Genomic DNA, 269919 nt, shown 5'->3' with positions numbered 1-269919 from the left:
TGGTATCTCGTTGAAGTATTACTAATTTACTGTTGCCTTTTAAGTACCAAGGCGGAGACTGACTGAATCAGAAGGCTAGACGCGAGAGCAATGAGGCCGAGAAGGGACGACGGTGACCACTCTCACTCTCCCAAGACACAAAAAGCATGGCTCTCTGTCACCCTCACTTGCCAAAAACGCCTCCTTTTCCTCCTCCTCGGCGTCGCTCTCGCCACCTTCTTCTTCACCCTCTCGCCCTCCTCCTCCACTTTTCAATATCAACCACTTGCCATCTCTTCTTCTCGTCATGAATCCCATCACTGGCTCCAAAACCCCGTCATCGATCCCTCGCTTGCCTACGGCGCCCCCGTTCATTGCGGCGGGAAAATTCCGCTGGGTATTAAGAGGAAGGGGCTTCGGAGCGTGGTGACGGGTGGGGCGGGCTTCGTCGGGTCACACCTCGTGGATCGCCTCATTGCCCGAGGCGATAGCGTCATCGTGGTGGATAATTTCTTTACTGGGAGGAAAGAGAACGTGATGCACCACTTTGGGAACCCCAGATTCGAGCTCATCCGCCACGACGTTGTCGAGCCTCTCTTGCTGGAGGTGGATCAGATCTATCATCTGGCTTGCCCCGCATCCCCTGTCCATTACAAGTTCAACCCTGTCAAGACAATTATATCCTTTTGGAATTCTCCCTCTCGTCTTCCCGCACTTTCTTCTTTTGTTTCTGCAATTTCAATGCTTTGGATTGTCCCCCCCCCCCCGGGGGGTTTTTGGGTTGTCCTTGATGGTTGTGTTCACAAGACCAATGTGGTGGGAACGTTGAACATGCTGGGACTGGCCAAAAGAGTAGGCGCAAGGTTTTTGCTAACCAGTACGAGTGAGGTTTACGGTGATCCTCTGCAACACCCTCAGAAGGAGACCTACTGGGGCAACGTCAATCCCATTGGTGGGTACCATTTCTTTCTCTGTTTCTCCCGCTACTTTCATCACAGTATTTGTCGGTGGCCGGACTAGGACGTATCTCGTTTATTTGTTTAGAACTTTAGATCAATAGGGTGTTACTGGTTATGAGATTAATACTCTTCATCTTTGCCGGTAATTTTGAAATTGTGACGATGGGCGTCGAGATTTTGGTAGCTGCATAAAAGTAGTAGAGAACACTTTTTTCCATCGGCTAGATTCATGGGATATGGCAAGCGGACGTAGATTATATGGGAAGGGAAACGAGGAACCCGTGATTTAGTAGACTACAAAACGATGGAGCGACGCATAGTAAATTCAAATTGAAATGGGGAATGATAATGAATGAAGGGCACGTATGGTGATGATGGTTTAGGAGGGGGCATTTTGGTCCTTGGTCACCTGACAAAGCGGATTCTGCTTGTCTGTTTGTAATAGGTGTCCGAAGCTGCTACGACGAGGGAAAGCGTACGGCCGAGACTTTGACCATGGATTACCACCGAGGAGCCGGCGTTGAGGTCATCTTCATGGACCCTTTTTCTTTTTTTTTTGGGCCTCAAAAGAGCAAAATCTTACTTACCTGTTGCTATACTGACAATATTCAGTCTGAGATAGGCAATTCCATTTCTTGTTTATGCAGGTAAGAATTGCCAGAATCTTTAACACCTATGGTCCCCGAATGTGCTTAGATGATGGTCGCGTTGTCAGTAACTTCGTTGCTCAGGTCGGTTCCTAATCTTCCCCGTCCCGGCCACCACAACTACCCAAAATATATATAAGATAATAAATAAATACTTCTCCGGCTCTAAATATAGGACTCATTTTATAGTATAAGACTTATTTATGTTACAAAATAAATCTTATATTTAGAACGGAATGAATAGATTACATACCATGGAGTGGAATGGAGAAGTGAGTTGTGGTGTGGGCTTCATTTGTGAATTGATGGCGTTGATGCAAGCACTAAGAAAGGAGCCTTTGACTGTATACGGGGACGGGAAGCAGACAAGGAGTTTCCAATATGTTTCTGATTTGGTGAGCCCACACACCTTTTCCTTGTCTTTTGTGTAAACTTAAAACCCTTGATTTGTATCTTTTTCCCCCCATGCGCGCGTCTTCTGCTTACGTAACAGAGATTTCATGACCCGTCTCTTTTGTATTTGCCAAGGTTTCTTCTTAAATGCCGTCCGTTCAATGGCTCCAGGACCATGCTTCATGACGCCTAGATTGATGAAGTGGAGGATGAACACTTGTAGTCGCGCATATAGAGTGAAAAATCATGAAAAATCAAATGTTATGGTAATTCTTATGTCATTGCGCCGGTATGAGTGTAATTGGCGACGGTACCATAGGGAGGCTTCTGAATTGATGATTAAAAAATATGATGGGTGCGTGGGTGCAGGTGGAAGGTCTGATACGCCTCATGGAAGGAGAACACGTGGACCTTTCAATCTTGGAAATCCCGGTGAATTCACCATGCTTGAGCTTGCCAAGGTAAAACTGTTTTTTTTTTTTTCCTTTTTGGGTAAAAAGGCTCGGAGCAGGGGCATTGACGATAGGGAACGAGGAAGCATTGAAGTGTGTGGGCGATACTTGTGTAGGTAGTCCAGGAAACAATCGACCGGGATGCTAAAATAGAGTACAGGCCCAACACGGAGGACGACCCCCACAAGAGGAAGCCTGATATCAGCAGGGCCAAGGAGCTGTTAGGTGGGAACCCAAGGTGACCTACGCACCGGCCTCCCTCTTATGGTTGCTGACTTCCGCCAGCGGATTTTTGGTGACCACAAGGACGCTTCAACAACCACCCCCGCTTAATTTCATTATTAATTCATCGCGCACCTTTTCACTTTGATCCTTTTTTTCCCATCTTGCCAAACACTTATGTTAGTTACTGCCTCAGCATCATTTGGGCTCTAATGCTTTCTTAGTCGTCTGTTCGTTATTCATTCTCAATTTTTTTTAATTATTATTATTATGTTATTACCCTCCCCGTAAATAAAGATTAGTTGCCTCTGAGCCTCGGGTATCCATTTATCTTATTTTCCTTTTTTTTTTTTAGTTTTTTAATGAGATTATTGCCCTCTTCCGTTATCGTTATTATCATTTATCTACCCGAGTCCCATAGCTCATTGGAAGGTTCGGGGGCAACTCTTGCTCCAGAAGGCGCGTATATATAATTAAAATCAGTGGCGTCCAACTCCAAAAGTTTGAAAGCAAATAAAATTACAGGGTCGATACAATAATTCTACATTGCGGAGTGATGTTGCAAACGCCGTCCTTTCAACCCACAAAAATAGCTAGGACACGCTCGTGTTTTCCGTAAACGCTGCTGCGTTTCATTGCCTGGCAATTGCGAAGCAGCTGTCGTGACTTTCTCGACCCCATAGTCAATGGTCTGGCTGTGTTCAATTGGAGGAAGAGTAGTGCGATTTTGAACGGCATCACCGGCTCGCTTGTCGAGCCAATCTATGATGTCGGAGAACACGGTGTGGATGTTTTCGTCGGGCTCGCCAGATGTCAAGCCATGCCACATCTCTGGGTACAGTTTGATGGTCTTGTCTTCACTGCTGGCTCGCTCGTACAATGCCCTGCTCACTTCCGGATCCGTCACCGTGTCCGCCTCTCCATGCAACACAAAGAATGGCAGAGTCACCTCGTGCAGGCTCTCTTCCAGATTCATGCTGGTTCGTAGCATTTCTAGTGCTGTTTTCAGCCTTGGCTTGTCCTGATATATCAACTTGTTTCTCCTTATCTACAGGCGCAATACACTCGCTCGACTCATCAATCATTGCTCAAATGTTGGGATTTTTGAAACGAATATTTCGTTCCTTGCTATTAAAAGGAAACAGAGGGAGAGGTTAATGCTCACCGTTTCTCGTTTGGCAGGGTCTTTAAAGGCTGAATTAATGACATCTTTGGTGGGCACAATCTTCCATGCCGGTATGACATCTTCCACTGTCGTCAAAATGCTTATAACCACGGGGTGTGGCTTCACCTTCTCTGATATCTGCGAAGCAGCGGGATCATTCCATTGCGATCTACCGCATTCGAATGAATGTCTGCAAGAGACGAATATGAATACGTACGTACCTTGCACATGGGGGCGACGAGAACGGCGCCGTCCCAGAAGTGGGGGTCCTTTTTATGCAGGAGCAAGGCCACGGCCCCTCCCATGGACTCTCCATACAAGAACCTGCCCTTTGCTTCATAATCTTTGAGCTCTGAAATGCCAAACTGAATTGATATGAGGCAGGGGACCAAGTGCTGATGAGCATGGGAAAGGAATGGATATGGAATGCGTACCGGTAAGAGACTTGAAAAAGTCATAGCAATCGTTAACAAGGTTGTCAAACCTTCTGATGTAACAGCGGGAACCTTCAGAACGTCCATGTCCTTCGTAATCCATTCCAAACACGCCATACCCAGCGCTCGCTAGCCTCACTCCACATTCTACATGTGCACCCAATCATCAGTCATGGCAGAGCATTTATGTTTACAGTCCACAAATATAGACACATAAACTGGGTCAATTCATTTCTACTGTGCACTGCACACATTTTTTCAGAGATAAGTTGATCTCATGCCGTGTTGCTTGCCACCAAAAAATTGACAGAAGATAGGTATTGTGCAGGGCACCATGGGTGCCTTGAGGGTTGAGAATCGCAGAGAAGCCAATCGTTATCCTTACAAGAATGATGAAAGCGAACGCCAAAATAATCGCCATCTCATGTTTCGTGATCGATCACGATAAATTACATTAGTTTTTTTTTCCCCTACGTTTTTAATTATATGATATTTAGAGTGCTCTTCTTATTTCACAATGTTCCAAACTGGCAATTTTCTGTATGCAAAGAGATAAAATAAAATCCGAAGTGGGAAAGGAAAATAATTGAGAGGCGCTGTCATGGAAAAGATATGATGGAATGACGTGGAAGAAGGGGAGAAGGGCCCGTACCCACTCTGATAATTGGGAAGGGTGTGGGTTGGGTTGAGGTGACGTCGGTGGAAGACTCGGATGCTGCCAAATCTTTACCTTCTCCCCCACGCATCAATATCAGGCCATTTGAACCTATGCAGAGCGGCACGCTTTCTTTCTCCCCCTTGCATGTTTTCTTCTTGTTCTTTTTATTTCCGCTAATATTTGATTTGAGGAATTCCCTCCACACACATAACTATTCATCTAGGAAACCCAGATTCCAAAATATCAGGACCTAACATCGCCTTCTTATCCTTCTCCAGCTATGCAGGCGTACCAAATATGGCCTCATATCATCACTTCGAACCTCCAACTTTTAAAATGAATTGAACCAACATTTCAACTGTAGTATTTAAACGTCTTTATTTCTATTGATTTGTTGCTGTATCTTATCCTTAATATAAGAGTTAAAAGTTAGTTTGATATTTAATTTGATCATAAATTCACTGCCTTTTATCTGTGTCTTTATAATAATTGCACACATTAAATGTTTCATTAAATATAATTTTAATTAATACATATGATTAATAAGTGTGTTTTAAGAAAAATAACATTCATTTTATATTTAACTAATTTTTTCATCTGTTTAAATGAATAAAGACGTGACGTAGGATATCATTATTTTATTGTGGTACAGGGCCCCGAGTACCTTAAAACAATAAATGTTGGATTGGTGGATAGGTACTAAAAGCAGGGCCTGTTACGCGCCATCAATATCAAACCTGGTATCCTTTTGCTGCTGGAAAAGAGGTGGTATGCTTGTATATATGTGTGCGTGTGGATCATACAAGCGTGAGTTGTCAACGCCTTTTATAGACGGGATTCGATCTAACCAAACTTTGGGAAATCTGAGAGTTAATTCGGAGAAAAGCAAGCGAGAGATACACTAAAAAGAGCAGCAAGAACCGGTCAACAGATTTAGCAAGGGGATGGGTCCACGTAGATATAGGTGAACTAACATCTGTATGTGGAAATCTAATCAATTTCAAGCCTAGAAGGGGTAGGTGCAGCCTTGTAATTTTCCATTCTACGCTCTTTATCTTCCCTTCCAATTTTCTTTCTGTAGGAATGACTTGCTCCCGTATCCTATTTCACCACTATCTTCCAGAGTTCTACTCATATCCTATCCTCTTGGTCGTTGAATAATTCAGGGATTGCATAATCCTCAATAAAAAAACTGATACTCGGTTTTTTTTCCCCATGAGCGCATTATTATTATTTTTTTTTTTAGTGTTTAGTGGACACGGCAAGTAAGAAAGTCGTTAAAATTTTGCAGTGAAGGAGACGCGTCCCCCATTCAAACGGTTGGAAGTGGGTGTGGGAGGATCCATGGGGTGATCATTGCTGTTCAAGAATTAAGAGTATGAAAAAGAGGAAGGAAGGAAATTTATTACCTCGCATGGAGCGACTGCATTCCATACCATACCCTGCGATCATTAAGTAATGTAAATTAAGTTAAATATATATACAGTGGCACCCACTTGAGGCTTTAAGAGAGAAGGAGGGGGGAGGGTACCGTGGCAGAGGAAAACAAGAGCCTTGGGAGACGAAAGCGGCAACCAAGCGCAGGTGAAGAGCCGCACTCCCCTGGAGTTCCTTCTGTATCCCTAACGTATAACTCATATGTTAATCATTCTGGATGAACACACACAAGACGAAGAAGAAGAAGAAGAAGAAGATTATGAGGGAGAGATTTACTTCTTGATATTCATACTCTAAATCCATGACGGAATGGGATGAGGGCGAGGAGAAGAAGCAAAATATAAACGACAACTTTGAGTCGCAAATTAAAGTTGGGCCGTGGTTATAGGAAGGAGGAAGAGAAGAGAGAGAGAGAGAGAGAGAGAGAGAGAGAGGTATATGGCAAAGAGATGGCTAGAAACGTGAGGGTCAATGAAACCGTAAGATATTTATAGTGGGATTATGAATGAATAGTATGCCGCAACGGCAGTTGCAAGAAAAACAGAGAAAGGGAAAAAGGCAACCAATTGATAAATAAGTAAACAAAGCGGTGGGTGTGAACAGAACCGCCCATTCCGCGTATCCTCACGCAAGTGGGGACTTTATTTTTCTTGAAAAATATTTTTTTTGATACTGAGGATCAGATAATATTAATAAAAGGAAAAAGGTAATGTCAATTTAGTACATTTCAATTCAAAATGTTATTTAATGATAAATTAATAATTGAATGGATAAAAATGGAATCATAAACATAGCCGGAGACGTGTGCAATTAACAGTTTTAAGAGAGAATTGCATTTATGGTTTCAGGTTTCAACATCTAAAAGGAGAACGGAAGTTTGTACAGTTAATGTGAAAAAATTAGGAAGATTAGGATATTTTATTCTTTTCAAATACATTAGAAAAGTGAAAGGATAAAAATATCCCTGACGATTAAAAAAAAAAGAAAAGCTATTCCGTAGAAAGAAAAATTCTTTCCTCCCTCATCGTCTCTTCCAGCATCAAGAGAAGATGATATGGAACGGTTCAGTGGCAGCCTTGTCTCCTCCGTGACCGTCGCCGTTTCGCCTCCTCTCCTCCTTCAAGCTTCTCTGCAGCACGCAATCCCTCTGGATCCGAGCCTCATCTCCTCCGTGACTGTCGTCAATTGAGCTTCTTGAAAAGTAGAATGGCGTAACCATTCTTTAGATTTGGAATGTACGTTTTTGGTGTGTGATTTTGAGGTTCTGACTTATAGTTGTGGTTCAAGTGGGGTTAGGATCTTGCTTCAGTTGAGATTTTGCGGTGGGCCATTTTAGGATGCTAACGGTATATGATCGAAACCCAAGGGGAAGTCGGGTTAGGATGTGATAGAAGAGGGTTTAATTTAGGAAGAAAGGACGAGGAAGTGAGGAGGATGTTCGCGGTAGTAGTGGTGAAGAGGCGTCGCCGTCGCCGGCAGTGAGATAGCGGGTCTGGGGCACGAGTATTTTTTGCAATAAATGGGTAATAATGGGTGGCAATCCTGTGTTGATCCAACAGATCCTTACTCTGGTTTTTTTTTGGTGGGCTTGGGTCATCAACTATAGGAGTTTGAGTGGCCTTGGTTTATACGTACCTTGTGGTTGGGCCAGCAAAGGTTTCTCAATTATTTTGGGAGACTAACTGGGACGCCTCATAACAGTTATTTTAGCCCAGAACAATGGGTACTGTATAATCTTAAACGAGGAAAGCCCATCGGATCGGTCTAGGGCCTCTGTATCTAAACATTTGGAGGTGGTGGTATGTGTTGGGTTTCTGAAAAAAGAGTAAAGGCGGACTTTTTTTAACCCAATCTATACTTCACAAGCCAGTTTTTTTTTGGGTAAATTTTAATTTTAATAAAAAGAAGTTATTACTTTGTAATTAATTTAAGTGAACCTTATTTTATGTCAAAAACTTAACTTCGGATTTAATAATTTGAAATATTAGTTGGCAAAATTTTTTTTTTAAAATATTAGAAAAGGAACTGGCAAGCTCGTTTTCCTCATTTTTGAGGGTGTGTTTGGTTGGAGGGGAAGGGGAGGAAGGGAAAATGAGTCCCTTCTCTCATTTGGTTAAAAATTTTGGAGGGGAGAGAAGCCAAAATGTTTCCCTCCCTCCTCTCATTTTAGCTCCCTTCCAAATTTTAGGAGTTTTTGGAGATGAGTAAATTTTTGGACCATTATACTCTTATGATTTTTTTGACATTCCACAATCACTCATAAAATATGCTATTATAATATTTATTTAAAATAAAAAATATATTATCCTAAGTAAAAATAAAAAATATAAATTATTATAATTAAAATATATTATTAAAAATAAAAAATTATAATAATATAAAATTAATTATTTTTTATAAATATATTATTTATTAAATATATCTTAAAACTGACAAAAGGCATAGCCTAAAGAGAATAAAATTTCAATTTTTTAGTGCACATAAAATTTGTTAATTTGATTATTTCAAATATATTATTATATTAATTAGAATTAAAAAATACTATACCAATTTTTTAATGCATATATTAATATGATAAGACTGAATTTTTATTAAATTACATGATTTAAATTAATATGTAAATTAATTTATATAATATATTAATAAAAAATATAAACTAATATGTAAAGGTAAAATGATAAATTGTTTATAACTATCCCTCTTCTCCCCTTCTTGAACCAAACAAGGGATCATTAAATATTTCTCCCTCTCCTCTTTTTTGATCAAACCAAATAAGGAGAAGATGAAACCTCCCCTCTCTTTCCCTACCCTACCCCACCCCACCCTCCCCTCCCCTCCCCTCCCCTCCCCTCCCTCAAACCAAACAGGCTCTTACGGTTCCCCTTCCCTGCTAAAAAACGGCAACGATTGATGTCGTTTAGAAGACCGAAACCCTAGATAAGACCCGAGCGGAACCCTATTGATAAAGGAGTAATTAGAAGCCTGTACTGGAAACAAGGCCTTTGCCAGTGAGTGACTCCGCCGAGACGCCAAAATGAGCCGCGGGGCAGCAACTGGAGCCAAGGGCAAGAGGAAGGGAATCAGCTTCGTAATCGATTGTTCGAAGCCGGTCGAAGATAAGATCATGGACGTCGCCTCGCTTGAGAAGTTCCTTCAGGAGAGGATTAAAGTCGGTGGCAAGGCCGGTGCCCTCGGTGATTCCGTCACCGTCACTCGTGACAAGAGCAAAATCACCGTTACTTCCGACAGCAATTTCTCTAAACGGTACCCTGATTTTGTTTCTTTTCGTTTCTCCTGCTGCTTTTGGGTTGCGGGTATAGCTAATGATGATTTTTCCATTCGTTATGGATTTTTACTGCCCTTAATTATTACTTATTCATTTAATTTATTCACACTTCGTCTCATCGCTGTCTTAGCTGCGGTGCGTGCATCTTTCTGGTGAAATGTTTGAGCCTTTAGTTGACAACTTGACGGGATTCAAATCTAATTTTGGTTTTGCGGAAACTATCTGAATGTATCAATACATTTTTTTGGGTCGAAGATTTTAGGAGGATCAAGAGTAAATGAAGCAATGAAAAAGGAACAATTTTAATCTAATTACATTGCCTTTTCTTAATTATTGAGAATTGACACTGTGGTGTCTTGTTCTTAATATTTTCAGATTGTTGACTATGTTTTAAGCTTGAAATTAATGAAGTATAGCTGTTTGCTGGTTTGTTGTGTCCTCGAACGTGAGGACTAGCTTTTGCTTGTATGGGTTTCCTTTGTGGTGCTCTAAAAATTTGGTTTGAAGTTTATGCCCCTCTAAACCTGAATAAGAAGTCAGAACAAGCTAGAAAGAGCTTGTCTTTTGTATAAATACAAGGTCAACATTGCAACTTCTTTTATGCCTGTGTCTTATGGTATATATGTACGATTTGTCTCTTGAACGTTTGTGATAGTGACTTTGTTAGTGTAGACACAGAACATGATTTATGGGGTATATTTTGAGTCACGATGTTGCAATTTTCTACATTACAAGTTATGTGAATCTGCAGCAGTACAGTACCAGAATCGGGCCTTCTGCTTATGCCGGCAGAATTTTATTGTGATTCTTTTCGAGCCTGCTTGTCATGTTTTTTAAGGGAAAAAAACCCATGCTTTGCCCAAGCGATAGATTCGTTCCTTCATTGTGTTAATGCGTATAACGAGAAATATGCTGCCTTACGCTTCTTCTTTTTTTTTTCACCTTCATTTGCTGCCTTTCTCTGCCATTTAGATTTCCTTAATTGATTATGCTTAATTTTTATGTATCAGGTATTTGAAATATTTGACAAAGAAGTACCTGAAGAAGCATAATGTGAGGGATTGGCTACGCGTGATCGCATCCAACAAGGACCGCAATGTCTATGAGTTGAGATACTTCAACATCGCCGAGAACGAGGGAGAGGAGGAGGACTAGAAATCTGAGTCTGTCGCGGGGCATTAAGACGCTATCTATTAGTCTGTGTCGTTGTGGAGTTTCCTTGGTTTGTTTATCATATTAACTTTTAGTGGTTAATTAATATTCTTGTGTTTCTTTTTGGTTGACCAATTTTGTACGCGTTTAAGTTTTATACTTTAGTGATCATTGATCGCGGAGGTAATTATTAAAACTGGTTTTGAATAAGCATATATGTTTACAAGCGGTTCCCAAGAATTTCGGAGCTTGAGTTACAATGCGGTGTTTTATCGTCAAGGCATGTCGTTATTTTTTATCGGCCTTAATGATGCAGCATTTGGGGTTTTCCAATTGTTGTGAGCGTAATAAAGTGGGTGATGAGATTTTGACCAAGTTTAGTTCTTATTTAGGAGTTTGATGACCAACAAGAAGTCTTATCATCATTGATGGAACCGTTTGTTATAATTAATTGATACCCGTCAATACGCAAATGGACGTGTAGTTTTTGCTATAATCGATTTGTCATTATTAGGCTGTGCTTGTTACTTCGTATCATTTTTATTATTAATGCGTATCATAAGCGTCCTATATATAATGAGAATTGCAAAGATGGCATGAAAAAACACAGAAAGAAGGGTAAAATGTATGGGCTCAAGGCCACGGCTGATGAAGAATCCTGAGAATGGGTCAAATACGGCTTGATGTCGGGGAAGGATAATGATTTTAGCAGTGCCACTGAAGTTGGTTTAGGAAGTTGAGGGTGTTATTTGAATACTGAACGGGCTGGAGTAGTCGCTGGGTTGGTCTATGTTCTGAACAGGCTATTCAAGGGCTGCCTAGAAGTCACTCGAAAAAAGGGTTGCCAAGAAGGGGGAAAATGTGTGCCGTTAGCTTCAACGGAGGGGATTTGATGGCCCCTATCGGATTTGATTGTATTCAAATATGATATGACAACAGTGAATGTGTGATTTACATTTAAGAAAAAAGGCGCTGCCATGAAAATTTGGCCCGAGAAAGCGTATGATAATAGAGTCCAGCGTAGCTTGATCTTCTGCGTGTCATTGAGAGCTGACTAACTAATTCGCAGGGGTTTTGGCTTTTGGGTCTCCTTACTATCTGTAATTCTTTTTCTGGCAAACGTGTCCTGAGAATTCATCTTCAATCTGCGCGTGGTGTGTACTATTTAAGGATCAGCTCCTCTTCGCATGACATGGCAGAAAATTCTATGAATTTCAAGAACAGAAGTACAGGGCACTCAATAATTTCTCAAAAAGCATAATCATTTGGACATCTAATATTTGAGGCAAGAGAAATGAAATTTGGACTCAAATTTGCTTCGCAGGCATCCCACCGAGTAATATGATTAGGTCTCACATTTAGCACCATTGACATAATACAAAGCCCCCACATTCCGAGGATTTATTAGCAGGAACAGAGGTTGTATCGACGCTCTTTCTTACGTACCTCCCCTCCAACACCCAGCTCCCATATCGCCACAAGGAATCAATTCGCATCTCCATATAAAAATTGCTTGCACTTGCAAATAGTAGCCTAGGCAAGCGCTGGTACAGCTTCGAGCTGTTTCTTTGCAGAACTGCACTTCTTGGTTACAAACCTGGAGTCATAATTGGGGGGTAAAAAAATACAAATCGTCATTGTTATTTCATTTCAATCAAACTGAAATTGAAACCGAAAAACAAAAAGACAGAGATGAACCACTATGATGCAATCCCGAACAATGATTGTAATCTGCAAATTGTTATTGGAACTTTCTTTATAACAATTTTACATTATACACGATTTAGGGTTTATGAGAGACTATTTTGCTCCTACATTAATATAAGGGGATCAGAAATGATATCTTTATTCCAATCGTTACCCTGTTAAAAGAGAAATGATATACAATATTATCCAACAATAGGTCTTCTTGGAAAGAAAACTGTGGCAATGAACATCCAAGGGTTAAAAAAGAAAAACCTGTAAGAAAATGAGGTTACCTAAAGAAATCCCTCCACAAAAACTCATGCATCAACCAATTTGAATTTGAGCCGCTGCCACCATCATTTTCGTTCAACGAAACAGAAATAGCCCTATCATTGGCACAATTCATTAGCAATTGCATAAGCTATTTGTGACTAAAATTATGGTACCAAAGAAAGAAAGATAAATCACTGAAGGGCGCACCTGCTGGCAGTTTTCTTTAGTTCATCAAATATCGTGCGAGGGGAGACGCATCCTGTCAACAACCATGGAGAAATTTTGCAGGAAAAGTTGGCACCGTATATACTATCTTGAGTGCCATTATTAAACCCCTTGTGCGGTTGAGCTTTGCACTCAGCTGCAAATCTTTTGAGCCTCTGTAGTGCTTCAGTCTCCCCTCCTACCATAGAATTGCTGGCAGCTTGCTTGCCATTCTACAAGATGACAATGGCATTACAGTCAATTAGTAGTTAAATGCAGAGTCCAAATTTTTCAATTACTAAATTGAATTTTCATGAACAATTTATTCTCCTTCCCCAGAGGACGCAAAAATGATGAGCAAAAATATATAGAAACTAGAAGTCAACTAGTCATGACCGCATTTATGGGAATTAAATATTTTGTTCCCGTACAGCTTAAGAGATTTTAGTCGTGAAGCAGGAGCAAGCAAAATGTGATGTTGGCAGTCATGTACTAGTCATTACCCTGTGCTCTACTAACAGATTCATTTTAATATGCTCACAACTCAACGTCAAGAATTACCCCACAATCGGTTTGATAGCCAGCTTAGCCGTCATTTTGATAGCAACACACATTGTAGAATCTCAATTCTAAGTCTTTTCAGAGAAAACTTGATTGATACCCCAATCTCCACCCTAAGCCAAAGAACTAGCTCTCATTGTCATTAATACAAAGGCGCTACTAACTCAGGCTTACTCAGAACTACCCCATTCTTCCATGAAAAATGATCTCACATGACATTCTTTTGACAGACTTATGTAATCTCTTTTAACCGGCATTATTGGACCAAATTTGCTACCAATTGTCTAAAAATTATCCCGAATTTTTTGTGTTGCATGTAACCAAGAGATAAAAGAATAAACTTATGGAGGCACACGATCGTCGTTATCACAGCAGATTATTAACAGTAATCATAGCATTTTGCATAACTGAACAAATCCGAGAAACAGACCTGTGTTATTGTCGCAGATGGCTTAAGCCCAAGGTCCGACAAAGAGGGAATTTGCCCCGGTTCCACGTCTCCTCGAGACGGCAGTCCTTTTAACTGATCGAATGCATCGATTGTCTTCCTTATCTCCAACTTTTGAGCTTTCTCCTTAAATCCTCCATAGTTGGAAGGCATGTCCTCCAACTTGAAAGGTAAGTCATCAACATGGTACAAAGTACTACCCCAGAAGTACTTCAGCTCTATGTTCTCTTCCCTCATTGCCGCTTCAACTCTCTCCTCGACCTTCACCTCATCGCGGGAAGCCTCTCTGTGGACGTACAAAGCATCAGCCCCAACTGCCTTCGCCAACTCAGTCAATATAGTCTCAGGCTTCCCAATTCTGACCACAAGATCAGATCCTCTTGACTGAAGGTTCTTTCTGAGATCCGAGACCGCTTCGATCAAAAATGTGGCATGGTAAGAGCCGCTCTTATCGAACCCAGACGAAGATTTCCCATGATCTCTAGGATCGAAACAGTAAACTGGCAAGACCGACATGGATTCGTTGTTGGCGGAATTGAGACATTCATTGTCGCGAACCCGTAAGTCATTGCGGAACCAAACGATGGAAGCTCGACGAATTGCAGCCCCATGAGATGGATCTAAGGGGCGATGAGGACCCAGAGTGAGAGGATTTTGGAGAGGAATGGCTGAAATAGTGGACTTGAAGGAGATTTTCGAAGGGGAAGGAGAAGAGGTGGAAATAGAAAGGTGAGTGAGAGAGGAAGCCTGGGTAGGGACTCTGACCTTGTTAGGTTGCGGCGAGAATAAAGCAGAGCTCTTGGGTTGCACAAAGAAGTGAGAGGGGAGAATCGTGGAGAGAGAAGGAGAGATGGAAGCAGTGGCAAATGGGGGTAAGGTGGTCTCTTTGGAGGGCACAATGGCGAGTGGATTTTGCGTTTCGGCGGATATGAGGTCTTCGTTATCCCGTATCTGGCGATTGCAATCCATTTGGCCGGAGCTTGAGACAGATGGGGTTGGAGAAAGGAATGGTCGTGTGGAGCTCCATCTCCAATTCCGAGTGCTTTGTAATTTAAGCTTCCGATGTTCTCACCAGTCGCCCCTCACCAGCTCCACCTAACCTCTTCTAGCCCCACGTCAACTCGCATATACCTTGCGCTGCCATCGGTCCAAAACACATATGGGTGTTTTTGTCCAAACAAAAAAAATGGTTACCCTTCTGTCATTGTTGGGGCATTAATCCCAGGCATGATCAGGAAGATTCTGTTCGAAGGTAATCTTGTCCTTTGATCCTACTCTCTATTTTCAGAAAGAAATTTATTTTTTCCCTAAATTTATAGTTTACTTTTTCAAATTATTTTTATTAATTGTGAGTTTGTATTAAAAAAATTTCAACACAGATAACTTAAAAAAACTAACACAACTTTTTGTGAATAATTAACTTAATTTTTTAATTTATTATGGTCAAAATACTCATAACCCTATTTACATATAACTACCGTTTCTTTAAAAGTTTAAAAAGCAAACCCTTAATTTTTATATTTTGATATTTACTATTTTACTGTTAAAATCACCATTAAATCTAATAGACTATATACCACATCATGTTACTGAAAATTTGGTGGCAGCAGACATATGTTTTTATTATTTTATTTATTTATTTTTTTTTTTTGGGTTTAAAAAACTCATCATTAGACCAAAGGGCATTCTTCAACCCATAATAATCGCCGCACCCAGTCGTCTTCCTCTCTCAATTTCCTGCAATTCTCTCTCTCATTCTCCCGCAGCTCGCAAACCCTTCCTTTATAACATTTGGTTCATCTCCCAGTCATAAATTCATTCCAAAAAATCATCTTCACAGCATTCTTTCTTTCTATATTGAACTTTTTTTGGTGATTTTTTCATGATCGTGTTATCGTCTCTTTCCGTATCCATGTCTCGCGAGCCCGCCCTGTTTTCTCCTGCTTCAGCTTCTTAGTCTCCTGCAACTCCCAAATATACTCGTTTGTCTACTTTATGAGTGTGTCGTCTTCCTCATAAACCCCTTTGATCTCTCTAAAGTGGAGTGTTAGGCGCTGAAGGCCTTTCTTGATTGAGAAACTAGTGCTGATGGCGAAACCGAGACAATGTTGTGGACTGGAGCATAATATATCCTCATGTAAAATTTGGGCCAAACTTGTTCCAGCGCCAGACTCAAGCTTCCACAGTGACTATACGTTGTTTTATTTTCTATAATTTGAAACTACCAGTTACTTGGTGCTTATAGTTCTCATATTATGCAAAAGCCATTCCTTATTGGCAGTTTTGCTAACATATATATGGGAAGTGGTTGCTATTTGTTAATGGTTCTGCCTTTTGAATTTGGGAACGTCTTGTTTGCATATGGCAGTTGGCGACTTGGCATCATCCATAAGAATCAACAGCATGATTAGGCGGAGAGAAATCCGAGAGAGAGAGAGAGAGAGAGAGAGACAGTTGCGGGAGGTGAAAGAAAGCTGCAAAGATGATTTTTGGAATGAATATATGATTATGACTTAGGAGATAAATCAAATACTACCTCCGGTACTAATTATAACAGTCAGTTAATTAATTTAAAAAGATTAAAAAAATTAATTAAGTTAGTTATTTGTCTTAAATAGGTGTTATCTTTTTTAAAATATCTTTACTAATCAAGTGTATTGACTAGAATTATCATTGTTAGAAGTGCTACTTTGAAAAAAAATATAAATATAAAAAACAAAGTGAATTAGAATCTTATATTTAAAATTAAAATAAAAATCAAACAGAGTCTTATATTTTAAAAACCGGAGGTTGTGTTATAAAGGAAGGGTTTGCGAGCTGCCGGAGAATCAGAGAGAGAATGGCAGGAAACTGAGGGAGCAGAGCAAGACGATGTGCTCGGGTCCCCGCGATTATTATGGGTTGAATCTCTAAAATGCCGCCAGCTCATGAGTTTTTTCTTTTAACTAGAATGATAAATAAAATAATATCATATGACGTATATTCCGCTAAATTTAACGGTGAGGATTTGCTTTTAAAACTTTTAAAGGTCAAGAGAGCTTCTAAAGGTGAATAGAGTTATATGTAACAGGATTAAGTTAAGGAAAGTTATAAGTATTTTGATCATTTAGTATTTAATCCTTATACTTGGTATTGGACGAATATAACAATTCGGCAGATTGGGTATCTAAATGATTATTCAAATAAAGAATTGGCGAATCACAAGACATCGAAATTGACAAATTGTCCTTGCTGCCCGACTTAAAAGGTGTTTGGATATAACCAAACTATAGTTTGGAAAATAGATTTTGGGAAGAATAGATTTTTTAAAGAATAGATTTTATGAAAAAGTGATTCTGAGAAGTGAGAATGTTTGGATAGTTGTTATCAGAAGCACTTTTTACATGTACAAATTACTAAAAAAGACATAAGTTAATATGATAATTACAGAAAAAATATATTTTATGATATATTTTAATTTGAAGGAATAAAATTGTTAATAATATATTTTTTATTAACATAATTAATAATACATAAGATAATATAATTAATAAATAATTAATATGTATATATATTTATAAGATATAAGATTAAATATATTTATAAAAAAATATGTTTATAAAAAAACAACAAGATACATATCCTATAGGCTCTCACACTCTCCTTTTTTTTATAAAAACAAAAAAATTTTACTTTTCTCAAAACCATGGTTTTAGTTTTTTTAAAGGTATTTGGGTGATTTTTTTCCAAACTATAGTTTGGGTTATCACCCAAACACCTCCTTAAGTCCTGTTTGGTTCACCGAAAATGAGATCATAAAAAGGAAATGAAAATATCAAAATAGATGCACAATTTCCTGTACATTTTTCCAGTGCCCCCCGGAAGTCCATTTCCTTACCTGTCTCAGACGGGAAACGTAGATATTCGTGAGTGCTACCTTTTATGACCAAAACACCCTTGCTCATTTTTTAAATTTGCACCTATATCTCCTTCGTTCTTCTTCTTCTACGGTAACTCACCGTGATCCAAATCTAACTTAAAAGGATATTTGAATGAAATAAAATTATAATTTTAAAAATAATTTTACAGTATACAAAATAAAGATATAAAAAATTATTTTAATTTATAAAAAAATATTTTTAAAAAACACGTTATTTTTCTTATTCTTTCTTCTTCCAAGTTCTTCATTTCTGCTGCTGTACTCTCCATCAGAGAACCCATGTCATGTGAAATTAAGGCTGACAGATACCTGTAGGGGGTGATAAAATCACACAGTGCGCATCCTATGATAGGCAATGTCCTTGATGAGGAATAGATGTACATGTGACATAGTTGCAGGTAAAATGAATAATAATATATCACCGCAGATAACAAATACCCAGAGCTTAGGCCCAATAACAGGAAAGCGAACTGTAAAAACATATATATTTTTATTCTAAATATAAAAATCTAATTTACTTTGTTCTTCGTATTTATCTATTTTTTAAAATAGTTTTTATAATAATAATAGTTCTAACCAACACACACTTGATTAGTAAGAATATTTTAAAAATAATACTTATTTATTATAAATAATTAATTTAATCAATTTTTTTAATCTATTCAAATTAGTCAATTATCTTTTATAAGAAGTACTAAGTAATTATAGCATGTAACATCTGAACGAGGACACCTCGCCCTAGCATCATCTAATCCTCAGATCTTATAACTTGAAACGTGTGATCTAGGACCAAACTAAATCAAGATTTCAATTTACAGCAGCAAACGATTGTCAGACACAACTTATTTAGACAAGTTTTTTCCTCGACAAGCCAAAAAAAAAACAAAGAGTGAAGATACTATAAAAGCATTTAAAAAAAAAAAAACTTCTTGCAAAATACAACAAAAACCCTGCAGTGGCTAGTCAATAAAAGAGACATGAGGGGCGACCTTGAAGGTGCATTAATCAGAAATGGGAGTGTCAGCGCAGATCTGATCCCTTGTGAGCGGCAATTATTATTAAATCGCCGGTGTAACCCCAACGCAGTAGATCAAGGAGAAGCTCATGCAGTACGTTGTTATTTGTCAATGAATTCTGATATAAAAAAAACAGTACTTAAAACCCACCCCAATCATATGATCAGGACGAACTAATTTATTATAAAACATCGCAATCATAACGGTTATAACGACTATTCATTAGTGTATATTATACAATTCCAACTTGAAATATTTAGTACGAGAGCAGAGTCCATATAAAACTTGGAAGTGAAGTTGTCCCAACAAAATCACAAGAAGCCCATCACTACTTCTGGATTTCATGCAGCCCATGCATTGGATAATTATCTTCTGACAAATTAGGTCATCCCATAAATAAACAACATTCTCAGCTATGAACAGGTCTTGCCTCTGGTGCTGCTTGCATTAACTATCATAATTATACTTTGTTGTTACTGAAACATAGAACGTCTGTGTTGGGACTTGCGGTAATGCGCGTGTTTTTCTCCCAGCAACGTCCTCGAATGCGTACAGGTGCAAGGAAGCTTACGATTTTCTTGCCTTAAGCACTACACTTTACTTACTCCATTGTACAAGACTTGAAGGGGGGAAATGAATTAAAAACGAAGCATGGACGACCGAGACAAAGATTTGATTCAAGGTTTGTGGATTATGGAACACTGCACTGTACTCCAGCGGCTACAACGTCTGGCTTCGTGTCTGTCGTTTTCTTCCGAAAAAGAAAAAGACTGACAGAAGGAAATCTTCTAATTCCATGGGGAACCGTGCTCACGGAACCTCCTGACAATCCCAACAAGTGAAGTGCTACGCTGGTTTTCTAATGCTTCCAATTTGGTAATATCACACACTCACTCCAACTATTGCTTAGCTCATTGGGATTTTCTTGTGTTACACTCCAGCGGACCTCCTCCTCTGCGCTTCTGCTCTCTGTCTGGTGCCGTGGTTACATTATCCCATTTCACTTGCAGTTCAAATTTCAAGAACTAAGACGACTTCAAAGTCCAGAAGCTGCGCTCACACAGATTACGAAGTAGCCTTCTCTCCGCTTCTAACTACAAAAAATATTATGGTCCACACACACACACACGCCTCCCAAAGCACGCAGTAAAAATTCAGGCATGTTACTGGGGCATTCGACGATGTAATTTCCCCTGTTTGGAAACTAATATGTTTGCCCGTGCTTGTGGAACAAATTGCATGTTGAAAAGATGACACAACGTAGAATAGAGAAACAAAGGGAAAAAGGAAGCATTACCGGACAAGTGAGGGAGTCACGCATGGAGAAGATAGGCAAGGGGAGGAGCCCGTGTTGGAGAAGGAGAACACGTGCAAAGGGGCATTCATAGGGCTGACAGATTTGCACGTGCCCTGCTTCTCCAACAAGGAGTTGCTCACCCTGTAGTGGCGCCTGAAACTACGAGAGCTGTGGACCAAGTTCAAGTGAAGGAGGAAGCAAGCCAGTATTTATAAGTGCGACTTTGAAGGCAGGGTTGAGAGAGAGAGAGAGAGAGAGAGAGAGTGGGAGAGGGAGAGATCTGTAAGGAAGCTGACAGGAGCAATGAGTGAAAAGAGGACGATTGAGTGGAGAAAAAAACCCTGCCAAGCCAACCCAAGCCATGCCATGCCATCATCTCAGTGCAGGCACAAATTCAAACTAGGGATATCCAAGGAAGCCCAAAACAGAGTCATCTCTGCCCTAATTTCACAAAAAAAGCCACGCACAGCCTCTAGGCTCCTCTGAAAGGTTCACTGCAGCTGACACACGAAGCACAAGCCCCTCCTTCCTCTGCCTCAGTACAAATGGCAGGCTCCTGGGGCCCACGAGCAATTTGGGGCCCCTCTGCCCCCTCTAAGCTGGGTTGCCTTTTTCGCTTGCGAAGAATTGGATGGCGCAAGCAGCGGAAGAAGAATAATGTATGAGTGCACGTAGGCTTTGCGTGTTGGGCGCAAGTTTTTGAGTATGGCTTCTGCTTGTGTGCCTCCCTCAGTTTTTGAGAAAGTTGGCAAGCTCCATAGCCTCCATAGATATCATTCCCTATATGCACTAGCCCCATGCCCCTTTCCCCGCTCAAGTGTTTTTTTTTTTTGCGGGGAGTTAATTTTAAGAATTGCAGACGAGCATTTAACTTCCCAGCACCACAGAAATAACACTAGCCACACTCCATACTTAGACACGCACATTTATCTATTTTTGTTTACTCTTTATGCTGTCACCTAGCGTTCAGATCAGATTTGGGCTTGTTTGTCGGTGTTCTTCGATACAACAAATTGAAACTTCCCTTGTCGGACCGAGGATCCAGAAGAAGTATTTAAACTAAGGAACAGGGTTCCCTTTATGTGCCCTGTTTCAGAGGCTTTCATCTTCTGGGGGAAAAGGGTGGGGGTAATCGAACACAGGAAAGTCTAGTGCATAGCATGCGAGAATCCGTGGCGTGCGACGATGGCTCAAATCTTAATTACGAGCCTCTACACATGTCACACTTGCCCAACCCATCATCAACATATGGCTATCATCCTGGGCTGCCACCTAGGTTGAAATGGGGCAAAGGTTAAAAGGGCAAAAAATGGAAACAGTCACAATGGGCACCTAATTCACGAGAACGGCTAGCGTGGCATGCATTAAAAGGGCCATTTAATATAGGTAGGAACTGTTACCACTCTAAGATGGGCATGCTCTATCTTGTGGGAGAAGAACATAGATTCTGGATGATGTCATTGTCAAATCTAAGGACTTTAATATTGGCGTGTGCATCCTGCACTTGATACATAGTAGCAAATGCTTTATTTGGGCACACACCCCTGTTTTTCAAAGGCTTTTCAACCTCAATCATGGCCCAAGCACGTTAATTTCTAGTTTCTGCAGCACTCGATGCATCAGTTTGACAAAGCCTCGGAAAAGAGAACAGTAACACAACGTAAACACACTTCCTTGTGCGTTCCATTTGGGAACTTCCAAAACAAAAAGAAATCCCCATTCCTTTGTTTCAGTGCCCCTGGCAGCATGATGAAGTCAAATGTCATTCAGTGGCCATCAATTGCAAGCATGGGACTAAGGTCGCCTTTTCTATTTTTGCTTATTTACCGCTTTTAAGCCTGCACTCCAGCTCAGTCTTTCGGTTTAAAAATGGAATAGGCCAATGCTAAACTTCCTTAAAATTGCTCCTAAGTGAATTTTCAATGCCCAAAAATTGTACGAATTAGCCAATTTTAAAAAAAAATGTTGAATTTGGATCAGAAGATATTCCAATATTGTCGCATAGGTCGGTCGGTGAACATTAGGCTATACTCCGCAACGACAAAACGCACGTCTACAGATTTTTCTTCATACACGTTGATCATCCGTTGTCACGAGAGCAGGATCCTTATTTCGAAGATATCATATTTTAATACGTGAAATCAAGGTAAAAAAATATTTATACAAAGCATAGCTAAGCCTATATTTAACCAGAATATTCATGCCGCCCAATCCCAACTGCGGTCAATATCACCATCTCGTATGTCTACATCACCAACTTGACATTATTTTCACAGCGAACAGGAAGGCATAAATTATCACCAGACAAAAATTATGGGAGAGAAAAAATTGGGAGATGCTGAAGACGCAGAGTAATAGTTTCTCAGCTTGAAGACGCATGAACTTGCAACACCCCGTCCCCCTTTTTCCCTTTCCTTGTGCATATATACACACTCATAACACAGGAAGAGGCTGCTAAAACCTTTTAACTAGAATTCTCTGAACTACAAGAAAGCCAACAGTTATAGACCGTTGTGACTAGAGAATGATAAGAATACATTATCGATTACATCTAGCTACTAAGTTCTTTGATTAAAATCGAAATTTACATGAATGACATAGCGCATCCTAATCTGATCCACATTATAGACGATGTACTCATTGTGCAATAAATCAACCTGCAAAACAAAGTGATGGCACCCCGAGTAAAGTCAAGTATTCATAACATGACGAACATACTTCCAAGCTGATGAAAGTCATACTTCTTGTGCATACCTTCATGCCCGCACGCTTTTTGGGCTTTCCAAGGGGAACAATGAGTCCGTCCTCAAGTGTCTGAGCCTCTGACATATCTGGTGCAATTTCTCCTACTCCTTTTGTGCTGCAGTATAGAGCACACCTTAGCACAAAAAAGAATGGGAAAATCATAAAAAAAGACTTTAAAAATTGAAAAATTGCATACAGGAACCCGTTCATAAAACTGCTGTCATTTGCTCATCAGTTGTTGTCAAAACCCATACTAATATTATAATGGATCCTTATTTGGAATTTTTTCATGTCCAAGATCTTTTCTTACGATTTTCGCTATTAGATAAGCATAAAAAATTTTTGAGGAAGAGTAACCAAGGCACGCTCACACAGCTTAACAAATATTAGTCAATGCATTGCGTAAATACAAGCAAGACAACAACAAATTACATTGAACAAAACAATCAAACCTCAGCTTTCCTTCAGGCAGGTCATCAGCATCATCCTTCCCACTTAGAAGCTCAACCATCTCACCCAATGCAACCTATATAAAACTTAATATGAATCATGTACTTCCCGAAGATGAGGATCAATTGCAAACGCAAAGCAAGCCATTCTTCTAAGTGGATCCTTTGGAAAGGAGATATTGATAAAATATCTAAAGACTTGGTAAAATAATGCGATGCTGGATGCAAAATAACTGCCAACTTGTGCGATTTTGGTTATCAAATTCTGATTGCGAGCAATGCCCAGGGGTGAAATTAATGATTAAGCTTTTGTATTACAATACCGTCCACCATGAAACCAAAAAACAACCTCACATAAAAGAAGCACTCCATCCTTAGCTGTGCGAGAAGCATAGCAATAATTTGCACTTTTAGAGAACATGTCAGCAAAGTATACTCCTTTGCCAAACGTGTAGCCAGTTACCGGTGCCTCAGGAGGAGCTATGCGCAGACCTGATGATGCAGTTATGTCGGTTACTATTGCATTAGCCAAGATAAATCTAAGCATTATACACACAAAGAAGCAGCTTCACAAATGAGAGAAAGAATGACCTTGAGATAAAATTCCAGTCCAGTTTGTGAGCCTTGAACCGTGCCATAAAAGCATCCTATTTTTCGTGCCAGAGAACTGTTTCTTGAAGTGCAAAGCACTTGAGTGAGTATTTACAGATAAAGACATTTCATAACAAAAGTCAAATCTTGGGGTTACAAAACAGACTTTCGGCACAGGATAAATTTACAGACCAAGATTCCTTGAATTCTACTGCACGACTCACCTTTCTAAAGCGTTCAGCCTCGTCTTCTCTTGATACCCTGAATATTTGAACTATGTCCACTGTATAGTTTGAATGCGTTTCAGCATGAGTGTTCCGCATATACTTTGCAATCTAGTGACATCAACAAGTGATGACAGAAAAGGACTCAGAATCAGAATTAAAGCTCTAGTAGCGGGTCCTAATGCTCAAACAAAATGATCTTCCAAATCAAACGACAAGACGCATGAGCACCAATTCTATTTCTCTATTCTATATTTAATTTCAAGATGCATAACCAAACTTGAGAGATGCCATGATCAACACAATTTCATACCATGGAGAACTCCTCAGAATCCACTTCGACAGGCATCAGTTCACAATGAAGGCGTTGGTAATAAGCATACAGGGGGTCACCCTACAGGGATTCCAAAATGATAAATTGAACAGAAGCCTAACCAGAAGTAGAAGTAACATATTTTAGAACAATATGGTGACAAAAATTATTATATAAAAAAAAGTGTCCTATTGATGCATCTCATTTAACGTCCTAGAAAACAAATTATTTAAATGTTAGTCCGGAAACCAAGCGGAAGCACATAAACGAAACAAACAACAACGAAATACACCTTCATTGACAGGAAAAAATCCACACCAAAACAGCACAACCTGTACTGTGCACCGAATTAAGTATAAAGTATAACACTGCACCCTTACAATGCTTTCACTAAAAGGAACAAATAATTTCTTTACAAGGAAAAAAAAAAAACCAAATTGGAATGTCTAACATACGACCTAACTTTTACCTGGTCCATTCATGTCAAAAAGAATAACAATAACGATGATGAATCAACAACAAAGCTTACGCATTCAAAAAGAGGGATTCCAGGGATGAATCAAAAAATCCCTAGGTAACCTTAGGTTGTGTTTAATGTTAACTAATTAGAATTTACATCATTAACCTTAGGCACCCATGAGAGTATCATGGCGATACTTATAATTGTAAACAACATGACATCATGAAGTTGTCCAGATACTATCCATCATCTATGACAAAGGAAAACAAAAAGAGTACCTGCATTCCAGCGTCAATGTTCAATGGTTTTGTTGCAACCTCGATTTGACCAAGAGCTTCAACCTTTATTTAATTTTTTAGAAGAATCAAATAATGTCACCGATAAATAATATCAGATAAACATATTTTTGTTTGTCGGAAAAAAAATCCAGAAGTGGAAGAAGTTGAGCCATGGAGAATAAGAGCGTGCATTTCAATTCATCAAGATGAAGCTGCTGAAACAGAAAAAAGGCGGGGGGGAAAGATGTGCCCATAGAAAGGTATCCACCACCCAAAAGAAAAGAAAAGGAAACTGTGAAGTGAAGAGAAACTAGAATCACCAGATGTATAACTGGGAAATAGGAGTACCATTTCCAACTTGCGTTTTAACTTCTGGGGTGTGTCAATAACAAACTCACCTGCAATTATTTATAGTTCCATATTAATCCGCTAGCATCCCATGGCTATAATGCACTCGAGCAATATCATGAAAATTTCATGCTCTGGAAGTTTAGAAATGAGAACAAGAGAACGTACGCATTTTTTTAAATCCAACGTCATGAGGAATAACAGTGTAGAATTCCCTGCAATCAGTTGTTAGAAGCACATAGATAATGTACTTCAACATATCTTAGCCCCATAATCTTTTTACTTTTATTTTTTTAAAAAAAGAAGCAATATCTTACCCACTTAGCTGCTCCAGAGTTTTCCGATCAGAACTATTAATCACATCAGCAATTCTTTTGAGAACATCATACCCCTATATATGTTTGGAAAATAGAAATATAATTAGTCAATTCTTCCATGAGTTTAGAGAGGATATGCATAGCAAGCAATTCGTAACTTAAAACTGTTGGGCCCAGCAAGACAAAAACAGGACATGTGATTGCGCCGAAGGATCTATCTGGGCACCATCATCAGGATGTAATGACCTCAAATATCTTTATAAGAAGAATGAAGCAAATAAAAAAAGCGTTAGAATCGTGATATATCAAAGAAGTGTTTTTTTTTTTTTAATTTTGGTAGACAAATTACATACAAGGATGCGTTCTTGAATCAGCCCCAGCCCAACTGTAACATGTTAATTTTTTTTATTTCAAATATTTAAACATCTGAAAATAAAAAAAAAGGGTTTCAAACTGTTATTTTCTCTGCTTTAACTAGGCTCTTTAGCTTCGGTCTACCTCAAATGTTTTCTTTTTAGCACTGCCCACTAGTCCTTTTCTTTTCCTCTATCTCCCCGTTGCAGCAACACTCTCTCTCCCCTTCTTTCTTCATCATTACAAAATCATTTTAATAAGCAAAATTATTTTTAATTACTCCTTCAAGAAAATTGTTAGACTCAATTAGATCTATCTAATGATAGTAATTTTGTGTTGTTTAAAGAAAATTTTTAGTATAGAGTTTAAAACTAGTGTTTAGTTTTGATGAGTGTTAACTATAGTATTGTAAATCTATTATGATAGATTATTTATATCAGTTTAGATTTGTCTATTTGTTGATTTTAGTATTTAAAAAATTAATTCTTAGTTTAAAAAATTTATTATTTATGAGATATATCATATTTATACAGATTAAAATTAAGGTAAATAATTTATTTGGGTTGTTTAACATATGATTGAAATATTAATCGATTTAGTTTTGTTTATTGGGTGACGAGAGGTTTTAAAATAATTATTTTAGCTAAAAAATCCATTATTTGTGGGGGGGGAAATCTGAATTATACCATTAAAATTTTGATTATATTAGTTATTTATAAATATTTGAGGTACTATTGAATTTTTAATGGTCTGGTTTTGATGTGTAAACTTCAAATGAGATTTTTAGAATTTAAAATATAATAATTTTATATTGAGAAATTTTGAAAAATTCTTTTTATTAAAGTAAATAATTTGGAGGATGTAAATAAATAATTTGACTTGTTAAAAAATTATAAGTTAGTTATAAATACTTAATTTTGGATTATACGAGTTGCGAGAATTTAGAATGAAAATTAAATTAAATTAAATTAGAAATTAGAAATTTAACTAATATATAGAAGCTTAATTGTGGTTATATTAATCATGTAGATTAATTATTGAATTATTGGTTGAAGCACGGGGTTGACTTTGTGATAATCTTTTTTATAGTTTTGGTAAAAAGTAACCACTTTTCAGTTGTTATATGTGTTAATATGTTGTTTGTGAGTATTTTACTATTTTAGAATAACGATGTGCTATTTGGAACTCAAGTAGATATGTTATACTTTTTGAGTTATGAAAATTGTTTTGTGGGATTATTGAAATTATGATAGAGAAGTTTGGAAAAGAGAATGTATGATATACGATCTATATCTTATAAATTATATTAAGAAAAGATTAACATATTTTCAGATATATCATGATTGATTTGATATTGTTTGGCTTTGGGTTGCATGCTAGTAGAAAGCCAGAGATTTGCTTATGTTTGTGAGTTGTGAATCCATAATGACTTTTAAAAATAGTTGTTTACTATTGATTTGAAAAAAATTTATTTAGAAGATATCATGTTATGGGTTTAGAGTTAAATGTAATGTTTTGAACTTCATAAAACCCAATACCCAATTATTACAAAATATTATTAATTATGATTTTCATACAATTTGTTTTATAAAACTCTTATAATCATGATAGACATTTTGAATGATTAGTTCAAGTTTTTTCTATCATGATTAATATTTCTGACGAATTAAATTTCTTTTTTATAATCATAATAATCTTTTCAAAGATTATACTAAGATTTTTTTTAATCATAGTTAGTACTACCTCCGGTCCTTAATATAAGACCCCGTTTGACTTTTTGTTTGGTCCTAATTATAAGATCCCAATCCATTTTGTCTCTCATATTTATACATTTTTTTCCAAGATAGTCCTTCTAATAATGATAGTTCTAGCCAATACACTTAATTAGCAAGGATATTTTAAGAATGACAACACTTATTTATTACAAATAACTAACTTAACTTACTTCCTTAATCTCCTCAAATAAATCAATTGGATCTTATAATTAGGATCGGAGGTAGTATTATTAAATTTTGAGTTTAAAAGGATTAACATGTTGAAGAGAACCGTACCGTTATTACACCAACCTCGGGGAAAGAAGTAACATGAGACTGATTGACAAGTGAAATGCCACGATACTGTAGATTCTTGATATTACATCAATAGCATGATAAGGTACAGGAGGGAGTCTAATACTATAAGCAATTTAAAGAAAAATCATACCAAACACGCACAAAGGAGAAAATATGGCATGCATGAGAAAGACTAACCTTCAAAATTGTTGATTTGCTCAGTTTTCCAAGAGGTAACTGATCGGCATTGTATCCTAACAGAAGCATTCCGAGGTTACAATGCAGCGGATGTTAATCGAAGCTACTCCTCCGGTCCTTATTATAGGACCCCATTTGACTTTTTATTTGGTCCTAATTATAAGACCCCAATCCATTTTGTCTCTTATATTTATACATTTTTTTCCAAGATAATCCTTCTAATAATGATAGTTTTAGCCAATATACTTAATTAGCAAGGATATTTTAGGAATGACAACACTTATTTATTATAAATAACCAACTTAACTTACTTCCTTAATCTCCTCAAATAAGTCAATTGGGTCTTATAATTAGGACCGGAGGAGTACATCATAAGAGTTTTAACGCGCGTCAAAAGGTATGATTATGATTTTTTTATCTGTGTTATGATCACCCAAAGTGAATTCAATTAAATATTTGGCATGTTTTATGATCATATGAATTGGATCACTGCTTACAGGGAAATTTGGAAAGGAAAAACTAACCTATTTCTATCATTTGCTGATTCATCATGCTCACATTACAAATGAGAGATATAAATTTTGCAACACGTGACTCAAGTTTTGATTCCTGAGGTTTCATTTCAAAGGCACAAGCATGTTTCTCTGTGGCCTGAAAGCAATAGCACGTCGTTCAGAATGAAAAAGAAGGGAAAAAAAAAAAAAGGGTTTCTTCTTGACAGTCAACTATTTGATCCTTGAGAGAGCAAGGGCCAAAAATAACAAATAGGCCCGTAGGATTCTTTAGTACCGATCAAGTCATATGAAGAAAAGAATAGCAGCAATAACTCACAGTAGATTCTTTATCATTTCCACCGTAGTCCATTTCCAACCAAACGTAACTCTTTGGGTGGCAAACAAAACTCTTCCTGCCAGACCAATGGTTTTTGGTCTTGGCAAAAAACTTGCTTTCAAACTCCTGGATGGCACTTTCACGAGAAGCGTAAGGGCCTTGTATCTTGTCTCGGCCCTTTACTCCTACCCTCCCCCCTCTGTTGTAAACAAGGAATTTTCCACCATCATCCGATTCTGGGACAAAAAAGGAAAAAAAGGTGGGGGGGAGAGACCGTGAGCGAAGACAGCAGAAAAGAAAAATTTTTATTGATAAAACCAGACCTTGTTTTTGATAAAGAAACAACAAACGATTTTCTTTGCATCTCGGAGCTTGTATTTGACAATAATAAAAAACAGCAGAGGCCTAATCTTGTGAAAAATTATGGCTATCACGAAAATGCTCCCACGACTAATTAATCTCATAAATTGATATTATAGTATCATCAACTCATAGCTGGGATTGAGAGTCAACCAAGAACTTGAATCACATAGAATTTGTTATTGTTGTCTCCAACATTTGTCTGATTCAACGTGGCATCGTAGATTTCACCAGCCTACATTATATATTCACGTCAGTCTAAAAACAAACCGAACAAAAACTTTTAGCCTCAAAATAGCATCTCATTGAAAAAATATGCAATTACTTGGCAAAATATAATTATTACTATTACACTTGCCATTTGCAGAACATGGTACTGAGCCTTCACGTAATCTGGAAGCCATTGATCCAGAACAGCCGCACCTTTTTTGGTTGCTGTAACCATCTTTTCCTTCTCTACACAATTTGCAGCTCCATCTGCAACCGCAGTAGCCACATTATATGTGAGAACAAAGTTCTCTATGTATATGCCCCGGTTCTACTAGGAAACTTTAGAGAATAATTATGTGCATCCGTAATAGTCTCAAGAGCTTCCTTCAGTTCGGGGTCACGAAAGGCAAGAGAGAAGAAGCACATACCTTCATTAGCATTGTCCAAGCCCTTACTTAATTCTTGACAGAGTCTGTCCAGAAGTTGCTTCTTCGACCCAGCCGAGGGAATTCCACGCCGGGAAGCTTCTTCGCGCAGTTGCTGAACGCCCATTCCACGGAACTTCTCGATTGCCGTAAGTTTATCAGAGTTGTCCAAAACCTCATTTTCTGGTTCACGGTCTCTCTTTTGACGAGATGAAGTGCGATCATTGTCCGCTGACTGTCCACTTTCTTTCCGAAGAGCAGCTTCAAGCCTACGGACCTGTAGGAAGTAACCCACAAACAAGAGGTGATAAAGAACTATCCAATCAAAACAGACAGAGCAGAAAAGAAAAAACAATTATTTAATACCAGAGTAGGCTTGATTCCGGCGGTGCTGAGCCCACGTTGAGCGAGCTCGGTCCGCAACTCTTCGATCTTCATTTTAGTGGCCATCGCGTGCTGAGTGCGCTTCAGAAACTCTGAGAGTCCTTGGAGGAGGGAACGAGATTTATGAAGCAGGTGGGCTCCTTATAAGCGACGTCGTTGCCAACACAAAGCTTTGGACGATTCCGCGGGCTTTTCCGGGAAATAACGTTTAACAAGATAACTTATTAAGCAAGTTAAGAAAATTCTGGATCTTTCCACATTCTCATAGAAAACTATCCTCTAGGCTCTAGACTAGGATTTCCCCTGGCCAAGAGAAGGGGCTTCTTTGCTCTCGTGTGTATATCAAAAGCATGGTGTGGCTTCCCTCCGTTTCTTTAATGGTACCTTGCCATCCGCTGCTTGAAGCGTACCGTTTTTGTGAAGGCAATGGGGATTCAATGACAAATGTTGTGTAACCAATAAATATTAGTCTAAGTGAAGGAGATTTAGACACTTTAAACATCATGTCTTGGGTTCAAACCTTAGAAATAGTGTGTATGGAGGAAAAACAATTTTAGAAGAGATTCTCACTACGGTACCTGACAGAGTATCCCGAGAGATTAGTCTCTTATTATTCGGATGAGAAGATATTCTAGGAAAAAAAAATATGAATGTTGTGTAGAAAGGTCCAACATGAAAGAGAGTCCCAGCCGCACGTTACAAAAGGAGAACTAATAAATATATATATTGGGGTTACAAAAATTGGGACTCAAACATTTTATATATATTTTATCTCTAAATATAACATTTCTATCAAAATTAAGACCCTGCTGTTATCAATAATTTGTAGCACTTTATTAAAACAATAAATGTGTGTATTTACTTTTTCACTTTAGGTTTGAACTTTATTTTTTGACGAGTCCATGAGAAGGGTAAAAACATTAGAACAGCGTTATTAAGTTTTGAAAACGGAAGGTATATATTTGATATTAATTTTCAGAATATGCTGAAGATAGTGTTAAGCTTCAAAATTTTATCTAATCACCGTTTTATATGATGGACTTGGACTCTTTCTACTACCCTTCTCATCATCTTCCCCTTCACTACCTTCTTTTTCCCTTCATAATCATCGGATCAAAATTCCAATGATCCAGATTTAATATTTTATAATATTTTATAAAAATATATAAATAAATTTAAATTGTTAAAATCTGACTTAAAGAGTTCATAGCTACATACTACTATTAGAGAGTAAATTTTTTTTATTTTTTTTTATTACAGTTGTGAATTATTTAGATTAGATTTTAACAGTTTAAATTTATTTATTTTAATAATATTGTTTTTATAAGATATTAAATGTGAACTATTATAATTTTGATTCAATGAATGTGAAAAGAAAATGAAGATAATGAAAAGAAAGAGGATGGAAAAGAGAGTGGAAACAGCCCAAATCGGTGTTTGACTTGGTAGACATGAATTTCGGGGAAAGTTGTTTGAGTGGGCAAGCCCCAAGAAGGAAAATGAGACTCGGAGTAAACCGCGTAGTCAATGACAGGGGATTGAGGCGGGAAACGGATGTTTGGGAACGTGCCGAGTTTGGAACCTTGAAATGGAATGATAACGTAAGCGTGAGATATTATTGTTAACTTAATTTAATATTATCTCTGGTCCTAATCATAAATTAATTTGAGAAGATTAAAGAAAAAAATTAAGTCAGTTATTTGTAATAAACATGTGTTGTCTCTTCTAAAATATCATTACTAATTAAATGTGTTAGCTATAACTACTATTGTTAAGATGACTATCTTGAAAAAAAATGTATAAATATAAGAGACAAAATGAATGAGGATCTTATATGTATAACCAAAATAAAAATAACTAGAATCTTATATTAAAGACCGGAAATAATAAAACGCGTATATATTTATGCCAAGCGGACAACACATCACCAATTAAGCTAATCGCGGTCTCATGCAATTCACATCAAGACGCGTCGTCTCTTGATGCCGAAAGCTCAGCCTCTGAGTGCTCCTTCTATGTTATTTCAGTGTTTGGGCCACACACCACAGTTATTGATTGCTAGACAATTATTGATGTGATTAGGAACAGCATCATCTTCTCGCAACATCGCTCCATGTGAGCCCCCTCTCAATAACATTCTTCCGCATTAGATAACTAATGTTCAGGTCAAAGTTACACGCATATCAAAACGTTTATCAATTAGTTCAAGACTCTTAAGTCGTAGTATAACTTGGTGACATTCGATCAAAATATTCTCATTTACTTAGTTTAAATTTTTCAAACCCGCGATTGCTCCGCCTGTCGTCATTTTTTTCCCCCGATAAAGAGCAAAAATAGTGCGTAAATTTTCAATATTATATTCAAAATTTCACAAGAAAACAAATATTTTAAAGTTAAAGATGTTTTAAAACAAATGGAATAAATAATATGTACATTAAAAGAAAGAAAGACAGCACGCAACACATGCACACGATATGCGGTGAAAAGAATGCGGTATAAATATGATTAAACAGAGAAGAGGCGGGTGAAAAATGAATGATTAAATAGAGAAGGTGGGCATTGAAGGCGGGAAGAGACTAAGTCTTTGAATCACTGGCCATGGCAGCACAGGACGACGAACATTGGTTCCTGAGCTACTAGTACTGAATGGGAAGACCAGGAATTTGATCAGTCCTGAATTACCAAGGCAGAGTCCAATTGCATAATGCCAACCAGAAATACCATCAAAACACTCGGAGCAGCTGAGGAAGACGATCATATGACGGGGACCAAAGGCCTTTGACGTATTTCAATGCAGTGTCAGAACTCAGAACTTCAAGCCATGCATACTTCTCTTGGGAAAAAAAAAAAAGGAGACTTAATTAAACGTGTGACTACTTTTAAACATTTGTTAGGAAAAATGGAACTTTGTTCCTTGTGGAGGAAGCTAGTTAGGGCAGCTGGGATTGGAAGCTCGATGATGCATGTGATTCGTTGCCAGTTCACAAATCGTTAAAACCCTCAAATAAAAAGTTACCCCTAAAAGTCATTTGGAGTTAATAGATCCATCTTCAATATACTTTTCTGGTTTTTAATATAAAACCTAATTGTTAAGTTAATTTTTGTCCTAAATATAATACTTATTTTTCATATTTATCAATTTTTCTTAAATTATCCTTATAGATACTCTCTCAACCATAATCAAGTAAGTAAAGAAGGAAAAATATTAAAAAAGATGATTATGACATTTTGAAAAAAAACATGTTATATTTTTTATAATTAACTAGCTTATATAACTTTTTTTAAAACCGGAAGAGTATATTATTATGCCTCGAAACGAGCACGGCAGGAATGCGAGTTCTTCTGCTATCTGTGGCCACAGCGGAGGCTGAGGTTCCTACACCATATTCATGTGCTCTACGTTCTACATTTTGTTCCGTCCCTCTCTCTAGCACCACCAGAAGATTGCACGAAGTTACCTGTTGTATAAGGGGAAAAGGAAACTAATTTCTTTACGCTCTGTTTGCCAATAAAAATGACGTCGTATGAAGATTATACATAGAACCACACAAGAAATGAGTACACGGTCAATCCGTAACAAGTATAAGAGGGTGTTTGGCAAAATAGAAAAGTGATTTTCAGAAGTTTTTTTGTAAAACGAGACACACTCCTCCACATATTTACTTCGTATACCGTAAAAACATTTTTAAAACTATAGTTTGACTTCTATCCAAACACCCTTTTAAATATAATCACTAAACATAATAAAACAAAAGGAGGAGGATGTATTTGAAACCTAATCCTCAGGTTCTGTTTGGTATAAAGGAAATAGAGGAGAGGAGAGAGGAAAAAAAAATTTAAGAGCTCTATTTACAAAAATTTGAGAGCTCTATTTACAAAAATTTGAGAAATAAGGTTTTGAAATTTTAATAAAGAGAAGAAGTAATATGAAAGAATAATAAAAATTAATTAAAAGCTTTAACTCCACTTTTTTAATTTTTTAAATCAAATTTATTAAAAATTTTCTTCTTCTCTCCTCCTCTTATTTTTCCTCGTATCAAACGAACCCTAGGGCTCATCACCCATCCTCACGATTGCACAACAGCAGCGATACTTTCTTAAAGCATAAATTTGATTTTTGTACGGACGAGAATCCATAAATTGGGCCGTCATTTGCACATACTAGACAGTGATGAGGTGTTGAATAATGATTGCCAGTCATTGAAAAGGCCCCCACGGCCCACTTCCTCAATGTCCGCGCGTCTCCTTCGATGCCATGTATCGTGGGCCTCCTCCGTCTTGATTTTCTAAAAAGAAATGACAATGGGCTTTCACACAAGCAAGCCCCTAGTTCAATTTATCCGAGCAAAACGGCTGCCTCCCAAGGTTGGCCGGAATCTGAAGTCAAAACTCGAAAGCCTTCGTCGTTGCCTTTGGGACCCATGGAAATATTCTACAGAGAGAGGGGTAAGGGAGAGGAAAAGCTTTTTCATTATGTTTGCTAGATAGCAATGCAACTTAATTTTTTTCAAAATATATGGTGTCCAGGAGAGGGTTTTTCTGTTCTTCATTTCATACCAATCAGATCATAAACCAGCTCTAAAGGCAAGTGAAATGGCGGCCTTTGCTAAATCTGCCCAGACTTTCTTCGCTAATAACCTGGTAGCGGCAAGGTGGTGTATATTTCACATAATTATATGCTCAAAGGCTTGCTATGATATTATTTGGATTAAGTTAGTCGCTAATTAAAGTATTCTTAGAGGTGAAGCAGAGGTAACACAGCATAAATACAATGAAAATTATTTCGAGGGAAGACAAGTCCATGCGTTGTAAATTGCGATGGAATAATAATTGGAGGGTCCAAATTCATCTTTATTTCTTTCTTGAATTATAAAAGGAAAATAGTATCTGATGAGTTCTTTTTTTTTTTTGCCTCTTAAATGTTTAAAGGCTTAGGTAAATAACATCCAAGGTTGAGTTTGGAAACTATGGCAGCGAGGTGTTCTGCAGTGAAGGGATTTTCTTCTGGCTGGGTTCGAGAAGATCTCGTCTCAAGCATGGCTCTGATGCCAAAATGATAAGTACTCTCACTGAAAACTGATTAAGATAGAAACGAAAGGACGAGAGGAATGGAGACACTCTAATCTCTCACTCACACAAGTATCTTGCCACAAACAGTCTTTTCAACGCCCAAAAATTGTACGCAAAATTAGCCAATTTTAAAAACAAAATGTTGACTTTGGATCAGAAGATGTTCCAATATTGTCGCATAGGTCAGTCGGTGAACATAAGGCTAAACTCCGCAACGACATAACGCACGCCTACAAATTTTTCTTCATACACATTGATCATCCGTTGTCACAAGAACAAGATACTGCCTTATTTCGAAGATATCATATTTTAATACGTGAAATCAAGGTAAACAAATACTTATGCAGAGGACAGCTAAGCCTATATTTAACCAGAATAATCATGCCGCCCAATCCTAACTGCGGTCAATATCACCACCTCGTATGTCTACATAACCAACTTGACATTATTTCCCCAGCGAACAGGAAGGCGTAAATTATCACCGAACAAAAATTCTGGGAGCGAAAAAATTGGGAGATGCTGAAGACGCAGAGTAATAGTTTCTCAGTTTGTAGACTTAACATCCTCTAAAAACCGACAAAAGACGAAAATCCACTTCTAAAGATTATCACAAAACGCATGAGCTTGCAAACCCCCGTCCCCCCTTTCCCCTTTCCTTGTGCATACACACACACTCATAACACAGGAAAAGGCTGCTGAAACCTTTTAACTAGAATTTTCTGAACTACAAGAAAGCCAACGGTTATAATCCGTTGTGACTAGAGAATGACTAGAATACATTATCGATTACATCTAGCTACTAAGTTCTTCGATTAAAATTGAAATTTACATGAATGACATAGCGCATCCTAATCTGCTCCACATTATAGACAATGTATTCATTGTACAATAAATCACCCTGCAAAACAAAGTGATGGCACCCCGAGTAAAGTCAAGTATTCATAACATGACGAACATACTTCCAAGCTGATGAAAGTCATACTTCTTGTGCATACCTTCATGCCCGCACGCTTTTTGGGCTTCCCAAGGGGAACAATGAGTCCGTCCTCAAGTGCCTGAGCCTCTGACATATCTGGTGCAGTTTCTCCTACTCCTTTTGTGCTGCAGTATAGAACACACCTTAGCAGGAAAAAGAATGGGAAAATCACAAAAAAAAAGACATTGAAAATTAAAAAATTGCATATAGGGACCCGTTCATAAAAATTGTTGTCAAAACCCATACTAATATTGCAATAGGTCCCTATTTGCAATTTTTCTATTTCCAAGGTCTTTTTTTGTGATTTTTCCTATTGAATATATATAAAAAACTTTTTGAGGAAGAGTAACCAAGGCACGCTCACACAGCTTAACAAATATTAGTCAATGCATTGCGTAAATACAAGCAAGACAACAACAAATTACATTGGACAAAACAATCAAACCTCAGCTTTCCTTCAGGCAGGTCATCAGCATCATACTTCGCAGTTAGAAGCTCAACCATCTCACCCAATGCAACCTATATATAACTTAATATGAATCATGTATTTCCCGAAAATGAGGATCAATGACAAATGCAAAGCAATCCATTCTTCTAAATGGATCCTTTGGAAAGGAGATATTGATAAAATATCTTCAGACTTGGTAAAATAATGCGATGCTGGATGCAAAATAACTGCCAACTTGTGCGATTTTGGTTATCAAATTCTGATTGACGAGCAATGCCCAGGGGTGAAATTAATGATTAAGCTTTTGTATTACAATACCGTCCACCATGAAACCAAAAAACAACCTCACATAAAAGAAGCACTCCATCCTTAGCTGTGCGAGAAGCATAGCAATAATTTGCACTTTTGGAGAACATGTCAGCAAAGTATACTCCTTTGCCAAACATGTAGCCAGTTACCGGTGCCTCAGGAGGAGCTATGCGCAGACCTGATGATGCAGTTATCTCGGTTACTATTGCATCAGCCAAGATAAATCTAAGCATTATACACACAAAGAAGCAGCTCAACAAATGAGAGAAAGAATGACCTTGAGATAAAATTCCAGTCCAGTTTGTGAGCCTTGAACCGTGCCATAAAAGCACCCTATTTTTCATGCAAGAGAACTGTTTCTTGAAGTGCAAAGCAATGGAGTAAGTATTTACAGATAAAGACATTCCATAACAAAACTCAGATAAATTTACAGACCAAGAAACTTGAATTCTAATGCACGACTCACCTTTCTAAAGCGTTCAGCCTCCTCTTCTCTTGATACCCTGAATATTTGAACTATGTCCACAGTATAGTTTGAATGCGTTTCAGCATGAGTGTTCCGCATATACTTTGCAATCTCGTGACATCAACAAGTGATGACAGAAAAGGACTCAGAATCAGAATTAAAGCTCTAGTAGCGGGTCCTAATGCTCCAATTCTATTTCTCTATTCTATATTTAATTTCAAGATGCATAATCAGACCTGAGAGATGCCATAATCAACACAATTTCATACCATGGAGAACTCCTCAGAATCCACTTCGACAGGCAGCAGTTCACAATGAAGGCGTTCGTAATGAGCATACAGGGGGTCACCCTACAGGGATTCCAAAATGATAAATTGAACATAAGCCTGACCAGAAGTAGAAGTAACATATTTTAGAACAATATGGTAACAAAAATTATTATATAAAAAAAAAAAAGTGTCCCATTGATGCGTCTCATTTAACATCCTAGAAAACAAATTATTTAAATTAAATGTTAGTCTGGAAACCAAGCGGAAGCCATAAACAAAACAAACAACAATGAAATGCACCTTCATTGACAGGAAAAAATCTACACCAAAACAACACAACTTGTGTACAGAATTAAGTATAAAATATAACACTGCACCCTTACAATGCTTACACTAAAAGGAACAAATAATTTCTTTACAAGGAGAAAAAAAAAAAAAAACCAAATTGGAATGTCTAACATACGACCTAACTTTTACCTGGTCCATTCATGTCAAAAAGAATAACAATAATGATGATGAATCAAAAACAAAGCTTACGCATTCAAAAAGAGGGATTCCAGGGATGAATCAACAAATCCCTAAGTAACCTGAGGTTGTGTTTGATGTTAACTAATTAGAATTTACATCATTAACCTTAGGCAACCATGAGAGTACCATGGCGATACTTTTAATTGTAAACAAGATGACATAAAGAAGTTGTCCACATATATTATCCATCACCTATGACAAAGGAAAACAAAAAGAGTACCTGCATTCCAGCGTCAATGTTCAATAGTTTTGTTGCAACCTCGATTTGACCAAGAGCTTCAACCTTCATTTAATTTTTTGAAAGAATCAAATAATGTCACCATTAAATAACATCAGGTAAACATATTTTTCTTTTTCGAAAAAAAATTGCAGAAGTGGAGGAAGTTGAGTCATGGAGAATAAGAGCGTGCATTGCAATTCATCAAGATGAAGCTGCTGGAACAGAAAAAAGACGGGGGGAAAAAGATGTGCCCATAGAAAGGTATCCACCACCCAAAAGAAAAGAAAAGGAAAATATGAAGTGAAGAGCAACTAGAATAACCAGATGTATAACTGGGAAATAGAAGTACCATTTCCAACTTGCGTTTTAACTTCTGGGGTGTGTCAATCACAAACTCACCTGCAATTATTTATAGTTCCATATTAATCCGCTAGCATCCCATGGCTATAATGCACTCAAGCAATATCATGAAAATTTCATGGTTTGGAAGTTTAAAAATGAGAACAAGAGAACGTACGCATTTTTTTAAATCCAAAGTCATGAGGAATAACAGTGTAGAATTCCCTGCAATCAGTTATAAGAAGTAAATAGATAATGTACTTCAAAATTATAAATTTTCGCCCCATAATCTTTTTACCTTAAAAGCAATATCTTACCCACTTAGCTGCTCCAGAGTTTTCCGATCAGAAATATTAATCACATCAGCAATTCTTTTGAGAACATCATACCCCTATATATGTTTGGAAAATAGAAATATAATTAGTCAATTCTTCCATGAGTTTAGAGAGGATATGCATAGCAAGCAAGTCGTAACTTAAAACTGTTGGGCCCAGCAAGACAAAAACAGGACATGTGATTACACCAGAGAATCTATCTGGGCACCATCATCAGGATGTAATGACCTCAAACATCTTCGTAAGAAGAATGAAGCAAATAAAAAAAGTGTTAGAATCATGATATATCAAAGAGGTTTTATTTTTCTTATTTTGGCAGACAAACTACATACAAGGATGCGTTCTTGAATCAGCCCCACCCCAACCCCGGGGGAAGAAGTAACATGAGACTGATTGATAAGTGAAATGCCACGATACTGTAGATTCTTGATATTACATCAATAGCATGATAAGTTACAGGAGGGAGTCTAATGCTATAAGCAATTTAAAGAAAAATCATACCAAACATGCACAAAGGAGAAAATATGACATGCATGAGAAAGACTAACCTTCAAAATTGTTGATTTGCTCAGTTTTCCAAGAGGCAACTTATTAGCATTGTATCCTAAAAGAAGCATTCCAAGGTTACAATGTAGCGGATGTTAAAGGTACATCATAAAGAGTTTTAATGCACGTCCAAAAGTATTGATTATGATTTTGCTATCAGTGTTATGATCACCCAAAGTGAATTCAATTAAATATTTGGCATGTTTTTATGATCATATGAATCGGGTCATTGCTTACAGGGAAATTTGGGAAGGAAAAACTAACCTATTTCCATCATTTGCTGATTCATCATGCTCACATTACAAATGAGAGATATAAATTTTGCAACACGTGACTCAAGTTTTGATTCCTGAGGTTTCATTTCTAACGCATAAGCATGTTTTTCTGTGGCCTGAAAGCAATAGCACGTCGCTCAGAATGAAAAAGAAAAAAAAAAAAAGGTTTCTTCTTGACAGTCAACTATTTGATCCTTGAGGGAGCAAGGGTAAAAAATAACAAATAGGCACGGAGGATTCTTTAGTACCCATCAAGTCATGTGAAGAAAAGAATAGCGGCAATAACTCACAGTAGATTCTTTATCATTTCCACCGTAGTCCATTTCCAACCAAGCATAACTCTTTGGGTAGCAAACAAAACTCTTCCTGTCAGACCAATGGTTTTTGGTCTTGGCAAAAAACTTGCTTTCAAACTCCTGGATGGCACTTTCACGAGAAGCGTAAGGGCCGTGTATCTTGTCTTGGCCCTTTACACCTACCCTTCCCCATCTGTTGTAAACAAGGAATTTTCCACCATCATCCGATTCTGCCCAAAAAAAAAAAACAGAGAGGGGGGGGGGGACCGTGAGCCAATACAGCAGAAAAGAAAAATTTTTATTGATAAAACCAGAACTTGTTTTTGATAAAGAAAAAACAAACGATCTTCTTTGCATCTCGGAGCTTGCATTTGACAACAATAAAAAATAGCAGAGGCCTAATCTTGTGAAAAATTATGGCTATCACGAAAATGTTCCCACGACTAATTAATCTCATAAATTGATATTATAGTATTATCAACTTGTAGCTGGGATTGAGAGTCAACCAAGAACTTGAATCACATAGAATTTGTTATTGTTGTCTCCAACATTTGTCTGATTCAACGTGGCATCGTAGATTTCACCAGCCTACATTATATATTCACGTCAGTCTAAAAACAAACCGAACAAAAGCTTTTAGCCTCAAAATAGCATCTCATTGAAAACACATGCAATTACTTGGCAAAATAATTATTCTATTACACTTGCCATTTGCAGAACATGGTACTGAGCCTTCACGTAATCTGGAAGCCATTGATCCAGAACAGCCGCACCTTTTTTGGTTGCTGTAACCATCTTTTCCTTCTCTACACAATTTGCAGCTCCATCTGGAACCGCAGTAGCCACATTATATGTGAGAATTTGTTCTCTATGTATATGCCCTGGTTCTACTAGGAAACTTTAGAGAATAATTATGTGCATCCGTAATAGTCTCAAGAGCTTCCTTCAGTTCGGGGTCACGAAAGGCAAGAGAGAAGAAGCACATACCTTCATTAGCATTGTCCAAGCCCTTACTTAATTCTTGACAGAGTCTATCCAGAAGCTGCTTCTTCGACCCAACCAAGAGAATTCCACGCCGGGAAGCTTCTTCGCGCAGTTGCTGAACGCCCATTGCACGGAACTTCTCGATTGCCGCAAGTTTATCAGAGTTGTCCAAAACCTCATTTTCTGGTTCACGGTCTCTCTTCTGACGAGATGAAGTGCGACCATCGTCCGCTGACTGTCCACTTTCTTCCCGAAGAGCAGCTTCAAGCCTACGGACCTGTAGGAAGTAACCCACAAACAAGAGGTGATAAAGGACTACCCAATCAAAACAGACAGAGCAGAAAAGAGAAAACAATTATTTAATACCAGAGTAGGCTTGATTCCGGCGGTGCTGAGCCCACGTTGAGCGAGCTCGGTCCGCAACTCTTCGATCTTCATTTTAGTGGCCATCGCGTGCTGAGCACACTTCAGAAACCCGAGAGTCCTTGGAGGAGGGAACGAGATTTATGAAGCTGGGAGCCTCCTTGTAAACGACGTCGTTGCCAGCACAAAGCTTTGCACGATTCCGCGGGCTTCTCCGGGAAGTAACATTTAACAAGATATAAAAAATTCTATTTTTCCTGAGAGTCAGAGCGAACTGTTCTTTGCTCTGAGACCGGGAAAAAAAAAAAACTATTCTTTGCCTTAAATATAAACTCTAATTTCAAAATTAAAATTATAAACCGATAATTAAGATATGCAATATACTAAATTATATTTTAAAATATGAACATGATTTTTATATGATTACTTAATTTTGATTCCCATTTTTTTAAAAATATTATGTTTGTGCCCGCTAGTAAAATTCTTGAAGATGAGTTCTGAAGAGGGCATGTCTGCACGAAAAGAGCTTTCATCATCATTTGTATGGAACTCGTTTCTAATTCTAATCCCGCCCATATGTTAGACACACGTTTTCCTCTCTCACACACAAAACTCGTTGCATGCATAGTGTTGCTTCTCATTATGCATCTCCGCCTCTTCTCTACTCACGAGTTGCCACTGTCAATGACTCGGTCTCTATCAAGCTCAGCCTCCCTTCCATTCTCGTTCTTCTCTTTGTTCTCAACTCTCACCCAACGCCTTCTTCACCATGGTCGCTCGTCTCTCACTAGAAGCCCTAGCATGGAATCCATCGCCGCCTCTCCTCTCCTTGTTGGTCAATAGCCACCAGGTACTGTTGACTTTTTTCTCCTCAACCTCCTTCAATTTCTTGTTCGACTGGTTGCTCTATCACATTCTTTGCTATGTTCATTTTCTTTTGGTATTTTAGTTTTCAAATTTCTAGCAATGAAAAATTTAATGGGAGTAAAGTTAATCAATGTTCTGCCATACTTTGACCTAGCAATGGGAAATTATTTGTTGTTTCCTGATTTATCGTTGAAATATTGTTAGGAGGTGTTTTAAAGATTGAAAAATTGTTAATTTTTGCCACACAAAAAAATTCTCTCCTTGTACAAAAATTTTGCTTGTGATTTGTGTTCAGACCCAATGATTGTCATCAAGGTATGGTTATTCAACCCCTTCCAATGGGTATTTTTTCACCGTCTCCTATCTTCTTGACTCTCGTGGTTTATCACCCAAACAAGCTACTTCAACTCCTAATATTAAGCTATTGCAAGAAGTAGGAGTTCTTACATAGAGTGTCATCAAATCGTTGCAATTGTATTCCAGGACATCAACTACAAGTCCTTGATTACTTGGACTAGTTCAGATAGTCGATTAGATTAAGTCTATTCCAACCTGACTTCAGGTTAGTATTAGACCAGACCAGACCACATGCTGTCATTTACAGTAAGGTTGGACTGTTTTTTACAACCTGACATCGTCATTGAACTAGACCTTGAGTTGATACCAAACCTGATATAGTTTGGTCCATACACACCCTTAATTAAAAGTGTAATGTTTCAGTTTAACAATAAATACCCATTGACAGTATTTCAAATAAGATTGTCTCTAATAAAGAGATACTCATATGTGACAAAAAAATATTAAAGATAAATAATTTGAATTGGACGGCTCAAAAAATGAACGAACAAAATTCATGACACACTGGCGCTAAAAAATTTTCATGCTATCTCTTATTTCATAGTGTCTTGAGCTAAGTCACATTTTTCATTAGTGATAAAGAATTTGACATTTTGTAAATTCTGAAAGCCCGGCAATGTTCTGTTGGAAATCAAACATCTGGATTTTGAAGGTTAAGCGTACCGTACATGCATTAAAACTCACAAGGAGAATGAATATGAAAACAAAAACGCAGTAGAATTAAAAGATGAACCATTTCCCACCGTAACATTTGATTATTAAGACTTGCGTCGTTCACCTTATTGATCTTCCTCAAAATATTAACTTCCCATACAACAAGTCACTCTTTCCGTATGAAAAAATTGTAAAGCTTAATTTTTAAAAAGGTCAAGATTTTTAATAAACCAAATAACACCAACTCTGTTATTCTGTAAAAAGTATAATTGTTCTTCTGACTAAGTCCTTTAGAGTGATTCATTATATTTAATAAGTGACTAAATATCAAGAGACAATTAGTCTACTACTCACTTTCTTTCCCTATGAACCTCAAGATGTAGTCCTTATTTGCAATGATGGTAGATTTCTTCAAAAATAAGTGATTTATAAAATATTATGTCAATAAATGAAATGAGCTTTTGTTTCAAATTACGTGATAAGTGCTTTCCAAACAAACAAGTAAACGTTTTAAAAGTTAAATCCATGATTACCCGCCGTTAATAACAAACATCATAATAAGATCTAAGTCCAATTACGAAATTAACGTGCACAACAAATTTAATCACACAGCTAATAAGCAGCGAGACAATATGTGGGTGAAGGCTTGAAGCAAAAGATACCCTAAAGTTAGAAAAGGATACATGAGTTTTAGGGTTGAGAACCAAAGTATGTACCCCATAAGACTCCCTGTGTCCCGTCATTCACTGCAAGTTCTTCCCAGCTTATATTAAAAAGGGAAAAGAGACAGCACAAGAAAGGCAGATCACAATCTAACCCCTTCACAACTAGCAGATAGACCCAAACTTTCGCGGTATATAGTTTCCGCATTTTAGCAATTCGTGGCAATATAATCACACACAAGGACATAAAGACAATTTAAAGAAATGGACATGCGCTGAAAATCCCTCCTTTAAAGTCTCTGCTTCAGAGGAGCGTGCAGGGGCATCATGATTGAGAATGGGTGCAGCATTGAGGTAAAGAGTAAAATCTTTCTAGAAAGCAACCGCCATTCAATAGCTTTCCTGGGATATTCTAGCAGCATGTGGAACCATTTGTACCAAATGGTAGGGAAATAAGAAAACGAGAGCATCGGAGGATAATGAACAAATAAAGGTCGGTGCCATCGCTTTCCCTCCAGAGAGGAAGGGGGGGGGGGGCGACATCTGTTTAGCGTTGTTCATCCGATTTTGCCGTTTTCCAACAATCACAGGATATTTCCCAACCATAAAACCAAATACAGAACATTTGTTAACTTGCCAGTCCTACTCCTACGTCTCATAGTGTGATGAATATTCAATCGGAACTAATAAAAGCACGCATACCAAACGCAAACACACATGGATAAAAAATTTAGCGTTGTTCTAGCAAGCCCAGGCAATATTCCCCTCAGACGGAAGCAGAAATATGATCAGTGATCAGAATCACCACAAACACTAGTAAAGGGTAGTGACTAGGCATTTTAGTAATTGAGATAGATAAATGCATCGAACCTCGTATTCGTATAAGTGAGAGACGCCATTAATTAAATACAGCGATCAGAGGGGAGGGGCCGGGGGCGGGGTAATATGAAAAAGGGAGCCGCAACTATATTGAAATCAGACTACATGGAGGAAACAGAAAAAAGGGGTTTTAATTTGAGTTTCCTTACTGGGGATAACGAGTCATCACAGTCCACTCCACAACCACACCTAGGGCAAACGAAAAAGTTCTCTGAAGGGAAAGAAGCGGAAGCGATTCCCACCGAGAATTCGATATCATCACCATAGCGAACCACCTCCACGATATTGAACCAGAACAGCAGCACCTTCACCTTCACACCCTCGAGGCTGGCAAGCCTGCCCCTGGATATGTAACCACTGATGGTGGATTCATAATTTAGCTGATACGAACCCTCTAGAGAGAAACTGCAGGAACCGTTGAGATAGGCATGAAATTTCCCAGTCGAATGATCTAAGTTGTAGCCAATAACTCCTTCGGGGAGAAGACCCTTGGGAAAGTGATAGCGTCCGAGCATATCGTAGGCCGTCACAGCCTCATCGCCGGTCGCAGCCGAGGATGCCAGCGGAGGCGGTATGAGGAAGAGAAAGGTGGACGCGATGAGAAAGGCGGCGAGCGACATCGGAAAGGACACCTTGACTTTCCGCTTCAGGCGCAAGGGAAAATGGGAGGGAGGGTATGCAAATAGTCTAGGTCTCAGAGGGCATTGGCCAGCTAGCTGAAATAAAACGATGCCCTTTCCGTATGATGGATCGGAGCGGGCTGGTTCCTTTTTTTTTTTTTTTTGCCTCTCCTTGTCCATGATGAGCCAGTAATAGTTAGTTGGTCCACATGCCCCTACGTTATTGTTTCCAGGGTGAACACGTGATTAACTAATTATCAAATGTTCACCAACCAGCCATGGAAGAAACACGCGCAGCGGGCGGCCCTCATCCATCCCCCTGTTTAGTGCTTTTTTTGGCCTTTTTCTTGCCAACGTTGCGCATCGACTTAGCTTATAAAATTTATTTTTATTAATTAAGTGTCTCAAAAAATACTGTATTATCATAACTTTTTGTGAGTTTCGGTAGTTGAAAATGCGACGCACGTCTCAACAGATGTCGAAGACAAGACGTTGAGAATAGTTGGGGAAAAAAGGGGGAAATGAAGGGAGTGAATAGTATCTTTATTTCCCTACTAGAAGAGTTGATATTAGCTACTACTTTCAACATTGAGGGTTTAGATATTAAGTATGCTTGGATTGATAGCTGCAAAACTAATTTTTATTCCAGCTAATTTTTACCATTTAAGTAAGATAAAAATTAATTAGTATAATATAATTTATGTCTATATTAATATTTATAAAAAGTTTTAGTTAAAAAAATTAAAACTCATTTAAATGATTAATCTAAAAATGAGTTTAAATAAAATAAAATGACCAAAAATGATATGATTTTTATTAAATAATACATATTTACACTATACGCATATAATGTGATAATTATTAGACAACTATTAAAACCAAAATTATAAAAATAAAAATAGCTATTACCAATTTACCACGAAATTTTGAAAATACATTTCATCATGTTAAATATATTTAATGGATAAACACAAATATTAAAAACATTTTCGTTAATTAAATATATTTAAGACGAAAAATCAATAACATCCAAATATCCGTAAAAATATAGGAAGGCAAGACAACAGAGCTCGTCGACAGGGTAGCGAGGGGGGATTTTGTCGCCACAGCTGGACAGGAATTTGATGGTGGATCTAAGAGAGCTTGCTGCGACTGCTACCATGGGCAATCTGGGTTGAGATAAGAGAGAGACGGGTTCAGGTTTCATTCTGAGAGGTAATGAGAAAAAAGATTTTTGAGATGGCTTGCTCTGCTAGGGAAAAGAGGCGATGCGAATGGGTAGAGAAAACACAGGAAGATGATGGAGCCAAAGGTGAGAGAGGAGAGGTAGATGAGGGTTGGTGAGAATTTCAAAAGAGCACTAACAGTAGAATGACCCACCGCTGGATTTTTTAGCTTTGGTGGTACCGTGCTTTTCCCCACAAGTCAGATAGATAAAAAGCTGATCCAAAAAAAGTATTTATCTTCAAACCATCAACCCACGTTTGGCCCACGCATTGTCTTGTGCAAGACGTGGATGGCAATTATTTTCCACCCGCACATTTTTTCGTTGGTCTGCGAACATTTCAACGCAGAAAGAGCCGAACGACTCTCCCTGCAGAGACGTCACCCAGAAAAATCGCATGGCAGCATCACGCGTGCAACAATTCACAATTAACTAAATACGGTAAGTATTAAACTAATTATTACTGTTATTAAACATCAGAGTAAGTAGATCTAAGAACTGTAGAGTCCATCAATCTTATTCCTCAGCCTAACCGCCTAAAGACGAGTTGATTCCGGTTGTCCCTATTCTAAACCAGAAATACCCACTTCCACGCACTGTCCTCGCACATATCACAAGTTCAAACTATTGGATCTTATTTTAGCAAACACCACATTTCTGAAATAAGAGGACGCAGTGGATTAAGAAGAAAACCTAAAAGCTTTGATGAGAATGAGTCTGATTGGAAGCCATAGACAGACAATCGAAGCCGCAGCCGCAAGATGGACTCTCATAGAAGTTATTGACGGCGAAATCCGCAGAAGCTATGCCGACGGAGAATTCGAGCTCGTCGTCGGTGCGAGTGACGGAGACAATGTTAACCCACAGAATAAGGATCTTCACCTTAACACCTTGCAGGTTGGAGAGCCTGCCTTGGGAGATGGTGCCGGTGATGGTGGCCGAGTACTTCAGGTCGTAAGATTCGATCTTGAAACCGCAAGAACCGTTTAAGAAGGCCTTGAATCTGCCGGTGGAGCGGTCTAGTTCGTAGCCTAAAACACCTTTGGGAAGAAGGCCAACGGGGAAGTTGTATTGTTGAAGAACTTGGTAAGCACTCAGGGAGTCGCCGCCGGAGGTAGATGCAGCGGAGGAGGAGATGAACAAGTGGAGTAAGAAGAGAATTGGGAGGAGGGAGAGAGTGAGTTTTGATGGAATCACACAGAGGAGAGCCATGGTGTGGTTAGGTTAGACAATTAGGGGTTTAAGAGAGTGAGGTTCTCTTGAAGAGTTCAGGCTTCACTTCAGAGTTCAGAACCAAGACTCTCCTGAGGGCAGCGATTAGCGAAGGCCGGCCTTTTATGGTCAGACGCGTGGGAAGGGGGAACGCAAAAGTCCTGATACAGATAAACACAACACCATTTTTCACAGTTTCAATAATAATCAAGAGATGATTTTTATTATAAATTCTGTACATATTAATATAGTTTTTTCAAAAAAATATTAATGAAAAAAAATAAATTTGAATGGTTCGGATTTCAAACTCAGACCAAATCCCTGTTAATACTAGGACCACTGCTTAGATCGTGACTAGCATTTGGAAAAGACTAGGGGGAAAAAAAGAGTATTTTCATAATAATAATATTAGTATCAGCTTTAGAAGATATTTTTGTACTTTTATTAACTTCTTTAATTAATATATAAATCGAATGTGTATTTTCCAATGGAAGCATGAAAAGTAATGCCGTTAAATTGTGAAATCAGAAAGGGTAAAGTTTATTAAAAAATTATATGTTTGGCATCTTTTAATTTGGAACGTTGATCAGTAGAAAGGGCGTATGAACTTGATCATCATAATTGACAATCGATGGCTCGTGTTTTATGGGAATAAAACTGTCGGATTGTTCTTCTATTGCAGTAATAAAGTAACAATGGTGCAAGGAACTACCGCACCACGTGGCGATTGTCAGAGTTTTGAAGGGTGGACTGGACACTTTGATGCAGGAAACTTGCTCGTGACAAGTTCAGGCCAATGTTTTAGAAGCCCGAAGTTAACCTGGAAAACGCAACCGAGCTACAGTTTTATAATTTAACGGCTGTTTAAAATAGTTTATAAGTAGTTTTTTAATAGTAATTTATAGAATACAAGATAAGTATGTGAAAAGAGTTTTATCTTAGCTTACATAAAATGTACATATAGGGGATTTCTTAACCAGTTAGATTGAGAGTGGAACAGATGATATATGATTGTATGTGTAAAAATCCTCAATCTAATCCAGGCGTTAATAAAATCTCACAACAGTATACCAAAAAAAAAAATCTCACAGCATAACCGCAAATTAACAATATCGTAAATTATAATTTCATAACTTATTAAACATAGACCAAGTTTGGTTAAAAGTTTATGTATTGCTTTAGGTGTTAACATCTTTTTTGCCAACAAATCCCGAATCAAACCACGTTACATAATGCATATGATGAAGGGTCTTAAAATGAAGTGGGCTTTCTAAAGGATTCAATATTTCATTTTTTGTGGTATAGTTTTTTTCAAGACTTTTTTTTTCCCTTCCTTTTATTAGGTTCAAACCCACTTGATTTTTTAAAACTCATTTTTAAGTTTTAAATTTTGACTTCATTATAACCCAAATTTAACAGCCGCTGACAAATCCAAACAGCAGATTAATCAACTGGATCATGCAGTTTCTATCAGTTTTCAAACTTAGTTCACATGATAGTACAGGTCAAAAAAACCTTCACAGCACAGGTTTGATCCTGTAACCTCCCTCGCAAAGAGGAGGGTTGGTGCCACTAAACCCAAGAGTCTTTGGCAAGTTCTCTGCTGTTTGGGAAGGGGGGAAAAAAAGAATAAAAAAAGAAGAGAAGTTTTCTATGCAAAATTCGAATTTTCCCAGTTATTAAAATGATTATATTAATAATTTTATATTAAAAAATATAATTTTAATCTCTCACGCACGTTCTCATGCTTGCATTCTCCCTGTGCGGGAAAACTACTAATTTAGCCAGTGTTAGACCATGGTTTCACTGGAGGAAGTTAAGCCAATTTAACCACAAGTCTTGCGTTTGAGTTTTGAAAACGTACAACTTACGCTAAATGTTCGGTTTAAGAGCTTTGTTGGTTTTTCTAGCCCTATCTGGCAGGGGAGTTTGTAAGTTGAGACCAATTTTTTTCACGCATTTATCTCGTAAAATCATTTTAAAAAAAACTAATCCCCACATCCCATCCGCTGAAATTGATCGGGCTTCTATTAAATTCTCTGGCTAAAACGAGGCAGCCCTTAATATTAGGTGCTCCATTAAAAGAATTAATTTGAAAATTTTTATGACTTTATTTAATTTTTAAATTATGTATTGGTATTTTTTTTTATCATACGTAGACTATTTATTAAAGACTTCCAAATTTCAATTTTCAAGGGAAGAGAGAGATTTTACTAAAACTCCGGCGCGCAGGCAGGTTGCCCGGACATTTGTCAACAATCTGAAAGGCCACCTCTTCCACGGTGGAATTTGGAAGAAGGGGAGGATGGGAAAAGGCGGGGCGACGAGGTGGAAAGGAGTGGGGCGTGAAGGGCGAGAGAGAGAGAGAGTGATCGCAACATGGTGTCAGCAGATGGCGACGCGCCCTCACACGCCAACGCGCCCCACCCATTTCTCCAATCTACAACCACAACCACTCCCACCACCGCCTTTCCTTTGACTTAACTCCACGCACCTCCTCATTCCCATCCCATGCACCTTCCAAATACATCCAATCAAACCATCCTACCTCGGGCCCCTAGGTATTGATCCATATGATTATTTTTGAGCCCCTTCTTCATTCCCTCCACCATAGCGTATGGCCTTCTATCTGGCTCATATACGCTGTAGTCTCTGTTTGTTGCCAAGTTTAGGCTTGTCTTTCAATTCTAAAAAACACACACATATCACATCTATATTTATATTCCATCCTATTTCATCATAATTTATACCAAACGGGACCTATCCACACATGATGCTAAATCTATACCTTCCTAGCAGAGGAATCCTACTCTACCATCGATTTCAAAAATTCAAAGCTGCAGTTAAAAAACATACTTATGATTATACATAAATCGAATATGTAATTTTCAATTAAAACATGAAAAGTGATGTCCAAATCACTCGACAAGCATTGACAGATGAGATGAGCTCCACAGCCATATATGCAATGAGTCCAAGCTGACAAGCATATAACGCATAAACCCAAAAAACTAAAAAGGTACTTAGAAAGCAACACAACATTACGACTCCTTCTGGTCCATGTGACATGCATGTAACTATTAGCAACAGCATGTCTGCACGCGTGTTGATCTATAAACCTGACTAGCATGCTCAACACAAGCAAGGCCTTTGCATGAATTATGGATTGGGGGTTTGAGAAAAGCCTATTTGAATTTCACTAGCCTAGGGAAATCAAAACGGTTACCAGAGAGCTCGAAGTGCGCTGCCTTTAATTTATACAACATATCTCTCGACTCTTGATCCTCATTAATAATCAATGTAAAAGCACAAGTCAGAACACGGGAAATTCGTCAATCCTGTGTGTTTTGACAAGAGGTTAACAAACAAACAAAATGGTATATTGCATGATTCAAGAAGCGACAAATGCCCAAACAATGACTACCAGATATCTAGAAATCTATTCCAACTAAATCTGGAACTCTCTAACCTGAGAGCCAAGAGTCTTGAACGTGCACCAGCAATTACTCACAAGACAAGCATCATGTTAGTATGTTACAATTCAGCACAGATGAAGATAATAGGCTTCTGCGGGCAGAAGTCTGGCGGGATCTGGCAGGGTCTTGTTTCAGCCTTCAAAAATTTCTCAGTGAACTCGAAGTAAGCGAAGATAACAAATCCAATTACATGACTTGCACTTGTCTCGGTGAACCCCAAAAAATGAACATAAACAAGATTTGCACAAGGAAGTGACAAGCAGGCTTTATCCTTAATTCATTTCGGAAATAATATTAGGCAGCTCAAATAAAAATAAAAACGGGTTGAAACAGAAAGGAAAAATAATCAGTGTAAGGATCTTACATACAACTCTGACCTCAATCAGCTAACATCTTTAAGTCTTCTTATTAATGTATCCAATGATTTTCTTTTGGGATTCTGCCTCGCTCCCCGACTACCAAAGGTTCCAAAGAGCCGCTCTGAAGGGTCCCTTAACTTTTCTGATACAGTTACTACTTTCCTGTAGTCCAAGGCACTGTAACTCCGCTCCCTGATCACCGGGTTCAGGAAGTTCTCTGGATGATTGCTTAAAAGCAAATTGATTAACTGCCTTGACTCAGCAAGTGCCATTTTTAACTGATCAATATCCCCGTCTGAGAAAAGGGGACCCTGATTATCCGCAAATGATTCCAAAAGCCTGATATCCACGTCAATCCCTGTGATAGCACTCACATTAAACCGCTTGACAGAATCACTTGCTAAAGCCCCAACTATCTTCTCTGATATGTGAGAAAGAACCTCCTGCAGGACCCTTTTAAGGACGTGAGCCGGTAATATCTGCTGAGCTGTTGAAACTAGAGTTTCCAAATATATTATGACCTCGTTTGCATACTCATTCCCACTCTGAGGTGCTTCATCAGCCATCCAATTTACATTCTCAATCAAGGTCATGAATCCATCAACCTTAGCTTTAAGCAGTCCAGAGAGCGTCTCTTCTGCGGCGTCACGAGCTTTGCTCAAGGGGAACTGCCTCCTGTTTCTCTCCACCATTCTCAAGGGAACCCCTGAAAGCTGTGCAGCATGGCGGAAGAAAAAATCACAAGCACGCTCCAAGACAGCCATATTTGCTGCTATTTGCATCGCCTGGGAGACACCATGAACTGATGTACTAATAAGCTTCAATAAAGCCCCGTCCAGAACCTCGCTTAAAAGTCTCTCTAAATATTTCTTAACAACTTCAAAAAATTCTAGCTGCCCCCCATATGACATGAAGCTCACGGAATCCTCAATAAAAGACCGCACAATGCGGCAACAATCTGGAACTGTTGATGAAAAGGGTGCTACGTAAGGAAAAGCAGGTACGATATCCGATGTTTGTATTTGAAAGGAAAGCACATTCATGGAATACTCGTACTCTTTCCTCATCAACATCTGCTCAAACTTATCAGCTGCTAGCGCCTCGGCGATCTGTTTACGGCAGTCCGATAACAGCAACTCATGGTATTTATCCCTATGCTTGCTCAAAACATCAAGCAGCGCATCAATGGGGTACCCGTATCTTCGCAGGGTTACTCCTAGTAGACTCACATAGTCTTTAATGAGCAAAAGATGATTAGCAGTTTGCATTCGGGAGAACTGATCCTCTAACACAGAACACATTTTGCTTACAGCAGTTTCCCACAAGTTCTCAACTTCCATTTTTGATATCAAACCCCCACCTGTCCTCAAGACCCTATCCTCAACTATAAAGAAACCCGCAATTTGCGCAAAAAAAGTCTGATGGGATTCAAGAAAAGGAGTCATCGACGATACCTGGAAGTCCGATGTTAACTGAAGCTTTCGGTTTTCAAAATAATAGCGTTTAAACCGATCTTCTAGTCCTAATGTCTGGTGTATATGGTAAGCCCTATATAGCGGTGTCAAATCAAATCCTAGGATGGCTCCGCCATTGTTATATCCATCCTTGCCTTCTTCTCCAATCCCAACACCGCCAACAGCGAGCCCTTCCTCGTCCTCCTCCTCCAGAGCATAAACGCAGTCCCTCACGCTAAGCCGACTTTGTTCCTCCGCTTGACGCTGCTTAATCCTTAGATCCTCTTCTCTTTGCCTCGCTGCAGAGGCCTGACCGATCGCCAATTGACCCAAATTACGACTCACGACTCGAATCTCTACCAGCCAGTCCCCAAACTCCTTGCTCACCTTCCTCTCTATATGGGAACGAATCTCCGGGATCTTGTTCTCCAGCATCCTCTTCAGCGTAGAAGACGGCGTCTTGTCCAAATAGTCCCTCTCAATCGTGTCTAAGCATTTCAAAGCCATGTAAAAATTATCGCCGGACAGATGACGGTTGGCTCTGGAGCAAACTTCCATCAACTGAATACAAGTTCGCACAGATTCGAGTGCGAGATTAACGTTTTTAGACACGTTTCGAGTTTCCACGAAGGCATCAAGGGAAGAGAGGAGTGGGCGACCAACGGACTGAAGTTTGGAGTTGGAGTCAGAGAGGGCCGACTTGAGGGAGTCCACGTCTGACAAGAGGGATCGAAGGTCATCAACAGCGAGGATGAAATCCTGGTAGTGCGCCTTGCAGACCTCCTCGATCTCGGATTCTTTGGAGCGGGCAAAGTGGCGGAGGTGGTGGAGAAGGGAGTCGGGCTTGCCGGAAGCAAAAGCCTTGCGAACAAATGGCCCCAAGTCTTCGTTGTTGCAGATGGCGGATGAGAGAAGGAGCTGGTCCAATTTGTCAGCAGAGTCTTCACCGTTCGCCGGAACAACCTTCCGACGGGGTTTGGAAGGTTGCATCGTCACAATTCGAAGCAACTGGAAGCGACGGGGGACCGTGGAGCCGTCACAACCGGAGGGGATATAGGAATCGGATTAGTAGCGATAGGACAGTTATTTAGACAAATCATAGAGTCGCTCGGTTAACCAAGGAGAAAACTGATGCCTGGAGTTGAAGATTTTGACGACGGCTCTTAATGTGTAATGACCAAAATGCCACCGCAGCATAAATTGAAACGGCAGTTTGTGCTCGTATTTTGTACTTCGCAGCTCAATTTGTGTCTGTGAGGACGCATCAGGCATTACAGGTTGGCGGAGACAGAAACCCAAACGGCACGTGGACTTCTTTTTGTGATAATAGTAATACTAATACTAATATTAGTAATGAGGAGGAGCAGAAAATAAAGATCCATTAACTAAATTCATTTTTTCAACTAAATCTTTTTATGTGTGATTTTTATTATTAAGGACAATTTAATGAGAATCTGAAATCACATTCATGTAACTTTTTATAATTTAAAAAATTTATGTGCTGAAATTTGGTTGGAGAAATAAACCCATGTTTTGTCCTAGTTATAATCCTGTCTCACAGACCACGATTATTTTCTATGCAATCTAGTAAAATAATATATATGTATATATATATATATGATTCATACTATTTTGAAGACAGGAACATGAGAGAAAAGTTAAAATAAATTTTAACTTTAAAATGTAAAAAAATTAATATGCATCACAACGTTTTTCGAACAACGATGATTAAATTCTTTAATGAATTTCTGAGAAAAAATGCGGGGCGGTTGGGGTGGTCCAACTGATCCATGGTAGTTTAACATTGCTGTCAGTCGGGTGCTAATCTTTTGAGGTCTCACATGATCTGACCTTATTTTACTAGTAAAGATTTTCCTTCGCCTCGCATGGTAAAAATAAAAGCATTGCTGCCTGCCTGCTTTAAACACGGTAAGCAGATAAATATAATAAATGAAAGTTTAGTCAACAGACGCAATTGCTTCCTGGATTCAGCCAAAAGTGCATCAACGTCGATGAGAAACAAGTACAAGGATAGAAGTTTAAACGGAAAACCTTAAACAGAACAATTATTAGGGCAGCAAGGGCACTTTGGTGAAGCTTTCGGAATACTCTTCCGATCCTAACTATAAGACCTTTTTTGTGGTGTAATTTACACCACAAAAAAAGTTTTATATTTAGAACTGGAAGAATATATGGAGAGTGAGGTGGGGTGAGACAGAAAGAATTAGGGCGTTCATGTGCTGCGTGTGGCATGCGACTCATGACAGCTGGTTTGGAGGGAGGTGGAGTAGTTGCTATCTCTGTTAAGCAATTAGCACGAGTCCTCCAACCTCAATATCATATAACACCAGAATATCCATTTCTTCTCATCTCGAGGGAACTTGCATATGGGTTCGTCTAGCCCCAAATGTCTCTACAAGCTTTCCATCAACTTGTGTGAGAGAGATTGGGCAATCAAAATCCCACGATCAATTCAAGTAACCATGCCTCTCACAATTCCCTTGTAACTTTTGAAAACCAAGTAAAGAAAAGAGGAAACTCTAGCTGATATGCAAGAAGTTCCACAGACTTGACATTCATACAAGCATTGACAAGCCTCAGGGTGGGCATTGTTAGCGGTACATATAGTCATACGCTAAAAACTTGTGACGGTCAGCTTAAAATTTCTTGATGAAGTCATAAATGTTCGCAGTGATCTCCTCTGGCCTTTCTTGATTTAGAAAGTGAGCTACTCCTTCCATAACAACCACTTCTTGTAAGAATGGAACATCTCTCCTAAACCCGCCATTATGTATATATTCCTTAACGCCTGGAGTATTATATGTAATGTCCAGATCTCCTACAATAAACTTGACTGGAACTTTGATCTGTAACCCAGTCCATGGCGCTGTGAGTTCCCAGTTTCTGCAGACAACCAAATTGGCGGGTGGGATAAGAAACCGAGAAAAAGAATCACGATCAACAGATGGGAGAAACTGGAATTTTTGGTATCGTGTAATACATCAGCGTTCAATTTTTTTAAGACTTCGAACTATATCTACGAAACATCGGAGTTTGAAATTTGTGAAAATATCATTGAATTTCTATTATGCAGGGCATCGACAACATATAAATTTTCACCATGTTTTATTTGTTATATTTGAACATCTTATAAGTAGGGTTTTTCATGCAAGAAGTCTGCTTTCCCAACAGAGAATGACAGAAACTTACAGATCCAGCGCACGATAGTAGTTTAAACCACCAGTAAAGCCTTTCTGGTCAAATTTACTGACATAATAGTTGACATCTTCTTCAGACAGCCAAGAAGGCAAAGTTATTGGACTGTGAGGTGAACCTCCAAATCCTATCTCCTTAGGTACACGAGGCGGACGTGGATTTCTAGATGCTAAAAATTTCTTCACTATTCTAGCAGTACCAGCACGGGCAAACTCTTCTTCAGCCTCCCCCGGTTTCTACAGGACAAGCGGATCGCAGATATTAGTTTAACTGCTAAAACTCCCTATGAAAAATAACTACCAATTAAAATTAACATATAGACGAACAATGGAAACAATAATGGGACAAGTTGAATCGCAAGGTACTGCTTCGTGTCAATCAGAAATTGATTTTAGATAACGAATCATGAAGCAGAGTAAGAAGAAGGTTAAAACATGCACGCCCATATGTAGTTTGATATCCGTAAGTCAAGAAATATTGGTCAGTATCATTAACTAAGTCACACTAAGAGTGTTCAGAAGAATCAGAACTCAGCATACTGCTTGCGCTTTACTCCTTTGTCTGTGGATTGAATATTTTCTGAAAACCACGGGCATATGAAGCCCAAATAAAACTATTATAGGAATTGTTTTGGCGGAATAAAACTTCATTAAAAAATCAAACGTTATGAATGGAAGAGACCGGACCTTGTCAAGGTAAGAAATAAGTCGTGAATGTTCTTAAAGAAATCAAAGGCACTACTACTGGATTAATTATTCATGCGAAAACCGATAATCATATCATTATAACAGTGCCCTGGCCCCTGAGGTTAGACTGCCCCCTTCTACTTTCAAACGGTTGATTTGAAGTTTTGTAAATTCTCCTCAGTTGCATTGCACGAATTTACAATGCACTAAGGCAAAAAAATTAATGTGATCGGCCAGCATTGCTTGGTTGAAGAGGGATAGAATTTGTATTGCCGGAGATTAAATACACGTAAGTTAATGCTCGTCATGGACAGCTTATGGGTGAGTAATGTTATTTATGGCCAGCAAGAACGAAGAAATTGGAGATCAAATTTTGACATGGCATGGCAATCCGAAGTACTCTTATATTATGCATCAACTCTAATATCTAATTCAGCTTGTTACCTATCAAATATTCGGACTAGAAATAAACGAAAACAGCTTCCTTATAAAAACTAAATCCGAGATTAGCAGGCAGAAGCAATCATGACAAGTGTAGAAGACGAATTCACCTGAAACCTGCAGATATAGTAATCATCGCCCATCAAGGCTCTCATGCTCTCAAGTGGCTTCCTTCTCGGATTCCTTGGGCTGAAGGCCACGCTCAGGTTGACCAAGGCCTTCACACGGTCGGGCCTGAGCAAGCAGAAATACCAAGCCATGACGGCGCCAAAATCATGACCCACCAAAAATACCTGTTCAATACCCAAGGCATCGAGAAGTCCGACGATGTCGCCGACGATGTGTAAGGCGGAATAGGAAGCAGGAGAGGGCGGGGCGTCAGTATCGCCATAGCCTCGAAGGTCAGGAGCGATGGCCCGGTAGCCGAGCGAGGCAAGTGAGAGGAGCTGGTGACGCCAGCTATACCAAAGCTCAGGGAAGCCGTGGAGCAAAAGGACTACTGGGCCTGATCCAATTGAGGCCAGGTGCATTTTGATCCCGTTCGTCATCACCCTGGTGTGCTCTATTTTCTCCATTTTCGCGCCTCGACTTGCTCTTCGCCTTTGCTCCGCTCCCTCTTCCGAATTGAAAAATCAACATGCTGCAGTGATTCCTCCCCAAGGATTCCGCTTTTATCGGCTTTATCCAATTATTTTTTACATTGATTTTTATCCAAAAAGGATTTTAAATTTTTAAATATAATTAATAATACTATTTTTACCTAATTTGATAAAAATTATGCGTTACATATCATTGTTGATGTTGCTAGGCTGGACATTGGCTTAAAATTTAAAAAAATCTTCATTTTTTTAAATATAATTTTTTAAATCTATATGCAATACGACTTTGGGGGAAATTATAATCAGACAGAAATTAAAATTTAATCTCGATCTGTGTAGATGAGTGCACATGCATGATACAGTCCATTGCGTGCAAAATGTAGCACTTTTTTCGTTAAAAACAAAAAAAAGAGGCTGACTCTCCGGATGCTTCCCCGTTTAATACTATCCTGGTGTAGGGTCTCCGGAGCTTCTACTGGGGAATTTGTCCATATGATTCTTCGTTGTTCCTGGTTCAATCCCAAAAGGCAGCACCTTTGTTTTAAATATGAAACTTAATTTATGGATGTGCTGTAATTTAAAACAAAATAAGGTTTCACTTTTTTCTTTTTCTAAAAATTATATTCTCACGTTTTTTTGCCAGCAAATATTGTCTTCGCATGTTACCTTTTTTTTTTTAAAAAAATAATTTTGCTCACTCTTTTATTCTATATCATTTCATGAGAAAAGCTGCATCCTTATAAATTTTAAGTGACTAATAAAAAAAGGGGTATTTTGGATAAATGCATGCGTATTTTTACATGATAATAATTCATAAATTTAACTACTTGTTTAATATTTATAAATTAGTTGATTATTAATGTACTAGAACACCCAATAAATTTTCATGAATCTTAAAAACCGAGATCGAGGTTGTGAGCACCTAGTAGCCGGTCCTAGTGTGCCACTTTACTTGGATTTCAGGGCATAGCATTTTGGCACAAACGCAGTGCTTATCATATTCTACCTCCTCTCTCTGATATAATTAAAAACGAGTTAGACTGATTTAAGTAAATGTAAAATGTTTATTAAATTAGTTATTTATTTATAAATATGTGTTTGCTTCGTTAAAATATCTTTGTTAATCATGTGTATTAGTTAAGATTATTATTTAATAGAACATTTAACATGTGTAATTACTACAAAGTCTATTTTTAAAAGAATATATAAGAAATAAAATAAATTGAAATATCAAATCTAACACTAAATTAAAAGTTAAATTAGCTTTTATATTAAGCAGAAGACGGTAAAAACGAAGCTAAAATTGTCAATCCCCCTGTAAATGAAGCGTTGGACACGAAAATAGTCAAATGACCTGGTTTCAAGGGGAATGCATGCAAGTAATAATTAAGGAATTGACGAGAGGCGAAGCGCATGCATCTCTCCCCCAATCCCCTTCCAACCTATTTTAACCCTCCGGACTTGGACCCATCCGTGAAGTTATCAACTCCATTGTATATATTAAAATTAAACACACACAATATACACAAGCAGGAAAGTAACACCAAAAAGTACAAGAAACAAAATGAAACGCATTTCATATCTTGTGTTAGCAGTGCTGGTTATTTGCCTCGTAACGGTGCCTCGTGCGACACACGGCTCAGGTGATAAGAGCAGTGCAGGGCAGCAGAATGTTAACGCCGTGATCGAGGAAGTGTGTGGGAAGACAGCTTCGAAGGCTGTCTGTGTGAAAACATTAAAAGCGGACCCACTGGTGGTGCATGGGCAGGGGAATTTGACTGCCAAGGACCTGGCAATATCGTTTCTGAGAATGGCATCCAAGAATGCCACGATGGTGATTTATGAATTGAAGGTTCTGATGGAAAACGACAGGTTGGATCCTCAGGTTCAACAGGGATTATCGGATTGCAGAGACATGTTGTCGGATGCAGGAGAACAGATTGATATCGCACTTAATGCAGTATCGGCGGATGCTTCCTATGATACTGAGAAGTGGCTCCAGGTTGCTACGGATGCCACCGATCTCTGCAAGGCCTCTCTCGAAGGCACCGAGCAAGTCATGCTGGCCAAGGCCAAAGGTTTCTACAATTTATGCGTCATTGCCGGCGCCATATGCAACCAACTCTAAATCTCAACATCCTCTGTTCTTCTTTGGAATATTCTGCGCGTCAAATTAATGCTTTCACTGCCGTGGACGGTGCCTTTCAACGTTTTCTTCCATTTCTAGAATGGTCCTGCTTAGGTGTTAGAGCTTTTAGAGCAGATCTGCGTTCCAAATGCACTTACGTTTTGTTATAATTTCGTAAATAGCCAGATACATATACATTGGTTGCCATATCTAAAACATCAAGCTTCGTGTCCGATGTTAATATATAGCACAAGACAGCTCAGAAAGCTTTTAAATAAGGAAGACTACTGTGCAACTTGAAATTCCCAGGAGCAGATATGCCAATTACATATGCAGAACAGCTTGGGTTTTCCCCTTAAAAGTAAAACACTTGTATTTCTTCTAGTCGGTCGTCTTTTCTATTAAAGTAGCAAAAAAAGGGTCAATTTTGTGGTTGACAATGTTAAAAGCTTGGGCTCATTTGCTTGTGCTTTTCAAAAAATATCACCACCAACACAAAGTTCACCCATCGCCCACGGCTTATGTAATGACTCGTTCCGGATCTGCATATAGCCTTTATTAATGATGTTACTCCTACGTAACGTGCTGTAGCTAGGTCACCATATTCAAATGTTTATATATACATATGTTAAACTCATATTTTATGACATATAAATTTTTACTGATTTTTCTTCTCATATATTAATATTAACGTTATACGATTATGATAAACGCGGAATTGAATATTTTAAATAAATTAATTGAATTTTAGTTGGACATTGCTTCTAAAAGACATGATCAAGTGTCAACCCAGTAGTGGCTTTAGTTATTTGTACTCACGCGGCAATAATTAAGAGACTATATTAAGAGATTTTTTTTGATTTCGTATATCAAAGTTATAGTTAAAACTTTATTTTCTTTTGAAAATAATAGCAAGAAAAAACAAGAAATACCAAGACTAAAATCTATATATAAATAATATAAAATTCACATATAAGAATTCAAACGATTCATAACAAAATTAAGAAAACACGATTTAAGAACTTAGAGGATTAATGGGAAAAAGAAGGAAAAGTATTTATATACAATAGGATTGAGGAAATCAGGAGTTAATTAACCCACCGGTGTAGGGGACGCCAGTGAGGGGCAGCCAATAATCCCCTAACAAGAACCTGGAGACGGTGAAATCAGCAGCAATGGAAGAGTTAATGACATGATAACCGTTCCAAGTGACCCGATGTGAGGTGTTAGATCCCGGACCTGAATTATTATATTCTGCGTAATACAGGCTATCCAATCGACTCTCACTATCATTGTCCCAGAAGTGCCAGCCAGCCCCGTCTATGAGGTTGTCCATAAAGCTCTCCATGTAAACCGTCCTCGACAGTGGCTTCCACGGCCTTCCTAGGTACGTAGCCGCCGTCCCTGCTAGATCCTCCGCTGCTCTAATTGTGCAGTTATGTATTGAGAAGCCCGTGTTCTGATCATCGCTCTCTCGACTTTGTGCTGTGATGGCGTTGAACTGTTTCCTCATAGGCTTACGAGCATAAATATTGCAGTTTTGGAACACGGCAGCCGCATTCCCGCATATGAAATCCACCGTCCCGTATATATCACATTCTCTGTAGAACTGTTTCATGGAATGTGCGTACAGTGTGTCTTGGTATCCCTCAAAACTGCAGCTATAAAACAAGGACAAATTTGCTGAGTTCCGCACTGCCACCGCTTGGTGATTCTCCGGCCCTGCCGTGTTACGAAATGTTATATTCACTCCCATGAATCCCTTCCCGTGCACAGCTGCATGCATTCACAATGCTCGCATTGATTAAGCAAGAATATATCGTTTTGACATTATATATAGGTGTCTGTTTGAATCAATTACCGAATGTTGCAGATCTATAGGGATGCCACTTATATGCATAGCTATGATTGCCTGTGATGATAGTTCTGTTGATACCATCTCCCATCATCATCAAGTAGGTCTTTTTCTTATCGATGGAGATGTATTCTTCGTAAACTCCGGCCGAGACATAGATCAAGAAGTAGCCTTCCGAAGAGGAAGAGTCGTCGGGAGCTGCAGAAAGGGCATCGTTGATGGTGGTGAAGTCACCTGTTCCGTCTTTACTTACAATCGCGATGTCTTTAACATGCAACATGTTGGGAACTGCAAAAGCCAGGTCTAGTTTTCTACCACTAGCAGCCTCGAAGATAGCACGTGTTCTGTTCGACATCGCGAGAGACAAATGACCATCTCGGAATACAACTTGCACTTGGGGAGGATGGTGTCGCGATAATTCAGGTTTTTGTTTACTCACGGCGGGGACCCAACCTTTTGTAAAAAGGGATAAAGAGGCTCCGTAAAACTTCTTGTCGACGGTAAGTGGGGAAACCAGCTTTCTTACAAGGTTGGGATGAGAGGAAACGAAAGTGTCTTGGAGGCCTTCCAAGCAGGTTTCATGGTTGGTTAAAACAGCACTGAGCATGGTTTGAACACCTTCAACTTCGACATCTGCTAGAGACCCAGCCGCCTTATTGATAATTTGCAAGGAATTTGAGAGAAAATCTACGTTGAGGTCGGCAAGCGTTCGGCAATCTTCAAGGTCAGCGACCGCCACAGCAGACAAAGAAGAGCGCCGTTGGAGAAGTTGGTCGAGGGAGTTCAAGAATCTGCGGGCTCGCAATAAGGACTGGAGGATAGAGGAGCGACAAGAGTCATGGACGGTGGCGTTTTGAGGAGGAAGGAGGGACATGCAGTAAGAAGGTTGGGGGGAATGGTGGCATAGAGCTGCAGGAGAGAGAGATTCTGCAAAAGCTAGTGAAGGAAAGAGTAGAAAGAGGAGAATCACGAAGGCCATTGTTGAGAAAATACGGGAGGAGAGGCTGGGTTGATAGTCTGTATGGGAAGGCTAGGTCGGTGACGAGTACGTATTGATAGGGGAGAAAGAGAAATAATCTCTGTAATGAGAACGTCAGAATCAGTAAAGTGTGTGTCCATTTCTCCACTGAGAAAATAAATATAAAAAAAATCAAAGTTAAATATAAAATCAATGAAAATTCAGTTTCCTACTTTGTAACGCGTGGCTTCGCGTAGAGGAAATACTTGAGAGAGGGTGGAAGAAGAGGCCAAACCGGCGGTTACTGCATTGGCCAGTCTGCGATGGTGATAACCGCGTCCGAGCTGTTACCCACTCACATGAAGACAATCTTCTTAATTACTACTACTCTCCGGGGGAGTTTTCCACTTTTCCAGGTTTAGTTTCCAGAAAATAGCTTCATATCTCTCTCTTCTTCCTGAGAGCTCCGCGTTGTAGCCACTGCCACTCTGTTCTCTATTAATTTCCTTTTGTTTCTTTCTTGGTTTAACTCTGCTAGATCGATGTGATTTCCTTATCCCTTTCCATATAGGTGGTTCTCTTTTCTTTTTCTCACCTCGTGATTCACATAGTTTACTTTTTTCATCCTCCGGATTATTCCTTCATAAATGCCATTTATTTGAAATGCTTCCACACTTCCACACATAACATGTACGCCCTGTGAAAGTGTCACTAAATAATACTACCTCCAGCTTTAATTATAAGACCCAGTTGACTAATTTGAGAAAATTAAAAAAGAAGTTAAGTTAGTTATTTATAAATAGGTGTTTTCTTTCCTAAAATATCCTTATAATCAACTATATTGACTAGAACTACATTATTAGAAGGACTACCTTGAAAAAAATGCATAAATATGAGAGACAAAGTGGATTGGGGTCTTATATTTATGACAAAAATAAAGTCAAATAGGGTCTTATATTAAGGACCGGAGGTAGTACTACCTCAGGTCTTTATTAAGACTTTGTTTGACTTTTATTTTGGTCCTAAATATATTATCCCAATTCACTTTGTTTCTTATATTTATGTAGTTTTTCTCAAGACAGTTCTTCTAACAATAGTAGTTCTAATCAGTACACTTTATTAGTAATGATATTTTAGAAAAAACAATACTTATTTATTACAAATAAGTAACTTAACTTGTTTTCTTAATCTCTTCAAATTAATCAACTAACTCTTATAATTATGACCGGAGGTAGTATTAAAACAAGTAATTATCCTTTTTTTATTTAATTTATTAGTAGTCAACAATTAGGATGCATCCCGTCCGTGTTTTTATTTTTAAAATAAAAGAAGACTGACGTCCTACTGCCACGTACTTTTACTTTCGTTTTGCCTTTTATTTCAACTCATGAAAAAACAAAAAATCCAATCCGCGCAGCAAGTCAGATCGTGGATATATAACATGTATAATATACAAGGGGTGTTTTGTTGGATGCATTTTGTAGGAAGTTTTCATTCTGATAATACTCCTGTGTGCACGTTTTTTTTTTTTTTCCCAGAAGAAGAGCTTATGAATAGTGACACTGTACATTATTCCAAATATATATATATATAACATATGATCTTTTTCACAAGAGGTAAAACGAGACACCGTTAAATGATGGTCAAAACTGTGGGTGTTCATGAAATCTTTTTTTTCCAAAGGAAAATTTCAGGAGGCAACATGAATCAAGCCTGCATAAGGCGCTTTTATTAAGGCAAAGCGCCATACTGTTAGACCATGGGATCATGAGTTTAGCCCCTTCCTTCAAATGAAATGATTTTTTTAATTAGAAAAACAGGCACCAACGATTTTGGAACTAATTGACATATACTAGATGCTTAATATAAGAACTAGTTTAATACTACCTCCGGTCCTAATTATAAGATCCAATTGACTAATTTGAAGAGATTAAAGAAAAAGTTGAGTTAATTATTTATCCTAAATAGGTGTTATTTTTTCCTAAAATATCCTTACTAATCAAATGTATTGACTAGAACTCTTATTATTAGAAGGGCTACTTTGGAAAAAATGTATAAATATGAGAGACAAAGTGGATTGGGGTATTATATTTAGGACCAAAATAAAAGTCAAACAGGATCTTATATTAAGGACCGGAGGTAGTATATATTCAATTTAGTTATAAATATAAGACCTAAATCTATTTTGTCTCTCATTTATCCATATTTATCAAGATAGCCACTGAATTAGTTTCATATGTTAAAAGTTTCATTAAATAGTAGTTTTAATTAATACAAATGATTAGTAAGGATATTTTAAGGAAATAACACCTATTTATTATAAATAACTAACTTAACTAAATTTTTTTAATGCACTTAAATTAATCAACTAGTTTTTATATTAAGGATAGGAGATGGTGGCTTTTTAATTTGTAATTGATTTTTTTTTTGCCGGCTATTTATAATTGAGATATGTGGTAATGTATTAACAAAAGAAATAGAAGAGACTGCGGGCAGGACTCAATAAAACCGTTAGTCTCTTGAATTTGGTGGCAATGACATTATTGCGCATAATTAATTTCAAGAAGGATGAAGGTATCTTGAAACGAGGCTTGAGCTTCATAAGTAATTATTATCAAATTTTTCAGATAATAATATCTATGAAAGACCCAGTCATAATTGAGCCCGTGCGTGCGTGCGTGTGTATTATAACAAAACACTTCACCGAAACACAAGATCTGCACAAAAACTGACAGAAGGAGAAAAACCGATGGAAACTGAGCGGGCCATTAAGAAAAATCGTGGTAAGCCACCAGGAAATCAGTTGACGTGCTTCCATATATCAAATGAGCCCACCCGCTGCATGTGGTCACAGAAAACAATATCCACGGAATCGGTAGGTTACACTGCACCCGGTTCGCATAAGTTTCCTTCCACGGAATTTTATTTTATGATTATAAAAGGAAGCCGGCTTATGCTTTTGCATGCACTCAAGCACATATGTGAATTCAATCTCGAAAACCGTTTTATATATTTGTTCAAGCATCCAATAATTGAGAAGTTATTCATATAGTAATATATATATGTGTGTATATATGGCTACATGCAACGTGGGAACATACAAGCATGGAAAATATGTGCTATGTGTGGGAAGCAAGAATTATAAACAAAGACGACAGCCAATCATAACTTATTGTTTATGAATTTGAATGCTATTGTTGGTGGCATCGGCGAGACCCGATCAGGCCGCGAGTCCGCTAGAGTACGGAACCCCCGTCTGCGGCAACCAAGCATCCCCCATCAGGAAGTTGGACACCGTGAAATTTGCCGCATCCGTGGCATTGATGACGTGGTAGCCCGGCCACGTCACCCTGTTGCTCGTGTTAGCGCCGGGGCCACTGTTGTTATACTCAGCGTAGTACAGCGTGCTCAGAGCAAAGTCCCCGTTCCACTCGCGCCAACCGGCAGGATTGATCAGACTGTCCATCCATGACTCCATAAATACGGTTCTCGAGTACTCCTTCCATGGCCTCCCGAGGTACGTCTTCACCGACCCTACCGACGGAGCCAGATCATCGGCTGCTTTTATGGTGGCGTTCTGTATGGACGTGCCCGTGTTCTGGTTGGGGTCCGTCCGGCCCTGAGCCGTGATGGCGTTGAACTGACCGCTCATCGGAAGCCGGGGATACAGGTTACAATTTTGCAGAACCACGGCTCCGTTCCCGAATATGAAGTCCACGGTGCCGTATATGTCACATTCTCTGTAGAATTGCCTCATAGAATGTGTGTAAAGCGTGTCTTGGTACCCTTCGAAGCTGCAGCTGTAGAACGTGGACTTGTCCGCTCCGCTTCTCAAGGCAACGGCTTGGTGCTTGCTCGGCCCCGCCGTGTTACGGAATGTAATGTTCACCGCCACGAATCCTTCTGCTACCACGGCTGTAAGTAACGTTCACATGTGTAACAAATTAATCGCGCCGTTAAAACACAACACAGCATAATAACATGCATGTAATCAGATTACAGAGTCTCGCGTGCTATAATAATTACCAAATGTCGCTGAGTTGAATGTTGTAGAACCGTCGACGACGTTGTGATCGCCGGTGATGATGGTGCGGTTGATGCCTTCTCCCACCAACATCAAGTACTTTTTGTTTTTGGCTATGGATACGTATTCTTGGTACACACCCTCGGTGATGAAGATCAAGAAATAACCGTTACCGGCAGCCGTGTTATTAGGGGCAGCATTGATGGCGTCGTTGATGGTGCTGAAGTTTCCGCTTCCATCCTGACTGACGACCACGATGTCAGTAATCGACACACTTTCGTCGTCGGACTGGAGCAGTTTTCTGCCGTGGCGTTTTGCGGAGTCGAAAATGGCCTTTACTCGGGGTGACATTTTCAATGGCAGGCGACCATTGCTGAATTCCAAATGCCTCCCATTGCGTGGCCATGATGTTATGATTTTCTTCTCGGGCACCCAACCTTTGGCGAACAGAGCGAGAGACACGCTGTGCAGTTTGGTGTCGTCGGAGAGCGAGGAAGAAAGATCGTCCTTTACTCTTCGATCCGAAGTGGTGGTTTCAAGGCCATCCTGACATGTTTGCTGGTTGGTCAGAACGGCACTGAACAGGGTTTCAAGGTCTTCGGCTTTGGAAGAAGACAGGAAATCATTAAGATTTTTGACAGCGTCCAAGGTGTCGGATAAGAACTGGAAGTTGAGCTCAGCGAGGAAGCGACAATCCTCGAGAGCTCGAATGGTGGGCTGAGACAGAGAGGATGGAGATCTCAGAATGGAATTCACCTGGTTCAAGAACGTACGAGACTGGGATAAGGACCTTCGAAGCAAAATGCGGCCAAAGTCAAAGACATTGCCATTTGATTACCAAGCACAGTTTTGCAGAGGGAAGGGTGCAAGGTGGAGTCGCAAACAGTGTCCGGAGGGGTTATGAGGGTGGCCACAGGGTTATCTGCTGCCAGAGATAACAATGCGAAGAAGGAAAGCAGAAGGAAAACGGAGCCTGTAAAGCTAAAGAGAGACATGAGCTTGAAAGCCATTGGGGTCTAAGCAAGAGAAGAACTTAGTTGTGATGATGAGCTTGAAATGGCTAGTTTCGTCGTGGTATATATAGGGGACGGGGTCGTGCAGTGTGAGAACTAGATTAATTAATTCACAATTCGTATCGTTTTCGTGATTAAATTGTCATATTGGCACAATTGATGGGAGGCCTACGTGACTCCCATGAACGCAGTCAGCAGCTCCAACTTGCCATTCTAAATAAACTAACATATTGGTTGACAAAATAAACATTAATTAATTACTTACTGTGATCTTTGCACCGACGCATATATAGACACGCACATATTTGCTTTATTCCTTTGAATTAAATTAATGATTTTTTTTTACTTAATTATCAAATAAGATTAGTTTTTGGTGACGTGCTGTTATTCGGCTAGCTATTTGCCCATTGCAATATAATTTTTGCTCGCCAACTGTGCAATTGCCACAAAAGACAGAAGGAGAAAAGTAAAACAAGTGTAGATTAATTGCCATTTAATGCTGACAAAATAATTATGATGCATTCTCTAGTCAATGTGGACAAGGAAGACGACGAGCTTTAATCGGGTCAAGCCTTAAAATTGAATGAGCCTAATTTTTTTTTAAAAAAAAGAAGCAACAGTGCCTGTTTAAAATGGTGTTGACCGAGCTCTTAGGGATGTGGAATTTAATCATCTAACTTCTGAACGAGGTGACTATGAATTCTCAAACCAGCTGTTACAATTATCAGTGTGGTGTAGTGATTCAAGATTTAATTTCACTTTGGGGAACGAAGTGAAAAGAACTGAATGGTTTGTGTAGACGATTCAAATCCTTCACTCTTGCGTTAAGAGTATATCTCATATACAAAGTGATTAAGCAATACAGACATGTGATTATAATTAATCGAATCTCTTGCGTTATTGGCTATTGCAGATATAATGGATGGGAAGATTAGATTACTTTGCGTATCAAACTTTTTGCAGCGGCTGTGAAAACGAAATGTCAGCCACCTTAGTGTCTTTCAGGTATGGGTTGCATGCATCATACATATATTCTTAATTAAGCCGATGATCGAATTAAGAATGACAGAAATATTTTAGAATTGAGTTCATCAGCTTAGCAGCATAGGAACAGGAAATGTAAGAGCATGTATATTTGTACTTTGGATGTTCTCATCAGGGCGGGCAACATGAATGATTGGAAGCGATATGTTAAGATAGAACAATATGAAAAATCCGACACAAAGGAATATTGAACCAACCCAAAAAAAGAACAGAATTAAAAACTAGGGAGAGTTGGTAATGGTCCCCGGCCCTAACCTTCGTGCAGTAGTGTAGAAGCAATTGACCAAGTCTGAGATATATCTTACCCACAGTTTATGCGCGCATTTTGTAACAAAGTCAGAACATTTGCGGTTATAAAAATAGCATCACTAAAGCATAGATTAACAAAGTCTAGTTGCGTTTAATATTTTACATAGCAGCATATTGGGTGGCGAAAAGAAAGGTAACGAAGCTGGATCCCCTGTTGTAATGCAAGCGGTCATAGAATAGATCCTGATGAGTTCTTCTATATATCAAGTTGCAACTGACCACAAAAAGCTACGCTTTCTGCAATTCATTCTAAATTCAAATTGAAAATTGCCAATGAAATTGTGCATATGCTATATTTTTTATTTTTTGAGTGAAATTGTGCAGATGATATTATTTTCTTTGATCTCTCTCTTACTTCTTTCTAATTTTCCCTCCATTTTAGGGTCAAAGTCTCTTTTTTTCTTAATTAAAAAAAAAAGGGGTATGTTTCGGGGAAGGTTCTGGGAATAAAGATTGATTGCTGGAGGGATCAATGCATTTGAATCAATAGTGTAGAGGATGAAGGTGTATCTGCATCCAGCCTGTAGAAAGCTGAACAGAAGACCAATTCAAATTTCAATCACAATCACGCAAAGTCCTCGCAATTTCCCCGTGTGTGCTTATAAAACCATATACGCTTGCAGCTTCCTTCAATACACATCTGTCTCTTCTTCTTCTTTTCTTTTTTGGGCTCAAACATTGCGGCGGCCTGAATAACATCGTACTTGACTATAGTGGTCGATACGCATCTTGTTTCACGGGATAATCTTGTTCTTTAAAAATTAAAATTGTACTGTTAATTAAAAATTACGTTATCTTATTCACTCTCCACCTGAATCAAGTATCACAAAATGTAACCAGTGTTAATCATGTTATAACAAGATTGAATCCAGACAATAATAATAACAAGAACGAAGCTAATCATGAAAGGGATATAAACTAATCAGTTTTTTTTTTTTTAAAGCATATGTATCTTCTTATTGAAAACAATCATATTTCAGACATTATCAGACACTAAATGTAGATACCTCTCTTAACAGGGATTTAAACATTTCTCTTCTACTAAATCCAAACCCTGTTAATCAACCTTTCAACAAAAGATGAAGTACAAACTTGAAATATATGGGGTAAAACTGTAGAAGTTTGAGTAGCATTCCAATAAACTCCCCAGGCACCTATAATATAATCTATAAACCAATTAATAAGGCCCTTTTTAGATAGAGTGATAGAATGATTTTGATCTAATCCCTAATCTTAACTAATCGAGACAGCACATATCATATTCGCAATTGCAACCACAGCGCACGAAATTGAACAATAATATTTTGAACAATCGGAGATGTATATGTCCTGACGTGACGTACATGATTAGGATAGAAAGTCGTCCGGTCCGGATGCAGTGTATCTAAATAGAGCAACATCTTTATTATTGGTGATACTCATGCTTCTCACCAAACATTGCCATTAATTCTGATCCCCCTGCAGGCCCCACAAGAATGTCAATTTACCAATATAATACTCTAGTCCTATTTAAAAATTGCTTTCAACATATTTTATGTAGGTCAAAAAATAAAAAAAATTTTAAACTTCATTAACTCTTATTTAAAATTTAATAATTTTTTAACTTTATTCCTGTTTAATATATATTATACCTCATATAAACAAAATCAACACAATAATAAATAAAGGATAAAATTGTATATCTATTTTCTCTTAGTACTCTATGAATATGACCAAAAAATGACTTCTATAGATAAGATCAGAGGAGTACTTCTTCATGTCACTTCGCTGGAATTAATGCGTCTAAATTAAACACACATATTAAATTATTATGATAAACCACACAAGCTTTCATTTATGTTCAATTTCGCACCTCATTCTACCCAACGCTTCCACTTATAGGGTTTCCCTCTGTATTAGCGGTGAAGTCGACGCATAGACGAGCACTTATATAATCTGCTGATTAAGAGCCGCCTCCTTGCGGCCGCTGAACCACATATTCAAATTACTCGTATATACACTAATCCCTCCCACACGCTCCGTTTGGTTCATAATTCAAATTGTTAATTAGAAGTCTTTTCACGTTGTTCCATCATGTAATATTCAGAAGGCATTCGATTCAAATGGCCAATCTCTGGACATTATTATATATATATGTAAAGCATTCTTATTTGGCGGGAATTTCTTGGGTAGCAACTAAACAAAACTGCAATAATGTTTCGGATACGGCAGTGTATCATGGGCGCATGGCTATTCTGGTCCAGTTCCTGTAATGGACCCTCGAACCACCACCTTTGTTGGCCCACTTTCATATTCTCCCTCCCTCTTGCGTCTTCACCCTGAAAAGCCTACGGCGTGCCCACTTCGTTCGAATAAAGTTGATCACCAACCTTCTCTGCTTTTGCCTTGTTTAATTTTAGCCAAATTCCAAGTTCAATTTATTTATCAGTTAACGTTGATCCTCCTTCCTTCACTCTTGCCACTTCTCAACAGACCGCTGACAATTACTTGTTTAGTTTTGTGAGTACTGATGTAGATACAGATTTTCTTCAGCACCTTCCAATCATGGTCTCCATTATGGACATTTTGCTATGCAGGATTTGAGAGACTTTTATGTTCACAAACCATGTTGCTGTCGGAGATTATGATAATTAGTTTTGAATCTAATATCAGATGTTTCTATAGTTCATGACTTTCTTTATTCATTGATTGCAGGCTTCAATTTTCTCTTGGTAGCATGGAATAAAGAAAGAAGGAGCAGAAGTATCTTTTCCCACGCTCTGCCCACACGAGACAGAAGGCTTTAGTTGTTGTGTCTCACTCATAAAAGCAGAAGCAATAATAGCTTGCCCGGATCTACACATGTTTACATGTTTAAAAGTAAAAGCACACATCTTATTAATCTTCCATAACAACTCCCAGCTAAGAGCTTACAAGAAATAACGAGGCCTAAGGACGACGGTAACAGAAGAAATTACTATAAATCTTTACCTGAGCCAAGTACCACATAACGTACACAGTTGTGATGAATGTCGGTGGACTCCCCCCGCACCTGATTGATTAATATAGCAAGTCCCTACGTCAGCGTGATTTATTTCGAACTTTGTGCAAATCCAAGTAGAACACTTTACTGCTTTAGTTAACGGTATGGAGCATAAATTTAACTGTGAAGAGCCCCTATTTATATCCACGGCATTCCGCACCTCCCCCCTATTCTCACACACTCATCTTCTCTCCGTTGGCTGCATTTTCCATGTCCACCATGCACCACCTCAAGAGAACAACAGTCTCACTGGCCCTTGTTACCCTCCTTTCTCTACTCTTGCTCCTTGTGAAGGCAACAGAATCACAGGAAGCAATGCGGCCACATTCTCAGGAACACCTTCAAGCGGCTCACTCCACCTGCCAAGGAACACTCTATCCTGACCTTTGTGTCTCCACCCTCGCTTCATTCCCTGATCTTGCCTCTAAATCTGTTCCCCAACGCATCTGCTCCCTCGTCAACCACACCATGTACGAGGTCAGATCCTCGTCCTCTAACTGTACTGGTCTGAGAAGAAAGCTCAGAAATCTAAACCCGCTTCAACAGAGAGCCCTCGATGATTGCCTCCAGCTGTTTGATCACACCGAGGAGGAGTTCAAAACCAGCGTGGCGGATCTGTCACAGACACAGATTGATTCCAAGTGCTACCACCACTCGCTGACTCTGCTGAGCGGCGCAATGACCAATGTTTACACTTGCCTCTACGGCTTTGCCGACGGCGACCCCAATGGACACGTGAAACGCTTCATCCAGGACAGCTTGTATCGGATTTGCCACCATGTTAGTAACTCTTTGGCTATGCTCAAGAACGTGCAGAAGGGGGTGAAGAAACAGTCTCCGTCGGAGGCATTCCCGGAGGACGGCAAAATGAAGCATGGCTTCCCGTCATGGCTCACCTCCAAAGACAGAAAGCTTCTTCAAGCTGCTGTTAATGAAACCAAGTTCGATCTGGTGGTGGCCAAAGATGGCTCCGGCAATTTCACCACTATTGGGGAAGCAGTAGCTGCGGCCCCCAACTCCACCAAAACCAGGCACATATCTAAACACCCTTGTCCAATTACATGTGTATTTACGTCTCTCACGTGGCGATGCTGCAACTTCCATTAAATTTTGTGGGCTTCAGTATTGTCTTATTACTGTTATATAAATCAATGTGGTGCTGTAGGTTTGTGATCCACATAAAAGCTGGGGCTTACTTCGAGAATGTGGATGTGATCAAGAAGAAGACCAATCTGATGTTCGTTGGAGATGGGATTGGAAAGACGGTAGTGAAAGCCAGTAGAAATGTGGTAGATGGGTGGACCACCTTTCAATCCGCTACTGTAGGTGCGCTTCCAATCACCTTCCTTGCTTACTATATTTTAATAACACTATTTTGTCATCAGCCTTTGCAACTCGAAACAAGACACATTTTTTATAGAGATTTTTACTGTTCCTTAACGAATCTTGTGGAAAAGACAGTACATGGGAAGTGATTCGTATTAGGTAATTATATTTCGGTAAACATTCGTAAATAAAACAAGAAAGAAGACGTTTCAGACGGATCAGACATCCGTATAAAAAGCCCATGTACGCTACGGACACGGGCTGCACAGGGTTTGTCGATGAATAATGCCTTATCGAAAACCGCGAAGATATTTGTTTAGGGGATGTTTGGATAGAAACCAAACCATGGTTTCAGAAGTGCTTTTACGGATTGCGAAGTAAATATGTGAAGGAGATTACCTCGTTTTGCGGAAAAGTACTTCTGAAACCATGGTTTTGGGTTTCCCAAACACCCCTTTAGAAGTGAACCCACAAGCGTAAATATGATTTCAATGCTTAGTGTAGCAACTAACTAAGCTTCCGTTTGGGGCAATGAATCCAGCATTAAATCTAGATTAAAGAGTGTTTCGAGGAAAACAAAATCATAGTTTTAAAAATATTTTTATAATATACGAAATAAACATGTAAAGGAGTCTAACATATTTTGCTGAAAAATATTTTTAAAAAACACTTTTAATTAATTATTGTCTGTCTAGATATGACTGATGATTCTGGGCTCATGATTTGAGTAGAAAACCGATTAATCATATGGGGAAGCGAATGCTGACAAAAAAGCAACGACAATTATTGCATAATTGCAGATAGATTCTTCTGAGAGCCATCATCTTAAGTAATATTTTCCTGTGAGAATATGGCACGCAAGTTGGTTTTAAATCTTAGAAGGACATGAGTCTTAGCTTGTGAGATTTTCGAGGATTTGCCGCTATCTTTAGGGGCTCGTGAATACATCATGCGTGTTATTGGTCAGTGCGCAGTTGGGTGTCACGAGAGAGAGGAGAAACCAACCTTATCCTCCCCATACCGGACCATCCTTTTCGAGATTGCTTTGCTAAAACCAGTTATTACTACTATACTACTAATTAGGCTTATTTGGGGAAATTCTAGACAGAAATTATGCAACTTATATGTGTGCAAAATTAAGTTTTTTAATTACGGTATAGTATATGCATTTCAGTCGCTTAATTTTATAGAATATATTTAAGGCATGGCTCTTTTCTTTAAGCTTATCTTCTACATCTTAACTTTCCTTCGAATTTTAATTTGACATTTATTTTTATATGTTTCCATTTAATTCGATTACATTTCAGCTCGATTTTTCAATTTTAATACTACTAGAAAATTTGCTTTGCTGATCATGGTCGAGAGTCGAGACAAAGCATTTGGTAAGAAAATCCTTGCCGATCGTTCTTTCGTGAGTCAATTCTAATAGCTTTTATTTTCAATAATCTGGTAGTGTCAAAAGAAATGGGCGATTTATGGAAGTTAAATGAATAAATTTCAATAAATGGAATTAATAAGTAAAAGTGGAACTTCAGATAAAACGAAAGAAGTTACGCATATCGTATGGCTAAATTTAAATAAAAACTAGAGAGGGGGTATATTATGCGTAAACATATCAAGAAGAGCAAAATAGATACACATACCATTGTGATTTTGGAGTCGATGGAACCGCGATCACGATGGCTGCGTTGTCTGTATGGTTTCTTACGAAATGATTCAAGTCCCCCCCCCCCTTTTTCCGTCTAAACATATTGTGATTTTTTTTGTAATTATGCCTCCAATCCTGGCGTACCCAAAAGAGAATCTTAGGGCAAGTAATACTTACGAATACGCATATTCCTAGGGGCATGAGTATATTGGAAAAGAAGCCTGAACTTATAAATCACTGGTTGTTGCTCATCACTATAAAAAGGAGAAACCCCACATGCACGCTGAAGCACCTCAATGATAAAGAAACGAACCGTTTTTCCCTTTGCTTATGCTTTTTTTTTTTTTTTTTGGGGAATCGCCGACACCATACTATAATTCTGAAGGACAAAAAATACTGGGAAATACGTTCCCATGATACAGCCGTAGTAGAGTAGATCGTGTCGGTTGTGTTCAGATGGGCCAAACAACTGGGCCCCCTTGCATAACCCATCTCCTTCTGAGTTCTGACGCCCATTAAATGCGGCCCATTTTCCCTTTCCTTTTTCCCGCGCTTTCTTTGTCGTGGTCTTGGAAGTCAGTACTCACTCAGGCCACTGTCATTTGTGGAAAGTCGACGAGTACTAATTAATAAGTATGATGACGCTGATCTGATAACGGTGGTGGGGTTTGTTGCTTTTATCAGCGGTGGTTGGAGACGGATTCATAGCGAAAGGGATCACCATAGAGAACTCGGCGGGGCCCAGCAAGCACCAGGCGGTGGCCCTCAGGAACGGCGCCGACCTCTCCGCCTTCTACCGATGCAGCTTCGTCGGCTACCAAGACACCCTCTACGTCCATTCCCTCCGTCAGTTCTACCGTGAATGCGACATCTACGGCACCGTCGACTTCATCTTCGGCAACGCCGCCGCCGTGCTCCAGAACTGTAACCTGTACGCTCGCAAGCCCAACGACAATCAGAAGAACCTGTTCACGGCTCAAGGGAGAGAGGACCCTAACCAGAACACAGGCATTTCCATAATCAACTCCAAGGTGGCGGCCGCGTCGGACTTAATCCCGGTGAAGTCATCGTTCAAGACGTACCTGGGGAGGCCTTGGAAGCTGTACTCGAGGACGGTGTACTCAGAATGTTTCATGGAGGATTTGATTGATCCTGCGGGATGGTTGGAATGGAACGGGTCGTTTGCATTGGACACGCTGTATTATGGGGAGTACAGGAACAGGGGTCCAGGTTCCAATACGACAGGGAGAGTGAACTGGAAAGGTTACAGGGTGATCAATTCCTCCACAGAGGCTTCCCAGTTCACTGTTGCCCAGTTCATTCAAGGCCCCGAATGGTTGAACTCCACCGGCATTCCCTTCTTCCCTGGTCTCGCCTCCTGACATTGCACCTCCTCATGCTTCGGATAGCTTCCTATTTAGTACTATTTACTTTCATCGCCATTCTTATGATTTATGAGCTATTCCCCCCCCCCCCCCCAACAAGAATAAAGAAAACAAGTCATGTTCTTCAATACAATAATTGCATTGTTAATTCTAATGAGAAGGGCCCATCTCAAATAAATTATTGAGGGCGAGGCTCTTCTGAGTTACCTCAAATTTAAATAATTAAATCATCATCATGATCCATGAAGCGAGTGATGATGGGTGCGTAGCCATGATCCGTAGAACACGGGGATATATAAAGAGGACGTGACAATGAACAGCAAGAGAAGAGGAGTGCTGATAATGATTTGAAATGCACAATTGAAGATGAGCATGAAACATGGCCATGTTTGGGTACTTGAATCATTCTTGGGATCTTCCCACAAGACAAATTTCATCGTGTTATCTCACACCATTATTCCTCGACTTCTCATCTCCTGCTATCGCGCATCGGGTCCTACTTGTTGCTCTTTATCTGTTCACCGATCTGCCGCACCGGAAAACATGTGAAGCCAATTCTTCCCCTTCCCCGGCCCGCACCCTTTTTCTGTAATTTCACACGAAGCAGCTCAACCACATAATATGCTGTGTTGCATGAGCAATACACAGTAGTACTTCCATAATTTGGGTTTAAAGTTGTTCTCCTCGTCCCAATGAAGCTTAGTGGACTCTTTTTACGTGTTTAATAATCCGTCGGATAATATGTTACGTTGAAATTTAGCTTAAGCTATGGAACGTTTTCCCTTCTCGCCATGTGCTGTAATTTTGAATAGAACAGAATAAGATTTTTAAGTTAACGACCCTCGTATATAGATTGGGGTCAGAATTCAACATATGAAAGATGTGATTTATCCTCAACTATCAAAATCTGTGTGATGGGATGGGGGGAAAGGAATGCGATAGCGGGGAAGGAGCAGGAAAAAGACAGAAGAGAGAAATGGAAGACGGGAATAAATGGCGCCTCAATCAGCAGCATTCAGAAGAGAAAAGTGGGGACAGCTTGCTTATCCATTGGAGGGTATGGGCCTTCAGGAATCTCCAACTTTAATTTCTCCGACAGTCTTTTAATCACAACACATGTTCCTTCCTTCGTTCCGCAGACTGATGATGAGTGTGTTCAATTCATTATGGGCAACCTGTTTTCTCGTTCTACTTCTCCAGAGCTTGGAGCATTTGCCCAAACCACCCCCTTCATGTTAAACTAATCCCATTTATAAACAGAAATCATAAACCTTTACCATTTCTTTTTCATATCATGGTGTACATTTTAATATGTCCAGCCCTTGCTTCTTTGTTTTTTTTTTGGATCAGCTTTTTAGAATTGATTTTATAATGTATAAGATAAATATGTGAGAAGAGTTTTGTTTCGGTTTATATGAAAATATTTTTTTAAAATACTTTTGAGGCCCTCCAAACACCCTCTTAATAATAAAAGTTACAGTAATAAGTACTCCTTTTTTTTCTCCAGTTTCTCATTACAGGGATAAACATGCATCACAAGAACGAGATTTGATTTGTCTAGATTTAGTTTAGACAATATATTTCTAATTTCTTGGTTTTTAAAATTTAAAATGAAAAATATTTACCTTTCACGCATCAACAGTAGACAAGATCATTTTTATCTAATAAACTAAAGATATTAAAGTTATAAGGAAAAGAATGAAATCATGCCTCAGTCATCCAAATTTAACCTGGATAATTTAGATTTACAATAAACAACCCCATATTCGTAAGTCATAACTTGTGCTATGATGTCCGTGAGGGACCAAACTCGCGTGTATGTGTTTTCAGATAAAAAGACCTTTTCCCCCATTTTTTTTTTCTCGTTTTCACATATGTATATGCTATCTCCAATCCTTAATATAAAACCTTATTTAAATTTTATTTTGATTCTAAATATAAGACTCCAATCCACTTTGTTTTTTATATTTATGTATTTTTTTCAAGGTAATCCTTGTAACAATGATAATTCTAACTAATACACTTGTTTAGTAAGAATATTTTAAAAAAACAACATCTATTTATTATAAATAATTAACTTAATTTTTTTTTATTTTTTTAAAATTAGTCAATTAGTTCTTTTTCTTAATAGTTCGTAGTATTTACCATGGGGTGCAAAAGTGTCGCAGAGCAGAAGCGAGAATGGGGACTGTGCCCGTGAGTGTGACAACGTACGGGACCTGATTAAAAGGAATGCTTTCCTTTCATGGTTCCGAGACACTCCAAACTTCATTAGCTCATCTTATCGGGTGACACATTTTGCTCTCTGTATTATTATTTACCTATTACTGTGCCCACAACATACTCCAACTATAATTGTTAATCGTGATGGATGGTTTTCACTTTTCAAGGGCATCTTATAGATTAGTCTAGAAATTATTTTCCCTTTCAGGAGCAATATCGTCCCATGTTCACGCCATTAAAAGTTTCGGATTGAATTCCTAAATATGAAGACTAGAAGTTAATTGAATTGTAGTAGCTTTCAGTGACTGGGGAAGAAAGAATGATATTAGTTGTAATATATTGGATCAAAATTTATTTTCTTTTAAAAGCCGACTACCAAGATATTAAGAGTGCTCCCTTTCTTCTGCATTGCCATTTAGGCCAAACGAAGAAAGTGAAAGTTCTTTTTAATGAATTTTCTAACGAAGGAAAGGCTTTACATAGAACTGGCCATCTGACAACTTTGCCCTGAGTGGCTAATGAATCAATATATAAGTATATAACAGTGTTTTGCGTGGAAAAACAAGGCAGCAAGCTGCAAGCACACATCCAAACACACAAAAGAAAGTAGATTAATTAGCCAAACCCCTGCGTGAGGCATCAGGATGTGGACATAATTATTGATTTAACAAAACAAGACGTCGCAGAGTCTGTAGCCTGATATGCAGCTTTTGCCTTATAAATGGAGGAGGTGGCAGAGTACCAGTCGCTGTTTGGACTGTCCAACAATGACTTTCTTCCTCTTCTTCTTCCTCGTCTCCCTTTTTTCTGCTTCTCACGCCTTGCCTCCCCACAGCCACCATCGTCGCTTTGCCTCTCACAATTACAGAGATGCCCTCTCCAAATCCATTCTCTTCTTTGAAGGACAGAGGTCCGGCAAACTGCCTCCCAACCAGAGGATGACATGGAGGGGCGACTCCGCCCTCTCAGATGGCTCTGCAATGCATGTATATCCCCAGGCCCTCTTTCTTATTGCTTCAGCTCTTAGTGTTTTCGCTTATTTGGGTGTAAACCAACAATGCAGGTTGATTTAGTGGGAGGGTACTACGATGCAGGGGACAATGTCAAGTTTGGTTTTCCCATGGCATTCACAACCACTATGCTTTCCTGGAGTGTTATTGAGTTTGGTGGGCTCATGAAAGGTGAATTGCAGAATGCTAGAGAAGCGATTCGTTGGGCTACGGATTATCTGCTCAAAGCTACTCAACATCCGGACGTCATTTACGTTCAGGTTAGTGAGTTTTCTTGTGTTAACCCATCTTTATCACAGTTTGAGTCATGTGTCATGGTTCTAGTATCCTCATACGTACTGAAAATGATTGGTTTGAGTTTGCAGGTGGGAGATGCTAGGAGTGATCACGCTTGTTGGGAGAGACCGGAGGACATGGATACCCCGAGAAATGTGTACAAGATAGACAAGAACAACCCTGGTTCAGAAGTGGCGGCTGAAACTGCAGCCGCTCTAGCAGCCGCTTCTCTGGTTTTTAGAAAGAGTGATCCCGCCTACTCCAAAGCTCTACTCACTAGGGCTACAAGGGTATGTAGAAACTTAAATCGAAAGTAAAACCACTCCTTGAACATGTTTGTGGTTTTCCTTGTGAAAAAGTTGACGTTTTATCTGCTTGTTGACGTAGGTGTTTGAGTTTGCTGATAAATACAGGGGATCCTACAGTGATGGGCTGAAACCCATTGTATGCCCTTTCTATTGCTCTTACTCTGGTTATCAGGTAGGGTTTCGGTTGTTCCATTTTTCCATTTGAGTTGTTATAGTGGAAAGTTAACTCAAAGCAAAGGCCGTGTTGGAAATATGGCAGGATGAGCTGTTATGGGGGGCGGCTTGGCTGCACAAGGCTACTCGGAAGCCCATGTACCTAAACTACATTCAAGTGAATGGACCCATCCTTGGTGCCGCAGAGTCTGATAACATGTTTGGGTGGGATAACAAGCACGTCGGAGCAAGGATCCTTCTTTCCAAGGTCCAATTCTAATCAAATTTCTTCTGTACTATGTTGTCTTTTCGAAGAAAAGAGCCAGCATTGGCTATGGTTTTAAACTCATGTTTTGTGCTTTGGGCTTCAGGAATTCCTTGTTCGAAAAGCACAGTCGCTACATGACTACAAATTTCATGCGGACAATTTCATATGTTCCATCATTCCTGGGACCTCTTTCTCTTCTTCCCAGTATACCCCAGGTGAGACCATTATTCGTTCTTGATCTGTCGCAAAGTACTCTCAAATGTCCAGTGTGTTAGTGGTCCAAAGTGTAACGGCTAGTTTTGAGAAACTAAGCAGGCGGGCTTCTGTTCAAGATGAGTGATAGCAACATGCAGTATGTGACGTCCACTTCCTTCCTGCTCTTAGCCTACGCCAAATACTTGACCTCTGCCCAGATGTCTGTCACATGTGGAGGAACCACTGTTACTCCAAAGACTCTTCGCAGTATGGCCAAGAAGCAGGTGGAAAGTCAAACCTCATTCATTGTAAATCTGTTGGTAGTTTTTACTGTTGTTAGTTCTACATTGACTGGTCTGGATGGTCGGTTACTTAGGTGGATTACTTGCTGGGAGATAATCCCTTGAAGATGTCGTACATGGTGGGGTACGGCCCAAATTACCCACGAAGGATCCACCACAGGGGCTCATCTCTACCGTCCATCTCAGTGCACCCTGCCAAGATCCAATGCTCCGCAGGCTTCAGCGCCCTGGATTCACACAGCCCCAATCCCAACATATTAGTGGGCGCTGTGGTTGGTGGGCCAGACTTGCGCGACAGGTTCCCGGATGAACGGTCCGATTATGCGCAATCAGAACCAGACACTTACACGAACGCTCCACTTGTAGGTGCCCTGGCTTATCTGGCTCACTCATTCGGCCAGCTCTAATGTAGAGGGAGCAGAATCCCCAGTTTTAATGACCAGTTTTATCCATTTATTATCACCGCTATGTTTGTTTGCCTTGTATTCCTTGGAAAAGCTCGAGGTTAAGAGGGTCCAAGTATAATTTATGGCACAGCCCCCGAACCTCGAAGCTCTTCCATGTTAAGCTCTTATCTTTCCTCGTCTTTGCCAATCCTTGTACGCTCGTCCACCCGTGACCCATTGGCGTTTTTCTATGACTTCTTTTCAAAATAGTAAAAAACTATAAAATTTTTATGAAGCAGAGAAACAAGGAGGTTTTTTTTATGTTTTTAATACGCTAGAAACAGAGAGGTTCTAACTTGCTCTTTATCCAATTACCAGAGCCAAACTTGGTCGCGTAGTGTATGTATTGCCGGCTGCGCGAGGATCAATAATCAAAGAGTTGAGCCCCTACCAGTTAGTCTGGTTGGCACATGGCTCTTGAAATTCCTAGGGAGTTGGAATGAACATCATAATTGATTGGGAATGGCGGCAAAGAAAGAGAAGGGTAGTGTCATTGGAATGAGGAAACGAATGATTTGACTTGAATGGTTGAAATGACGAAAGGAGATCCTTGGAGGGGCATGTGTGAGGAAGTGTTGATACGGTCAAAAAGCTGCTTCAACCGCTGAAACCCTATGGCTTGTGTCAGACGTGTCAGCCGTAGGAAGGTGGACCCCTAAGCTATTCCTCCCATCCCAATTCCCACCCTATCTGCTTTTTTTGCCCTTTAACGGCTAACGGAAAAATCATAGATCTTCTCCTTTTCTTAATTTAATTAATCTACAGTACTTGCTTTACTCTTTACTTTTCTATTTTGTCATGATATTGAGACTGGTTTGAGAAAGAAGAAACAACAGCAATAACAATAATTCATCAAAAAGATACTAGTAATAATTTCCAATAATTTCATTTTAAATATTCAAAATTTTGAAGTCATCTTCTAATTTGGCTGAAAAAAGTTGGCAGGATGTTATTGGGCCAACTCAACCGAAAAAGAATTTGAAGAAGCAATGCTCCGCATTTGAGATGATCAAATTTTAAGCGACGCCAGTTCACAAGGCCATTGTTTTCTGTAGCTAGCGGCCGACCTCTTCACCTCGTTAATTAGCATCATCCTTTGCCATGGGAACAGAACTTGCCTGCAAAAAGACGGAGATCACAAAATCATTCCAACCACCTTTCATTTCAAATGATCACTCACCAGATCGCGAAACTTGAGAATGTAGAACATCTCCAGATATCTTCGAGTCTCTCGCCTCTCTAGCTTGGAGACATACTTCCAGAAACTATAAACTCCAGCCAAGGTCATCAGCCTTTCAGAATAGATCTTCCACGTATACCTACATATGCATTTCACTTGTAATAAGTAGTGTGTAGTGCCAAAATTTGCCTACCAGTTTTAATAAAATAAAATTTTACTTGCCTTGCATAGATTCTTTGAAGTCCACCATCGGATATTTTATTCCAATGGCTTGGGTCGTCCTTGCATCGTTGGAAGAAATCAACCAGCAACTCGGTAGCTTGGTCAGGGTGGTAAGGATCAATATGGAATCCTGAGATGCCATGCTCGATAATCTCAGCAGGACCGCCGTGGCAAGTAGCGAAAGTGGGAAGCCCGCAAGTCATGGACTCCACAACTGTAAGTCCAAAGGCTTCATAGAAAGCAGGCTGGAGCAAGAGAGAAACACTAGTTTACATTCACGTCCACAGGGTCAATCAATCAGCCAAGAGACATTGGCATTTATATATAGTACCTGAACGAAGGCACCTCTTGTGTCTGCCACATAGCGATATAGCTCACCGTTACGCGCTCTATTTGTTTGGGCAGCAATCCATCGGAAATCACCATCTAATTTATATTGTTTGATTAGCTCATGCATCTTCTGGATTTCTGCAATTTCTTCTCTGTCGCTGGATTTCGTTATATCAATAAAGCCAGCTACCACGACGAGGTTCACCAGTTCCCTCAATTTGCTGTTCTTGCCAAAGGCCTCCACCAAGCCAGTCATGTTTTTCACTCGATCTAGCCTTGCCATGGAAAAAAGTATAGGCTTTGCCCGATCTTTCAGAGTACCGCTGCCACAAACATCAAAAGCAAACCGCACTTATAAACTAGAAGAAGGTAAATCGAGGCAATCGTACTTGGCAATTGACATGGATCCCATATGATGAAGGGTAAAGTAATGATTGTGACCCAGTGAACCAACAAAAGCACATGCTAGTTTTGTGAGAAAGAAATAGATCACTTACATGCATTCATCAGTATTCTCAGGATCATATAACATTTTTTCAATGGAACCGTGTAGGGCTGTAAGTCTATTCTGCTTATCAGAGTAGGGGAAATATATGCTCATATCTGCTCCAGGGGAAACGATATTGAACTTAGGATCAAAAACATCAATGCCATGGACGACCCGATAGAGTCCCGGAAGGGTAAATGCAGTGTGGCTCTCATACTGGCCGACAGTGTTCTTCCTGAAAGAAAACTCACAGGTCAACAAAGTGTCCTGAGTTGCATTAGCATAGGTGCACAACTAGAAATCACAATTTAAACAGAACTCATAATAGAATGCCAATCAAAAAGAAAAAGATAGCTGGCGAAAGGATGCTTGATCGTATAATGCCACATTGGCAAGCAAGGTTTCACAAACTGAAGCCAATTTTTTTTTTTTTTTTTTAAAAGATCACTTAACTCGTGCTTTCATCCTAACATATAAATAGGCACGAGACTGCAAGGGCAAGAAAGGAAAAACATTGAAAAGGACAAATGGTTGAATGTAAAAAATAACAACGAGAAATTCATAAAGGATTAAGTGTTGGACAAGTCAACACTTCATGACAATAATGATACTTACGTTCCTGCAATCTCTTGGTATGTACTGGTGATGATAAAGTCAGCATTATTCATGGCTATCAAGTCCGCAGTGAATTGACATGAAAAATGATACTTGTCCTCGAAATTTTTCCAATATATAGCGGAATCTGGATATTTTGTCTTCTCTAGCGCATGTGCAATCGTGCACTAAAAATACCGACATTTAAAACCAGTGAGTCACATTCTCAGAAGATGATAAAATTGAATTCTGCACTTTGAATAGAGCATATCAGACAGCATATTAAGAATGACAAGGTACCTGAGTAACTCCCATCTTATAAGCTAGTAGAGAGGCAACGAGGTTCCCATCACTGTAATTTCCAATGATGAAATCAGGATGTCCCTGTAACTCAGCAACAATTTCACTGGCAACATCCTGAGACACACATGACCATCAACATAAGACATTAAGGACAGGTTAGATTAAATTATCCGATGCCAAAACTCATTTCCATGTATGAACAAAAGTTTGAAAGGCATTAGTACCTGAAAATTGGTTCATAACATGGAAGCATTCATTACATACATATTACAAGACATTTACCTGTGCAAAAGTCTCCAGATATGGCCAAACATCAAACCTTGAGATCCATTTCCGGAGAATTCCATTCTCTGACCTAAAGGGGACTCGCAAAATATGAGTATGCTCAGTACCACAAACTCTTTCTAGCCGCTGGTTGCATGTCGTGCCTTTCGCATCAGGTATCAATCTGGTAACCTGTTAAGAAATGCAGAGAATTGTAGCTTCAATTACAAGGGCCTTCAAAATTAAAAAATTTGACCCCAGAAAATACACTCACAATTAGAATTCTAGGAGTGACATCCAGTCCTTGTTTCTTGATTCTAAGAAGCATCTCATTCTCAAGAGCACGCACTTGATCCAGAATATAAACAACCTGCAGATTAAAATTTTTTACAGTGGGTGGTGCTCTTACATGATAAATAACTCTAACTAATGTGAGAATGCGATTCAAAATATGAAAAATGACTAACAAGTTAAAAGGTAAAGAGGGAGCAATGAACAAAATTTACAAATATCGCATGTTATGCAGTTACGGGACATGTAAGTATATACCTGGCCACCCGTGTCAGGCAAACCCAAGACATTGGCTTGCCCAAAGTAGCCATGAGGAGATAATATAACAACATTAAACACCATAGGCACTCTTCCTAGAAAAGTCTCTAGTGTAGAAGGATCAGGTGCTTGAAGAATGTCAGAGAGCAGATGCATCATCTCCGATACTCGTTTAGAAGTATCACCCCAACCTCTCTCAAAACCCATTCCTTGTAATCTGGACACAGAAGAAACACTCAGAAATAAAAACATCAAACTGCATGTAGGCTCAACATTAAGCAACGTAGGGTAGATAAGTAAATGCAGGAACAAAAGGTAGGCTTACACATATTCAAACTCAGAATAGTGTGTATCAGCAGCAAACTTAGAAAGATAATCTTCAGCCTTGGACAAAGCTGACTGAAGTTTGGCAATGCTTTGTATACGGTCGTTTAACATAAGCGCCTGCACCATATTATCACGGGATAAATTAAACTAACATGCTCAGTATAACCACTTGAACAAAGGTAAGTTGTGCAGAACAGAGGAAGTAAACTAACATGTCCTTTATACGTGTGAGCTCGGAGGAAATTAAGAAGTGGCTCCATAGAATCTCTGTTGTGAAACATAATTGAAGAAAGGTGACGATTGAGGAACTGGACGCCATTGCCAATTGATGAAGAGCGGGTTGGACGAGGAAATGTTTCATTGAAGGGCTCAAAATCAAGCTCCAATACAATGTGGTTATTAATCCTAATAATTGGCATGCAAAAAAAAAGAAGAAGCTATCTATCATTAATTACATAATTCACAGTCAGGAAATATCAGGAAGTAGTAAATCAATGGATTCCATACCTTTCATCTACCAGTTCTTCCTTGAAGCGAAGATACTCTGAAACTGTCAGTTGTTCCACGCTGAGTTCAAAAACATTGACACGGACATATTCCCAAACACCAGGTCTTGGGCGAACTGCTATTGCCACAAAAGGAGGCGAAACTATTGCATCCTGTCACACAAATAGTGTCACAAATTTAAGTTTGACTTGCTCTTTGCCACGTTAAAAAAGATAATAAGAATTTACGTGACATTTTAATAGGTTAATTTACCTGAGCGGACTTGAGGATTTCACAAAACTGGCTATCTTTTAGCTCCTGCGATGCTTGATCTTCTCTGATAATGTTTTCGAGCTCATCAATCAAATTATGGGGTTGCAAGATCCCTTTCCCTTGTCCCAGATACCTTTAAACGTAAGTCGACAACAATAAATAAATTTGAAATCACCATAAACTACTTGCTCTTCTTCAACCAAAAAAAAAAAGCGTAGTTGTGACTCGCCGATTGCGGATTGACAAAATCAGCATCCGAGTTTTCCCGTATCATTCTCATCTCCCTACGCATGAACTTAAGCTTAACAGCAATTTCAGGAATACAAAATGCATGGACAATGAGCACCATTGCCCTCGATTATATTTCAAGAAGGAAAGGGTAATATAATTTCTCCAATTTTACATCCGGTCGAATTGAAAGTCTCATCGGAGTAAATTAAATACTGATTCTCTTTTGCAGGCCTTGTTGAACCAAGGGATCAAGTACGAAGAAAAGCAGAAAGGATAATAGAGAGTGGGCTCGACAAAGAATAAAGAAATAAAGGATAACAGAGGAGAACCTGGAGAATAAAGAAACGAGTTCATTGCGGTGACCATTGAGGACATCCTCTACTTGGTTTCTGATACTGGAATTTCGGGTAAGCCTGGGTTGAGGCATGAAGGCTATATTCTTCTTTCCCGACCAAAAAGGTGGCCTTCTCTGTGGCACTTTCTTCCAGAGCACTAACAGAAAGTTGATCTTATCTGTGACACTCTCTCAAAGTACGAGACTTTGTCGGTTACATCAGAGTTGATGTTGTAGTTGATGTTGTGTTTCTTCTTAATAAGCAAAATAACTGTAAAAACTGAATTACGACGTGTTTGCTTCGGAATAGCTGTATTCATAGCATGAGCAAGCGAGGTCAAATAAAAGAAGCAGTCATGCGCGGGAGATTCGTTATGTCGTGTATGGTCGACAAAATTGTTTGAGGGGAATGTAAAAGCGAAAAATAGAAATATTGAAATTTAAATTAATGGTTTTATGATTTACAAAACAATGTAAATTCATTTTAAATTCGTTTGTTGTTATGGCATTTTCTATAGTATAACAAGTTCAATTTCAATTTTCCAAAAACAGGTTGAATTACTACCTCCGGTCCTAATTATAAGACCTAGTTGACTAATTTGAGGAGATTAAGGAAAGAAGTTAAGTTAGTTATTTGTAATAAATATGTGTTATTTTTCCTAAAATATCCTTACTAATAAACTATATTTTTTTTTTGAGCTGATACTAATAAACTATATTGGCTAGAACTATAATTATTAAAATGACTACCTTGGAAAAAAATACATAAATATGAAAGATAAAGTGGATTGGGGTTTTATATTTAGGACCAAAATAAAAGTCAAATAGGGTCTTATATTAAGGACCGGATGTAGTATTACATTTTGTAGTTTAAAAACAATTATTTTATTTTATTTTTTTTAAATGAAAGTAAAAAGAAAGTGCTTATCTTATGCTACGTTGAAAAGCATAAATAAAAAATATTATATTTTATTAATAGCATAGATTATTTATTCAAAAAAAAGAATGGCTTAATTAGGATTTATTATTAATAAAATTATTTTAAAAAATAAACATAATTGCATTTTTTGGTTTAGTTTCAATAACTTGATCTTTAAGTTAACAATTGGTACATTGTTTTTTTAAAAAAGTAAACCATTCGAATGAAATTTAATGAATTAGAACCGTAATAGGAATATAGAAACAGAACCTCCAAACTCATTCCTAGTTCCTATATCGCCAAAAATAAAATATTAACTACTCCTCCGGTCCTTAATATAGGACCCAATTCTTGAGTTGGTTTTGGTCTTAAATATAAAACCCATTTCTCATATTTATCAATTTTCTCTAAATTACCCCTATAGATACTCTCTCACCCATAATCAAGTAGAAGAGGGAGAGGGGGTATTAAGAAAGATGATTATGGTATTTTGGAAAAAATGTGTCACTTTTCTTATAATTAACTAACTTATCTAACTTCCTTAATCTAATCAAATTAATTAAATGGATTTTATATTAAAGACCGGAGGAGTACGTATTAAGCTGAATAACACTATGTTTTTTTTTTTTCCCAGGCACTAACACTTTGTTTAGTATGAAGTTTTCGGAAAGGAGGGGAGGAAAGTGACTCCCCTCCCTCATTTGGCTGTAACATTTTTTAATAGGGGGAAGGGAGCTACTCTCCTCCCCTCCTTAAACCCTTCCCTTCTTTTGGCTTGAACAATTTTTAAGGAGGGGAGGGGCTCTCATTCCTTCCTTTTTTCTTTTTGGCTTTCTTTTAAAAGTAGAGTTTTTTGGAGGGGAGATGAGAGAGAAAATATTTAATTTTATAATTAGTCTTAGTAAAATAATATAATTTCTCTTTTATCTTTTGGCCCTTTCATTTTACACTTCTCTTTCAATCTTACAATTTTAATAGCTCTAATTAACTCAGCTTTATTCTTCTCTTGTATTCAACAATTCAACTAGAAAAATCAAACTAATTAAAATTTTGGTAAAAAAAGTATGAAATGATAAAAATCATTGGGACAAAAAAAATGAAAAATTATAATATTTTTTAAAAAAGTCAATATAGAGTAATATTAACTTAAGCTAGATAATAAGCATCTTTTAATCTTTTATAGTTAGAAATTAAAAAAAAGGAAATAAAAGATAAAAAATGGTAAAAATATATTTTTTCTTTTGAATCCAATAGAATCAACGAATAACATTGTTGAAAAAAATCTGATTTCAATTTTTTTTTGTTTTTCTCAATTAGTTGTGCTTGCAGCAAAAACACAACCTAGTATTTTTTTTTCAAGTTGATAAATTGCTTCATACATATTAATAAAATAAAGAAATAAAAAAACTATTTAAACTTTATAAGAGTAAAATAATTAATTTTTGAATAGCTTTCGTTCCTTCCCCTCTTATGTCAAAATGTCACCCCTTCCTTCCTCTCCGATCAATTTAAATAAAGGATTATTAAAATTCCTCCCTTCCCCTTCTTTTTTATATCTCTCCTCCCTCCTCTTCTCTTTTTTTTTTTATTAAAATCCCTCCTCTCTTTTTTTTTGTTGGTTGAGCCAAACATGGCGTAAGTATTACTCCCTACGATGAGTTAGAAAATAGGGCGTATTTATGCTGCTCTCAATACTTCGTTAGCTTGAAGGTGGAAATAAAAGAAATCTTCGCTGTCCCCAGTCAAAATCGTAACGCAGCCTCCTGGATAACGAGGCAAAACTGTTTTAAATTTCATTACATAAATCAATTAATAGGATTGAGTCTAATAAAAAGGTTAATATATCAACATACGACAAATTCAAATTCAAATTTTCATTAGAAAAGGTGTATATATTTAATACCTAATAATGTCTACCTATGTCTTATGAAAAACAAAATTACACAAATCAATTATTACTGAATCCCTCAGGCAAAACACAAAATTATTACCGAGTGTGATCTGACGCTTGGAGTTCTTTGATGTACTAACTTCGCCAACTTTCAGATATGAATAAATTTTTAAGGTGATTATTTATTATCACATGAAAATTAAAAATCCATGGGAACTAAAGCCCGGATTGCTTATCTAAGGGTGTGTTTGGATGAAACCAAACCGTGGTTTAAAAAAGTGATTCTGAAAAATAGATTCTGGGGAGAATAGATTTTGTAAAAAATAGATTTTGTAAAAAAGTGATTCTGAGAAGTGAGAGTGTTTGGATAGTTGTTATCAGAAACACTTTTTATATATACAAATTACTAAAAAAAAGACATAAGTTAATATGATAATTACAGAAAAAATAGATTTTATGATATATTTTAATTTGAAGGAATAAAATTGTTAATAATATATTTTTTTACCAACATAATTAATAATACATAAGATAATATAATTAATAAATAATTAATATGTATATATATTTATAAAATATAATATTAAATATGTTTATAAAAAATATGTTTATAAAAAAAATAACAAGATACATATCTTATAGGTCCTCACACTCTCCTTTTTTTTTCCAAAAGCAAAATTTTTTTGCTTTTTCCAAAACCATGATTTTGGAGTCAAAACCATAATTTTGGTTTTTTGATAGGTGTTTGGGTGACTTAATCTCCAAACCATAGTTTGGGGTGTCACCCAATCACACCCTAAATGGAAAGCCATAGACTGTTGGAATTTTTTCAACCCCAGACCAATGATACTAGAAATAATCACATGCGAAAATTTTTAAATTCCGTTCCTAGGATTGGGGTTTAGGAACGGAATTTAAAAAATGTTTGGGTAGAAGTGATTTAATGATACTACACTAGTATAAAATATTACATGAGAAGATTTGTCTCAAATTAACATAAAAATACTGCCTTCGATTTTATATAAATTCTTGATAAATTTTTATTTTCATTTTAAATATAAAATAATAATTTATTTTATTTATTATAATTTTTTAATAAAAATTTTAATAAAAATATTTTTTAACAAATAATACTTAGGGAAAATGACAAGAAAATGACTGTTGAATTCTAAAATGACAAAATGGGCATGTAAATTACTGAAATGACAAAATGGGTATGGGGTATCAATCTGGAATTTGAGTAATTCGCCAAAAAGACTGAAATGCCCCTGAATCAGTCTGAACTCATGAAGACAAAGGCATGACACGTAACATGAGCGAGAGATGAGAAGCTGAAAACGGAGGCGGAGCAGAGTCGAACGCTGAGAAGACGGAAAAGGTAAGGAAAATTTCTCCTAAAATGCTGTTATCTACTCCTCCAACTCTCACCATTGTACAAATCTGATTCATTACGGTGGAATTGCTGTGTGGGCAACCTGGTTTGTAGTGAGAGAGGGGTTGAACGTGGGTATTACGTAAGAAAGTGGAGCTTAATGATGGGTTTGGGTTTTCAAGTCGGTTTACTGGTACATGGTCTAATGGGGATGGGTTTATGAGTGTAGATGGTTTAAATGAAGAATCTGACCAGGATGAGAGAGCGATACATCGGAAATGAAAAAATGGTGGGAACTGATAACGTGGGCATGAAGATTGAGGGCTAACAGTAAGCATGAGGTGGTCAGTGTTGTCAAATTCATTATTGGAGTTGTGAAATCCCATATTTAAGTTGTCAATGTAGCAAGTGTGCGCGGACGTATTTTGGGTGTTGCATTTTTTGTGAAATCGCAAGAAAAGTTTAGAAATCCTGATAAATGAAATTGATTATTGGGGAACTAAAATATTGATTTATGCTTCTGTGGTGCAGGTTAGGTAGCTTTGATGACATCTAACATTGGGTCAACATCTTCAAAGCGTCTTGCTTGTTACTTTCATGTGGGTGGGAAGTTTGCAGAAAATGGTGATGGTGAAGTTAAGTACTATGGTGGAACTGTCAGGGTAAGAGTGATCAAGGAGGGTATAAGGCTTGAAGATTTGAGGGTTATGATAGGAGAATGGTTTGGTGTAGATAGTAATGGTTGCGACATTAAATACACATTGGGCTTGAATGATAGGATATTAATAGATCTTATTGATGATGATGAAGTTGACAACCTATTTGAGTATAATGATAGTAATGCACATGTATACGTAGCAGCTAAAGGTAATGAGAATACGGAGGAAGAAGTGGCTGATCGAAACAGGTAAGTCACAAGTTTCGGATTATGGAAGTTGTTACTTTCGATAATGTTGTTGTTAATATCATAACAAATGTTGTAATTATACATGCAGCATGTCAAAATTGTCAGGACTGTCACAGCAAAATGATGAGCCAATGATTGAGGATGCTGTCGAATGTGTGAATTACATAGCAGCTGAAAATGTTCTTAGCCTGCCATATGCAGTAGAGAGTGCACCAACTCCTTTGCCAGGAATGAATTCCCTGAAATGGAAAACAGTATTGTTAGGATTGAGGCAGACTTTTCCAGATGCGGATGATTTCAAGAAGAAACTACACAAATTCAGCATTGCAAACAAATTTGAGTATAAATATGTGAAGAATTCTAATGCCCATATGTATGTCAAATGCAATGTTGAAGGTTGTCCATGGAGGATCAGTGCAAGAGCAGCTGTAAAGAGTACTCCAGCATTTTTACGTGTAACGACATTCAAAAATGAGCATGTTCATAATGCCCAAGACAATCTTCATGTGACACATGGTAGATCAGCTAGCTTGACATCATCAATTATAATTGAAGAGGTTAGGGATCATATAGACATGCGTCCAAATGATATAAAAAAGAGGTTGGAAAGAGATTATGGTGTGAAGTTGACATATAAGCAAGCATACAGGGCCAAGGAAAAAGCGTTGGAGGACATACATGGCAGACCTGATCATTCTTACATGCTTATTCCATGGATATGTGACCGGTTGAAGGAAACCGATGACAAAACAGTGGCAAAATGGGTGGCTGCAAGGAACAACAGATTTGAGCGTGTATTCATAGCCTATGGGTGTTGTATAGAGGGTTTTATTGCTGGTGCTAGACATGTACTGTATATTGATGGAAGTCATTTAAGTGGACCGTATAAGGGGACACTACTTTCAGCGTCGGCTTATGATGCGGACAACGAATTATTACCTTTTGCCATTGCGATTGTGAAGGGAGAGACGCTTGAGGATTGGACATGGTTCTTACATATGATCAAGGAGATAATTGGGTCAATGCAATTAACAATCATTTCAGACCGACACAATGCAATTATAGGTGCTGTGCAAGCAATATTCGGAGGTGAGCGACATGCGTACTGTTACAGACATGTTAAGGAGAATTTCAGTACACAAATGATCAAGTTAAATAGAGGAAGAAGGAAGACAAGTGGCAACACAAGGGAGGATGGACTGCATTTCCTAGATGCCATTGCATATGCAAGGCTTGACACAGAGTTTGATCAAGCAATGGATAACATGAGACACTTCAATTCCCAATTATTTGAATGGCTTGTCAATCATGGTGATATTCACAAGTGGGCCTTAAGCAAGTTCCCTTTTAAACGATGGGACAACATAACAACAAACCTTGCAGAGTCATTCAATGCGTGGATGCTGAAGGAGAGAAGATATAATGTTGCCCAACTTATACATGAGCATCGTGAAAAAGTAGCCAAGAAGATGTATGCAGCAAGCATGGCAATGAGCAAATGGAAGAATGGTGTAGGCCCAAATACAAATGCAACATTGATGGAAAATGTGGCGAGATCTGCACAGATGTTAAGTGTTCCTTACGGAAGGGGTAGGGTGTGTGTCCATACAGCAAGAGGAGCCATTAATGTTGATCTTGGAAAAGGTGAATGTAGTTGTGCAGCTTGGCAAATGTCAGGCATCCCATGCCCACATGCATGTGCAGCTATCAAGGCCTTGAATTGCAATGTGTATGATTTTGTTGAAGAATGCTACAAGATTACGTCCCAACAAAAGATTTATGGTAGGACGATGACTCCAGTGGTGACAATCGACATGCCAAATCCTAATAACTATCGGCTGCAAGATATAGCAAGTCAAGTGTTTTTGGCACCACCTTTGACTAGTCGACCACCTGGAAGGCCTAGGATAAATAGGCAAGAGTCGCAGTTTCAAAACAAGAAGGTCTACCATTGTAGTGCATGCCAGCAAGTTGGCCACACAAGAAGAACATGCAAGAATCCAAACCCAACTTAAGGTTTCATGTCAATACCAACAGGGGTAATTTTTTTGTTATAGGAAAGGAATGACTCTTGAACCCTTTTTAATTTTTTTGGGAGAAGGGTTGATAGGTAGGCTATCTTTTTTGTTAATGATGTTAACTGGGTAGGAGATGTTCTGTAATCTGAATGACAAGAAAACATTAGGCGGTAGGTTAATCCTAATGTTAACTTGTCATTTGGATATCAGTTATGTAGCTTCTGTCATGGGCCTACTGGTTTTTAGTAAATATCATTACGTCAGTGGTCAATTCCATTACAGATATAGTAAAGTCTGAATGTTAATGTAAAAATCGTATGATGGGTAGGCTATCCTTTTTGTAAATGATATTCACTGGGTAGGATATGTTTTGTAATGTGAATGGGGACGAAACATTAGGTAGTGGGTTAATCTTACTGTTAACTTGTCATTTGAATATAAGTTATGTACCTTCTGTGATGGGCCTACTGGTTTTTGGTAAATATTGTCACTTCAGTGGTAAATTCAATTACACATGTAGTAAAGTCTAAATGTTAATGCAGACATCCTATGATGCTCTTTTGGTGTACTTCTATGCTATTTTGGCAACACAGATGACCTTTTGTTTAATGCCCTCAAGGGAGATGGTGGAAGTTGCCAATGGGTATGACTGGAGTGGTTAATGTCATCAACGATGTTGTTATTCACATTACCAATGTTGTTATTATCATTTCCAGGCTAGTGAAACTCCCTGAAAATATGTTACTTGACTTTGAAATAAAGGAAGTGGAAGTGGAAAAAGCAGAGTGGTAAATATCATCACTAAAGTTGCAATTAAAATTACCCATGTTGTCAGTATCATTACGGGGGTAGTAAAATTTCCTGAACAATTTGATGCGTGGGTTTGACTTAAAGGAACCGGAAATGGGAAAAGCAGACCGGTAAATGTCATAACTGAAGTTGCAATTAACATTTCCAATGTTGTCATTATCATTACGGGGGTAGTAAAATTTCCTGAACAATTTGATGCGTGGGTTTGACTTAAAGGAACCGGAAATGGGAAAAGCAGACCGGTAAATGTCAACGGAAGTTGCAATTAACATTTCCAATGTTGTCATTATCATTACGGGGGTAGTACAATTTCCTGAAGAATTTGATGCGTGGGTTTGACTTAAAGGAACCGGAAATGGGAAAAGCAGAGTGGTAAATGTCATAACGGAAGTTGCAATTAACATTTCCAATGTTGTCATTATCATTACGGGGTAGTACAATTTCCTGAAGAATTTGATGCGTGGTTTGACTTAAAGGAACCGGAAATGGGAAAAGCAGAGTGGTAAATGTCAAACGGAAGTTGCAATTAACATTTCCAATGTTGTCATTATCATTACGGGGGTAGTACAATTTCCTGAACAATTTGATGCGTGGTTTGACTTAAAGGAACCGGAAATGGGAAAAGCAGAGTGGTAAATGTCATTACGGAAGTTGCAATTAACATTTCCAATGTTGTCATTATCATTACGGGGGTAGTACAATTTCCTGAACAATTTGATGCGTGGGTTTGACTTAAAGGAACCGGAAATGGGAAAAGCAGTGGTAAATGTCATTACGGAAGTTGCAATTAACATTCCAATGTTGTCATTATCATTACGGGGGTAGTACAATTTCCTGAACAATTTGATGCGTGGGTTTGACTTAAAGGAACCGGAAATGGGAAAAGCAGACTGGTAAATGTCATTACTCAAGTTGCAATTAACATTTCCAATGTTGTCATTATCATTACGGGGGTAGTACAATTTCCTGAACAATTTGATGCGTGGGTCTCAGTTAAGGGAACCGGAAATGGGAAAAGCAGACCGGTAAATGTCATTACTCAAGTTGCAATTAACATTACCCATGTTGTCATTATCATTACGGGGGTAGTACAATTTCCTGAACAATTTGATGCGTGGGTCTCAGTTAAGGGAACCGGAAATGGGAAAAGCAGACCGGTAAATGTCCTTACTCAAGTTGCAATTAACATTACCCATGTTGTCATTATCATTACGGGGGTAGTACAATTTCCTGAACAATTTGATGCGTGGGTCTCAGTTAAGGGAACCGCAAATGGGAAAAGCAGACCGGTAAATGTCGTTACTCAAGTTGCAATTAAAATTACCCATGTTGTCATTATCATTACGGGGGTAGTCAAATTTCCTGAACAATTTGATGCGTGGGATTGACTTAAAGGAACCGGAAATGGGACAATTTCCTAAACATGGGGATGCAAATGGGGAAACCATAGTGGTAAATGTCATTACTATAGTTGCAATTTCCCTTAACAATGTTGTGATTTTCATTACCCAGGTTGTGAAATTCTGACAATTTATACGTGGGGACGAAAATGCAGTTGCAAAAAGGAATAGCGAGGTGGTAACAATCATTAAAAAGTTGTAATTTTCATTACCAATGTTGTCATTCTAGCGAAAATGGATTCAAAAAAGTGATTTGGGCTTGAAAGACTTCAGATGCAAATGGCAACAGCGATGTCGTAACTATCATTACAGAGGTTGCAATTCTCAATCCGAAAGTTGTTAATCCTATTACTTGTGTAGTTAACCTGGGTCCAAGTGGATGTAATTTGGGGCACAAATAATCAACTTGTGATTATCATCACGGAAGTCACATGGCATGTTGTAAATTTCATAACTCTTTTACTCAAATTATCCCAAAAAGGATTGCAATTAGGCCAACAACTGGCAGCCACTTAGACTTCAAACTACATAAGACTTCAAATATTAAGACTTCAAACTAACACTCCTTTTACAAATACTATATGCCTAATCTACATAATGTCTCCTCCTATCACAGATGGCGTCTTTTGGTCAGTGTGGTGGCTTGGGTTGATGAAAGCAAGCTTAATGCTTCATCACGTCTTGAATTAAGCTCATGATTCACTAGCCACCACATGAGGTTTCGTCGGAATTCAGCCACTTGTTCATCCGTATAGTGAAGTATCTCACCGGGCTTCCATTTACTCAACCATATTAATACATGAACACCGCAGTCTCGCCTGCACATCAAAACATACCAACGATGTAAAAGAATGAAAATAACACATTGGGCTACTTTGAGACGTAATAATATCAACAACATAAACCACTCACAGATTGTTTTGTTGCGGAACAGGAGCCCAAATGATATCACTCATTTTCTTCTTCCCAGTGGCATTAGGCTTAACTATCTCAATAATGTCATAAAATCTATTCCTCTGCACAATATCATTACGCAATTGTAAATAAAAGGTAAATGAAATGTCAATCATAGAAGATGAGTTGCATTATCCTTACACATTCAGTGACGACGGTCGTCATGTCATCAATAATTACACCCTTCTTCTTGCTCTTCTTCTTACCCTCTAAATTTGGCTTCATTGAGTCCAGCACATAGAAATTCATTGTGCTAGGCTCAAGCACAACACAGAACCAGTGAGCGCCAACAAGTGTGGGTCCAAAGATCAAATCACATTCTCCTATGTTGTAGCCTACATTTTCAGGTAAAAATTGTTTCTTCCGTTTTGTAGCATCCCACAGCTTTGGGTTAGCTGCCATTATTGCCTGAAACATGAACATTTTAGTCATTTATCAATATCAATCGACAAAAAACTAACATCTCAGCAAGCTTACCATAAAATCAGCATAAAAAATGTGCCGCTTCACCTGCCCTTCCTTCTCCATATCAGCCATTAGAGTCTTGCACACAGTTGACATCAGCTGTACGCAAAGAGATTATTGTTTTGATGAACCCAAAATGCAGCATCTACTAAACAATTAAATGACCTCATCACAAATATTCTACTTACCCGGTTACCTATTTTCTCAATTCCGCCAAGTGTCCTTAGCTGATCCCGAGTGATATCTTCATCAGAGATTTTCACCAAAGGCCTAAAAATATGTTGTCAATATCATTATGCATATAGTCAATTACCACAAAATTGTAATGAATATGATTACGTGGGTAGTGGATATGTACATACATGTCACCCTCCTTGCTTGAACACATACGGGAAACTATGTCATAAAACCGGTCCTTGTCATCCATGGGCCTCTTTCGCCTCTTAGTTGGCTTTGTCAAAATCCATGGAGAATTGATAGCGGATTTCATCTCCCTTTGCGATCTCCGGAGTTGACATCCCTTGTCCATGGGGGACAAAGGCAGGGGAGACTCCATAATTTCTTTGTCTGCACCTTCTGCTGCAACACCAATGTCATCACCCCTATCTGAGCCAGTTGCATCATCGTCTCCCTGACCATCTCCCCCGTGGAACTCATCTCTATCATCACCTTCGTCATCAGACTCATGTCCATCATGATCATGGGAGTCTTCATCGCCAAATGCATCATCATCTCCCTTATCATCATCTGGGACGTCAATAGGGTCCTCATCATCTGTGGTCACATTATTTTCCTCTATCCTTATCTGCACCTTATCTAGCTCATCTTCCATTGCACTTATAAGCCTCATAGTGCTTAATTCGATCTGAGCCATCAATCGTCCGTGCAACTTCTGTAACTCCTGCAGCAAACAATTTAAAATGAGTAAACACTTTTTTCATGAGATTATTTGCTAATGAGAATGAAAATTAGTAATGAAAGCACATACCGGGTGTAAATGAGCCACACTTCTGCGTTTTCCTTCATCCTTCCCACTTCTATCCATACTTCCCTTGCCCTTATACAGTAAACCCCTCTTGCTTTCCCTCTCCTTCTTTTCCAGCTTCCTTATCCTCTCATCAGTCCAGAATTGAATGGCATTTAGGGACCCTCTCTCAACAGTTTTGGATAGTGGGAAGTGCTCAGCAAAATATAACTACAATAGTAAATCATTAACTTGCCAATTCCACAAATAAAGAAAACAATAACTTAGAAGCATAAGTCAGAAATACATACCAACAGGAGGTAGATGCATCCTCCCACATTGCAGCTTCCTTCATCTTCATCTTCGTCTTTCTTTGCTTTTGTGTACACTTTCACATAATCTCCCATCTCTTTCCACAAGTGCTTCACAATGTACGTGGCCCAATCAAATTGGTGAAATCCCTTCATGGTACAGCACATGACTCTTATTAGCTTGTCACTCACAGTTGTTTGTGAAGTAGGAGTTAAAAAACTCCCAAGTGTGTACAGCATAAACAGGAACTCAAACTCATCTTTCTTCTGCCCAGATTTAATGTCATTGACTATCTTCGTATAAGGGACTTTACCAAATTCCTCCTTCAACCTTTGGTATGTCTCATCATCATCACATACGTCCATTTTTACCTTCTCCCCTGTGTGGGGTACACCCAACAAGTTTGCAACATCATTTGCTTCTATTTCCTTTATTATCCCTCTTATTAGAAATTGATGGGTAGGCGGATCATATGCTCGGAGAACACATACTATGAGGTCACGAGGGAGTCTCTCACATCCAATGTCAAGTAAATGGCCAAAGCCTAAATTTTGTACCCTCACTTTCAAATCTTCATCATCTTTTATGAAGTCCACTAATGACTTAAATTGCCGAACCGAGCAACGAGTGCTAAAAGCCACTTTTTTCTTCCTCTTCTTCTTCATCCCTTCCTTTCTTGATTGCTTCACCCTATCACTGTATTTCTTCTGCTCCTCTGGTGTCAACTGCTTCCATGCCTTTGATGCCTTTTTCGCTTGTTCAGACATATTCTTAAACTTCTCCCCACCCTTAAGAAATTCTCGTCTAAACAACATGTAGCCATTCTTCACTTCTTCACTTGGCCCTCCTTCTACAACAAGCATAAATAACTAAATCTGGTCAGTTGAACAGCTCAACTTTCTTTGCATTTCAAAAAAGTTGTCACTACCATTTCCAGTGTAGTCATTCACATTATAGGTGTTGTTATTTAGCCACAAAATGAACCTCGACTATTTACTACTCATATAACTAAATTTGCTGATCACGTAATGAATGTTATTGCTTCTTTCTCACTTCACAGAACAGAGCAGAAGATAGAGACTAATGACATAATACACTTTAACAACAAACTAAAAACAATCTAACTTACCAAACCTATATAACTCAACCACTTAATTCCTATTACAACTGCATATTACCGTTTGTCGCAGTCACAGTTACTTCGCCAACCTCCTCCATGACAGCAATGCGATTGATGCTTCTCAGCACTTCAGCGACCTCTACCTCTTCAATCCTCAAACCAGCAGATTAATCTCTACCTCTTCAATCCTCAGACCAACAGATTCAAAAATAAATGAATATGCATTAAAAGTGATTCTTTCTCGATGAAATGTTACAAAATTTGTATCTTCAAGTAACTTATATTATGGAAATTACTACTACACAGTGCCACAGATGACCAAGTAAATTATACCAATACATAAGAAGGCCACAAAGGTTATTCTCACTTGGTACATACTGAAATGAATATGCATGTTCATCCCCAGGTAAATTGCACCGCTAAATGACTGAGGTTATGCCCATTAGGTAGCTATATCTTCAAAACAGAGTTCTACCCACGAAAAGTCACCCCTTTCAATTTATTTTACAATGTTAAATTTGCATAACCAATATGGGGATACAGTTGAACTCATTTTAGTCCCATACACAATGCTAAAAATGTGCAATGCCCATTACACGAACAGACCAAACAAGGGGGCGGAAACAGGAAGCATCCTGCCTCATGTGCGACAGTGGTCTCAATTTATGGGCATCTAAAAAGTAGTCTAGCAATCATAAACACACACGTATATTATGCCTTCCAACATTACAGCAACACAGCAATCAGACAACAACAATCAGAGAGATATCTCGTCAAACATGGACCGAGTTATATGAATCAGAGCAAGCAAGCAACTTCTGTAATTCCGTCACACATAGAAGCACCGACTTTTAATCTAATCTACCTTTACATTCCATTTTAAGCCTTTACCATTGCTTCCCCCTTTACAACCAACATTCACCGTTTTCCCCAAATTAAAACACTCCAATCAGACAAGCACAAGACGGAGACATTTGGGTGGCTTACCGGGGTCCGAACGAATATCGACTTCTTCCTCAACCGGTGACGACCTTACAGGTGCTCTCCCTCGAAATCTCTCTCTCTAGATTGAAGCTTCTCACTGGTTTATTGCTTCTCACTACGACCCACGGAAAAGACGAAGAAGCCGGACGCTATTCACATTCCTCGTTCACAGTTCCTCAACCATGCCAATGTGAGACTTGCGACAACCATATGCAGTTTCGCCGAGTGTAATGTGAGAGTTCGGAGAACCCTATGGTCTATGCAGTTTCGCCGAGTGGAGAACCGCCAACCAAACTCCAGTTCCGTTGCACAATATCCCGCCCTCTGATTCCCGAAAAAATTAAGGGCATTTCAGTCTTCTTGGCGAATTACTCAAATTCCAGATTGATACCCCATACCCATTTTGTCATTTCAGTAATTTACATGCCCATTTTGTCATTTTAGAATTCAACAGTCATTTTCTTGTCATTTTCCCTAATACTTATTTATATACTTATTTATTATAAATAATTAACTAAACTTATTTTTTTAATTTATTCAAATTACTCTTATATTTATAACTCAAACTAGTACTTGAAAATATCAAACACCTCCAACGATTATACCAAACACCCCCTAAATGAAAAAGCACCACGTATCGCTGATAGCTAATACTCAAAAAATGCAAATAACAACACCGATTGAGAGCTTCGATCATATTCCACTTACAACACAGGAATCAGAGTTCAAAATAAAATTTAACATCAGTAAGGAAGTCACATTCACACAATAGGAGACGCTAAAAAAAACACAGGCGATAAAAACAAGGACAAGAAACTAAAAAGATTCTAGTATTCATCTCCCTCATCATCCTCACCTTCAGCTGACTCTGCACCAACTTCCTCGTAATCCTTCTCAAGAGCCGCAAGATCTTCACGGGCTTCAGAAAATTCTCCTTCTTCCATACCCTCACCCACATACCAGTGGACAAATGCTCGCTTAGCATACATAAGATCAAACTTGTGGTCAATGCGAGAGAACACCTCGGCAACACTGGTCGAGTTTGAAATCATACAAACTGCCCTCTGAACTTTGGCAAGGTCACCGCCAGGGACAACAGTCGGCGGTTGGTAGTTAATACCACACTTGAACCCAGTAGGGCACCAGTCAACAAACTGTATGGTCCTCTTTGTCTTGATGGTGGCAACCGCAGCATTCACATCCTTGGGCACAACATCGCCCCTGTACATCAGACAACATGCCATGTACTTGCCATGGCGAGGATCACATTTGGCCATCATAGATGAAGGCTCAAATGCGCTGTTGGTGATTTCAGCAACTGAGAGTTGCTCATGATAAGCCTTCTCAGCAGAAATGACTGGTGCATAAGAGGAAAGCATAAAGTGGATCCTAGGATATGGGACCAAATTGGTCTGGAACTCAGTCACATCAACATTTAAGGCACCATCAAACCTTAAGGAGGCAGTTAATGAGGAAATGACCTGAACAGACAAGAAGAACAGTTAATGAGGAAATGGTCGGGAACTCAGTCACATCCACAATGTCCAAAGCTAATGCGTATCCTAGGAAATAATCAACTAATTGTATTTTAGCTAATTTAAATTTAAATCCGGAGAAATATACCTGAGACACAAGACGGTTGAGATTTGTGTAGGTGGGACGTTCAATGTCCAGTGAGCGCCTACAGATATCATAAATAGCCTCATTGTCCAAGAGTACAGCCACATCAGTGTGTTCCAAGAGAGAATGGGTAGAGAGAACACTGTTGTAGGGCTCAACGACAGAAGTGGACACCTGAGGTGACGGGTAGACTGTAAACCCAAGCTTTGATTTCTTTCCATAATCAACAGACAGCCTCTCCAAGAGAAGCGAACCAAGCCCAGAACCAGTGCCTCCACCTACTGCATTGAAAACCAAGAATCCTTGCAGACCAGTGCAGTTGTCAGCAAGCTTCCTGATGCGATCCAAACATAGATCAACGATCTCTTTCCCAACTGAAAGGATACAGTTAACATACGAGTAAGATGTTAATATGTGAATGCGTGAAAATAAAAATAAAGAAATAAATACAACCGTTAACATAAAAACTTACTGGTGTAATGACCACGGGCAAAGTTGTTGGCAGCATCCTCTTTGCCACTGATTAACTGCTCGGGATGGAAGAGCTGGCGGTAAGTCCCAGTTCTCACCTCATCAATGACAGTAGGCTCAAGATCTACGAAAACAGCTCGAGGCACATGCTTTCCAGCACCAGTCTCGCTAAAGAAGGTGTTGAAAGCATCATCACCACCGCCAACGGTCTTGTCACCGGGCATCTGGCCATCAGGCTATCGAAAAAGTTTTCGTAAGTAGGGGCATTCGAATTTAAGGAAACAACATTACCCGCTAACAGAATAGAAACCATCAAAGAACAATCGCATAATGAAATCAACATATGTGATAAGCTTAATGGTGTTTGGTTATAATTTATCTTGAAAATAGAAGGAAAAAGACAGTACGGAAATGAATAAAAAACGGATCTAAGGTTCAAGAAACCGAGAGCTCAAAACATATTCCGCGCAACCCGTGCATGAGCCAGAACGAAAATGATAAAACTCAGATCTAAGCAAGAACGAAACGGTAGAGACCTGAAATTCACAGATCTGTTGACTCAGCGTTTCAAACAATTCCAGACAATAACTGGACGATAATTTCAAAATAAATCCGAAAAAATTCAGATCTAGAGAGAAAAGCGAACAGCCATGAAGATAAGAGCTAGATCCAGTCATTTAGGAGCATAGAGGGAGAGAATGACACGGTACTCACCCCAATTCCGTGTTCGAGGCAGTAAAGCTCCCAGCAGGCATTTCCGACCTGGATACCGGCCTGACCAATGTGGATTGAGATGCACTCTCTCATCTTCCTAGCGCAAAGGAGTTAAATGAAAGAAAGAAAATGAAAGAGCAAGGAACAGAGGAGATACAATGAAAGAAACGAAGGCGTTTATCAAGACGCCTCCTTCTGAAACCTAATGCGCAGAGCGGGGTAAGGTTTGGATTGTATTTATAGAGGGAGAACTGGAAAAGAGAGAGGTTTGAATTTTGAAATTACTCGGAGATGTTTCCGTTTTCATTTCAATTAAAAAATAAAAAAGAAAAGGCATGTCTTTGGAGTCTCTCGGCCTCTGCTTCCGTGAGGACTGAGGAGTTATCGGGACCCAGTTGGCTTAGCTGTCATCCGTTGGCGTTTTCTCTGGGCATACCCATAGGCGTCACAGTAACCAACCTGGTTTGATGGCCCAAAAATAATCAAATTGGTTTTGGGCTTTGGCTGGAACAAAAACAATCGGTGACTCAATTTCCCCCCCCCCCACCAACGGGGGTTGGTCCAACCAACGGGAGTTGGTCCAAATGGTAAGCGGCTTGGTACTGTTTAAACGAGGTCTTAAGTTCGAGCCTCAGTGTATGCAGAAATACCCGTTGGGGGACTCACCCACCACAGCCAGGTGCGTGACGCGGGTCGGATCCAGATGTAGTCGGAGCAAAGCTCCGGTGAACTGGGTGAGCAACCCAAAAAAAAAAATTTACCCCCCCGGTTGGTCAGAAATCTGTTGGACAAAAGTCAATTTAGTAATTAATGACAACAAGATTTCCAATTGTATCAGAGAAAAACAAAGATTTCCTAGTTGAAGATGTAACTTGTATGACTAATGGCTCTATTTCTGGTTGGCCTTTTATCGGGAAAAAAGAACCATTTTTTTCATAGGTCAGTAGTTAATATTACATTCAATCCTAATTATAAGAGCTGGTTGACTAATTTGATAAGATTAAAAAGATAAGTGAAGTTAGTTATTTGTAATAAATAAGTGTTATCTTTGTTAAAATATCTTTGTTAATCAAATGTATTGGTTATAACTATTATTATTAGAAGGACTATCTTGGAAAAAAATGCATAAATATTAAAGACAAAGTGGATTGGAGTCTTATATTTAAGACCAAAATAAAAGTCAAATAAGATTTTATATTAATGACCGAAGGTAGTTAAAAATTCTATAAATGATTTAAAATTTGATAAGCAAATAATGTGCACGATAAAAGGATGCATCAGCATCAATAATCTTAAATGTATGGTTACTAAAAAAGAACATGGGTTTGATTATATATATTGTTTGTTATGTAAAAATCAGCTTGTTAAAAAATATATAAATAATATGAAATTTGATATGCGAACGAAAAAAAATTAAATAAAAATTGATAAGAAGAGAACTCTATTTAGTTTATTACTACATTCAGTCTTTGATATAAAATCTCGTTTAATTTTTATTTTGGTTATAAATATAAGACCATAATCCACTTTGTCTCTCATATTTATCTATTTTTTTAAGATAGTCATTTTATTTTATTTACTAGAAAGATAGTTATTCTAATAATAGTAGTTCTAATTAATAAATTTAATTAGTAAGGATATTTTAACAAAAACAACACATATTTATTACAAATAACCAATTTAGATTATTTTCTTAATCTACTCAAATTAGACAACTAACTTTTATATTTAAAACCGAATGTAGTATTTTTTTTTCCTAATACAAAATAAAATGAAACATGCAAAATAAATATTAGTTATAAGTATTCAAAAGGAATGTTGACTAACGCTGAGGAATATGATGATAAAGGGTCTGATTGGAACAGCTTATAAACAACTTATAAGTAGCTTTTCAATAGTAATTTACGGAATATGAGGTAAGTAAGTGAGAAGAGTTTTGTTTCAGCTTACGTAAAACAGGTTGATGGAAAATTTTCACTACTTTGCTAAACGGGGCCAAAATATGGATCCCAACAACTCGTTTAACATTCAATGAAAAACAGATAAATAGAAAAAGCAGTCTGACTTGTGGTTCAAAACATTGCAATTAAAGAGTGTTTGGATGGAAACCAAACCATGATTTCAAAAGTGTTTTTACGGTTTACAAAATAAATATGTAGAAAAGTCTGTCTCGTTTTGTGAAAAAATACTTATCAGAAGAAGCACTTTTGAGGTTGCACCCCCTAATACAGACACTGTTGGAGAAGCTGCTGGGTAGACACGCAAGAAAGTGCTAAAATGGCAGTTCATATGACTAGCTGACATCTTCCATTCAGTCGTCATGCTGATATGGCTATCGAAATGGTACTGTTAAACTTGATTATAATTGAAAGGTGGCTGGAAACCGATTAGTCGGAATAGATCTCCGCAAGAATAGGAATATATATATCCTTAGGCAATTAAAGACCACATTCCACTGCCTTTTTTTGTTTTTTTCCTTGCGCATATGGAGGAAAATGCAATGTACACGACAAATATTAGATCAGAAGAAAGAAAAAGAATAAGTTCCGGGGAAAGAGTAGATGGGGATGGGCAAACAACTTTTATTATTAACCCCGAGCAAAACAACAGTAAGGGAGAGAGATGCGAAGCAAAATAATTTGATTTCACTGTGGTTTTTTTTTTTTAACCCTTCCCAGTTTCACTATAAAAAGGATCCAAAGGGTGAGGGGGTGTATGCTGTGCAGACAGAGAGTGAGCTGGCAGATGGCTTCATCCTCAAGTGAGTATGCGCATCTTGTTAGAGTTGGAATGGAAGGGTTTGCTTTTCTGGAGGATAGGATGGCGCCAACCCACAGGCGGTCTCTTGTTCATCACTGCCATCCAAAACTCAATCATTCTGCTATTCACAAACCAGCTGCTGGAGCACCTGTCATTGATAACTATGAAGCTGCACGCAAATACGGAGGCGCTATAATTCTCAACCACGCCACCAGAAACCCCCCATCCCGCTACTAAACCGCCACAAGTATGCTTGTTCCGTCCTATATGTGTGTGTGTAGACACAGACAAATAAGAGTTCCATAATGGAACCGCATGCCAAGGGCCCTTTGGGTGTTCCTGGCTGCTACGTTGTATGCTTCTATGCATGTGTGGCTTTTAATTATATATACGTACTGGTCCTATTATAGCTTTTAATATTAGCTACATCCTCTGCAATATATGAATAGAATAAACAGTTCTGATGCGTCTCTTGCAACTGGGTAATTTTTATGTGAAGCAAAATGGTTTCGCTTCGAAGGGTTTGCATTTTATACAAAAATGAACGATCTTGTTTAGCTAAAATAAGGGAACGCCATTTTTGACAGAGGATCTCTATCCCTATCCATATTTTCACTTGCTCCTACTGATTCTTTCCTGGAATATATGTGGTTGACAATTAATGTGATTTGATCCGTACGTAAGAAGATCAAGAAAGACTGGTTGCGCAAATCATAAAGAGTTAGTATATAGCAGAACCGGAGGAGCTAATAACCGCCAGACATATAAGTATAAGGCGATGGTCACGTCAAAAGCGATATATAGAAGACTTCTCAAGCTATGAAATTGAATTTTTTTCACGAGTTCTAAAATCTGATGGATATGGTTTCCGCAAAGTCATAAGAGAATAAAGAATACTGTGAGTAATTTGCCCAGCAATCGGCACACTGTTTCCAGGAACTACTGTATGGACAGGGGAAAAAGCTTTTTCAAAACTAAATCGAGTTTTCATACTGTCAACGGATCGATGCATAATATATCTAGCAACGTACCCTTAGCTTTAACCCAGGAAAAAAATTGACAGAAAAGGCGCGCCTCTGCGATGGATTCTTTGGTGTCTCGGCAATTATATATCACTGCATTTTCTTAGCAATCGCAGATCTTTGTTTTTATTTGTAATTGGCAGATTCATGATTAGCTAACCGGGCTAATTATTACTATTAGAAACTGAAAAACGTAGGGTGAACCGATCATAAATTCACCTCATTCGGACCAGGAATGTAGAGACTATGATACAGGGATCTGGCTTCAACGGTGCATAGTGAGAATTCATTAATGCCACTTTTAAAAGAAAGCAGGTATAGTGCTCTGACTGAATATATAATATGTTCGCGAACAAAAATAGAAGTGGCTTAAATTTCACACACTTCATTTAATTTGGATAGGAAAATGACCAGAGTCGTTCACAGTTCACGGACGGGAGGGGCCTGCATTATTATCACATTATTGTCTTGCATGGAATTAGTGCATGTATCATATATTCTGATTTTAAGGGGCAAAAAATTCCTCGTGATCATGCTCATCCCACGACGAGATGAACCCATAATATTGAGAAATTTATCCGCTGGCGCATTTACACCAATTTTTATGCTCTATAGATATGCGTGGAATAAAGCTAGGCCTTGCGGTCTGTTCTAATTCTTGAAGAAATGGATCGGCTGCAATAATACGTAGCCTGTCGGTTCGTTCTCTTTTGGGCCACCGACTTGTCGTTTTATTCGGCTTTTGTCAGAGATACCATATGTCCATATTTCCAGTGAATGGTGCTGCAGGCTTGGGAGACTAGATGAGGGAATCATAATCGACAATAGGCCAATAATTTCAGATCCTTATTGATCAGCTCATGCACGCTAGGCAATCCATCGAAAGATCTGGTAGATTTTTCTAGTGCTGGGAGATGCCTGTTCAATACTTTGATGAACTACGTATATAGGATCAAAAGTCTGGTTCAGAGGGCTGATTAACTCGAGGCAGGACGAGGTTATTAAGTTTCATTATTGTAATGTAAAAAACGAACACATCGATCTGCATGCAGAACATGCTTTGTGGTATTTAGAGTGGGAAGACAACAAGATGACAAAATTAACGTTAGAAATGGGAAATCAAAGCAGGAAAAGCTTGGTTGGAGAGGAGAAAGCATAAGTGAGTGTGTTTGGCGCAATTGCAATAGCCAAAAAGGGGGTAGAACAAGTGGCCTTTTTGGTTCGATAGATTGTGTGATGGATAGAATAATATTATGTGAAAAGTACCGACTGTTATGGAAAGCTGCATTCGATCACAGTGTTTTTTTTTTTTGGTTGGGCCAAATTCACTGACAATATGCTAAGGGGAGTCGTGTGTGTTTAACTATATACTCGTTCAATCTTTAATATAAGATCTATTTAACTAATTTGATTAGATTAAAGAAGTTAGGTAAGTTAGTTAATTATAAGAAATGTGACACGTTTTTCTTAAAATATCATAATTATCTTTCTTAATATCTCCTATTTCTTTTCAACTTGATTATGGTTGATAAAGTATCCATAGGGATAATTTAGAAAAAATTGATAAATAAAATAAATGGATCTTATATTTATGACTAAAACCAACTCAATAATTAGATCCTGTATTAAGGATCGGAGGAGTATATATATATATATATATATATGAACCCAATCCTTTGACCAAAAAGGGGGGGAAAAAAAAGAACCCAATCATCCGCTGCCACTTGCCAATTACTCCTCCGATCCTAAATATAAGACTATTTTTATAGTATAAATTATCTTATAAAATAAGTCTTATATTTAGAACAGGAAAGAATATCTTAAAATGTTGTCTTGACTTGAGTCCCAAAGAGCACCCACTTTTTGTGCTTGTTTAATTTTAGCGACATTGGAAAAGAACACCAACGTGGGGCACATTCCTTGCGAAGCCGTTGTCCAAGTAGATATGCGTGCATGGACCATGACTTGTTATCACTGTCCAGCACATGTTGCCTGCCCACTTCAACATGTTTCATCCAAATTAATAAAAACCTTAAAAATTTATTTAGTCTGACTTAAAATTTAATAACCTTTTAAGTTTATCTCAATTCAGTATACGCTTATTCTTACAAAAAAAACTTCAGGTGGTATGGAGGGTTTAGCTTTCAAAAAACCAACATCAATCCATGTAATAGCACATAAATTTCATAGAATTTGTGTGAGAATTCCATGAAGACCATGAAAACTGTATAAGAGGCAGCAGAGAAATTTCACGGAAAACAAAACTATGATTATACTAGTACATAGCCAACCATTCTATCCAATAACATTTGTAAGATCCTAGATAGATATTGATTCGTATATACACGATTCCTTACAAAATTTAGCGGGGCCTCGAAAGCATAGTTTTAGAAATGTCCTCGTCTCTTCCATTCACAGGTTAAATAATTAGTAAGTTTAATTATACATAATCTGCGCAAGTCGTACACATCTTTAATATTTAGCTCACTTTAATTAGTTTTCCTAATCTATAGAAAGCAGTTAATAAAAATCTTATAAAAAGATTTGCAGGAAATGGCTTTTAATTTTTCATATCTAGGTGGGTTGGGAATCGAGTACTTGTTGGTATTCATTATTGATAGTCCTGTTTTTACGTGTATGTCGATAATTTTCTTATCATTTCAACTAGTTTAATGCCTACTAAATTTGTATCATTGACTTAATTATTCAAGCTTTTATGTGATATATCGATAATTTTCTTCCTATTTCAGCTAATTTAATGTCTATAAAATTCGGATCATTGACTTATTTATTTAACGTTTATGTTTATAGTTATTACACTTTAAAGTTTTTATTTTAAAATTGATTTTTTAAATTCTCTAATTCCCGTATATGTGCAGTTTTTTTTCCCCTCATGAAATCATCTCTTTTATTAAAAAGGGTTGACGTTTATAGATTAACACGGAAGATTTTATTTGTCAGAAGGAAGTATGTCAAACTAGAACTTATATGAAAATTGACTGTCAAAAAAATCTGCCAACCCTTATTATCAAATAAAAAAAGGGAGAGTAAAAAATGAAGTCCATAAAAATGACTAAATATTAAATCAGAATTGGTTACCACAGACAATACTTGATTTGTAAATAATAATATTTTTTATAATCATACATAATTTAAAATTTTATAATTTTTATGATCTTTTTTTAATTATTTTTCTGTAAATAAAGGAAACAAATCACGCTTTAATGGGATAAGTTGTTTTTTTTTTCCCCGTTTGGGGAAAAAAATAAAATAAGAGAGGAGCTGGGGGAGCGGAGCAAAGAGCAGTAACAATAATATTAATAATATCTTTTATCGCACGGTATTTGTGTGGCCTTGGCTAAACTCGATATCTTCTGTGTGTGCTGTCTACGCTCATCTTCCTCGTCAGGCCAATCTCGTCGATAATTAGTCCAAAACAGCATTTCAAAAGCTCGGGGTATTACTCTGGAATCACAAGCGACGCCACTTTTAATTATCTCTTTGCTCTGCCCATCGTTACCCCCCTTCTTCTGCTCCGAAATCAATGAACCTATCGTTGGTTCGTTTTCAATTCGAGGACTTCATGAGCTTTACCGGAGTGTATGCTCATGGGACGATTAATGCTTAGCTGTATTCAATGAGATTTCTCACTTTTTCATAAAAATGGCTTCTGCTCCTTCGATGTCAGGTATGTCTACTTTGGTTGCCAAAAAATGTGAGGAGTGTCATAGACGGTAACTCGAATTTTGGTTTTTGTATCTGGGTCTGGCGAAGGAAGAACTAGTGAACTTTGCCGGACCAGCTGTGTAGGTTTTCTAGGTCGAACCCATGTTGTTTTCAAGATTCCCTTTTCCTTTATTTGCTGACATGCAATCAATTGGAGCATCTCTAATCTCTAATTCCTCTAATAACTTTAGGAATGTTCTTTCTTGTTCATTTATATTCATTTAAAGTGAACTATCTGGAAGTTTAATTTCGAGTGAATTTGTATTTCCCCGATATTATAGTTTCGTTAGAATGCGTGAATGCGTGCAAGTTCTTGCGAGGCGAGGGAAGCGGAAGATACGACTGTAGTGTTCTTTCATGCGCGTCGAAAGCTCCCAGGGTCCTTACGGGATATCTTGCGAGCACGGCGCACCCTCCGCAGTCATCCTTGTCATGTGGGCGAAATGGAAGAAGGAACCGGTATAATTTTGTAAGTTTTTTAAGTTTCTCCTGGAGCGTTGGCTTTTGGAATTGCTAGTACTTTATACAGGCGAGTGGATGCGTTTAAATTCTTTATCTTCACGGCGTACTGTGATTATCTGCCCAAAATGGAAGAGAATCTTTCTTCTTCAACAATGGATGCATTCAAAATAATGAACTTTTTTTTAAAAAAAAAATGGATGTGCGCTTTAGCTATAAAATAGATAAATTGTTTTTCTACTGCAGATGTCACTCAAGCTTTCAACTTTCGACAATTAGAAAAATGAAAGCTGCTTAATAGGCTGTTGAGGCCAACTTTTAGAAGCCTCCTCCATCTAGATTAAAGGTCAAATTTTTTAGTTACATGTAAAGCTGATCTCTTTACACTTTCAAAGATTTTGTAAAACCCCTTGTTAATACCTATTGGCAGGCGCCACTTTGAACTCTTTTTCTTTTCTTTCTTTTTCCCTTTTTCTTGGCTGGAATGTTTATAGTGTGTGGAGATGGAAGTTGTTACCTATTCTTCATATCAGCTAGAATTGCCACGTATTGATTTTCTCATCTCACTTGTGCTCAATTTAGATATTTTCATCATTGCTATTTGGGATACTTATCCGTCTTTTGTTGACAGAGATGCAGACCCTTTAGTATAGTATATTCATATTCAGATGAAGCACTTGACATCATTCTTCCTGGGGGATTCTCTAGATCAATCTCGTCTCAAGTTGCCACTAAATGTTGGCGGTTCTATTGCCTGTCATCTTCCTCTGTGGAAACTACCAGCGAGGTTTCTCCTGAAGGGTTGTGGGAGGTATATTCCTGGCTTTTACTGAACCTGGCATGTCTAGTGCTAATTATAATTCTGGAAGTGGGGACATCCTCTTTGTTGGTGTTTGAGTCATACTGTCTATCATCTGCTTGCCACAGGATCTTAAACCTGTGATCTCATACCTTGCACCGAAAGAACTTGAGTTGGTCCATAATGCCCTTATGGTAAGCTGTCTGTATGAAGCTGAAATCTTAACATGCCTTTCTTGTATATCCATTTGTTCAATGTGGTAGAACTTACTTTTCTTTTCTTGGGTGTCACAGTTGGCATTTGAAGCTCATAATGGTCAGAAGAGACGCAGTGGTGAGCCCTTCATCATTCATCCAGTTGAGGTTGCACGGATCCTTGGAAAACTTGTGAGTTTTGCAGACTTTAAATAATGTTCCCTGATCTGGATATTATTTTTCTTGCAAGCTAAAATTTAAAATGGAGCTAACTGTTTGTTTAGGAACTTGACTGGGAGTCTGTGGCTGCTGGATTACTGCATGACACAGTTGAGGATACAAATGTTGTTACTTTTGAAAGAATTGAGGAGGAGTTTGGTGCTACTGTGTGCCGCATTGTTGAAGGAGAGACGAAGGTAATTGTCACACTTGGTTGTAATATACAAATAAGTAGATATAATTCTTGATAACATGGGTGTCGCATATATCAAATGTCCAAAAAATGCATTTGGATATGTGTGCAATTTTTTTGGCCGCAGTTGCATGTCAATCTCATCATTTTCTTCATCTTTACTAGGTGTCAAAGCTGGGAAAGTTGAAGTATAAAAATGAGAATGATTCTGTTCAAGATGTGAAAGCAGAGGATCTGCGCCAAATGTTTCTAGCCATGACAGAAGAGGTAACCTGCTGAACATGTTAGATGTTTGTCAATTCCCAATATATTCTTTGTTGAAATCTGTCTGTAAGCCTTTTTTTTTTTTTTTTTTGCAGGTCCGTGTTATTATTGTCAAATTAGCAGACAGATTACATAACATGCGCACTCTATCACATATGCCTCCACACAAGCAGGTCTGTGCTGTTGATATAGATAATTAACTGGTGATTCTTTTCTTTTCTTTTTTTTTGCCATCCTTTTGTTTGAGTGCTGAGACCCCTTGCCACTTTTGTCCATCAAGAAAAGTTAAGAATTTAATATATGACGAAAATCTATTGTCTTTATCATTGAAACTGAGATCCATAAATTTGGGCGGCCGACTTTCCAAAATGTTCATTGCTTTTAAATCTCAATCAAAACAGAATTTGATTCTTGAAGAAGATTCTGATCCTGTTAAAACTTGATCAAGAAAAGTTGCAATTACAGATGTTTGCGTGTGTCAGAGAGTGATGTGATTTTGAAATTATGGTTTGAGAGAGTATAGCTCCTTGTCCTCTTATAATGCTTCCTCTCTAAAGCCAAAAAAAAAAAAAGAACAAGAAGAAAAAAAGAAAGGCGGATTTTTTCTAACACCAGTTTACATGTGCAGACTAGCATCGCAATGGAGACATTACAGGTATTTGCCCCTTTGGCAAAGTTGCTTGGCATGTATCAAATCAAGGTATATTTTAATTCTGCATTCTCTGGCAACTACTAATATTTTTTCCCATAAACGTTCTAAGCCTCTATCTAGAGTAGACTTTATGGTAGAAACTAATTATGAAGCTTATGCAGTATTACTTAATAAATTATGAAGAATCTTTTCTATATCTGAGCTTTTTCTAATGATGCAGTCAGAACTAGAAAATCTATCATTCATGTACACAAATGCTGAAGATTATGCTAAGGTCAAGAGAAGAGCTGCAGAGCTCTATAAAGAACATGAGAAAGAACTTTTGGAGGTAAAACTGTTTGTCCTATCTGGAAAATTTTGTTCAGACAGAACAGTAGGAAGGTTATCCTTGCATTGTGCATTCTATTTCTACATGTTAGAGATGCCAAATCCAAAATATCAGGATTGAATACTTTCTAGATGACTGCATATCAGTGGAAGTTTACTAATTGGTGTTTTTTCTTCCAAATAGGCAAAGAAAATATTGGTGGAGAAAATCCAAGACGATCAGTTCTTAGACCTTTTGACTGTGAAAACTGAAGTTCATGCCGTGTGTAAGGAGCCTTACAGGTTAAGCCACAAAGCTTTAAGCTTCCATTTTATATGTCCACATGTTTATGTTTGATGCTTGCATGTATCATGTTCGTTTAAATGTTTTTAAGCATTAGATTATCAAATTACTCTCTAGAATTTGCTGATGGACTATATATATATATAGCTCTTCTTGAGAATCAGCTACATGCTTCTCTTTTTGTAACATAATTATTTTCGTAAATCATTACTGTTGGGGTGCTGAAATAAAACAAAAATCTTACCATATTGAGACTCTTCAGATAATTGACATAGATTTTCTTCAACTTTTGTCACACATGACGTGACCGGTAAATGTTATTCTCTTGAAACTGTTTGTGAAAAGGGATTTTATTTTAAAGTATCTTCCTTCTATTGTGGTAAACTTATTGAGTTACATCAGTTGTTCTTTAAGAAGTTTTCTGGTTCATATGCAGTATCTATAAGGCTGTTCTCAAATCAAACGGATCGATCAACAAGATTAACCAAATTGCACAGGTTATTCTTAACTATTTATTGGCCTTGAACTAAGCCTCAATGTGCTGTAAGTAAATTTGCAGAAAACCTTAAAATCTGTTTGTTGAAACACATCCAGCTTCGTGTAATCATAAAACCAAAGGCATGTGTTGGAGTGGGGCCATTGTGCAGTCCACAACAGGTAATTTATTGCCCGTTCTCAAGAGATTTGCTTTCTACATTTGCTCCACCTTGCACTTGGTATAATAGAAGACCTTCTGTTGTCTTGCTTTATGCAGATTTGCTACCATGTTTTGGGGTTAGTCCATGGAATTTGGACACCTATTCCTAGATCTGTGCGTATGCTTCTGCTCCTATGTGAGAGTGCTTAGTTTAAAAGAAACAAAATTGTTCAAGGCATAGTGAATTTTTTGTCCGTTCTGTTATAGGTGAAAGATTACATTGCAACTCCCAAACCTAATGGCTACCAGAGTCTCCATACCACTGTGATTCCATTTTTGTATCAGAGAATGTTTGGACTAGAAGTGCAGGTAATGATTCTTATTTTCATTCTTTTTTATAAATGGAGCTTAAGCTTATCCAAGTGATTCGTTTACATAATTTTCATGAGTTCCTTGGCTTCACTCAATCTATTTGCCTTCATCAAAAAATGGAAAACAAAGTATGAATGCTTACGTCATTTGCATTGTACTCTAGCAAATTCTATTTATCGTTGGCAGATTAGAACGGAGGAGATGCATTTGATAGCTGAGAGGGGGATTGCTGCTCATTACAGTGGGAGGGAATCTGTTAGTGGTCTGGTTGGAAGTGCAATGCCTACTAGTAAAAGCTCAAGAGGAAAGACTGTCTGCCTTAACAATGCAAACATTGCTCTCAGAGTATGCCATTATGATGAAAATCATCCTTTTAGAGAATTCTTAGCACATTTTTCACTAAATTTTGATCTTGCTTGTGATTTCATGGATGGAGTGTCCACTTTAATGCAGATTGGCTGGCTCAATGCTATTAGAGAATGGCAAGAAGAGTTTGTAGGCAACATGACTTCTAGGGAATTTGTAGACACTATTACCAGAGATCTGTTGGGTAGTCGTGTTTTCGTTTTTACACCCAAAGGAGAGGTGAGGGAGGATTACTTTGTATATTATATTTAGATCGCTATTTCCCCTTCCTTCCATTCTCTGAAAAAAGATAATCAACAAGATCATGGCAGAATATTGGTCGTAGTTTCTTGACACTTATTTTGTAACATAAACAGATTAAGAATCTTCCGAGTGGTGCCTCTGTCATTGACTATGCTTATATGATACATACTGAAATTGGCAACAAGATGGTGGCTGCAAAGGTATTGCTTGAAAACAAGTTCAGTTATGAAATGACAACAAAAAAAAAGCTAATGACTTCTAGTTTGGTATCGATGCAGGTCAATGGTAATCTTGTTTCTCCAACGCACATACTTGCAAATGCAGAAGTAGTGGAGATAATCACATATGATGTTAGTATTCTTCTACTGATCCTATGATATTGTTTTACTGTTTGATTATTATGATATAAATGAACAGTGATTATTTTCTTAAATATGTGAAGATAAAAATTTACTTCGCAATGATGGTTGGTGTGAAGATCGTCCAATCAGCTTATTTAATTGTTAAAATCAAACGATGATTTTTTGCCTTTTTTAAAACTCAGGAAATTCCTTTCTGCATTCGCATATGCACAAATTATCAGTGTAAATTTTTATCCCCCCCCCCCCCGGGGGTTGAATGAGTTTAAGGAAAGAAAGAAAGAAACAGCACTACCGTTACACCATACTCATCTTTTACAAATTCATTGAATTCTGGAACTTGGCTATTACCAGGCGCTTTCCAGTAAATCAGCTTTTCAGAGGCACAAGCAATGGTTGCGACATGCTAAAACACGTAGTGCAAGACACAAAATAATGAAGGTAGGCATTTATATAATGAATCATGAATGTGGAGCTTGAACTACCTGCCCTGGAAAAAGATGCGCTCTAAGCATCTGGCAATGATCATATTGTATCTTGTAGTTTCTAAGGGAACAGGCTGCACTTTCTGCTGTTGATATCACTACAGAAGCAGTCAGTGACTTTGTAGCTGATTCTGAAGGAGATAGCGAATCTGAAGATCCATTAGATTGCTTTAATAGTTTCAAATCTTTGCCGGGGAAGATGTTTTTGAATGGTGTGGAAACATCATCCTCTGAAGATGTATTCCCAAGCAGTAATGGCAGCGTTTGGACCCCTAAGGTAAATGGAAAGCATAACAAACATGTTGGTTTGAAGGGCAACGGAGAGTTGCTCCTGCATGGAAACCATGTTGCCCAGATGGTTCAGTCTAACATTCCAAGATATAAGGAAGTTCTGCCAGGTTTAGAAAGTTGGCAGGCCCAGAAAATTGCCGCTTGGCACAATATAGAAGGGCATTCCATTCAATGGTTTTGTGTAGTATGCATAGACCGAAGAGGTAAGCTTTTCTTTGTTTTTAATACATCAATTCAATTCCACATCTTTTGCCAGCATGCATCGTATCCATACGTGTGATATGGATGTCTCGACATTGTAGCACTCCCATTGAATGCTTTAGGGTATTGTGATGTCATGGTTATGAAATGAGTCCCAGAAAAAATATATATCTTTAGCTTGTCTCGTTCCAATTTTGTGAGACTCCCGCAAGTCAGCTTTGGTTGATGACTTGTCTCACCTGACACAGGACGTACAGCCTAATTTCACTATTTTCATTGTAACTTGGGAAACTGATTTCAGGCATCATGGCTGAGGTCACTACAACATTGGCTGCTGCGAGCATATCCATATGTTCTTGTGTGGTGAGTGGTAAAACTTAGTGTCCAAGCAAAGAGTCAAATTTCCTTGTATATTTGTCTTTGACTTGTATGCTTGAGGTACTATTTTTGAATATGCTATTTATTAAACTCAACTCATAAAATGACCAGGCGGAGATTGATGACGGAAGGGGATTGGCTGTCATGTTATTTCAGATTGAAGGGAAGTTGGAGAGTTTGGTACTGTATTGTGTCTCAGGACTTTGTTATTCCGCTCAGTGCTTAATCTTGTGTTTGTTTCGTCGTGTTTCTGGTCAACTCATACCATGCTACAACGTGTCGCAGGTTAGTGCTTGCCAAAGAGTGGATCTGATAGTGGGTGTTTTGGGATGGTCTACCGGTTGCAGCTGGCCAAGCTTGATGGAAAATTACAAGTTCGCCAACGTTTGTTGATTGCAGTGGCCAAGGTCTTCTGCAGTTGCATTGCCCAACCATTGCATAGGTGGGAACAAAGTTTTGTCCGCAGTGTCCTTTCCATAGTAGTTTCATTCTCATATTTGTTCCAACTCTAGTTAAATAAACCAGCAGAAGCCAGTTGAGCCAATACTCAAAATTCAAGGTATTGTATATAGAAAAGAGTGGTAGGGAGGTTAAAGTCGTGAACGATTATCCGCTGTAAAAGGTCGTTGTGCATAAACGAATCTTCAATATAACAGTTACATTTTCTATTATGAAAAGGTTGTGCTGACCTCTTCCTTAAAACGATCTTCCTCGTGCTTGATGGTTTGGATGGACTCTTCAAGAATTTGACAATAATTGGTTCCTCATCATGCGGCGGGAGTGGTGTGGTTCTCTGAAATTACACCCATTTTTTCAGCATATTGTGGAGAGTTTGTGATAAATGACACTATGATAAATAACACATTTTTCAGCTCATTATAGACCTTGCTCTCTCAACATTGCAAGAATCATGCTGTTCAACATCAGAGTTTTGATGAGTTAATCAACAGTGAATCTCAAAGAAAAGTGCAACCTCCATTTCCATTTTATATTGCTGATATCTCGAAAATAATTTTGATTTTCACCACTATAGCTGATGCTTGATAGTGACATAATTTACAACACGGCACTTGAAAGTGCTAATTTATAGTAAGCCTCTAAACAGAAAACGGATGATCCTCATCAAACTTGCGATCACAGAATGCATGTGGTCCAGGTCCTGTGAATACAAGGGGTGGTAGCTACCTAACCGTCCAACCAAACTGCTCTAACATCAGGTCCATGGTAATCACGGGGATATTACAGAACTGACCCCATCAAAGATCCTGATACGCGAATGCGATGGGGGAGCAGGACCAGAAGTAATATGGCAAACAGCAGCATAAAGATGACCCAGGCTTTGAATTTCGATAGAGACAGATGGTAATTCAGCGGCACAAACAAATTTCGTTTCTCAGACGAATTTGCTTCTGGTGATGCCATGACCCTGTCACTCCCAGCGTACCCAGAAATTTCAGAAATATTGGCGCCACTGGGACTCGAGATGTTTGATTTGGCGGTTCTAACAGCCTCGCTTTGGTCATTGACCACCTTTCCCTTGACTTGCTGGGGTTCCTCCTCTATCAGCTCCGCGGGCCAAATTGCTGCCTCACTGGAATCTAGGGAAGTCCTTCCAGTTGCCTCTGAGCTATTTTCACTTGTCTCAAAGGCGGCATCATCGTCTTCCTCGACAATATCATCTTCTGTTTCAGTCGTTGCACTGTCGTTGTCGCGCTGCCCCTCATTAATCTCTACGGGTTTTAGGGGCTCTCGGGGTTCACTCTGATCCACCTCCTTGACACAGGGGCGGTCCGCTGAAGACTCCAGACCATCTGAGCTATTTTCACTTGTCCCAAGCGTGACATCGTCGTCTCTCTCGACGATATCATCTTCGTTTTCAGTCGTTGCACTGTCGTTGTCGCGCTGCCCCTCATTAATCTCTACGCATTTTAGGGGCTCTTGGGGTTCACTCTGATCCACCTCCTTGACACAGGGGCTGTCCGCTGAAGACTCCAGACCCTCTGAGCTATTTTTACTTGTCCCAAAGGCGACATCGTCGTCTTCCTCGACAATATCATCTTCTGTTTCAGTCGTTGCACTGTCGTTGTCGTGTTTCTCCTCGTTAATCTCTACGGATTTTAAGGGCTCTTGGGTTTCACTCTGATCCACCTCCTCGAAAGAGGGGCTGTCAGCCGAAGACTCCAGTCCCTCTTCCCCAACGCCGCTATCGTTGAACGACGCCGTACTTTCTGGGGGATAATCATCCGATAGCACGATCTCCTGATGCAGACTCGGGGCGCTCTCCTCTTCGATGTAGGTTTTAACCTGCAGATCAGGCTTGTCCTCCTGAACCAAAATTCGGCGAATTCTTCAACGTTATTTATAAAGCCACAGACCAGGACCGCATATAATTTCACCGGAAAAAAAAAAAACGATGACGGAGAAGAAATGTATTACCAGAATCAAAGTTTGGCCGGGGAGTGACTCACAGGAAAGAACTTGGTCCTTTCTCGTATTTGATGTTTCATAGCTGGTGGAGCAGCAGAAATGAATTGATGAACCAATAGAACAACACAAAAGACAAACAGACTCCCGTCTCACGACGGATGCTGGCATGCAAAAGAGACAAGAATCCTAAAGGACGATGGGATTAGGGCATACCATGCAATGTCATGATTGGCGGGAGAATCATGAAGAGAGGGGGTGCCTCGGGAAGTGTGGTCAGATTGTTGGGGTTTGGGGGGAGAAGTCCTGGCCTTATTTCGCTTGGTGACAAAAGAAGCGAGGGCTATCAGACCGGTAACGGCCAGGGCTCCGCCGAAGACAAGAAGGCCCGGAACAGCAGCACCGCCTCTGCCAGCGCTTAAGGTCTTGCGGCGCTGCTTATTGTCGGGGATCCCTTGAGTTTGGCGCGCCTCCATCTCTTGCTCCTATTGTTGGGTGTTGACGATTCGCCTGCGCTCTGGTGGGTGCTACTCACTCCTAGATTGTTGTGCGGCAATATAAGACGGGTAAACTGGACCGATGGCTGTTGACTTTTTAATTTTTAATTGGCAATGGCGATGTAATGAAGGGAGAGAGAAGTAAAAACCGGGCGGGTGGGATTCGTTGCTTGGCGCGCCTCTACCTTCCCCATCTTGCGAGAGGGACACGTGTTTGGAAATCGCGTCTCCCATCTGCCATACAACCCATGCATTTGCTGCCTAATGCTTGCCTGCTTTACCTTATTTATGACTTGCCCCTCCTCACCATTGGCTGGCTAATTGATGAATCAATCATAATTTGACGCGCATTGCTTTCTCCCATTATTTCACATCACAATCCATTGCTCCATTCACTCTATATTTTATGTCCCCTCCTCCCAACTATGAAAGCCTTCGGCACCGAAAGCCTCCAGAAACTGTTAAATACACACTCGACTCAAGTCAGGACCTTGGCACCATCCAATCCAAAATCCAAAAAATAAAAAATAAAAATTGTGCACTGTGCTTTGACGGATCTGCCTTGCCGGTGCCTCGCTTTACCTGTTCTCCTTGCTGTGAAGTCATCCACCCGCAACCAACGATTCCCTGCTTCTCCTGTCTAATCCGCTCTTCATGTTCTTGTCGTGAATGACCAACCAACACGCTACCCATCCAATATTAGTTAAGTGCTCATGTACCTGTATTTTCCACTTTCTTTAATATAAACTTAGTGCATAGTCAACATTCAGACTCAGACTGGGACTAGGACTGGGACGACCTTTCATTGTTCAATTAGTCTTCCCATTTTAAATTCTACAGTCCAAATACTGTGTGTATTCCAAGTTTTAGGTCATCCCACTTTCGAATGACGCTCGGAGAATTTATTTTAATTTAATTAGCACTCCGTTTCAAAGTAACCATCGTTCTAGAATTCTGATTTATTTGCCTTAGAATTTTAATAAATAAGATCTTACATTAACACAGGACAAAAACGAAATAATAGACCGTCACTTTAGTGCTTAAATAGGGGGCAAACTAGACAAAGAGGAAAGGATGGAAAGGAAGGAAAGCACCAGTGATGGCATTGTTGAGTGCAGCGAGAGACAGAGGAGGCTTCCAGGTAAGCCTTCCAAGTTGCAAGGCAATATGGAGCTTGTTTGGCAGGTTTTTTATAAGCTGAAAAGTAGTTTATTTTTACTATTAGCCCGATTGGAAATTGCTTAGTGTTTAGTTTGACTTAAATCTAAAATGAGCTTATCTAATTTAAGCTAGCAAACATATGTTGTGGGATAAGCTAATGGATCTGGCTTATTGGATTAGTGATTGGAGCTTATTTACTGTTGTGATGTGTCAGGCTTTTTTTTTTTTTTGAGTTCGGCCATCCCTAATTTAAAGTCACTGGTGTTGGAGAAACCGAAATGGAACAAAACAAAGCACATGAAGGGCTTCTGTGTTCAACCAAAACACCAGGTTGCATTTTTATTAGCATTATTTTTTAATAAAAAAATGTGTAGTTGCAAAAACATGCACAACGTGAAAATAAAATATCACAACGAAAATGACTGATAATTTATGATAAAATTAATAGAATGTGATTGTCCCATTTATTCATGTAAAATTTTCATTTACTTTTTGAATAAAATTAACGCTTTATAAAAAAAATAAATATAAAAAATAAATAAATTATAAATATTAAAAAATTAATTAAATTACATATTTGTTAATAAATATATCTTTCTCTCTTTCAAGTTATATATAGCTAATAGAGATATTTTAAGAAAAAAAATTATAAATTTAAGAGACAAGATGGATTAAGATATTATATTTAGAATCAAAATAAGTTTTTTCTTATAAATATTTTTTATGATTTCTCTAAAGTTTTAAAATTTAATTCACTTATTAAATTTGACTTCCTCATATTAAATTATTTTAATTTTATTATATTATGTGAAATTATTTTTTTTAAACATGTTTCATTATTTATTAAAACTCACACTTATTTTGATCATTTTACAACTAAACTTACTTTTACTTAACCATAATTCAAACAATTTTTTACTAATTTTACTTTTCAAACTAATTTTTTTGAACTCTAATCCAAATATAATTCAGCTTATCCAATTTAGCTTTTACCCAACTTTACTTTTTCATAAGCTAAATTGATAATAAGCTACTTTTCTAATTGCTAATCCAAACAGACACATGACCCATTGTGGTGGGTTGCCCCGCTTTAGAAGCTCAACGGCGCCGTTTTCGAATCTGTACTTGTTAGAAATGCAAGAAGTTCAGAATGATGTAGGGGCCCGGGCCTCCGAGGGGGTGAGTTCGGAGCCTGCTTTCCCAAAAAGCCTTCAACGACCAACCCCGGAATCAAATGGGCTTTCTCTCACCAATCCAGCCCAATTTGAGTAACTGTCCAGTATCCACACGGGGGTGCCCCAGTTGGATCTTGTCTTCCATAGGAGGATCTGGGTCGGTTGCCTCTCTGAGTTCAAATTTTAATGAAAATAAAACAATTCCTGTATAATACTAAGAGGTAATCGCAAAAAAAAAAACCCTAAAATTTAAAAAATACAGATAAGGATACCTAACAACTTCACTATGAGTTTTGCTGTATTAACAACTTTGTAACATATTATTATTATCAAAAGCCATAATAAAATTGTCACAAGCCTCTATCTGCGTTTTTTAAATTCCAGAATCTTTAATTGCGATTTTCCCTGATACTAATACCAACAATATCAAAGCAAAATAAATATTAAATTCAAGCGTGATTTCTTTTGTGCTTCTTCTGGGAATAATAGATCTTTTATGTTCCAGCAAAATGTGTTGTGATTTTATTAAAAAATAAGAAAATATTTTTCTTGGCAGAATGATTATATTAATTAATATTGTAATAAATGTATTTGTGCTGGTTCTGGATCCTTGCGAGGTCGGGGCTGGAGCTCCGCGCGATATTATATTCTCGCAACAGGGTCTCACTCCTCAACAAAATTTGATGGGGTGCGGGTCAATCACAGATTATGCCCACAAGATGGGCATACCATGTGCTGGGTGTTTTGTTCAAACTTCAAACACAGATTCTCATGCTCCTCACCTAGCGTCTATCTCATTCCTTACTCCCCCTGTTTCTTACGTAATTCCTCTTCCTATTCTCACTTCCGCACTGTTAAAAATACCAACTTGTCTGCACAGCTCTGTGCAGGGGAAGGTGCTGGTTGACCCCAGGCAATTGTTCTTTCTGCCTTCTTTTTTTTATTTTTTATTACTCATTATAATTTTTAATATAAAAAATAATTGAATAATTCGATTATATTAAAAAATAAATTAAATCAGTTATTTATAATAAATAAGTATTATTTTTTTAAATATTCTTACTAATTAAATATATTGGTTAGAACTATCTTATAAAAAATAGATAAACATAATAAATAAAATAAATTATAATTTTAGATTTAAAATTAAAATAAAAATTAAATAAATTTTATATTAAAAATAAGACGTCGCATAACTTTTCAACTATTTATTCCAAAAATACAAAGCCGCTTCTCCCTACTTTTTCTTTTAAATTTCACCGACAACTATTAATGGTTTGCATTTATCTTTTCAACGAGCCCATCCTTGCTCCTTTTCAAAAGCCCGCACCCACTTATCGAAAATCTAAAGATTATAATCAAGTGTGATTTATTCAAAAAAACTGTCTAATACTCTTTACTCTTCTAGTCTTATTTATAATATTAAAAATATATTTTTTATCTTATTTATAAGATGTTGAGAGAAATTTTTATATGAATATATAATTTTATCTTTTATTTATTATTTTGTTGATTTGTTTGTATAAAAGATAACTTTATATTAAATAACAAAAGTTAAAAAAGCAGTAAATAAGTTAGAAAATACTGTAAACAGGAGCGACGCGCCACCTGCTCTCATTTTCAACTACAAAAAGGCCGCTTCCTCTCACTTTCCTGCTCTACGTGTTCATCTCACAGTTCGATAACGCGAGAAGATCTCTTTGGTTAACGCATTCGCTTCGTCGCAACTTTCAAATCCATTGTGCATCTCTCTGAAGCTGGATCAACCATGTGTGGGGGTGCTATCATCGCTGACTTCATTCCTCGCCGCCACGGTCGCCGCCTTACCCCCTCCGACATCTGGCCTGACACACTTGGAAACCACAATGATTTCCCCTCGGAGTTTTCTCCCTCCGTTCCCCTCCAAAAGCCTCAACTTTCCACAGGTCATTCTTCCGTCATATACTAATACTAGCTCGTTTCTTTTTAACGCCTTCTGACCTCGTATTTGAGATTTTCTTGCAACAGTAACTGAGCAGGTTGAGAAGCCCCCCAAGAGGCAGAGGAAGAACCTTTACAGAGGGATTCCAGCGCCCGTGGGGTAAATGGGCTGCGGAGATTCGCGATCCGAGGAAAGGGGTTCGTGTTTGGCTCGGCACTTACAACACTGCGGAAGAGGCTGCCAGGGCCTACGACAGAGAAGCTCGTAAAATCCGCGGCAAGAAAGCCAAGGTCAATTTCCCCAACGAAGACGAGGATCGCTCCATGCAAGCTCGTCGTGACCCACCGCCTCCGCCTCAACGCTCCGACGCTGGCCCGAGAAGTCTGAATCTGGAGTTCGGTTATGATCTGAACCAAGCCGGGGCAACTTATTCTTCCCGTGGGGGAGTGTCAGGTTCGCAGGGTAGTTACTCGACGATGGAATTGTTGGAATCGAATCAGAGAAAGGGGATCGAGGGAGGGAAGACGAAGAAGGCGGGCACAGAAAGGGAGGAAGAAGAGAACCAAGCAGGGGAGCTATCGGAGGAGCTGATGGCGTATGAGAATTACATAAAGTTTTATCAGATTCCATGCTACGATGGCCAGTCGGCGACACGAAATGCCGTTCAAGAGAACGTGTTGGGTGACTTCTGGAGCTTCGACGATGAAGGCATCGCCGCATGCATGACGTCGTCCGCCATGTGAAGAAGGCGTTTTCCGGTTTGTTTCATGGGATTGGGAATGTAAACTGGGCAGAAGTGGTGGTTTTAGTTTTAAGTTTCTTTGTGATGTGGGGCTGTAGATTTAGGATGACGTTGTTGGATTCTGAATTTGGTTTGTATAAATATTATTTCGAGCTTACGATCCCGATTCCTGTTTATTGAGAAGTCATCTCACATCTGGAAGTTAACATATCATATCTCTCTTCATCGTCCTGTCGCCCACCGCCTGGGTGGGGGATGATCAAAGTTTAAAACAAACATCCTAAACATGAGCCGTGAGTAAATGGAGCCGTGTGATGGAGGTTAAACAAGAATAGCTCGAAAGATTTGCCAAAGTAGTGATGAATTTCCCGTGAAACAGATTTTTGTTTTTACATAAAAGGATGAAGGAGACGGCAGAAAAAGAAAAGAAGGTGGTAAAATGTGAGGAAAATGCAAGGATGAAAATAATAGAACGGAGAGAAGGGGATGAGATGGAAAGGGGACCAATTCCGGTACCAGCGCCATGATGTTTGTTGGTAAAATCTAAATCATCCAATACCGGTTGAATGATTTAGATTTAAAACTTGTTAGTTAATAATTTTTAAAAAACTTACAAAAATACTTTTAAAAATTAAAATATTAAATATTAAATCCTATTAATTCATATTAAATTTAAATGACTAAAATTTGAATAACATCCTCCTAAAACTGGTTTCCAGGGAGGCTGGTGGCGGCAGACAGCGGGCGCAGTGGGTTTTGGAATGGCTTTGGGGAGTGTGGAGTGTTGGTGCTGGCGTGCTGCTTTCAGGAATCCACCCAGGTGGTTAGGTACCTCTACCGTCATTCATTCCATGGGCGCCTCCTGAATCCACTCATGATTTCCTTCCACCATTTTGTTCCATTTTTCCTCCAAACCCAAAATTTCCAAAACAAAACAAAATAAAATATTTTGCTATTTTTCGAAGAAAAAATTAATTTTCAAATTCATACAATTTTACCTTTTTTTTCTTTAATCAAGTCTCCAAATTTTTTTATTAAGTCATTGCAATTTCATTCTGTTTTTAATAAAAAACTTATAATTCTTCTCATTAAATTTTTATAATTTTACATAATTTTTTAGTTTCATGCTATTGATAAAAGGTTAAAAATTATTTTAAAAAAACAGCTTTTCTCTTGTACTGTGGGCTTACTGGATCACTACTGTTGTGACAGCAGGCCCAATAACTGACTTCCATTCTGCATTGAGGTTCATCATAGGGTAACGACCACAATTGAGCCCAATTCACCCCAAACTGGGGCAAACCCTAGGGTTTTCGATAAGCCGATATATGGTCATCGTCTCTCCAGAACCATAGCATTTGCAGCAGATATCCGGCTGGACGAAAATGGTGTCGCTCAAGTTGCAGAAGCGGCTTGCTGCTAGCGTGTTGAAGTGCGGCAGAGGCAAGGTTTGGCTGGATCCCAATGAAGTCAATGAAATCTCCATGGCCAATTCTCGTATGCTCTTACTCTTCGTCATATGGCTAATCTTTTCACCATCATCTCTGTTCGTCGATGTTTTTTCTATGTCTTATTTCTTAATATGCTTAGCATCGCTTGGTTGCTGAGAGTTTTCGGAAGAGGCGAGGCCGAACTCCCTGCGATCGGAACTTCACTGTAGCTTCTGCTGGGGTTGGCTATTATTAGTTTTTCTTTTCTTTTGCTGGAGATTGGCAAGCAGTCGCATGGCATCGTCGGTTGATGGATGCAACTTGTCTCTGATAAAAATCAATGGAAAATCTTGCATCTGTTAACTTTCTTGATGATAGTTATCCTTATTGATCCTCTAAATACCATATTTTCATTTCTTTTTGTACTTGTATGGATAGGCTTCATGCTACCGTCGCCTTAGGATCACAACACCATCTCTTCGGAATGCTTTATTCTGAGAGGGGATATCAGAAATAAGCTCGTGCTTCTTTTAATATCCGTTTAGACGAGACATGATATGTGATTGTATTGTAAATATCAATGAGCGGAGGAGCTATGCATTCATATTCCGTTTACCCAGACATGTATTTAATATATGAATATTTGGTCTTCTATACTTATCTACTGAATGAATTTACATTCGCAGGCCAAAACATAAGGAAGTTGGTTAAGGATGGCTTCATTATCAGGAAGCCAACTAAAATTCACTCTCGATCTCGTGCTCGGCGTATGAAGGAAGCCAAGAGAAAAGGACGCCACTCTGGATATGGTATGTGTTTCTCAACTTGATTGGGTTTGACGTGAATTGATGTGAGATTGTTTGGAATCATATTTTGGGACGTTGTCACTGGTAGTTTGTCAGTTCAAATGGTTTGCTCGATATTTGGAGAACGTGAGTTATAGATACTTGATATCCATCAAGCATTTATGAGCGGACCATGATGAATACAATATCTGGTTTTGGTCATAGAATAACTATTTCAGTGCATTGCTCTTTGGCCTCAAAGGAGAGATGCAGTATCATTAATTGATATTGATAATATTCACCTAAATACTGTTAGGTAAGCGCAAGGGTACGAGGGAGGCAAGGCTTCCAACTAAAATCCTCTGGATGAGGAGGATGCGTGTGCTCAGACGCTTGCTTCGCAAGTACAGGGAATCCAAAAAGATTGACAAGCACATGTACCATGATATGTACATGAAGGTGAAGGGTAATGTGTTCAAGAACAAAAGAGTTCTGATGGAGAGCATACACAAATCTAAGGCTGAGAAGGCAAGAGAGAAAACGTTGTCTGACCAGTTTGAAGCCAAGCGTGCCAAGAACAAGGCAAGCAGGGAAAGAAAAATTGCCCGAAGAGAGGAGCGCTTGGCTCAGGTGAGTCTAGAATTTAATTACCTGTATGCCTGCAGAATTGGATTTTCATAGAACCGGGATTTTGAAGTTTGGTTTGCTCTTTGTAAATGTTCAGGGTCCCGTAGAAAAGGCACCAGTAGCGCCACCTGCTCCTGCTCCCCAGCCTGCCCAGTGAGTGTTGCACTGTTTTATCTATTTCAATTCTCTCAGATTTTCTTCAGTACCTTTATGTGTGCATATATATATGTGTGTGTGTGTGTATGTTGGCCTGGAAATTTCTAGCATCTAAATGAATACGCCTTGTATGCAGAGTATCAAAGAAATCCAAGAAGTAAGTCAAGAGTCACGTATTCGAAGGTTAGAAGGATTTTGAATTACCAAAGGCCCTGACGTCCTCAGTTACTGTGCTAAAAATTAGTTTTCTGGAGTCTCCTTTTGTTGCTGTAGAACCTTGAACAGTATTCTAAGTTAAAGCTTTATAATATTCCTTGTACCTTTGCTTAATCGTGTTTTTGGTATCAAGTCACACCTCGTTTCTGTCGTCTTTACTAATAATTGTGATCGGACGGGAGGCTTTTTCCCTTCTTTTTATCAAAGAAATCCAAGAAGTAAGTCAAGAGTCACGTATTCGAAGGTTAGAAGGATTTTGAATTACCAAAGGCCCTGACGTCCTCAGTTGCTGTGCTAAAAATTAGTTTTCTGGAGTCTCCTTTTGTTGCTGTAGAACCTTGAACAGTATTCTAAGTTAAAGCTTTTATAATATTCCTTGTACCCTTTGCTTAATCGTGTTTTTGGTATCAAGTCACACCTCGTTTCTGTCTTTACTTAATAATTGTGATCGGACGGGAGGCTTTTTCCCTTCTTTTTGGCCCCTTCCTTCAAATCAGGTCGTTCTAAGATGTTAAATGTGTTGACAACTGTGATCATGACTAAATGGTGCTTATTGTTCCAAGCAATCGAATTCTGGTGGACTTGAGGAACAAAATTTTCTCTTTTGAGATATCCGTTTTTTTAACCTGATTCTAGAAGCTATATCCTAACACAACTCGTTTAATACAACCTTGCCACAAATAAAATGACATGGTTTTTTGGTTGGCTCAGAAGAATAAACTAGGGCATGAGACTTGAAATTCGGTAGGCGCTCGTCATTGGATTAAGGTGTGTTGGGATCTTGATTCGAAGAAGTTATCATATTCAAACCTTCCTTGTATGTTACGATCATCATATGTTGAGAGAAGCCAACAGGTATGCTTTCAGCATGTCCATGCCTTGCTGGCGAAGTTATCCCCTCCTCCCATTTCCATCGTACAACCATTAAAAGCGTATTATTAAACACAAATTTTCAAGGAAATAACCAATGATTTTTTTTTCAAGTTATATCAGTGAATGATTCAAATTATTATGATTTATTGATCTGTAATAATGCCATATGCCAGGAATGCTGACTGATGTAGCATATATTTGGTATCTTGATTTAATCAGTAGTTGATAGCGATCTAAGCTTTCTTTTAAGTTTTGATCGTGTAGAATTCAAGCGAGTTAAATGCCCTAAAAGTCTCTGCCTTCGATTAGATACTATGAATATCATTTTCCTCGTATGAAATTTCATCCCAGCAAATCTACTAATTTAAGATAACCCGGCCAAGCTCGTGGGTCCCACAGTCCTAATCCCCTTGAGCACGTCTAAAGTCTCAATTCTCTTTTTCCATTTGTCCTTTTATTCATTTTGAGATCCCAAATTCCAAATCCCCAGCGCCCCAACGGGATTCTATGTTTATGATCTCCCACCCAATGTTGCTTTCAAGTCACTGCTCACGAATTATTTCCTCATTTATTTCTTACTGATAAAAGCCACCTATTTATTCTATTTGTTTTTCTTTTAATCGCCAACCATCTGTTCTTTTAGTTCGGTCTTACGAAACTTCAATGATACCTAACTGTTTTATATAAGTAAGTTTAAAAGTTTCAATTTTTATCAATATTTATAACGACACTTGTATCTTTCTGGTTAAAACGTGGGGCGAAAGTCTGAACTCGCATTTTCTACTATCGGGGAAAATTCTTTAGATGTTCATTCATTATTAATTGTCGTCAACTATTACCTTTTCAATGTATTCTGTATGAGATGATTGAGATTGATATTTTACCAAAACATTATCGGAAATATCGTTCTTCTTTTTCACGGAAGTTAATTCATCATTAATCGTCTCGAAAGATTTCCCTTTCTGCATCTTTTGTCCAGGATAGTTGACATTGATTTTTCACCAAATTAATATTTGAAGTATAATTAATCAGAATTATATTATAATAAATATTCAATCTAATCCAATAATAAATGAATGAGGAAATCGTGATTCTCGGTAAGGCACGGTGTGGGAACAAACCTCTGATTATTCATACAAAGGTTTTGAATGAATAAATAAAAAACAATGAGTGAAAGAAGGGTGAGATGGAATGGAAATGTTCTATTTTCGGCCGGTGATAACTTTCGGCCATTATACTTTCACCGGATATAATATGATTGATTTTTTTCCTAATTCAGAATTAAAATAATACTTTCACCTCTGATTATAATGATTAGACATTTCTCAGGGTTATCCTCACGCTTCAACTTTCAAACTGTCTCCCTGCCATTATTTTCTGACATGATATTACAGATTAGGGTTTGTGATAGTTGGACCCAACCCCTGTTTAACACAACCTTACGGCTGACTGACGGACATCCTTGTATTATTGAAAGTCAAGGAAGTGCAGAAATATTAATTTGACCTGAAAGTCACATCGACCCCGTTGTTTAAGAGTGTATGTGAAAACACTCCAGAAAAAGTTGAAATTTGGTGTCGGCAAAATGGGAGATTTAATTGAGGATTTCATCGCAGATCAGTGGATCTAACAGTAGTAGTAATTATGATGAATTATGATAATATTTTATAATTATAATTTATAATTTACGATGCCCTCGTCCTGTCCTGCCCTTGCGTGATGCGTGGAAGTTAAATATACGAGGAAATGAAACGCAGTGCTGGCTCTTCCTTTTTAGCTGTCGTTTTCTTTCATCGCAGATCAGTGGATTAACAGTAGTAATTAAAGTTGATTGAATTATAATATTTTATAATTTATAATTTATAATTTACGATGCCCTCGTCCTGTCCTTGCCCTTGCGTGATGCGTGGAAGTTAAATATACGAGGAAATGAAACGCAGTGCTGGCTCTTCCTTTTTAGCTGTCGTTTTCTCCTACCACCTCACCCTTGCTTTGTTTCCTTGTGGAGTGCTTGCTTGGCATTATATACGAAACTGCTCTGTTCACCTCCCTCTCTCCTCCTCACTTCGTCTTCACTTCTGCTCCTCCCACTGCTTCACTGGCTTCGGCTTTTGAAGCAACGGCAACTTCCTCATGAAGAGGCTAGTAAGTACGTTGTTTTATCTTGCGATGAATACCGGGAGCAAGAACTGTTCTTTTTCTTTCTGTTATTCTCGCCCGTTAAAACACGATGCTCTGTTCATCGGTTGTGTCAAGTTTGATGATTTCGAATTTTTTTCATCCTGTAGCTAGAAAAAGTTTCTCATTTGGATCATTCCGGCCCACTCTAATTCATCTTCCGTGTTTGTTTTTCCTTTTGGTGTGTACGGTGCCTTCCAAGTGTTTAATTTTGAAGAATTCTCTGAAAATGCTAATTTGAGGACATTATAGATCGGTGGTTATGTTAGGTGGGTTGTTTGATAGATCTGTCTTGTCTGTTAAAACTGATCAAAAGATCTTTTTTGTAGTTAACGTTGTATGGTTGATTGCTTTTGTCCATTAACAACATCGTCGAACTGTAATTCCCATATGTAATCATTATAGCGGTTCGCTAGTTTCAATTCCATTTTCCTCCTCCCAATTCTTGTCCCAAAGTTACTTTCGTTCAAACAATGTCTTGGTAATGAAGGGCAGAGGCATTATTATTTCAAACAGACGAAAGAACAGAATATTTGATTTGCTGCTGAGGAAGTTTTATCGTTGTTTTAAAAAACCCAATGCGTAATTATGCTTCGCATGTGCTGTTGAAATTAGTAATACATTGTTTATGAAGCTGGCGATGGACTTTAAGTATTCTGCTTCGTTACAGGTGGCTCTGCTTCTTCTGGCATTAAGCAGTGCTCTGGAGAGTAACGGGGATGATGTTAATGGTGGACCATGCGAGCACAGAGCACTGGATGCGAGGCCTCACAGTGTCTCAATTTCAGAGTTTGGGGCAGTAGGAGATGGGAAAACACTTAACACCGTTGCCTTCCAGAACGCAATATTCTATCTCAAGTCCTTTGCTGATAAGGGCGGCGCACAGTTATATGTCCCCTCAGGCACATGGCTCACCGGAAGCTTCAACCTTACCAGCCACCTCACTCTCTTCCTTGCCGGTGGTGCCACTATTGTTGGGTCCCAGGTTTTCATCTTCAATTTTAACCCTTTCCCAGAATGCAGAATTAATTGTGTGGATCCGGTGAGCAATTTCAATGATGGCATTTCAGGATATTGACCACTGGACTGTGGTGGATCCGCTGCCTTCTTATGGTGGAGGGACTGGGGCTGAGGGAAAGAGATATCGCAGCTTAATTTACGGACAGAACTTAAGTGATGTGGTTATTACAGGCAAGGTCCACTGCCCTTTCTTTAGTTCATTTACAGTACTGTTGCTTTGCTTAACTTGTCATGAGCAATGAATGTGTCAGGTGACAATGGAACTATCGATGGCCAGGGCGCTTTCTGGTGGGACATGTTCAATTCTCATTCCTTGAATTACAGCCGACCACATCTCGTGGAATTCATAGGTTCTGAAGACATCATAATCTCAAATTTAACCTTTTTAAATCCTCCAGCCTGGGACATCCATCCAGTGTATTGCAGGTACATGTCCTTCACTTTTCATGGCATGAAACTGTTCCGGTTTTAACATTCCCTTTCTGACACAATGCAGCAACGTTCGAATTCACAATATTACAGCTCGTGCACCACTTGATTCCCCATACACCAGTGGCATAGTTCCAGGTGTGTGTACATATATATATATGTTCACATTTCTGCCTCTTCTGTTAGGACTAGTTTCAAGTGGGCACAGTCATCATCGTAATAGTGGTTGTGATAGAAATAGCATGTGAAACTTGCAGATTCTTCAGACAAAGTTTGTGTTGAGAACAGCAATATTAGCAGTGGTCATGATGCGATTGTGCTGAAGAGTGGCTGGGATGAGTATGGAATCTCATACGGCAAAGCCACCTCGAGGGTCCACATCAGGAGTGTTAGGCTACAATCTTCATCAGGAGCTGGCCTGGCTTTTGGAAGCGAGATGTCTGGAGGCATATCCGCCATAATTGCGGAGCACTTGCAAGTATTCAATTCCTATGTTGGCATCAAAGTGAAGACAACGAAGGGCAGGGGTGGCTATGTCACAGACATTTTCATCTCAGACGCACATCTGGAAAATATATATATGGGACTCAGCATCGATGCCTACTGTGGTTCCCATCCGAATGAGGACTACGATCCAAGTGCACTTCCCGTTGTTGGTGGCATTACTTATAAGGACGTGGTTGGTGCTAATATTACTGTTGCTGGCAATTTCTCGGGATTAGTTGATTCGCCTTTCTCGTCAATCTGTCTTTCCAATGTCACTTTTTCAATCAGTTCCGAGTCGTCGTCCCCTTCTTGGTTTTGCTCTAATGTCAAAGGTTTCTCTCAAGAGGTACATCCTCAGCCCTGTCCTGATCTCCAGAGCTCCTCTTCTTCTTCTTGCTTTGCCTTCACATATCCATCGACCTACGTCTCGAGCTTATGAGGTGATCGCAATCACAGTGATTCGTTTCATTCAATCTGTACATGAGACCCAGATTTTATATTCCGCTTCTTCAACACAATTTTCCAATAAAAGCAAATTTTGATGTAAAGAGGTTCTTTCTCTTCAACGATTCAATCAAATTTCCATTTTCTTGGGGTTAATTCTGCCCAGAATGGTGCCCGATGGCCAACAATTATATTATATTCTTTGACAAACCTCATCACCTTAATGTATCACAAGCAATTAATGTAAAATCAAACACACACACACACAGGCAGACGCGCGCACACAGAGTCTGTACCATTTATTATGCATTAATGATAGGCCACAGGTTCAAAGTGAAACCGTGAATTCCCCACTTCAGACCTTGGATAATTTTAGATCGATGACAAACTTTTTAGAAAAACTAGGCATATTTTTTATAAGTGACTAGGATGATTAATTTTCTTAACACTATCGTGTTAACTGGTTTTGCAGTTGAAAGCTCAAGACTCAAACTAAAAGAGATCGTTGGACCCAAAAAAAAAAAAAAAACTAAGAGATTGAACTGTCACGTTTGATCATGCTGTCAAAGAGGCTAACGGCTACATTGACTGGCTCACCTATAAGCATCAGAAGACAATCGGAGAGTTATGATCTTTAATGATCCTCCTCCCTCAGTAGAAGGCTTTAAGTTGTTGACTTGGGGCTTGTTTGGATCAATGTTGTAAAACTCTTCTCACATACTTATCTAATATTTCATAAATCACATTTAAAAAGTTACTTATAAGCCATTTCAAACAAACCTTTAAATTAGTTTTGATTTTTGCAGGCTTTTCACTGTGACATTGTAATTAATTTTTTTAAAAAAAACTCAAAATAGCATCTAGAAAATGACCAATCTAATTAATTAGATTAGATGTTTTCGATAAAACTGATCAAGTTAAATTGACTTGTTTAATAAATTAGAAGTTTAGAGAAAGTCGCATCATAGATATAATTAACATATATTTACAAATTGTAACATATACTCTAGTTCTATTAATAAAATAATAGTGATTAAAATAGTTTTAAAATAATTAATATAGTGGCTTTTTAATCCGCATAAGTACGTAAATTTAATTGAATGAATAATATCTTAGTAATCATTAAGATATTTTAATAACATATACTTCGAAACTATATCATTGAGATATTTTAGCAATCAAATACTTATTGAATCACAAATAAAATATAGGATAATTTTTTAAGTGAAACACCCCGTTTTAAATTATTTAATTAAGTTGGGTAATGTGTGATGTAGATTGATTGGGGGGTGTTTGGCATTACATAAAAGTGCTTTTGAAAAGTACTTTTTCGTAAATCGAAATAAACTCCTCTACATATATTTTATATATCGTAAAATCACTTTTAAAATTATAGTTTGGTTTTCATCCAAACACCTCTTAAATGATTAAATTCAACTAGATATCAGTGTAAAAAAAAAATATCGAACCAGACCAGACGATTCAATCGGTAGACTAGCGAATTGGTCAGTGGTCTGGTTTGATTCATAAGCTAAATTGGGGACCGGTTCAAACCGGTGTGAACTGATAATGAACTGGTTTAAATAAATATATTAATATTTATTCTATTTTTTCTCATTTAGCTCATAATATCTCAGTTATTATAGATTTAAATGAATTTTGATGATGAGTTTGGTATCACCGTATCAATAAGTATTAATTTTAGTTATTGAAAAATTATAAAAATCAAAATTCTCAATATTGTTGTACTTTATTATTATTACAATCAAATTCTTATTGTATTTCCTTATATTTTGTTATTTTTAATTAAATTATACTCCTCCGGTCCTTAATACATGACCCAATTCTTGAGTTGGTTTTGATCCTAAATATAAAACCCATTTCTCATATTTATCAATTTTCTCTAAATTACCCCTATGGATACTCTCTCAACCATAATCAAGTAGAAGAGGGAGAGAGGTATTAAGAAAGATGATTATAGTGTTTTAAGAAAAATGTGTCACTTTTCTTATAATTAACTAACTTACCTAACTTTCTTAATCTAATCAAATTAGTTAAATGGGTCTTATATTAAGGACCGGAGGAGTATTATTTTAATATGATTGATTTGATCCCGAGTTAACCCCGATCTGACCTATTAACTCTTGAACCACTACCTCAATTGGTTTAATGTCCAGTCTAGTTTTTTGTTCCTCAGTATTTCAATCAGGCCAGTACAAAAAATCAAAGAAAGATTACTCATTCTAGCGTTTCTTGACCAAAAGGGCGCGCATCAAACCACCGCAAATGCATTTTTGTCCAGAAAAGACCATTGCAAATGCGTCGCTCATAAAAATTTAAAAAAAACAAAAAAACTCCTTGCAAATGCAACTGTCTGAAAACTTTACATCCCTGGTGGCTACAAAATAAATTAAAGAATGTCAACGTTCAAGCAACGGGCATCATTGCTGCATTATGTGTGTATAATACAAATTACAACAATTACAGACCAAAAGAAATTAAAAATTATATGGCAAAACCTCTCATTTTCCATCTAAAAAAATTTATATAACAAAAATCAGAAATCAGAAATCAGGAGAAAAAGGGAAAAAAAGATCACTCTTCTGTCTGATACAATATTCACTTTCTATTTCCAGTCTTCCGTTTCATGTCAACGGGAGCGGGATGCCTTCCAGTTCGATTCAAGACTCCATTTGGCTGTTTCCGGGAAGGCGAGGGAACTGGCGAACAATTCACATTCTTGCTGTAGGATAAAATAACACCCAAAAAAATATATTATAAAGCATAAAAGTAAAAATTACGAGTAAATTTAAGGTGTTGGCATGCTGCTAAAAGTGCGTGTTTACATTACCTCAACTCGGGGCTTTTTGGGAGCTTGGATACGGACTTCTTAGTCTTTGAGCCAATTCCATTGGCCACGCTGGTGAGCTTGGAATGATTATATTGCCAAAGTAAGTCAGGTTCCGAGGAGTCACTGGTTACAGCGTCAAGATCATCCATGTCATCTGAACCAGCAAGGTTGAACTGATTGCCTCCCATAAGCATATTAAAAGATCGTTCTGTGTATACTTTTGAAGAATCTTGGAGATATTTCTGATAAAACACCTCAGATAGCTGTCCATTGTCTGTCTCCCAACCCCCCAAGGGGCTCTCAAGTTTGCTTGCATCTTGCTTGTTTACCATCACCTTATCGACCCATTCTCCCTGTCCAATTTCTTTATCATCTTCCCCGTAGTTTTGAGCAGGACTCTTCACTGGGGGCCAAGGTGGTGAGTTTGCGGATATCTCGTCAAAATCAAGGCTCTGTGTTTTTGGCCTCCTGGTGTTACTGTGAAGCTGCAGGATTAAGAAACATTAATAACCGAACACATTCTTCTCGTCAAATATTCCAACAGCTAATGCGAAGCAGTAATTTGCTTTGTTGGTTCTTTGAAATTAAAACGATAAATGACTTCCTCAGATCATACGCATGTTTTAGCCCACTATAGATCGCTAAGGGGATTCATCTTTCCTCGTATTTATGCACGATTGAAGAGCATTGGAATTCATTACCAAAACATCGTTAGGAAAAGCACTATACATACCCTCATGCTGCCTACCTCACCCATTATATCTGCACCCCGCTGGTTTATAGGGTAAGGTGATAGATCACCATCCTTTGTCCTGTACTTTTCATTGCTGCCAGAAAAAGGATGCACAACCGGCTAAATGAATTTCTTAAACCTTACCAAGTGAATCTTGTGCAGTAACTGAGTGAGCTTGCTGTTTCTGTATGGGACATGTGGATTTTTCTGAGCGAGTGATGCGATGACATCACCCAAAGCTGAGAGAGATTTATTAATATGCTGTGCCTCTTTGAGTCTATCTCCCGTGGCCTCAGATTTGTCTACCCTTTCACTTCCTGCCGCCAAATCAACCAGATGCATGCACCCACGAAGAATGGCACCAGATGTCAAGTCTCTTCCTTGAACATGAACGGTCAAGCAACTGCCAAATTGATCATTTCAACGCAACAGTTAATCATGTTTCGAAATGCACCATACACAAACAAGAAGCATTAATACCAGGAAAATTTATAGGATATACCTATGAGAGCGGCTGCTACGGTCATTAAGGGCCGTTGCTCCAACTGCGCGATTCCTCTGCCCCAGGCTCATTAGATCAATAACATCAAGGGTTGATGATACAGGGACAAGGCTTGCATCTGGTACACTCAACCCCTTATGTGAACTACTTCGAATTTCTAATGTGTCGATGATTAAGGCCAAACATCACCGCTCAAAGCTGTTTCATTTTAAGCTTTGACAATATAGAAAAGGAAATAACAATAACAATAAAATAGTAAGAATAAAGTAGCTGTCAATGTCATCTGTATTATCTAACCTCTGAGGTTTTAATCTTCTACAGCCATATCAATAGAAGGTCACGCTATACCTAGGGGTACAACCCTTTTACGTAAGAAAATCAAGTGGCTAGTAAAAGGATATCTTCTGTTTGTTCCATCAGTAACCAGAAGATCCCTGACTTGCTCGTTATAAATCTCAATCATTTGAACAGCCACATCATAGCGAAAAGTGTCCTTTCGTTGGTATGCTATATGAAACAAATCGCTTAGAGCCCTGTAATTTACACCCTGACTTTTCTCTGTTATCTCTTTCGGCCCAGTCTGCATGTCAACAACACAAATGAGCACTAAATTTTTATATTTGTCAAATTTCTAGGGATAACTTGGCGTATCCTACCATAGTGTAAGTTTTTCCTGATCCTGTTTGGCCATATGCAAATATGCAAACATTATAACCATCAAGGACAGATCTAACGAGTGGCTGCATATCAGAGAAGACCTCCGCTGCAACGCGAGGAGATACAATTTCAATCATTAAGACGTAAAAATCCTCGAGATAATTTAATTTATAAACAAACTAACCTTGGGTTGTGGATGGCCCAAAGATTTTGTTGAAGTTGAATGTTTTGCGCCCTTTTCCATTCCTTGATGGAATATTTCATTTGAACAGCCACATCATAGCTGTCCTTTCGTTGGTATGCTATATGAAACAAATCGCTTGAGCCCTGTAATTTACACCCTGACTTTTCTCTGTTATCTCTTTCGGCCCAGTCTGCATGTCAACAACACAAATGAGCACTAAATTTTTATATTTGTCAAATTTCTAGGGATAACTTGGCGTATCCTACCATAGTGTAAGTTTTTCCTGATCCTGTTTGGCCATATGCAAATATGCAAACATTATAACCATCAAGGACAGATCTAACGAGTGGCTGCATATCAGAGAAGACCTCCGCTGCAACGCGAGGAGATACAATTTCAATCATTAAGACGTAAAAATCCTCGAGATAAATTTAATTTATAAACCAAACTAACCTTGGGTTGTGGATGGCCCAAAGATTTTGTTGAAGTTGAATGTTTTGCGCCCTTTTCCATTCCTTGATGGAATATTTATTGTGATAGTTCCCTCTTCCATACTCTCCACTGTACTCATATAGCTTGATTGTCCGGGTAAGAAGGGTCTTACTCGACAATACACCCTAATACTTCCTGTTTAAATAAATAACTATCCTTAGTCTATTTTGGGATCAAAATCCTTAGAAAAGCATAAATGGGGCTTAATCTTAAGATAATCAGTAATCTTAATACCCTTAAGATCCTGGACTTGGTTATATAGTTTACGATTTTCTTCAAGAACCTTATGATATCCAGAAGCAGCATGAGCTAATCCGTGAACATGCATTCCTATAAAGGAAAAGTGCACGATCAAATAAGATGTCTCATCCAACAATCTCATGGTGGAAAACCAAAATATCTTCATCTCAAATATTTACCAAGATTTGAAAACTCCTCGTGAAACTTCATGCTCATGAACTGCATACCAGCTTTTGTGGTGTGAAGAGTATGCCTTAGTTCCTATAAAAATATAAAGACGAAAACAAAATATTAATAATCAGATTAACAAAAGGCAAGGCTAATAGAATTATTATTACATAGCTGCTCCCTACTTGAATATGTCTTTGCTGGTGATCAAAGAGCATTTGCTGTTTCAGAAGTTGGTTTTGCAGTTCTTCTTCAGCAACGCAGTTTCTATGAATTATATCCTTTTTACTTATTACCAATGGAGTCTTGTTCTCTACCTGATCAATTCAAAAGAGCAAGTCTAAGAAAACATTTTTTTCAATGTCATCATAGTGTTAGAATTCATGGAATATGTGAAACACATGTTTTGTCACCTTTTTATCTCCCCCCACAAACTTTGATACAGGGCGGTTGCCTTGAGAAACACTCTCTCTTGACGTAGTTTTAGTCTGAGTTACATGATGAACAAAGAAATAAGAAAAGCTTGTCATAAATATCAACATAAAAACAAATAACAGTACTAAAAGGTGAAGAATATTGTACCGGTTCACCTTGGCGTGCAATCCGATGCTCAAACTCCTCTACAACTTTGTTTAAAACAGATTCAACCAACTGCTCCATGCAGAAGAACAATACAACTTAAGAGGCAGTGTCAAAGGCACTCATAGTCTTATTGGTGACAATAAAGGGGCTAAGCTAACTGATATGCATTTATAATGCGCGTTTTAACATCCTTTCAAACAGCAGAAATGAGTAGGTAAACCACACAAACAATTGAGAAGCATTTTTATGATGATACTAGACAGACTCCCAGATAATATAGCACACTTGAAATCTGTAATGCGTAACTTGATTAGAAGTTTCTGATTAAGTTCTGTCATGGACCCAGAAAAGTGCATATCTACTTACCATTGGGACTTCGTCAGGTTTCTTATCAGACAGAATTGCATGAACGAGCGAACTCAAAGAATGAGAGCCAGACTGCAAAAGCATGAGCAGTCCAAACTTTTATTTAATTGTCATGTTTACTATAGAAAACGAGCAGATATAATGACAAAAAATTAAAGCTTACCGACCATTTTACTAGAGTCAACGTCAGTGGGAGAAGCAGTCACAGATTTTTCATTGATGGATGAGTTCCTTGACAACGAACTAGTAAAGGGCTCTGAATTTTTTCTCACAAAAGATTTTCCGGAAGCTGTGGCCTTAACAGTTCCACCAAACTTCCATGCTCCATTTGCCCCCGTCTGTTTCCATTCACCATAGGATTTAAGGCCCAAAACGCAGTTCACAATCCGAGCTGACTTTCCCCCCTAAAATACAATAAAGTAATGAGCAGAAAACCAAAACTACGAATTTTAAAACAACCAGAACGCAGATATGCTAATGAAATATCCAGTGTTAGTTGCAATCAAATTCCCTGCGGTTGAAATCCTTACACAGAAAGAGTGAAATAATAAGATTCTGGTCCTTTACATACTTGTTCCAGATCAGATGCCTCAAAGGTAGGGAGTCCGATTTCTTGGATAGCCACAAGGAAGTTCCTCACGTTTTCAAAATATTGAAATGCCGACAATGGTGCTCCATCTGGGATCATCGCAGAATCAACAGGACTTTCCACAACCTACAAAGAAGGGTAATTAGTAGATAAACTGTAATCAGCATATGAAATATAGGAAAGTAATTGAGATGGAGCTCACCTTAGGCACAGCTCCAGGTTGGACCTTATTAATAACATTGCAGAGGATAATCCCACTTCTCAAACCAAGTCTAAACTCTTCCTCAGAGGGTTCTGCTGGTAAATCTTTAGCGGCAACAACTCCAACCATTTTTCTCAGCCACCCTGCTGCTTCGTATCTTCTTGATGCTGCATTTTAAAATTTCTTATAAGCGATACTAACGACATTCGGTGGGATTTCAAAAATGTTATGGAAAAAAAATATGAGCAGATCAAAGGGCCATAGACTTATCGGAGCCGGAATAATAACATTCTCTAAGCTTGCTCTCATCATGAGTCATGGAAAAAAAGGTTCAGACAGAAACTATAGGTGCTGGGTACCACATACAGCTGAAAAACTAGGCACCAGATAATGCATATAATCCGCCATTCCTAAACTGATTTTCTCAAAAACAGAGAAGAATAAAAAGGAGAGGCAATTACCAGCTTCCTCTGCTTTCCTCGATTCTAAATCAAGATCTTTGAGACGAGTGCCGTGCTGCTGAAGCACATCCTCCACCACCGATGCCACCGAAAACGATAATGCTCCCTCTGCAGCCATCGTTTCCTTACTAGGCACTAAACAAACTGCGAGCTGACCTTGCAATCCCCCGCCAAAAACCAAACTCAACAATTCAACTCGTCAACAGTGAGCAACATCATTCATGGAATAAGCATTGATCAATTAATATCTGGAGCCGCTTGAAGAGACGGAGAGTCTGATTTCACAGAAAAAAATAAAGATGAGAAACAGAGAAGAGAATTAAAAATGGCAGGAATGTGCTCTCTTGATGTTGACGTTGAGTGTTTTTGAGGTTTCTTTTCTGTGTTACCAAATTCAAACACTCACATCCTCCATTACCTTTTGCTTTTCTCTACCTCTAACAAAGCATAAGCAGGTGCTCCCACAGATAGCTCTCTCTCTCTCTCTCTCTCTCTCTCTCTCTGTATCATCCGCTTTATACTCCCACTAAGTTGGTTTTCTCTTTCCCATACCTCAATCCCGAACCTACTCCCCTAACTCCCACGTCCCACCCTTCCCGTTCTAAAGTTGGCAATTTTATACCTGCTGTGATCCTGTGCCTTTTACGGGAGTTTTTATATTATATAAATAGATTGATATATGCTCTACTATGTATTTTTGTTCGAGAAAGTGCACGTAATTGTAATTGTAAAATTAATTGTAAGCCTAGTTTTGGTAGTAAGAATGCCATGTGGTGTGAATAAAAATTAAATAAATAAATGAGATCAGAGTTATAAAAAAATTACATTAAAGGGGGCGTTAACTCTGTTAAAGAACACCTGCGAATCAATCTAAAAGATGCTAAAATTTTTATATACTTATTTTTTTGCTATTTACATATGTTTCCATTTAACTTTTATATCATTTACAATTTTAAGATGAACTTGAGCATAAAATTTTTTATATTTTTATATGACAAAAATTTCAATAGATGGAATGAATAATGTAACCGCTTTTGTGCTAAACACGTGATGCCTTCTAATATATGAATTTTGAATGGAAAATACATATAATTATGAAATTAACAATATACGATAAAAAACTCATCTAATAGTATTGTGAAACTTTTTATATTTATATGATCCGATTGAAATTTTATAATTATTTAATTACAAATGAACGAAATAAACGCCATGTTGGCTCACTTTGAAAAAGAATGAGTCCCATGCATATGCATATATACGCATACTTTTATATATATGTAAGTATATGTATATTGAGCTCTTTTGATATTAAATATAAGACCTTTATACACACTAGTATGAGTATAAAACCCTTATTTTAAACCCGAGGAGTATTTTGTTTTTGCCTATTCTATCCCTCTTGGCTTCACCGCGCGTGTAGTTAAGGCAGCGTAAGTAGGAAAAACTGGGAGAAAAGAAGTGGGCATAGGATCTCCCTTTTTTTCCACTAACAAAGAAGGGATCCGGGGATTCAAGAGGATTTTGGATATGACCCCTTTGCCAATATGATGTGTCCTCTTTCTCATCCACGTGGCTACTTCTCATTTCTTAGTAATTTATCAGGAACATTTACATTAAATAATTAATAATTAATAATTTATTATTTATGATCATGATGCCGCCGAAGAAAACAAAGGAAAAGACACCAACATCACGCCAAAAACGTCTCAAGTTCAACACATTCATGGCATAATAATAATAATACTAATAATAATAATAATACCATATCAATCGCCGAAATTAAAAAGAGAGAGAATTTTAAATATCATTGACCATCTGCTTTATGATATTCCATGATAATATTTGGTTAATTATCATCGTAATTAAATTCTCGCCTGATATTTAATACCCATATATTGTCATAGTTTCTTTTAACTTATTATTTTTAATAGATTAGAGTATATGAGATTGTAAGTTTATTTTTAAAATAGAGATAAAAGATTTGATTTCTCAAAACACATTTTTGTAATAGAATTTGAATTGAATGTGAGGGAATTTTGATATACTTATCTTGAAAAAAAAACTCGGTTATAATTTAATTTACAGTCCATTAATTAATTCCTTGCATTAATGGTGAAATGTTAGGAAATCAAATCACCAGAAGCAGCACCAATGGCATGTACTTACGGTATACCCGAAAAGAACAAGGGACCAACAGTTGAACGGCATAAAGTCCAGCGTTGGGTTCGTTAATAATAAAAATAAAACTTGCCATAAAAGTGATATTACTCTCCAATGAGATACCTGAAAAATAAAAGAAAGAAAGCCATGGCCTCGTACACAGGCTTTTTGGAAAACCAGCTTGTGTTCATGAAGACTTGCCATTATTATATCCGATCTGCGCAGAATGATTTGTTTTCTTTTATTCCAAGTTTCCAAAATTAATATGATCCTCCGTTTTAAAAAAAAAAATAATGGAAGACGCGGACGTTGGACGTGTAAATAATGTTAACTTCCAATCGCAACATGATCTCTCAACAACACGACCTCAGATACCCTTCTTCTTCCTGTTGTTGACGTGATGCCTTTGTTCTTTCTTGTATTTAATTTCCTTTTATGGTTAAATATTAAAAGTATGATTTAAGAATCGTGACATAATGACCACCACTCATGGTCCCCGTCACTAAGAATAATCCTCCTTAATTAATTTCTAAGACGTGACACCCCTGTTAGGGAATTCTTAAAAGTGTTGTGTTGGCTTCATAAAACCTTTTTTTTTTTTTTTTAATTTGTGGGGATCTAAAATACTGAGAAGGTTTTATATATATAAGTGGAGAATGATATTTAAGAGATTGAAGAAGGGGGTGGTTGCGTTTGTCGTCTTCGTCAATGCTCATCCACAAAACAACACACCCCACACCGGGTCAATCTCTCTACTTTGTACTTTACAATCATTTTCTTCTTTTTATTCCCCATATAGAAATGATTAAAGCGATATATATATATATATATATATATACAATCTAAATTTAATTCCCATGATGCTAATCAAAACGCGGGAGTTTGGCTTTATGGCATGGACGGTGAAATGACAGAACTGACCCCGGCTCCCTGGTCAAAGCAAGCATCATTTGTCAAACTAAAATTAGCGTTAATACGGCCGACCTGATCCGCTGGAGATTTGTTGAGTTCAAGGACCGGTGCTGCGTCGTATTCATATAACATTATTTGAAGGCAAAGGAAGCGTCGTAATAGGTCCACCTTCTCATCCGCAGGACGTAGTCAAGTTTGGAAGTGAAGAAAATGCACGGCTTCATTCCCACAGGGCCATGCCATTATCAACACTGGTTTCAACTGGTAAAAAAGCTTGAAAGCAAACACTCACTCACAATTATTTCATACATATTATCTTAATCTCTTCTTCACTTGCTGCCCAACAAAAAAAAAAAAAAGAACCCGTCATTCAACTAACATAAAAAATTCAAACACCCAGAATTTATTGAATGAGCAGATTAAAAAATGAATGACACGTCAGACAAAATATATTATCATCGAGCACATTAATGGTATTAATTATTTGCTGTGCACTGTGCGGCGCACTTGATATAATTATTTGAAAGTTATGAAATAGAAGCTCAGTATATGAACAACAATGATTACAAAAAAAAAAAAGTCATCTAACCAAATAATCAAAAGTTTGGAGGCCAAATAAGGAAGAGATCATAGTGAAATATGTAAGAGAAGTTTGAGTGCAGCGGGAAGTTGGAAGGAGGAGAGATCAGAGATGTTGAGGGAGAAATTTTGCAAGGAAGTGGGTTAAGCGGCACGAGAAGCCGAAGGGAGGGGCATAACTGACAAATGGCAGAAGCCGGGTGCGTAACGGTCAAAAATATTCAAACAAGTGGTTCGGAACCGAAGCAAGGAGGAATGGGAAAGGGTTGGCGAGGCCCATGTAGGCAGCGCGTGACCAGGCAGAAGGGCAAGGGAGGGGCCTCGACTGCTCGAAGAATAAGGATACATGTGCACTTGAATTTCAATAAATAATAATAATAAGTAATTATAATGATAAAGAAAGGAATATTGTTATTAGGGGGAGAAGCGAGGTGGAAGAAGACAGCAGGAGTGAGAGGCCTTTGGCAAGTTTTGCCCTTTTGGTTGATACGTGGCACCTTCCATTTGGTTGTCTCCGCCCTCTATCATTTATATTGCCCCCACTGTCACCTGAAGCGCGCGACTCACCCCCTCGATTAATTGCCTTTTTTCCCCTTATAAATAAAGCGCACCACCTGCTTTCTCCATCCCATATTCCCTTTCTATTATACCAATACTGGATATAAAATTTATTAAAAAAAATAAATTCCCCAGAAATTCTATAGAGAAAAGAATCCTGTTACAGAGAATGCGAAAGAAAAATTCGATTGTTATATTTTTTTTAAGGATAATTAATATATAAGTCCTTATAGTTTCAACTGGTTTTTAATCAAGTCCTTATAATTTTTTTTCTTTTTATCAGATCCTTATACTTTTATATATTTTTAATCAAGTCCTTATAATTTTTTTTCTTTTTATCAGGTCCTTATTGTTTTACTTTGTTTTTAATTAGGTCCTTGTAGTTTTTATTCTTTATTTTACAAATAATAACATTTTAAAACTAATAAATTATTGTAACAATCTTATGTTAATATTCTTTTAAGTTTTTAGTTAAACAAATATATTATTTATTTTCAATTTGAATTTTTATAATTATAAAATTCAAATTATAATAATAAATTTATCTAAAATTAAAATATGATTATAAATAATTTATATTTAAGTATAATTATTATTCTGATTATTTATTAATTACTAAATGATTATATTAATTATTTTATCCAATTATATAATTATTAATTTAAAAATGAAATTAATTTTAAAGAATAAAGTTAATAAATAATTTTTCAAAAACTACAAAGCACCTAATTAAAAAATAAGTGAAACTATAAGGACCTGATAAAAAGAAAAAAAATAGAAGGACCTAATTAAAAACACACGAAAGTAAAAGGATCTGATAAAAAGAAAAAACTTTATAAGGACTTAATTAAAAATCAGATGAAACTATAAGGACCTGGAGATTAATTATCCCTTTTTTTAATTAAAAATAACAAATTAATACAGAGATTAACCCTGAATTTTGTCCCGCCTAGCAAAGGAGTAATGATGCGAAAGTAAGAAAAGGTCAAAAGTGAATGGCTGAGGGATATAGCGAAGTGGATGGAGGCCTTAGCATTTTGTGCAATGTATGAAAGTCGAAACCAAAATGATACAGAACATGGTAGTGGTGCATGGGACCTGCAAAGTTGAATATGATTGTTAAAGGCAGGACCCAAAAGGCTATTAATATTAATATCAATAGTTGAACTATAATTGAGAATGCTAATCTAAGGGAGCTTTTTAGTTACAGATTATTATTATTATGAAAAGTTAAAACAAAAAAAAGTTAGGAGCCATTTTGCCTTTTTCTTTTTTGAGACTTTCACATGGGAAGTGAGCCCAGATGCTGCTGCTGCACCACCAGCACAATATGATTAGCTTCACGAGCACATGCTCTCAGTTTCCTCTGCTAAAGCGACTCTTTAATCTAACCTAAGGTCAGTAAAAAACAAAACCCACTTCTCTTGTTACCATCAAAATCAGCATATTTAGCTTCTGCCTCAAGTTTCTTGGCTTTTTTTTTCATCTCTCTCAAGTACACCACTGTCCCCTTGGCCACCATCCGAGATTACAACAGATAAAAAGATAGCTGTCACACACTGCCTTCATCATGGCAGTGATTTGTACAGGAGGCTTCGGGATCACCACAAATAGTAAAACAATTCATCATCCCAGTCATTATGATATGTTTGTGTTTATAATAATTACTATATGTTCAACTGGCTGCCCACTATACAAGATACGCGTTTAGAAATTTGCTGTACAAAACTCACGTTTAGAGGACTCAAAATATATATTTTCAGGCCAAACGGGAAAGGGAAGCCTAACCTTAACTTCAAAGATAATTCGTTCAGTTATGTTGCCAAAATTTGCGGTAAGGTGGGATCGAACTTTTTTGTGAGGAATAGTTTGGTTGTATATAATTGATTAATGGGATATTAGATCAGAAACATAAAAAATTATCAAGGGAAGAGAGCAACACAGCTAGCTAGAGAGAGAGAGACAGAGAGAGAGAGGCGCTTGTAAAGGAGGTGGAATAACCAGCATTACAGAAAAAGAATGATGAAAGATTGGCACTCCGGGGTCCTTTAATGGCTTTAAGACTTTTTGGACCAACCAAACCATGATGAAAGGTGAAAGAATAGTAATCTCTTGCTTCTCATATTCCCCTCCCACTCATATTTCCCGTCATGTTCTGTATTTCAGCAGCTGATATTTTGTCTCTTTAATCAGCCCTCCACAAATAACGACGCTCCCAAAGAATTTGGTACAAAATCTCTTGCTTTAATGAACCGCACTGTTTTGATCTCATGTCCTTTAATTTCACTGAACGGAAATACACCCACCCCAGGTAGAAGTAAAGCAACAGTAATATTTCTGGAGCATAAAGATATCGGATACTTGTAGTAGTGTTTCTTTCTTTTCTTCTTTTGAAGATGATATAGCTTTGGCAAAGGAATCCATTCCCACCAGTCTTGTCTGGCGATATCTTTCGCTCAACATTGGATACCGAAGGAAATGCCGAGTCCCAGTCATTGATTTGAGACAGTAACAGTTGGTACACTGGCTTGCAAAAGCATCATATGTGTCTTAAAGATATGATGTGAACAACGTCATTTTTAGTTTTCATAGCAATTAGCCACTATCCATTCATATTAATTCAATAATGAGCTGTCCAATTATGGGGCATGATGACCTTAATTTGCAACCCTTAACTGGCATGCTCATGTGGAAGAGGGAAGACGAGTTTTCAAATCGAGATCCAGGATATTAAAGTTCAAAAGTCCTTTTTAACCAAGAAATTCAAAAAGCTTTGTATTTTTTTTTTTTTTCAATACGCTGTCCACTTTAAACAGCATATAATTGAGTGCTCTAAAGAAGAAACAAAACCCACCATCGTTGAAAAAGATTGCATGCTTCGCAGGGAAGCTGAGTGAGACCGTTATCTTGTTGGATAAAAACCTTGCTCGCCATTTGTTACGCATTCTAAGTTATCTGATTCTGACAATTTAACTCCTTGTGACTTACCACTCCCATAAATCTCTCAAAAATAAATAAATAAATAAAGGTTGGATTTTCTTATTCAATTCTCTCTGTTAGTTTCAAATTCTTATCTGTTTGATGAGATGTTAATTTCACGGGCATGGCTTAAACCATCACCAGAAAAATAATGGGGAAAGGAAAAAGGGTTTGCGATGAGGGAGCTGGAGGACATGGAGGGCTATCATGTGTCATTAATCTGCATTTATTTATAGATCATAAGTTAGGCAGTTGTGTTGCGCGTTATGCGGGAATTGTGAATATTATATCTTGTTATAGAATTACTAATTGAATTGAAATTGGCGATTGATTAGTATTTGATTGATCAAACATAGGAGCTTATGGGTCAACCGTCAATATTTTTCAGATAAAGAAGACTGATTGCATAAACCCCTAACTAAAGGATGACATATGTATGTTAAACATACTTTGCAGATTGTATTATATCAGGGGGCGTTTGTTCCTAGTTCGTCCATTTGGGTTATTGCGAACATTTGTTCATGTTTTAAATTCACTCTAACTTAAAAAAACAGCCAAATGGAGAATGAGGAGGCAGCCAGAATAACAAGGGCCACACCGACATTAGATAAGGTTGACAGTTTAGACTGTGAAGCAGGATTTAAAGGGGCGTGAGGCCCAGGCTTGACCAGCCAAGGTAAGCAATGACACATACAAGTACAACACGCTGTGGAGGTTGGCCCTTGCCCTTGCACTACGCCCCCAATCCAAGAGCAAGCCCTCCTAAAGCAGTCCAAGGGCCCCTTCTCTTTCTATTACATTCTTTTTTCTTTTTCCCCCCAATACAAGCTTATATTCAAACCATATACAAATAGAAGGGAGGACAGAGGACCCTATAGCCCCTCTATCAATCAAATTCAGTACACTTCCTACAATCAAGGGAGGACAGATATGACCAAAATTAAACATTTAGCCGAAGAATTTTCCTAGCAAATCAGTTCGCACAATTTCTTCCCCATAAACACGCTCAAATTCGACATTTTAATGAGGCTAAAGGAGACCTAATTTCTTCAATGTCATTCTTCAAAGGCAACCACTAAGATTAACACTGACGATCTTGTTCAGCTAAAGATCTAGCATTACTTACATCTTCGAACCCGTCATTTCAGCAAATCTTGATCCCTTCCAAAGATGCCCTTCACCTTCTCTTCCATTGCTGTTAACGGTAACAGCTTATCTTCTATCACCGTCACATCCTCTACCAAACTGCTAATTTTGCATTCTCACTCTATCCTTTTTTTTTTTTTTTTTAAGTTCCCCAACGGTAGTCACCCACATCAACTATTTATCCGCAAGCCATTATGATATATATATATATATATATTGACAGCACCCCAGTGCTAAAGTGACCGAAATGAGAAATCAACAAACATTTTGTGCATGAATGCTAAAAGCCTAAAATGGTGCCGATGACGGGCTGGGTAGATTCCCAACTCCTAGCTCCGTTAGAATGTTAAAACCAGACTCTTACCACCATCAACACGAGTTTGATTACTGGAATGCATAGCGCTTGATCTGTGATGCCAGAACAGCATGCTAAGCAGGAAGTGATAAATAATATTCAAGATGAACTAATTATTAAACTGTTACGGAGGGGCGGGGGGTTGACAAGAAAGCAATTGCACTACTCATGTCTTTATCGTCATTATCACTTAGTATAAACATCCTTCAGTCCAGCAGCTAAGACAATGATTTCGCACCGCCTTGAAAGAGGGAGAAGCCTCTATTTTAAAATTCCGATTATGCGAGAATCAGCAGAAAACAAATAACATACAAAAAGAATAGGACTTCTCACCCATAAAAAAGAACAATTAGCCAGCTGGACTAACTTATGTATCAGAACAATTCTATCGTTGCGCAGGCTGACCATGATCCATCATCACAATACATGGGTTTGCGGATCAGAGGGGATGAGTGAAACAAGAAACCGGTGTATCATTTCAAAGCTAGTGAATGTGATTACAGCTGCTGGGGTTGTCCTCAACAGGTTTGTTGCACATCCACGGTAAAATCCCGGTAAGCCATCTTGCTGAAAGACCTTCTGAATGCAGTCAACCATACCGGAATAACGCCTCCCTGAATGGTATCCTTGCTCTTGCAATCTAGAACGTATAACCTGTGAATAGAACAGAAAAATGTTAGTTTCCTTCACTTACCAGTCATTTCCATAACCAATTTAGATCCAGAATAATGATTTCATCAGTCCTCTACCCAAACCAAAGAAACAAGCCTTTCTAAGCTGACGATGAGATGAAGCTCAAAACTTTCAAGAAATAGCTGGAAGTATACTGTAAAATCAGCACACTCAACTATGATTGTTACCCTTTTATTCATCATGCCACAAGATCGGGCAATACAAATGTTCTCATGTAAATCCAAAAATAAATTGTTGCATTAAAAAAATCCACAAATAAATTCAACTACGTCGCTCATTCAGCAGTATACCTCATGCGGATATGTTAGGGTGGACGCAAAAATTTTAGAAACTGATGACGCAATTGCAACATCACGAGCACCAAGCTTATCTGTGGCTGTGTTATCTGACTCAAAAATGATCCCATGAAGTAAGTGCCACAGCTTTTAAGCGTTCACAAAAGGACAATAAACGGCTAGAAATTACCTTGGTTTGCCAAGTAACATTTTATTTTCTCATATGTTGGAAACTGAATGGCAACATGACTGATACCAGCAAGAGCAGGTACAAGGCCACTGTACAAGTTTAAGAAAATATAAGGCGTCATAAAATAAGATTACTATCTGTAAAGCTGCAAAAATCAGTCGTGCTGTTCATTCACCATGCACAACCTGTACAACCCCCGAATGCCCTCCTCATGAGCAATTCTCCTCAGAGCAGATAGCGTGCTCCTATAAGGCACAACCCCAGATCTCATTCCCTGGGTCTGCATTACCATAAAATATAAAATAAGAAGAAAGGAAAGCACACTCATTATAAAAGATATATTAAGACATGCACCGATGTGCAGCAGGGTACAGAAAATGTCAGCCCTTAGTCTTAGTGGGCCATTATGAATCCAGCACACGATACATGCAAGCAAAATAAAGTTCACAGATGCTACTATAGGAATGTTTGCATGCTTGACACTCCAAATGCTACAATAGGAATGGTTGCTTGCTTAACAAATGAAATGTTCGCAGACTTTTCCCATATAATATATACGTATATGTATCCAGAGTTGTGGTCCATGGCCAATATATGGAAAAACAACAAACCATAAACTATTAATTGCATGTCATCGAGCAATAAGCATTTAAAGGAACTGACAAATTAAGTCAAATGAATGTAATAGCTATAATAGAAATTGCATCAAAAAATTAAGAGACACACTTGAAGTCTGGTCTTGACAACCCAAAGTGGATTTGTAGCAATGGTAGTCGCAGCCCCAGCAGCAGAAGCAGCTAACATATTAGCTCCAATTGAAAGATGATGGTGTTCATCTGCAAATAGCCAAATATAAATAACATGACTTTTACCACCTACACATCTATATAAAAGAATTTGATTTGCAGCACATTGACAAGCTTAAGATCAGAATAATAGAGAGCATTTTATCACCAAAAACAACGCTCAAGCAATCTCCTGCTAACTCCAATGGGAAAAGAAAAGTAACCAGTAAAGGACTAACCGTTGGAACAAAGAAGGCTCTTAAACTGTTCATACATGGTAAAATAAACCTGAAAGTTCACAAATTAAAATGATTACAATGCAAACTGACAAAATCAGTATTCTACTTTCCCAAAAATAGTGGAAACGGGCTCAACATCAGTAGCATGAAGAGATTTGTAGGGTCGATAAAATCTATAATGCAACTGTAAGACAATCTAGGGCAGGAAATATTGATATCATAACCTTGATGGCCACTCATATTCGTTTGTTTTCTCCTGCTTTAAAATGCACACTTGGACTTTCTTTTCTACTATGTATACACGCAAAAACAGAAAGACCTCAGAGGAATTCTGTTTCTTAAAGTCATAATCATATCGACCAACCAAATCCATCAAAACAGCCACAAATCGGAGGTTGGCAGGATTAGACTTCATACTTTATACAGAACGTTAACTCAATACGAAGCCACCAATGATGCTACCACAACAATCATTAATTAAATATCGATCTTCATGACTCAGCAGCTTCCGTTCAAATAGCTAGTGTATATACTGACCCAACAACCTAGACATTTCAGAGTGAACCTCGTGTATTTATGGAGTTGGAAGGAAAATTTATTTAGTGACTAGTCATCATACAAATCAGCGGGTGAGAATAAGCTCTCGAGAAAAAGGAAGAATAGACTTACCGCCCAGTTTGGAAGTAGAGCCAACACAGTAGGCGCCAGACCGCGGTACATGCCACGGAACCCCTCCTTGTGAAATATTTGTTCCAAACTACCAACTATTAGACTGCCTGACAACAGAAACACCCAATCTGTTTCAGATGAACTATCGAAATGCAAGTAATCTACTCCAGTTGTTCGTGTAACAAGCTCTTATAAGCAGCCGCGGGACTCTAACGCAGGTGCTATTATTATTATGTAACAAATTCAGGTAAGCTGCGCATCAAATCCAAGAACTACGGCTCAAAACTGAAATTCTAGAAGAATCTTCTTTATGATCTCAGAATACGCCTCTCATTCTGTTGTTTTGCTAATTAATAAAAAAATGATTATCACGAACGAAAACAATAAGTACAAGACAGGAAATACCTTTAATACTTCCATTAGCAAGCTGCGGCAGCCCATGAACCTGAAACCTAGTTTTGATGACGTCTAAAGGACATACAAATGTAGCGGCAATAACTCCTGCACCCATTTAATGTTTTTTCCGTTTTTAACATCTCAGATGGCGTGTCAGATGAAAGCAAATAAGAAAATCACCGCATTGTACAGAACTAAAACAGTCATGTATGAGGATGCATCAGAAAAAATCGCATACCGGCGGCGGCACCGGCCCCAGCATTGCAAAGAATAACCTTAGAAGCAGGGACATGAGTATCAGCGGACATAGCTGGTGAATTCGACGATGGTATACTGAAAAGAAGCCAAATTTCTGGGGAAACGAAAAGGGTCCTCTCTCCGGAGGGCGTTGGCGGAGAAGCAGAGTTGCATGGCCTGAGGCTGAGTTGGGTGAGAGAATATGAGAGATGAACAGGAAATCAAGAAATTGGGATTGATTTTGGTTGGAGGGAAGAAGATCAAATTAGGGTTCGATGAGATCGAAAAGAAGGAAGGGGTAGGTCCTGGTGGTCCATGTTGGGACGTTGCGGGGAGTCAAAGCGGGAGAAGGCGTCCAGGATGGGTAGCTGCGTCGCGCTACGCTTCTCCCGTCCCCCGCATCTCCAAAGACCAACGTGTCTCTTTTATCTATCTGTCTTCGATCTGTCTATCGCCGCGACGTTTGTCAAATGGGCCTCGCCCTTTTATTATGTGTTGTTTGCAGCCGAAACTTGAAAGAAAAGAGGCTTCGTCTTTTCTTCGACTTAGTGGGCCTAATGTTGGGCTTACCAGCGTAAAAGCCTCTATTAAAGGAAGCCCATATCAACACCGTGGTTTTGAAGAACGGGCCAATCCATACCCGGCACTCCGTTCTCTCTCTCTCTCTCTCTCTCTCACACACACACACACACACACGAGACTGAAATCCATTAGTAAAACCAGGTACTGCAATCAAACCAGAGACCAGCAACCTTATCCTATTCCATCTTCTAAAATAAAAGATGAATTTTAAAATTAATTATTGCTGTCACATTTTATTTCAGCATAATATATGAATTTTAACAGACATAAAATCTATCACTTTATACATTGGATTCGAATTTTCAGTTTACTCAAATAAATGTTTGCAGGATTTATGACCTGACGTAAACATAATTAAAGAACACCAGAACTCAAACAGTTCAAGGCATGCTCAATAAACAATTCCTCGCTTGCCTTCGTTACTAATCTCACTTTCCTTTGAAATTATTGGCTTACCCCTGTTGGCACATATACCGTAATAATACTTATTACTTGAAAGTCATTGTCACCAAATAGTTGTTAGCAAATAGCAACATAAATTAATGTGATGTAGTCATGTAAACAGAAATGGGAATGAATAGATTACCAAATAAATATATGAACGCCAGCCACTAGTGTATGAGGAAAAGGCGCAAACGAAGGCCAAAGTGTTGTCAAGTCATTGGCACGCCCAGCTTAGAAACAAGGGTCCCATCAGCTATTATAGGGACTGTTGGTACAATGTCCCCATTGTTACAGCATATTCCGTATGCTATTGAAAAACAGCTATGCATGCCTGTAAGGGTCGGGTCCGACTGGTTGCAAACGGGAACGCAAGGCGCCTTCCCTACCATGTCATGGGCTCGATACCTGCGAGTGCACCTGGGATTAGTCTGGCCTTGCTGAGGCTGGGATACCCTGAGGCAGCGATCACATCCTACTCAAAAAAAAAAAAACAGCTATGCATGTTTTGATTTTCGATTAATTAAAAAATTTGACAACAAGGAAGTAAATTTGCAACAGTAGATCTTACATTTTAGAGTTGCTATGCAAAGAGGCTTGGGAGGAGGGAGAGGAACCAGAAGGGCGTCCGGTGAAGAGCGGAGATTGAAGCCGGAAGCACCAGTTTAGGTTTGGCACTGACGCTACTTGTGAAAAGATGGGAGATGGGAGATTTGTCTGCTTCTGATGATCCAGAGGAGGAGAGTATGCAATGCAAGCCAGAGGAAAAGCCTTAAATGCCCCCGAAGCTCCGGGAGACTCAATTCTTCTTCGTATTTCCAGAAGGTTCAATTCCCCCACGGCCATCAACCGACTCCTCCTTCCTTCCCGTCACACCCTGCAATTCCAAAGACGCCCCCCACCTCTCCTCGCGTCTGAAATCAATTGCATCCCCCAAGATAAATATATAGGGTTCATAAATAGTTTTCCGATAAATTTATAAAATATGAGGTGACTAGAAATTTTGTAAAATATGAGGTGATTAGAAATTTCGTGTATTTATAAATAATTTTTAAAGTCACATCAAACAAGTTAATAATAAATTTTAGTTAAAATTTTTTTACCAAGACTTTAATTAAAATTTAAAATACTACTTTTCCAGATTACACTATAGTATGACTTAAATTTAGTTGTTATGAAATTTATGATATTCAAGATCATAAGGCAAAATCTTTTTCGCCAAACAAAAAGAGGGAAAATCCTTTTTGTGTGATTTGGGGCAGAAGCGGAGCCGGAAGTGCAGGTTAGGAGGGCATTTAGGGCATTTCATGGAGAAATTTGTCCAAAGGCAACGGAGAGTTACGGCAGGGGAAAGCAGGTTTCGTCCGAAACATAAAGAAAACAAGAGGCCTATTTCCGGAACACTTCCTTGGCTTACATAAAAACTCCTCCAAACCCAACCTCCCAACATACGTGCAAACCTTATTGATTTGCTTCCATGCCTCTTCATACTCATCTGACCGAGAATTGGCCCTAAAACCCCTTTTAAACCCACTCCCCAGTCTCTTCACTATCTAAATTTTCAATACAAATTCCTTTTTCTATATATCTGTTATTTAATCTCCCTCTAATACTGTCACTGTGTCACACGCCCTGCAATTCTCCGCAAATCACAATAATGTCTAACTCCGGGGGCTTTGCCGTGACGCGGACTCACGGCTCTGACCGCTTCTACAACCCTCCGGCTGTTCGGAGAAACCAGCAGTTGGTACTGCAACAGCAGCAGCAGCTGCAAAGACCGTTGAAGTCCCCTGCCCGAGTCGACACGGTCGAAGCGGAGACGCGCACCGACTCCGACGAGTCGTCATTGTCGAGGCCCAACTCGGTCTCCTCTTCTTCGCCACCGAGAACTGCTAATTTGACTAATTTGGATCGCCTCATGGAATCAGTCACCCCCCTGGTTCCGGTTCAGTTCTTATCCGAGGTACTGTCTGACTTATCGTTCTGTAGAAATAGTGGAAAGCGTAAGAAATTTCTGATTTTTCTTTATGTTGTGGCAACCAATACTCCGGCCTTCTTGTGAATAATTGACTCCATGGCCTTTGATTCAGACATTAGATGGTGGAGAAGCAAAATAGTTTGAGTGAAGTAAAATGCAGTTCTTATTGAAAATATATCGACTTTGTTTTCTAATTTTAAGGTTAAGATGAGAACAACTTACTGCTGGCTTTGTTGGTGCAATACCATATTGCCAGACGTCGTCAGGATCGGACTAAAATTCTTTGGCTAATTTAGCCAGGTTCTAGCTGATGTTCTACGAACAATCAACAACGTGACCAATAAAACTTTGTAATCTTTTAAATTCAAGTTCTCAAGGAATGCTTGGAGCATTGAAGGAATGACTGGATTAATGTTGCTACTAAGTGGATGGAATCGAATTCCAATTGCTGAGATGGAAGGATATGCAACTTCTTAATAGCTATTTTCATTGAAATTGTTTGTAAAGGAAAATGATGTGTGGTTGTATTTGTTGCCAGGCTTAGGTGGTACTTTTGTATGGAATTTGGTTGTGCACCGATTTTGCAAGTACAATTCGTAACTGACATAGGGAAATGAAACAATTTCTCTTCCCTAACAAATTTGCTTGTAGTGAGCCTAACTACTTTGTTACAGCTATTCTTATTTGAAAACATTGGATATTAAAGAGAAGTCATGTCTATTGTTGTTATACGGCTTCTTTGTATTCTTTTTGGTTTCAAATGTTCTTATTTATGTTTTTAATTGCTGGGGTCTGGTGTCTACAGCCGAAGAAGAGGGGATGGAGGACAACTGAAGCTGACGGGAATCTATACTTTTTACTTGGAGATCTCTGGGAATCTTTTAGAGAATGGAGCGCTTATGGAGTAGAAGTGCCGCTTTTGCTGAATGGGAGTGATTCTGTTAAGCAGTATTATATCCCATATCTGTCAGGCATTCAATTATATGTTGAACCACATAGGCCAAGGTCAGCCGTTTTGTACACCCCCTCACTCTATCTATCTATCTAGTTGTCCATCTCTTTTTTCTTTCATTCTTTTTGCAGTGATCAATCAATGGTTAAATCGCAAGATACTCTGTGCTTTTCATTACTCTTCCTCTATAAGTTGATCTTTGATTGATTTATTATTGATTTTTACATCTACCTCCACATGTGATGCAAAATTGTTAAAATAAGTCCTTATGCCGCCTCAACTTCGGGTGATTCTTGATTGTTGAAAAGGAACACCCTGCAGGCTAAAACTAACTTCATATCAATTAATCTTTTATGTGCTGTCAAATTTAGAAATGAAAAGTTGGAGCCAATTACGATTGCATTTTATCAATTTTTGCTTATCTTGTCCATTAGGGACAATTAGGGACCTTGCTTCCAATTATTCTCATCTATGAATTACAATGCTAGCATTCGTCGTAATGTATCCAATGCACCAATTCTAATTAAGTCCTGAGGTGATAATTATCTGTTTTTTACCTGGAGTTTGGGTAATGATTCTCTGTTCAGCTTATGCCAAATGAGATCTGGGTAATTATGGTATATGAAACTGCATCCCAACATTTTGGAAGGTGCATCAATCGGGCACCGAGTCGAGTTCCTAAGCTGGTATTTCAATTACAAAGCTATCAATTGTGGAGAATAAATGGCTAGTGGACGCACTAGAAACTGAAATTAGGTGATAAATGAAGTCTGAATATAGCCTCTAATGCTTGTCTGTGCATCCGCATATGGAATCTCAAGTTCTTGTTAGTGGAAGACAAATGTATCTTTGGATAAAATTTAATCTCTTTAGTATTTCAGAAGTAAGTCTTTTAGCAAGAAGCATGTGGTGATTGGGATTATAAGAGCACTGTTATGAGGCATGCAACCAAGAAATTATTATATACATATAGTGATGGAAAAATTTATAACTGAGATACAGGAAATGCCAAGAGCTGATCAGGATAAGGGTTCATGCTTTGGTTAGATGAATAAAATGCCATTTTCCATCAAGCATACTAGGTTTTTAAAGTTATCTTGAAACATGTGACTACCATTACCTCTGCAATCATAATTTGAATATGCCCGTACCTTTGAGGTGCTGCTTGAGTGGCAAGTGACCATATGCTCAACACGGGATGGTCAGTTTTTGAGTCATGAGGGATAAACAAGGGTGAATCGCTAAATGCTAGGCGAAGACTGTCCCTTAGGCAGTTTGTAAGATTTATGACCTGTAACAATTTAACAAATTATAAGCTTTTGTTTATTTTTTCGTAAACTATATAGGCCGCTTCTCATCTTCTCTCTTTACATTTGTTGATGTAAAATTTGTTGTAGTGGAGGGATATCATGTCACGTGCTCTTTTAAAAGGCTTATAACCAGGGCCGTGCACCTAGATCATAGCCTCATTGGACTTTTTCCTTTTTTGCCTTGTTTTCTTAACTCTTTCTGAAATGGATATCATTGTATTGTCATTGCGATCCTAAATGTGTAAATTATTGTTATAAACTTTATCAGGAGGCCTGGTGAGGACAGTGATGCTGAGTCTTCAAGGGAGACAAGCAGCGCTGGTAGCAGTGATTGTGAAACAGAAAAGCGAGGCAGAGGGAGTATTGATGGTCCATTGATGCAGCACAACCGGATAAATGTTAATTCTCAGAGGCTGAGCAGACTAAGTTTGAGAGATAGACCGCCATTGAGTTCTTCAAGCGATGAAACTGAGGTCTGCATCTATCCAGGGCAGCTTGTATTTGAATATTTTGAACGAGAACAACCACATTTTCGTCCACCTGTTTATGACAAGGCAAGTCCGTTCTTCAAGGTTTTAATGGATTTTTTTTTTTAATGTTCTGATCTGGACACTTCTGATTTCTTTTTGTTCCTTAGGTTACTAGTCTTGCCTCCCACTTTCCAGATCTAAAGAAGTACAGAAGCTGTGATCTATTGCCTTCAAGTTGGTTTTCAGTGGCTTGGTAGGTGTAAATGATGTTCTGTTGTTGCTGTTGTGGTTATTCCTTGTTCGTTATTTGTTGTGTTGATGAATTGAACGTCGGTTCAGGTATCCAATTTATAGAATACCTGTTGGCTCAACGCTAAGAAGTTTGGATGCATCGTTCTTAACCTTCCATTCCTTATCAACTCTTTCAAGAAGTATGTTTATCTTATTCATTCTGAGAAGAAATACACACTCATTGAAGCTATTCCCTTTCATTACCCTTGAATCCGTTTCTTTCTAACTGGTGCAGGCAAATTTCAACCACAATTTAATGCTTCTGGTGCCAAGAAGATCCGTGGTGTTGGTGCAAAGGTTTCTCTTCCGGTTTTTGCCCTTGCTTCCTATAAGTTGAGAGGTTCAATTTTCACTCCTGACGGAGGCTCTGAGTGGCAGCAAGCGAACTCTTTGTCACAGGCTGCTGACAATTGGCTGCAGCGGTTGCAGGTTAAACTTCCTGATTTCCAGTACTTTATAAGCCATAGCTCGCAATGGAGATGATAAGGGAAGCTTTGAGTTCAAAAGTTCTTCCGCATTTTAGAGAAACCCGCATTGGTGTTGGACGGAATATGTTGAAAACTTACTCTCTTACTAACCATCTTAATTCAGCCTCTTGTTATAATTATGGTAGTTTTCTTGATAAAAATTGCAGTTCACGACACAGGATGGAACGAGTTGCCAGCAGTGGTTGGAATTTAAAGTCATTTGATTTTCCGACCATATTATATTGGAGCCTACGAAATCCATGAAAGGCTCGTAGCAATACAAATCTGTAATTCTATTTGCTTAATGATTCAGGCATGATACAACTACTACTATAGGCACATTGATATTTTATAAGGCCCCTCTTTTTAAGTCTGCCTGGGGCAGTTCAAACATACACAGCCCTGGTATAAGGAGTATATGACTGTACTACTCATTGTTCTGTGATTTATTTACATTGACAAGAATTAAGAGAGACTTTCTTGACCTTTTAAAGCGCATAGACGCGCCGCCGCATTTGACACAGGGTTTTTCTCAGAAGCTCTGATGCTCTAAACGACAGGTGTTGGTGGTGGTGGTGGTGGTGGAGGGAAATCAAATGGCAAGGCAGTGAATTCAACTAAGTCATTCAAGGTAACATCTAATTAGTCCACATATGAATGGAATTGTTCTTGCCAAGGTAGATCGAGAGATGTCCAGTCCAAATCTGCCGCCTCATGGCGCTTCATCTCATCTTCACATTACCAGATATTGGTTGAACTCATGTTAATAGTGGGAATGAAAGATGTCTTCTTCCGGTGATGGGAGTTAAAAAAAAAAAAAATTTGCCCACGTGTATCTAATAAAACAATTATTCTTCTAGCATCCTGTGGCACAGAATCAGGACAAGGCTCCCTGGGATGAAAGATGACTTGATTTCTCTTCTTTTCTTTTCTTTTTTTTTTATTTACCATTTAAGATTACGGGATTTCGATGCTCCAGATTTTACATGGAATTTGTTTTACCCATCTGGGATCTCCTTTACTGGTCCAAGAGTTGATTTTTTTTTTGTGGGGACTGACCAAGAGTTGAGATTATCGGACAGCCAATCTATGAAATAACTGAAATTGAGGGAATCAGGACTCGTTAAATAACTCGAACCAAACCGGAGAGCCCTGGAGAAAGGACAAGTCAAACAAATGATCTCGACTTTCAGGGTTTCACGTCTTTCTCGCCGAACATAGGAGTCATCTGTCTATAGATGAAGCTCGATCGTTGTGCTCTTTTTTTTCTCTTTTGAACAGTAGTTAATGTACTTCTACGAAGAGTATTCCCTAAAAGACGCCAATTGATACTCATATATTCTGAAAATTTATTAATGCTGATATTAATATATTATAATAAAGGGTGCACTAGATTTACTTTTCATTTCTCTTCCCTAGATTTTACTGATGTAGGGGGTGTTTGGAACACACTATAATTACTTTTCAGAAATACTTTTTTACAAATCGAGACAAACTCCTCCATATATTTGCTTCGTATACTGTAAAAGCACTTCAGAAACCATAGTTTTGTTCTTATCTAAACACCTCCGTAGTTGTTTAATAGTAGAAGAGTGGTTTTGATAAAAAGGATTATTCAATAGTCTCTGTTCTAGTTCAAGGTAAAAAAAAAAAAAGTCTTGTGTTCTAGTAAAATTTAATTTAATGATATTTAACTAAAATACTCTTAATTTAAGTGTTCTCCTTTTTTTTGCCAACGAATTTAAATATTCTCATAAGTATACTATTTTAGTATTTATTTCGTCAAAGTGAATATTCTATTATCATTAACGTTTTATTAAATTTTAAAATGACAAATATTTTAAAATATTAGGAAACTCAGGGTGACCATTTGTTTTGGGGGCATGAGGTATAATTACAGTCAGTGAATCAGCAGTCCCCTTGTCATACGGATAAACCGAATAAGGTCAAGGCAGCATTCGCTATTCCATGCATCCACAGGCACAAAGCGGCTCCCACCTTGTTCAGGAAAACCTTATCCCGAAACTTGCAGAATAAGGCGACAACTGTAGCATTCAGAAGTCTCTATACTCCCAAGTCCAAGGTGCCTTTCCCTTTTTATTCGCTCCCAAACATTTATTTTATGTTTCTTGATACTGCCTACGGCGCGTGGCGCCGATTTTCTGATTCATTGTAAACTTGTTTTGGCCACCATAGCTGATCATTATTCCGTGTCAATTTAATTAAACTTCGTGGTTTTTTCCCCCCAATTCTGCGCAATCCACTGTCACCTCAAACATTTTTCGTACTGTCCTTTTAGAATTTAGGGCCTTGACGTTTGCGTCTGAAACGGAGGACGCGCACGAACGAGAATAACTCTTTAGTCTTTACTTTTTGGGAGTTGTTAAACAGAGGAGAGCGTGAAGTTTTACATCCAGATTCGAATGGATTCTTATGTGGAGAAGAAACATAGGAATTTATACAAATGGAAAGTAATGGGTGTATGATATCTCCTCCTTACTCGTATATTCCTCTTCTGCTTGACTGCCTATATTAAACTTGGGCTAAATGAGAGGAGGCCTGTTGGAAGAGTTAATGCATGATATGCTGCCTTCTGAGTTTACTCTGTCCGAGGTTAGCAGATTGTTACGTCGGATTGGGACCTGTGGGAAATGATGCATAAAAGTTAAGGTGTATCCGCTGAAAACTGTCATTGGTCTATCTGCCGGGATCGGGAAATCTCACTGCATTGTTCGATTGTGATGGCAAGTTTGACTAGTAAATTATCGCAATTGTAAATCTATCAACTCATAACAATCTTAGACTATCTATCTCACAACCTGACATTGATTCATTCTTAAATTTTGTTCAGCAAGGCTGTTATCTGCTTTCAATTTTCGTACCCGATAACATCGTGTTAATTGAGTGAGAACTTGTTTTTGTGTAGAAGTTTATTTGAAGAGCTAAGCTGTTATAATACGCGACATTTTGTTTATGTACTAATGAATTAATGTTAATGTAGTGATGTAGTTTATGGAGCAATGTGGGATGCATAAGTAAACTATGTGCAGAGAAGGCGCTGCAACCTTGTTTTAGTTTACCGTCCAAGAATTATATTCTCTGACTAAATTTGAGGCCTTCTCTTGACGTACATGATAATTAGGGTTGGATAATGATTCAAGTTCTCCGATTCTGGCTTTACCTCTCATTTTCTGTGCCGTGTAAAGGTATTTGAATGGCACACCTAGTTCAGAACTTTAAGCATTGATTATTTCTTTATTTCTGTTTTCAACTGTGTATCTATAACATGAATTTGATGCCAAAGGATACCTATGTAATTTAGCTTCAAAGTCTTGTCTTTAACCAATCGATTAAAAATTTTGAAATTTTATCTAATTTATTATTTTTAGTGCACTCTCACTTTCAGTGCTTGATAATAATTCTCATTGTGTATCTTGCGCTCTAGAAACATGGGCGTCGAAGCCCAAAACAGTAAAGAACGGCTAAGAACAATTTGGACGCCTGAAATGGATCGGTATTTCATTGGTCTGATGTTAGAGCAGGTTGGCAAAGGAAATAAATTGGATGATCATCTGTTCAGCAAAAGAGCATGGAAGCACATGTCCGCAATGTTCAATGCAAAGTTCAAATCTCAGTATGAAAAAGACGTTCTAAAAAATCGCCACAAAACATTAAGGAATTTGTATAGGACCGTTACAAAGCTTCTTGCCCAGACGGGGTTTAGCTGGGACGAAAAGCGAAAAATGGTGACCGCTGATAATAATGTTTGGGATGAATACATCAAAGTAATGAAAAATTGAATCTTGTGTTTAGTTCTTTTCTCTTAATCTTATAAAGGTTTTCAATTATTAATTATTTTTTGCTTGATAATGGCAGGTACATCCGGATGCCCGATCTTATAGAATAAAAAGCATTCCCTACTTTAGTGACTTGTGTACTATTTATGGACGCGCACTGACTGCAGAAAAAGGTAATTCAGTGATTGTGTTTTGTTGTTGATGTTGTTGAGGACTAATATAACTATGGTTGATCCTTAGAAGGTCTGGAATATGTTCCAATGTATGGTGATTATGAATATGAATCTTAGATGATAAGGAATCAAATAGGTCGTCGAATTCCAGGTGATGATGGAGCCACCATGGCCATACAATCTAACAGTGTCGGTGAGGATACTGGTGAGGTTTTCCAAGATACAAAGGTTGCAGAAAACCTTGGAGTTTCTATACCGGAAAATGCAAACGATGATTTTGAGCTAAGTTTGTCAAAGGCTTGTACCCGTTCTCGCACTTATTGGCAGCCACCAATGGACCATTATCTTATTAACTTGATGCTTGCCCATGTGCACAAAGGAAACCGGGTTGATGGTGCATTCAGCAAGCAAGCATGGATGGAGATGATTTCATCATTCAATGAAAATTTTGGCTTTGACCATAGTGTAGAGATTCTTAAAAATCGATACAAAACTCTGAGAAGGCAGTATAATGTTATTAAAAGTCTACTTCATTTGGATGGGTTTGTCTGGGATGATGCACGGCAGATGGTTACTGCTGATGATTATCTCTGGCAAGATTACATCAAGGTATACACCTACTATAGAAATCTATTAGGAATATCAATACTCAATTAGTAAATGATTACATTGGCATAGGGAATCATCTGTGTGGTTTTATTTATCAATTCCCTCTCTTTGATGATATTATTGGGCTTGGATTCAGTAATACAGCAATTTACCAAGGCCCAACCCCCTGGTTCTAGGTACTTCTTTCTTACTCTTCTGTTGGTCAGCTTTTTCGTGCAATGTAAAACAAAGTAAAACGAACTTAAAATTCTTTGAAAAATGTAAAGCTTCAAGGGTGTGCATGTTAATAAAAGTGGAAGTGGATTGGAAAAAAGTAGGAACATGGCAAAAATGCCTACATCCATTCCCCTTTGACAGTGCATATTTACTTAATTTTTCTGGATGAAAAATGAAAGACAAATTCATTTTCCTACTGAGAAAGCATGTAATGGGATCCTCATTGCTAAATGCTAACTGCATTTTTACCAAGAGAGTTTAAGCAATAGTAATGCTTATAATGATAATATATTAGTCTTTATGTGGACAAGGTTTAAAGACCATTGAAATGATTACATGCAGGTGCATCCTGATGCGCGGCAGTTTATGACCCGACCTGTGCCATATTTTAAGGATTTGTGTGTGATATATGACCCCACTTTTGATGAAAAGGAATCTCCGCGTCAAGATTTGGATCCGCAAAATTCAGTTGCAGATGTGAGTATGGAGCCATCTGAAATTGGTCTATCTCCAGCAGCATCTAATTATATTGAATACCATGATGGTAATGTGAGTGACTTAACACATACTAGTGAGAAACATAAGCGCCAATTAGAGATCGATTCCACTTGCCCCAAAAGATTAAGGGACGTTGAAGTAGGCATGGCTAGCACTCTCCAGGAGATGGCAACTACTGTTTCTTCTCTGTCAACAAAAAAGAGTGATGATAACTCAGTACCGATAGAGATTGTGATAGAAGCAGTACAAGCATTGCCTGATATGGATGAAGATCTGGTTTTGGATGCCTGCGATTTTCTGGAGGATGAAAAAAAAGCAAGAACTTTTCTAGCGCTGGATGTTAAGCTGCGAAAGAATTGGTTGCTTCGGAAACTTCGGACGTAAGCTTAGCTCGTGGCCCCATACCTTTCATCTCTTCTTTCAAGCACTTGACAGTTAGCATTGTTCTGTTATCCATGCCCTTTCTTAACAGGCTTAGCTTATACCTTGAGTGATACCCATATTTGTGGGGTAAAATTGGAGCTAAGATTAGCTCGTATGTTCATAGAAGGGTTCAGAAAGTCCTTGCATTATTAACCTAGTATTTGTCAGGGTTTATGTGTTTCTGAAATAATGTCGTAATCATTATTATTACTATTATTATTAATCTCGTACAACTGCTACTCTTTTTCTGAAACCTTGTTCTCCTTTCATATTGCTTTTAAGTTGGATTCTATCGTGTTGAAGAGCGACGGATAAACCAAGTTCAATGTCTGGGTGTATATTTTCAATTATATACTATTTTCATCTTTAATATAAGAGCTAATTGGTTATGTGAGTAAATTAAAAAAGTTTTTTAAGTTAGTTATTTGTAATAAGTAAGTGATTTATTTTAAGAATATCTTTGCTGAGGTGTACTTTAGTTAGATCTATCATTTAATGGAATATTTAATGTGTATAACTATTATAAGGATTATTTTTAAAAAAATAAATAATATAAGAGAAAAAGTATATTGTGATGTTATATTTATAATCAAACTAGCTATTTTGTTAAGTAGGGGAGGTAGTACATATGATTTATTTTTTTTAACTAGAAAGTACATATGAGTGATATAAGAGAATTCATTCATGATTTTTTTTTGGGGCTTAAAATCATATATATGTAATGTGATGTTTGATTTAGAGGCGTAAATATTTGAAATTTAACGAGGTGGGAGGCTATAGGTGTCTGCGAATTTGAAGATCGTTATGAATTCGCTGCCCACCTACAGGCTGTTAATGTGCCGTAGCTCTATTCTGCCTGGCTTCATAGATCCAAGATATGCCCTTTTTAAAAAAAAACAAAATTTCTTTGCCATCTTTTAAAAACAAAATTGAATTCAAGATATGCCTCTCATTTTAAACTTGGAACTTAAAGTTCATAAAATGTTTCATCTCATGAATGGGGAAAAAATTAAAGTCAAAACACAACTTCTGCTTTGCTTGCCATTCAAATTTGACATGTGATTATTGAATACTATTCATCTTTAGCACTTAAATCACTCAGATTATTATGATCAAAAGGTGGAATCAGAATTTTTTTTTTCGTAATAATTTTAATCAAAGAGCAACAACTTTTACAATTTTTTTTTTTGAAAAAAATGTAAAACAAATAAGCAAACGACCAAAGCGGAAAGTGGGAAGATAAGTAAAGAGTAGACAAAAGCAGTTCCTTTGCCTTGCCCGTCCGATGGAAACGCCTTAATTATCCAGCATTGTCTTTATTAATATTTTTTTATTTTCAAAAAAGGAAAACCGAAAGGCATCGAAGTTCGTTCAGTTTATTAGACCGTTGAAGTTAAATGCCCTTTTGACTTTTCTCGTGACGTGCAGGGACCACATAAATCAAACGGACATCTTCCGTCAGCAAGCCCCTGCATGATCTCATCCAATCAACGGTCCAGATCAGTCGAACGTTACAATGAAATCGCAGGCGACCCTTTTTTCCATTAAATTCAAATTCTACCGTTGCCCCATATCACAATTCACAAGCTGTTCTTATCCCTCTTCTTCCCCCTCCCTCTTCCCTGTTCGATCATCGTTCACTTCAATATTCCCACCAATTCGTTATGGGCATTTGATTGACGATTCGTGTTTTATCATCACTTCATTTTGTTTATTCTCGCCCATTCACTCTCCTATTTTGGACTCGGAGACAATTTCTCCGGCAAAGATGGTCAAAACACCTGCTTCTCCTTCCTCCTCTCCGGTGACCATAACTGTGTCATCGGCGGGCAAAGGAAGTGGAAGTAGAAGTATGGGTCTAACCAGTCCTGTTCCACGTGCTTCAGTGTCGAACAATCCAAATTCCCCTCTTAGTGGCAGAGGAAACAGAGCTTCCCTTGGCGGAAGGCGAGCATCAGGCGGCGGTAATTGCTGCTCAATGTCGAAAGACGATGCGATGGAAGAACTCAGTTCTGAATATGTGACATACACTGTTCATATACCTCCCACCCCTGAGCGCCAGACCTTGTCATCCTCACAGACTAGCCTAACCGAGGACGCCAAGATTTTGGGAAAGCCTGATAGAAGTTACATTTCAGGTACACTCTTTACAGGAGGATTCAATTCGGTGACCCGAGGGCATGTGATTGAATGCTCCGTGGAAGGAGAGGAGCCTGTGAAATCTGGGCCAGTTTGTGGAATGAAAGGTTGCGATGAGGAAGCAATGAATGGCAAGTCCGGTGGTCCTTGCGAGTGTGGGTTTAAGATTTGCAGAGATTGTTATTTGGAGTGCGCTGGAAATGGAGGAGGTCGATGTCCTGGTTGCAAAGAACCTGTTAAGTATATAAGTGACGATGAAGAGGAGCAGATATCTGAAGAAGAAGACCAGGCTCTGCCATTACCTTCTATGGCAGAATTCAAGTTGGATAAGAGGCTTTCGGTTGTGAAATCGTTTAAAGCGCAAAACCATCCCCCTGACTTTGATCACACTCGTTGGCTCTTTGAAACAAAAGGAACATATGGGTATGGCAATGCTGTGTGGCCCAAAGACGGGTATGGCGCCGGATCAGGTGCTAACGGATTTGAGAACCCACCAGATTTCACAGAGAAAACCAGGAAACCTTTAACAAGGAAGGTCGGAGTTTCAGCTGCGATTCTTAGTCCATACAGGTAAGTCCCAATGCTTAGCTCTCCGCGTACTTCAAATATTTCTTGACAATTCTTATTTTGAGTAGAGTTCAAATGGTAGCAGTTAATACTTTAATTGGATTTTTGTTTTTATTTGGAAGTCGGGGTCCGATATTGAGAGCCCGAATTTCATTTTAAAGAGTGCTAATGAAGCCCAATTAGTTTCTGGTCATGCTCATATGTATGCAACCTATCTATTTCAGATTACTTATTCTGATGCGTCTTGCTGCACTCGGTTTATTTCTTACTTGGAGGATTCGCCATCCTAACCGCGAAGCAATGTGGCTGTGGGGAATGTCCATTACTTGTGAGCTCTGGTTTGCATTTTCATGGCTACTTGACCAGCTCCCTAAACTCTGCCCTGTGAGCAGAGTTACTGATCTCTCTGTACTGAAGGAGAGATTTGAGTCCCCAAACCTCCGTAACCCTAAAGGGAGATCTGATCTTCCAGGGATCGATGTTTTTGTTTCTACAGCAGACCCAGAAAAGGAGCCTCCTCTTGTCACGTCAAATACCATTCTTTCAATCCTAGCTGTTGATTATCCAGTGGAGAAGGTTGCATGTTACTTGTCTGATGACGGTGGATCTTTATTGACCTTTGAAGCTCTAGCTGAGACTGCCAGCTTTGCAAGAATATGGGTTCCTTTTTGTCGAAAGCACCAGATAGAACCCCGAAATCCTGAAGCATATTTCGGGCAGAAGGGTGATTTTCTGAAGAACAAGGTACGGCTAGACTTTGTAAGGGAGAGGCGAAAGGTGAAGAGAGAATATGATGAATTTAAAGTGAGAATAAATTCTCTGCCAGAATCAATAAGGAGAAGATCCGATGCTTACAATGCTCACGAGGAGCTGCGAGCAAAAAAGAAACAGATGGAATTGGGTACCAATGTTTCCGAACCCATTAAGGTTCCCAAGGCAACATGGATGTCCGATGGTTCTCATTGGCCAGGAACTTGGGCATCAGCAGAACCGGATCACTCAAGGGGGGACCATGCCGGTATAATTCAGGTGGTTTAAATTCTTTATATAACTCATCTACATAATGCTTGGTGTTGTGTGTGTGTGTGTGTGTGTGTGTGTGTGTGTGTGTGTGTGTAGAACGAAGGCACTAAATTTCATCTTTTTCCGCAGGCTATGTTAGCTCCGCCAAATGCAGAACCGGAATATGGTGCAGAAGCAGATGGACAGAACTTGATCGATACAACAGCGATTGATATTAGGTTGCCGATGCTCGTCTATGTATCTCGTGAAAAGAGGCCAGGATATGATCACAACAAGAAAGCTGGGGCCATGAATGCTCTAGTACGCACTAGTGCTATAATGTCGAACGGACCATTTATTCTGAATCTTGACTGTGATCATTACATACACAACTCATTAGCTCTTAGAGAAGGCATGTGCTTTATGCTTGACAGGGGTGGTGATAGGATATGCTACGTTCAATTCCCACAGAGGTTTGAGGGTATTGACCCCAGTGACCGATATGCAAACCACAATACTGTGTTCTTTGATGTGAGTATGAGAGCTCTCGATGGCTTACAAGGTCCAATGTACGTGGGTACAGGCTGCATTTTCAGGAGAACAGCTATTTATGGGTTTAGCCCTCCTAGAGCCACAGAACATCACGGATGGCTTGGGAGGAAGAAAATTAAATTGTTTCTGAGAAAGCCCAAGAGGTCAAAGAAGGAAGAAGATGAAATAGCTCTCCCGATCAATGGTGATCCTAATGATGACGACGCGGATATTGAGTCTTTGCTTCTTCCCAAAAGGTTTGGAAACTCTACTACCCTCGCTGCATCGATCCCTGTGGCAGAATACCAGGGCAGGTTGCTTCAAGATGTGCAAGGACGAGGAACACAGGGAAGGCCAGCAGGTTCTCTTGCAGTGCCACGAGAACCATTAGATGCTGCAACTGTTGCAGAGGCAATAAGTGTGGTATCCTGTTTCTATGAGGACAAAACTGAGTGGGGCAAGCGAGTAGGATGGATATACGGCTCTGTAACAGAGGACGTGGTGACTGGTTACCGTATGCACAACAGAGGGTGGAGATCTGTGTACTGTGTGACGAAAAGGGATGCTTTTCGCGGAACAGCGCCAATCAATCTGACAGACAGGCTCCACCAAGTGCTCCGATGGGCCACAGGGTCCGTTGAGATCTTCTTCTCAAGGAATAACGCCTTATTTGCAAGTCCTAGAATGAAGTTTTTGCAGAGGGTGGCATACTTCAATGTGGGAATGTATCCTTTCACCTCGATGTTTCTGCTAGCCTATTGCTTTCTTCCTGCGGTCTCTCTCTTTTCGGGGCAGTTTATAGTGCAATCCCTCAGCGTAACCTTTTTGGTGTTCTTATTGGCCATCACACTGACACTGTGCTTGCTTGCACTTCTGGAGATCAAATGGTCAGGAATCACTTTACATGACTGGTGGCGGAACGAACAATTCTGGTTAATTGGAGGGACAAGTGCCCATCCTGCTGCTGTGTTACAGGGCTTATTGAAGGTGATAGCAGGAGTAGACATATCATTCACTCTGACCTCAAAGTCTGCCACTCCAGAAGATGGAGATGATGAGTTTGCAGATCTCTATGTGGTGAAATGGAGCTTTCTAATGGTCCCTCCAATTACAATCATGATGGTGAACATGATTGCTATCGCTGTTGGTGTAGCCAGGACAATGTACAGCCAGTTCCCACAATGGAGCAGACTGGTGGGAGGCGTCTTCTTTAGTTTCTGGGTCTTGTGCCATCTCTATCCGTTTGCAAAGGGGTTGATGGGGAAGAGAGGGAAGGTTCCGACCATTGTTTATGTCTGGTCTGGATTGCTTTCAATTATCATCTCCTTGCTTTGGGTGTACATAAACCCCCCTGCTGGAGCACAAGACTACACGAAATTCCAGTTCCCTTAGATTGGAGGAAGACGGAGTTCCTCTATACTTGTGCCACTTGTGCCAATGTGCGCCATTCTTTATCAACTTACGTAGATGAGAGTTATGCTGTATTAATTCCGTAGTGTGATTATCTTGCCTTGTGCAATTACAGTTGATGATGTGTGTAGGACCACTGTCTACAGTAGACCGCTGTCTATATCGATATCGAAGAAAAGTCATATATTTTCTTCTTTCGTCAGTTCGCTTCATTCCTTTGACTATTTGTATTCCATGCTACAAATTATCTCGGGCTATTAATGTTCATTTTTAATTTTTAAAATGTTCATAAACTATTCAAGACTCAGAGCGTCAAAGAATTCAGGGGGTGTTTGACAAAATCAAAACCTAGATTTCAGAATCACTTTTCCGCAAAACGAGGCAATCTCCTCCACATATTTACTTCGTAATCCGTAAAAGCACTTCTGAAACCATGGTTTGGTTTCTATCCAAACACCCCTTCAGTCTCCAAAGGCTTTTGTCTGGGGTACGCTTATTTGTATCATCAGGGGAAAAAACCTAAAGTTAATTTAATAATTTAAAACAAAAGCGTTCAACATGATTTAAGGAAACTGGTTTCACGAACAACCAACGTTTATTGTTAAAACGATTTATAATGCCTCCTAATTTAAAAGGAACCTACCGAGTATGGTTTTATAATAGTAATTTTTTTGCCAGCTTTATCATAGTGATTTAAATGTCAATGAAACCGTGAGAGATACAGCATAGTTGGCAAATAATTATGTCAAAATAGAATAAGATTGTTTTTTTTTTTTAAATGAGATGTTTTAATGTAATAATTATTTTAAAATTTAAATTAATGAGATACAATATAATTGGCAGATAGTTGTGTGACTCACTGTCAGTCAGGGGATTTTTTTGTTTTTTAAGGTTATCGTGCCCTCTATTTGGGCTGCATCCCAAACTTCCAAGTGATGGGCCTTTGTCTCAACGACTAGAACAAAGGCATGAGAAAAGGTTCGGCCTTTTAACACGCGCTTATCCAGAATTGACCCCATCAAATCAGAGATTAAAGCACAAATTCTCACTCATAAGTGCACGGGGCGCATCATAATCATACAAGGCACAATTTTAAACTCCTAATTTACACGAAACGTATAAGGGCAGCATGTTCATTGATTAACCAGGTGCCTAACTTTTTACGGCTTGCATGAAATTGGGAAACATGTTCATTCTTTATTTTATGATATTCTTGGCATTCGTTAGAAATGTGTGTTTTAAATAAGATGGTGTGATGGATTATATAATAGTGCAGTGTACGCGCCACCGGAGACGATCTGTTCGTCAAGAACTTGTCGTCTGAAACGAGTAAGCTCAGCCCTGTCCAAGCAAACAAGGCTGAAAAGGCAATTAAATCATCCCCCTCTCTCACTAATCTCTGGAAAAAGCTTCTCGTATATTATTGACCTGAACAGCTGGGGAAAAAGAAAAATGAGCCGGCCGGAAATAGGAAAATTGCTGACTTAAAGATGCCCAATGCCAGACAAAAGTAAGATGGTCTTGATTTCTTGTGTGGATTATTACAGAGAATTAAATAATATGTGAGTGTGCGTGCGTGCGTGCGTGTGTGTGTGTGAGAGAGAGAGAGAGAGCATATATATTTCAGGTGGAGAAGAGAGCGGAGATTTAGTTAGGCGGAGGGAGAGGGGGAGCAGGGCGGTGGGGCGACGCCACGAGGAGGGAGTTGTAGATGTGAAGGATCATGTTGCGATCATACTCCTTGACGGAGGTCTTGCCGAAGGCTACCACGGCGTCGGCTCCGGTCATTCCCCTCACTCCCGACGTTGCCAATCCCATCATCATCCTCGTGTAGGCGTCTCTCAGCCACAGCACCATCTTCTTAGCCCTCCCTGAGATTCTGGTGATTCGGACCTTGGGGCCCGCCCTCATCCTCCAGAATCGCCCGCCCCACACCTTCCTCCTCCTCCTCCCATTCAACCTCTGGTACCTTCTCCTGCTCCAGTAGTCCCTCCATCCCTTTACCACGCTCCCACAAACGCCTTTCATGCGTGGCTTTTTGCCCCCAGCAGGTCGAGTTGAGGTTAATTGGGTGTGTATTTATATGGCTTAAAATTACAGAAACAGCTAGTGTGGGCGAGCATTGAATGAAGGGGAGGCGTGTAGGTAAGGATTTCGGTCTCCGTGATGAGTGGGAGTCTTGACGTCCTCTCTTGGTTGGCATGGTGATTTAATTTATGGCCCATTCGGCTCCCAATGTTGACGATGTTCTTGAACAAGTCACTCGGTACTCAAGGCTCATAAATAAACAAGGAGAATCTATTCAGATGCAGGAGGGCCACCGAGGGATGGACGCAGATAATTAATAAAGGTTGGCAGAGGAAATACGAGCATTACTTGGGAGCTGTTGGTGGTTGTGTGTGGTTTGACTATGGCGAGTGACACGGGCAATCAGATAAGTGGAAGAATCCTCGAATTGGATAGGGATTTATGAAGCTTCAAGTGTAGCCTTGGCCTCTTTTCATTTTGGGTGGGTGGGCATCCATTCCGTTCACGGCTGTTCAATGAGTTAGGTATCAAGTGCCTCCACAAATTAACTCCTCTACTCATCAATATTGGAATTGGTCACTGCTGCTTAACTTTCCAATGGATTCACGTCGCCCCCGCTATTTATTCTCTCTTGCACGCTTATATAATTAACATATACTACATCAGTTGGGTTCATGTCTCTCTCACACCTCCCTTTCTCCAACTTTATCTCCTGCCCACTCACTCTCCATTTTAACTAAACTGTCCGTCCTTTGTTGATGGTTGACTAATTAAAACGTTTTAAGGAGCATTTTGTAGTTGAGAGTGGAGTTACTGATACTATATAATTATACACCGGGTTTGCAACAAGAGCAGCAAACAACATTTATGAACTTTTGTAATTAAGGTCTTTCTAAAGCATATGTTTGGTCCCTAACATACGTTCCAGAAATTCTCGAGATTATTATTCGTGATTTTTTTTTTTTTTTAAGCCGAAAAGTCGTTTGTCTGTCCTGTAATGGTTGACATTGAGGATGAAAGATCAGGCGGGCCGTGTGCAGATGGGAAGGGTGAAAGGGACCTAATTCTAAACCAGCGATCTTCATAAATGCTGCTCTTTCTGGTTCCATGCTTCCCTCTATGTCCTTAGCCTCTCCCTTCGATTTTCAGGCTTCCTTGCACTCACATGATCTTTGGAACTAACCACCGTGACTCCCCGACTGCGTGCTCACCCGTCACCATCACGACACTTGTCATCTCAGTAACATATATCGCAACAACACAGCACACGACGGTGAAATACCCAGCCACGTCCAGGTGATTCGCATTCAATTTAACAAAAATGGAGGATGCGTATTGCATCCATTCCTTCTTCCCCCCCCCCCAAAAAAAAACCCACAAAAGGCCAACGATGGATTAATTTATAATGTTGTATTCAGTCTTGGGCTTAGTTGTTCTCAGATCCACTTGTCTGTGACTCGGATGTCCAATTGGTAGACCCATTGAATCGCACGTGATTTGGGCTGGTCTTCAGCTTCCACATATATCTTAGTTGAAACTGTCCAGTTTATATGCAAGCTCATGCTATGGTACCCTACCCACACACACACACAAAAAAGAAAAAAACAGACAGAGAGAGAGGAGTAATTTTTTACTTTTAATAAAAAGAAAGAATATATGACGTGTTCGCCGGCAAAACATGGCGAAAGGCTTCTCCGGTCAATCCGCGCACTTCCTTGCCAACTGTTTGTGGCACTTCAATAACTGCGAATAACTTAATTGTTCATCAAGATAATTCTGCCCCCAGAACCAGAAGATAAAAGCACTCAATATGCTGGTAAAAAAAAAAAAAGGAAAAAAAAAAGCACTCAATATGAGAAGTAAAATTCCATATTAAAACCAAGGACATCTATACATCCATTGGAGCACTCCATCATCCTCAAAAGTCTTCGCCCCGAAGAGTCCTAAGAACCCTTGAATGGGGTGCATCGGGGTCACCACGCATAGCATTCTGTCTCCATATCTCTGTAGCCCTCCTGAGCGCCTCCTCCGCCGTGTCCAGCTGCTCCGGCAGCCAACCAATCACATCCCTACCTGCTCCAGAGTTGGCGGTCCCATCCGTCGCCCGCGCAAACGGCTTCCGGGAATCTGCGAACTCTAATTCCGACAAGGGTGACGCTTTGTGATGTTTATAGTATTCTCTTTCATCCTCCAGCTTTTCCGCCCTGTTCCTCTCATCCTTTCCACTGTCCTTCGGCCAGGGGCTTCCATCGAGACCCGCACAGCTCGCGTCTTCAGAGGCTTTGGATCCCTGCTTCCGCTTTTGCTGAAACGTTGGATCCAATCGCTGGTTCACCCCGTTACTCTTCAGTTTTGCCGAAGATTCATACGGAGATTTGGGAGTTTCGAGAAACTCGTCTTCTTTGGGTTCGTGCTCTGTTTCCGCAAATTTGGTATTTCTTGAGCTCTTAATCCCCTGCAATACTCATAGACACATTTAACATCAGAGTCTCAGCGCACAATGGAAAAGGTAGAAAAAAATTGAAGCAATCACGTTGATAGGAAATGAATCAAATGGTTACTTGGGGTTCTCCTTTGTGAACCGCAGGGCCGGCTTCTCGTTCACCAGAATGAATGGCGGGGTCGGCGGTCTGACCGCTAGAGGCAGCGCAAAATCGTCGCTGGAGATTACGACGATAGACTGCAGACAACATACGAATTGAAGTCCTAGCTGTCGTGTCCAATAACCTTGACTGCATGTCGTTGCTTTCTGAATTGTTCTGCTTTCAAGACTCTTAAAATTGGACTGGATAGCATGCGATAGCTTGCGAAGTGATAAAGCCCGGATGACTTAGAAATAGGGCGCGAGGTACTTTCTCGAGTGTACTGGACACGTGCCTGAAACGTTTGACGTGGCAACGTCTCTGTCGTCACGGTGTACTTTGCGTGCTGGCTTCCCATTGGTCAAGGACCCCTCTAGAAAAACAGCGCAGAAAGCGGTGCGCTTGTGCTTTTCTTTTCGGTGATAGAAGAACATTGAAGAAAACTCTAGCGAAAGGAAAGGCAGTGGTTTTCACTATAGTAACTACAGTTAGAGTATGCCGCATACTTGAAATTATTCTATTTTATTTTGGCCAACCAGATACGAAAGAATCAAAAGAAGAGCATTTAACGATCTACACCGCATGAAATGGATAAATAAATATATGAATGTTTGTTGTTGGGTTCTAGTGTCGCTCTGGTGGGTAGGTAGAGCCACAAGAAAGAGCCATCAGTGATATGGCGGCTTCTTCTTCCTCTCTTAACTTCATCTGCCTTCCAATCGGCATGCGCTGCTTCATGACTCTACCATTCGGAGTCCTCTTCTTGCGTTTTTGTGGCACTGCACTACTCAGCCCTCGAAGAGCCATTCCTTTTCTGAATCGTAATCCGCATGCATTGCACAGAGACTGGAAATAACGTGAAAAATAAAATCAGAAAGAAGTGATCATTCGAAAAATATAGAATAATTAGAGCGACGGAACCGTTGATGGCGTACCCTTGGCCCATCTGGACCCGCCCTCCATAGTGGGGTAGTCCTTGTGTGGCAATCCCTGCAGATCTTCTCTGCTTCAACGTCCACTACCTTCGGCTTCCATCTTCTACCCTGTTTCATAATCTGTAGTTTCGAACCGATGGAAATAATCAATCTTGAAGGACCGTGGCTCCAATGCTTTTTCCTCTTAATTTCTATGTGTTGATACTCCACCCAACAGAAACTCAGTGGGGGATAGGAGGGGTGGCATCTACGGGTGATTCAGTTCGTGAATTATGATGGGGCACTTTTCTGTTAATCAGGGGGTGACGTTGATATATATAGTGGGAGTAATAGAGAGAGCCAGAATCTTATGGAGCAGGTGCTAAGGTGTCCAATTAGATGAATCCAAATTTTGTTTTAAGAAACAAACAAATATAAAAGCAGCCAGTGAGATGTGGATGTGACAGAAGACAAAGCCCGACCCAAATAATCTATAGTCCATATGCACCAAACAACTTAAAGCAATTTCTTGTAATGGCCGATCGGTTTTAAGACCAGTTATCGTCTAATAGAGCCCAAATGAACAACTGGAAATAACCAAAACCCCCACACGCCGCAAAAGGATAGCTCCCCATAAATACATCAGCAGTTATCAGATAATTTAGCTGTAGAAGGAAAACCGAAGGGAAAAAACTATAAAAATGCTGCATGAGTTACTATGAAAGGGAAAATATGTATTTCCTCTAAAGAAGGAGGGAAGATCCAAACTGGACAAAAGAGAAATCCAGCGCGGCAAACACCAGCATTTAAACGTCACATGAAATGAGACAGAAATACGGCAATAAGTTAGATTTAGTATTTCTAAAGCAACCCTCCGCTGCAAGAGAGTCCGCCCGTGAACTGGTGTGTCTCCCGGACTCCCACCCCGATCTCTTTATTCTGCATTAAAACAGAGCATGTGCTTTGCTTGGCTGAAGAATCAGAACCTATGTGATATATCGGTACATCGGTATATCGGCTTACGCCTTGACTGAAGCTATTTACAGAGCATTGCTTGTCTCAGACAGGGCCCACTTCCCAAAGAAAACTCTCCCTGGATTGGCTTGCTCTTATATTGACGATTTGGCATGGCCTTTTTTTTCCCCCCCTTGATGGCTGTTTTTTTTTAAAAAAAATTGTTTGATAATAAAAATTATATTTCATCCCATCAAATTTAATATCATACAAAAATTGCCTGGTGAATTAGATAGAAGCAGGATCGTATAATGGCCGGGCGACAATACGGAGCGAGCTCTGGTTTTTCTGCTTTACCTTTTGGGTCGATAGTAAGATATTGATAATAGCTTGCCTTTTCCAAGCTAACTGTCCTGTAGTTGCGCTTGATTTTATATTAATTAACTACTCCCTCCGTTCTTTATTATAAGAGACGAATAACCGAATTACGTTGATAAAAAAATAGTTAAAATTAGTTAAGAATAATCAATGTGTAAAAGGTATAATTTTTTTTCCAAAAAGGCCATCATTAATAAGGAGAGAGCATGAGAGAGAACAATGGTAAATTATTTAAAGAAAGAGAAGTGGGAAAGAGAGAGAGTATGAGTTGGAGACAATAAATATGGGTAAAATAGGAAATCAACACAAAAAAATAGAGACAACTTTTAAGTGTCTCTTATATATAGGAACATGCCATAAGCATCAAATGTCTCTTATAATAAGGAACGGAGGGAGTAATTGTTTAGAGGAAAAAAGTCGCTGCTTTGTGGTTTGTCAGTATAATTTTTTTGGGCACCCATAGTTTTAAGTTGTAATGACGAGAGCCCGATTCCGGTAAAAAAAAAAATGACGAGGGCCCGATGGCTGTGTCAACGTAATGAAAAATATAAAATAACAAAAAAATATTTGGATTTTCTCGTGACAAGTACACATACGGATGCTTATAAAAGTAGCGGTGGAAAGAAGACGACAGCATAAGGAAACAGCACAGGCCCTGGGGAGGATAAGGTACGAAAATGGAAAGGAAGCTGTCCCGCTCTGCAAAGAAGCTTGCGTCGTCTCCTATTCAAGAACTGTCATACCTTGCTCAGAGAAGCAACGCCATCAACCTCGCCGAGGGCTTTCCCGACTTCCCCGCTCCTTCCCATATAAAAAATGCTGCCATTTCCGCCATTGTTTCTGACTTCAACCAGTACAGGTGGATTTTCTGGAACTGTTGAAGTATTAAGCAAACATCTTGCTTACAATTATAAACGAAGTTACATCCAGCTAGTTTAGAATTTAGATTGCATGTGTGCTCGTTCATTTTGGATCCACACCTTGCTTTTCAGTTTTTCCGAACTTTGACAGATTTCACTGTTTCTAATTTGAGACATGTGCAAGGAATATGTGATCACCTTGCAAAGATAGTCAAGGAAATGCATGGTTTAGACATCGACCCTCTTACTGACGTGGCTATTTGTTGTGGTCAAACTGAAGCGTTCGCTGCAGCAATTTTTGCAAGTATGTATTTTTTATTTGCTTCCTAAGCATCAAGACATGAGTTGATTAGATACTTTGGCCCCTTTTTCTTTTGTCCACCTCATCATTTTTCATCCTGTATTCCAATTAAAACAGTAATTGACCCGGGTGATGAGGTCATTGTGTTCGACCCTTCTTATGAAACTTATGAAGCTGGCATTCTTTTAGCTGGGGGAGTCCCGGTAAGATTTCAATCCATTTGGCAGCTATCATAAAGCCTGCAGTCTGGTGTTGCAGCTTCCCGTTTTGAACTGGCCGGTTTGAAACTTTGATTATATATCTATTTGTCTATTTGTTTTTGGTGAACTTTATGGGCATCACAGGTACACGTGCCACTTGACCCGCCTCAATGGACCATGGATCCAACCAAATTCCTGAACTCATTTACTGAAAGAACGAAAGCCATAGTGTTGAACAGGTTGGAAATTCCTTTAACTATATTCAACCTTAGATAGACTTTCATCCTCATCATAGAAGCCTCAAACTGGCTATTTTAAGAATGAGACTGAGAGAATAGTGATTGAGTGAATCAAAATCCTGTCTCACGCCTAAACTGTAAAGACGCATAATTTTTCCAGGTTTTTAGCAATGTGAACGTTAGAGTTGTGTCTTAAAATCCTTTCTATGTATTCTGCTGGCAAATTCATCATTCAGTCTTTCTTAATTTTTCATCTTCAAGAAAATGAAATCCGATTAGTTCTGATATGCTCTAATCGTTTGAGGCTAGTTGCAAACTTGCAATTCTTGGAGGAGTTTGGTGTGCTTTTAATGTGTTTGTTTCCCGTTTTGATGTTTTGCTCTTGCTTAAGTCTTCTTTTTCCGAAGTGTGTAAAGCACCTGAGAATAGACTGTAGTTGTAATGTTAACAAAAGATAATGAAAAGTTTCTTGGCTTCAAGGTGTTGAGCCGTAGGAAAACAACCCATATAAGATATTTTAAATTGATCAAAACTTGTCAGCATCATTGTGAACGTGAATGTTAAGAGGATGTGCTTATCCTCAGATTATGGTTTATGCCAATGCTAACATAAATTTCAAACAGCCCTCACAATCCAACTGGCAAAGTTTTCACAAGAGGCGAGCTAGAGGCTATTGCTGGAGCATGCTGCAGCCGAAATTGTTTGGCTGTAACAGATGAAGTATGATGCTCCTTTTCCTTATGCTGGTGGAACTTCAATTTGAGGGTTTCAGCAAGAAATTGTCTGGTGATATACAATGATTACTCATGTTCCATATGAATCTCCTGATAGTAATGCGGTCAAGTATAACACGAGGAAATATGCCTCGTAGCACAAATTTTTATTGTAGAGAGTAGAGACAAAGCGTTTGTGTCAAGTTATGGTGATGTGTGTTCATTCTATTATCAACATCCCAATTTTAACTTTGCATTGGCTTCCTTGCCTCATTCTTTCTTTATTGAATTGCTAGATAAGGAAAATTTATCTGGCTAACATGTACATAATGTTTTCTCCTGGTACTTTATGCAGGTATATGAGCATATAACATATGACAACGCAAAGCACATTTCCCTTGCCTCATTTTCAGGGATGCAAGAACGGACTGTTATAACCTCTTCTTTATCTAAAACTTATAGTGTCACAGGTTAATGCTGCATGAAACCAAACTGTACCTGCAATATATTCTTTTTAAAAACAAAATCACGAGTTTTTTTTAATGAGAATAACATAATTTTATTGACGGTCGAGCATCAAACAGGTTGGAGGGTTGGATGGGCTATTGCCCCGGCATTCATTGCATCTGCAATCAGAAATATTCATATCAGAACCACGGATTCTGCTCCTGCACCTTTCCAGGAAGCCGCTCTGACTGCTATGAGTAGCCGCCCTGAGTACTTTGAGTCAATGAGAAAAGTAAGAGACCAAGATATGATTATTGTTCTTATAAATCATTAAATATGACCATGTTCCAAACAACTAGAATTTACATCATAATACAACATGAATTGTTTAGGGTCTGACGAATGATTTGTTCTGTTCACAATTTGTGAATACTGAGTCTTGCAATAGATTCTACAACCATATCGTTTCTATCTTTGTCATTCATCTTTTTGTGTTTCTTACTTTGTACTCAGGATTATGAATCAAAACGAGATTATATCATTAATTTGCTTGCTAGAGTTGGTTTAAAGATACAGTTTAAGCCTCAAGGTGCTTTCTTTTTATTTGCTGAGCTTCCTGACGATTACCCCCATTCTGATGTATGTGCATTCTCTGCTCTCCTGGTAAAATTAGTTTGAGAAATATTTAAACTACTATGATCTGCTTCTAAAGTTTTCTTGGTTTTTAGGTAGAATTTGTTAAGAAACTAATAGTAGAAGCAGGGGTGGTGGCTGTACCAGGACAAGGATTTTTTCATCCCAACTCAGAAGCTTCTAACCAAGATCGTAATTACCAGAAGAGATACATCAGGTTTGCTTTTTGTAAGAACAGTGCCACTTTATCTGCTGTTGCAGAAAGATTTGGTAAGATTTTAGATGCTGGGGGACTTAGTGTACTTCATTGAATTGGTTGAAGAGATATTTGATGATAGGGTGGCACAAGTTAGATGGAGGACATGAGTGTGTAACTATAACTTATGACTGATCAAGGTTCCTCCTTCGATGTAAGATAATATTTACCAAAAGACCATGTGCAGTAAACAAGTGTTTGTCGAGGGGTAAACCGGTCTCTGGAATTTTTGTTTTAGTCCATATCGTGGGGCCCTTTTCAAGTTTTCATCCACAAGAAAGGCATTTGTTTATATAAAAAAACAAAACAAAATTATATGCACATGATTACGTATGCATTTTTTGGTTGTAGACATGTTCCATTGAAACAAGCATCATATTCCATTTCTAAACCTTTTACTATAAGCCTGTCGGTGATTTTTGTTGATGATCAATCGTCTCAGAACCACTTAAAATCGTGTCAGAACTACTTAAAATGGCAACTGGGCCGGTTAATTAGCATACAGTCGAGTTTAAATTCTACTAATTACTTCTTACATCCCTTGCGTGTTAGATTAAAATGCTTGAATAGAAATCTTTGTGTGAAATTCAACCAGAGAGAAGAGAGAAGGAGTTCAGTTATATGATTGTGGTTATGAGATCAAAGTAGGCTTCGAATTGCAGAAAATGTAATCCACATAGCATTGTTTCAAAGTCACGCAATCACTCCCCCCCCCCCCCCCAATCTTATCCTTCACTTTTTATGTTACTTAAAATGCTACTGGACTGCGACAAGTCGAGGGTGTCCAACTAGGAAGTCATTTTCCAAAGAATTTTTAAAGGTGAAATTTGGAAATTTGTTTTTAATTATCTGTGTTTGAATTTTACTTTAATGATATGAAAAATACGCTTCCATTGAACTTTCCAGTAATGGCAGGATGTTTAAATCTATTCTCTGGATCTTGAAATGGCATATAACTTGTAAAAGAAAAGGCAACACAAGCTTCTGATCAGTGTGCTACTAAAATAAGATTTGATAATAAATGAACGTGTTCGCATGAGATGAGGGAATTGGTATATTATGTTTCTTGTGGCGGAAGTGAATCCAAAAAAAGAAACAAATGAGCTGGTAAAGAACCCTAGGGAGTAGGGATCTAGTAGCTGATCCCTTTTGTTTCAGTCTTTCAGCATCTTTAAATCTAGCTTGTCACTCATATTTGATCATTACGCCCAATCCACTTCCTTTTTCCTCTTTTTCACGCACTATATAAGACCAGCCGGCTGTCTACTTGCTGCAATGCCATTTGCTTCTGCATTGTCGTCAGAAAAATGGCAAGTGAGAAAGGCAATGTGGAGTTCTCAGACACCGCAGGTTTCAACCGCCAAGACGTTCCCGTTCAACAATCATCAGACAAAAGATACCATGAGAATTGCCACCTGGGAAAAGCACTAGCATACAGGGCGGTTTATGGTTGTGGCGGAGGAAGCAGCAGAAACACAAGAGGCAATGATGGCGCCAGAATGTCACCGAGCAGGCTCAGCAAGGTCTCCTTGGCTTCCGACCAAACACAAAAGTAGCCAAAAATGCTAACCTTTGTTCTTCACACATACCATATTTTACTTCCAACAGATACTTGTGTACTCTCGACAAGTAATTCTCCCTTTGTGCTATGCGTACTTATACAGTGAGTGTGATGCAGGAATGCACTCGTAATATTAAACCGCCTGTATAGTAAACGTCATTGTTGTTTACGTGCTTATCGTTGATATTTAAACTTGGGCCTCGCACTTTGTCCAAATCTTAAGTCCCTTGTAGCCTTTTCTTTTGTAACGAGACTGATCCTATGTTTGAATGGAAAGGAAATTAAAGAGGGAAAAAAAATACTAGGAGAAAAATGTTCAGATATAGTAATTTTTTTTAACTGTTTTTGAAAGTTTTTCTTTCTAGTATTTTCTCGTTCTTATTTTCTTTTTACTTTTCCCTCCCTTCAAACATAGCCTAACTAACGGTTTCGCCGCTCAATTCAGAAACTGAATCCTTACCCAACCCCCTCCCCCAAAACAAACCACACATCTCAACAAAAAACTTGGGAGACCAACAATTATATTAATTCAAAAAAAAAAAGGGGAAAAAACCTTGAACCTTCATTGTTGAGCTTAGTGCTGCGACAATGTGGTGTGAAATTAACGAATGAATAGACTTGTAGGATTCTCAAATAGAACTAGGCTTTATATTAAATTCCAGTTAGCGATGCTTCAATGAGATTCTCATCTAACCAACAGGGATTGAGTCTAGTGGAAGGGACTAGTCTTTCATAATGTGGCGAACCAAGGTTTGAATCATTATTGGAAGAGGTGCCCACATTTAGTACCCGATAGTGTCTCGAATAGGATTATCTCCAATAAAAAGATACCTATGCTTTAGCCCCAAAAAAAAAACTCTCGTCTGGGGCCCATCAAACTCCTTGATCGATTGACCCAGCAACGAACAATTTATATTCTTTATTTTCTTAAACCCACACCCGATTTGTATTAGAAAGAACAAAAAAAACCGCACCCAACGACAGACAAGTTAAGAACTAGGACGTCAAGTTTTCTTCTTTTCTCTGCTGATTTGTTTGTTTGAAGAAATCCTGTAGACTTTTTTTGGGGGGGGGGGCGTCTCCTGAAGGTCGAATTTGAAGTTGGATTCCACTGTAACTATTAAATCTCTCACCATTAACCAATTATTATTTTGATACAGATCGAAATTTCAATGTTCAGTTATTATATCTATCTCACTGACTTCTAAATCAATCGAAAAGTATAGAAAAACATTGAAAAATAAAAATTGAAGTATATGAAATTGAATAGGATGCGCCAAAAAAATGAATGGTAGTTTAAAAATAGTCGTCATTGGCATCCATACCACATCAATAGGATAATGGAACCAATTATTCTCCACGAATTTTATATATTACATTGATGGATACTGACAGTATAACAGAGATGTTAACTTAAGGCCCGTTTGAAATAGCAACTTATAAATAGCTTTTCAATAGTGATTTACAGAATACAAGACAAGTACGTGAGAGGAATTTTATCTCGATTTATATAAAATTGCCAAATGGGGCCTTAAAAAGCTAAGTATAGGAAGGAAGATTTCAAACAGTCCCGGGGCAGAAAAAAGCCTGCGAGTATCAAGTTATTTGTTGACAAAAACGAAGGCTTAATCTAATAATTAAGAGAGAGGGAGCTGACAGAAAAGTGAAATGCAGAGTCAGGGATAGGCAGAGGAGAACGTGGAGTGGGGCATTGGATGTACGTAGATGTTCCCATGCATGCCCCGTGAAGTCGGCTTTTTGGCTGTTGATCAGAGGCGCATATCACAGCAACAACGCACATTGGCTCGAACTTAAGCCTCTGTATTCTGTAAGCAGACCACTCACTCTCTGTCTTCCGGTGACTTCGCCCAGTACGGTGGGCCTTATTGAGCCACCGATCATGTCTCAGTGTATCTCCTCGTCATCCTCAAATTTCCTAAATTCGACCCGACTCATAAAAATACAACCCCACATGCACATGTTCCTTCCTACGATCACTCGCGGTGATGTGAATTTATTACCGTTCTTTGATTCTTCGACTGATACTACTATCCAACTTGAGAAATCGCAAGGTTTTAATAATATAATATTCCTGCCTCCAGATTCAAAGCTGAGCTTCAGCTCATCACACTTGCGTCTATATAATATGATATAATACTCCCAGTTAATTCATGCTCTTATATATTTACATGCAAGAAGGAGAAATGATTCCGTACTCTGCAGTTAAAAAAATATTGCTAATCTTGATAGAGCTAAACAGCAATTTAGCTGCGCGTTAACGTGACCCCAGTCATGGATAGGTGAAAATTCTGAAGCGTACGTCGAAGGGTTTCATGATCGTGACTAGTTTCACAGTCTCGTGGAATCTTTGATTGGCTATGCGTTACGTTGGGTTGCGAGTTAGCGTTTGAAACTGAACACATGTCCTTGAAATCTGTCAACGTACGTAAGGAAGAGGTCATCATGGTTGTACATTAGAATACATATAAATAGAATAATACACAGCAATGACTGATTATAATTGTAGGACTATAGCCCCACTTCAGCACCAAAACTGTTCGGTTTTGCAGTAACAGAAGCCCAGTAAAAACGGAAAAGGAAGGAAATGCGGGAGCACGTACAGTCATTGGCGAACTCAAAGATCAAGGCGCCGAAGAGTTCGTTTCCAAATTAAACCAGAAAGTGTAGTAATTAGGAATGACATGGTATTCTTGTTTGCACACGCTCCCCCCCCCCCCGGGTCTTCAACTCTATTGGTATTAGAGAAAGGCATCGAATGCGTAATGACATGTACGAGAAGGACGACGTATGGTATGCCCCATTCAAACAGGACGCTCATCATTCATTCCCCCCACCCTTTTTCTTGCAGTGGTTCCGCTTCAAATCCTCGCAGGCCCACAAAGTGAAATACAGGTTTTAAAGTTTGATATATGGTTGGGAGGGGAGGAAGCGGAGGATGCGACAAATAATAATCTCCAGCAACCCAATGACTAATTTAGTCTTGGCTCTGGGTTGTCCCTCCGCTATGAAAATCCTGTTTTTTGAACTTTTTGAGGGCACCTGACGATCAGTGATGATCGTGGTGTGCTTTCTTACATGCTTTCCAGGGCCTCTTGGCTGGCTCTTCTCGATGTTCGCCGGCCAGACTTCTATTGGTCAAGAACTCAGCAAAACATTCCTCAATCATTCTTTATTGCTATTATTAATTGCAATATATAATACTACTCTCTTTCCCTAAAAAAGGTTCTAAATAATGATGCCATGCACCATGACCATAACCGACAAAGGCGTCGATTTTCTCGTTGGCAGAAGGCGAGGACCTGTCCACCAAGCCAAAACCCTCAAACTCAGACAGTTTTTGCCAGTAGCCTTTCAAAATGGCTTCTCCTTTTTCTTTTCTTTAAGATTCAATAAAAACAAACTGAAACGCTCCTCCTTTGTTTATCTCCAAATTCCCAGCGCCGCACTCACCCCTCTCACAACTTCCGAGCCATTTGCCCATTTCTCCCTCAATACACGTTTCCTTGCCTTCCTTTCATTATATGCTTTCCCCATTCTGCCCCTTCCCTTCTCGAAACCCTAACCTCATTCCGTCTCATTAAATACCGCCTCCGTGCCTCCTCCCTCCCTCTCCGACTCTTTCCTTCCCTCGCGCCATTGATTCCGATCAGCGCCATGGAAGGGTCCGGATCGGGTCATCGCCCGTACGGCATCGTCAGCGGCAAAAGCTACAGTTCCAACGGCGTCTACACGGGACGACCGGGCTCCCCCGGTGGGGTGTCGGTTCCGGGAAGTGCGAACCGGGGGAGCCAGAGCACACCGAAGCCGTGGGGACTCAAGGATCCGGAGGCAAAGAGGAAGAAGAGGATTGCCAAGTATAAGGTTTACACTGTTGAAGGTAAGGTGAAGACATCGCTCAGGAAGGGGCTCCGGTGGATCAAGAACAAGTGTTCTCAGATCGTCCATGGCTACTGAGGCGTTCCATTTGGTCCAGCCATGCCACGTCAAGCCAGCATTTTGTTTGTCTCTAATTCATGCTGATGTGGCAACAATTCAAAGATATAGGACCATATCGTAAAAATCCCCTGACCTGACTCTCCCCATCACTTTTGGTTTTGACACTTCCTCATTTCATGTTCATGGTTTGTCCGTTTTAATCAAACCATCGTGGATGATTGAGAAACTGGAGAGCCGTCTGGGTTTGGTGATCCTTCATTTCGGATTCACAAATTAAAAGCATCCGCTCCGGTCTGATCCCTTCATGCTTCTGTCTGGCGAACTACTCTCTCTGTTTCCACTTACAACCATTCTCAAAATACTCTCGCTCGTCACACCTTTGATTTAGATCATTCTTGCACTTGCGCGCCATTATTGTCGTTTTTTCAACCAAAACACTGTCGTTATTTGTATATAATGTGCTTGGGCGTGATTCAGGGTTAACTCAAATTGATTCAAAATTTAACTAAGCATTATTTCAAAAATAAAAAATAAAAATAACTAAGCAGTGGGGCTAGAATGTTGCAATATTTGATAATTGTATACTGTGTAAATACAATTAATTGATGTTATTTAATTATTGCCTACCTTCAAATTACGTAGTGCCGTAATTTTTTATTTCTCAAAATTAATCCCCCGTGAATTACCATAGGTAAGGATTATTCTAGTTGATTATCGGCAATAATGAAAGCAACTGCAACAAAAACTCCATTTTTAAGCCAATATGTTGGATTGGCTCGCCACACGTTCTCATGTCAAGTTTCAACCACTGCGAAGAATCAGACGAATGGAAAAAAAAGAGCGATATTTTTTGGATCTTAAATATAAAAACTTATTTGATTATAATATAATTTTACACTATAAAATGAATTACACTACAAGTAGCATATTTAGGAGCGGAGGTGATATGAAAATAAGCAGATCTGTAGATGGTGGAAGTTTTATTTTTTTAAAAATAATGGAAACGGAGCATCAAAACCTCAAGAGTTACAGAAGTTTTAATTTTTTATTTTGCCAAAAATGAAGAATCATCAGGCTATTAATAGTTATGTGTCATTTTTTCAATTTAAAAAGCTCACTATTATTTTATTTACAGCAGATTCGTTTATCATTATTGGGTTTCTTTTTTTGGGGGGTACATTGTGAATTTCTGATGGCTACGTTAACTATTAAGTGGCCAGAAATTCGATATTGGGCTGGAAACTTATTTCCGGCCCAGTCCAAGTGTGGCGGGGGTGATGAGCCCACCGAATCGGCAATGAAGTTGGGGCTTCAGCGAGCGGGAGAAAAAGCCGCAGCCCGGAATCCTCGCTTTGTGAAAACGAGCTCCACTGCCTCTTCGCAAGCTACCAGTACTAAATAAACAATAAATTAAGATAACGAAGAGTCTGGGGTTTATATGATTGAAGCTTGATACTGCCTCGCCTAACAGGAAACCGCGCGGTCATGCAAATTACGCCTCAAGCCTCTCTTGTCTGCGCTCCCCATGTGCATTCCCGTTGACCTCACATAGTCAATCCCCACTTCTATCCTCTGCTCTTCTCTCATTATTTCTAATCCTGATGGCCAGTGCGAACACGCATACATGAAAACCTGTTCACATGCAGATCAGACACTGATTCCTCCCTGAATAACAAAACTAAATTAAAAGCAAGGACCAACTTAATTTATTTATAAGTTTCACAAGCACAACACTCAAACGGCAATCACACGGTTTCGGAGAAGGGTAGGTAAACCAATGAGGACGCGCCACGAGAGCACGTCCCTTCCATGATTCAACGAAATTGGCTTTTTAATTGGCAGCTTCGGATCCCCTTTCCGCGGGGCTCAGATTAAGCAAACGTTTGCTGGCGCAAAGTCCGTCATCTTTTTCCCCTCTCATGATTGACATCTCGTAACTACATTCCAACAACATCCAACCATAGGCAGCCTTCCCTCCAGTGGGCGTGGGTCCCCCCACTCCCCAATCCTGACCAAAATGACCCTCCCTTTCTGGTTCTCGTCGTTTATCAGCTTATCACTCACTCAATCATCAAACCGAGCAGTGCTTTGGATGTTAGAAATTGCGCCCAAAGATTTGCTCAAATCCTACATAAAGGCAAGACTAGGAAATGTGGATATCAATTCCTCAGGCTTTGATAAATACCAGAACGGATCATGTTTTGGATATTAGCTGTAGACCATACACTGACAGCAAGCTCATGAAATCAACAAAGAGGAAACGAGGGGCAGGATAGGAAGCCCACAAAGAAGTCCAGCTTGATCCGGCCGCGTACAGGCCACAGCAGTGTGTACATGTCACTAAACATGTTGGCACCGCCCGTAGCTCACATTTCTGTACCAAATTTACCATGTTACCCCTCATTCACGCCGCGTCCAAAATTCCCATCCCCCCTTATAAACCACCTCGTCTCTTGCCACTCCCTCATCATCATTCATTCATTCATTCATTCATTCATCAACGCCTCTGCTCAGAGTTACGGGCAAGCTTCTCGGACATTGATTTTCACAGTCCTCTCCTGAGTTTCGCTGTTTCATAATGGGCATGGAGAACCATAACGGTGCTCACAGAGCGTGGAAGATATTGCGGCTGGCTCTTCTCTGGGCTCGCAAAGGTGGGGTCTTCAAGCGCAGGCTCATGACCGAGATGCGTCTTCTTCCCAAGTACTTGAGACGTCTCACCCATACCACACCGCCCAGCCACATTTATTACTGCGAACGCGAGCTCTCCTTCGATAAGACCCCTATGTTCAATCGTCCCTCCTCCTTGCGCTTCCATTTGCCTCACATCCCTTGCATCAATCCACATGTTGATTTTGAATATGACGGAGACGATGATCTCCGCTATGATAATGGTGAAGACAGCGATGAACAATACCGTTACCGAGAATGTGAAGACGACGACGACCAAGGGGTTGATGTGCGAGCTGAGGAGTTCATTGCCAAATTCTACCAGCAGATGAAGCTCCAGAGACAGATTTCTTACCTACAGTACAATGAAACGCCCACCAGACTCAGTTGTTGACGTTGATTCTTTTGCATTGCGCGGCATTCATTTGTTCCTCCGAAATTGAAGTCCGCACATTTTGCGGTGAGTTTTGTAGATGCCATGAGCTACGGCGGAGTTCCAGTATTTACATTTCATTTTTTTGGCAATGTTTATATTTCATGTCACAGTCAAATAAATATCAACCTTCCAATTTTGAATTCTTTTCAAAAAGAATGTGCCGTTCGCGTTGTTATGATCGTATTACTGCATTTTCTTTCGGTAGATGTAGAGAGCTTTTACACTTACTCTATGATAAATCTACTGCTTTTACACTTTTATGCTGTACAAAGTAAATGTTAAATGAATCGTATCACAAGCGCAAAAACACTTATTTGAAGCAGATCTAAACCTTACCATTGCTATTATTTTCTAGATTAGTGAGACAGCAATTTAAGATGGAAGTTAAATCAATACAAAATTCTCCGAATTTCTAAGATTGGACCAAATACGAGTTGATTGTACGATCTGAATCTTCATATTGTTTAACAAATTTACATGATACAAACAGATGGAAAATGCGAGGTCAATATTTTAAAAATTGCGTCCGCGTGCAGACATACCAAGAATGCAGCAAATAAGGACAGCAGATCAGATAATCTGGCACATGAAATGAACAGGGAGTAAATCGTACATATAGAACAAGGGAGGATTTTGAGGTAAACTTTGAACCTATAATGAACATCCTGGGAGTCCAGCAACCAATACCAGAGCTCTGTTTTGCGTTACATCAGAATCAAAAGATCCTAAAGGCAGTCTAATGATTAGAATATTGAACCGTAGCTCTGAAAGTAAAAGAGACGTCCAAATAACATTACCATGGACACGCCTTTGAAACCAGCCAAAACGAATGTGGAGCAGCCGCACATATGCTCGACTGCGGGGATTCCCTTCATTCCGGGTTTTCTTTTTCTTTTTCTTCTCTTTTTTCCAAAAAATACATAATATCCTAACAAAACTAGGGCATTGTCAAAATAGCAGAAGATTGTGCGTTAACTTCCATTTTCATAGCCACTGATGTGGGCTTCCAACTTCCCTGTTGCCGCCAAAATCAGACCTGCAGGTACAACACTAGATTAAGAATTGGCCATAATGAAATAATCAGTTGGTTTTCACATGACAACTGTTTGAGTTTATTACTTCAGGTTAGCAATTATTAACTCACAGGATGCACAAGAATCAGTTGCTCTAAAGATTAATGACCAACAAGTACCTAGAAATAAAGCAGAGGGTTTAGCAGGCCGTGATTTAAATTCAGGATGAAATTGCACGCCTACATAGAATGGATGACTTGGAAGCTCTAGGATCTGCTCAAAAGAAAGGATTCCACCATCATTTCATATCACAAAAATCCAGGACTGCAGAACACTCGTTCAGTTAGAGGAGTGTGTGCCTCGGGGAACTGCCTTTTCATATAAATCGCTGGCCTGCTATAGTACTGCATTTCATGTTGGGAAATGTTGGCCCCCCAAACACACACACCAATTCCATGGAACAAAACAATTATAGGAAGACAAGCGGGGATAACAAACGCAATATAATTAATTACCATCGCTTCTCATCCAAAACAACATCCAATTATAAAACTTACCTCCATTCGCTTTCCACTTTCATCCCTTCCAACAAATGTTAGCCCAGCTTCTTCTAGTGTTCCAATAACATCTGGATTTACCTGCATTATGACATCGCTGAATTAATATTCACAAGCCACACACGTCATACACTTTGACAATAAAAGCCAACCTCATATCTATGCCGATGCCGCTCATCCACATGCTGTGAGGTGTGGTACCTGATGTTTAGGAACACATAATGTTAGCAAGCCTAGAAAAGGGTGCTGAAAACATTTTACTCTCACAATATGGGTAAAAAAAGACGCATATACTTTAGCAAATTCAGCTTAGAAGTATGTTTTATGCCCTTTCTTTAATCCATGAAATGGGCTAAATTTATGGTTAAAACAGCAGAGAGTGATGGAAAGCACAACATACAGCTTGGAAGTAATACAATCAGGTGTCTGAAATAGTGTTTTACGAGATCCTAGCCTCATGGTGCTTCCCATGTGTGTTCGTGAACCCTGCATGCGAACATGTAATATGATGACATCCATTGACTAACTATGCTAGTGAGTAGTAACTAGGAATATTTTTGAAAATGGCAGAAGCGAGAAAAGGGTGAACCAATGTGTACCTCAGGCATGAAAATCACAACAGGATTTGGCGTTTGGGCATCAAACTCTACACTGTTAGCCCTTTCCCAACCCAACACCTAAGAACCACCGTTAAATTACAATATGAAAACATATGGTAGAACAGAACCAAACACAGCATATACAAAAATATCACTCACCGATCTTGCAAACTCAATCACAGCAATCTGCATTCCCAAGCAAATTCCCAAATATGGAACATTGTTCTCTCTGGCATATTTGGCAGCTAGCATCATACCCCTCACACCACGATCTCCAAATCCACCAGGAACCAAGACACAAGCTGCCCTCTGCAAGTATCAATTTCCAAGAACAGCTGTGACTTGAGACTCAGATATCATATACCTCTTCCCTAATTCTTTTAAACTCAATTTCAAAGGCAGCCCAACCGGTCTAACAAAGTCAAAAACTCACACCAAAATAGAAGTTCAAACAAAATAAAGACCCTTACGCCTTAGCATTTGCCAGTCTTAACATTTACCAGGAATCAAGTAACACCTCAGAAAATAGTATCAAAACGAAGCATATAAACGTCATTGCAGGAAGAGAAAGGGAGGCAGAGAGGGGAAATAATATATGAAAGTAAAGCTTACCCTCAGAGTCTCCCATGCAGCAGCATAAGCTTCTGGTGTCTAAACCAGTGAAATCAAAAGTAAATAAAGCTGGCTACATGCAGAGTGACGGTTAACAAAATATTTCCAGATTCCATTTGAAAGAAATCATTACCGATTCTGCACTATCATCTTCAAGGTCAGATGCTGCAATCCAATCAATTGATGGCCTCAATGAGCACGCAATGCAAGCATGCAGAAGAGCCTGTAAGCAGGTCAGGCATAACAAAGACTATTTACACACTGCAATTACACAAGAGAACAAGAAACTTGATAGTCCATTCTATGAATCATAGCATGTGGATGGCAAAAGTGAAAACTCATTTCCCCCAAAATCACCATGCCCAAATCCAAGAAGATTAGCCAACACTGTCTAAAGTTTAGAGGATATTAAAGAAAGCTTTTATACTCCTATAGGAAACAATAATTTAATTAATATGGTCAGGAAGAGATGACATCAACTGTACATCCCTTCATGGGAAGAATCAGAATTAAAATTAAAAGTATATATATAATAAGTAGATCCTTGAATACTATAATCGCACCATCAAGCAGTCCATAAGTTATTCTATTTAAATTAGTTTGGCAGCTAAATAAACAAGCTAAAATCCAAACCTCGAATTATTTACATTTTCTTGCTCATCTTAAAAAAAATAAATAAATAAATAAAAGCTACAACACACCTTTATAACAGATAAATATGAATCTGTTAGGCCAACGTATTTCCCCACCATCGCAATTCTCACCTGTAAATGTCATAATGCTCTTATTCTTATGCACAATATGATATAAAATACATTCAAAAAGAGCATTGCAAACTCATCATCATGGCACTAACAGAATCAGTAAGATTATCATAAGTCTCAGCCATCTTCGTCCAACTCCTCAAGTCAGGAGGCATAGCAATGCTGAAACAAAACATTAGAATGAAATAAATAAGCACTGTCTGTCATCAAATTGATATCCCAAAGAAAATGAAAACCTTAGCTTTGTGTAGTGTCAATGAAGTGATTAAGAACAAATCTTGCATGAGATGCCATAGTGTCATCAACTATAATCACAATGATGTATATATCTCATCTGACCCTGGTTAATTGACGAAAAATCAGACTAGGATATATTGCTTTGGCTTTAACGGCAACAGACATAAAGGGCAATGGAAGACTCACCTGAGTAGGTCAAGCTGCTTCAGAATTGAATGGTGCGCATTTTGGTTCTGAAAGTATCAGCCAATCATAAAGTAGATAATAAGACAGTATATACATAATCCAGCCAAGAGTCAGTATAGCCAAAGAAAAAAAAAAAATCATAGACAGCCCACCCTAAGTAAGAGAGGAATGTGCCAAATGTTTGGGACATCATGAATATTTAGAATATTCTCAATCTGTGGAGAACACACAAAAACTCTAAGATCAGTAACCTTCTTTTAAGGCCAGGATAAGATCAATAACTAAGAAAATGAACCCTGCTTGGCAAATGGCCAACACCAAGCACCGAGCTAAATTCACCAACAACTTACTGGAACATGGCAAAACCGTGAGAGTTTGTCCTTCGTATTATCCAAAAGAGGCTGCCACATTCAATATCAAAATATTTTACTTACTACAGAGAGATAATTGACAAACTGAACAATGCAGTTCAAAAGCACAAAAGACTCCACACCAGTTCTTCTGACAACAAAAATAAGCATACGGAAATAAAATATATCACTGCAGTCTAATGAAAGAACTGATGAGGCAATAAGAATTTTGAACAAACAAGATCGAGCCGTCATCTAATCCTTTTCTAAACTATGTACATGCACCAATTTTGAAGAGCAAGTAAAACGGTCAATGGACAAATAAAACAGAAGCATTAAATGTTTAAAATCTACATCTGAAATGAAAGTTATAGTTTTCATCAACTAAATATAAACTAAAGCTATCTAGAAGGCCCAAATAATAAACACCTTTACAGCTTGTCTATGTTTAAACCGCATGAAGGGAACAGAAGTGTTACCCTATGTTTCCCAGAGAAATGTCATTTAAGCTCATTTAGGTAATAATTGGCGTGGTAACAAACCTCAGCAGATCGACAAGCTAAAAGGTGAGGAGTCAAACCCAATGCTCTCAGTTCCCTGACACTGTGTTGCGTAGGTTTTGTTTTCTAGAACCAAAAATGTAGGAGCCAAAAAGAGAAAAATAAGTAATTAATACTAATAGTGGGCAACTATAAAGCACAGGCAATTAAATGTTACTTGTTCTCCCACAACACCCAGCACTGGTATTAGGCTAACATGGATGAGACAGAAGTTGTCAGACCCTGCGTACAGTAACCAACGAATCCATAGTTATACTTAGTTTTGACAAATAAATCCAGGGCTCAAAGTAGCGCGAGTAAAGTAAGTTGCTGCACAAGTGACGCTAATTTACAAGCAACTTATACAATGAACTTACCAACAGAAAAGGACAATTGCCGCAAAGCCTCAATAAACGGCATAGATTCAATGTCACCTGTAAAAACAAAAATATATACTCCCACGTGATGAATTGACCTGGACAACATGGATGAAAAAGAAGCATCTCTACTCTACAAAAATCTTACCCACAGTGCCTCCAAGCTCAATCACACAAACATCTGCTGGCCCCTCCTTCCCATCCACGGGAATCACAGCAACTGACTCAATCCAATCTTTTATGGCATCTGTGATGTGTGGTACTACCTGTATCAACATCCCCAAAACTTTGAAATTTACACCTCATCCATACAATAAGAGAATGTAAGCAACACAAAATAGAATTATAAAATGTGTATCACCTGAACAGTTTTTCCGAGGTAATCACCCCTGCGTTCCTTCTCGAGAACAGACTGAGCAGAAAGCACAGATGATGGTTTTATGAAAGCATGGATTAATTTCATTTTACAGTCCAGTACTCATTCATGGAAGATATAAAAGCACCTGGTATATTTTTCCAGTGGTGATATTGTTATTCTTTGTAAGTGTGACATCTAGGAAGCGCTCATAATTTCCCAAATCCAGATCAACCTTCGAAGCCAAGCAACAAAGGTAAAAAAAAAATTAGTCGATATTATATCACCTTAGTACATTCAGGCACGAAAAGATGTATTGTGGAAGGAAGGAAACCTCTCCACCATCGTCAAGAACAAAAACTTCCCCATGCTCAAAAGGAGACATGGTACCGGCATCTATGTTCAGGTATGGATCTGCAAATAGTACAGAGAACAGATGCATGAAGAAGTTGCAAATTATTTGATTTGCTCATATATCCCTATGGGGAAACAATCAAATAATGGGAATTTTAGAAAGAAGAGCAGACATAAGCAAACAGTACATACGGAACGGCCTTGACAGGAAACCAATCGAATAAAAGTTTAAGTACCCTGAAGCATAAACTACATACAGAACGTCCTCAATAAGCACTCGCACATTACAGGAAGGTAGGAGTAGGAGACCAAGATTATTCAAGAAAAGAGACACCCCAGAAAATCATATTGACCACAGGTTATAAAAACACTAACGTTCAGTCACGCTAAAAAAGGAAGAGGAGGAGGAGGAGGAGGAAGAAGGGATTCAAACTAATCAAAATACCAAAGAAGGCAATATTCAAAACGAAAGAACTGTATTGCAAGAAATGACAGAACAATAAATAATGAGAAGGAGAAGGAGGCAAAGAACCAATTTTGATGGAAGTGACGCGAAGACCACAGGCCTTGAGCACGACCCCTATGCTGCTCGCCGTCACGCCCTTGCCCAGGCCACTCACAACTCCACCGGTGATCAACACGTACTTCATTATCAGAGGTGCAGTGTGTTGTATACGTTGCTGTACAGAATTGAGACCAAAATGCTTGTGTTTATATCAGAGCGGGAAGGTGGAAGTTGATAACGGGAAAGCAGAAAAGTCAGCAACACTCCCCCGGCCGGGTTGCTGAAGCTGAAGCCGAAGTCGGAGGTCCCTTTCTAATCTAATCCAATTAAAATTAAAAATAAAACCTAAAAAGAAAAAACCTAATTAAAAAATGGTCTTCCCAAATCCTGCCTTCACCTACGTTTTGAGAATTTAGACCGTCTTTTTTGGTGGCTTCCTGCTTACAACTGTCCATTTCGCTCCTCTTTCCGCCGAATCATAGCGCGACATGTCAACTTGAGCCTTTGGTCCGTGCTGCACGCTGATGATCCCATTTTGAGCCTTCATAGTTTGATTTTTTTTTTTTTGACCAGAGAGCCTTCATAGTTTGATAATGCTTGAACGTAAAATTAATGACATCAAATACTATTAAATGGGGTAAAAAATGTTAGGCTTACTTATTCTCTATCGCATTTAACTAAATTTAATTATATTTTTAGTTAAGGGTACAGGTACATGATTGAAATAAGAAGACCAACCAGTTTTTAGCAGGGGTGCGAAAAGTTTACCTGATATGACAGGTTTTGCCATCATAAATTTATTAATCAGGACCGTAAGATGAATCCGCAGCATAAACTCCTAAAAACACCTTTTCGGCCTCTTAAGAGCGATTCGCTGTACTTTTTCTTCCATGCTTTTTTCCCAGATAAATAGACAAATTATATTCCTTTGCACCGTAAGATCCCCTCTACTTTGTGGCTTTTTGCTTATTGGAGGAGTAAGGTATTCCATTGTTTCCTTTATATCGATATTGGGTCGGAATCATCATTACAGACCATTCGTCGCCCCATTGTTACTATTCCCCTCCCTAGAAAATAGGAAGCATCTATATCCCAAAAAATAAACAAAATAAAAAAAGAAAGAACATATAAAGCAAATTTTATTTAAAAAACCGCAATGTGAATACTATTCGCTTATTTTAAGGGAGAATTACAATCAAGTCCCATATAAGAGAAATAACTACTAAAAAGTCTAATAACAATCTGAGCAGCTTGTAACAACAAATTCTATAATAGAAAATAACAACCTCTAGAATTTATTTTGTAATTTTTTTTTTGTATGGGACCTTATTATAATTTTCTTTTATTTTAAACTCTTAGTCCTGGCAAACATGGGCTCATAATTTGTTTTTTTTTTAAATCTAAAAGAACAATTTTGTCAACGGGAGTGCAAAAGTCATTCTGCGGGCTATTCCTGGAGTATTTTTGTCTTTTTTAATAATTCCTGGAGGCAGGAGACATATTTTCCACCAGTATGATATGCTTTGAACAAATTACAGCATGAAGGACAGAATTAGAGAAAATGAAAGTTAAGTCAATAATCAAATCACACAGTAGTACTCCTCCGGTCCTAATTATAAGACCCAATTGACTTATTTGAGGAGATTAAGGAAGTAAGTTAAGTTGGTTATTTATAATAAATAAGTGTTGTCATTCCTAAAATATCCTTGCTAATTAAGTATATTGGCTAAAACTATCATTATTAGAAGGATTATCGTGAAAAAAAATGCATAAATATAAGAGACAAAATGGATTGGGTCTTATAATTAGGACCAAATAAAAAGTCAAATTGGGTCTTATAATAAGGACCGGAGGAGTATTCACTTATTTTAGCTTCCAATGACGCGTTGATTCGCGTACTTGATGTTTACTGAGTATGGGCGGCAAACGGTCGATAAACCCCGGTGCCCATGGGTGTCGTGTCATGTTTGTGCTCGTTCATGTTTTATAATAAACACGACACGGCTGCACGATTGAAAACGACACCTATCAATTTGCGAGAGAACGTAAGCATATAAAGCATCAATTTGCGACGTTGGAAAAGCGTATTTGTCGGGAAAAGTTTCTTCCGATTCAATAAAAATTAGTCTTTCTGAGTTATGCTAATTGATGATATGTAATTATGTTATTGTGGTGCCACTTGCCGCGGTTCTGTAGAAATAAAGCAACAACGGGTGCAGCGGCAGCACACAAACTCCGCATATATAAACAAATCTAAATCCACTTTTTTAGGTTTTTCGATACTACCTCTGTTTCTTTGTTTGTCTACTAGAAACAAAGAGGAACTTATAATTAAAAGTAATTATCTGACCAACCCCGAATCCTGGTGTAACTTAACAAGGGAGACAAAAATGCAGAAAACGAGAAATTTGAGAGCGCTCCAGCTGGGAAACGCAGCCAAGCTGTGCCTCTGCATTCATTGATATTCGCTGCCGGACTGTGATGTCCTCTTCCCAAAAAAACATTTATCACACACAGAGCCCAGAGATTCAGCGCCCTTCAAGCCGGTCCTGTTTTGAAGACTCCATTCTTCTTCTTCTTCTTCTTTTTTTAATAATTTTTTTAAAAAGTAAAAGTTTCGTATTACTTGGTTATAACATGGCGGGCCAGATGGCTATTTAGCAAGTTGCATGTAAAAGTCAGGCACTGCAGATAGACAGGCAGGGTGTAATTATAAATTATGACGTCAAATTAAAGAAAGCGACCTGCCCAGTGCCCACTAGCATAAGGATAAGGGAACTTTGGATTGTCTCCCAAAATTTAAATCATGTCTTCACAGAACTAACTGTTGCGCCGATTAATTTGCACACCGGGAAAATCATAAGGGCTGGAATATTAGCGCGTCGTTGATGGCCGCTCTTATATAGCTCATTTGGAATTATAATTATAAGTACCTTTTACATAAATCAAGATAAAATTTCTATTTATCTCATGTTTCAAGTTATAACATGCGCAGATGAAAGCTTTATGTTATACCTTGCACAGTTTGGTCTGTGTCATCATTATTAAAGGGAGTTATAAAGCGACATGCTGACATGAGAATGTGTTCGTTCGTCACCCGGAAATCTTCCAAAACATTAATAAATTCGGTCGGTTGATGCATGCCACTCTTCTGTCACGCGAATGTCGACAGTATGTTTTTCTTCAGAGCAAATTCGTCTGCCTTCGCTGGGTTCACCCGCTGCATGAGTCAACCCACCTCAACATTAATAATCAAATATGTCTGCCTTTACGTCTTTTCTTTCACTCAATGAAAAAGACTTTCCCCTAACTAGAACTTCTTCCCATTTATCCTCCCAAACTATCACTCACCTGACCTTCCCTTTTTAAAAACTATTTTCATCAATGCTTGTTGCTCATGTTTTACAGAGAACAACATACAGTGTTACCAGATGGATATATTTAGTGATAAGATCAAGAGCCAAGAATATTACTCCTCCGGTCCTTAATATAAGACCCATTTAATTAATTTGATTAGATTAAAGAAGTTAGGTAAGTTAGTTAATTATACGAAATGTGACACGTTTTTCCTAAAATACCATAATCATTTTTCTTAATACCCCTTCTTTTCCTTCTATTTGATTATGGTTGAGGGAGTATCCATAGGGGTAATTTAGAGAAAAGTGATAAATATAAAAAATGAGTCTTATATTTAGGACCAAAATTAATTCAACAATTAAATCTTATATTAAGGGTCAGAGGAGTATTACCTTGTCAAGCATGCGCTGCAGGCGCTGGATTTCATTCTTGGCATAATCAGAATCTTTCTCCATGCAATTCCTGGCGGCTTTCAAGTAAATCTTCCCGTACCTAGTATGTTCAAAATTACAAAACTTGAATTTCCATGCATGTATCTCACTTCGAGCGAAACGCAAAAGTGTCGATGTTATTATGTATACATAGAAATCACATACAACCTTAAAGCAGACCCGTTAAGCTTCTCTACTTGCTCTTCTATTCGGGCAAACACGGCCTTCTTCTCTTCATGCTTAGCAGCTGCGAACTCCTTTACCAAGGCGTCCAAGCTTTCAACTATACCAGCCTATAAGCCAATTATTAATTGCAACAGCTTTGGTTTTTGAATGAATCGGTCAGAACCACTGACCTTTGAAGTAAGCCGTCCTTCTCGGTCTCTACTTGTGCCGCATTTGTCATTGAGGAAAGCGACGATGTCGTTCAAGTCTCTTCCTCCCCCATACACCTCGCCGGCTTTCTTGCTCTTTGGAAAGAACTTCAACGTAGGAAATGCTTTTACATCATTCCTGCATTATTATATTATATAATTATTCTCTGAAACACGCTAGCATCCTTTGGATTTGCCATGACCTCTGAACATACACTCAACTATTCCCTAGCTATAGTACAATGTGGATGAGCTATATATTTCATCTTACTTCGCCGCAAGATCCTTATATTTGTCAGCATCCAGGTTTGCAATCACCACCTCTTCCTCCATTTTAAATGCTGCAGCAACCTTCTCATAAGCCTGAAGTGAAGAGAAGAATCAAACTTTCACGTTTACTAATTCTACAGATGCTGAAGGCCGCCTACAGTTGATGAAAATTATAAAGACTAGCGCAGATGTTTGCTTACCGGGGCAAGTTCTCTGCAATGTCTGCACCTGGAAAAATCACAAAAACTTGTAAGCTGATATGCTAGTTGATGGAATATGAAAACAAAACGTAAACTTAGTCTCTTGAAATTTTGGAGCGACCAAAAACTCTGAATTAAAAACTTGTTGAGTACCACGGTGCATAAAACTCAACCAAGACGTCTTTTGTCTCATCCAAGACGACCTCATCAAAATTGTTGGGAGTAAGTACCACCACCTTGGATGGAGCTATAGTAATCTTCACCTTGGTTCCTGTTATTACCAATGCTCTCTGGTCAGGTATCTCTACTCCAATCCCCAGGCAAAATGATAACTGAGAGCAAAAAATGTGCAGTTCAATGTTCAGATACAGGGAATCTACTTATGTGGCTGGAAAGTGTCACTGTCACACTTCAAATTAAAAGATTGCTGGTGCGAGTTAGCTCGTTTATAAATATGCTTCAGTCTAAATACTATATGTCCTTGGAAATTACAAAAATTTCAGATAACTTGACATCAAGGCACGTGGCTTCAATAGAGTCAGGCAGTGCCAGTACCTTCCTCTGTGTTCACAAACTCAGCTAGAGATTCTGCAGTCCTTTGCCCTTTATACCTTAAGGATTATTCCGATATTGGTCACGAAGCGATAAAGCAAGAGGAAAAATGAAAAGCAAAATGATTAAGAAACTAGGCAACCAAATATAAAAGTTAAGCAAATTATCCTTCGACTGGCTGAACTTCTTGCTCACCTTTTTGGTTCCAGAGATCCTTTGGGAAACCACTGAATTGTTGGGTACTTAGAAACATCATATTTTTTGCACAAACTCTTGTGTTGATCACAGTCCACCTGCGGCAGATTAAAACATCCCAAGAAAACATTGCAAAAGAGTGACCTTATCAAGGATCCTCGATCAAAAGGAAAAAAAGGTCAAGAAAAGAGAACAGGAAAAACATAGAAGTGGTAACAATTCTTTGGTGGTTATGTATCCCTCATGAAGCCACATAATTGCCATATGCTGCTGATTATTAAAATAACTAATTCACGAATAATAAATAATTAATTAAAATTAGCTGAAAATAATAAATAGGTTAGAAATATACTTTTATTTTTATGTCATGAGAAAAAAAATAAAAGAGAATGTGTAAGAAAATATGATAACAAAGAAATAATTAAAGACTAACATTTAAAAAAATACATTAAATATTAAGACAAATCCAAAATTAAAGTTTTATAAATAGACCACACTCATTTTCAAATTTGAAACTTATAAATAAGATCAGAGGGAGTATTTTATAAGAATATAATTCCTTCTGAGGGTGTGCTCAGTTTTTGCTGAAGACAATCTATTTTACGATGACATGTTTATTTTGTCGAAGATTTCAACTAAAATATGCCAACAATCACGAACAGATGAAAAAGGGCAAGGCATGTTCCAGAAGGTATGGAGGGGGAACAACCCTAGGAAGCTTACCTTTCCAACCAAAACAACAGATTTGGCTTTCTTGAAGCTGGTACCTAGCTTTTCATACTCCGGTGCAAACTTTTTACAGAGGCCACACCTGTCACCCAAAAATAATGGAAAGAAGGTATGAGCATGCGTACGGCTTCCTTGGCTGAATAACAACTGATCGGACTCGTGTTGTGACATACTTGAACAAATAAACCTAAAGAATGCAAGAACGGAAAATGTCGTGTACCAGGGAGTATAGAACTCAACAAGAGCTCCTCTGCGGCGGCCGACTTCCTGTTCGAAAGTTTCTTGGGTCAACATAACGACGTCGTGGGCTAAGGAAGACAGAACAAGAAAAGCGAACGATCCCAATGCCACAACCCAGATCTGATCATACTTGCCCATATCTTGCGGTTCCCGTCGATGGCAGAGGAAATTTTGTTGGGATTTGGATTATTAATTATGTTATGGGGAACAAAGCAGCTTTATATGTGGGGGTGTGTATATATTTGTGTATTGATGGACTTGCATTCCGTTCCGTTCCATGCACCGGACTTGGGAAAGTAATGCCCCGATGGAGTTATGAGGTGCATGCGCGTCCGATCTGAACATCAGTGACGGCCCCCCTATGACTAAGATCAGCTGCTGTTATATTTCAACCTTTCATGTACGTATCATGCCCGATAGAGATTTCTTCTCCGCGTGGATAGGGTTATATGGATCCGAATCTGATGCCTTGAGACACGTACGTGGCAGAACCACAATGCACAGTACGTATTTGACAACATTCGGGTTGGAAAAAGGGCCAAAAAAAAAAAGGGGACAACATTGGGAGGAGGAGGTTGCGGTGATAAGAGTTACGAATTCGGCGCTCGGCAGCAGATATAGTTCGCTGTCAAGGACTTAGAACAAGTCAACACTGAGCAAAACACGAACGTGGAAATAAAGTTACTTAGCTTTCAGGCCCGAATATTCGCTGCATAATAAGTAAGTCCATGACAAGCCCAGCAAAGCTCCTCAAAGTTGAGGTCCTGGCTGCATTGTTTCTGTACCCATTTACTACATTTCTCTCCGTCCCGCCCCCAGCCCCACCCCTCGAAAAGAAAAAATTGGCACCAATCATTTAATACCTCCACGGGATTCATTTTATACGTTTCAAAATCCTTATTTTAGTACTCTATATATACTACTACTAGTTCATGAGAATGATTAAGGGATTGATACGGTTTCATTTTCCTTGTAATAAATAATGGATTTCGCTACCACTAAATAATGGATTTCGCAGAAATACTCTTGTAATTAAAAATATCTTTTCAATTCTCGTTTTATCACTCTGAGCACCATTTGAGCAGTAGAGGACTTCCCATTATAATGTATATGACCATCTCTCTCTCTCTCTCTCTCCCCCCCCCCCCCCAATACATGACTGCTGTGAGATACTTGCGTATATAACATCGAGCGTTTTAGTTTCTGCCAACAACCTTTTTTGGAAATGTCTGGGAAAAAGTTATGATTAGGAAACTAGTATATATTTGATGCAGTTATATGTAAAACGCCCCGATATTTAAATTAAAAATATATAAAACAAGAAGGCGTATATATGGAGACGGTGGTCCTTACGCAGGATATATCTATATATATAAAATCTTGGGACTGAGGAATCAAACCTGCTGCAAATTAATATACCTAGAATACGCTGTCGTGGATGTCGGAGAGACGCATCTTTTATTAAAGACTGGTTCAGTAAGAGATGAATCGTTGGAATGATGCTGTCGGTGGTGAGTTCTGGGGGTGTCGGGTCAATCTTTCAAGCATTCAATTAATTAATATTCCGAGTGGAGGAGAGGGTGATCGAATGAGATACATGCAGCCATTTTAGGTGAAGAGTGGGGGAGGCTGGAGAGCGAATTCCATAGTTAATTAGTGAATGAAAACGAGGACCGCATTGCAGCCAACCCTGCGGCTGGGCTTCATTACTGGGATTTGTCGTCTGGTTAATGTTGTCCCTCACACGTCACCGCCCTCACCAACTAGAGGGGTGCCAATCCGACGCCATTAATGCTGCCATTTAATTAGCCTCGCTACTATCAGTTACTCACCCATTCCGGGACCCCCCACCGCCCTTCTTCAGTTTTCCAACTTTCACCTCTTGCTCTATACTCGTATATCATACCAATCTTTTAAACATGCATGCCCCTTTATATTAGTAATTGCCTTGTTATCATTAACACCTTTTTTTTTTTTTTGGCTTTCCGCTACTACGGCGTCCGGATTCCCGTCGTTAGAAATCAGAAGTGACGACCCCCGAATGTTCCTTCTCCATCTTTCATCAATTATTAGTGCCCGTTCGATCGAAGGAGACCACCAATGTGCATGGTGGTATATATTGAGTTTATTCGGAATTTTCCAGTGAGATAAAGAATCAATGTGTACGTATTCGCAGTGTCATAATAAATCACTAATTAATCTGGATATTAATTTGAAACATTTACACTCATTTGAATCGACGTCCGATTAGATATCTTCGTTCATAATCTTTTTACATCTCCAATGAAAAGCACATTTGCATGCATTGATTTCTTTGATTGGACGAACTGTAGAGAAGGAAAAAAAGACACGTATTAACTCGAGAGGATATAATTAATTCTGCAGCTTTCCTGGGTAATCTTCGTGGACGCGTTCAGAGCATGTAGGGCAGTCTAATTAAGCATTCATCATGTACGGAGCCTCATAAACGATGGGAACTCCGACTAGCAAATAGCAATTCCACACTATATGTACTATTCACGATGGGAACTCGCCACCACACAACCACCTTCTCATCTACGCCAGAGGTGGAAAGTACATGTACTCTACGATGATTAATTAAAAACCAATCAAAGTCAAATTAAATGACCTTTATTAACACCCAAGAAAGGTCGTTGTCACCATTCGTTAAACCACCAGAACACGACTTTTACTTTTTACACGATACTATATACAATACACAGGAAGGTCAAGAAAGAATCAAAGGCGGCTTCGGATTTTGTTTCTCAGGATCAGTGATGATCTCTTCAGGAATCTGACAATCATCGTCTTCCCAGAGCCAAGACAAGAGGTCTTGTTTGTCCTCCCATGTCTGCGGCTCGTTATGATTCATCAACTGGTCGTCCACATTAATCTCCCAATTATCCCAGTGATCGTATTCAAATAGGGAAGGCATGGGAGAGCGAGAGTACCAGTCTAGAGTATTATTATTATCATTAGGACACTCCTGCTGATCGCGTAATGCCTTTTCGGAATCAAAACACGACACCTCATCATTTCTTTCTCTCTCTTCAGTTAAGCCGGAAACCCCACCTCCTTCGTCTTCCAGCAACCAAGTGTCCACCATGTCATCAAGACATAACTCCCCACCACCATCAATGCGCTGCTGATGACCCTCTTGTGTCGTCGCTGTTTCCGTGTCTCCACCTGACCTCAACGAACCATCTCCGCTTTCTCCATTGTTACTTGCCTCCCCCATTTCTTGTTCTGAAGATCTCTCTGCTTTGTCTTCTGTATTGTCACCTTCCAGGACCATGAAATCCTCAAAGTCTATGCCATCGCTTTTAACGGACAAGCCTTCGTTCTCTAGTGCTGGCGTGGGTGGCTCCGGAACCGCTGCTACACTGTTCTGATTCGTTTTCTCCGGAGCTTCTTGCCGGGTGTTGCTTCTGTTCTTCTTCATGGCCCAACGGCTGGTTCTGCCACCCTTGCGCTTGGTTGCTGTGACATTATTGCTTGGATTATTGGCTGTGGCTGTGTCCATGGTCACTGCTTGGTCGGTCTGGTCCGTACTAGCCGGCCTCCTGAAGGCGTAAATTTTCCTGCTTAAGTGAGAATTCCAGTAGTTTTTAATTTCGTTGTCTGTTCTTCCTGGCAAGTGACTCGCTATGAGGGACCACCTGCAATTTAGTAGCATTCCAAGTATATTTGAGTTCATATTCCTGCTCAACAAGAATCTGGCTTCTTCTGTGGATTTTCTCCATCAGCACAGTCTTTTCATGGATTGACTTTTGAATGCACAGTTATTCATTCATGTATCGTGGTTCGTTAAGGTCAAATATTCACATGTAGTAGTGTCATCTAAACTTTTCTACACAATTTGTTTAAATCTTTCACACAGTTCAGGATCGAAGAACTCTGCAAGCGCCAATTTTCTTCCTTCTTCTCATTCGGTTACACGCACGACCCGAGTTCTTTGTTACATACGCCCTGGGCTCTTCGTGTTGAGCTTTTCCACATTTCATCTCCTCAACAAATCTATGGTTTAGGATTATTTTGTGACTCAGATTTTAATTGACAACAAAAAGTCATTACACTGTTCACACAATTAATTGACAACAAAAAGTCATCACACCTTAAAAGAGCTTTTTTGTTTTTTTTTACAAAAAAAAAGTGTTGATCATTATTGATGCATTTTTAATTCATTCTTTTATGCTACTAATCGTTACCGTTTCTCACTTCTTAATTTCTGTTTTCAAAAGTATTATTCTGTAATATTTTCGAAGGAAATGAAACCTCATTACTGTGAAATCTGGACAAGAGTACCAAGTTATACGTTTAAAAAAATAAATAAATGCAGATTCGAGAACAGCTATGCATACATTTAATTACTATAAGTATTATAGTAGCTGAGCTGTTTTGTTATCGTAAAGTCCTTTTGCATAAAACTGGATAATATTAAAAACGAAACTCCTTCGTGCTGATTTATTGATTCCCTTAAATAACGGCGTTACTAATAACTATGAAATAAATTATGAAGATACTGGTGTGTCGTTAAGCCGAGCTGTTCCGTAATATTAATATATATATATATATATATATATAAGCGTTATGGCATGCATATATATAGGAGTAGTGTAATATGTGTGAACCTGTTGCCCAAAGAAGAATGGAGTTTGATAATAAGGTCTTCCTCCTGAGCAGAAATGTTGCCCCTCTTAAGGTCAGATCTCAAGTAGTTGATCCATCTTAACCTGCAACTCTTGCCGCACCTCAGCAGCCCTGTGAAGGAAAGGAAGAAAATAATTAATACACATAAATATACAAAACACAGCATAAATTAAAAGTCACGAGAGGGAAACAGGAGGGAGACGAAGAAGAATGATCAATATATAGAAAAAAGAGTGATAATGGAGGAACCGGCATTCTTGGGCAGAGCCCTCCAGGAGCCTTCGCCATTGGCCTGAATGTACTTGGTCAAGATTTCATCCTCCTGAGCACTCCATCTGCCCTTCTTCAACCCCACCTTCTCGCAGCAGGGTGCTCTTCCCATGTCTGAGCGAGAGGCCACCCACCTACAGAGAGCCAAACATGTATGATGCTGCTTGCATTAGGAGAAAGGTCTCTCTCTCTCTGTCTCCCTCGCGCTGTGTCCCAGCTGGCTCCGAGTGCCATGACGGCATTTAATTTATAGAGCTTATAAATGGGAGGGGGCTCGTAGGGAATAGGAGTGGGGGTGCGTGTGCATGTGGTGCCACATTGTGCCACGTTAGCCGTGTCTCTAATACCCTCGTGGCTAATCCACCGTCGATGCCTCTTTGCGGGGCTCCCATCTCCCACGTTCATCCCTCCCCCCCTCTCCTTCCCTTTACATCCCACTTCAATTCCTGCGTTTGTTCATTTTAATTACCAAATATTTGCTCCCCGGCCCTCCAATCAAATTCATTGCTTATAAATATAAATTAAACCAGCATATCCATCAATATTTAAGGCTTCCTTCGTATACATACAAGTTTGTCTCGTCACTAATTTGGTTTCCTTTCACGTATTATATATATTGCGTGTGTATTTGAAGATGGCTCTATATATCTGATTCTCATCACCCCTGCCTCTTTATAGTCCCCTGTGCTCCCTGATGGTTAGTCGAAATTAAGTGCAGTTTCACAGTTGTGACATTACAGACCTTACACGACCTTTAGTTTGCAGGGATCTGGGTCCATCCCGCCACGCGTTATAACCAAGGGATGCTGTCAGAATAACTTTCTAGTAACCAATAGTCCAATACTTAAGTTCCGTTCAAGTTTTAAAATTTTCACCTAACTTTAAATGTTGCTTTTGAAAATAAAAGTTTCTTCATGCTTCGTTGTCATCTTAAAATTACAAAACAACATCAACTGTTTTTTTTTTTTTTTTAAAAAAGAGTTTCGTGTTCATTCTCACAAAATTTGGAAGCCCAGTGTATTATTAATAGTCAAGTTGAATTAAAAGTATATTAACTAAACCAACAGGGTTAGGTCTGGTGTCTACATTTAGTGTCCCATAGTGCCTTGAATATAATTACCTCTAATAGGAGGATACCTATGCTTTAGCAAATAGAAAAAGTTTATCAATTAAACAAGAAAAAACACATGAATTATACTACCTCCAGTCCTTAATATAAAACCCTGTTTGATTTTTATTTTGATCATAAATATAAGACCCCAATCCACTTTGTCTCTTGTATATATACATTTTTTCCAAAATAACCCTTCTAATAATGATAGTTCTAATCAATACATTTGATTAGTAAGGATGTTTTAGGAAAGACAATACCTATTTAGGACAAATAACTAACTCAACTTATTTTCTTAATCTCCTCAAATTAGTCAACTGATTCTTATAATTGGGACCGAAGGTAGTATTTCTTAGTCTGTGTCTTGAATTACTCCACGAACCGCCTGATGCTCATGTGGTCCGATGCATGGGGATTCATTAGGTGCTACTTATTTGCCCATGATTGATTGCCTGGTTTAGTTGCCGTTTGGGCTTTGGTCCGTTATATACAAAAAACAAAAACAAAGGGAGTATTCTCGTCCAACAAACAAATTATTGAGGATTCAATTCTGTCTTATTGCGTAGACCAAAATTAGTTTGAAGAGGTAGATCTGTGAGTCTTCGTTTTTGGGGTGTAATTAAGAAAAAGAAAGAAAGAAAAACAAAGGGATCGAAAATTACTAGATACCATGTCTAGTCTCTAATATAAAATCTAGTTGATTAATTTGAAATGATTAAAAAAATAGTTAAGTTAGTTAATTGTAATAAATAAATGTTGTATTTCATAAAAGATCTTTACTAACAATGTGCATTAGCTAAAATTATCATTTAATAAAAACTTTAACATATACAAGTACTACAAAAACTACTTTAAAAAAATAAATAAATAAAAAAGATAAGGTGAATTAAAATATTATACTTATAACAAAATTAAAAATCAACTTGTTCTAATAGACATGTGCCTTTCATTCTCTATACTCCTATGTGTCTATATCATGAAAAATTTATCAACCGTGTTCATGGTTCATTGTATGTATTCCGAACCAAACCTTTTAAGAAGCATCCTTGAACCATATAACCATAGCTCATCAGTTTACAAATAATAATTAGGACGGTGGGTGGTATAAAAATTCAGTTCGGGAGGTGGATGATGACTGATTAGGACCAGAGATAGTATTTTATATTGTGCAGAGATACAGTATAAATTATTTATTTTAAATTTTTTATAAAGCAAGAAAAATTAATATCCACGTGTGATAATATGATTGGGTCAATCAGCCATTCGCCCGCGAGATGGGTCGAGTTCTTCATGAAATGAAACACGTTGCAGAGAGGAGTCTGCGGGTGCCATCTAGGATCCTCCGAATCACTTTCAGTCTGGGAAGGTGGAAAGCAAGCAGAGACGGAATCTGAGCCAGAAGATAACAACAAGGGAGGAGAGGAAGGAACAGAATTCGAGCTCGATTCAACCATCCAAGGCTTTTTTCTTCATTTGATTTCTCTTTGAAAAACCTAATTCCGAATCTTGATGCTTCGACTCTGAAGCTTGAACCGAGATCCTGTTTTAGGGCATTAGATTTGCATTTCGAGAGATAAACTCTCTAGCTCTACCCATACCTCTCTTAACATTCATGGCACATCGAAGAGAAAAGCTTCTGCTCATTTTATGTGTCTTCTGCTATTCTCTAAACGTCATTGCCGGGTATTCTTTCTGTTTTCTCCCATGAACAATGCATACATTTGGCATTAAGCCTTTGCTTATATTCATCCGGTGGCAGAAAAAGCTATTATGATGTACTTCAAGTGTCGAAGGGTGCGTCCGACGAGCAGATAAAGAGGGCGTACAGGAAGCTGGCATTGAAGTATCATCCAGATAAGAATCAGGGCAACGAAGAAGCTAATAAGAGATTTGCTGAGATCAACAATGGTATATGTGGATTGGTTGATTCGTATCGGAATTGAATATGTTTTTGTTTTGGTTCTGATTTTTTTTCCCTCTTTCGACTGTTAATGAATTAGCATATGAAGTATTGTCGGATAGCGAGAAGAGAAGTATTTATGATAGGTACGGTGAAGAGGGCTTGAAGCAGCATGCTGCTAGTGGAGGCCAAGGTGGTGGTGGAATGCACTTCCAAGACATTTTCAGCACGTAAGTCCAATATGTATTGTTATCATGCGTACTGGGGCTTGGGGAATTGAAGAGGCCAAGTTTTGACTACGCAGTATCTTCATGAATATTTGAAAAGCTATTTATAAAATTTTATGCCTAATTTCGTCTTGCATGACAGAGAGTGCACATGCGTGAAACCTGAACAGAGTTGAGGCACATTACTATTCTGAAACTGATTTCCACTTATATTCATCCAATCGTTGGTTGATCTTGCGGGCAGTAATACTTATTTTGTTCTGATATACTTATGTGTGTAATATGGGGTTCTGTTTCACAAGTTAGAGTTCTTCTTTCAGTTTCTTTGGTGGAGGTTCAATGGAGGAGGAAGAGCGAATTGTAAAAGGTGATGATGTCATTGTTGAATTGGATGCAACCCTGGAAGATTTGTACATGGGAGGTTCCTTGAAGGTACAGTGATGTTGAGCAATTGTTGTCGTTAAATGGAATAGAACCTTATATCTATTGATGAGATGCAGAGTTCTGCTGACATGCAAATGATGCCAGATTTATTTTTTGGATCAATATATAACATTTCGCTGTCATATAAATGATAACGTGTACTCTGTTATTAGGCCAAGTCATATAGAATAACAGCTGCTAAGCAGAACGTGTTTAGTGGCTGCTATTTTTAAAAACTTGTTTATGCACAAGGCTCAGTTACCTAAATTCCAATTCACATATTCCACACGACATCACAGATTTGATTTTCCTGGAGCACGTTTTTCCCTCTCTGCTCTATCGCAAAAACTGTACTATACCATTATATGCATTTATTTTGAAACACACCATAGCCAAGCCAGGGATACTTGGAAAGAATCATAGTGATATTCAGTTTAGGTGCTAACTCACCGTGCACAAGTCTTGGGCACTCGATGTTTAGAAGTTCTGAGGTTTAATGTGATTGCTTCACTCTGTATTTTATATTGTACTTGTAAGGTTTGGAGAGAGAAGAATGTTTTAAAGCCAGCACCGGGGAAGAGGCGCTGTAATTGTAGAAATGAGGTTTACCACAAGCAAATTGGTCCTGGAATGTTTCAACAGATGACAGAGCAGGTGAACAGCCTCTCTAATAATGTTGATAGAACATATCATTTTAGTTTTTAATGTTGTATTTATAATGCAGACTTGCAAATTCTTGTGTCATCATCTTTTGGGCTTTTTCCCCTTCCCTTTTTTTTTTGGGAGGGTGGTGCGGGTTAATTTTGTTCAAGTGGTTAAAATAAGTGGAGATGCTCACTTATTATTCTGAATTTACTTTACAGGTCTGTGAGCAATGTCCTAATGTCAAATATGAAAGAGAGGGGTACTTCATCACTGTTGATATTGAGAAAGGCATGCAAGATGGGCAGGTAAACTTCTAAAGCTGTCATCTTTAGTATTATATCATTAAGTCTTATAAGCTGTTCTCGCGTATGCTCTCCGCTATGGGAAAGCTTTTAAAGACACTAACGCTCTGATTGGGCGATGATTTAAACTTCAAAAAGAATCTTCAATTATAAACCAATTTTTAGTTTGTATCCTTAAGCTGAGTTTGATCTGTAAATAGGGAAAAATGAGGAAGAAAAAGGGGGTAAACAAATTTGATATTTTATTTCATAGTTAAAATATATGAAAAACCAACAAATAACTAGCAAAAATTGGTCATTTTGTAAAAATACGGCTCATACTCCATAAAAGGTATTGGTTCGAATTCCTCAGTCAATGTCAAGACCTCATTAGTGGGTAATAGTAGTGTACTTTTGTAAGCATTCCCAGAGTCATGGGATCTGCCACAATTATGGAAACCGACGCAACTCATGTCTCTCTTTTTTTCTCTTTTAAATAAATAGGAACTACAAATAATGATTTGCAAAGAAAAGTACAACTCACAATGAAGAACACTTCAAATTTGCGTCTTAATTGATGGCTTAATTTTTGGTTTACATCCAAGTACCCACCTCGTTGATCATATCACTCCCATTATTCTTTTTCCATCCTTTGTCAAATTCATCCTCAGATGAATGGATGAATGAGAAATTTCCCTGAAAAATTTAAAGAACTGAAAATGAGAGAAGACGGAGTTGGTTGCTATAATAATTTGCCTGTGAGTTGGATTCAGTTGACTGACATTGTTTCGACTGACTATTGGGGTTTAGACTTTATGTTGACAGCAAATGGATAGTGAGAGACATAGTGCATGTCAGAGTAGGGAGAGGGGTTTTTTAAGTAGTTTTTCAAGGTACTTGGAAATTGGAATATTGAACGGTTTGCACTCTCTTATGTGCTTTTCTCTGTTTTAATGCAAATTGATGACGTATCATTGGCACGTGGAGTTACAAGTTTTTGTCCCTTCACAGGAAGTGTTATTTTATGAAGATGGAGAGCCTACGATTGATGGCGAATCTGGAGATTTAAGAGTTAGTAACTAGTTATTTTGTATTTATTTATCGTCTGTTGTATAGATTCGTATTCTTGATATTGAGTACTGTATTTTGGAATTTTGGATAGTTTCGCATCCGTACAGCACCCCATGGCGTCTTCAGAAGGGAAGGGAATGAGTTGCATACCACTGTTACTATATCCCTGGTAAGCATTTTTAGTTGTTCATGTGTATACCAATGGTAGTTCGCTTTTACCAGCCGAGTACAACGAAGACAGTGTATAACCGTGCCCATCTCTTTTATGCGTGCTTAAATTTTCTTTGCGCTGGACGCACACACGGGCCTTCTTTTAACATTTGAACTTAGAACCTCAAAGTTGAGACTTCATTGGGTTCATTTCTTTCAGGTTCAAGCTCTTGTAGGTTTTGAGAAGACCATTAAACACCTGGATGAGCATCTGGTGGACATCAGCTCAAAGGTGATACTAATTCCGTTTGTCAGGTTTTAAATAGAAACGAAAATAGCAAACTTCTGACAGACTTGTACTGTCCCCTCAGAAAATCACGAATCCAAAGGAAGTGAGGAAGTTCAAAGGAGGGGGCATGCCATTACATATGAGCACAAAGAAAGGAGACCTTCACGTAACTTTTGAGGTTTTGTTCCCCACGTCACTTACGGAGGAGCAGAAAACGAAGATAAAAGCAATTCTTGGTTAGGATACATGGATACATGATATTTTGTTCAATGTAACGTGATTAATAGGTACCTCCGGGAAATTTTAGATTAGGCTTCGCTGTCCGGTTAGTTGACGCGTGGGTAATGGTTTTCTGTCATAGAGGTCAATTTGTAGTCCTGAGGACTACACCGCCCTTTTAGACATGCTATTTTTTGTCAAGATGAAAGGAAAGTCTAACACGATCTGAAACGAAACATGGATCCTTAGCTTTTGTAGTCTGGATGGAAAGCGGTCGCTTAAACCTAGGAAATTTTGGGGAGTTGTGTTTTGGAAATTGCTTATGGTGCAACAGTAACATAAGTCATAAAATTTGTGGACGAAGCTGGTTGTTTTTGCTGGATATTAAGCATTGACCACTCTGCGTGCATTCAACTTGTACATCAAGAATCAATGGGGATTGGGTATAATGAAAAGAACTAAGTTATTATAAAATGGCTAGTCAAGGTTTAAATCTTCATTAAAAGAATATAATTGCTTTTAATAACTTGGACATCGAGAAAGTACTTACACCAAGATAGAGGTGGGCTGAAGATTAAGCTTGTATGACTAGCGTTAAAATGGCAGGATGCCTTGTCTTAATGCCTGAGTAAGTCACTCGTCAAAAGGGCGTCTCATTTGAACTAAAGGAGAATATGAACACAGGCCCCTGGTAACAGTAGCTGACAAGGTTAAAATTCGATTGTCAGGACAAAATCTATATTTCCTTCATTATTCACTAGCATGAAATTAAATGAAATATCCGCAGTAACAGCTAAAGAATGCTTGACGGGTTTGGATTCCCAATTGTGACTAAAAATAAAAACAACAATAACCAGGAGAGTGGATTCCCAATCGTATTCATTATGTATGCTTTCTTTGGATTTTATAGATTTGATTCAGACGGTTCTAATTTCATCTTTTTCTAGTCTAAGCTATTTTTTGAAATTAAAAACTTAAAGATATTTTTATTATGCATTATGATTTTTTCAAAATTTAAATATTAAAATAAAAATGATAGTCAGGATAATGCAGATAATTTGGCGTAAAAGGTCTGATACTTGTTTTGTGAGTTGTGATAAAAATGGGCGAACTGATTTATACTTTTGGCTACTAAATAAAGTAGAAGGAGTAAAAAGTCGCGCTCATATATAAAATAAACGGGAAATCATACGATATTCACCTTATTAAAAAAAAAAAAAACACATCATGTCCAAGCATTAACGGTTCCGGAGGGTTTTAACCTTGGCCATGATTTTGACAGGGATTTCTTAACTGGATAATTAAGCTTTGGGTCTTGAACAAACATCATAATTTGAAAAATAAACCTCATAAACTTTTTCTAAATTTTATTTTATTAAATCACACAATTCTGACATCTATTTCAAACAATTCTTTATATTACTTTTTTTTAAAAAATGTTTGTACTATCTTAAATTTTTTTGTAAAGTTCAGCGAAAATAAACTATATTTTAAAAATTTGTAGACATAATACATTTTTGTATATCTGGTTAGCAAATATATTAATATATTAAATTGAATAAAAGTTAATTATATATTGGCGAAAAATTGAATTATATATTAAAAACCATATAATCTCAATAATAAAGCTTATCGAATCAAAGATAGTGTAACGATTTTGCCTCTATGAATTGTGTGTTTGGTGTGTAGAAATGTCCAAATTAAGTGTACTAGTTTTTCAGGCGGAAATGGATTGTGATAGTCTCCCAAGCATGTACATAAGCAAATCACGGTGTTGTCCTGAACATAAAACTTAGTTTACAGCATGAACTAGATTACAACTTAAATCTTGTATTGGCCCAACAAGGATTTCCGTACGAGTTGGACTTTTAAATTGTGACCGGGCTCAATCTAAAAGGTTTTTTTTCCCCTTAAAGTGTAGATATCTTCTTGCTAAAATTAATCTTATTTAAAATATTATTGAACACTAAATATGAATACTTCTCTTAATAAAAATTTAAATTTTGATTTGTTATATTGTGAAGGAGTAACTTATTCTAGTAGATAAACGACAACCCTCGCATAAACAAGCAGACCAAATCCTGAGAGTCCTGAAAGTGAGAAGGGAAAAGAAAAGGAGAAGAACAAATCCTTTAACTAGATATGATTGGCATATTATTTTATTTTTTTCCTGTTGGATGAATCCAAACTGACATCTTGTTGTCAACTGTCTTCAATACGTTGTAATATTACTATAGTGCCACCGCGACATATTGAAGTTCGAGTAAGGTGAGAGGTGTAGCTTTTCTAAAGCGAGTGGAACACGTCATAACAGGGGCGCGTGAGGCGATTCAGATCTCGTGTTTACGGAAAGATAGGAAGGCAGCGGGTTCATGCGTTACGGACACGTCAGTAGTCGTCTAAAATATCTGACGTGGCACTCTTCTTGAGTAATTCGGCAACCGTCAGGGGCAGGCTGTGGGTCCGACCACGCGCTTTCGTACGAAAACTCAATGTTGCACAACCCGACAGACTGACCATTACCCACGTGCGCTTCAATCCAAATTCCGAACACCAAACCCACCCTTCAAACCGCAACGAGGTCGCCATTTGAGGTCAAAGTTTTGATTAATATATAATCTTTTTCTTGTCAAAAAACCATGTTAGCCGTGGTAAAAAACACATTCGTAACAAAATGTCAAAAAAAAAAAAAGTTTCGTGAAGCAAGAAATTATATATTTATCGAAAAGTTTACATATCTTTTAAGATATATGTACTTGCGTTTTTTTAAAAATTGAAAATATTTATTTAATTTTGATTTTATGAAATTATAGGAAAAAAAACTTGTAATAACCTATAAAAATGATGTAAGAATGAAATCAATTGGACGGGGAAACGAAAGTTGGTGACCTGATAAGCGCCCTGACCAGTATATTATTATACATCTCTCTCTAAATTGTCGCAAGCCTCACTGCTTCTCTTCGTTCATTTTGATTCTCCGCTCTTACCCTGTAATATTACACAACGAAACGAAGCAGACGAAGTAAGTAACCATTGACAGCCCACTTTCTGGGAATATACAAGGGTTATGGTGTTTATTGATAGACCATAATTTGATAGAATCGTCCACTGCAATTGACCGTTCTCTGTAACATTCTGCGTAAAGCGAAAGACGAACTTTCGAAACAGAGGCAAACCACAGAAAGCTAGAATGGATGCCCTGTGTTTCAAAAGTGGTATAACTGGGATGCCTCCAACGATTTCCATTAGCGGGTCCTTGGATGCGCGGACAAACCCGCCTCAGGTAAGCGCGGTTGGGCGGTCCTCGACGGAGAAATCGACCCAGAAATCCGTCTTTTCGAGATTCTCGTTTAAATACCCTTTCAGATCTCTCTGGCCCGGCGGAGGTGGAAGTAACAGGTACAATGGGCTGGCCATCGACGACGCCGTATCGGTGGAGGACGGGGAAGAAAAAGCTGTGCAAGAAGACAAGGATAATGGCACAATGGGTCCAGAGGGTCAGAGTGGGAACTGGGTCTTTAAGATTTTACATGTTAAATCTATCTGGAGGGGTGAACAGGGGAACAGTGCTCATGGCGGTGGTGATGAAGATACGGAAATCGAAGAGGAGGAGGGCGTAGCTAACGATCAAACAAACCGGTCTGGGTGTGATAATGAGGAGCTATGTGATGCTTGCAAGATTGATGATGATGGTGGTGATAAAGAGATTCAATTTGACAGGGATTCATTTTCAAGGATGCTTCGGAGGGTGTCGTTGGCTGAAGCCAGGTTGTATGCGCAGATGTCCTATTTGGGAAGCTTGGCATACTGTATACCCAAAATCAAGGTGTGGTGTTTTTCTTTTATCTTATGTTTGCTCTCTTTATTTTATCGGAGTTTTGGCAATACAGTTTGATCTGTATGACTAATCGCCTAATCGTTTATTGGAGACAAATATTTCTCTAAAAGAAATGACTGGATGTTCCGTTTTTCTTGGGTAAAGGCAATATAGGGCAGGACATAATGGTCTACGAGGCTTCAGATCTCGTCTGCCGTCGCGAAGTTTGAGAAACTCGTAAAATCTTTATTGTGGATGAGACTACTCTGAAATCTGAATGATTTGGTGGTATCGCATTGCTTGAAAATCAGATATCCTGCTGATTGTTCATTTTATCTCAGATTAGCCAAAAATTGTCAGAGTTCTTTGAAATTTACGTTTTTCACGTTGTAAGTGCTTGCTGTGGAAATTTCTTTTCTTTTTTTTTCCCCCCTGGTGGGCGTGCTTTGTCATCCACAAGGGATAGGGATATTGAACATTCTTTCGGCTGGTTTAATACGGAACACCTTCTTATCAATGTTATACTTAGGTTGCATTGCCCCCAATAATTTGTTTTTTATGTCGTGTCTAACTCTGCTCAGTTAACTCAGAACAGTATGGAATAATAGATCGTAAAATTTTTTAGTTGATGTATTTTTGAACAATTTGATACTCGGAACTCATGTGATTGATGTTTTGCCGTTTACGTATAGTCCTGGGTTAATTGAATAGATGGGTGTTAATTCATGATCTTTTGTGTAAAATCCTTTTGCAACGTATAATATAAAGACATCTATAAATCTCTGTCATTGATCTATATATTGGCTTTGTTAATTCAGCCGGGGAACCTCCTGCAAAAGTATGGACTGCGTTTTGTAACTTCATCACAACAGAAAAGAAACTCCTCTACAACGGCTGAAAAAAATCAGGTGTCAGCTGAAACTCAGGAAGTGAAAACTAGTGAGCATGACGGAGACGAAAGCAAGGAACAAAAGAACAGTAGACCCAACATTAGTGCGTTGGCTGCTTATGAGATTGCTGCCTCTGCTGCCTCTTACCTAAATGCTCGGACCAGGAGCATAATTCCATTTAAATCCTCAAAAGATGGGATTAGTGAAGGTTCACTTGAAGGAGGCAGTGCAAATGTTGATGGTGTCAACATGGTAAACACAGAGGTAGCTTCTTTGATGGCAACTACTGATTCTGTGACAGCTGTGGTGGCTGCGAAGGAAGAAGTGAAGCAGGCTGTTGCAGATGATTTGAACTCAACAAGTTCATCACCCTGTGAATGGTTCATATGTGATGATGACCAGAGTGGTACCAGATTTTTTGTCATCCAGGTAAACAGGGTGGTGTGCTTCTATTTTAAGTAGTAATATTTATAAAATGCTGAAAGTTAGCAGTAAAACCTTGAACAACTAAGACCATAATATTCTGAACAGGTAGTTGTGTAATGTAACATGTTATGTTTCAAACTTGCATGTGCTTAGATTATTTTGCCGAATTTGAATTTTTTTGGTGGCTTGCTTTACTCCCCAAATAATATATTGTTTAAAATGTGCAGGGCTCTGAGTCCCTAGAATCCTGGCAAGCAAACCTACTTTTCGAGCCTGTTCAGTTTGAGGTAGTTAATAATTTTTCTCAGACCTTTTGTTAACGAACAATCATGAAAATTTCTTAAAATTGGTAAAAATGAGATACATGTTATGATTTTTTTTTTCCCAAGGGGCTGGATATTCTTGTCCATAGAGGTATATATGAGGCTGCTAAAGGGATCTACCAACAGATGTTGCCAGAGGTTCATGCACACCTAAGATCTCAAGGTTCTTGTGCAATGTTCCGTTTCACAGGGCATTCCCTTGGGGGAAGTTTGGCATTGCTTGTAAATCTCATGCTGCTGATGAGAGACGAAGTGCCAATCTCCTCCCTTCTTCCTGTTATAACCTTTGGTGCCCCTTCCATCATGTGTGGTGGTGATAGACTGCTAGACAAGCTAGGATTGCCCCAGAGTCATGTTCAGGCAATTACAATGCACAGAGACATAGTACCGCGAGCCTTTTCTTGCAATTATCCTAATCATGTAGCAGAGCTGCTAAAGGCTGTCAATGGAAACTTCCGTAATCATCCTTGTCTTAATACCCAGGTAATCTTTCTCATGGAAGTTTCAAGTTTAGAAAGAACTTCATATTATGTCATTAATCCTCTAAATCACTTTGTGAATCTTTCACTGCAGAAGGTATTATATACACCTATGGGTGAACTGCTAATTCTGCAGCCGGAAGAGAAATTTTCCCCAGGACATGACCTCCTTCCCCCAGGATGTGGTCTCTATCTTTTGGGTGGTCTTTCATCAGAATCCAATCATCACATCTACAGGCAGCTCCTAGCTGCACAGCTGGTGTTTTTGAACTCACCACATCCACTTGAGATCTTAAGTGACCGATCTGCTTATGGTTCAGGTGGAACTATACAAAGGGATCATGACATGAATTCCTACTTAAAATCTGTTAGAAGCGTGATCCGCGACGAACTTCACAGAATCCGAAGGAGGAGGAGAGAGCACAGGCGGAAGGTGTGGTGGCCTCTGGTGGCATTGGCACCCCATGGGATTGATGCTGGCGCTGTTGTCAGGAGGTCGGTGGTATCAATCAATGTGAGTGAAGCGGGGTCAGCCTTTTCAGGCGTCATAAAAACAGGGAGAGAGTCGTTGAAAAGGTTCAGTAGGCTTGTTGCATCCCAACACATGCATTTGTTTGTGGTGCTCTTGTTTCCAGCACGCTTGTTACTCACGAGCACCTTCAGTCTCCATTGAATAGAGGATGATAATTCATTATTTATGGCCAGAAAAGTTGTATAGGACGAGGGGACATGGATGTAGAGACAGTTAGTCAATTAGGTGATTCTTTATTCATTGATTTCAATAGTGAAAAGCGAAGTGTCCCTCAGAAATAGTGTTTGCCCCTAGAAAAATTATTCCTCAAATATGAAATTTGCAAAACTAGTTGCTTGATTCCAGGAGACTGGTTAAGGGATGGACTGGAGCATCCCTCGTATTCCTGTCTAAACTAGCTGCTCATTTATGGAATATTTGGCATGGCTAATTGGAAAGAAGGATTGCAAGACAGTTGCTTTTCTTACGGTTTCTGATTGTGCAAGTAGCAAGGCATGTAGGAAGAGGGCAATGTCAAATATGATTGGGATTGGGGGAGGAGTGAGTTTGCGTGGCGGCTTTGAATACGAAATTAGGGTTGGGGCATTATACGGGATTATTGGGTATGTTGGTTGAGAGATGAGAACAACACAAGGCTGTAACTTAGGAAGGCAAGTAACGGAGGAACACAAGGGAAAAGGAACCGTGTGAGGAAGGAATGATGCATGTGATGAACATGCAGATCCAACGTTCGCGTGAAAGCCGACAAAGCTTTGAATCAGAACCACGTTCGTTACCGGACAAAAGGAGTAGGCCCTCCCGCGTCCCACCCCCAAACGTCTATCCATCCAACAAAGCAACCCACATTCTAATCTTCCATCACAAGCCCTCACTTTTATTCCTAACTCGCTTCTCGCTCTTTGCATTTACAAGTTCCGGTTCTTGTTCTGGTAATAAAGTATTATATCACTTTTCCGATTCCCACCAAACTGGCAGATATGAATTTAAGCAATCGGGGGTTGTGATATTGAAGAACGAGACCCAAAATTAAATGAGAAGTAATTAAGGTGGGTGGGCGGCGATCTCATCATTTAATTTTAAAGCAATGGCGACCTCCGCCCAATATTCGGCATTTCCAATATTTTTGGTGTTGTGAACTTGTGATCGCTTTCATTCCTTCCCGGAATCTTCCGAATGCAAGTGGTCGGTCACACGCATATATATCCCCGTGTAACCCAGCCTCATTCGACTACCGATAACAGGGGTTTAGCTATTGTAATGGTTTTTCTTTTGTCCGGTAACGAACGTGGTTCTGATTCAAAGCTTTGTCGGCTAGGAAGTTTCAATTTTACTTTGGGGGGGGGGGGGGAACTACAACAGGGATTTACAGCCACTTCGTGTTCTCTGCAGATTTATCTATCTCAGTATTATCAACCCATCCTTTTTTTTTTCCCCCTTGGTGAATAAGAATTTTGATTAGTTGGATCCTAAAACCTCACTTAACCAAAACAAGACGAATTGTTTCAGGACACGTTTTCTTCTTCTTTTCTTTATTTATATTTTTCATTTTTTGCTTGGAGGTTCAAAAACCCTTTTGGAATTTTACTCACAAATTCAACGTAATTCACCCATCCACGCATGATTTTATTTTATTTTAATCAAATTAAATAATGGATATGCGTTACATGAACACACGTATGCGGAATGAATTTCAACATGTCATGATCAACTTGGCCACACCACATGACGTATCATAATCAGCAAGGGGGGCTGAGGGGCGGCGCAACCGCCGGCAAGAAGGGTCACACGAGAAGCAAGTTGACGATTAATCATCCATAAACAAGATTATATGGGTATGGAGCCCAACCATAGGCCACATCATCATTACAATTCCAACAAATATCATTACCTTTTTCCCCAGTTGCCTTGTCGTTGATCGATCTAAAATCATAAATCAAGACTGTTGGATGTCTCGACTCATGAGCATTTGAAAAACCCCCTCAACGTTCTTCCATGGGATAATGCAAGGGTTTCAATACAGAAGTCTGAAAAGAACCTATCACCAGACTCCTCCTACTTCATTAAGAAATAAGACCGAGCAAAGATTGTAACAAAAACAAAATACTCAACAATTAATCACAATTAGAGAGAGGGGGTGTTTGACTTTTAAAAAATAAGCTTACACAAATTAAGGCAAAATTCCTCTTACACTGTAAAATTACTTTTTGATTTTTACCCAATCTAATTAGAAGAGCTACTGCCTCCCAAGGCTTCTCGTAGTCGAGCCACTAGAGACGTGTAAAAATGTGCAGTATTATGCAGAACCTTCAACATTCAGCATCAACATCCATACCATAATTTGAAAAGAAAAGGATAGAAAACTTGCTTTTCCAAACGGCGTTAAGTGTTTAAGTAAAAATAAAATCATAATTTTAAAAGTATTTTTACAATACATAAAATAAATATATGAAAGAATTCATTTTAATTTTAAAAAAAATATTTTTTAAAAACACTTTTTGAGTAATCCAAACACTCTCTAAGGCGACCCCTCAAGGGCAAAGTTGGAGAAGCCATAAGCATAAACCTCGAAGTTGTTGTTTGGCCTCAAATCCCAAGGCATCAAGTTATTCTCCAATTTCGCGTCACATTAAAGGTTAAAAAAGAAAGGCCTTCCCTTTTTTCGGTTTTCTTTCCTTTTTTTTTTTGGGGGGGGGGGGGGTGGTTCCTTTTATTCTTTTGCTGACAGGATGGCATGATTACTTATTTCCCTGCGAAGCCGAATAATTCCAGTGTTTTCATAGAGCATTACAATATTCTCTTGGAGCAATGTCCTGTGATACTTCCACAGCATATTTTCAGAAATTACATAAATATCCTAAATCTTTCCATCTTATACTGCCAGAAAACAAGCAGCGGCTTAGTTAAAATAACAACTTATGAGCTCGACAATCCTCCACAGAAAGGGAAGCAGAAACTGGATCAAAGATCCATTTTACCTGCCAAGTACCAAGAGTGCATAGCAAGGCCGCCAAATGACATGATATTGGCAAGGGAAGATAATCCATGAATCATTCCAAATTTTTTATTCATGGCAGCAAGCTTTGGATTCTTCTTTGCGACTTCAACATTTTTTGACCAACCAATTTCTTCTCCAATATTATTCTCTCTCTCTACTTTATGCCTTTGCCTCATCAACTGTGTCACAGCCCACAACAATTAAAATTCTGTGTGAAAAAATATTCAGGCAGATAATACATTACACACTCGTAACTTATGGGCTATGGCAGCTTCACAGTATCCAAGTTTGAGATCATTGATACATATGAATGCACAATTACATGTCAATAGAGTCAATTAAACATCCTAAAAGTTTCTATTCCACAGTGCCCACAACAATTCTAAAAGTTTTTATGATTTTTGACTGGTTTTTTTAGCCAGAATCAAACCCATGGCTGGTTCGGAAGTGGATCCCCTCAATCGCCCACGGTCAAGTGCTCATGAACTGCGTCATTTCAGTTTGTCGGATTGATCCAACGGTAGCAGAGTGGTTAGTTTTTCCCCCCCCGGGGGGGGGGGTGGCCCTTCACAACTGTTGGGAAAGAAAGCTTCAGATGTGAATGAATGAGAGCCACAGGATGCAATTGATGGTTGAGGTCCTTGCAATTCACGGTAGAAGTGATCACCGAAGGCGATCCACTTCCTAGCTAGTTCACCAATTTTTTGTTCAGATCAGTCACATTGGTCTAGTTTTCTAAACTAAGCCCAAAATGTGCGATGACTAAGGACGTTTTTCAAATTATTCAAACACCCAACGAATCCACTCTACCCTAAACCACATCACTCTCAAACAATCCTTCCAGTCAAATCCTTCTTAACCGGAGTCGCATTACTCTAACCATGCAAACATAATTGAGAAGGGATACAAAAGGCATAACCGGAATAAAGGTGGCTTGAATATGTTAGAATTTTGACGGACAAGGGGTGATTATTCAAACTATTTCACGGACGGGGAAGAAATAAGAACCAATAACCACAGAAAACATTCTAAGCATAACTCAATAATTCATGATTTATCCGTGAAAAACTGGAAAATCACATACATTACCTCGATAGTCATCGGCGTAAAGACAAACAAGTTAGCAAGATTAAATGCGAATGACGAAAGCAAGAAGCCAAGTTGGTATCTTTCAGCAGTGGACGAAGATTTCCAAGGATGTAGATACCCAAACGACGCCACCGATATTGCACAACAGATACCGACCATTGAGAAATATGCCGGAAACATCTTGCTCTGCAGGTTACCAAACTGATGCCTCGGGAGATTCCTGTTAAAGTCATCATGAATTTGAGGGGGGTGGGGAATCACTACATCATCCTCACATCTAGAAACCTGGTAGGCAAAGCATAGTAAAACATGGAAATTGTAGGGCTGATATAGCATTTTAAATATCAAGCAAATAATGTTTTGTAAGTTTTTTCAGTACTCAAGCGTGTCTAGAGGTTCAGCGAAAAATCTGGGTCCAATCCGAGACAACATTTCAGTCTAATAAAACCGTCGTAGTATCCTTAGTTCGGAAAACTTATGCACATGTGCAATTAAGCGGGGGGAAAATGAAAGCGTACTTGAACATGATAATTCCGCCGATGAAGGTGACCCATAGAGCGGCACCAAAAGCCGTGGAGAAGCTGAGGAGATGCGCCAATTTGAGGTAGGTTGACAGTTTGATGGAATGGGAAGCGTTCGATTTTGATCCAAAGATTTCAGGGGAGAATATAACTCCGATGGCTAAGAAAGCAACAGCCGCCAAGAATCGCGTGAGCCAAGCCATCTCAGACGACGACAGACAACCTCTTTCCCTCCTCCTCTTCTTCTGATCTTCTCTAGTCGACCACAGGCTAAATTCTGCTTCAACGCGGCTAGGTGCACCAACCCCTCTGGCGCTAACATTGACCGGCTGTTATTTATGGGGTCAAAATCGGAAATTGGAACCTTCAAGAAATCAACTCTTGCCCAAGAAGTCAAAACTCAATGGACAAACGGGCCTGGGTCGGGTTGTTATCCGTAATGTGCAGATTGGGCCAGTAAGTTTCAGGTGCAATGGCCAGAAGCGCGCCAGAGGCGCCAAAATCAAAAAACATAAAATGCGAAAAGTTTCCCTCGCAAAAATGAGGATTGCTTTCCGACCCCAAATCGCACCTCTGACGGAAGTGAAGATTGAAGAGCAGAACTCAATCTTTTTTGGTCTTCCGACCCCAAATCGCACCTCCGATTTTTCCTCCCAAATGTTGGGAACAAGTATTCCGTCGCAAGTGTTTTTCAATATTCGTTTCGTTCTTTATGGTTTTGATCCTATCAACGAAAGCAAGGTTTCTCGCTCTTCCATTTCTGTTTGTATATTGTATCTGATTCTGCTACTGGTTTCTCTCGTATCGGGGCCAATCTGGGCGATTGCTTGCCGAACGTAAGGGTAATTATCATTTTCTTCCTTTTGTTGATTGATTTTATGCTATTCTGTAGGTCCGATTCAAGCTTGTAAACGGCGGTGGAGTTGACGTTGGTCAGTACGGTCCAAGTTGCACTCATGTCGTTGTGGGCAAACTTACATATGTAAGTCAAATTCACTCTTTGTTTTCTCTTACATCTGAGCATATGAATTCACCATATACTACCCCATTCATTTCACTCCGGTTTCTAAGAAGCACTTTACGGCTTGCAATCCCAACCATCTAAACGGGGGCCGAGTTTTGTTGTTTTTCCTTTGTTATGCAGAAAATCCAATTTTTCTTTCCAATAGCATTCGCATTTAGAGATGGGAGAAAAGAGTTTTGGAATTGTGTATTTAATTTACAATAACAATTTAGACTTCACGGCCGTTGCTTTACGATGTATTATGCAGGATGATCCTATTTGCGTTGCCGCAAGAAATGATGGGAAGACGCTCGTCACGGCTTTGTGGGTTGATCATAGTGTTGATATTGGCATGCCAGTTGATGCAACCTCCGTATGTCTGTGGTTTTGTAAATCCTTTTTTTTTTTTTTTGGCCCCCAAATCCTTATCGAGAAATTTGCTTCCTTTGGATTTTGGAATATAATTAGCTAGCGTAAGACATATGCCATGGCTCAGTTCATCGCTAGAATTATATTTAGTATGTTAGTTGTTTTTGAGGAAAGATAATCTTTGTAATTGCTTTTGCACCTGTATAATATTAAGTATACCTTTAAGGTGTGGGTTTAGTTCATGGGTCCTTTCACTATATTCATTTACAACTGTAAATTATGTTCTCTTATATAGAGCTTTGAGTTCATTCGAGTTGTATTTTGCCCAGAACTTGGTTGAAATTTCTTTGTCATCGTGAGGATAAGTTTCTGATAACATGCAATTTTTGTTTCTTGATTGTCAGTTTCTCTGAAACAATTGCCCAGCTTTCTAATAATAACATGACATGTGTCTGGTTTCTGCTGGTTCGTTTATTAAGCTATACACGTCATATTATTATGGAGAACCATTTACTTGTCATGTGTTTATTGGAACCTCACAACAAGGATGTGAGGAACTGCATACATGTCTAATGCAATAGCTATATCATTATTCTTGCAAGTGTTTCTTATATTATCATCGTAGGAAAGTTTGGACACTGTTAGAAATCTATGTTTTCTGTACAGGTCATGTACAGACCCCTGAGAGACTTGAATGGTATACCGGGTGCGAAGACTTTGGTTGTTTGCTTGACTGGTTATCAACGTCAGGATCGGGATGACATTATGGTAAGAGTCTCTCATACTTCAGTTTTCTCTTGGAGCTTGTGCAGATAACTGTTTTGTAACAATTAAGACCTGAACCTGTTTTTCCCTCATCAGACAATGGTGGGCCTGATGGGTGCTGAATTTTCGAAGCCATTGGTGGCAAGCAAAGTTACTCATCTTATATGCTACAAATTTGAAGGTTTGCGACGTACTTTTATCTGAACTAATCTGATACATGCAACCAAGAGCGTACGAAGTATTTGGTTCACTGATGTAATTGCTAGGATGATTCATGTTCATCAATATTTTTTCATTTTAATGCGTCCCCTGACTTTTTAATAACTTAGTTTAATCATCTTTAACACTTTTTATTGAAAATTGTTTTGTGAGCAGGAGAAAAGTATGAGCTTGCCAGTAGACTGCAGACAATTAAGTTAGTTAATCATCGGTGGTTGGAAGACTGGTATTTATTTATTTTCCCTTTGTTGCTTATAATATTATACATATAACATGCCATCTATTTCGAAATTTGGAACTTGTTATAAAAATTTGGACTTATTTAATGCAAAGCTGTGATTTCCCCCCTTCCAGTTTGAAGGACTGGGTGCTTCTCCCTGAGGAAAAATATAAGAAGAGGTGAGCCCTCCTATCGTCAAAGTAGTTGGCATAATATGTCTTGTTGCATGTAAAGCATTTTAGCACGACTCTTTCATCTTGTACATGGATACGCATGAAAGGAAATATTCATATGTGTGTGCGTGAGTTCTCAGATTGATTTCTTTTGGCATATTTATTATGTCATCTTGGTGTCTGTATGACTATTGTCTAAAATCTCGTTTTAAGGTAGTGACTGGACCTGATATGGATTTTGAAAAATAACTTAATCTGGAAACATTTTTTCATTGCATAAGGGAGGAATAAAGGACCAGTGTTGCTTTATCTGACACCTTGTCATTGCATAATGCACTATGTACCTGGCGCTTGTTTTCTCTGGTGGAATAAAGGCCTATTGCTGCATAGACTCCGCTATGTTCACTGCAATTTTGCAAATTGTAGGGCATTCATGAAAGACACAGTTTAAGCTGATTAACTTAAATTATTCGCTTGATATGATTTAATCATAAAGAATTTCTCTTGTGCCTCATGAACGAATAAAATTTTTCTAATAACTCAACTTCTATCCGTTCTCAACCAGTGGTTATGAACTAGAGATGATGGCAGAAGAAGCTAAAGACTCTGAAGAAGAAGCTGAAGATCTCGTGCCTGGGAATTCTGGGGGAAGAGATACAACTAAGATTCCCTTTAGTCCAAAAGTTAATAGTGCTGCATCCCCTGGCTCATCAAAACCTGTAGTAGTGGAATCTAATGCCTTTCCTGGTTCTGCTGCTCCTGAGGGATTGCGGCAAGTAAATGAGGGCCACGAGTCATTGTTAATTTTCAAAAATGAGAATAGATCTGATCAAACCAGAAACATCCATCATGATGTTCTAAAATGTTCTGGGGATACTGGCGTTTCTAGGCATGATGCATCTGGCCAGCTACCCGACACGTGTGCCAAGAGCACTAAACCTAAAAACACTTGTGTTCCAGATGCAGTTGACTGCCAAAATTTTGGTATTCCTGGAAATGCTGATTCATCGGGTCATCCTCCTGATCTTCAGGCTGGCACTTCTGAGTATGGGAAGTTGGTTAATGACTTGAGATTGACCTCTGAAAGTGTTGAAGGACATGCACACTCAGATGCAAAGGGTTGCGCTGCAAGTAACTCTAGGAAATACTTAAAGAGATTTTCTCCTTCAAGTGGCTTAAATGAAAGCCTTGGCAACATAAGTGATCCTTCTGCATCAACTTTAAATAATTTGAAATTAAGAACTGACCTAGACGCCTCTTTGAGCAAGGAGGAAAAGGCAAGTGAAAGCATCAACTTCGCCTTTGTTGAAGGCTCTGGAAAAGGAAGTGATTTTGATAACAAGAAAGGGCCAAGTAATTTGTTAACTAAAAAGAGGACGATTGAAGCTTCTACTAAATTTAAATCGAAGATGGCAACAGAAACAAAACTTTCCATTGAAGGATCCCCATTAACAGATAGCAATAAACTACCAGAGATAGAACACCATTCTCCTGTGGGCAGAGGTGATATAAAGGACCCAGAAACAGTGAGCTCGAAGTCTCTGCAAGATAATGCACCCAAAATTAATGGCAAGACTGATATTGCAGGTTTTGGCGGGGAAGAAGTCGTTCAAGATGGCAATGGAACAGAACCTCATAATGCCAGGAACGATCTTGAATGCTCATATTCAAGTGAAAAGAAGTCTAGAAATGAGGAATCAACTGGTCATGTTACCCTGGATCTATCCAACAAAGTAAGTGATAAGTTGATTAGAAAATCACCGCGCAAGAAGACAGTTGCCAAGAAATGCTTGGGTTCTAGACCTAAATCAGGTGCTACTGCTAAAAGGAAGGGTTTCATATCATTAAATGAAAGTACCCCTCAAGCTGATGATGCAGGTTGTTTAAGTGGATGGAAAGAGACAGCACTTTGTGACGGCAAGAAGCTCCATAAATCCTCTAAAATTGTCAGTGTCGAAACGTCAATGGAGCAGGAGAGTGTCTGTAAATCTGCAGAAAATGCCAATGGCAGAGAATTTCAGGATGAAGAAACAGAGGCTCCGGATGACAAATCTGAGTACAAGGGACTGGCAGCAGATGAAGACAATCGTGAATCAGTTAATCTTTTGAAAAAATCTGTTACCCAGACAGAAGGGAAGTTGGAAGCAACTCACCATGTATCAAAATCTAAATCAAAGCCTCCAAAGGAAGATACAAATGGAACTAAACCAGTGGTACTTGAGCTGGGAGACTCTACCTCCAAAGTAAAAGGAAAGCCTAAAGGGAGAAAACTTACAGAAGGCAGAAACAAGAAAGCCACATTTACCAAGGATAAAATGAGGCCTGAGATGGCTGCATCCAGAGAGAGGAAAGACGAGACAAATATGGAAACCATGGAAGCAGCTTCATTTCCTGCTGGTAAAAATAGCAGCTCAGCCGTACTGAAAAATAATTCAGAGTGTTTTGAGGAAGTGGAGAAGGAAAACAGGCCATTTGATGGAGAGGGCATTGGGGAGGGTATAAACATTGGGAATTCAGTTCTTGGTATTGGTGCAGGTCAAGCAAAGATCAGTCGAAAGACTCAGAAAAAAGTTCTTAATTCATCTACGACAGGGGATAACAGAAGAGCAAAAAGAGAAGCTGCATGTTTTATAGTAAGTGGGCATCGCTTACAGAGAAAGGAGTTTCAACAAATGATTAGGCGATTGAAAGGAAGGGTCTGCCGGGATTCTCATCAGTGGTCATATCAGGCAACACACTTCATAACCCCAGATCCTATACGCAGGACTGAGAAATTTTTTGCTGCTGCTGCATCAGGGAGGTATGGAAATTCTGGCTGGGTTTAAGTTGAACTGCGTGATTCCTCTTTGGAAAGAAATAGCCATAGGACCTGCATTCAATGTTGTTTGGCTGGAAAAAAGTTTGGCTGCGTCCGACACCAACTTAACAGTACACTTTAGATAAGATCTGGTTATTTTAGATTCTAGTCATATCTCTGTTGGTATTCATACTTAAAGTTTTTTAATGGTTAAAAGTTTTATGCCGGAGTTAGAAACAGCAGCATATGCTTTCTATTACTCATTCATGCTCCTAATTTATTTCAATTCATGTATTCTAATTTATTTGGACTGGAATGCAGGTGGATTCTTAAAACTGATTACTTAACTGCCTGTAGTCAGGAAGGTAAATTCTTGACAGAAGAACCTTATGAGTGGCACAAGAGTGGCCTCAGCGAGGATGGTGCAATCAATTTGGAGGCTCCAAGAAGATGGCGGCTTTTGAAAGAGAAGACAGGTCATGGCGCCTTTTATGGAATGCGCATTATTGTATATGGCGATTGCATTGTCCCACCTTTGGTAGGTTTGCCTTTAAGATCCGGTTTGTCTAGATATTCTTTTCTTATTTCCCATTATTGCTGGCCGTGTCTTCCATCTCAGATAATCCTTGGGTGAGGGCTAGCCCAAATAGTGGGCGAATTTTATGTTTCCCTTTACACAAAAATGATTTAAATTAACAGGTTTATCATTGTTTCAGTACTTGATTGTTTAATTTGACGTATGCTTCTCATTTGATTGGTTGACATATAACAGGATACTCTAAAGCGTGTAGTCAAAGCAGGAGATGGAACTATATTAGCAACTTCACCTCCTTACACCCGGCTCCTTGATACCGGTATTGACTATGCCATAGTTAGCCCGGGCATGCCACGTGTTGACGTGTGGGTCCAAGAATTCTTAAAACATGAGATACCCTGTGTTTTAGCTGACTACTTGGTGGAGTATGTGTGCAAGCCCGGTATCTCACTCGAGAAACATGTACTTTATGGGACTCATGCTTGGGCAGAGAGGTCATTTGCTAACCTTCAAAGGAAGTCGGAAGAGATCATTGAGAATCCTCCAGAAATTGATGATGGTAACGACACAGCTTGCCAAGTATGTGGATCCCGAGATAGAGGAGACGTGATGCTGATTTGTGGTGATGAAAGTGGTTCCGTTGGTTGTGGAGTTGGTATCCACATCGATTGCTGCGATCCTCCTCTGAAAGCTGTTCCTGAGGAGGATTGGTTTTGTACCAAGTGCAGTGAAACCCGAAACTGCTCTATCTCTAACAAGAAAAGGAAAAAAGGCGTCTTGTCTTCCTCGAAGAGCAAGTGACTATCCCTTTTTACGTTTTTCATGGGAAGCTTGTTTCAATTGTAGAAGCATCCGCCTGGCCACGATGGAATCGATCCAGATTGCTGCCATATCAGCATCGAATCTATTTGATTTAAAAAGATGTCCGGGTGACGTTTCTGACGAAGCCACTGTTGATTGTAAATAAGTTTGTTGGATAGGGCAATTTATTTTTCAAATTTCATGTAATGTTAGAGGTTCTGTGCATTTATTCGTGCATGATTTTCATGTTTGGTCGGTAGAAATGTCATGCATTATTATTGAAACTAGAAATTTAATTAGACTGGGAAGAGGGGGAGAGGGAGATCAAACGGTAACAGACTGGTTATTTTATTCCTTTTTTTTGGAAGAAATATTTTTTAAAAACATCACAACTTATTTCCTTTTGGTTTTGGACGATTAGGCTCCAGTCTTTTGGTTCGGTCAACTTTGCAAATGAAAGTCAGATGGCCCAATTCGGAAGGGTGCATTGTCACAGGGCTAAGAACCCATTGGTGTTGGATAATTCTCCTTGACTCAGCATGCGGCAATCGCGTATACCAAAAAAAACAAAACCACACGGCGATCGCGTACAGTTTCCTTTCCAACCCACTGGTCCCTGAAAAGATTCAACCACCCAGCCCACTCTCTCAAAAAGTCCAAAATCAAAATAATATATTCCTCCGGTTCCAAATATAAGATTTATTTTATAATACAAATTACACTACAAAAATAAGTCTTATATTAACCCCGAGGGGTTAGGTTAGTCAGCTGGCTGTCCTAGCTTAATCACAGGTCTCGAGTTCGAGCTGTGGGAATGCAGCACCCTAAGGGGCCAGAGGGCGCAGACCGAAAGGTTCCTTGCAAGCCTTCGATCCGGATTAGTCTGGGGATGTTGTCACAGCTGAAAGACGCCTATTTCCCTGAGATACTGGAGGAGAAATCCAAAAAAAAAAAATCTTATATTTAAAATTGGGATATAATCTTTCAACTCCTACGTGTACTAGTTGATAAAAATTAACAAGCCTATCATCGGTGCCAACTGTTGCCACTTTCAAATTTTCCCCAATAATTTTGACGAGGAAAGACCAGCAACCAACCCAATCTCCATTTCAACTTTCAAGGACGCACTCCTGCAAAATACGGCCTTTTTTAAGGTACGGTCATAGAAATCTTTGAAAATAACCTCCGTATGATTAGATGGTTCAATTATGATATTCGTCCTAGCCTTTGCATTCCCCTCAACGGCACAGCCTAATACTAAAACTGATCCCTCTTAACCAATCTTGGACGGATCCTCCTTAAATGGAATCTGACTGTGAAGCAGATTTTGAGTTGTTATTCGCCAGGAACAGGATTCATAAGTCATAATCCATCACCCTTCAAAGCGAAGAAGATTATTAATTGCAGACTCAGACCTCAATAAAAAGAAAATCCCACACTTCGGCTTTTCTTGCTGACTGCAACATTCAGCTTCAAGTCGGAAATAATCAGAAGAAAACATGTTTCTTTAAGCACCTTTTCGTTGTGCCTGGTGCATAACAAGAATGAATGCGTTAAAAATAAGAATTAATGCAGCCAATATGCCTCCCAGTTTTGATAAGAGCTATAAAGAGACACTATAATCGATCATAGTGGGGGTGGAGAGGCACATTAGAGATTCAAGAAAGCACATGATAGCATCACATGGAGCCACTGACATCATATCTGGCCATTACCGTTCCTCTTTCCAATGTCCCCAACATTCAAACATCACGTGCCGTTTTTCTCTTTTAGCTCCATCTCATATTCCTGCTTATCCTGTTTCCACCCCAATTACCCAAGTTATTCCATTAAACTTTCGCTTGCCAGTTGGTGCCCTCCTCTTGTGTGAAGCTAGTCTATCATGTGTTCTTTCACAATTTATGAGAAGATCAGAAATAGTCTTACAAAGATGCCCTGAGGTCTCTGACTATAGAATAAAGTAAGCATTTTAAAAGGATAGAAGGAAACTCGTAGCCTCGTGATATGCACCTTTTCTTTCGCCGGAAGATATTAAAATATGCTTCTAATACGAAGATCAATGTTTAAAATTTAAATATTGACCTATTCCGAATAGGATAATAATACCGTGTCAGAAGAGCTATTCATGGACAATTTGCCGATGAGTGATATAATCCATACGCCTTGGGGGAGAGTTCTTGAGGGGTATTGTATAATGTGAATGATGAAGATGTGCAAGGCATGTTTTCAACTTCTCCACCAATGCCATTTGCTAGTCCAAATCTAGCTACTAAATAGATAAATAACATGCCTCTTTTCTGATTTTCTTTTTTTAAATAGTCACAACATTCAAATCTCAGTATTATAGGCACTGTGCAAGAGGTAATGATACAATGAATCTAGGTATAAATCAGAGAATAAAAAATCCAACCAAAACAGAACAATGTCATAGACTAAAAGAATGGCAAAGTAGCTAACACCGAAGGTGGGTTGTCAATGTGTCACCATCAATTTGGCAACACTAATGATATTAGTAAATAAAACCAAGTGCATAATCAGCCAGTCTTTATTTTTATACATAACTCTCTTTCGTTATAAGACTGCAAGATGTTAAGCTGCTTGAAATCAAAGGGAATTTGTATGAGTTTATTACCCCATTGTGTGGGGTTGGATGATTGGAGTTGATAACCAATAAAGGGGATCTAGTTGTGAGAAATGGGGAAAGATGAGGACAGAGAGTAAGGTGGGAAAAATTCGAAGGCGCTCTTCCAGGAAAAGGGACATCAAATCTTAATTCTCTTTTTTCTTGTTAAGGAAAAGGGACATCAAATCACACTTGCAAGAAAAGTAACAATCGCTAATCTCGGATAAGAGGCTAAAGGTAATGGAAACACTAAAACCCCATTAAATAAGACGTGTCTTTAAGTAATATGAATCGGCCACTCAAAAATGGTTAATCGTTGTGATATGTTATATAATACTCCTCCGGTCCTAATTATAAGACCCAATTGACTTATTTGAGGAGATTAAGGAAGTAAGTTAAATTGGTTATTTATAATAAATAAGTGTTGTTATTCCTAAAATATCCTTGCTAATTAAGTATATTGGCTAAAACTATCATTATTAGAAGGATTATCTTGGAAAAAAATGTATAAATATAAGAGAGAAAATAGATTGGGTCTTATAATTAGGACCAAATAAAAAGTCAAATTGGGTTTTATAATAAAGACCGGAAGAGTATTAAAGAGACACCTTTACACATGGGAAAGGGCATAATCCGGACTTGCTTTAACACCATTGTTATACCCTGTTTATCTCAGCGCCCCCGGTTTTTCTTCTTTTCCCCAACAATGCAAGGCAGTACAGAAACTGAATTGGGGCACACTCAACTTTTCCTACCGAATAGCAAGAGTACTTGGATGCTCGTTGCAAAGGGACAAGGGGAGAATCACTGTGAAAACAAAATAATGGACCCTTTTCGAAGTAGGCAGGTTTTTTCCCTCCCTTTCTATCATAATCACAGGTCACGCTTCGGAGAGGCCATACGCCATTATTATTAGGCTTCCCCACTTTGAAAATGCACATACAAAACAAACAGAAAATCGTCAAAATAATTTAACTTGAAATCTTCTAATATTTTTAATCACAATGCACGTTACTAGGGCGCGGCAAGGGTTTTATATGGAAGATAGCAGAGCGCGCAACACATGATTAGTAGAGAGAAACACTCTTGCTCATGAAGCCAAAGAAAAAGTTGGTTCGACATTTCCTTTCTAATCACTTCGTTTTCTGGTACTGAGTGCGGCTTAGAAACCCGCTTTTGCTTTGCTTTTGTTGTTCATACAGTTCACATAGAGAGAGAGAGAGAGAGAGAGGGGGGGAGAGAGAGAGACCTGTGATGAAAAGGCACCCTGACAAGCCCTTTTCCCTGTGCACGACTTCATCAGTTTTCTCCACCGTAATCCGGCCACGTTCAACCCATCCCACGCACACAAACGCACAAATCATAACACAACACACTGAAGACTCAGTTACCGAAGCCGACACTATGCTTTTACCCGCACCCACTCATTATTTTCATCGTTCACATCGTCAACGAAGATGAACCATACTGGTTTTAGATCAAAAAGGCATCCATGACAGCGAGTTCATTACACTTGAAAGTGAAAACAGAGGATAAAGAATCCAATGGAGTGTCAGAAAAGCCAGTTTCTTGGAAAAATTAACGAGGCAAAAATTAAATGCTCCCACGGATGAACCAAAGGGAAAAGGCCAAGGCAAACACCTATTACTTTGCACCTACAAGGCTGCAACACTAAAGCCACATTTTCCATGTAAAAGAATCCCATATTTGATATTTCCCCACCCGGGGGCCTAAAGGTATCCCAGACTATGAGGCCGGTTACCATTACGTTTGAACGCGAAATTTAGAAGGGAAGGGCCAAATTCACGAATGTGAGAGTATTAAGCACTGATATTCTGCACAGCTGATAAATTAAGATAACTGATAAAGGAGAATTAAAGAGAAAAGGTGACAAAATTTTCCGGCTGCCTTGGTTTCTTTTTGTACAACCAAGTGGACGAGCCAGATTGCTTAATCGAGAGATTCCTCTGCCGATAATATCTCCAAGGGCCCCAGATTTTCTATTTTGTACCAATGGATCATGAGAACATTTCTTGCTTCGTGTCTGTACATACATGCATAGATTAAGATTGAATCTCTCTCGCACACTGCCTGTACATACACAAAAGACTATACTAGAAAACTTTCAACAAATCAGCAGCTCAATGCTTCATATTTCATTGGAATAGAACGGTTGAATCCCGCTTGAGAAAGCAAGCTCCCAACGACGGCAAGATCACGGCAAAACACGCCCTGGAATACAGAAGGATTTACAGTCGATGAAGATACTGTTTTCTCTGAGTTCTTCCCCTCATAGTCCGTTCTGCACCCACTTTTTTCCGGAACATGAATTGCTGCTTGTGCAGCTTGCAAAGCAGCCGCCGCCTTCTTCCTCTGCTTCTCGGCGGCTTCTTCATCCATGATAGTAGCCATTACACTTGTGTAACCCTTCTGAATCAATCTGTACAATAACAATGCTGACATTTTTGACCTCTCCTTCACCGATTCAAGATCACGTTCGTCCGCAAGCTCGCAGCGATCAATGAAGCTGGTAGCTTTATCCGGTTTGTGCCGTAAACAGAGCAATAAATGAGCCCTCTCCAACTCTGATCGAGAGCAACCACGTCGCAATCCAATCAAAGCGTAGTAATCCACATTACCAGTTTCCCCTGAAGCCACCCTTTGCTTCAGCTCTTGAATTTTCGTCGTGAGAGCACAGAGTTTCCCAGGAATCTCTCTGTACCTCACATTATGACGCTTCCAAGCAGGACCTGGAAGCTTGCGATCCCGCAAGATTGTATTGTACAAAAGCTTCAAGTGTTCAAGATCGTGTAGGCAATCAGGCAGGCATCGAATGGATTCTAGAAGGGCAGCTCTGGTGTCAAGAGCTTGAATGCAAGTGGGGTCCAAAGCCAGTGTGCGATTACAATCCGCAATAGACTCCGCAATTCGGCCTGCGCAACGGTAGGCAGAGGCTCTGTGCATATAGCATTCGGCAAGAAAGGCTTGCGGAGCGCCACGGCGGCCGTCGACGATTTTGGAGAAGTGGCGGATGGCCTCAGAATAGAGACCGGCGTCAAGGGCAGCGAGCGCCGCAGTGCGACGGCGGAGGAGGAGCTTGATGTGGCTGAGGAGTTGGGTGACGCTCTCAAATTCGGTAAGAGGTGTCCGAGGTGGAGTGGTGGGAGTGGAGTTGACCGTGTCACCGGAGAAGGAAATGTTCGTTAAAGAGAAGCTGTCGTCGGACCAGCAAACGCTTTCGCGGCGGAAGGCGGCGCTGGCAAGTCGTTTGCCGGTTTGGAGAAGAACCGTTGCATCCTCCATCAGACCGAGATGGCAACATGCTTGACCCAGCACCAAGTATCTGTGATTAGCATAACGGAAACAGATTAAGCTAAATCCGAATAATATCTAAGCTTTTGCTTTATTCTATTTTATATTCATTTACTTCTAGAAGCATCAAAGCATCTGGCGTAAAAATGGAATGGTGAAAGTAAACAGGCAGTCTCACATTTTCTGAAGTTTCATTTCATCTAACTTTGGGGAAGAAAAAAGTTTCGGCCTTGGACAAGAAAGAAGCAAGCAAAGAAACAGTAATGCTGATGCACGAGAAAAATCACAACAGTAAATGCCATGAATGGTGCATTGAATATAATAATTTAATATTATTTTAAAAGTAGAAAGAAGGCAACCAATTGAAAATGGGCGGCACCAGCATTTATGTGTGCACCGATCTGATCCCAATCTTAAATGGAGTCATTAAAGGCTGAGCCCCCGCAATGAACAAAGTCCATTCCAAAACGGATCATCAGTGAGAATTGGCAACCGGAACAGGTGGCGAAACCAATGAAACAGAGTAATGGCAGTTGATTGATTTACCTCCATTGCCCTCCCTTCTCGCCACTTTTACACAGTCCTGCCATCACTTTCTTCTTCAAGTCCGAGACGGAGAAGCACTTGAAACTCTGATCCGGCGACGACTCCGGAGATGAGAGCAGCTTCGCTCCCTCCCTTGAGAGCTGCTGAGACGAACTATCCGAAGAACAAGAGCCCGACTCCTCGACTGCCATCCTGAGACTGGGAATGTAGTCCTGAAGCATATCGGCGACGTCCTTAAAACGCCGGAGATAAAGAAGAGACCTGGCTCTGAGCTCGAGCGCCTGGTCTAGGCGTGGAGATATTGCTAGTGCCGCGTCTACAAGATTCAGAGCCGATGCGATCTCGCTCTGTTCTTGGGTCGCAATGAGGCTACGAGCGTCTTTGATGTATTTCTCAACAATCTACACCGGCGAACACGCAAGTATATATATATATATATATATGAATTCAGGAATTATGAAAGCATCTCAAAGATGAAAAACTCGTGCAAACAAATCTAAAGGGAGTGAAGCATTACCTTTCGGTTGGTAAGCCACCAGTGCTTCTTTTCTGAAGCATTGAAAGAGGAGAAGGTAGCGACGGCCATTGTCATGTGGTGGGGTCGTAGTGTGGTGATTCAAGGTTGAAGAACCATCAATGATCAAACTATGAAGGATGAACCCAGTTGGCCTCTCCCTCCCCTGGCCAAAGCAGGCACATATTTTCAGCGAGAAACAAAGAGAGGGAGAGAGGGGGAGAACGCAAATGAAGAAGAGAAGTGAGGAGGTTGAGAGACACAGGAAGAAAGGAGGGGTTTTAAACGAGTATAGATTTCGTGAAAGTATGGGTGGAGGTTGTAAAGACCATAGGGAAGGAGAGAGAGAGAGAGAGAGAAGGGGTCTGTGGGAAAAATTGACAGCTTTGACCCTTATGAAAAGCTTTGATTAATTCAAGTTCATAGCTGGCAGCACACCATAGATTCTTTCTCCCTCACAAGCTATGTGGCTTTTGTATAGGTCTACTGTCCCTAATATTTGTGACAATTTTGGCAAAGGAAAAAATTAATTTCTTTAAACTAAAGGGATTCTAGATACGTGACGGGGTCCAGCCGGTGAGTAGACGATCGCGACTGACTATCGCCGGTGACCCATCACGGGTCCTCGGGCTCAACCACCGGGAAAAGTAAGCTCCACCGAGAAGTAGCCCGCCAGGTGAGCTCGGCAACCAGCAACAAAAGATTTGTAATCTCCTAATTTTATAAAACGTGACAGATTTACTTCAATGAGGACTCTCACGGATTCATAATCACACCAAATTGGGAGTGCCTTGTATTTCCAAAACACCCCCCGGTTTATTTATTTCACATCCCCGTCCAAATTACGGATTCGCCCTTGCTCAAGTTTGACCATTCTCACTCCACCAGTTTGCATTGCCTTCATTTATGACCGTCATTCCTGAAATTTAAACTATGAAACCAAGTAGACAAGCGAGCCTTAAAATTTACAGCCAAGAAGTTCAGTACTAGAGTATCTCTGAACAGAAAGCTTCCTCCAAATTAAAATTCCTATATTAATAACCACGCCACATCCCATTTATTTTTTGTGAGGATCTGGATTCCGCACATACTCCATGAATTTACTAATCTGTTAAAATCCACTTGTAATCAACACCATGAAAAGAAGCAGTTATCTTGTGACTGCGTCTGATTTGACTAGGATTTTCTTTTAATGCTAATTTCTATGGCCTCACTATGTGCGCTCAGTCCCCATGGGCTCGTCCAACTCACAAGGCGGGGGGGGGGGGGAGCAAAAGAATAGTAACTGCACATGTGAGGTTGCAGGATAATGATTCAGTAAATGCTGCAGGATTTTACATCCCAACATGACACAGAGACAAAAGAAACCATGATCATGGAGCTTTAGTTATTCAATGAACCAAACCCCGGTTAATACATGAATCACCCGCCCGCTGACTAACCCATTGATTCACCTTCACTTTTGTGGAATTAGCCTCCTAATCTTCTTTGCCTGTTCATGATTACCAGCGATACTTTAATTAGCCTTTCAAGTTCGCAATAATCACCGGAAGGTAGTTCCGTTAATTGAGCTAACCCCCCATTTCGTTATCATTATAATATAGTTTAGAGGAAAAGGGAGGGAGGTAAAATGGTGAAAAGAAAGGAATGGAAGGTGACGGAGTAATAATGGAGGAGCAGAGAGAAAGCAGGGTGGTGGAACAGGAATCATGCTTTTTCTTTGAGGGAGGGTTTGCTTCTTGTTCTGCTGCTGCTACCTTTGCTTTTCGTTACATTTTGAGGCCACAAAGATTAATGAAGGCACATGAATTTGGATAGATTGCCAGATGGGTTTGTCTTAAAGCTTCTCTAACTTCCCTTTCCGTTGCCCCCACGATCTCCATTATAAATCCCACACTTCCTGGCTCCTGCGATCTCCTGCGTTTTGCCATGTCATCCCTATCGGAGCTAGCCTGTCTCCACGTGGCATTCCTGGAGCTTGGGTCCCTCATATCCAGATAAGCCTCAGTTTTTGGACTTTGTCCCCGTGCTTTTGTTTCTTGTTTCTTTTGTTTTTTCGGACCGCTTCCATTATTGTAAGGATAGCCCTTTGCTTTTCTAACATCAACGCATCAACCTCGGAACAGTTCCTCCCTCCTATCCTCCAATTTCTGTTTCTTTTCTTTCAGTTTTTTTTTTACTGTCTCTCCCTGCATTTCCTTTATGTTCTGAAAATTCTTAATCATGTTCAGCCACATGGCCCTGCCCATTGACAAGCTCAACGGTCTAATCCTTATCTGCAAAGATTTTAAACAGGATCCAGAATCCTGTGAGTGATGTTAATTAATCGATAGAAATAAGTTGAGTTAATTTCTTGGCAAAAACTAAACGCTCCATCTTGTCTTTTTGTATCTTTAATCAGTAACGTGAAGCCGCAACTTTCCTTTACGGAGTACTGGTCGCAGTAGGGTAGTTTGCAAGAAACAACTTCGAATGGAAGCTACGAAGACTAAGGGTTTTGACGCTACATTGATTATTGATTGATGATGTATAGTAGTCGCTTTCTTTGTCAAACCTTTTAGGGAGAAACTAAAGGTTGATAATTTAACTCAAACTATATACATCTTTAGGCAAAAGGTGAAGTTTCTTAAATGTAAACGGAACCTAAATTGTCTCAAGTATCTGGAACCCAATTTTGTCAAACAATTATCCCATTGGCTTCTTCTGATATTGGAACTTGCTGCACTAAGTTTTCCATCAATTCTTTCGCGGACGAGTCCCAAATTATATTTCGAACTCGACGATGCTGTCCACAACTTGGAATTTTTCTTGCATAATCTTTCTTACATTTTATCTTTTTATTCCATCTTTTTTTCCAAGAGGGACCAGGCTCAAATTATGTCAAAGTTATGGTGGCGCAAGGAAGACAACATTACAATTTGGGCCCATAAATTAAAGCAAAGCAGAAAAACTTAATATGGACATCTTCAATTAACAACCAACCTTGTTTGATATGTCTCATTCAAAAGTTGGCAATTACAAACAAGAAGGAATCACAGGAAGGAGGAAGTGACGTTTTTCATCTCTAAAGGGGGGCTACTTGCTGATTCGGATTATGCAGAAACTTAAATGGGGAATAAACATGATTCACGAAAAGAAAAGAACGGTAGTGTCACAGAGACACAAGAAGCAAACGTATGAATATAGTGGTGTGAAGGTTGCTCGCATAGGTATTGGGACCATTTGGCCCCTAAGGACAGGGCAGGGACTACAAAGAGCTGGTTTCTTTCGCAAACATGGCAGCCACTCTGCTACGCTGGAACAGCTAAGGGGTTCCAGTTGTACGCAGGTGGGGCCCTGTTACTGTGATGGAGACCACGGCCTTTTAATAACTTGGTGGAAATCTTAAATAGATGAGGGCCCACTTTGCTTTACGTGATGCTCCCTCTTCCCCTCTAGCCTTAAGGCTCCATTTTTTCATTGAGAGGGATGTCGATGTCCAGATTCTGAGCAGCCCTGTTATGTGGTTCATGTTCGTTTCTTTGCATGAAATAGGACGCCAATTCGAAGGACCATCTTTAACTCGTCTAGTCACAGCGCATGCTGTCTGTAACTAGTTTTACGAACATGTAGGTGAATTCACTTCACCTATTGCACAAAGTTTATGCCTTTATTCTTGGACACTGTTTAATCCTGCAGCCACAGCACATACAAGCGTACAACATAGGTCCCCTCTTTTTCTTTTTTTTTTTAAATCCTGCCTTCATTACCTTTGGATCTACCCTTATTTCGTTTTCATTCGCCCGCCTATTATTGCCAATTATTATCTATCCACATGTAAGGTCCCATGTCCTTCCCAGGTAGCTGTCTAAATATCTAGCATTTTGTTTTTGAATCTCCTAATCCTTTTCTCCCTATCATTCTAATTATTTTTCTTATTTCTCTCCCACATACGTATCGCGCTTATGAGCGCCTCTGACTTAAGGACCCACTATGTTTGGTAATCAGTGTTTACATGTATCACATGATTGCTGGAATCCACAGAACAAGGATTGATGCGAACAGACCTGACATACGTGAATAACTCTTTTCTAAAGTGAAAGGAAAAAAGGGCCGAGATTCTTACCTTTGCCTTCACACATCTCTTATTAATATTCCTATTCCCTATTGATCGGCTGGTAAATATTCCGGGATTGATAATTACTGGGTTATTGTTCACTTTATGGGGAAGGGGACCACATAAAGTGTGATACTTGATTGATGAATATGCTGCTGCTGCTGCTGCATAATACAGGGCTGATCGCATAATTGGAAGTTTAAGAGCGGCTCTCATCATTAGAGCCTATTTGTAACGTCCAAATCCTCAATTAATAAGGACAGCTTTTATTCCTGATTGGAAGGCATTGGCTTAATTGTGTATGCCAATAACCACCAAACATTCCTCTCGCGAGAGAAAATGACACAAAAATCCAACTACTTAATAATTGCGAAACGACGCCAGGAGATTAAGAGCCGGCTCACTAACTAAAACCCATTATTGTCTCCAAAACAATACCATGATTGAACGTTAGAACTTCACAGGGCAATATGATTATAAGATGCTCACGAAGTTGCTACACTGCTAGGGTGTCAGGCATGGCATTGGTGGCTTGTTCAGGAAGGTCCCTCTACGCTCAAATATTTATACACATATATGACGAAGATGGAAGAAAGAGTGTGTCTTATGGGAAACGAAGAGTTAGTTTATTAAACAACGATGGGAAGCGCTTCCCCTCTCAATTCTCAAAGACATGTTAATGCATAAGGAGGCAGAGGAGTGACGTGAAGCCCTAAAGATTCTACTGCGCTTGGATAAGGCTTTGTTTCGATATGTGCCAGGAGGATGCACACACATCCATCGAAACTGGCTTTTCTTTGGCGGCACAAAAGAGTGAGTGAGTTATATTATAGTAGTGTGTGTTTCGTTTTGGATTGCCGAGTCTTATCTGGAGCCCTTTGCCAATCATAATGGCCGAATTGGTTCTGAGGGGTTATGTTTTCAAGGCTCTGTGGGAAGCACGTGTCTTGTGGATGGGATTTCACGTGCACATGGCCATCCCTCACCCCCCCCCATGTGCCCCTGCCCCTGCCCCTGCCTCTGCCTCTGCCTCCACCACCTAATGCTAATCTCCTTCCCTCAATATGCCCAACATCGCCAGCTTAATTGCTCTGCTTCTTTCCTCTAAAGTCCCCCCAATCATTCAGCCACCCTCCCCAAATTTCAAATTTTTACGGCCCCTCTTTCTATATTTATTCTTCTTCTTTTCATATTATTCGTCTTTTAAATTTTATGTACTTAACTCTATAGTATACTACTCAAAATACCCTGACCCTCTCTTAAAAGCTCCAGAGCTCACATCCCAAGGTTCATTTGCAATCGCTAACAGATGAGTGACTTTATACCCTACCAATTAATTATTGTAGTTAAGGAGGGGAAATTAATGAAAGGGAGGAGCTGAGTGGTAGCTAGAATCTGAAAGGTGCTTTCAACCATACTGAAAACTTTAGCCAACCCACTTGCTTATTGCCATATCATTAATCGAAAATTCAAGTATCATGCATTTTGGTGCATGCAATGCACCGCAAAAGAGTCAAGACCGAGTCAACTCATCTATCTGAGGCATTGACTTTGGTATGCCAGGCATGCCCAGCTGGGCGATCCAATGAGGGAATAATGGAGAAAACTGGAAGGGTGTTCTTCTAATTATTGTCATGGAAAAGTAGGCGTGAAGATACAGACTGCAAAATAATGCCTCATGTGCTGCACTATCGAGAATTTATTTATTTTTAAGGCCTCCCCAAGAAGTTAGCCTTTATTAAAGGTTTTCTTCGCTTTGAATAACAGTGGCATGGAAAAAGAAAAGCTCTTTTTCCCCCCCTTCGCGTAGCTTGCTTGCTGCCTCCACCCTCTGTTTATTCTTCCTGTTTACGGGAAAGATATTTCTCCAAATCCTCCCCTCTTAAAGGCATCATCGTCACTGCCCCGCTTCGAGTGGAGAAGTTCAAAGCAGGAACTTGAACTCAACGTCAAGCATCCCATTTAAGTACAAATTCTGGCTCCTGCATGTTTCATGCATTTCGCAGTTTAATTCAGGTTTTCCTAACAAGAACCATTAAACATTGACTCAGCTCAGTTGTGTTTCTTCTCATCTGACAACACTTAGTATATACTTCAAAATGCCTAAATTAAATCTGCGCTTTTAATTGTTACTAATATTTTATGTTCAGTTGATATTTTTCACCCTCCTGGCCCTTTTTTTGGCCAGTGGGTGAATCTTTCTTTACGGACCAGAAAAAACAGAGACAGAGCTCAACGTGACTCACCCGCCCTACCCCACTCTTGGACAGATCCAGATTCTAGTTTTTTGGGTTCTGCAACTACTTTAGAGATACTGTTACGGTTTCCAGGCCACTCGACCGATCGATTTATTTTATCCCCATACAGCAGATCGTATTTAATGGGCGAGGGCTTTGGGGCCAATACATGGCAGTTTGAGTGACAATTGGATCATCATTGATTGCCTTCAAATCTCACGTGTCTCCCAGTTAAACAGTCAACATTGAAGAAGGTTTACCTTGACACCCAATTTTTTACGCTCGCTTTTGGAAGACTAGTCGGATAAAGACTGTTCTAGTTTTTATTTAATCTTAGCTCTTTAAGTTTTCCTTAAGACCAAGGGTAGCTTAAAGACATTGGCCCAGAAGAGGAAAAAAGGGGAGGTCACCATGCAACCATGTGAGAAAACTGAGGAGCGCAAATCCACTGGGCCATTCCCTAGCCCATCAATGACTTCTGAGCGAAGTGCCCCATTTGTTTGCATCATATGCAATGTTTTAAAAGCCGGACCGGAAGTCGAACCAGAAAGATCAACGGGTCATGGTTCAATCGGTCGGACCGTTCGGTCAGACCGGTGACGCAATAATTAATTTAAAAAAATATTATATACATATAATTAGTATATATGAAAAATATCAAATTATTAAATAATTTAGAAATACATTTAAATAATCTAAAATTATAATAAAATCATTGAAAATGGACTAAAACCTTATATATTTAATTTTATGTATGTTTAAAATATTTAATGATATTACAAATTATCAATTCATTCAAATCAAAATATTTTTTTAAAAGATATATCAAATATCGAAACAAAAAGACTAGCGACTCACGATTTTAACACCACAATATATGAAATTTTCAATGAAATAATACTATATGGTTATAACTAGTCTAAAAATATATTAGGATATTTAAGGGGATCAATTTTTTTATTTTTCTTCTATTTTTTTAAAATTTTTTAGTATTTTTCAGTCAGGCTAAAAAACCGTCCGGTTTTTTGAAAACCGTTCCGGTTCCCGGTCCAACTCCGGTTTCCGGCTTAATAACGGCTCAACTCCGGTCCAATCCGGCTCAACTATGTGAACGGTTTTTTGGTCCAAACCGAGCCGTTAACGAGTCCGGGTGACGGTTCAACCGGTCCGACTGTCCGGTCCGGTCCGGTTCTTTAATCATTGATCATATGATCGCACTCATGTATGGGCAGTTTGACAAAAACGCAATGCTCCAAAATAAAAAAGACGCAAACCCATTCTTCTGGACTGCTCCTTTAATTATTGGAAACTTAATAATAATAATAATAAAATTCTCGAAACGTGCACCACAATCTTAAAAATCATATGAATCTGTCAAGAAAAAAAGGTTGGCTTAACATTATATTGAAAAAAGGTCAGCCTGTTATCCTATCCAGCATAGGTTCTGTTTTCAGTTTCTATTTCGACCCTTACTTGAATTATTTTTGTACCGAGAAAGATCATGTAGTTGTTTGTTGTTCATTAGTTGCTTGCGGCTCCACGCGAACTTCTAGGCTCCAAAAGCCCTGTTTATTGAGGTTGGGCGTTTGAAGCCCAATCCACCATAGGCTTTTGGCATGTTGATCTTACCCCAGAGAACATGATAATTCTTGCATTCAAGGCGGCAGCAGCAGGCACATTCCTATTTCCTAGAGAAGAAAATAGAAGACTTCTCTCTGTTGACTTTCTCCCACAAGGTACTGCCATTAGTCAGTTTGCGTTTCCGTCCTCTGAGTTTCGCAATCAATTTGCTCGATCGATTCAGTATACGTACTATCTGATTCTTTTTGCAAATGTATATATTATCTAAATTTTTTGCTTTTAAAGATCTTGTATTTCGTTTGCCAAAAAGAAAAAGATTTACGGGTAAGAAAAATGACATAGCTCATCGTGTTTCCTTTTCCCCGCCAATTGAAGTAGCAACGTAACGAAGTACTAACATGTACCAAGCATGTATAGAGAACCGCACTTCCAGCGACCAGCAGACGCAGGTTTATCAACTTAAAAAGCAAAAACAAACAATTTGGGTGACACTCATGGTCATGAAGGTAGAACCCTATTCATATCACCAATCTTAAGAAAAAGATCACGGCTGGATTCCAATCATGTTAATTCATTGGAAAAATGCTCAAGGCCGCATCGATAAAACAAACGCAGAAGTATTATTCTAAACAAAGAAACACCGAATTAGATCGGTTCGTTTTCTCAAGCTCTCGCCTAAGATTACAATCAATCCTATGTTATTGTGTTTAATTAACTTGGATCGAAGAATGGAAGATTCACTGGCTGCCAAGTCCTTGTGAGAGTTGTAGGTGACAGTTGAACCTTCAAATGTTGATCTGTAGACCGTAGATTATATATTGCTCATCATCAGAAGCATGCAGAATGAGATTGCCCTGAGAAATCATGTCTTGATGATCCCGAGTGTTTGTGCTCGAAGCGACATGGAGTGCCTGACATCACCAATGTGAAGACTATGATCACCCATGGGAATTCGCCTAATACCAGAACTGTCCACTACACTGAGCAATTTGCACACATGAATATTGAGTCTCACTCGTTGCTGAGTTTTGGCAGGAACGTGGACTTTCTCGAAGGCCACCAGTTGCTTGTGCGGTGCCCATTGTCCGCCCGCAGGTGGTGCAGAGAACACTAACAACGTATGTGTGCCGTCCGTGGACCCGACATTCTTAACATCCACGTGAAGGCTGACGGACAGGTTCCCGCATCTTGCATGTGTCACTCTAATTGCCTTGTCAGAAAAGTTGGTGTTATTCCCACGACGGTGCCCATCCACCGGAACCGAGACCACCTTCGGCGCACTAGCCAATGAGTGAACAAATTGGGTGTAGCTTAATCCGTAACCAAACGGGTATACCACCGGCCCTTTGTAAAATCTGTAAGTTCTTCCTGGATAGCCTCTGGACCGGCTTGCTCTCATTGCCATATTTGTCATGGGTAAGTTGGTGAGGTAATCTTGTGGATACCATGTCATTGGCAGCTTGCCACCTTGCAGAGATGGTGCCGAAGCAGGGCAAGTTTAGCTTTAGCTTTAATGCATGGGCGAGTTTAGGAAAGGAAATGTAGGGAAAGAGACAAACCTGGGTTTGCAGTTCCAAACAAGATATCGGCAATGGCGGCGCCACCGGCTTGGCCTGGATAGCCAGTCCACAGGATGGCAGCAACACGTGGGTCGTTCTTGGCGAAAGTGACATCAACAGGACCGCCAGACATTAAGACCAAAATAGTTGGCCCCTTGGAGGCCGCTGCCACCTTTGATACGAGGTCTTGCTGATGGCCAGGCAGAAGCAAGCCGGTCCTGTCAACGGTTTCAGCCTCAATGGACTGATCTAAGCCCATCACCAGAACAGTTGCGTCGGCTCGACGGGCCGCGTCTAAAGCCCCTCCAAATTGTTTGTCGTCAGTGCAACCCACATTCACACAACCTAGCTGGTGAATAGTAGTCGCATATTTCCCAATTCCTTGCAACGGACTGGTATATCCGCAAGCAATACCTAATATAGAAGAGGGAAAAAATGCATAAGAACTTCGATAATTAATCATTATTGCCTGGGCTCATCAGGGCGGAAGAAAACTTTAGTATTACCTGCATAGTTACCGATCATGGTGACGGTGACGTTAGAATTGGGACCAATGACAGCCACGGTGCGGTGACGACGTGGAGAGAGGGGTAAAGTAGGACCATCGTTCTTAAGGAGCACGATTCCTTGGGTGGCAGCTTGGAGGGCAAGATCCTGGTGCGCAGGGCTGCACACGTCTTTTGGACCCAAGTGACCGTATGGCTGAGCCGATGGTTCTCCGTCGAACATGCCCAGTCTCATTTGGACCGTTAGGGTATTTACGAGGGCACCGTTGACATCGGCTTCGGTGAGTAAGCCCTTGTTGACGGCGTCCTGAGTGTGCTGTGCAAGGAAAGGGCCGCAGTCCAAATCCAAACCTGCTTTGATGGAATCGGCGGCGGCCTCCTCGGGGGTTGAAGTATAATGTTGGTTGGAGAAGAAGACGCCGACGGAGTCACAGTCGGAGACGATGTAGCCATTTAGATGCCACTGCCCACGAACTGTTCGCTTCAGCAGGTTGGGGTCAGCACACGTGGGTTTACCATTCACCTGATTGTACGAACACATCACACTCGCCACATTCCCTTCCTTCACACACATCCTGAATGGTACATCGAACGTATCCTCTACGTCCTGTTTGCTAACCTGTCCTCGCGCCAAAATAATAAAGCTAACATGTGACTATATATGTCGAATGCGTTGGTTGATGAACATAATTAACAAGAATGGGGGGCGAGGCAGTACCAGAGCATTAAAGTGGAAGCGATCCATGCCATTCCAATTATCAAGATCATAAGCAGTAAAATGCTTGCAACAAGCGGCAACCTTCAACCGGTTGGCATCCGTTCCCTGTAACCCCCTCACGTAATGGGCCGCATATCTACCGGCTACGACGGGGTCTTCACCGGGAGTTTCCTGTCCACGTCCCCACCTGGGGTCCCTTAATATGTTCACGTTTGGGCTCCAGTACGTCAACCCTGCCGTTCCTCCGTTATACATTGCTCTTGCTTCGTCCGACACCACCTGCTTCATCCCACTTCTTAACTTACCCCTTCACATTACCAGTTAAAGACATAGACAAAGTGAACATTTTCACAAAAATTTACCTGTCCGATAGCCTCCCACAAGGATGCATTGAAAGAGGCAGCGGTGGTGATGACCTGAGGGAAGCTGGTGGCCGCAGGGAATGGCCCCACAAACTTGGTGCCGGGACCCACATTGGACACGCCATGGAGTGCTTCGGACCACCACTCGTACCCTTTAATCCCGAGCCGTGGAACCCCCGCCGCATTGTTCACCAGCAGCCTTACTTTCTCTGCCAGCGTCAGCCTTCCGATCAGATCCTTCACTCTCTCTGCCGTGGACAGCGATGTTCGGCAAAACGGCAGCGTGCTCGTGTTAGCGACTTTCGGGTCACATGCAAATGGATCACGTCCTTCTCCGCCCACAACAGCCAGAAGCATCAAACTGATACAAAGGATGCATGAGAAGGAAGCCATTGTGGGATTTGGAAATGCCTTGAGAAATTGGTGAATGACTCTGCTGATGAGAGGCAGCTATATATACACATATGTCATGTGTGGGTGACATCACTGTACTTCGATGTAATGGTGGAACTCCTTTCATGATTGCGCTTTCCTTTCTTTGGCGGTTTAAGTAGTGATGAGACAACTTAATTGGCTGGTGAAGTTTGAATAAAGTTGGTAGAATGAAGATGGATAAGTCCCGTGTGATTTCCCTTTAATTTATGAGGACCTACTGTTATACAAATATGACAGATTATTTGGTCAGTGGCGGGATATACGTTGTCCAAGGCATATTATTATTGGTCCACCTTTATTTGGTCTGTGTTCGAAATTTTCAGCTGCATTCCTTTCATAGTTCATATATAAGCTATCCTTTTTCCCCCCTTAAAACTGTCTTGAGAGCAAAGATAGTGATAAGGCTTGGCACAGATATGTAATTTAGTTTAAACGCCACATCCTTGTTTTGTAGCGCAGTGAAAATGTTTGTTGATCGCTTAGTTAATGCTGGTTATTTCAATTAGTGTGAGAGAATAATTATTTTGCTCTGTTAATTAATACTGAGCTATACATGGTGGGAAATAAATAATTGATGTGCTTCGTAACATTAGACGGAGGGCCATAACTAACCTCGTGAGTGGTGGTTATAAATTGACAATGATGATTTGAAGAACAACAACATATAAAAGAAAGGAGGGATCGGGAGACGAGGTTATTAACAGGAGGGTTCATATGCAACGTAGGTTGTAACTAATTTTCGGTTAAGCTGTTCATTTCGCGGAGGGAAGTTCTGTAAAATGGACGAAAACTGAAACAGTGTGGGAGTGAGGTGGGAGGTTGAGTGTAAAACACATAACGGAGGAGGACTTAAAATTTAAAAACTGGGGAGACACGAGAAAGCAAGTGGAGTCGGGTGCACCCAAGTAAAACCCAGTTGGGATGCATCTGGGAGGCACTTGTGGGTCGAGAGTAGCTTTCCTTGCAAGATAAGGTCAAAAACAGAGCATTTTGCCTCCCAAACCCATTTCAAACACACGGCCATACACCAAGCCTGAACTTGCGACCTATTTAAAAGTATTGAGTCCTGTGTACATATTTGGACCAAAGCCCCGTTAGTATAGTGGGAGCAGGCAGTGTGAGGGGAGTGAAAACAGGGTTGCACTATACGCTTGTGTGGGGGGTTGGTGTTGAGCCACAGCAGAGAAGCATGAGGAAACCAAAGAAAAAGAGATAGGCGTGTGATACAAGTTTAGGCACCATTTGTGTGGGTACGTGATATAATGGGGAGTGACTTAGAGAGTACTTAAGATATACGTTTGAATGTATATGTACGTATGGAGGAATAGAGGAGCTGCACGCAATATATGGAAGTGCGGCATTCCAAGAAGAGCTTTACTTGTACGTGTTTGTGTACACGACAGATGACACCCCGCCCGGGGGGTGGGGGGCACGTATGGAGTCTTTGCGTGGGGACCACCTGCGATCTCATCAACGAGGGTCTTCTTCGAAGCTGTAAGCCTCCTGCTATTCCCCACCTTCAACCACCTTTCCAAACAACGCTCCCTTCGCAAGCTATCCTTCTCCTCCCACCTCCCTCGCTTTTCTTCACCTCCACAACTCATCTTATTTTAATATCTTTTCTTTACTATGCCATCTTATTTCCCATTTAACTACTCTCTCGTCCTAATACAGCTTCTTCTTCTTTTTCCGTTTTCAAAGAAAATGACACTGCTTTTCTTCCTATAGCAATAGATGCCGAACGATCTTCATACAATTCGGCAACTGAGTTTTCTTTTTTCACTGCTCTTTGTTTATCATAATACTTTGTTCTCGTGAAACTTGCTGATTAGGTTTGTTATTGTAATATCACTGGTTTTAATTATAAAAGTTAGTTGACTAATTTGAAAAGATTAAGAAAAAAAGTTAAGTTAGTTATTTGTAATGAATAGGTATTGTCTTTCCTAAAATATCCTTACTAATCAAGTGTATTGGTTATAATTATCATTACTAAAAAGACTATTTTAGAAAAAAAAATGCATAAATATAAAAAAACAAAGTAAATTAGAGTCTTATATTTATCATTAAAATAAAAGTCAAACAAGATCTTATATTAAGAATCGGAAGTAGAAGTACAAAACATTTGCTGTGAGAGAGGGGTGGAGAGGCAAAATAAAGAGGCTAACGCCCAATTATATGGCGATCGCAGTTGGTGCCTAATCTGGTTTCGGTCTTCTAAACGCTTTAATAAACCATCCAGATTATAAATCTCAACGGGCATCACCACTGATGTGATGTGAATGATGGGAACTTTATCTTCCAACAAGTGATTTCATTTGGTCAGCCGTGCCCATCCGTGTTCGGGATCAAATAAAGCAGCGAAGGCTATTCCTGGTATTCGGTATGGAAAATAACCCCCCGTCCATACATTCCTCTAATTCGCATTGAATCCGAAATTTTAATCTAACGGCCCATTGGGCTCACTCATTGAACGCGTCTCAACCTCTCCTTGAAAGTCCAAAAGCATTGGGCAGTAGGTCGCAGTACCTGTGAGTCGGTCCATTGAAATGGGCCCTCAAGCCCAGCTCAGTAGCTCCCCTCCAACGCTTAAACCCGACTATCACGTTATGAAGCAGAAAACTGCTTATTAATTAACGCGTTAATTGTTACGTGAAAGTAAAGGAGCTAGTGATGATTGCAGACTCACCGTGAGTTAACTAATTAATTAATTTGATCCCAAACACATAGGCATAGCTGATATATAAGTGATCGTGCTCCCAGCATGTTCTCTTGTGGTTTTGACCTGATATGTGGAAACAGAATTGCATAGTTTGCTACGATTGAAGTGTGCGGGGTGTGGCATCTAGAAGTTTGACCAAGGAAGAGCCACGTAAATCCAACGCAAGCCGAGTCAACGAAAATTGGTTTGTTGTTACGCGCATATCAGCCTGTAAGACAGGGTTGACATTATCATCATCATTATTAAAAGTCAAATACTTATGTGTCACATGGGGCAAAAAAAAAAAAAAGGAGTAGCGCTGGCTAGCTTGTATTATAAAACAATACAATTGAATGACTACTGTACCCCAAAACTCTAACGATATAAAAATACCAATTAATAATAAAGTCACGCCTCTTCTTAACACATACCGGCACATCACTTGAAAACTTGGATTTCTTAAAAACTACTCAACCCTCTGATTTAGGCGACTAAATCACAATAGAACAAACGGCTTCCTCATCACAAATTACAATATTTGGAATTAGCATGTTCACCTCGTTAAACGAAGTTCAAGAGGAAGCACATTAACCTAGGTCTAAGATATCATGATCAGATACGTACATATAATTAAATTAAGGCAGGTCTCAGGTATCTCTAACTCTGGTACATAGTTACATGCATAAATAATGCCCAGGATGCTCCGCATAGAGTGAAAACACTAGAAAGCCTTGAAGAACAACCAGTGAGAGATTTTTGTTTCGATTTTCTTCTCTGTGATCGGGTCCAAGCTGGGCTTCCACCCTTTCCCGGAAAGCTCACGACTCAAATATTCAGGTCTTTCAGGCGGAAGAATCTCAGGGAACACGTCCCTGCACACCTCTTCCGTCTGCTCCTCTTCCGATATCTGTGGCTTTTTTTGTGTGGGATGACCTGCGCTACTGCATTGGGATGGTGGCACATGCGACCAAGCCAAGGAAGAAATCTGCCGGAAGAAGAGGGAAGGAGGGACTTGGAACGCAGACCAGCGGAGTTGAGAATCAGAAGAAAACGACGAGCATCCTGAGCGTTTAACCCGAGGGGCTTGCCTCGCTTCATGGGAAGCATCAGATAAATGTTGTGGTTTGAAGATTTTGATCGGCGGGTAACGGATTTGGCCTTCTCTGGTTGACAGCAGAATGGAACTCCACCACCCGCTGTTGAGGATGCTCCAGCATGAGCTCAGCCACCGTCACGGGTTTATCAAATTCTTGAACCGATCCATCCCAGTGAACAATTTTGCCCCTGCCATTTCGACCAGAAGACATGTAGTTTCCCATTATATTCTTATTCTTATGCGAGGCTTCTTGTTGTATATGGGGTACGACTGGGGAGCGGAGAGAGGCAAGGCGGTTGTATATATAACAAAGAAGCAGGTGGGGTTGGGATGAGGGTAAATGTGCCTAATAGGAATAGATGTTTGTTAAACCGCTCCATCATGTGACGGATATTATGGTGGACTTGGTACAATTTTTAACCTTTGATTTGGCCCGGTCGTTGCCCTTCCTCCTTTCATTCTTTAATTTGTTTTCATCTCTGAGTTTTCACTTTCACCCTACTTCATGCTTTGACTTCGGCGTATCGATCCTGTCCTCCGCCGGTCCCCTCTCTACGTATATAATTTGTGTGTTTTTGGAATTGATCTATTGAAGGGAATATAGATCATTGTTCTAAATGAGTCCATTATTCACCTAATTGCGAAGTGAATATGTCTCTGAGGAACCGTTCAACCACAACTACATCTCCTAATTGGATTAGATTATTATGGATGCCGTTGAAGCGGCCCTTCCAATTCATTTATCTATAGCTCTTTTCTCTCTAGTTACTATGTTTCTGATCTGCTGCTTCCCTGATAAATCCTAGTTACATTACGTAACAGCGATCCAACTTATTTTATATATGTACTTTAATTATACTAGTTACGTCACATAATACTATTGTACGTTGATATATATATATATATATATATATTCTCTCCGCGACAAGATTAGGTCGTGAAGAAATAATAACTGATTAAAAGTTGTCTGATGCGTCAAACATCCTTTCACGGCAAAGCCGATCGAAGGTTGTAAACAGGAATTGACCAAGAAAGAAGAGTGCATGTAAAGGAATTCTTTTACGTCAGTCGGTTCGCAAACTCTTTTTTTTTTTGGGGGGGGGGGAATTAGATTATGCGCTGGTATAGCTAGACCGTGTAAGACCACGAAAGCCCAATTTCTATAAGACCCGGTCTCGACCCTTTTGCAATAATTTTGGGCAGAGGACAGATGTACCAAACCTTCATGCCCCAGTATGGGATCTTATTTTGGGCATTTTCGGCTCACCCGTTTGAGGTCCTATTGATCCGGCCTTCACAACATTGACCATCCAGCCAGACACTAGGACTTTTTCACCATCTGATTGTTTTTGAAAAATTCTTATGTATTATCATGAAATATTTATTTTTATGACCCCGTAGGAAATTAAAGGAAACGCGGGCTGGCTATTTCATTATTATCACCGTGCACTCAACTGATCTCTAATCTATCTGCTTACTCCATATTTTCTGTTACATTCAAGTGACCTCTATAATACATAAGGACAGGACAAGTAAGCCAAACAAGCCGAAGGTGATCGCACAAATCTGCTTCCGGAGAAGCAACGTACGCAGAGAAAGAAGGGCCACAAACGAAGAGATTTGCCTCACGGGTGCTTTACAATCACAACAGGACACTTGGCGTGCTTGGCACAGTGATCGCTGACGCTTCCTAGGAGTGCCCTGCAAATAGGCAAATAATAAAGTTTCTGCAATTATGTACATGCTTCATTTAATAACGAAAAATGAGGCATGATTAAATTAATCAGGGGTACCGCTTTAAGAATCCATAACCATGGCTTCCCATGACCAAAATGTCAGCCTTCACTTTCTGCACTGTACTGCATATCACATCCTTTGCGTCTCCAGTCCCTACTGCTCGCTCCATATTTATCTGCATGAACACTTGGTCAGTGACACGCTTCACTTAAGAAGGAGGACATTGAATGAGACGCACGCATGTGATTACGTTATTGGTGGTGTTCGATGTCCTACAAACAGCTTCAGCTCTTTCCATTACTGAGTTAGCCGATTCCCTGCCGTACTTTTCCATAGCCAGGACAAAATCACCGGCAAATATAAGCCCTTTAGACATACATCAAACCACCATCATCATTAACACCAAAAATTAGTCAAAGACAAGGTAAAGGTGTAGCCTTGACAATAATAACAACAGTGGCAGTAAATTATAGAAGTAGAACCTGCGGCGTCGAAGTAAGAGTACAGAGCAGGAAGAGGTGGCTTGACGTAGTGAAGCACAAGCTTGTAGTTTTCTTCATGGGACATGAGATTGGCGATGCACCATTTGAGTGCATACATGCTCTCCTCGCTCTCATCGACCGCCACCACAATCTTTCGCTCCTTGTTCATTTCCATAACCTGCTGTTTTTGACTTCGATGCTCAGACTTGCATGTGTTATACGTATAAATAGTTCACACTACTGCTGCTGTTTCTGGGTTTAGTCGCCTCTGGTTTTTAGGCCCCGGGTTCTTCGACTCAATTTGATAAGCATGACGCCTTTGAGAGGACTCGGTCTTGACATGAGGAGCCTAATATTTAATGACATGAGGATAAGATTCAACACTGGTGTCACGGTCGAGGCCCAGACAAGCAGACAAAAGAAGGCCCTCCTTTGTATCGGATCGTTAAGTGAAAACGAGGCAATAATATTATTCAAAACCCGCCCTTGTAATTTTGCTAGAAGCTCTGGAAATTTTAGCCATTAATTTATTGTATAGAGTGGAAAGATTATGTATGACATCTGGCGCCGTCTGTTGCAATTTTCGGCAGGTACCCTGTTTTGCGATTTAACCCATCCACTTGAGCGTCTGCCCAAAACTAGCTACTCTGCTATGTATATCCTTTATATATTTAATTAAACAAAAGTAAGAGAAAAGCGTTAATAAAGTGATAGGTAGAATACACTTCTTTTCAGGGTTAATGGATGTCTATTGAGCAAACATTTTCACAAATCTCGTGTGTGTATATCAGAAAGCAATACAATTACTGGCCAGTAACACCAAACAGCTCCAGTTCATCGAACAAAGAGAGAAATAAAAGATACGAGACGGTAATGGCGTACGTGAAATCGGAGTTGATAATTGCATCGCCACTGGTAATAATACAAGAGAGGACACCTAAACATAGAACATGCTACCTTTCAATATTGAACGTGACAAAAAAATTCCACCGAGGTGGATGCTAAAAGAGAGAGACAGGCTTTTAAACAAGCCAGATTATATTCCTGCAGGTGTGAAAGTTAAGTGTCATCAAGATAGTGATCAATATGAAGAACAGTTTGAAATGTGAGAGTTTTAGGGGAAGAGATTAATATAATGATGGTGGAGATTTCATGGGCCACCATGTGAATGACTGATGCCAGAAGCAGACGTGAACTTGGAAGCTAAGACATCAACAACAAACATAGTAGGAGTTCGGCTAATGTATCGATCAAAGTGGAAATTTTATGCTGAGATTATTGGATAATGGATGGATGATGTGGCCTCCCTCGTTCCTCATTATCAGAGAGCTGCATGATATTCTTCAACCTAATTCATAGCTTACACCAAACTCAACAGCGACGCCATTACCCTTCTTCTAACGGAACAACTTCCCCATCCAATATCGACCACACGCCTAATTCCCCCCATTCTATCACTCTCCATTATTATTGTGTACTAATCATTTCCCATTATTAATAACTTCCCATTCATTTGAATTTGTGGGCGTTTTTTTCTTTTTTGTATTTATATGCTTTAGATAAATATCGACAGACCCTTTGTCATACACTCAGTTGTTTGTCAAGTAATAATTAAATTTTATGTAAATATTTATTAATTATTTGAAATAGTTTGTATTTAGAATATATAATAAGACGCTATATATTTTTTATACCAGCATTCTTTTTGGCCAGCATTATACTAGTATTAACAAGGGCAATGATAATGGGATATTGAAAAAGTTCTCGTTTTTTTTTTTTTTTACCTGCATTCATATCGATCAGAGTAAACTAATAATTGACAGAGGTTCTCCCAAATTAAACCATAAAACTCTGTTTTATTTTTAATTTAATCTTCTATAAAGAGTTTTTTTTCAATTAATTCCTCTAAATACTTTTCTCGATTAAAGTCTTGATCCCCGCATGAATAATTTGTGGTTCTAGCTACTTTAAATCACCAGTTTAAAGAACGCAAAACTTTAAAGAATCAAAACAACAGAAAGCAATATTTTATGGATTCCAGTCCTGGTTCTACTCTTATACTAACTATAATTTTAATATAAGAACTAGTTAGCTAATTTGAGCAAGTTCAAAAAATTAACTAAATTATTGATTTCTAATAAAAAGTTGACTAAAAAAAAATTATTGTGATAAATAGGTATTGTCTTTCCTAAAATACCCATGCTAATCATATGTATTAATTAAAATTATCATTTAATAAAAAATTTTAACATGCACAACTACTATAAGAACTATTCTGAAAAAAAATGAATACATATAAAGGTAAAATGAATTGGAGTCTTATATTTAAGATCAAATTGAATATCAAACCAATTTTTACATTAAACGTCGAGATAGTATTTCATTTTTTGAAGTATTATTATTTTATGCAAATATTTAAAACATACAAATATTAATATCTGATACTACTATTTTGTGGGGGCAGACGTGGACAGCAGTAGGATTGGCGTAGGCTGCAAGCGTTGTCCACAACTACATGCTCAAATTGTTCTCCACATTATTTACACATGCATTGAGACAATAAATAGACAATACATTAAAAAAAGGTTAATACTTTAAATTTGATAATGTTTTACACACACAGAGAGAGAGAGAGAGAGAGAGAGAGTAATTTCCAAATAAAAGTGGTATTTTAGAAGATGCCAAACGAAATGTTGTTTGACTATGTAGTTTTTCTTCTTTCCTTTTTTTGCCGCCAAATTTAAGTTCATCGTCGTCATATGAATTTCACATTCATTATGTGTTTTTTAAAAAATGATACTCCTCCGATCTTAATATAGGACCTAATTATTGAGTTGGTTTTGATCCTAAATATAAGACCCATTTCTCATATTTATCAGTTTTTTCTTAATTACCCCTATGGGTACTCTCTCAACCATAATCAAGTAGAGAGAGAGAGAGAAGAGGTATTAAGAAAGATGATTATGGTGTTTTAGGAAAAACGTGTCACATTTCTTATAATTAACTAACTTACCTAACTTTTTTAATCTAATCAAATTAGTTAAATGGATCTTATATTAAGGATAGTGAATGAGTACTATAAAATAAACAGATAATATCATGCGCAACTGTGAAATATTATACCGAAAGATAATTCATTCTCAAATCACTTCTCACAGCACATGAATTTCTTAGCTGAAGAAGCGGTCGGTCCATAGATTGCACACTAAATTTTCTGCGTCAGAAAACACATCAGAGTCTCGTACATTCAAAGTGCAAAAATTCAGTGGATGGACGTGATATTACCTCCGTGTTATAAATACAATAGACGATTGGATAACGTAGGGGTATGAGGGCCCAGCGAATCCGCGTGGCAGGTGATTTTATTGGGGGCCATGATTTCAGATAGACGTTTTTTGAACGCTTATTACCGTTGGCGAGTAGCCGAGGGTCCCACATTTGAATCTGGATGCACAATTTGAAACTGGACGGCACGCTCGGACACATCCCACAGAACTCATTTGATTTGATTTCCGCTCTGTCCGATTGAAAAAGGGGCAGCTCTTCAAATTTTAATTTCATTTCCCAGCCAAGTCAAGTATCGGCCAAAAATAAAGGGAAAAGAATTCTCAGCCAAATAATAACCAAATTACTTATTTCCCGTTGCGCTTAAATGTTGTTTGAGAAATTACACAGACCTGCTCCTCCTTTTTTCCCAACTATATTGAACTCTCCTGTGTGTGTATAAAATACATCCTCTTATTCTAAATATGGTAGTTTTTAATATAAATTTTTTTAAAACCAAATCGACACACATTTTTTAAAAAAAAAATTCAAAAATAATCAACTTTCATCCAAGATTAAAAGGAATATACGTCTATGTTTATGGGGAAAAAAAGGGGATTTTGTTTAGTAAGAGAGTAAGAGTAGGGCCGTGAGTTTTCAAGTTTCTACGCGAATTGGTTCCTACTTCTGCCTAGATAATAGTAAATAAAATATTTTAGTGAGCAAAACGCATTACTAGTGTATTGAGGTTAATTAAAAAAGTAAATATTCTTAATACGACAAGCAATTCCATGATTTGATTAGAACGGGAAAAAAAGGTAAAATTAAGGATGTACTGCGACGATGGAAAATATTTTAAAATAAAAAACCAAGACATCCTTTATAGTACATTTGAAAAAGAAAGGAGGGGTGGTTTTGGAAGTCTATGTATTACTTCTATATATAGAGTCCATCCTCCACACCACGGGGTCAGAGACAAACACAGTGACATAAACCGAGGGAGGAAGAAGAGAAACAGAGGGAGCGAGTGCAGTGGGATTGCGAATCATGGGAGAGGTTGTTATGTTTATTGACGATTTGAAATCAATTTCTGGGATTTCTCGATGCAGAATATGTCACGAAGAAGAATTTGAGAGCTCAAAAAGCTTTGAAGCTCCCTGTGCTTGTTCTGGGACCGTCAAGGTGACCTCAGAGATAACTCTAGCCCTCTTTTCTTGGTCTCTTTCTCTCTCTTGTTTTCTGAAAATTAATAACTCTGTTTCCTTGGTCAGTTTGCTCACAGAGATTGCATACAGAGATGGTGCAATGAGAAAGGGAATACAATCTGTGAAATATGTCTCCAGGTATGAATGTTGATCATTACTTTAGTTTGTAATCTGCAGTTCTTTTCTCTTCTCTTGATTCAATAAATTCGAATGGTAATTTGATAAATTTCTTACTAAACAAATTAATGAATTATCTTGTCGAGGAAAGGGAAAGAAGTTGGTTGTGTGAATCAATTAATTTTGGTGTCGTTATACAAATTTGGGTCGGCTGTCCATTCTGATAGTGACTTTTAGGAACACTGATAATTTCCTTTCTTCCTCTTCCTCGGCTCTTTTTTCTCCTTCCCTTTTTCCTTTTTTCTTGGCCTTTTGCTTTCTTTGCTTAATATTGAAGTCTATCTCACCCTATGCTGAATTAATGTTTTGTCATCATGAATATTTGTCGAGAAATGTGATTGTAATGGTACACAATCATTGAATGAGCAGAATGCTCTTCCAACAGCTTGAGACACTGTTCTTTCTAAAAGGCTTCTGCTACACCTGACTTATATCTGTTTGGCTCTTTACTGGCAGCAATACGAACCTGGTTACACGGTTCCTCCCAAGAAATTGCGGATAAATGATGAAGCAATGACCATTCGGTACGTTTCTTCCTGATATGTCTAATTTTGCTAATGCTTTTCATTTGCTTTATTACAGCTCCTCCCAATTTCCGTGTACAGTTCGCTCAAAATTGAACAAATGTGCCTTACAACTAATAATTCAATGCAATCATTTCAACCGTCCTTGAATGTGGACCCGTTCCACTGTTATTTATTTGATAATTAATTAATAATTTTGAGAAAAGTTGACAGCATTATAATGCGAAGTGTGAACCCTTGACTAGTGACTGCATTATTACAGAGAAAGCCTGCAAATTTCAAGAATGGAAGAAGAAGCGCTAAATGCAAGACTAGAGGCAATAGTTGAAAGAGTGGCAATAGAAAGTGAGTACTCCGAATGCACGTCTGCCGCAGATCGAAGTGCATCTTACTGTCGATTCCTGGCCTTGGCGGTAGGCATCTTTTATTCTTAATTAATCACATTCATCCAGTTACGTTGTCATTATTATTGTACTCTTGGGTTGCGAAATGAAAGAATCAGATGGCTCCAACAGCTATGTACAAAGGATTTGTTGAATCGGGAGAATATTTTCCCCATACTTCGTGAGTCAAGCATTATAAATCGAGTCGACAGGGTAGCTCAGTTTTGCGACTGTGTAATAGCTCTTCCGGTATGAATGCACATTACCCGAGGACCCGACTAAAATTTACGTCTCTGTTTCTCTTGTTGGCAGTTTACACTTTTTATGCTCGTGAGACATCTTCTCGCTGTGCTTACGAGTGGAACAGAAGATTACCCATTTACACTGCTGACCGTAAGCATTTCACTTCCAAAATGGCAGCGGCAGCGGTTATTATGGAAGAATAAGCTCTTCGAATAATGGAGTTCTGTGGTGGTCATTATTTTTGCAGGTTTTAATGCTGAGGGCTGGCGGAATTGTACTGCCCATGTTCATAATTATTAGAATGATTGGAGCGATCCAAAACATAATTCAGCGCCACTATCAGGTTCATTAGATTTTACGTTGTTATCACAGTTACTGTTAGATTGTCTGATTGACATGAAATCTCAGCTGATAGCGCGATGGTTATTGTACACATTCAGGATTCTGAAGACGGAGCAGCAATATCTGATGGGTACGACAACGAAAACGGGCCACTGCGTGATGTGATTTTTAGACACACATAGGCAGCCGACTTTGCTTTCACTTGTTTCACAGCATCACGCTGATGCTCTTGATGAGTTCCAACACCTATGGGACATTAATTTTACGGCAAAAAGTAATGCAATTCATAAGTTAAATTCGAGATATTTTCATTGTCTCCACTGCCACCCACCCACCAAGAACTGAATCTTTACAGATAATGGCCAGTACAATCAACAACCGAATTCACCAACAATGTTCACTTCTGGCACCAGTCAAAAAGATAGCCAGCCAAACGCGTATAAAAAAGCACTGCAGTAGCATCAATTGAGCTTGGATCAATTCACTGACTACAATTATTCACAGGGAACCAAACTATTTCGGATAAAGCAGAGATGTCAGACAACTGAACATAGAGCAAGCATGACTCGACCATGATATTACGATTGATATAACATAATCATGGCTATAAACAATGGTTGGCTATCGAAGAATGAACTATAACTTGATGATAAAACCAACAAATGTCTTGGAATGGTTTAACATTGCAGTAGTGCTCTTGCTTTATTATGAAGTTCACTGAGGGAATTATCCAAAAAGTTTTCCTGGAAACTCAAATTTGTAGTGGCACTGATCAATTTTTGAATGATGCCATCTCATCAACCCAGCTTTGATTAGATGCGTTGTTTTTGGAGACACCTTCTGCGGTTACCATAAGCAGCCTCGAATTCTCTAGACTTAGCAGCAGCCTTTTGAAGAACAGAAGTTGGAAGTCCTGAAATAAAGTAGATTGCTTTTTTTCAGAATAAGAAATAATTGATGACGGAGTGATGAAAGCAAAGGGAGTAATTTTGGAAAGAACAAAATGATGTAAAAATTTACTTATCAAGGAACAGAAAAAGAATGAGCTGAAACGAGAATATGTCATCTAAATTATTCTCAAATTGAATGGCTAAAACAGTCATAACATTCTAAAATCTAAATCGCATAACTTTCTACCTAACAGTGCCACCTCATTAACAATTAACTAATGATGAATATTTTCTCTTCAGTTGGTTTCACTTCTAATACTGTTCTCAAAGACCCGAGAGTTTCCAGATGTGACAGACATTATCACCACTAGAACGTCAACCTCAAGTTTAGGCTCCATTTCTGAGTGAAGAATGACGTACGTATATACTAAGGTCCATCTGTTCTATGCTAAACGGATACATACCAAAGCAAAATCCCCATAAATAAATACGGGTGCCACATCACCTCACGCTAACCAGTCTCATATACATGGGCATTACACCGACACATGCTAACTAAGTAATTAGCAATCTCAAAGCCGCCAACAGTGAATCAGAAGAAGAAATATGGCTATACCAGCTAACCGAGCAACATTAACACCATAGCTCTTGGGGCATGCACCAGGCGTCAACCTGTAAAGAAATGTGACTTCATCCACACCTCCAACTCCGTCACCAACTTGACATGCCATATGGCAGAGAGAAACCTTTACAACAAATGCACGAAAAGCATGACTGAAAATTAGCTGAAATACCAGAAAGGTAGCAATGGTGGCCCCAAAAAAGAAAGTGAGGCTATTTATTTACATCATCTCACTAAACAGCAACTTTATTAGAAAAATACGAGTTAGATGGCCATATTTGAGCATTCAAATACATTAACTTGCTATAGAATATGACTTTTAATTAACTCTTAGGAGGATGAAACCTGGGCATACCTTGGGGTCCTTGTGATAATCAACAGCTAATAGGTGATAATGAGTAGAAAACATTCCACGACACTGCACCTCTTGCACAAGATATTCAAGTACCGATTCTCTGACAAGTATTGAGAAACATAAATCACAAACTAAGACGGAAATCAGGAAGTAGAACAACGTTTGCAGACACGGAAATCACTGGAGACATATGTGCACCTAATCCTATTGTAGACACTTACGCAATGGCCTGTCCATCGGAAGTTGAGGTCCCACGTCCAAGCTCATCCAAAGCCACCAATGAATTGCGAGTGGCTGATGACTGCATTCACCAATTAGATATGTGGGAAGAAAAAAGAGTGCTTAATAGTTGATATATCATGCATAATGAGCATTCAAAACAGGTTTCAAAAGCTTTCAGACAGACAGGGAACATTTTGGATACACTGATTAAAAAAGACAAGGGAAATATATTCTTGGTAAATGTTAATGACATTGGCTCGTTGATTGTTATGTTTTGGAGATATTTCTGCTACTATCCACTCAATCCATCATGTCCTAAAGAAGAAAACAGCCTTCAAAATATAATTGTCTAGTTTTTGGGGCTGTTGAGAGCCATCAGGTAACTTATTGAGCATCATAAAAAAACAAATTTCAAAATAATAGTAGGAATATCCTATGTCATTATTTTCAATAAACCAATTGAATCCTGATTAGATCCAATAGCATTGCTAATGAAAGGGCATCTCACCAGTACGGTTGCAGTTTCTGAAAGCTCAGTTAAGAATGTACTTTGGCCAGCCATGATATTATCCTTAGCACCCATTCGAACAAAGATTCGGTCTACGGGTGACAAATCAAAACTTTTGGCTGGGACATCAGCTCCTACCTGCAAAAGGAACTAAATGAGTGACTTCGCAAGTTAAAAGAGAAGCCTATTTAAGAAAATCCAATAAGGCCTACTCTCCCACTACAATAACAAGAAGTCTTCTTTTACTACATGGGTCGGCTGGCCTACTCTCCCACTCTAAAAGAAAATTATTGGGCCACCATCATGTATAATCTAGGATTGTACAGGGGCTCAATGGAAAAATGCTTGATTGCTTTGATGCATTAGATTAAGGATCCCCGTGTGGAGTCGTTTTCAAATATGATTTTCTAATTCTGTGACTCCTTTTTAACAAAAGAATTCTGTCGCTCTGGGCTAGGGAACAAACCAACCATATATAAAGGAATCTCCCCTGATAAGACCAAGAAAAACAAAATGAAGCAACATGGATGAACACTTAACCTGGGCCAAAATCACTGCCAAGCAAACTTGGCGAAGAAGTGTCGACTTCCCACCCATGTTAGGGCCAGTTAGAATTAGAAGTAAAGCTTGCCTGTTGTGGACCACCAATTGTTATGTCATTTGGTACAAAGGTGCCCTTGCCCAAATAATCACTCTGAAGGACTGGATGTCCTAAACTTTTAGCAGAGAGGCATGGAGTTTCTTTGTGCATAGCAAGCCTAGGAATCTTGGTTGGCAAGTTGGTCCTTCATAGTACTCACGGGCAATAGCTAAGCTGATCAAAACATCCAGCTCTGCAACATGTGACATCCATTTTAAGCCATGTAAAAGCTTTTGGACATCAATCGGGAAAAACACAATGACATGCATCAAATCAGTAAATGCATTCATTATACGAGGACTGATAAGGGATCATGTGTTCTAGATGCAACTCACCCAAATATAACTTCTTTTCTCATTGGTTAATCTCATTGTCACCTTATAAGTGGGCCAAAGATGCTAACATCTCTACTAGATCTCCTCCCAGGGAAGCTGGGAAGTCACTGATTTGATTGCTTGATGTTACTATTTCTAATTTATACTTCTGATCGCAGTACAATATGCTCACTAAGAATCCAAGGCACCTAGTGTTTTATTGCACTGTCATTGAGAACATAGGCAGTTAGGTAGAACTATGTACCAGCAGTAGCAGACAATAACTGCCTCCACTTTGTATGATGCTCACAAAAACGACAAACTAATCTCTGCAAAATACTTTTCAACGAGGACTCCTTTTCCTGTTCTGCCTGGGAAAGTTCTCCCATCAACCTTTTGATATCTGGATTCCAGTACCTGAAGAAGCCCTGCACGTATGAGATGGAAGAATGAAAGACCAATTACTTCATTTGAAAAAGCAATTTATGCAGACTTTAATTCATTAGCAA

At 39.0% G+C, this 269919-nt stretch overlaps 43 protein-coding genes, 1 long non-coding RNA gene and 3 pseudogenes across 61 annotated transcripts; 19 read left to right on the top strand and 28 right to left on the bottom strand.

Moving 5' to 3' along the window:
* LOC114738069 (UDP-glucuronic acid decarboxylase 4-like) overlaps positions 1 to 2964 on the top strand; it is a 3374-nt pseudogene extending 410 nt beyond the window's left edge.
* Positions 2965 to 3089: 125 nt separating this feature from the next.
* LOC114738071 (caffeoylshikimate esterase-like) lies at positions 3090 to 7042 on the bottom strand. Of its 4 annotated transcripts, XM_028926086.1 has the most exons (7): positions 6623 to 7042; positions 6441 to 6531; positions 6319 to 6351; positions 4252 to 4398; positions 4039 to 4169; positions 3818 to 3955; positions 3090 to 3700 (listed from the first exon to the last, which is right to left on the bottom strand). In XM_028926086.1, exons 1-7 carry the CDS (start codon positions 6647 to 6649, stop codon positions 3194 to 3196), a joined length of 1074 nt encoding a protein of 357 aa, XP_028781919.1. In that variant the 5' UTR covers positions 6650 to 7042; the 3' UTR covers positions 3090 to 3193. The 4 variants fall into 4 exon arrangements, with proteins under 4 accessions (XP_028781919.1, XP_028781921.1, XP_028781920.1 ...); XM_028926088.1 differs by lacking the exon at positions 6623 to 7042 and having other exon boundaries at positions 4039 to 4182; positions 6441 to 6493; XM_028926087.1 differs by lacking the exons at positions 6319 to 6351; positions 6441 to 6531; positions 6623 to 7042 and adding an exon at positions 4904 to 5294.
* A 2273-nt stretch (positions 7043 to 9315) lies between these two features.
* LOC114738077 (60S ribosomal protein L22-2) lies at positions 9316 to 11024 on the top strand. Its single transcript, XM_028926094.1, has 2 exons — positions 9316 to 9610; positions 10643 to 11024. The coding sequence occupies exons 1-2, from the start codon at positions 9381 to 9383 to the stop codon at positions 10785 to 10787; spliced, it is 375 nt and encodes a 124-aa protein (XP_028781927.1). The 5' UTR covers positions 9316 to 9380; the 3' UTR covers positions 10788 to 11024.
* Positions 11025 to 11966: 942 nt separating this feature from the next.
* LOC114738070 (blue-light photoreceptor PHR2) lies at positions 11967 to 15035 on the bottom strand. Of its 2 annotated transcripts, none has more exons than XM_028926085.1 (4): positions 13946 to 15035; positions 12951 to 13181; positions 12764 to 12856; positions 11967 to 12381 (listed from the first exon to the last, which is right to left on the bottom strand). In XM_028926085.1, exons 1-4 carry the CDS (start codon positions 14923 to 14925, stop codon positions 12318 to 12320), a joined length of 1368 nt encoding a protein of 455 aa, XP_028781918.1. In that variant the 5' UTR covers positions 14926 to 15035; the 3' UTR covers positions 11967 to 12317. The 2 variants fall into 2 exon arrangements, with proteins under 2 accessions (XP_028781918.1, XP_028781917.1); XM_028926084.1 differs by having other exon boundaries at positions 12951 to 13180; positions 13939 to 15033.
* A 7591-nt stretch (positions 15036 to 22626) lies between these two features.
* On the bottom strand, positions 22627 to 30812 carry LOC114738078 (poly [ADP-ribose] polymerase 2-like). The gene is made up of 18 exons (XM_028926096.1): positions 30709 to 30812; positions 30346 to 30619; positions 30066 to 30184; positions 29861 to 29942; positions 29348 to 29583; positions 29041 to 29167; positions 28517 to 28572; positions 25914 to 25987; positions 25765 to 25811; positions 25597 to 25646; positions 25249 to 25311; positions 24511 to 24591; positions 24198 to 24308; positions 23974 to 24049; positions 23732 to 23874; positions 23386 to 23459; positions 22943 to 23048; positions 22627 to 22845 (listed from the first exon to the last, which is right to left on the bottom strand). The coding sequence occupies exons 1-18, from the start codon at positions 30790 to 30792 to the stop codon at positions 22747 to 22749; spliced, it is 1902 nt and encodes a 633-aa protein (XP_028781929.1). The 5' UTR covers positions 30793 to 30812; the 3' UTR covers positions 22627 to 22746.
* Positions 30813 to 36291: 5479 nt separating this feature from the next.
* On the bottom strand, positions 36292 to 42384 carry LOC114738065 (poly [ADP-ribose] polymerase 2-like). Of its 4 annotated transcripts, none has more exons than XM_028926077.1 (18): positions 42154 to 42384; positions 41791 to 42064; positions 41506 to 41630; positions 41310 to 41391; positions 40798 to 41033; positions 40497 to 40623; positions 40235 to 40290; positions 39669 to 39742; positions 39530 to 39576; positions 39362 to 39411; positions 39013 to 39075; positions 38265 to 38345; positions 37996 to 38106; positions 37807 to 37888; positions 37565 to 37707; positions 37218 to 37291; positions 36792 to 36897; positions 36292 to 36694 (listed from the first exon to the last, which is right to left on the bottom strand). In XM_028926077.1, the coding sequence occupies exons 1-18, from the start codon at positions 42235 to 42237 to the stop codon at positions 36596 to 36598; spliced, it is 1914 nt and encodes a 637-aa protein (XP_028781910.1). In that variant the 5' UTR covers positions 42238 to 42384; the 3' UTR covers positions 36292 to 36595. The 4 variants fall into 4 exon arrangements, with proteins under 4 accessions (XP_028781910.1, XP_028781911.1, XP_028781912.1 ...); XM_028926078.1 differs by having other exon boundaries at positions 37807 to 37882; XM_028926079.1 differs by having other exon boundaries at positions 41512 to 41630.
* Positions 42385 to 44536: 2152 nt separating this feature from the next.
* Positions 44537 to 46535, bottom strand: LOC114738073 (uncharacterized). Its single transcript, XM_028926091.1, has 2 exons — positions 45665 to 46535; positions 44537 to 45142 (listed from the first exon to the last, which is right to left on the bottom strand). Exon 1 carries the CDS (start codon positions 46367 to 46369, stop codon positions 45671 to 45673), a length of 699 nt encoding a protein of 232 aa, XP_028781924.1. The 5' UTR covers positions 46370 to 46535; the 3' UTR covers positions 44537 to 45142; positions 45665 to 45670.
* Positions 46536 to 47842: 1307 nt separating this feature from the next.
* LOC114738076 (uncharacterized protein At5g01610-like) lies at positions 47843 to 48732 on the bottom strand. The gene has a single exon (XM_028926093.1). It carries the CDS (start codon positions 48624 to 48626, stop codon positions 48108 to 48110), a length of 519 nt encoding a protein of 172 aa, XP_028781926.1. The 5' UTR covers positions 48627 to 48732; the 3' UTR covers positions 47843 to 48107.
* A 3609-nt stretch (positions 48733 to 52341) lies between these two features.
* LOC114738064 (exocyst complex component SEC15B-like) lies at positions 52342 to 55036 on the bottom strand. Its single transcript, XM_028926075.1, has one exon. The coding sequence runs from the start codon at positions 54903 to 54905 to the stop codon at positions 52485 to 52487; it is 2421 nt and encodes an 806-aa protein (XP_028781908.1). The 5' UTR covers positions 54906 to 55036; the 3' UTR covers positions 52342 to 52484.
* A 1502-nt stretch (positions 55037 to 56538) lies between these two features.
* On the bottom strand, positions 56539 to 58840 carry LOC114738072 (epoxide hydrolase A). Its single transcript, XM_028926090.1, has 3 exons — positions 58369 to 58840; positions 57126 to 57367; positions 56539 to 56819 (listed from the first exon to the last, which is right to left on the bottom strand). The coding sequence occupies exons 1-3, from the start codon at positions 58831 to 58833 to the stop codon at positions 56573 to 56575; spliced, it is 954 nt and encodes a 317-aa protein (XP_028781923.1). The 5' UTR covers positions 58834 to 58840; the 3' UTR covers positions 56539 to 56572.
* Positions 58841 to 60421: 1581 nt separating this feature from the next.
* Positions 60422 to 60985, top strand: LOC114738083 (uncharacterized). Its single transcript, XM_028926101.1, has one exon. It carries the CDS (start codon positions 60422 to 60424, stop codon positions 60983 to 60985), a length of 564 nt encoding a protein of 187 aa, XP_028781934.1.
* A 1081-nt stretch (positions 60986 to 62066) lies between these two features.
* Positions 62067 to 63819, bottom strand: LOC114738082 (probable pectinesterase/pectinesterase inhibitor 41). Its single transcript, XM_028926100.1, has 2 exons — positions 62847 to 63819; positions 62067 to 62761 (listed from the first exon to the last, which is right to left on the bottom strand). Exons 1-2 carry the CDS (start codon positions 63817 to 63819, stop codon positions 62067 to 62069), a joined length of 1668 nt encoding a protein of 555 aa, XP_028781933.1.
* Positions 63820 to 66916: 3097 nt separating this feature from the next.
* LOC114738066 (pectinesterase-like) lies at positions 66917 to 68848 on the bottom strand (annotated as a pseudogene).
* A 4412-nt stretch (positions 68849 to 73260) lies between these two features.
* On the top strand, positions 73261 to 77756 carry LOC114738067 (pectinesterase). The gene is made up of 3 exons (XM_028926081.1): positions 73261 to 74241; positions 74376 to 74536; positions 76869 to 77756. The coding sequence occupies exons 1-3, from the start codon at positions 73421 to 73423 to the stop codon at positions 77564 to 77566; spliced, it is 1680 nt and encodes a 559-aa protein (XP_028781914.1). The 5' UTR covers positions 73261 to 73420; the 3' UTR covers positions 77567 to 77756.
* A 2674-nt stretch (positions 77757 to 80430) lies between these two features.
* On the top strand, positions 80431 to 82766 carry LOC114738068 (endoglucanase 1-like). Its single transcript, XM_028926082.1, has 8 exons — positions 80431 to 80778; positions 80856 to 81062; positions 81168 to 81368; positions 81466 to 81558; positions 81646 to 81807; positions 81911 to 82022; positions 82123 to 82286; positions 82379 to 82766. The coding sequence occupies exons 1-8, from the start codon at positions 80494 to 80496 to the stop codon at positions 82709 to 82711; spliced, it is 1557 nt and encodes a 518-aa protein (XP_028781915.1). The 5' UTR covers positions 80431 to 80493; the 3' UTR covers positions 82712 to 82766.
* An 837-nt stretch (positions 82767 to 83603) lies between these two features.
* On the bottom strand, positions 83604 to 88497 carry LOC114738063 (sucrose synthase 2-like). The gene is made up of 15 exons (XM_028926074.1): positions 88326 to 88497; positions 87766 to 87898; positions 87514 to 87665; positions 87219 to 87411; positions 87005 to 87123; positions 86680 to 86896; positions 86405 to 86500; positions 86149 to 86322; positions 85864 to 85980; positions 85585 to 85751; positions 84980 to 85204; positions 84484 to 84805; positions 84153 to 84397; positions 83931 to 84069; positions 83604 to 83868 (listed from the first exon to the last, which is right to left on the bottom strand). Exons 1-15 carry the CDS (start codon positions 88421 to 88423, stop codon positions 83830 to 83832), a joined length of 2436 nt encoding a protein of 811 aa, XP_028781907.1. The 5' UTR covers positions 88424 to 88497; the 3' UTR covers positions 83604 to 83829.
* A 4560-nt stretch (positions 88498 to 93057) lies between these two features.
* LOC114738081 (uncharacterized) lies at positions 93058 to 95434 on the top strand. Its single transcript, XM_028926099.1, has 2 exons — positions 93058 to 93419; positions 93508 to 95434. Exons 1-2 carry the CDS (start codon positions 93058 to 93060, stop codon positions 95432 to 95434), a joined length of 2289 nt encoding a protein of 762 aa, XP_028781932.1.
* Positions 95435 to 98029: 2595 nt separating this feature from the next.
* Positions 98030 to 99594, bottom strand: LOC114738097 (sentrin-specific protease 2-like). The gene is made up of 6 exons (XM_028926118.1): positions 99429 to 99594; positions 99255 to 99336; positions 99079 to 99165; positions 98743 to 99009; positions 98560 to 98663; positions 98030 to 98465 (listed from the first exon to the last, which is right to left on the bottom strand). The coding sequence occupies exons 1-6, from the start codon at positions 99554 to 99556 to the stop codon at positions 98258 to 98260; spliced, it is 876 nt and encodes a 291-aa protein (XP_028781951.1). The 5' UTR covers positions 99557 to 99594; the 3' UTR covers positions 98030 to 98257.
* Positions 99595 to 103066: 3472 nt separating this feature from the next.
* LOC114738084 (tubulin alpha chain) lies at positions 103067 to 105472 on the bottom strand. The gene is made up of 4 exons (XM_028926102.1): positions 105252 to 105472; positions 104539 to 104773; positions 104070 to 104440; positions 103067 to 103927 (listed from the first exon to the last, which is right to left on the bottom strand). The coding sequence occupies exons 1-4, from the start codon at positions 105342 to 105344 to the stop codon at positions 103274 to 103276; spliced, it is 1353 nt and encodes a 450-aa protein (XP_028781935.1). The 5' UTR covers positions 105345 to 105472; the 3' UTR covers positions 103067 to 103273.
* A 6959-nt stretch (positions 105473 to 112431) lies between these two features.
* Positions 112432 to 120183, top strand: LOC114738058 (putative GTP diphosphokinase RSH1, chloroplastic). 4 transcript variants are annotated; one of them, XM_028926071.1, is made up of 24 exons: positions 112434 to 112721; positions 113041 to 113218; positions 113850 to 114029; positions 114146 to 114211; positions 114311 to 114403; positions 114496 to 114627; positions 114789 to 114890; positions 114983 to 115060; positions 115516 to 115587; positions 115760 to 115867; positions 116051 to 116148; positions 116586 to 116646; positions 116744 to 116806; positions 116904 to 116960; positions 117054 to 117155; positions 117345 to 117503; positions 117612 to 117743; positions 117881 to 117967; positions 118046 to 118117; positions 118481 to 118567; positions 118670 to 119105; positions 119405 to 119466; positions 119593 to 119661; positions 119767 to 120183. In XM_028926071.1, exons 2-24 carry the CDS (start codon positions 113117 to 113119, stop codon positions 119872 to 119874), a joined length of 2526 nt encoding a protein of 841 aa, XP_028781904.1. In that variant the 5' UTR covers positions 112434 to 112721; positions 113041 to 113116; the 3' UTR covers positions 119875 to 120183. The 4 variants fall into 4 exon arrangements, 3 of the variants coding, with proteins under 3 accessions (XP_028781904.1, XP_028781902.1, XP_028781903.1); XM_028926069.1 differs by having other exon boundaries at positions 113041 to 113228; XR_003739485.1 differs by lacking the exon at positions 119767 to 120183 and having other exon boundaries at positions 112432 to 112721; positions 113041 to 113228; positions 119352 to 119466; positions 119593 to 119623.
* Positions 120184 to 120440: 257 nt separating this feature from the next.
* LOC114738057 (kinesin-like protein KIN-14I) lies at positions 120441 to 144630 on the bottom strand. The gene is made up of 18 exons (XM_028926068.1): positions 144491 to 144630; positions 144073 to 144347; positions 143612 to 143778; positions 143392 to 143535; positions 142988 to 143224; positions 142821 to 142892; positions 142455 to 142523; positions 142286 to 142360; positions 142058 to 142189; positions 141884 to 141965; positions 141699 to 141794; positions 141501 to 141599; positions 140973 to 141047; positions 140788 to 140894; positions 140533 to 140711; positions 140132 to 140293; positions 139774 to 140032; positions 120441 to 121806 (listed from the first exon to the last, which is right to left on the bottom strand). Exons 2-18 carry the CDS (start codon positions 144188 to 144190, stop codon positions 120721 to 120723), a joined length of 3159 nt encoding a protein of 1052 aa, XP_028781901.1. The 5' UTR covers positions 144191 to 144347; positions 144491 to 144630; the 3' UTR covers positions 120441 to 120720.
* Positions 126352 to 127586, top strand: LOC114738060 (ethylene-responsive transcription factor ERF071-like; annotated as a pseudogene).
* On the top strand, positions 128743 to 130703 carry LOC114738062 (60S ribosomal protein L19-1). The gene is made up of 5 exons (XM_028926073.1): positions 128743 to 128898; positions 129518 to 129640; positions 129933 to 130246; positions 130341 to 130396; positions 130536 to 130703. Exons 1-5 carry the CDS (start codon positions 128787 to 128789, stop codon positions 130558 to 130560), a joined length of 630 nt encoding a protein of 209 aa, XP_028781906.1. The 5' UTR covers positions 128743 to 128786; the 3' UTR covers positions 130561 to 130703.
* On the top strand, positions 133550 to 136201 carry LOC114738059 (probable polygalacturonase). Its single transcript, XM_028926072.1, has 6 exons — positions 133550 to 133633; positions 134337 to 134651; positions 134737 to 134857; positions 134938 to 135112; positions 135183 to 135253; positions 135373 to 136201. Exons 1-6 carry the CDS (start codon positions 133622 to 133624, stop codon positions 136038 to 136040), a joined length of 1362 nt encoding a protein of 453 aa, XP_028781905.1. The 5' UTR covers positions 133550 to 133621; the 3' UTR covers positions 136041 to 136201.
* An 8141-nt stretch (positions 144631 to 152771) lies between the features above and the next one.
* On the bottom strand, positions 152772 to 156646 carry LOC114738101 (nicotinamide adenine dinucleotide transporter 1, chloroplastic). Its single transcript, XM_028926126.1, has 9 exons — positions 156250 to 156646; positions 156021 to 156116; positions 155616 to 155722; positions 154947 to 154995; positions 154649 to 154758; positions 154108 to 154202; positions 153923 to 154011; positions 153748 to 153842; positions 152772 to 153418 (listed from the first exon to the last, which is right to left on the bottom strand). The coding sequence occupies exons 1-9, from the start codon at positions 156317 to 156319 to the stop codon at positions 153182 to 153184; spliced, it is 948 nt and encodes a 315-aa protein (XP_028781959.1). The 5' UTR covers positions 156320 to 156646; the 3' UTR covers positions 152772 to 153181.
* A 968-nt stretch (positions 156647 to 157614) lies between these two features.
* LOC114738102 (uncharacterized) lies at positions 157615 to 165697 on the bottom strand. Its single transcript, XR_003739488.1, has 3 exons — positions 165622 to 165697; positions 161508 to 161517; positions 157615 to 157624 (listed from the first exon to the last, which is right to left on the bottom strand). It is a non-coding gene; the product is annotated as an uncharacterized LOC114738102 (long non-coding RNA).
* On the top strand, positions 158663 to 163223 carry LOC114738100 (uncharacterized). Its single transcript, XM_028926125.1, has 6 exons — positions 158663 to 159234; positions 160055 to 160254; positions 161780 to 162065; positions 162149 to 162234; positions 162321 to 162412; positions 162508 to 163223. The coding sequence occupies exons 1-6, from the start codon at positions 158929 to 158931 to the stop codon at positions 162753 to 162755; spliced, it is 1218 nt and encodes a 405-aa protein (XP_028781958.1). The 5' UTR covers positions 158663 to 158928; the 3' UTR covers positions 162756 to 163223.
* LOC114738099 (L10-interacting MYB domain-containing protein) lies at positions 164728 to 168708 on the top strand. Of its 5 annotated transcripts, XM_028926121.1 has the most exons (6): positions 164728 to 164822; positions 165039 to 165512; positions 166185 to 166524; positions 166616 to 166709; positions 166861 to 167318; positions 167877 to 168708. In XM_028926121.1, exons 2-6 carry the CDS (start codon positions 165481 to 165483, stop codon positions 168414 to 168416), a joined length of 1464 nt encoding a protein of 487 aa, XP_028781954.1. In that variant the 5' UTR covers positions 164728 to 164822; positions 165039 to 165480; the 3' UTR covers positions 168417 to 168708. The 5 variants fall into 5 exon arrangements, with proteins under 5 accessions (XP_028781954.1, XP_028781956.1, XP_028781953.1 ...); XM_028926123.1 differs by lacking the exon at positions 165039 to 165512; XM_028926120.1 differs by lacking the exon at positions 164728 to 164822 and having other exon boundaries at positions 164830 to 165512.
* A 1388-nt stretch (positions 168709 to 170096) lies between these two features.
* On the top strand, positions 170097 to 174106 carry LOC114738098 (cellulose synthase-like protein D5). Its single transcript, XM_028926119.1, has 3 exons — positions 170097 to 171164; positions 171386 to 172190; positions 172314 to 174106. The coding sequence occupies exons 1-3, from the start codon at positions 170224 to 170226 to the stop codon at positions 174084 to 174086; spliced, it is 3519 nt and encodes a 1172-aa protein (XP_028781952.1). The 5' UTR covers positions 170097 to 170223; the 3' UTR covers positions 174087 to 174106.
* A 1645-nt stretch (positions 174107 to 175751) lies between these two features.
* On the bottom strand, positions 175752 to 176132 carry LOC114738080 (uncharacterized). Its single transcript, XM_028926098.1, has one exon. The coding sequence runs from the start codon at positions 176130 to 176132 to the stop codon at positions 175752 to 175754; it is 381 nt and encodes a 126-aa protein (XP_028781931.1).
* Positions 176133 to 177776: 1644 nt separating this feature from the next.
* On the bottom strand, positions 177777 to 179244 carry LOC114738103 (uncharacterized). The gene is made up of 2 exons (XM_028926127.1): positions 178694 to 179244; positions 177777 to 178587 (listed from the first exon to the last, which is right to left on the bottom strand). Exons 1-2 carry the CDS (start codon positions 178868 to 178870, stop codon positions 178051 to 178053), a joined length of 714 nt encoding a protein of 237 aa, XP_028781960.1. The 5' UTR covers positions 178871 to 179244; the 3' UTR covers positions 177777 to 178050.
* A 94-nt stretch (positions 179245 to 179338) lies between these two features.
* On the bottom strand, positions 179339 to 179991 carry LOC114738079 (GATA transcription factor 16-like). Its single transcript, XM_028926097.1, has 2 exons — positions 179650 to 179991; positions 179339 to 179560 (listed from the first exon to the last, which is right to left on the bottom strand). Exons 1-2 carry the CDS (start codon positions 179764 to 179766, stop codon positions 179339 to 179341), a joined length of 339 nt encoding a protein of 112 aa, XP_028781930.1. The 5' UTR covers positions 179767 to 179991.
* A 1596-nt stretch (positions 179992 to 181587) lies between these two features.
* Positions 181588 to 184779, top strand: LOC114738051 (kynurenine--oxoglutarate transaminase 1-like). The gene is made up of 9 exons (XM_028926062.1): positions 181588 to 181819; positions 181994 to 182124; positions 182239 to 182324; positions 182466 to 182560; positions 183184 to 183280; positions 183629 to 183743; positions 183858 to 184012; positions 184234 to 184359; positions 184449 to 184779. The coding sequence occupies exons 1-9, from the start codon at positions 181638 to 181640 to the stop codon at positions 184662 to 184664; spliced, it is 1203 nt and encodes a 400-aa protein (XP_028781895.1). The 5' UTR covers positions 181588 to 181637; the 3' UTR covers positions 184665 to 184779.
* Positions 184780 to 192702: 7923 nt separating this feature from the next.
* Positions 192703 to 193475, top strand: LOC114738094 (uncharacterized). Its single transcript, XM_028926115.1, has one exon. It carries the CDS (start codon positions 192706 to 192708, stop codon positions 193189 to 193191), a length of 486 nt encoding a protein of 161 aa, XP_028781948.1. The 5' UTR covers positions 192703 to 192705; the 3' UTR covers positions 193192 to 193475.
* Positions 193476 to 193790: 315 nt separating this feature from the next.
* Positions 193791 to 200003, bottom strand: LOC114738093 (CTP synthase). Of its 3 annotated transcripts, none has more exons than XM_028926113.1 (22): positions 199709 to 200003; positions 199157 to 199236; positions 198971 to 199057; positions 198829 to 198879; positions 198616 to 198733; positions 198468 to 198524; positions 198269 to 198333; positions 198094 to 198177; positions 197552 to 197602; positions 197354 to 197416; positions 197202 to 197248; positions 196871 to 196940; positions 196716 to 196778; positions 196148 to 196237; positions 196015 to 196053; positions 195562 to 195711; positions 195403 to 195480; positions 195204 to 195289; positions 194956 to 195004; positions 194804 to 194884; positions 194426 to 194519; positions 193791 to 194283 (listed from the first exon to the last, which is right to left on the bottom strand). In XM_028926113.1, the coding sequence occupies exons 1-22, from the start codon at positions 199824 to 199826 to the stop codon at positions 194264 to 194266; spliced, it is 1641 nt and encodes a 546-aa protein (XP_028781946.1). In that variant the 5' UTR covers positions 199827 to 200003; the 3' UTR covers positions 193791 to 194263. The 3 variants fall into 3 exon arrangements, with proteins under 3 accessions (XP_028781946.1, XP_028781944.1, XP_028781945.1); XM_028926111.1 differs by having other exon boundaries at positions 193791 to 194269; positions 199709 to 200000; XM_028926112.1 differs by lacking the exon at positions 196015 to 196053 and having other exon boundaries at positions 193791 to 194269; positions 199709 to 200002.
* A 2532-nt stretch (positions 200004 to 202535) lies between these two features.
* On the bottom strand, positions 202536 to 206270 carry LOC114738095 (probable protein disulfide-isomerase A6). Of its 2 annotated transcripts, none has more exons than XR_003739487.1 (11): positions 206010 to 206270; positions 205784 to 205871; positions 205061 to 205158; positions 204869 to 204924; positions 204467 to 204584; positions 204314 to 204341; positions 204115 to 204206; positions 203826 to 203982; positions 203638 to 203752; positions 203431 to 203530; positions 202536 to 202901 (listed from the first exon to the last, which is right to left on the bottom strand). XR_003739487.1 is itself a non-coding variant. In XM_028926116.1 (11 exons), exons 1-11 carry the CDS (start codon positions 206165 to 206167, stop codon positions 202836 to 202838), a joined length of 1086 nt encoding a protein of 361 aa, XP_028781949.1. In that variant the 5' UTR covers positions 206168 to 206270; the 3' UTR covers positions 202536 to 202835. The 2 variants fall into 2 exon arrangements, 1 of the variants encoding a protein (XP_028781949.1); XM_028926116.1 differs by having other exon boundaries at positions 203638 to 203762.
* A 2159-nt stretch (positions 206271 to 208429) lies between these two features.
* Positions 208430 to 211144, bottom strand: LOC114738054 (transcription factor MYB12). Its single transcript, XM_028926064.1, has 3 exons — positions 210929 to 211144; positions 210661 to 210790; positions 208430 to 209688 (listed from the first exon to the last, which is right to left on the bottom strand). The coding sequence occupies exons 1-3, from the start codon at positions 211059 to 211061 to the stop codon at positions 208758 to 208760; spliced, it is 1194 nt and encodes a 397-aa protein (XP_028781897.1). The 5' UTR covers positions 211062 to 211144; the 3' UTR covers positions 208430 to 208757.
* A 2248-nt stretch (positions 211145 to 213392) lies between these two features.
* Positions 213393 to 217516, top strand: LOC114738049 (dnaJ protein ERDJ3B). Its single transcript, XM_028926060.1, has 10 exons — positions 213393 to 213743; positions 213820 to 213968; positions 214061 to 214190; positions 214508 to 214619; positions 215148 to 215264; positions 215474 to 215560; positions 216548 to 216607; positions 216699 to 216776; positions 216978 to 217049; positions 217129 to 217516. The coding sequence occupies exons 1-10, from the start codon at positions 213673 to 213675 to the stop codon at positions 217285 to 217287; spliced, it is 1035 nt and encodes a 344-aa protein (XP_028781893.1). The 5' UTR covers positions 213393 to 213672; the 3' UTR covers positions 217288 to 217516.
* A 2633-nt stretch (positions 217517 to 220149) lies between these two features.
* On the top strand, positions 220150 to 224185 carry LOC114738087 (phospholipase A1 PLIP2, chloroplastic). Its single transcript, XM_028926106.1, has 5 exons — positions 220150 to 221091; positions 221901 to 222401; positions 222626 to 222685; positions 222788 to 223204; positions 223295 to 224185. Exons 1-5 carry the CDS (start codon positions 220456 to 220458, stop codon positions 223871 to 223873), a joined length of 2193 nt encoding a protein of 730 aa, XP_028781939.1. The 5' UTR covers positions 220150 to 220455; the 3' UTR covers positions 223874 to 224185.
* Positions 224186 to 226471: 2286 nt separating this feature from the next.
* Positions 226472 to 228622, bottom strand: LOC114738089 (transmembrane protein 205). The gene is made up of 3 exons (XM_028926108.1): positions 228335 to 228622; positions 227817 to 228036; positions 226472 to 226906 (listed from the first exon to the last, which is right to left on the bottom strand). Exons 1-3 carry the CDS (start codon positions 228538 to 228540, stop codon positions 226691 to 226693), a joined length of 642 nt encoding a protein of 213 aa, XP_028781941.1. The 5' UTR covers positions 228541 to 228622; the 3' UTR covers positions 226472 to 226690.
* Positions 228623 to 228838: 216 nt separating this feature from the next.
* Positions 228839 to 235489, top strand: LOC114738085 (BRCT domain-containing protein At4g02110). The gene is made up of 10 exons (XM_028926104.1): positions 228839 to 229078; positions 229230 to 229319; positions 229609 to 229713; positions 230376 to 230477; positions 230571 to 230655; positions 230850 to 230919; positions 231048 to 231092; positions 231652 to 233886; positions 234205 to 234421; positions 234656 to 235489. Exons 1-10 carry the CDS (start codon positions 228854 to 228856, stop codon positions 235217 to 235219), a joined length of 3738 nt encoding a protein of 1245 aa, XP_028781937.1. The 5' UTR covers positions 228839 to 228853; the 3' UTR covers positions 235220 to 235489.
* Positions 235490 to 239435: 3946 nt separating this feature from the next.
* On the bottom strand, positions 239436 to 242529 carry LOC114738088 (uncharacterized). Its single transcript, XM_028926107.1, has 3 exons — positions 242218 to 242529; positions 241701 to 242101; positions 239436 to 241185 (listed from the first exon to the last, which is right to left on the bottom strand). Exons 1-3 carry the CDS (start codon positions 242290 to 242292, stop codon positions 239976 to 239978), a joined length of 1686 nt encoding a protein of 561 aa, XP_028781940.1. The 5' UTR covers positions 242293 to 242529; the 3' UTR covers positions 239436 to 239975.
* Positions 242530 to 250608: 8079 nt separating this feature from the next.
* Positions 250609 to 253695, bottom strand: LOC114738086 (probable beta-D-xylosidase 2). Its single transcript, XM_028926105.1, has 5 exons — positions 253274 to 253695; positions 252912 to 253190; positions 252194 to 252812; positions 251688 to 252101; positions 250609 to 251595 (listed from the first exon to the last, which is right to left on the bottom strand). The coding sequence occupies exons 1-5, from the start codon at positions 253664 to 253666 to the stop codon at positions 250991 to 250993; spliced, it is 2310 nt and encodes a 769-aa protein (XP_028781938.1). The 5' UTR covers positions 253667 to 253695; the 3' UTR covers positions 250609 to 250990.
* A 3099-nt stretch (positions 253696 to 256794) lies between these two features.
* Positions 256795 to 257748, bottom strand: LOC114738090 (uncharacterized). The gene is given in 3 exon segments (XM_028926109.1): positions 256795 to 257339; positions 257372 to 257530; positions 257533 to 257748. Coding segments are annotated over 3 exon segments (564 nt in total). The 5' UTR covers positions 257726 to 257748; the 3' UTR covers positions 256795 to 257127.
* A 1210-nt stretch (positions 257749 to 258958) lies between these two features.
* Positions 258959 to 259905, bottom strand: LOC114738048 (universal stress protein A-like protein). Its single transcript, XM_028926059.1, has 4 exons — positions 259722 to 259905; positions 259490 to 259605; positions 259296 to 259414; positions 258959 to 259203 (listed from the first exon to the last, which is right to left on the bottom strand). Exons 1-4 carry the CDS (start codon positions 259894 to 259896, stop codon positions 259128 to 259130), a joined length of 486 nt encoding a protein of 161 aa, XP_028781892.1. The 5' UTR covers positions 259897 to 259905; the 3' UTR covers positions 258959 to 259127.
* Positions 259906 to 263994: 4089 nt separating this feature from the next.
* Positions 263995 to 266162, top strand: LOC114738096 (E3 ubiquitin-protein ligase MARCH7-like). The gene is made up of 7 exons (XM_028926117.1): positions 263995 to 264167; positions 264257 to 264328; positions 264824 to 264891; positions 265154 to 265304; positions 265587 to 265667; positions 265765 to 265860; positions 265958 to 266162. The coding sequence occupies exons 1-7, from the start codon at positions 264033 to 264035 to the stop codon at positions 266039 to 266041; spliced, it is 687 nt and encodes a 228-aa protein (XP_028781950.1). The 5' UTR covers positions 263995 to 264032; the 3' UTR covers positions 266042 to 266162.
* A 509-nt stretch (positions 266163 to 266671) lies between these two features.
* LOC114738056 (DNA mismatch repair protein MSH6-like) lies at positions 266672 to 269064 on the bottom strand. Its single transcript, XM_028926067.1, has 6 exons — positions 268997 to 269064; positions 268457 to 268594; positions 267948 to 268027; positions 267727 to 267826; positions 267366 to 267495; positions 266672 to 266772 (listed from the first exon to the last, which is right to left on the bottom strand). Exons 1-6 carry the CDS (start codon positions 269051 to 269053, stop codon positions 266672 to 266674), a joined length of 606 nt encoding a protein of 201 aa, XP_028781900.1. The 5' UTR covers positions 269054 to 269064.
* Positions 269065 to 269919: the final 855 nt, after the last annotated feature.

The sequence above is a fragment of the Neltuma alba genome, unplaced genomic scaffold (genome assembly GCF_004799145.2).
Source record: "Neltuma alba isolate B1F8T4 unplaced genomic scaffold, ASM479914v2 tig00013522_pilon, whole genome shotgun sequence".
In the NCBI taxonomy this organism is placed as follows: Eukaryota; Viridiplantae; Streptophyta; class Magnoliopsida; order Fabales; family Fabaceae; genus Neltuma; species Neltuma alba.
This window is presented reverse-complemented; position numbering and strand designations above follow the sequence as displayed.

What these genes read in the sequence shown, in the direction of transcription:
- LOC114738088 (XM_028926107.1), bottom strand. Translation starts at nt 242,292, where the DNA reads ATGACAATGGCCGTCGCTACCTTCTCCTCTTTCAATGCTTCAGAAAAG. An exon ending in GGTGGCTTACCAACCGAAAG is followed by an intron (nt 242,102 to 242,217) that starts GTAATGCTTCAC and finishes TCGCCGGTGTAG; the next exon opens with ATTGTTGAGAAATACATCAA. An exon ending in GAGAAGGGAGGGCAATGGAG is followed by an intron (nt 241,186 to 241,700) that starts GTAAATCAATCA and finishes TGCTAATCACAG; the next exon opens with ATACTTGGTGCTGGGTCAAG.
- LOC114738095 (XM_028926116.1), bottom strand. Translation starts at nt 206,167, where the DNA reads ATGGGCAAGTATGATCAGATCTGGGTTGTGGCATTGGGATCGTTCGCT. An exon ending in AAGGACGGCTTACTTCAAAG is followed by an intron (nt 203,763 to 203,825) that starts GTCAGTGGTTCT and finishes ATTGGCTTATAG; the next exon opens with GCTGGTATAGTTGAAAGCTT. An exon ending in CTTAACGGGTCTGCTTTAAG is followed by an intron (nt 203,531 to 203,637) that starts GTTGTATGTGAT and finishes TGAACATACTAG; the next exon opens with GTACGGGAAGATTTACTTGA.
- LOC114738059 (XM_028926072.1), top strand. An exon ending in CCACTATTGTTGGGTCCCAG is followed by an intron (nt 134,652 to 134,736) that starts GTTTTCATCTTC and finishes ATGGCATTTCAG; the next exon opens with GATATTGACCACTGGACTGT. An exon ending in ATCCATCCAGTGTATTGCAG is followed by an intron (nt 135,113 to 135,182) that starts GTACATGTCCTT and finishes GACACAATGCAG; the next exon opens with CAACGTTCGAATTCACAATA.
- LOC114738103 (XM_028926127.1), bottom strand. Translation starts at nt 178,870, where the DNA reads ATGCAGTCAAGGTTATTGGACACGACAGCTAGGACTTCAATTCGTATG. An exon ending in TTCACAAAGGAGAACCCCAA is followed by an intron (nt 178,588 to 178,693) that starts GTAACCATTTGA and finishes TGAGTATTGCAG; the next exon opens with GGGATTAAGAGCTCAAGAAA.
- LOC114738056 (XM_028926067.1), bottom strand. Translation starts at nt 269,053, where the DNA reads ATGGGTGGGAAGTCGACACTTCTTCGCCAAGTTTGCTTGGCAGTGATT. An exon ending in TCCGATGGACAGGCCATTGC is followed by an intron (nt 267,827 to 267,947) that starts GTAAGTGTCTAC and finishes AATACTTGTCAG; the next exon opens with AGAATCGGTACTTGAATATC. An exon ending in ATTATCACAAGGACCCCAAG is followed by an intron (nt 267,496 to 267,726) that starts GTATGCCCAGGT and finishes TTTGTTGTAAAG; the next exon opens with GTTTCTCTCTGCCATATGGC.
- LOC114738057 (XM_028926068.1), bottom strand. Translation starts at nt 144,190, where the DNA reads ATGGCTGCAGAGGGAGCATTATCGTTTTCGGTGGCATCGGTGGTGGAG. An exon ending in CGAGGAGTTTTCAAATCTTG is followed by an intron (nt 141,795 to 141,883) that starts GTAAATATTTGA and finishes TTTCCTTTATAG; the next exon opens with GAATGCATGTTCACGGATTA. An exon ending in CGTAGCAGCCGCTCTCATAG is followed by an intron (nt 140,033 to 140,131) that starts GTATATCCTATA and finishes TCAATTTGGCAG; the next exon opens with TTGCTTGACCGTTCATGTTC.
- LOC114738087 (XM_028926106.1), top strand. Translation starts at nt 220,456, where the DNA reads ATGGATGCCCTGTGTTTCAAAAGTGGTATAACTGGGATGCCTCCAACG. An exon ending in CCAGATTTTTTGTCATCCAG is followed by an intron (nt 222,402 to 222,625) that starts GTAAACAGGGTG and finishes TAAAATGTGCAG; the next exon opens with GGCTCTGAGTCCCTAGAATC. An exon ending in TCGAGCCTGTTCAGTTTGAG is followed by an intron (nt 222,686 to 222,787) that starts GTAGTTAATAAT and finishes TTTTTTCCCAAG; the next exon opens with GGGCTGGATATTCTTGTCCA.
- LOC114738084 (XM_028926102.1), bottom strand. Translation starts at nt 105,344, where the DNA reads ATGAGAGAGTGCATCTCAATCCACATTGGTCAGGCCGGTATCCAGGTC. An exon ending in GCCTCGAACACGGAATTGGG is followed by an intron (nt 104,774 to 105,251) that starts GTGAGTACCGTG and finishes CTTTTTCGATAG; the next exon opens with CCTGATGGCCAGATGCCCGG. An exon ending in TCAACCGTCTTGTGTCTCAG is followed by an intron (nt 103,928 to 104,069) that starts GTATATTTCTCC and finishes TTGTCTGTTCAG; the next exon opens with GTCATTTCCTCATTAACTGC.
- LOC114738078 (XM_028926096.1), bottom strand. Translation starts at nt 30,792, where the DNA reads ATGGCCACTAAAATGAAGATCGAAGAGTTGCGGACCGAGCTCGCTCAA. An exon ending in CTATGTGATTCAAGTTCTTG is followed by an intron (nt 29,584 to 29,860) that starts GTTGACTCTCAA and finishes TTTTTGTCCCAG; the next exon opens with AATCGGATGATGGTGGAAAA. An exon ending in GCAAATCAACAATTTTGAAG is followed by an intron (nt 25,988 to 28,516) that starts GTTAGTCTTTCT and finishes AAACATATATAG; the next exon opens with GGGTATGATGTTCTCAAAAG.
- LOC114738086 (XM_028926105.1), bottom strand. Translation starts at nt 253,666, where the DNA reads ATGGCTTCCTTCTCATGCATCCTTTGTATCAGTTTGATGCTTCTGGCT. An exon ending in TGTGGGAGGCTATCGGACAG is followed by an intron (nt 253,191 to 253,273) that starts GTAAATTTTTGT and finishes GGGATGAAGCAG; the next exon opens with GTGGTGTCGGACGAAGCAAG. An exon ending in CATGATCGGTAACTATGCAG is followed by an intron (nt 252,102 to 252,193) that starts GTAATACTAAAG and finishes CTTCTATATTAG; the next exon opens with GTATTGCTTGCGGATATACC.
- LOC114738098 (XM_028926119.1), top strand. Translation starts at nt 170,224, where the DNA reads ATGGTCAAAACACCTGCTTCTCCTTCCTCCTCTCCGGTGACCATAACT. An exon ending in GCGATTCTTAGTCCATACAG is followed by an intron (nt 171,165 to 171,385) that starts GTAAGTCCCAAT and finishes TATCTATTTCAG; the next exon opens with ATTACTTATTCTGATGCGTC. An exon ending in ACCATGCCGGTATAATTCAG is followed by an intron (nt 172,191 to 172,313) that starts GTGGTTTAAATT and finishes CTTTTTCCGCAG; the next exon opens with GCTATGTTAGCTCCGCCAAA.
- LOC114738070 (XM_028926084.1), bottom strand. Translation starts at nt 14,925, where the DNA reads ATGGATTGCAATCGCCAGATACGGGATAACGAAGACCTCATATCCGCC. An exon ending in CATCTGCGACAATAACACAG is followed by an intron (nt 13,181 to 13,938) that starts GTCTGTTTCTCG and finishes GTCATCTTGTAG; the next exon opens with AATGGCAAGCAAGCTGCCAG. An exon ending in CTAAAGAAAACTGCCAGCAG is followed by an intron (nt 12,857 to 12,950) that starts GTGCGCCCTTCA and finishes TGCCAATGATAG; the next exon opens with GGCTATTTCTGTTTCGTTGA.
- LOC114738089 (XM_028926108.1), bottom strand. Translation starts at nt 228,540, where the DNA reads ATGGCTTGGCTCACGCGATTCTTGGCGGCTGTTGCTTTCTTAGCCATC. An exon ending in GGCGGAATTATCATGTTCAA is followed by an intron (nt 228,037 to 228,334) that starts GTACGCTTTCAT and finishes TGACTTTAACAG; the next exon opens with GAATCTCCCGAGGCATCAGT. An exon ending in TTACGCCGATGACTATCGAG is followed by an intron (nt 226,907 to 227,816) that starts GTAATGTATGTG and finishes GCTGTGACACAG; the next exon opens with TTGATGAGGCAAAGGCATAA.
- LOC114738079 (XM_028926097.1), bottom strand. Translation starts at nt 179,766, where the DNA reads ATGAAACAGGGTAGAAGATGGAAGCCGAAGGTAGTGGACGTTGAAGCA. An exon ending in CGGGTCCAGATGGGCCAAGG is followed by an intron (nt 179,561 to 179,649) that starts GTACGCCATCAA and finishes CGTTATTTCCAG; the next exon opens with TCTCTGTGCAATGCATGCGG.
- LOC114738072 (XM_028926090.1), bottom strand. Translation starts at nt 58,833, where the DNA reads ATGGAGAAAATAGAGCACACCAGGGTGATGACGAACGGGATCAAAATG. An exon ending in ACTATATCTGCAGGTTTCAG is followed by an intron (nt 57,368 to 58,368) that starts GTGAATTCGTCT and finishes CTTGTCCTGTAG; the next exon opens with AAACCGGGGGAGGCTGAAGA. An exon ending in TACTATCGTGCGCTGGATCT is followed by an intron (nt 56,820 to 57,125) that starts GTAAGTTTCTGT and finishes GGTTGTCTGCAG; the next exon opens with AAACTGGGAACTCACAGCGC.
- LOC114738062 (XM_028926073.1), top strand. Translation starts at nt 128,787, where the DNA reads ATGGTGTCGCTCAAGTTGCAGAAGCGGCTTGCTGCTAGCGTGTTGAAG. An exon ending in AGGACGCCACTCTGGATATG is followed by an intron (nt 129,641 to 129,932) that starts GTATGTGTTTCT and finishes AAATACTGTTAG; the next exon opens with GTAAGCGCAAGGGTACGAGG. An exon ending in CCTGCTCCCCAGCCTGCCCA is followed by an intron (nt 130,397 to 130,535) that starts GTGAGTGTTGCA and finishes CCTTGTATGCAG; the next exon opens with AGTATCAAAGAAATCCAAGA.
- LOC114738071 (XM_028926086.1), bottom strand. Translation starts at nt 6,649, where the DNA reads ATGGATTTAGAGTATGAATATCAAGAA. An exon ending in TAGAGTATGAATATCAAGAA is followed by an intron (nt 6,532 to 6,622) that starts GTAAATCTCTCC and finishes GTTATACGTTAG; the next exon opens with GGATACAGAAGGAACTCCAG. An exon ending in ACCCTGCCAAACGAGAAACG is followed by an intron (nt 3,701 to 3,817) that starts GTGAGCATTAAC and finishes TTGCGCCTGTAG; the next exon opens with ATAAGGAGAAACAAGTTGAT.
- LOC114738073 (XM_028926091.1), bottom strand. Translation starts at nt 46,369, where the DNA reads ATGGACAAGGAGAGGCAAAAAAAAAAAAAAAAGGAACCAGCCCGCTCC.
- LOC114738058 (XM_028926069.1), top strand. Translation starts at nt 112,697, where the DNA reads ATGGCTTCTGCTCCTTCGATGTCAG. An exon ending in ATGCAAACATTGCTCTCAGA is followed by an intron (nt 117,504 to 117,611) that starts GTATGCCATTAT and finishes ACTTTAATGCAG; the next exon opens with ATTGGCTGGCTCAATGCTAT. An exon ending in AAGGGAAGTTGGAGAGTTTG is followed by an intron (nt 119,662 to 119,766) that starts GTACTGTATTGT and finishes AACGTGTCGCAG; the next exon opens with GTTAGTGCTTGCCAAAGAGT.
- LOC114738063 (XM_028926074.1), bottom strand. Translation starts at nt 88,423, where the DNA reads ATGCCTCAACCCAGGCTTACCCGAAATTCCAGTATCAGAAACCAAGTA. An exon ending in TGCCTGACACGGGTGGCCAG is followed by an intron (nt 86,501 to 86,679) that starts GTATATACTTAC and finishes TTTAATCTGCAG; the next exon opens with GTTGTTTATATTCTGGATCA. An exon ending in CAAGAGGTGCCTTCGTTCAG is followed by an intron (nt 84,398 to 84,483) that starts GTACTATATATA and finishes CTCTTGCTCCAG; the next exon opens with CCTGCTTTCTATGAAGCCTT.
- LOC114738080 (XM_028926098.1), bottom strand. Translation starts at nt 176,132, where the DNA reads ATGAAAGGCGTTTGTGGGAGCGTGGTAAAGGGATGGAGGGACTACTGG.
- LOC114738093 (XM_028926111.1), bottom strand. Translation starts at nt 199,826, where the DNA reads ATGAAGTACGTGTTGATCACCGGTGGAGTTGTGAGTGGCCTGGGCAAG. An exon ending in TAGCTTGTCGATCTGCTGAG is followed by an intron (nt 197,603 to 198,093) that starts GTTTGTTACCAC and finishes TGAATGTGGCAG; the next exon opens with CCTCTTTTGGATAATACGAA. An exon ending in GATTGTATTACTTCCAAGCT is followed by an intron (nt 195,005 to 195,203) that starts GTATGTTGTGCT and finishes CCTAAACATCAG; the next exon opens with GTACCACACCTCACAGCATG.
- LOC114738083 (XM_028926101.1), top strand. Translation starts at nt 60,422, where the DNA reads ATGAAACGCATTTCATATCTTGTGTTAGCAGTGCTGGTTATTTGCCTC.
- LOC114738048 (XM_028926059.1), bottom strand. Translation starts at nt 259,896, where the DNA reads ATGGAAATGAACAAGGAGCGAAAGATTGTGGTGGCGGTCGATGAGAGC. An exon ending in CATCGAACACCACCAATAAC is followed by an intron (nt 259,415 to 259,489) that starts GTAATCACATGC and finishes GTGTTCATGCAG; the next exon opens with ATAAATATGGAGCGAGCAGT. An exon ending in GGTTATGGATTCTTAAAGCG is followed by an intron (nt 259,204 to 259,295) that starts GTACCCCTGATT and finishes GCCTATTTGCAG; the next exon opens with GGCACTCCTAGGAAGCGTCA.
- LOC114738085 (XM_028926104.1), top strand. Translation starts at nt 228,854, where the DNA reads ATGCGAAAAGTTTCCCTCGCAAAAATGAGGATTGCTTTCCGACCCCAA. An exon ending in TTGTGGGCAAACTTACATAT is followed by an intron (nt 229,320 to 229,608) that starts GTAAGTCAAATT and finishes TGTATTATGCAG; the next exon opens with GATGATCCTATTTGCGTTGC. An exon ending in ATTGCATTGTCCCACCTTTG is followed by an intron (nt 234,422 to 234,655) that starts GTAGGTTTGCCT and finishes GACATATAACAG; the next exon opens with GATACTCTAAAGCGTGTAGT.
- LOC114738049 (XM_028926060.1), top strand. Translation starts at nt 213,673, where the DNA reads ATGGCACATCGAAGAGAAAAGCTTCTGCTCATTTTATGTGTCTTCTGC. An exon ending in TCTCTAAACGTCATTGCCGG is followed by an intron (nt 213,744 to 213,819) that starts GTATTCTTTCTG and finishes ATCCGGTGGCAG; the next exon opens with AAAAAGCTATTATGATGTAC. An exon ending in TTCAACAGATGACAGAGCAG is followed by an intron (nt 215,265 to 215,473) that starts GTGAACAGCCTC and finishes TTTACTTTACAG; the next exon opens with GTCTGTGAGCAATGTCCTAA.
- LOC114738064 (XM_028926075.1), bottom strand. Translation starts at nt 54,905, where the DNA reads ATGCAACCTTCCAAACCCCGTCGGAAGGTTGTTCCGGCGAACGGTGAA.
- LOC114738096 (XM_028926117.1), top strand. Translation starts at nt 264,033, where the DNA reads ATGGGAGAGGTTGTTATGTTTATTGACGATTTGAAATCAATTTCTGGG. An exon ending in GATGAAGCAATGACCATTCG is followed by an intron (nt 264,892 to 265,153) that starts GTACGTTTCTTC and finishes GCATTATTACAG; the next exon opens with AGAAAGCCTGCAAATTTCAA. An exon ending in GTCGATTCCTGGCCTTGGCG is followed by an intron (nt 265,305 to 265,586) that starts GTAGGCATCTTT and finishes TCTTGTTGGCAG; the next exon opens with TTTACACTTTTTATGCTCGT.
- LOC114738097 (XM_028926118.1), bottom strand. Translation starts at nt 99,556, where the DNA reads ATGAAATCCGCTATCAATTCTCCATGGATTTTGACAAAGCCAACTAAG. An exon ending in TCAAGCAAGGAGGGTGACAT is followed by an intron (nt 99,337 to 99,428) that starts GTATGTACATAT and finishes ACATATTTTTAG; the next exon opens with GCCTTTGGTGAAAATCTCTG. An exon ending in CGACCGTCGTCACTGAATGT is followed by an intron (nt 98,664 to 98,742) that starts GTAAGGATAATG and finishes GATATTGTGCAG; the next exon opens with AGGAATAGATTTTATGACAT.
- LOC114738051 (XM_028926062.1), top strand. Translation starts at nt 181,638, where the DNA reads ATGGAAAGGAAGCTGTCCCGCTCTGCAAAGAAGCTTGCGTCGTCTCCT. An exon ending in TCTGACTTCAACCAGTACAG is followed by an intron (nt 181,820 to 181,993) that starts GTGGATTTTCTG and finishes TTCTAATTTGAG; the next exon opens with ACATGTGCAAGGAATATGTG. An exon ending in AAAGCCATAGTGTTGAACAG is followed by an intron (nt 182,561 to 183,183) that starts GTTGGAAATTCC and finishes AATTTCAAACAG; the next exon opens with CCCTCACAATCCAACTGGCA.
- LOC114738068 (XM_028926082.1), top strand. Translation starts at nt 80,494, where the DNA reads ATGCAGCTTTTGCCTTATAAATGGAGGAGGTGGCAGAGTACCAGTCGC. An exon ending in CGGACGTCATTTACGTTCAG is followed by an intron (nt 81,063 to 81,167) that starts GTTAGTGAGTTT and finishes TTGAGTTTGCAG; the next exon opens with GTGGGAGATGCTAGGAGTGA. An exon ending in TTCTTCCCAGTATACCCCAG is followed by an intron (nt 82,023 to 82,122) that starts GTGAGACCATTA and finishes GAAACTAAGCAG; the next exon opens with GCGGGCTTCTGTTCAAGATG.
- LOC114738081 (XM_028926099.1), top strand. Translation starts at nt 93,058, where the DNA reads ATGACATCTAACATTGGGTCAACATCTTCAAAGCGTCTTGCTTGTTAC. An exon ending in GAAGTGGCTGATCGAAACAG is followed by an intron (nt 93,420 to 93,507) that starts GTAAGTCACAAG and finishes TTATACATGCAG; the next exon opens with CATGTCAAAATTGTCAGGAC.
- LOC114738077 (XM_028926094.1), top strand. Translation starts at nt 9,381, where the DNA reads ATGAGCCGCGGGGCAGCAACTGGAGCCAAGGGCAAGAGGAAGGGAATC. An exon ending in GACAGCAATTTCTCTAAACG is followed by an intron (nt 9,611 to 10,642) that starts GTACCCTGATTT and finishes TTTATGTATCAG; the next exon opens with GTATTTGAAATATTTGACAA.
- LOC114738099 (XM_028926121.1), top strand. Translation starts at nt 165,481, where the DNA reads ATGGCAAGTTTGACTAGTAAATTATCGCAATT. An exon ending in ACTAGTAAATTATCGCAATT is followed by an intron (nt 165,513 to 166,184) that starts GTAAATCTATCA and finishes CTTGCGCTCTAG; the next exon opens with AAACATGGGCGTCGAAGCCC. An exon ending in TTTGGGATGAATACATCAAA is followed by an intron (nt 166,525 to 166,615) that starts GTAATGAAAAAT and finishes TGATAATGGCAG; the next exon opens with GTACATCCGGATGCCCGATC.
- LOC114738100 (XM_028926125.1), top strand. Translation starts at nt 158,929, where the DNA reads ATGTCTAACTCCGGGGGCTTTGCCGTGACGCGGACTCACGGCTCTGAC. An exon ending in GTCCACCTGTTTATGACAAG is followed by an intron (nt 162,066 to 162,148) that starts GCAAGTCCGTTC and finishes TTTGTTCCTTAG; the next exon opens with GTTACTAGTCTTGCCTCCCA. An exon ending in AGTTGGTTTTCAGTGGCTTG is followed by an intron (nt 162,235 to 162,320) that starts GTAGGTGTAAAT and finishes ACGTCGGTTCAG; the next exon opens with GTATCCAATTTATAGAATAC.
- LOC114738094 (XM_028926115.1), top strand. Translation starts at nt 192,706, where the DNA reads ATGGGCATGGAGAACCATAACGGTGCTCACAGAGCGTGGAAGATATTG.
- LOC114738054 (XM_028926064.1), bottom strand. Translation starts at nt 211,061, where the DNA reads ATGGGAAGAGCACCCTGCTGCGAGAAGGTGGGGTTGAAGAAGGGCAGA. An exon ending in GGCTCTGCCCAAGAATGCCG is followed by an intron (nt 210,791 to 210,928) that starts GTTCCTCCATTA and finishes TTTCCTTCACAG; the next exon opens with GGCTGCTGAGGTGCGGCAAG. An exon ending in CATTCTTCTTTGGGCAACAG is followed by an intron (nt 209,689 to 210,660) that starts GTTCACACATAT and finishes ACTAAATTGCAG; the next exon opens with GTGGTCCCTCATAGCGAGTC.
- LOC114738101 (XM_028926126.1), bottom strand. Translation starts at nt 156,319, where the DNA reads ATGTCCGCTGATACTCATGTCCCTGCTTCTAAGGTTATTCTTTGCAAT. An exon ending in TGGGGCCGGTGCCGCCGCCG is followed by an intron (nt 156,117 to 156,249) that starts GTATGCGATTTT and finishes AAATGGGTGCAG; the next exon opens with GAGTTATTGCCGCTACATTT. An exon ending in GAGCCTTCTTTGTTCCAACG is followed by an intron (nt 154,759 to 154,946) that starts GTTAGTCCTTTA and finishes GGCTATTTGCAG; the next exon opens with ATGAACACCATCATCTTTCA.
- LOC114738067 (XM_028926081.1), top strand. Translation starts at nt 73,421, where the DNA reads ATGTCCACCATGCACCACCTCAAGAGAACAACAGTCTCACTGGCCCTT. An exon ending in CCCAACTCCACCAAAACCAG is followed by an intron (nt 74,242 to 74,375) that starts GCACATATCTAA and finishes GTGGTGCTGTAG; the next exon opens with GTTTGTGATCCACATAAAAG. An exon ending in CTTTCAATCCGCTACTGTAG is followed by an intron (nt 74,537 to 76,868) that starts GTGCGCTTCCAA and finishes TGCTTTTATCAG; the next exon opens with CGGTGGTTGGAGACGGATTC.
- LOC114738065 (XM_028926077.1), bottom strand. Translation starts at nt 42,237, where the DNA reads ATGGCCACTAAAATGAAGATCGAAGAGTTGCGGACCGAGCTCGCTCAA. An exon ending in CTTGGACAATGCTAATGAAG is followed by an intron (nt 41,631 to 41,790) that starts GTATGTGCTTCT and finishes CTGCGGTTCCAG; the next exon opens with ATGGAGCTGCAAATTGTGTA. An exon ending in TAAAACGCAAGTTGGAAATG is followed by an intron (nt 39,076 to 39,361) that starts GTACTTCTATTT and finishes AATTAAATGAAG; the next exon opens with GTTGAAGCTCTTGGTCAAAT.
- LOC114738082 (XM_028926100.1), bottom strand. Translation starts at nt 63,819, where the DNA reads ATGGCCTTCGTGATTCTCCTCTTTCTACTCTTTCCTTCACTAGCTTTT. An exon ending in CTATAGATCTGCAACATTCG is followed by an intron (nt 62,762 to 62,846) that starts GTAATTGATTCA and finishes GAATGCATGCAG; the next exon opens with CTGTGCACGGGAAGGGATTC.
- LOC114738076 (XM_028926093.1), bottom strand. Translation starts at nt 48,626, where the DNA reads ATGGCTCTCCTCTGTGTGATTCCATCAAAACTCACTCTCTCCCTCCTC.